The sequence below is a fragment of the Acomys russatus genome, chromosome 25, assembly GCF_903995435.1.
Source record: "Acomys russatus chromosome 25, mAcoRus1.1, whole genome shotgun sequence".
Taxonomy (NCBI): domain Eukaryota; kingdom Metazoa; phylum Chordata; class Mammalia; order Rodentia; family Muridae; genus Acomys; species Acomys russatus.
The window spans coordinates 11085257-11339023 of NC_067161.1; the positions used below are offsets into that span (position 1 = coordinate 11085257).

Consider the following 253767-nt stretch of genomic DNA (forward strand, 5'->3'; position numbering starts at 1 on the left):
GACTCACATGGTACATCCTCAATTATAATTGGACACCAGACCAAAAGGGATGTCGCAGGAAAGTCTTCGCTTCGCAGGAGATTGGGATGGATGTGAGGACATCTTATTGGGACTCTAGGTGGGAGAAGCATGGGAGAATGGGGAAATGGAAGGATCCAAGGGTCCTAGACACCTACAATAAGAACATTGATGACGGACAGATCTGCACCCTGGGTGGTCTGCTCAAACCACCACGTCAACCAAGGACAACGCATGCAGTAAACACTGAGCCCCTACTCAGATCTAGCCAATGGACAGGACATTCTCCACAGTTTTGAGGAGAGTAGAGACTGACTCTGACATGAACTCTGGAGCCCCATACTTGACCACTTCCCTGTGGTGGGGAGACCTGGTGGCACTCAGAGAAAGGATAAGAAGGCTTTCAAGGTGAGACTTGATAGACAGCCTATGGCCATATAGTAGGAGTGGAAGCACCCCTCAGTCACAGACCTAGGGGAGGGGAATGGGGTGAAAGTGGGAGGAACAGGTGGATACGAGTGAGGGGGAAACAACTTAGATGTAATCTGAATAAATTAATTAAATATTTTTAAAAAATGTTTGTCTTCTGCATATGAGGAGGGCTGAGAAGGTACCTGAAGTCTTCCATGGTAGAAGCTGGCAATGACTATGTAACCCGACTATGGGTTTAAAACAGACCTGTAGCATTGCCCTGGATTTGGCAAGGCTGCTTAATCTTAAGAGCCATCTGTTCTCCACAAGGTCAAGGAATTGGAAGGCTGGAAATGTCTAAAGCTCTTGTGGTGCTTGAACCTTCAGTGTCTTGGCACAGGGAACAAGCCGGCATGTGAGCATTCTGACATCATAGGCCAAATTTTCCAACAGGCTGGGCTGAGGGACCAGTATTCCACTTCGGGTGTAGCAGCTGTGAGACTGGTGTCTCCTTTTGGCTGCATCTGAAACAGGTCCCTGGCAAAGCTGGCTCAGGCTGGACCCTGACAAGAAGGGGTATTGCAGACTTCTATTTTTTTCCTCAGGGGCAGCCTAAGGCACTTTCAGAACTTAAGGCAGTTGCCTATCAAGAATCTGAAGATAGGAGCTGGAGAGATGGCTCAGAGGTTAAGAGCACTGTCTGCTCTTCCAGAGGTCCTGAGTTCACTTCCCAGCACCACATGGTGGCTCACAATCATCTAGAGTGAGATCTGGTGGCCTCTTCTGGGTGCAGGTGTACACAGTATACGTAATAAATAAATAAACCTTTTAAAAAAAAAGAACCTGAAGATGTATTGATGTGACGATGCACGTACCTCACCTTTCCAAGTTCTGCAAAGTGAAACACATCCATCTGCCAGATTCATCCCTTTTGGTACTTCTAGGGTTAATTCCAGCAGGTAATGAGATCTGGTTATACAAGGAACATGTAGGACACTTATTAATTATTTCTCTGGCTTGTTGCCAAGTGATAGGGAATTTTTTCTTCACTCCTTCACCATTAACACAATGTTTTTCATGAAATTTTGAGGCTTCGAATACATTTTCTATTAATAATTTGTCGATTTCTTCATGTCCTTGTGCCAATGAAACCGGTAGACCTGTATGGGATGGAATATGAGTAATATACAGGGATAGTTTCTGCTTCTGATGACCTGTTGCAGTTCTACAAATAATGTAGTTAATTCTGAGTTATCAGGAGTAAATTCAGCAGTTTCTATATGCAAAACAACTCTTTCAGCATATGGAAAGGCAGTAACTTTATTAAGAGATTCAGGAAAATCTAACAATATCATAAGGATTGAATATAATTCTGATTTTTGAACTCAGGTAAATGGCTTTTAATCACCTTAGTCATTGTATCAGACTTTTAACCAGTCATACCCGACTTATTTGCATCAGAGTAGAAGGTGGGTGCCCCTGGAATCAGTGACCTCATCAGTGACCTCTTTACAATACTTGAAAGGATGCAATTAGTTCTTTTTATAAACTGTATATGTTTCCTTTAGGGGTACTTATTATTAATGTCTCCAAAATAGTTACTGCAAGCTCTTTGCCAATCTTATATTAATTACCCACAGTGACATAATGTCAGAATTAGTGAGAGGCGTGAAGATTTCTTCCAGGTCTATCCCTGATAGTTGGTGCAATCTTATTCTTCCCTTCGTAATCAATTCAGAAATTTTTGCTACGTAAGTTTTCAATTTTTTGCTCTGTTTATTTGCCAGGAATATCCATTCTATGATTCTTTCTTCCGTTTCCATGAGAAGCCCAGTAGGAGAATGTTTCGAAGGCATAATAACCAGAATGCAACCAAGTTTAGGATCAATTCTATCCACATATACTTTTTGCAGTTTTTGATCTACCAGACTTAACACTTTTTCTGCATCAGCTCTTAGACACCTTGGACTGTTTACATCTGAATCCACTCATAATGTTTGAAACAAGTTACTTAACTCATAGGTAGCTAGCCCAATTGTAGGCCTTAACCAGTTAATATCTCCCATTAATTTTTGAAAGTCATTAAGAGCCTGCAATTGATTGCTATGCATCTGTATCTTCTGAGGTCGAATTTTTTGTTCAGTTATTTTATAGCCTAAATAAGTAATTGAATCTCCTCTTTGTGCTTTTTCTACAGCAAGTTGTACTCTCCAGTGTGGCAGAATTCTTTGTGTTTCCTTAAACATTTTTTTCTAAAACATTAGGACTAGAATTGGCTAGCAGAATATCATCCATGTGATGATAAATGATAGCTTAAGGAACTGCCCACTAATTATTTTCAATGGTTGTGGCACAAAATATTGGCATACGGTTGGGCTGTTCATCATTCCCTGTGGAAGTACCTGCCAATGGTACCTGTCCATTGGAGCATTACTGTTCAGAGCAGGTCCTGAGAAAACACACCTCTCCCTGTCCTTCTCATGCAGAGGTCTGAGAAAACAGTCTTCTAAATCAATTGCAATTATATGCCAAGACTTAGGTAACAAAGAAGGCAAAGGAATTCCAGGCTGAAGCAGACCCATTGGTTGAATTATTTTGTTTTACTGCCCTCAAATCCATTATCATCCTCCAGCTGCCTGATTTCTTTCTTACCACACACACAGGGGAATTCCAGGGGCTAGAAGATTCTTCTATGTGCTGAGCCTCCAGCTGCTCTTTCACCAAGCAGTGAAGCACCTGTAATTTTTCTTTTGTTAAGGGCCACTGCTCCTGCCATATAGGTCTGTTTGAAATCCATTTTAGGGACAGGGCTGTTGGTATCTCAGCAGTGGCTCCACTTATAAATTTGGATACTCTAAACCTGAGAAGGTCTCAGGTTGGACAGTGGGCATAGCTTGTGCTCACTCATGATTACTTACATTAATATCTTCCCCAGAAGCGTGTACCATTTCACCCCTAGTTTCTACATTGTTTATCTCTGTAATAGCAGGAATATTAATCTGAGTACCCCACTGTTGTAAGAAATCTATCCCCCATAGATTTATGGGTAACAGTTGAGCAATTCTATCTCTGGCATTAATTTTCATCTTCTTTACACATGCTATAATTTTTGCTTCCTCCTTACAATCTCCAACTATAACACTGGGGTGCACAATAACACCATGAGAAATCATCCCACTTCCTCCCAGAACTATTGCTACTGTGCCTGAAGGCAAAGACCCGAAACCACCAGTATTTAATTTGTAACATTCAACCTGTGGAGATAGGGTAAGAAACATATTTTAAGCCAGACCCAAGGCTGCACTGCCTTCAGTAGCATGCATTAGATCACTAATACTCAATTTCTGTTTTCCTGCAGGTCTGTCACTTCTGGAATGCCCAAGGGAATCAGGCTTGCATTGTTGGCAGGGCCCAAGCCATTGAGCCCCGTCTGCAGTTTCCTGTCGACAAGATATTGCCTTGTACATCTCTTTTAGATTGACAACCCCTAGATCAATGTTTTCCTTTCCCACAGTGACTACAGTATCATGGAAGTCTTGGCATCTCATTACCATCGTGGCCAGACCCTCCTTGTTCTCTCCCACGAGTTATGTTTTCTATTGGGTTATTCTGCTGGTTATTCTGAGGTCTAGGATTTTTATCTCTACAGTTTCTTTGCACATGACCAACTTTACCACAATAAAAGCACTGGGTATTATGATATCTGAGCCCTCTGGCTATAGCTTGTCTTACAATATTGTTTTGATATTCCTGAGGGTTAATACTAACTATCTCCTTTACTCAATCATCTAATGGAGCCCCTCTTTCCTTTAATGGTCTAAGTACCCTCTTACATTCAGTATTTGCATTCTCATAAGCCATAAATTCTAATACCTGTCTGATCTCAGAATCTGGTAATACTCTATCCATAGAGGATCCTAATCTCTGCAAAAATTCTGTGAAGGCTTCCCCAGGTCCTTAAAATACTTTAGTAAATGGAATGGTTGTTTTACCAGGGTCTTCTACCAGCTCCCACATTCTCAAGGCTCAAATATGACCTTGTTCAATCACTGTATCTTCAAATTGAATTTTTTCTCTTAAGTTAGTATATTGTCCTTCACCAAGCAATTAATCTCTATTAATATTCATTTCCTTTGTCCTGTTTTCTTATTCTATTCTTATGGCCTCAGTTCACCACCATGATAACCACTGTAACTGTTGGGCTACTTCTAATACCACCAAAACTAAATTTTTCCAATAATGGGGAACAAGTCTATTCTGTGTGGCCCAGCTGTTTAACATTTGTTTAACGAAGGTAGAGTACATACCATATTTGGTAACAGATTCCTTAAAATGTTTTAAATCCATCATGTCTACTGGATACCATGCCATTTCATCATAACCCTCAGCACCATTTTGAGCAGGGACATGTCTTATAATGACTGGCAAAGCTGAAGGTGTCTGAGTAACTCTGGAGGTGTCCTCCATCGGGACATTTTCCTCCAAAGACCTTTTTGTTTGTCTGCCTTCCTGTTTCTCTATTGTCTGTCCTTCCTCACCCTTTTCCACCAAAGGTGCTTTCTGCTTTTCCAGTCCTGCAAGTCTGTTGTCCATTTTCCCCATCTGTTCAGTCAAGTCAGTAATTCTTTCCAAAAGGGTAGAACTAATTGACTCTTCTGGTTTTTTCCTGTCTCTCTAGTTTCTGTCCTTCCTCACTGTCATTTACCAAAAATGCTATTGCTGTCCCATCCCTTCATTTTCTTTCCTCATTCTTTCCATCTGTTCACTCAAATCTGCAACCTTTCCCAAAATGATAGACTTTACTGACCCTTCCGGTTTTTCTACCTTATTAGCCTTTCTTCTAATCCTTTTAAGAATGAAATACAATTTAAAAAAGAAACAAACAAGAAACAGAAAAGTCCCTCTAATTGGAAAGGAGGAACGAGTTTTTGCAATGGTAGTTGTGATTTTGCTGATACACTGAAACAGCATTTCTATATCTTTGAGATTTGAATCTTCCCTCATACCATTAGAAATTACAGAACCATCATGCCCCACATCAAGTGCCACTTGTTGGCTCTGTTTCTTAACAATCAGACTCTGTTGTACAACCCACTATCCTATACAGGAGGGAAAAGAGGTTAAGGGAAACAATATTAACCTTCCAGGTATCAGTTCCACGGGACTAATCCCTAGGCGTTTCCGGGCCTGCACAATGATCCTCTCCCAGATAGAAGAGATCTGCACCCTTGTGGTCTGAACCTGCAGCCTTCTCTCTTACCTCTTGGCCTGCTCTCCCTCTCTGTAGGTCCTCAATCCCTGGTCTCTCTTCTGGTTCCCTCCTCCCGCTGGAGTCCCTGATCTGTTTCCTGAATTCCAGTCTACCTCACTGTCCATCTCAGTGGGGTATCAGTGGTGTCTCCAAGGGCCAAACCCTAGGGCATAGTCTGCCGAGACTGCTTTCGCCTGGGACAAAGCCAGCATCCTTCTACACTAGAGAATAGTTTGTTGTAACTCAGCCTGTTGGAAAGACCTCTCAGGTTTTACAGATTTTATAAGTTCCTATATGGGGGCTCAGGACACATCCTTAGCCCTTTAATTAAGACTGCAATGAGACCACAGACTTGTCTATCTTAAGAATATTTAAATAGACAACTTTGTTCATAGTTTATCTTAATACTTAAAGAATAAGACTTTAGGTTTTATTTTTGTTATGTTGGAACGTTAAAAACACAAGTATACCCTAAAAGTAGCAGAAAAGTTTTGTATGATAATAACATTACATTTAGAATTTTAGGCTAAACATGTTTTTTTTATTAATTTATTCTTGTTACATCTAAATGTTTATCCCATCCCTTGTATCCTCCCATTCTTCCATCCCTCCCATTTTCCCATTATTCCCCTCCCCTATGACTGTTCCTGAGGGGGATTACCTCCCCCTGTATATGCTCATAGGGTATCAAGTCTCTTCTTGGCAACCTGCTGTCCTTCCTCTGAGTGCCACCAGGTCTCCCCCTCCAGGGGACATGGTCAAATGTGCCACGAAAGCCTTCACTTACCAGGCTAAACATGTTTTAAGGAAGCGATTTAAATTTTAACATTGTAAACAAACGAATGTTAATACAGTAGAACATTAAAAAACCGTATCAAACCCATTAGCCAGGAATGGTCAAATCCATGTTAGCTGATGACAGGAGGAACAGCATTTATCTTCTTAACTTGAATAGACCTTTCTTTATAACTTTGAAATAAGAAGCATTTAGAATAAGGATACAATAAAACGATTTTTGTTTTTTGTTTTGTTTTGTTTGTTTTTTGTTTTGTTTGTTGTTTTTTATCTAAAAGGAAAAAAATAGAGTTTAAGTTTCAATTGTCTAAACATTGCACCCAATAAACAATCGAATACCCAGTAAACAATCTTACAGGATTTTTTTGGAGTGGAAAAGAAATCAGAGACAATTTTTATTTTTAAGAGTTGGAAAACTGATTTATAGAAAAGGTATCTTTTTTGCCAAGAGCAAAAAATAAATAAATAAAATAATGTTATTATCATACTTTATACTCTGGAAACCCCCTGCCCAGAGAATGGCCCCGCCCACAGTGGGCAGGACTTCCTGTGTCAATTAACATGATGAGGACCGTCTCTGGTGATGTCAGAATCCTCAAGTTGTTGATTGAGATGAATTGTCATGGGACGTCTTTGTCTTTTCATTTAAAACTCATGTTTTTATTCATTTGCCAAGTGATACACATTTGGGCTGTATGTTGGTGCTGTTAAGTTGGGGAGAAGTTTTTTATTCTTCATGAAGTGGAATTGATGCCTCCTAATGTAAGTGAAAACGTTTAGAACAAACTGCCAGCTGGGTGCGATGACGCGTACCTATAATCCCAGCACTTTGGAGGTAGAGGTTATAGGTCAACCTCAACTGTGTGGGTCAGTGTGGGTACAGCATGTCTCAAATCCCACCCTAGCCCCAAATCAAAAGGAGGAGAGAAGCTGCCAACCAGCTCTCACAATGGCAGTACCTCTGCAGTTTCCCACTCGCCCTCCTTGCTAACAGTTGATGGCCTTAGTCTCTTTCATTTGGACTTTCCAGTCACTTTCAAATAGTTGTGGCCGAGACACCTGAAAAAGAGCCAGCAAGGTGGCTCAGCAGGTAAAGGCATCTGCTAGCAAGCCTGAATGGCCCAAGTTCAATCCCTGCGACCTACAAGGGAAGAGCGAGCCACCGCTCACTCTGACCTGCAGTCATGGGTGTGGCTCAGGCACACTCCCACATATTCATTAACATAAATAAATCCAACACCCTCTTCTAGCTTCTGCAGGTAGCTGCACAGTGCTCCCCCACCACATGCACATACAAATAATTTAATTTTAAAAACTATTTTTAAATAAATCTTTAAAAATCATGAGAGGACCCAGGTGATGGTAGACTTGGGAGGCAGAGGCAGGTGGATCTCTGTGAGTTAGAGGCCAGCCTGGTCTACAGAGTGAGTTCCAGAACAGCCAGGGCTACACAGAAACCCTGTCACAAACAAACAAAGAAAAATTCACATGAGAGGATATCTTCAAGGAGAGCGTTTCTTTGGCTCACAGCTCAAGAGCACATGGTGCCTGGTTGCATAGTCCCACGGGTGTGAGAAGAGCATCATGGCAGCCAGAGCATTGGAGAAAGGGAGTGGGGAGATGCACCCTCAGTGACATAAGGGTTCATTTTAGTTGTCAACTTGACACAATATAAAGTCACCTGGGGAATGGGCCTATGAGCGTACCTACAGGGTATTTTCTTGAAACATTAATTGAGATGAGAAGTCAAAAACTCTCTTCTCCCTTAAGGTGTTTTCATCAGTGCATGTCACAGAAACATAAATGAACTAGGACAGTGACCCACTTCCTCCACAAGCTCCCACCCCTAACATTTCCAGAATTCTAAACACAGTGTATGTTCCCAGCTGGGGACCAAGTACCTGTGGGACCTTTCAGATGGAAACACAGCCTGGACCACTGACACTAACGATGGGAGCCACTTCCTGGTGCGTGTTGTTCACTGGAGGAGCTTTCTTCCTGGAGCTTTCCCAGCCTCTGCCCAGATGTTTGATGGTTTTGTTTGTTTAATAGTAAAGCCCTGTCTTGGAGTGTGAGATGAGGAGAAGTCTGAGAGCCTCGTGCAACATGAACAAATGAGGGGCCCCAGGCCACCAAGATGGCTCAGCTGGTAAAAAGCATTTGCCCCCAAGCCTGATGACTGGAAAGATCTCCAGACCCAAATGTCGTAAGAAAAGAATGCGCTCCCAAAACTCTTCCTCCGACTTCCATCCATGTACAATGGGGCACTTGTGAGCAAACACACCCATGCACACACACAGTAAAGAAATAAGGAATTTTGAACTACTGAAAAAAGGAGGGAACAAAAGGAGGACCTCTCCCTCCCAGCCTCTGCTTTCCTCTACCCGACGCTCTTACAGGGATGGCAGGGATGGGCCGATGTAGTGACAGGCCTGCCTTACTCCGAGAGCTTCACTTTTTCAAATGAAAATAAAACTATTCCTTGAGCTTAATGCCATAAAACATGCACCTATGTTAAAAAGAACAACAAAAAACAAAAAACAAAGCCAGGCATGGCAGGGTGTACCTGTAGTTGAAGAGCTGGGAGGCAGAGACATGCAGGTTTCTGGAGCATGTTGGCTAGCCAATTGCCAAATCAGAGAGTTCTGGATTCAATGAGAGACTCTCTCTCATAAAATAATGTGGACAGTGACTGAGAAAGACACCCAAAGCCACCTGCCTCTAAACACATGCACACACATGTGCACACATAGAAATATGCACAGCAGAGCCAGACATGCTGAACATGCCTTTGATCCCAGTGCTCAGGAGGCTGAGGCAGGTGGATTTTTATGAATTTGAGACTAACCTGGTCTACATAGTGCATTCCAGAACACTCAGGTCTAAGTAAATAGATTCTGTCTAAAGAAAAAATGTATGTATGTAAACAAAGACATAACGAAAGGAGAAGTCATAAAAACAGAAAAACACTTTCTGGAATTGAGTGAACAGGGATTGAAATTGGGGCATAAGCTTCTATGACAGTCAAGGCTGCGGATGTGATGCAGTTGGTAGAACATTTGCCTCCCGTGCAAGAAGCCTTGGGTCCCATTTCTAACCCTACATGAATCAGATCTGGTTATAAACAGTGTCTAAGCTCTGTGCGCTGACTGACTGTGCCCCTGGAGCTGTGGTTATCAACACCTGTAGTCGCAGCGATTGGAAGGTAGAGGCAGGGAGTCCAGAAGTTCAAGATCATCCTTTGCTAAATGGCAAGTTCAAGGCCTGTGTGAGACAGACAAGACCCAATCTCATCAAAAATAGGCACACAGACAGATAGATAGCTACAAATTCAACAGGAACTACTAATTCATACCTGTAATCCCAGTATTACAGGATTGCAACAGGGGGCTGCAACAGGAGGATTGCCATAAGTTTAAAGCCTGAGTGGGCTACAGATGAGGCACTATCTCAAAATTAATTAATTAGTGTCATTAGCCACATAGTCACCTTTGTGTGAGGGTGTGTGTGTGTGCGTGCGTGTATGTCTGTGTGTGTGTGTGTGTGTGTGTGTGTGTGTGTGTGTGTGTGTGTGGTGTCCATAAAGGCTTGTAGTGCTATCTATCTTGCTCTTGGAATCTGTTTCTCATTGGCCTGGAGCTTGCCAATTCCGCTACGCTTGCTAGGATCCTCCTGCTTCTGCATTCCCTGAGCTGGTATTTCAAGTGCAGGCCATGGCTGTCAGTTTTTGTTTGTTTGTTTTGTTGTGCTTTTTGTTTTGTTTTGTTTCCTTGAGACAGGGTTTCTCTACATAGCCCTGGCTGTCCTGGACCTGCTTTGTAGATCAAGCTGGCCTTGAATTCACATATTGTTTTCCCTTTAAAAACATAGATGTTGGGGATGGACCTCAGGTCCTTGGGGATGCAAGGCAAGAATTTTATTGACTGAGCCATCTCCCTGAAACCCATTTTGTTTTCAGTCAGGCTCTCACTTAGTAGCTCAGGCTGGCCTTGTTCACAAGGCAATCCTCCTGCCTCAATCTCCTGAGTGCTGGGATTACAGGTATCAGCTCTGATACTGGTGGAACTTGAAGGACACAGGAGAAGCCAAGACCTGTGTCTCTTGTGGCTGGGATGGGAAAAAGAAGGCCAGACTTCTCAAAACATGTTCCCATCATTAATAAGGAAGCAGGCTCTGCATCATATGCTGGCAGATTTATGTCACCTGCTTCCTTCAAAGCCTGCAAAGGGGCTTCCTACAGCCTCATGCTCAGAATGCATGGCTATGACTGTCACCTGACCTTCCTGGTAGGTCATCAAAGTACATTAGGCACAGTGCAGACAGACAGTGAGCAGAAACCCAGACAGACAGACAGTGAGCAGGAATCAAGACAGACAGACAGTGAGCAGGAGCACAGACAGACAGACAGTGATCAGAAACACAGACAAACAGACAGTGAGCAGAAACACAGACAGACAGACAGACAGACAGACAGACAGACAGACAGACAGTGAGCAGGAGCACAGACAGACAGACAGTGAGCAGAAACACAGACAGACAGAGTGTGAGCAGAAATATAGACAGACAGTGAGGAGAAACACAGATAGACAGTGAGCAGAAACACAGACAGACAGAGTGTGAGCAGAAATATAGACAGACAGTGAGCAGAAACACAGACAGACAGTAAGCAGAAACACAGAAAGACAGACAGTGAGCAAGAGCACAGATGGACAGATTGTGAGTAGGGACAGAGAGACAGACAGTGAGCAGGAGCACAGACAGAGAGACAGACAGACAGTGAGCAGGAGCACACACAGACAGACTGAGCAGAGACAGACAAATAGACAATGAGCGGGAGCACAGACAGACACACAGACTAAGCAGGGACAGACACACAGACTGAGCAGGAGCAGACCACCCTGCCGTGCATTGTCCTGCTGCCATTCATTGCACAGGCACAACCACTGGCTCAAGCCACCTGACAGACAGCAGATGCTTCCTGGAGGACAGTCCCAGACTGTGTCCCATGACCTGTCTCCTGCTCAATGAAGCCTCCTTCCTATGCTACTGTTGGCCTTTTTGTGATTTTATCTCTATTTGCCTTAGAGAAGCCACAGACGAGCCAGGAGCACTAAGAGGTGAGAGGAGGAAGGAGGCTGAGACAATGGTGAGGAATCTATGGTGAAAGAATTGCTTTCCTGGTGCAGCTCAGGGTGGCTGGTTCCTGCTGAAGGGTCTGGGGATCGGTGCACGTCAGGATCCTATGAGCTGGTTGGGTGTTTGCTTGCTTGTTTGTTTTATTTGTTTGTTTTTAATGAGGGGATGGATGGGTGGGTGAGTAAGTGATGTGGGTAGATAGATGGGTAGGTGGATGAACAGATGGATGGACAGATGAATGGACAGATGGATGGACAAACAAATGAATGGGAGGAGGAATAAATGGACAGATGACTGCAGACTTACAGGTTGATAGGTGAATGGGTGACATGAACGGATGGACAGATGCATCCATTGATGGATGTACAAATAGGTGGGGGGTGGACATGAGTGAACAGATGGATGGATGGATGGATGATGGGTGGACGGAAGAAAGGATTGATGCAAGAACAGACCAGCATTCACTGCGTGTCAGTTTTCAAGCACTGATGATGTACATGTTTTCACAACTGTTGCTCATTTTATGATCTTAAACACCCTGTGGGGAGGGTAATTCCATTTCTACACCTGAGGGAGCCAAGGCCAACAGAGTGGAAGTCATTTTTGTCAAGAGGTATGACATGGAAACCCAAATCCTGTCCCCCTGCACCTCCTGTGCAGGTACCAGCCCAGCCCACCATCAGGAGGGGAATGGTTTCTGAAGCCTTCCATGCCACATGTGCAGCGACCTCAGCATCCACTTTATGGAGTGTCGTGCTTTGGAAACCAGGAGCCAGCCACATGTGGTGCCACAGGCACCGCCACCTGTCCCTGAGAACCACTTCTCACTAACTCACTCCAACTTCAGGAGGAACCCATGCCAGCTCAGCCCTGGGCTATGGCTGGGGAAGGCCCCGTTGCCTTACACTTGTCTCCTGGCTCAGTTCCTCACCTCAGCCAGTCATACCCAGATTTGGCCTTTGGACAGAAAGCAGCTCTTGGGTCTTCCTGAATGTTTGAGGAAATTGTAACGACTTCCTTATCCTTGTTCTGACTTGACCCTGGAGGGAAGCGTCTGTGTGTTATCTGTGCTGGCCATGAGCTGCCTCCTCTTGCACAACACGGAAGTGGACAGTTCTGTCACAACCTGTCCTTGAATAAACCTATCACTAGATCAGCATCCCAAAGAGACTACAAAGATTATATAGACAGTGAGCCAGCAGGGGGTGCCTGCTATGTGTCCCTGTGTAGACAGGTGAGTACAGTTACTTGGCAGCCACTATCACTGGGTGTGGTGCCACACAAGCCCAACTTACTCCCTGGGATCCCAGCTACCCCCAGCTATTATATCCTTGACCCCCACCCCAACTCCAGCACCTCCTTGCCTGCTACCAATAGCTGAGAGCCAGGTGAGGAGTTCTCTGTAAGCAGAAATGTCCAAATAGTAACAGGGTAAAGAGAATGGCAGCTGCTCTCCCCCATACCTCACTTACCTGCGAAAGCAGTGGGCAGCCGTGAGCACCCACCACAGAGAGACCGTGTCTTGAAAAAAAAAAAACAAACAAAATGAAAACAAAAACAAAAAGAACAAAACAAAAAGAAGTACCTGAGAGTTCTACATCTGGATCCACAGGCAGCAGGAAGAGAGAGTCCTGGGTCTGACTTGCTTTAAAAACACCAAAGCCCTCACGCAGTGGTATGCTTCCTCCACCACGGCCACAGCCACTGCAACAAAGGCAAACCTCCTAATCCTTCTCAATCCCTGATGATTAAGCACTCAAATATATGAGCTTATGGGGGCCATTCTAATTAATTTATTTCTATTTTATTTTACAACCCAACAGCAGTTTCTCCTCCTTTATCATTTTCCAGTTCATCCCCTCACTTACCGTCTCTACCCACCTTCACCTCAGCTTCTCTCCAGAAAAGGGCCGGCCTCGCATGGATACCAACCAGCCATGGCATATCAAGTTGAGGTAAGACTAGGTGCTTTCTCTCCTATTACAGGTGAAAGAGGCAACCCAGTAGGAATAAAGGGTCCCTGAAAGCAGGCAACCGAGTCAGAGATAGTTCCTGCTCCCACTGTTAGGAATCCCACAAGAAGACCAAGCTGCACACCTGTAATGCATGTGTGGAGGGCCTGGGTCAGTCCCATGCAGGTTCGCTGGTTGGTGGTTCAGTCCCTGTGAGCCCCTATGGAGCCAGCTTAGTTGATTCTGTGGGCTTTCTTGTGATGCCCTTGGGTTTATTTACGATGCAGTGTCCAGTGCTGGGTAGGACTGTTGATGTCTTTTCTTTTCCTGAAGGCCACATAGCACCTTTCAGAACTATGAAATCTATCCAGCAAGGGGGTTCCTGCCTGGTTTGTAGTTGTGACAAAGAGCTTTTGACAGCCTTTTGAGGATAAGAGATGACTCTACAACTGGATGGACACAGGAAAAGCACCACCTGTCTGGCACCACTCCTGGAACACAGAGTTACAAATGGCTTTTTCCTGAAAAAAGAGAAGACGCCATATTATACATGTATTGAGGGAACTGGGACAAAAGAAGCACATGTGTGTGTTAAGACTATATTGGGAAAATCATTCCCAAGAATTCATGAGGCTTGCCAGAATAAAGAAAGGGTACAACTTCCCCACAGAACCAGATGGGCATTTAACTGCCTGAATTGTGCCCCCAAGGTGGAAGCAGAGAACTGACTAACCCTGGGCTTGCTGCTGCTGTGCCCACTCAGCTGCCGTCTGCTCATTTGTCTCTATGCACTGCTGTCAGTGGTTCACCTGGATCATGTCCTGCCCCTTACTCCAAGAGCCTCCGTGATCTCAAGCCTCACCAATGCAGCTGGTCTCACCTCTTTAATGCTGTTCACATCTGTGAACTGCAGCAGCCTGACTCCACAATTAAGGTATTTTTATAAAACTATGACTGTTTCCTCTCAGGTTTTTTGTTTTTGTTTTGTTTGTTTGTTTGTTTCTTGCTTAAGATGGCTATCACACAAATAATTGAGACTCTCACATTTATTTATAAGGATTTACAACACAATCTTGAGAAGTTTAAGTCTGCTCTTAACCCTCTATGCTATCCTGACTCCATTTTTGCCAAAATCCCCAATAACTTTCTTTTTAGCTATTTCTTTGCTCCAGTCGAATCTTCTCCATCTCACCTGCACCTCTGCTTGTGGCACAGTCCCCTACTTCCTCCTCTAACTCTTCCTCCCCTGAATGGCAGGAAATCCAGCCCTATTATCTCCCCGGCTCAAGGTTGACTGTAAGCTGCTTTATTGACAATATTGACATATTGGGGAGCAGCATTTATACAACATTTAGACAGGAAATTCTCAGAACAAGGCTTGCAACCAGCTGTGGGGGCACAGAAATCAACATCTGAATTACACAATGACCTCATGCCAGCACTCCACAGGAGCACCTTTGCATCTAGCAGGCCCTTGGGTCGCTATGACACTTCTACAGAGACTTTCTTTGCATCCCTTAACAGTTTACCTGTCATTCAGACCTCTGAAACATCGAGAATTCTCTTGTAACCTTTTAGTCCTTAGAAGCAATTTGGTAATCTATCAATCAATCAACCAATCAATCTATCTATCTGGATTGTATACTATATGTGGCTGAAGGTATGTATTATATATAGATATTTACCATGTGGCGCATATTAATACCTAGTGTAAGAGGTAATATTAGTAATTAAAATTGGTTTTAAAAACTATATTGAGCCAGGTGGTGGTGCACAGCTTTTGTCCAGCCCTCAGGAGGCAGAGACAGCTGCACCTCTGTGAGTTTGAGGACAGCCTGGTCTTCAGAGTGAGTTCCAATATAGGGCTACACAGAGAAACTCTGTATTCAAACAAAGAAAGAAAGAAACAAAGAAAAAAAAAAAAAGAAACAAAGAAAACCAAAACATCTGAAGTCAAAGTTTTTGGTTTCTTTGAAGACTCAGGTGTATCATATTAATGTGTTTTTGTTTTGGCCCCAGATGTGGGATGTTAGAGTGTTTTTCCACCGATAAAAAAAGACTGGTTAAAGGGCATGTGATGTTTTGCTGGAAGATGTCTCATGCAAGGTAGCTGGAAAAACATGCTTGTGTGGACTCTGAGAGGGATAAATAGAAGGCCACAGCAGGGAAGACTCTTTTGCATTGCTGTGCTTTGCAATGGTTCACATCACTTTGCTGGTCTTCGCTTTTCTACTCTTCACTTTGCAGAGAAAAATGCTCCAAAGAACTTCTTGTGGCACTCTGGCTCTGTCCTGCCACTTTGATGGTGCACACCATCTGAATGGTGCTGATTTGGCAGAGTCTTGTTTCTACTGAGTGGTGCTGCCACTGCTGCTGTTTGTTGTACGCTGGGCTGCTCGTATCCTGAGGGCAAAGACTGGAATCTCTCCAAGGAGGTACATCTAAAGAGGTCTACAACCCACATTTTGTACTTTCTTTCTCTATATCTTCTGATCGGTGGGTTGAAGGGAGGTAGAAGCACTTAAGAAAACTAAATAAATTAGGTTTGTGAAAAATCTAAGCCTACCCAGCCCTACCACACACCTTTAATCCAAGAACTTTCTGTACATGGGATTTAATAGGCTACAGAGAGAGGTACAGGACAGATAAAGCTATACACAGAGAAACTGTGACTCAAAAACCCAAAACAAATAAACAGACAACCCCTTTATGGACTTGCACAGAATTATCAGGCTGGGTCTACCTGACAAATTGCTGCCAATGAGGCCACTGTAGCCGTAGATTTTTTGTTATTCAATAAATTCTGACAATGTGGAAACACAAATATATTGATGTTTATGACCTAGCATACTTGTGACATCAGTGACCCCCAACTCCATCTTCAGAGTACTGAGAAGACTTTTAGGTTAAATAGAGAAGAAACAGGGAACTGGTCATTGCTTCAAAGTGCTTGCTATGCAGCCATGAGAACATGAGTTCAGATCCTGGCACCCATACAACTTGCTGAGCATGGTCTCACAGGTGTTGGTGAACCCTGGGGTTGCTGGGGCCATATACAAGGGGAATCACTGAAGCTTTGGGGCTGTCAGCTTAGTTGAAAAAATGGGAGCTCCAGGTATAGAGACAGACTCTGCGTCAAAGGACTAAGAAGGAGAGTGAAAGAGGAGGACACTTTTTCTGGCCTCCGTAGGCACACACACACATATGTATAGAACACATACACAAATGCCACACACACACACACACACACACACACACACACACACACACACACAAGAATTGAGGTACGCATAAGTAAGCGATCCTGGTCTAGCCATAGTCTTGCCTGTCATTAACTCCGCTGTGTCCTGCAAGGTGCTGGGAAGAAGTTCTTATTGCTTGAAGGAACAAGATGATTATCAGGGGGAAATTATGCTGCAGGGTACATGCTCACCCTCATGGACCATTGCACTTATCCAAAAGTGATCTGTCCTGTGATGTTTTGCTCTTACTAGAAGCCAAGGAGATTACAAATTTGTGACAATGACTAGAGCACTTGAGGTGCTCTGCAGGGAATGGGGCACTGTCAAAACTGAGGAAGGCCCATTACTCTTGTGCCTGCTTCCACGGGGAAAGCTAGGTGCCACGGGCTTCTAGATAGAAACTCACTGAGTGGTTCCTGTGGTGATGTGCAGAGGGAAAAGCGGCAGACATCAAACAGAGATGCCAGACTTTCATCTTGCTTTCAGTCATTTTGTGGGCAGAAGTGAAGAGGCAAGGCTTCTTAGTAAACACACTTTCTCAATGCCTGTTCCCACAGGATGAGTGTGCAGACATCTGGCTACCACAGCCATTGCATGCAAAGCCACACATCTCCCAGATGCAGAGTCACCCTGACTACTAAACCCTCCACCCTCACTCCAGCACAAGAGAGCCTTTCTTGTCTGCCACAGTCAGCCTGGGGCTCACAGGCTTTATGGGCACCACTTTCCATCTTCTCAGTGCTCTTCAAATAACACTGGGGTGGTGGTGGATGGAGAGGAAGAAGAGACACAGCGGGGCCATATTCATGCACAGTCAGCACCATGCTGGAAAATTTCTGGAGCATTCTTGGCTATGTCCAGCTTTTCCTGTAATCTCCCTGGTGGCAGAGGAAGGAGGTGAGTGAAGAATTGACTGCTGGAGGGTGAAGCTGAGTGTTTTGCCTTCTGCAGGGGAAATAGTGATCAACCCAAGGAATTCATGTATAAGAGAAACCCACAAGTCAAGCAGTGGCTTTAATTTAATTTAAAAGCACACCTTTAATCCGAAAATTTTGGAGGCAGAGGCAAGTTGATCTCTGAGTTGTGGCCAATCTGGTCTACAGAGTGAGTTCCAGGACAGCCAGGACTACACAGAGAAAACTAGTCTTGAAAACCTCCCTCTCTGGAACACTCCTTCATTGCTGGTGGGAATGCAAACTAGTACAGCCACTTTGGAAATCTATCTGGTGCTATCTCAGAAAAATGGGAATAGGGCTTCCTCAAGACCCAGCTATTCCACTCCTTGGAATATACCCAGAAGATGCTCCAGCACACAACAAGAAAATTTGCTCAACCATGTTCATAGCAGCCTTATTCATAATAGCCAGAACATGGAAACAGCCTAAGTGTCCCTCAGTAGAAGAGTGGATAAAGAAACTGTGGTACATATACACTATGGAATACTACTCAGCTATTAAAAACAAGGAAGTCCCGAAATTTGTGGATAAATGGATTGAGCTAGAAATGATCATAATGAGTGAGTTAACCCAGAAGCAGAAAGAATCAAATGGTATATACTCACTTATATCTGCATACTAGCCCAAGGGGCATGTCCCACGAAAGTCTTCACTTACCAGGAAACTGGGACAGAGGGGAAGGCATCCTATTGGGACTCTAAATGAGAGACGCATGGGAGAACAGCAAAATAAAAGGATCCAGAGGGTCCTAGAAATCTACAAGTAGAACAATATGATAGGCAGATTTGGGCCCAGGGGTCCCGCTCAAACTAAGGCACCAGCCAAGGACAATACAGGAGGTAAACTTTAAACCCCTTCCCAGATCTAGCCAATGGTCAGAATATTCTCCACAGTTGAGTGGAGAGTGTGATACGACTTTCTCACATACTCTGGTGCCTCACATTTGACCATGTCCCCTGGAGGGGGAGACCTGGTGGCACTCAGAGGAAGGACAGCAAGTAGCCAAGAAGAGACTTGATACCCTATGAGACTATATAGGGGGACGTAATCCCCCTCAGGAACAGTCATAGGGGAGGGGAATAATGGGAAAATGGGGGGGGGGAGGAATGGGAGGATACAAGGGATGGGATAAACATTGAGATGTAACAAGAATAAATTAATAAAAAAAAAAAAAAAAAAAAAAATTAAACCCTCAAAAAAAAAAAAAAAAAAAAAAAAAGAAAGAAAACCTCCCTCTCTCAATAAAGAGAAAGAGACCCACTTTTAGACCATTAATTAATAAAGCAACAGTTTTTTTTAAAACAGCTAACTCCCCAATGGTTGACACAGAGACTGTGATTTATTATTAAGCGGTAGGCACTACGCTGGGCAGATTCTGAGCCACTCTAATCTTACTACCCATAAAACCCACGTAAAAGCCAATCACTTGCCAATCTGATGACTGCAGAGCGGCTTCTGCTCCATCAGTCTGTCCTCAGGGCTCATCATCCATCTTGCCTCATGGCGACTCTTTTCTCTCTTGCTTTCTCTCTGCAAAGTTTAAGTCAGTTCTGGAAAGAACATCCCTTCCTGGTAAGGGACAAGGACATGAGGGACTGAGGAGAGGAATCCTGAAAGGAGCTAGTTAAGGGAGGGGACTGGAGGGCTGAGTGTGTGTCCTGACTGCAGGGAGGTGCCGGGAGGGGAGAGGAAAGAAATCTGAGACAACTTGTCATATACCTTAAAAGACTTTCTCAGACCCCAAATGACTTCCCCAAACTTTTACAACTTACTTAAACTTTTATATCTTCAGACCTTAACACATTTTCTTGAATTGTCATAACTTCAGATCTATATGTATTTCAAATTACTTTTTTGACCTGTATCACCTGTATTACTTATTTTTTTCTTGACCTACATAACTTACTTGTCTGTTTCTCATAACCTTTAGAAACTCCAGATCTTTCTTAGCGTGAAGGCTGTCAGCAAAGCAAGCCTGTCCCTTGAAATGGCCTGATCAGGCAGCTGAGTGTTTGCCATTGTTAAAGCTACAGTTAGCCATCAGTGTTATCAGAGATTGGTAAATGTAAGTAGGAACTATAATCTAAATAGTTTTGCTACCAGTTACAATGTAGAGACTTACTTGGGCTATGTATTGCTATGTGATTGGATATTTTAAGATCTAATGTGGCATGCACAACATTGCAAAATTATCAAGATCGTATGTTTTGCTAAGATAACTGCTTATAGAGCTGGAGAAAGCATTCGATGGTTAAGAGAGCTTCCTGCTCTTCCAGAGGAACCGGATTTAGTTCTCAGCACCTGTGTCTGGAAGCTCACACTGCTGTGGCTACAGCTTCAAGGGATGTGACAGCCTTCTAGGACTCTGATGGCTCCTGCTCCCACCACATATTTCTACATAACTAAAAATAAAATAAATCTTAAAAAAAAGATAGTTACTTCTGTTTTCTGATGGTTTTGTAAGAGAACTCAGCAAAGGTCTGTTAAGTATTGTTTATGTTGAAATCTGTTAAAGGACCATTTATAAATAATTATAAATTCAAAGTGATCCAAGCACATTAAACACTCAGTGTAGGTGTGATTAAAAATGGATGCACACATCTAATAAAATAATAATAAATTATAAATTTATTTGTAGTAAATATTTGTAGCTTTATTTCTAGCTTTAAAATGTGGGTAAGGCCAACAGGAAGGCTCAGCCAGTAAAGGTGACTGCTGCTAAGCCTGATGCCCTGTGTTCAGTCCCTGGGACTCACATGGAGGAAGGAGATGATGGAGAACTGATTCCTGTCAATTGTTCTCTGACATGCACACATGTACAGTGGCACATGAGCACCCTCACAGGACAAATAAATAAATTTAAACTGTATATAGCTATATGTCTAAACTTTACATAAATGCTGTATAACACTTTTAATTTAAAGGCACAGAAATCTTAGCCGGGAGTGGTGGTGCACCCCTTTAATCCCAACACTCAGGAGGCAGAGGCTGAGGCAGGTGAATCTCTGTGAGTTCAAGGCCAGCCTGGTATACAGGGAGTTCCAGGATAGCCAGGATTATTGCACATGAGAAGTAATCTCTTTCATACGATACTCATTGTATCTGGATGGTCAACATGGAAATGGCAAGGAAAAAAAAAAAAAAGGTTGTTTGCATCTCTATTATATCTTACCAACACCATCCAGATAAAACCATGCATGTGGGAAGCCATACTGGGTAAGCCAGTTCTGTGGCTGTATGTCATGACTAAGTAAGAATTGTGTCATTGTATGAGATACACTTGAAAGTGAGCGCTACAAGCTCTGTCTTCAACTGACAAGAGGTCTGCAGCCTGGATTTCTGTCTGTGCTAAGACATGTGACCCTAGCAAGGCAAAGATTCTGAATTTTGCTTTAGAAGAAAATCACATATACACACACATGCACACACATACACACAAACACACACACATACACACCCTCTCACACATTTCTTATTCCATAATATGACAGAGAAAAAGAGCCACTGCCTTGTTAATGAGTTGAAGGAAAGGATGTTTAGAGGTTGGATTTATAAGGCACAATAATTATTAATCCTTTCTATCAAATGCTATAAAACTTTTATTTACTACAATGAATTTATATAATCTAATCCCCTATATGTTGTAAAATATTTGTGTAAACCTTTTAATGAACCCCACATTGTAAGATATTAACTATTTAAAAAGATGTATGGAAAACTAAAAAGAGGTTTTTGAGCTTTATTTTATTTTATATGTATGAATGTTTTGCCTGAACATATGTGTACCATACGTGTGACTGGTCCCCACAGAGACCAGAAGCAGGCACTGGAGATAAGGGAACAGGAATTACAGATGGTTGAGTCATCATGTGGGCCTGGGGACTGAACCCTGGTCCTCTCTGAGAGTAACACTTGCTGTTCACCTTTCTGCACCTCTCCAGCCTTTATGCAAAAACTAGGAAGGTTGCTACATTCCCAGAACTTGAGAAGCCCAACCCTTCCTGCTTTCCTTCATTTCTTTAGCACCGGATTCTTTTAAAACTAACCAACCAAAAAACAAACGAATGAAACGGCGAGGTCTTTCCCCCCAGCTAATAAAAGACAGCAGTGGAATAACAACCTATGAACTTCCTGTTTGATCGGCTTTTGTCAGTGGCACCTGCTTTGGACTGGAAGGAAGGTTTAGCCGTGCTTAGAAGCCCTTTGAAACCCTGAACTTATTTCTAACACAGTCATTTAAAGTGAGAGCAAACCAGACCTCATCTGGCCACTTCCTGACCAACAGAAGGTCACCTTCACTGCTTACTGAACAGAATATTGATGAAGGGGGTGAGAAAAATGTGCAATTTCTGTCTTAAGAATATTTTACCAGACATTTATTTTTACAAGGGAAGAAATGTCTTTACTCTTTCCTACTGACCCAGTACAGAATAAACAAACAAACAAACAAACAAACAGTTCAGCGAACAGATGCTATCACCCTGGATCTGCATGTTGCTTCCAACATCTGTGATAGGCACTGTTATCTTCAAGGCTGTCTTCGATCTACCACTCTCCGTAAATGAAGTCAGCACTACAGGCAAACACATGTACATCATTCTGGGCTCTGAGAGAGAAAGAGGGAACAAAGTTCAAGATGAAAACTACTTGTTCACTTTAGCTTGTAAAACCTGATGACATGGAAGTCCAAGAAATAGTAAGGCTGGATCCATTGTTCTCTTAAAGGCAAGATAAACTCAAACAAGATGAGTACACAGTAGGGAAACAGGTTGAGTACATAGTTTTGAATGGTCTCGAAGGTTGGGCTTCCAAGGTTGGGCACACGTTCAGGTTCTGAAGGCCAGCTGATGAGAAATTTTCCAGAATCACGCCCACCGCAGTGAGGGCTGAGTGGCACCAGGGTATAAAGAAACAAGAGAAGGAGCTCAGGCCACACAGCACAGGTAAGATGGAGCACAGACCTAGCCTGGTGCAGGAGGAGAGGCCAGAGGGGGAAAGGGAGAAAGGCTAGAGCCATCTACAGTCTGACCACAGAGGATGGATGGAGGGGTTTGGAATATGGGGTTTCTCCAGGAGCACCTTCAGACTTTAGGAAGCCCAGTGTAACATGACAACATGGGGTGTCTTGCTCAGAGCTTAGTCAGAAGGCTAGCACAGTGACATAAGGGTGTCACAGTGTGGACGAGTGTGTTAAATCATCCCAGGGCTCTTCTGAAGCCTTTTGAGTCTGTGGAGAAAGAGAGTTACCGGATGTTTCCTTGTCTCATCTGGGCCATGTAGATCCCTTACACCTGACATCCTTTCCTCAGAGCCTTGGTGAAGCCTTGACATCTCCCTGTGGCTCCCTCTAAGATCCAGACTTGTGCCCCAAAACCTCAGGAGCCATGCTGCTGTTGATGACATTGGCTGTCCTTGCCAGTTCCACCTGTAGAGCCCAGGGTGAGTACCTGAGCCTCCTTTGTGGCCTCCACCTCCCTCCCATGTCCTGTCCTGGCATCAGGGCCTCAGGGTGAGGGAGTGGTCCCGAAAACTCTTCTACTGCCACCCTTTCCCAGAAATACAGGGCAAACATATCGGCACCTATTTCTACGTTCATGGTGAGGATCAGGGAGAACTCAAGGGCATCCGAGTCTACTTGTCACCAACAAACAACATCAATGGGTGAGTAGGACACTGAGTCCCAGGCTCCCCTGCACCTCTCCTCATTGTGCCCACTCTCTGTGGCTTATCTAGAGCCCTAACCTGAGCTAGCCTCCTCAGGCCTGGAATGCCTGGGCTAGGACAAGACTGGGAGGTAGCGGGGAGAGGGACATCTGAATTTCTACTTCACAAAGCATCACTGGGGCTTGACAGCCACTCTTCCAGGTAGATCTAGAGGCCTTAGTGCCTCTTGGAAATAACAGAAACTGCTCACAGGACATGAAACGTGAAGTTCACTCTGCCACTCTAGACTTTTGCTCTGCCCCAGAAAGGCCAGCCTATCCCTCTACACAGGCAGATCTTGGCTGTCCTCACCAGTGTCTGCCTCTTCAGAACTTTTGCTCTCCTAGAGTGCCACAGAGACCTTGTGTTGCTGTTGCCAAGCTTCGTAAAGGCACAGTCCCCAAGGTTAACAGAATTTCAGATGAGCAATGAATATTGTTTTCTGTGTGTCCTGTGCAATACCGGGGTTATCTTAGTCCTTAAAATTCAATGTTGGGTGACTAGGGAGAAAGCCTGGAGGATAGAGTGTCAGCTATGTAAGTATGAGGCCCTGAGTTTGGACCCCAGCGCCTGTGTGAAATCTGAGAGCATCAGCACAGGTCTGTGGTCTTAGGGCTTTGGGATAAAGAGAACCCAGGAGCTCCTTTGACCACCTAGACTAGCTGCAACATTTATCTTCTGTAAGTCAGTACGACATACAGGGTTATAGAAGGACAGTCAGTGCCCAGCTCCAGTCTCTACATACCCACGCACAGAGCTGTGGATACATGTATAGCACACACAGACACACACACACACACAGACACACACACAGACACAGACACACACATACACAGACACACACAGACACAGACACACACACAGACACACACATACACAGACACACACACACAGACACACACAGACACACACACAGATCTCATATCTATATAGTCAGTTGGAGTGTGATTGAGGAAGACACACACAATGGTAAGCACACATGCACACATCACCTACACACACAATTCAATATTTACAGCATAGATATGCTGGTTTTTCCATTTTAGGGTGCTCAGGGTTTAAGAGAAGACATACCACTGTGTTTTGTCTACAACCTTCAGCCTTCAGTTTTGTGCGACAGGATCTAATTATGCACCCCAGGCTGCCCTTAGGCTTGGAGTGTTCCTACCTCATCCTAAGAACTCCTGGAGAGAGCATAGCTTCACTTTCCATATTGGAGCATTGTCTGGTGCCCCCGTCCTGTGATCTCAGCCACCCAGATGGCTGATGCCAGAGAAAAGCAATTTTGAGGCCAGTTTGTGCTACTGCCTCACTTCAAGGTCAACCTGGACAACTTAGCAAAGCCCTGTCTCAGAATAGAAAGCAAAGAGAGGGTTGAGTCCAGCATGGTGGCTTATGCCAATATATCAGAACCCAGGATGCTGAGGCAGGAGGATGTCCACCATCAAGAGTTCAAAGAAATCCTGGCTACAAAGTGAGACCCTGTGTCAAACAGATTAAAAAGAAAGACAAAAGGAGACATGCATACACAGAGAGAGAGAGAGAGAGAAGGGGGAGAGAGAGAGAGAGAGATGATGATGATGATGATGATGATGATGATGATGATGATGATGGTGGTGGTGGTGATGATGATGATGGTGATGATGATGATGATGGTGATGATGGTGATGATGATGGTGATGATGATGATGGTGATGATGGTGGTGATGATGATGATGATGGTGATGACGATGATGATGATGATGATGATGGTGATGATGGTGATGATGGTGATGGTGATGATGGTGATGATGATGTAGCCTAGCAGCTTGTCTAGTACATGCAGGAACATAGGTTCACTTTCAGCACCACTAAAGCTATAAGGTCAGCCAAGATGGCTCTGGCAGGAAAGTGGCTTGCTGGCCAAACTGACCACCTGCGTTTGATCCATGGACCCACTAGTGGAAAGAGAGAAGGAAATGTAATGTTTCTCCTCACACCTCCACTAAGGGCTTGGAACATGAATAGGCACGCACAAATATATAAATGCACACATGTGCACACAATAAAGAATGAATCACTGTGAAAAACAAGCCAATAAACCACGTAACATGGGACACATACTTGTACTGAAAATTACTCATGATGATCTGAGATATAATTATATTGGACATCCTTCCTGCATTTTCTATGGGGTCTGATTTGGTACTACACATTTACCTAGCAAGCAAAGAAAGAAATTGGCTATAGGAATAGTCTAGAAGACTTAGACTGGTCATCTTGCTTCTTTCCTCAGTAGAACAGCTCCCAGGGCTCTCATGTTCCCAACTGAAAACACAGTGAGAACAGACTATGTCTCTGGTCTCAGCCCATGAGGTCTCCAGATCTTAGCAGTGTGGCTGCTGCCTGGTTTGTGGCTGATAGGGGAGGAGGCTCCAGAGGGGAAGCTATGAGTTGGGTAGACCCTGCAAAAGATTCAGGCTCAGGAGTGGATGGCACTGACAGATCTAGCTGACAGGGTGCAGATGCCTGACCTGCGCCAGCCTCTCTGAGGGCCTATGAGGAGGGAAGGGTCTGGAAGAGGCAGAAAGAGGAATGACTCCAGGCAGGGCACTTCTGGAGACTGAACTGTGACCAGGACACTTGTGCACGGTGCAGATGTGAGGAATAACTGGCATTCCTGAGGTTGTGCTGACTTGATTTCTCTCCAGCATCCAGCTGATATTTGGCAACACGTCGAGTGATGTCTATGGAACCCGGTCACTAAAGAGTAAAGAATTTCTTCTGGAGAATGGAGAGCATGTGATACAGGTGAATGGCAGCGTAAGGCTCTGCCTGACTTCCCTGAACTTCACTACTGACAAGGGCCATGTGGCTTCCTTTGGTATTAGAAAGGGCCTTACCTTTAGTGACACTGGAGGTTCAAACAAGTCCCTGGTAACTGTTAATGGTGTGCACTCACCAGGCCTCTGCATCAAAGGGATGGGCTTCAAATGGGGACCTGTCCCAAAGCCCATGGAGAGCTCTGACAATCCCAAAGAGAAGGATGATGAGTCAGAAGGAGGCAGAGACACTGATAAAGACAAAGACAAAGATGATGATGATGACGACGACGATGATGATGACGATGACGATGATGACGATGATGATGACGACGACGATGATGCCAAGTAAGAAAATGAGTAAGAGGAGTAGCATGCTCAGGGCTCAGTCCTGCATCCCCACACTGCAGCATCTCCTCTAAGCCGAGAATACCCACCTGCAGGGACCAATATCCTAGGTGACTCTGGGCTCGGGGAGGCAAAACCCAAATAGCCTGTATCTCTGTATCCAATAAACTCTGTGCATCTATGTGAGCCTGTGTGGTCCTTCTCACCAAATGGAAAGAGCTTGAGATGCCCCAAGAACCTCCTTTACTTGCACAATTTGGGGCCCACACCTGTGTTGTGAGTTAAGGTTTGCACAGAAGGAACCTGGTCATGTCATCAGGACTGAGGTCTCTAGGATGAGGGCAGCATCCAGCCACTTCCTGTCTCAAAGCAGCGTGGGCCTGGAAGGAGAGCTCAGTGTGTGCTGACCAGGCTGGCAGGGACTGGCTCTGCAGTGGTCCCGTTTAGCTATATTTGAGCAGGTGTCGCTGCCTCCTGTTCCTCTCCAGATGCTTGTGTTGTTCAGTGTCCTCGTCCTCTCCCTTCTCCTGCCCTGGTCACCATCTTCTCTTACAAAGTGGGGCTGCCTTGAAGGCCTCTCCCATCCAATTGTGGATTAAACCTAGGTCACAGTGCATGCTAGACAAGTACTCCAGCACTGAACCCCATTCTTAGCTGGCAGGTATCTGTCTGTCTGTCTGTCTGTCTGTCTGTGTGTCTATCTTTCAATCTATTTATTTATCTGTCATATATCTTCAATCTATCTATCATCTATTTATATACCTATCATCCATTTATCTTCTGTCTGTCAATCTATCTATCTATCTATCTATCTATCTATCTATCTATCTATCTATTTATTCATGATCCAGAGTCTCACATGGCCATTGATGGTCTTCAAGGAAGAATGTCAAGCCTGCTTAGCATAGACAATAAGTTCCATCTAGCCAGGCCCTAACAATGATCAAAAACAGAGCTAGTCAGCAGCTCAGTGGACTGCAATGGGCAGGAGAGTCTTCAGCCAACTCTCATGACTTCCTTTCTCCCTGCACAGCAGCATGTACCCACTGCAGAATTTTAGACTCATAGATCCTTCCATTTTAATTATCTCTCATGGCATGTCGATGGCAACCATATATTTTGAGTCAATGAATGTATGCTTCAAGATGCCCATGCAGCTTGTGACAGATGTGGCAACCACTCTGAGATGTGTACTATGATGCTACTATCAAGGGAAGCTTGCAGAACAGGATGATGCCAATGAGAGAATGTTTTTCTTCATCCCTGTTAAGTGTATTCTCTGAGTTTTGTCCAGACTGCAGAGTACTGAAACCTCCAATCAGCATTTAGAGTTAAATAAACCAGGCTATATGGCAGAGGCCTGTAATCCAAGGTACTTGGGAGACTGAGGAAGGTAGATTAAGAGTTCATAACTTGGATAAACAACATAGTGAGGCCATGCCTTAAATATTATTTGGAAAATGTTTTCATTTTGGGCAGTTAAACAATTTTTAATTTTTATTTTTATGGGCATGTGAGTGTTGCCTGCATATATATCTGTCAGCTTCAAATTTCAATGTTTTTTAACATGAGACAAAGAGATGGGGGAGAGAGAGACAGAGAGAGGGACAGACATAGGGAGGGAGAGGGAGAAGAAGGAAGGAAGGAAGGAAGGAAGGAAGAAAGGAAGGGATGTTTCTCCATTACTGCTTGGCTCTACTTACTATTGGAAGTAAACGTAAGGTTCTTGTGTTGAATGAGAAATTATTCTTTCTTTATTAAAAGACACAGTAAAATGTTAAGGTAGTAGTTCTTTAACCAGCTAGTTCCCCAGTGACAGACAAGAGAGAATGATTTATTTGTAAGCTGTAAGCACTATGCTGGGCAGAATCTGAGCTACTCTAATCCTAGCACCTTTAAAATCAACTTAAAAGCCAGCCACTTTTTGCTGTTTGTTACAGCGATGGTGCAGTTATCTATTGAGGGATTTATAGATAGGCAGAAACCACACTAGAGACATAACATAAACAACTACTTAAGTTTTCATACTAGTCAAGGGTGGTCAAAGATGACTGTGGGAATAGTATTTATGAGTATCAATACTGGGAGCTATAGGAAATGCACTTAAACAGTTGGTTGAACAAGATTGGGATAGTTTTGGTGGCTATGCCTAGCAAGATCAACTTTACATTGTAAGCACTCTGAGTGGAAATCAGATACTAAAATAGAGATGTTTTAAAAACAAGGAATTCCTAAAATTTGTGGACAAATGGATTGAACTAGAAATTATCATAATGAGTGAGTTCACCCAGAAGCAGAAAGAGACAAATGGTGTATACTCACTTATATAGAGACTATTCCAAGGGGCACGTCCCATGAAAATCTTTACTTACCAGGACAGTGGATAAGAGGGGAGGGCATCCTATTGAGACTTTAGGTGAGATAAGCATGGGAGAATGGGGAAATAGAAAGATCTAGAGGGTCCTGGAAACCGACAAGAAGAACATTATGACAGGCGGATCTGGGTCCTGGGGTCCTGCTCAAACTATGGCACCAGTCAAGGACAATACATGCAGTAAACTTCGAACCCCTACCCAGATTTAGCTGATGGACAGGACATTCTCCACCATGGAGTGGAGAGTGAGATCTGACTTTCACACAAACTCTGGTGCCCCATTTCTGACCACGTCCCCTGGATGAGGAGGCCTGGTGGCACTCAGAGGAAGGATAGCAGGTTACCAAGAACAGACTCAATACCCTAAGAGCATATATAGGGGGAGGAGGTCCCCCTCAGTCACAGACATAAGGGATGGGAGTAGGGGGGAAGCAGGAGGGAGGGAGGAATAGGAGGATACAAGGGATGGGATAACAATTGAGATGTAATACGAATAAATTAATAAAATAAAATTTAAAAAATAATAAAAAGCCAACCAGTTGCCAATCTGATCACTCTCAGGGCAGCTTCAACTCCATCAGTCTGTTTCTCCAGCCATGTGTCCTGCCATCCTCTTAGAGTCCCTGAATACACCTCCCTCTCCATTAGGAAGTCCCGCCTTCCCCTTCCTGTCCTTCTGCCCAGCTTTCTTCAAAGCTCTCCTGGGACCAGGCTTTGATGAACAACAGTGAGGCTGGAACATGCAGGATGCTGGAACAGCTGTGTCAGCACCTCAGCATGCTGGAGATGAATTCTGTCAGATCAGACCTAGTGTCATCAGTGTCAGGTTCTTTTGTTCTGTGAATATATACTTTCTCACAAGCATTGCACAGTCCTTAAATTTTAAGTATATGAGAGGTACAGGATGCACAGATCAATTAAAGATGGTTTTCTGCTCTTTGTGAGACAGAGCAACCTTTTCATATGGGTCTGTTTTATTTTGACCCTTCTCAAAGAGAATGTATAATATTACCATTACCAAAGAAGATACATCATTATCTAATTGAAATCAAAACAAATTGTATAGATCTAAATGCCCTTCTCTAGGCTCTATGGCACTGTTGTGTAGGCCAGGCTGCTACCTATCTCTAGAGAGAAGGCTTCCCATTTTGGAGAAAGGCCAGTTGCCCTGAGCAACTGAAAAGGCATTACATTTTAAAAAATAAAACCTTTATTCAAACTCCCATTTATTTTTAGAGTTTAAGCATAGCCTAGGAATCTTGTACCTACATTTTTACATTTGTTGCAGCAATTTTTGTCTCACCTTTTCCCTCCATATGGAATGGATGCTCTTGTCTTTAAAACATATGAGTGTAGCCTTTGAGTTTCCAGGATCTAACTAGACTGGCGTGTACTTTGTCGCCTGTCAGTCCCCTGTGCCTCTTTGCATCAGACATGACTGCCGTCTTTCCCCCATGAAAATGTCTTGTGTTCAGAGGGATAAGCCAGCTGTCGTGCAGTGACACCTCAACTAAGGCAGCATACAAAGGCTTTTCGATGTGAGAGACATACAGCTTGCATGGTTGTCTCCACACCCACTTTGTGTCCTTACATTGACCAACAGAATGTAACTCTTAAGCAAAATTGCCCTTTGGCACAGTTCTCCTGTTGAAGCCCCATTTTCAGGGAGATTGGCTGGCCTTTCTTAGAGCAGTGTGACATCATTTCTCTTTACATAAGCCTAAGATTGATGGGCATTCCTCCTTGAGATCAGTAAGGACCTATCACCCATTATTAAGAAAAAGGAACTTACATAGTAATTTTAAGGAAAATTTTGTCACTTTGAATCCTAGACTGTCTTTGTAAGTAGTTTATCTTATCAACAGAAGGTCACACCCTGACTTACTGTGTAGACTAGGCTGGTCTAGAATTTACAGAGAGCAGCCAGTCTCTGTGTCCATTGTATTGGGATTAAGGACATATGCCACCAGCATCCTGCTCAAATATTTCATCTCAATTCCAGTCATAATCTCCCAAAATGTCATGTTTTAGCAATATCAAACAGCAAAAGTATTTGCTACTTATTTCCCACTGTTGGCAACATTAAAAGCTTTCAAGCAAAAATCAAGCAAGGAGACAAGAAAATTCTAAGTCTTTGGTCCGTTGTTCCAATTTAGGTTCCAGCAAGTGAAGCCTTGCCCATCATTCCTTGGGGTTTACTCGTTACTAAGTTGTATGGGTGGGCCCTTTCCAGAAAGAGCTGACAAGCATCTTGCAGTGAGAGAGCCTTGAGCTCCAGTTGCTGTCAATTTACCATTCTCTATTGGGAAGAGTTGTGTGGTCTTCTTGATTTCTCTCTTCTTGTCTGTGTACAAGATCTTCAGGGGGTTTCCCTCTGTCATATCTGATTTTTATCAGTTTTGATGGAACCCATCAGTTCTCTTTTCCTGCAAGAACATACACAAAGCCTCTACCCCAGTTTAGCGCATTTCCTGAGCTCCATTCTGAGGTTAGGGCATCCTAGAAGTAGGCAGGCTGATCTAACACGGCCTCTTTTTCTATAATCCAGTGTCTCTCAGCACATGTTGGTTTTGTTCATTAGCATTCAAGAAAGTCAAAGTCAGTGAGGCCTCATGTAATCTGTCTCTGGGGGCCTTCGATGCCCTGCTCTGTTTGATGAGCATGTCTTTTAAAGTATGATTGGCTCTTTCAATGACTGCTTGTCCTGTAGGGTTGTGTGGTATACCTGTGACATGTTTTATATGCTAATATGTAAAATCTGTTTCATTTTATTAGAGCATATGATGGAGCACTGCCAGGCTTCATTTGTATAGGTATAACCATAATTTCCATAACTTCTAATAAATATGTAATAACAGAATCAACCTTTTCAGAACTTAAAGCTGTTGCCCGTTGAAATCCTGAATATGTGTCTATAGTACGGTGCACACATTACAGTTTACCAAACTCTGTAAAATGAAATACACCCCTTTGCCAAATTTCATTTCTTTGACTACCTCTACGGTTACTTTCTGTGTTAAGGTCTGGGTGAGCTGCTGAAAAAAAGATCCCAGACTCAGGCAGCATGCAAAATCAAAGAGAGGTTATTCTGCGGAGATTTTAGCATACACGGATTGTTACCGTTTTCAAAATGGCGATCCCGAAGTGAGCATGCAGACTCAATTAATCGACAGTCCAAGGGTCTTGTGATGACTTTTAAACTGATTGTATAGAAGTGGGTCAGAGTCTACGAGGGGATTCAGGATTGGCTACTTGTTGGAGACTCTTCCTAGTTACTGGAGATTTTGGTGAGTCATTGAGGTTTGGCTTCTACCCAGATTTGACCTTTGAATTGATTGGTTAGGTCCATCTGTGTTTTCTCCTGGGGACAGCAAGGCCCTAAAGTAAATAAACATAGTCTTTGGTTAACCTGACATATGAGTTGATTGGCTGCTTGTGAGCTATGGCTTTTTCACAAATTGTTTTCCTGAATTCTGAGAAATAGAAACTGAGGCCAAGTCAGAAAAGTGGAAAACTGAAGCCTGTCATCAAGTCAGCAAGTCTTATAAAATTTTGACCCCCTCATCTGCAGGTAATGGAGTTTGTTAGAAAAAGGATAGTTGGATTTTCCCCCACAATTCCTTTGACTTGTTGCCAGGTGATAAAAAATTCCTTCTTTAAACCTTTGTTCTTTATATGTTTTGTTTGTTTTGTTTTGTTTTGTTTTTAAACTCTAAAGCTACCATAGGCTTTAACTTTTTAAACCTACTTTCTTTTTTATATATGCTTTATTAATTTATTCATATTACATCTCAATTGGTATCCCATCCCTGTATCCTCCCATTCTTCCCTCCCTCCCATTTTCCCCTTACTCCCCTCCCCTGTGACTGTGACTGAGGGGGACCTCCTCCCCCTGTACATGCTCATTGGGTATCAAGTCTTGTCTTGGTAGCCTGCTATCCTTCCTCTGAGTGCCACCAGGCCTCCCCATCCAGGAGACGTGGTCAAATATGGGGCACCAGAGTTCATGTGAAAGTCAGACCCCACTCTCCACTCAATTGTGGAGAATGGCCTATCCATTGGCTAGATCTGGGTAGGGGTTCAAAGTTTACTTCCCGTATTGTCCTTGGCTGGTGCCATAGTTTGAGCAGAACCCCTGGGCCCAGATCTGCCCATCATAATGTTCTTCTTGTAGGTTTCTAGGACCCTCTGGATCTTTCTATTTCCCCATTCTCCCATGCTTCTCTCACCTAGAGTCCCAATAGGATGTCCTCCCCTCTGTCCCACTTTCCCGGTAAGTAAAGACTTTCATGAGACATATCCCTTGGCCTAGTGTCCAGATATAAGTAAGTATATACCATTTGACTCTTTCTGCTTCTGGATTAAGTCACTCACTATGACCACTTCTAGTTCAATCCATTTGTCCACAAATTTTGGGAATTCCTTGTTTTTAATAGCTGAGTAGTACTTTCTTTGGGGTTATTTAATGTTTAAACCTCCCTTCCAACTCACCTAATCTAGATAAGTAAGAAAAAAGGTGAATGGGACCAGGACACATAGACCTTTTTAAATCCTTGGAGCATTTCAACTCTTTGTAGTCAGGATTTTGCAGACCCCATATTGCAAACCAACAATTCAACAAATTGTCTGCAACCTCAGCACCCGGAACCTGGAGCAACAGGTGAAACCCAGAGCAGCAGTGGGAACCTTGATGCATTCTGTAGAGCTGTTCTCTCTAGGAGCATCTCAAAGTGGAGCAATGAATAGCCAAACAATAAGAGGCAATGGCAAAACCAAAGAACCAAAAAAAAAAAAAAAAAAAAAAAGCCTCTTGCTTTGGGTGCATGTATATCCTCTTAGAGTCAGGACTAGGGTGTTTATCAGTTGGCAAAGACCATGCCCCTACATACGTCAGTTCCCATTTTAGTAGAAAAACATCACTTGATCTCTCACAACTGTTCCCAGCAGAAAAATACCACACACCACAACATCAGACAAATCTGTTCCATATCCTACATTTGGAATTGTAATACTTAGACCTTCAAAGAGATCTCTAGTCTGCACCCAGAGTCCCCAAAAAGAAACGGAGTCCGATGTCAATTCAATACACACAGGAATTTTATTGAGCCCATGCGTCAAGGTCTAGCTCTTTCAAGCTGCAGACCTCAAAACGCAGGAGCAAGTGCTTTTTTTATACCTTTTTGGAAAAGCAGAATTTATCATGCTAGCAGGGAGGGGTTAGTAGCTTTCAAGGGTAGTGGAATATTTTTAGACACCTCTGGTTGTCCTTGAGTCAAGCTGGACCCTGGGCACAGACTGAGACCTTGAGTCAAGCTGGACCCTGGGCACAGACTGAGACCTTGACTCAAGTTGGACTTTTTATTATCTTTAAACATAAGCTAGCTGTCCTTGGGACAAGATGGACTCCACAAGGGGACAACTTTCCCCCGTGTCCCAGACACATAGTGATCAGTGATCTGATGTCAGTACCTTGATTCAATATTGATATTGCTTCCTGGACCCTCCATTTCCCCCATTTCCTATTCTAACTATTTCAATCCTGGAATAGAAGTTATAGCTCATTTTCTTGCCGATGAGCCTCATTATTTGAAATATTGTTGTCTTAAGATCATGACCCGTCCTGTATTTATGCGATTATGTTACTCTAATCATTTATAGTAGTTTGTCAAAATATTTGGAGCATCTTTATTGAATAGGTTTTCTAAGTCTTCAATAGCCCTGTTTGTCTTATCAGACTTTGAATTGTCTTCTTGTCCTTTAGAATAATCCTTTTCTGGTGAACAGGAAATGAATGGCTCATGCTTTTTTCCAGGCCTTGAGCATAGCCCCTTTGTCAGTTTTCTGAAATTAAGGAATTGCCTTGGATATCGTTGGATGACCTATATTCATAAGCCACATGACTATTCCTTCCACATCTTCTGCATTTCATAGGAAATCTTTTCCCTGAATTATTATCATTGTAGAAGAATTTATCTTTAGAAACAGTTTGTTCACCATCCTTTAGGGAATGACATGAATTCTCATAGACACAGCAGTGAGCATTTTGTGTTTTGATGTCTCCTGTAGGTGTTTGTCCAACTACAACTGAATCACGAGCACTTATTTCTATGTCTTCAGGAATTTTAATTCATTGATGAAGAGATGCAGATTGTGCCCTCAAGGGTCTAGTATCCCCTTTGCATTAAGCATTAGCATTTTCCAAAGCTAGAAACAGAAGTAGAATTTCTCTAGCATTTGTATCGGCTATAGCTCTATTTAGAGCATTAGTTGGTCTCTGTAAAAACTTAGTAAAAGATTCATTTGAACCTTGGGTTACTTTTGTAAAGGAGTCAGTTTGTCAAACTCTTGGTCAGCTTTGTGCCAAACATTCAAAGCTATTGACCCAGCGTCATCAAGCCTAATCTGTCCTATTAATGTGGAATATGGACCTTCACCTAGTAACTGGTCCTTGACAATATCAATGCCTCTAGTCCCATTTTGTTGCTGCATAATTGAAGCCTCATCTTTCTACCATGCCAGCCATTGTAATTGGGAACCCGGTTCTAGCATAGCTATCATCAAATCTCACCAATCTTTTGGAATTATGCAATTCTGTGTGGCAAGAGTGAAGGCGAACAGGCAAACAGCAAAAGCTTCCTTCTTCTAAGTCCTATCATGTGGGCTGCTACCGGAAGAGTGTGGCCCAGATTCAGGCTGGGTCTCCCACCTCAAGTTATATAACCAAGAACCTCTCACAGAGGGTGCCCTGCTGCTAGGGTCTTAGTTGAATCCATATATAGTTAATGACAACCAAGCTTAGCCATCAGATCATCTACCATTTCCAGATTAAAAGCTCATACCTGAGGGACCAAGACAGGAACCAAGGAGGAACTCTGCTTATGGCTTGCTCTCTGCTTTACTTCTAGCTAGCTTTTTTATTGTTTCAAGACACTAATTGTTTCCTGGAGGATGTGATGCACATATTTAATCATGGCACTTGGCAGGCAGAGGCAGATGGATCTCTGAGTTTGAGGCCAGCCTGGTTTACAGATGGAGAATATTCTGTGAGCTCTGGCTGTCCTGGGATTTGCTGTGTACACCAGGATGACTGCAACCCAGAGGTTCACTTGCCTCTGTCTCTAGGTTGCTGGGATTTGAGGCAAGTGCCACCACACCCGACTTATAGATAGATTTTAAAAATAAAGTCACGGACTGTGTGAAGTTGACAGCTGAAGTTAACTAACAGGGACATTCCATCCCTAGTCCATTTGATACACAAACACGTCACTTTAAACCATAACCATCTATTTCTCATTCACTTGATTTCATGTTAATACCACATTATAGATTAGCACAACCCAGGTTTTAAAGTACAACCAACTTACAAATTTTTCAATATTTAACATGATCAATGTCTCCTTAAAAAGCTCAAAATCTCTTAAGCTTGGGTGCCTATAAAAATGAATACCAAATTATAAAATCCTAATTTTATAAAAGCTACTAACTTATTGATAATTTTTAAAGCCAAGTGTGGTAGTACATACCTTTAATCCCAACACTCAGGAGGCAGAGTCAGGCTAATCTCTTGAGTTCTAGTCGAGCCTCCTCTGCAAAGAGAAGACAGGGCAGTCAGGGCTCTTTGTGACAAAGAAACCCTCTCTGGAAAAACAATACAAAACAACAACACCACAAAAAAAAAAACAAGACATGTAAGCTAATAGTAACTTTATAAATGACCAGTTCTTTAATGTGATCAGAACTACACTCATAATCATGCTAAGTGCTGATGTAATTATTACAGGGGTAGCTTCACTTAGCCTCCTGTATATGTTTTCACAGTTAAGCCTAAACCAAGTGACTAGAAAACAAGCAAAGCTTGTTTACTTTATATATATACTTAGTAGATTATGGTCCCCAATCTCCTCAGAAAGCTGCTGAATATGGCATTAAATGATTAATTTAAAAAAAAAAAACTCTTTATGCTGAGAGACATGCCAGCTCCTGGTGAGGAGCACAAATTTTCATTGGCCAACCTGAATCCATGGCAGGCTTCAGTTCTCCACTGTGCCTGAGTTTGTTTCTCAAAATTCAGGAAACCACTTCCTGGAGTAGCCACAGCTCAAGAGGAGCCAATCAGCTCACGGGTGAGATGACCAGAAACTATGTTTATCTTACTTTATGGTCTTGCTGTCTCAAGGAGAGAACACAGATGGCCCTAGCCAATCAAATTAAAGGTCACCTTCTGAGTAGAAGCCAAACCTCAATGACTCAACAAAATCCCAAGTCACTAGGAAGAGTCCTCAAACAAGTAGCCAATCCTGAATCCCATCGTAGACTCTGCCTCACTTCTAACTGATCAGTTTAAATGCCACCCTAACCAATCAAATTAAAGGTCATCTCCTGAGTAGAAGCCAAACTTCAATGACTCAACATAATCCCCAGTAACTAGGAAGAGTTGCCAAACAAGTAGCCAATCCTGAATTCCTCCGTAGACTCTTACTGACTTCTAACCAATCAGTTTAATAGTCATCACAAGATACTCTATCTATAAATTGAGCCAGTGTGCTCACTTCAGTGTTGCCACTTTGTGAAGGTGGTAACCCCTGCATGCTGGTAATCTCTGCAAGACAAAAGCTCTTTTTTTTTTTTTTTTTTTTTTTGTATAATGTCCAAATCTGGGTTTGACCCTGATAGAGCCTGAACACAGAGGATGGATGGAGGGCATTGGAATATGGGCTTTCTCCAGGAGCACCTTTAGGCTTTGAGAAGCCCCGTGTAATATGAGAATGTAGGGGTGTCTTGGTCAGAGCTTACTCAGAAGGCTAGCACAGTGACATTAGGGATCGCACAATGGGAATGTGGGTGAAACCATGCCAGGGCTCTTCTAAAGCCTGTGAAGAAAGAAGGCTTCCCAGATGTTCCCTTGTCTCATCTGGGCCATAGGAATCCCTAACACCTGATGTCCTGTCCTCAGAGCCTTCTTGAAGCCTTGACATCTCCCCGTGGCTCCCTCTAAGCTCCAGACTTGTGGCCCAAACCCTCAGGAGCCATGCTGCTGTTGATGACATTGGCTGTCCTAGCCATTTCCACCTGCAGAGCCCAGGGTGAGTACCTGAGCCTCCTTTGTGGCCTCCACTTCCCTCCAGTGTAGTGTCCTTGGCATAAGGGCCCCAGAGCGAGGGAGTGGTCCTGAACACTCTCCTACTTCCCTCCTTTCCCAGAAATACATGGCAACCCTACTGGCATCTATTTCTACATTAATGGTAAAGATCAGGGAGAACTCAAGGGCATCCGGGTCTACTTGTCAATAATATCTGACATCAAGGGGTGAGTAGGACATTGAACCCCAGGGTTCCCTACACCACTCCCCATTGTGCCCACTCCCTGTGGCTTATCTAGAGCCCTAACCTGAGCTAGCCTCCTCAGGCCTAGAATGCTCAGGACCTTTGCTCTGCCCCAGAAAGGCCAGCTATTCCCTGGGGACAGGCAGGTCTTCACTGTCCTCACTAGCGTCTGCCCCTTGAGATCTGTTGCTCTCCTAGAGTGCCATATACACCAGCTTGGTAAACACAGGTACAGTTCCCAAGGTTAACAGAATTACAGATGAACAATGAATATTGCTTTAGTGTGTGTCCTGTGCAATACGGATGTTATCTTAGTCCTTAAAAATTCTATGTTGGGTGACTGGGGAGGAAGCCTGGAGGATAGAGTGTCAGCTGTGCAAGTGTTCGGCCCTCAGTTTGGACCCCAGCACCCATGTGAAATCTGAGAGCAGCAGCACAGGTCTGTACCCCAAATTTGTGGGACAGGGAGAACCCAGGGGCTAGCTGACCAGGTAGAGACACCTGACCTGCGCCAGCCTCTCTGAGGTCCTATGAGGAGGGAAGAGTCTGGAAGAAGCAGAAAGAGAAAGGACTCCAGGCAGGGCACTTCAGGAGACTGAACTTTGACCAGGACACTGGGGCATGGTGCAGATGTGAGAAAGAACCGGCATTCCTGAGGTTGTACTGACTTGATTTCTTTTCAGCATCCAGCTGCTGTTTGGCACCACGTGGAGTGAAGTCTATGGAACCCGGTCACTAAACAATCAAGAGTTTCTTCTGGAAGATGGAGAGCATGTGATACAGGTGGATGGCGGCACAGGTGTCTGCCTGACTACCCTGACCTTCATCACTGATAAGGGGCGTAGTGTTTCATATGGTCTTAGAAAGGGCAGTCCCACCTTTAGCGATACGGGAGGTGAAAACCAGTATCTAGCAACTGTCCATGGTATAAACTCACCAGGCTTTTGCATCAAAGGGATGGGCTTCATATGGGAAAATCTCCCAGAGACCATGGAGAGCTCTTAATTTTTACAAAGAGGAGGATGATGTGTCAGAAGAAGGCAAAGACAGAGAGAAAGATAAAGGCAGAAATGATGATGACAATGTTGCCAAGGAAGAAAATTAGTAAGAAGAGTACCATGCTCAGAGCTCAGTGCTGCATCCCCACACTGCAGCATCTCCTCTCAGACAGGAGCACCCACCTGGAGGGACCAATATCCCAGGTGATCCTGGGCTGGAGGAGGCAAAGCCCAAATAGCCTGTATCTCTGTAGCCAATAAACTATGTGCATCTATGTGAGCCTCTGTGGTCCTTATCACCAAATGGAATGGGCTGGGGATTCCCCAAGAACCTCCTTTACCTGCCCACTTTTGGACCCACACCTGTGCTGTGAGTCAGGGTTTACACAGAAGGAACCTGGTCAAGTCATCAGGACCGAGGTGCCCAGCATGAGGGCAGCATCCAGCCACTTCCTGTCTTAAAGCAGCATGGGCCTGGAAGGAGAGCTCAGTGTGTGCTGACCAGGCTGGCAGGGACTGGCTCTGCAGTGGTCCCGTTTAGCTATATTTGAGCAGGTGTCGCTGCCTCCTGTTCCTCTCCAGATGCTTATGTTGTTCAGTGTCCTCGTCCTCTCCCTTCTCCTGTCCTGGTCACTATCCAACCTTACAAAGCGGGGCTGTCTGGGGTGCCTCTCCCATCTGTTGGCTCTGATTCCTTAATGATTCAACTTTACTATGGATTCATTAAAGGCATGTACCTACTTACAACCCGACTACCCTAATTAGGAGGGAAAGGAGATTAAGGGGAACAAGAATATAACATTCTGTGTATCGGTTCCGTGAGGCATTTCCCCTGGAGTATTTCTCAGGAGTCTAGCAGATCATCTATCCTACAGAAGGAGCAGCACTGTCCCTAGACTGAACTTGAAATCTGGGCACCATGGGTAGGAACCTCTGATCTCCCTCTCTGGTTCCCCAATCTTCCTCTTCTCTCTCTCTCTCCCCTGATTCACCTTCCAAATCAATGGTCATGTTTGCAATACCATACCCTGGTGAGGAATTGTAGGCTCCTGTCTTTTGTTTTGGACTAATACTTCCTTCCTCTGAGTCTATACTAAGATGTTAATCAGTTTGTAGAGACAAAGTCTCAATGGGGTCAAGTATTCCAAGATTGCTTTCACCTCGGGCCCAGACTAGGGAAGATTACATTCCCTTCACACCCATCCAATTGCAGACTAAACCTAGGGCCTCATGCATGATAGACAAGGATTCCACCACTAGCCACATTCTTAGCTGGCACTTACCTGTCTGTCTGTCTGTCTATCTATCTATCTATCTATCTATCTATCCATTCATGAGATAGAGTCTCACATAGCCTTAGCTGGTCTAGTTTGCTTTCCTGTTGCTGTGATGAATAACATAACCAGAAGGTACTTGGGATAAAAATTGTTTATTTCATTATATTTTCATGATATTTTAAAGAAACAGTGTAAGCCTCTCTCTCTCTCCCCTCTCCTCTCTCTTTCTCTCTCTCTCTCTCTCTCTCTCTCTCTCTCTCTCTCTCTCTCTCTCTCTCTCTCTCTCTCTCTCTCTCTCTCTCTGTGTGTGTGTTAGGATGGTTACAGGTTGTGGTCTGAGTAGTCCTACAATAATGGCTATCTCCTGATAATAAGGTCGATAATCTGGAAGTTGTTCAGTCCATAAAATTGAAAGCCTCAGGATGAAGAAATAGCTGAGAGGTTAAGTGCACTGGCTGCTCTTCCAAAGGTCCTGAGTTGAATTCCCAGCAACCACATGGTGGCTCACAACCATCTATAGTGAGATCTGGTGCCCTCTTCTGTTGTGTAAGCATATATACAGTCAGAACACAGTGTACACAATAAATAAATACGTCTTTTTTTAAAAACTGAAAGCCTCCCAGTCTCAATCTGTGGCAGGAGTCACAGAGGGTTCATAGAGGCTACTGGTCTTCAGTCTATGTTGGAATCCCAAAGAAGTAAGTTCTACTACCAGTAAAGTCATGCCTCAGCTGCAGGACAGATGAACTTACCAGCAAGAGTGAAGGCAAACAGACAAAAAGCAAAAGCTTCCTTCCTCCTTGTCCTGTTGTGTGGGCTGCTACTGGAAGGGTGTGGCCCAGATTCAGGCTGGGTCTCCCACCTCAAGTTATATAATCAAGAACCTCTCACAGAGGTGCCCTGCTGCTAGGGTCTTAGTTATTCCATATGTAGTCAATGACAGCCAAGGTTAGCCATCATATCACCTACCATTTTCAGATTAAAAGCTCATACCTGAGGGTCCAGGGAAGGAACCAAGGAGGAACTCTGCTTATGGCTTGCTCTCTGCTTTACTTCTAGCTAGCTTTTTTAAATTGTTTCAAGACAGGAATTGTCTCCTGGAGGATGTGGTGCACATATTAAGCCCCAGCACTTGACAAGATGAGGCAGGTGGGTCTCTGAGTTTGAGGCCAGCCTGGTCTACAGATGGAGAATCTTCTGTGAGCTCTGGCTGTCCTGGGACTTGCTGTGTACACCAGGATGACTGCAACCCAGAGGTCCACTTGCCTCTGCCTCCAGGTTGCTGGAATTTAAGGCAAGTGGCCACCACACCTGACATAGAGATAGCTTTTAAAAATAACGTCCAGGACTACCTTTCTGAGTTCTACCCACAGTGGGCTGGGCCCTCCCACATCAATCTATAATCAAGACAATGCTTCACAGATGTGCCTATAGACCAATCTGCTCTAGACAACTTCTCAAATGAGGCTCATTCACAGGACTCTGGACTGTGTGAACTTGACCACTGAAGCTAACAAGGACATTCCATCCCTTGTCCACCTGACACAACAACACATCACTTTAAGCCATAACCTTTCATTTCTCATTCACTTGATTTCATGATATTACCACAATATAGATTAGCACAAGCCAGTTTTTCAGTCCCACAGTCTTAAAACATTTCAATATTTTACAACTTTAATGTCTCTTTAAAAGCTCAAAGACTCTTAACAGTTGTCTCCTGAGAAATTAAAAAAAAAAAAAAAAACAATTTAAGTATTGATGGATACATGCTTCAGGAGTGAAGAACACTTGCTGCTCTTGCAGAGGACATAGATTTAGTTCCCAGAACTCACATGATGGTTCCTAACCATCTGTAACTCCAGTTCTAAGGCAACTGACACATCCTCTGAGTTTTTCCAGCACCAGGAATGCATGTGGTGTGCATGCTGGTGAAGCACTCATATATACATATATATTAAATAAGTCTAAAAATAAAACTGAAAAGCTATGTACTTTTTATTCCACAAGGGAAGAACCACTTTATAGGAGCAATCATATTAAAAGAAAATTCAAAATCCAGTAGTGTAAATCCAAACTCTGTAGCTTGGTGTCCAACATCTGGAACTCACTCATGGTCTGCTGGGCTCCAAAGAGCTTGTGCCTTCCTGCTTCTTCAGCTCTGCCATCCACAGAAGACACAGCTTGTGTGTTTGCCCAGGCCAGCTCCACTCCACACCTGTTGCTGTGTTCAGCAGATGTCCCATGACCCTGTCATCTTCAGTATTCAGGGTTTGCACTGGACATCAGGTTGCACCTTCACCAGTGGCCTCGCTTGGCCTTTCTTCAGGAAGTCTGAACTAATTGTCAGAGTGAAGCAAAGGTTTTGCTTCCACAGATTTCAAATTGAGATACATTGGCCTCAGGAGAGTATTTAAGGAGCTCTCAAACTTCTCTCTAAAACTTATAAGCCTCCGTTGTCTGCATTTCTCTCAGTATTCTTATCTTCCAAGGCCCCCACCAACAGCCCTATGCAACCCTGAGCACTCAATGACTCTAACAGGTCAAAAGTTCCAAACACTTCTAAAATTCTCAAACACAGCATGGTGAGGGTCATTACAGCTATATCTCATCTGCAAACCAAGATATGTTCTAGTTTCATCTCTGTTTTAAGAGTTTCTGTCTTGGCTTCTCTTGGTGATGAAGAGCAACCTTAGGATGAGAAAGAAACCTCTTCTCTCCATGTCTCCATGGGAGATTGTGTTCACCACAGCAGCAGACCTGAGCAAAGGGTCTTGCTATGTAGCTCTGGTTGGTCTGGATCTTGCTGTGTAGCTCAGGATGACCTTGAGATCACAGAGATCCACCCTCTCTGCCTCCCAAGTGCTGGGATTTAGGGTGTGCACCACTACCCTCAGCTAAAGTGTTGTTCTTAAGGCAGGATCTCAGGTCTCAGACTCCAAATCTTCCTGCTTCAGTCTTCTAAGCCCCAAGATTGTAGGCATTTGCCATGATGAGTGGCATGCTTTCATTTCATTCCAGATCACTTTCCTCTGAATAACTTTCTCTGAAGATGTCACTCATTAGCTGCCTTGTGATTATGGTTTTCAGTTGTCTCTCAGTGGGATGAGGCTGTCTCAGGACGTCTGATCCTGACAGTGCCAGAAGGGAAACTCAGCCCAGCACTGCTCCCAGCAGCCTGATTACATGTATATTTCAAAGGCTATACTTTACAACAAAGTGTAAAGATTAAGTATAGTTTAATATTTGAAATTTAAAGGTAAAAGTGTAAGAGCTACTTTACTTTTCTTAAGAACTTCCTTATGTAAGTGAAACTGTGAGGTGACATAATCAGTGGGCTGTAGAGATCTTAGAAGAGAGGAGCGTTTGTTATGACATGCTCAAAACTGTAGCCCCTCTGTTAACACCTGCTCGTCTTTAACATAACAGAAGTCATTTTGTTTTTCAGTCTCCATTTTGATTATTAAGGTGAAATTAAGTTCAGGTTCTCAGGTTCTACCTGCCTGGCAGCCTGAAGAGCTTTTTACTTACAATTCAATACTTGCTGAACATTCTGCTGGAATTAACGATATATGTTCTACTTAAAGAAAACCACAATACCCTACTATGTTCCCTTCTCCCGGAACAGTGGGGTGCTGGGAATTACCCAGGCCTATACCCTAGCCAATCAGCTTAAAATGCTTGGTCAAGCTATCTTAATACCATGTACTCAGAACAACCTAGATTCTTCTTCTGTTTAGCTAGTCAAAATGATGTAATGCTGCCCTCCCCCTAGCTTCTCACCTGGTTACCTGGCTGTTACCTGGTTATGGTTTTTCTTATAAAAGGCCTGCCTTAGAAACAGGCTGGCATCACAGTTAGGCTCCCTTCCTTTCTGTGGCCCTGATTGCAATCAGCCTCACCTTGGGGGTGTGCGATCACTCAATGAACCATCCCTGTCTGACTGAGACTGGAGTCTGAGTGGTTTGTGAGGTTAAGCTTACACTACCACAGTGTCGATATGGCCACACTCAACGTTACCAGTGTTCACTTGTTGCTTAAGCATCCTTGTTTGAGATGTGTGGGAAGCACACATTATTATCTCCATAGGCCATTTTGGCTTTATCAATTGCATTAAAGGTTTCTTGACTCTCAATCAGCTGGAAAGGCAAACTAGGTCCTAGGGTGAGAGAGACTTTCCTTTCTCACATCCTCTTACTTTTTGCTTCTCTCTGTACTGCCTCTGTTCGCACTGGGTAAGACAAATGGCCTCATCATTCAATTCAAGCAGCTTGGAGGTGGAGAGGTGTCCCTCTGAAGATTGGGCTGCTTGCTGGCATGGTGGCACACACCTTTTGTCCTAGCGCACAGGAGGCAGAGGGAATTGGATCTCCATGAGGTCAAGGACAGCCTGGTCTAAGACTGAGTCCAGGACAGCCAGGGCCACACAGAAAAAAAAAAAACCTGTATCAAAAAAAAAAAAAAAAAAACAATACAAAACAAAACCGAAACTTAGGCTGTTGAAGGTTGTGTGTCATGTTGCACACCCTTATATCCCAGCTATCCCAGCATTCTCACGTTTGGGACTAGCCTGGGCTACATGTTTTGGTCCAGGCCAAAACTCAACAATAGCAAAGAAACAAATAACAACCAAAAAACAAACAAACAAACAAACAAAAAACCACCAGTCAGAACCAGGGATAATGGGCTTGTACCAGCAGCCACATATCTAGGGTCCGGTTTGGTGGGACACACCTGTATTCTTAGCACCGGAGATGGATACAGGAGGAACACCGGAGCATTCTGGCCACACAGTGTAGCCAAATGGGAAAACTCTGAATTCAATGGGAGATTAAAGAATGTGGTAATGGAGGACACTTGACAGTGATTCCTGGCCTCAACATGCACAGGCACACATGTGCATGTGCGTATACACAATGGACACATAAGTATGTACAACATACACACACACACACACACACACACACACACACACACACACACACACACGCATGTCAAAAAAGAATGGGTTGGAAGTAAGCTCAACCTATGTTCAATTCTGTCTACCTGTGGGTGATGCCCTAGTACCTCAAAAGCATTAAGGATTTTTTTCCTTTTAGTTTTTTGAGACATGGTTTCTCTGTGTATCTTTGGCTGTCCTGGACTCACTTTGTAGACCAGGCTGTCCTTGAATTCACAGAGATCAGCCTGCCTTTCCCTCCCAAGTGCTGGGATTAAGGTGTGAGACAACACACCTGTCACATTAAGGCTTTTTGAATGTGTGTGTGTGTGTGTGCGCGCGCGCGTGCACGCATATATTAAGTTGTTCTGTTAAAAGCTATATTTCTGAAGAATGGCAACAGAAGGCACTTGTCAAGTTTTTCAGGAAAATATAGACAAAAGATAACTAATGAGTAAATACTCAAAGAAAAAACACTAAGAAAAACAAGTATTTATTGGAATCATTTTCCAAGACTCTGATTGTAAATGCTTTAGATAAATCTCCAAACTGTGGCTGTCAAGAGACTTATAATTAAGCAGTTAGAAGAACTGTCTACTTATTCAGAACCAGGTGCTCCCCCAGCCTGCCTTCAGTGACTCAGCACCTGAAGGCACGTCATCATCAATCACCAAATTCAACACATTTGCCACCAGTCACTTATCCTTAAAAAGGCCCTGCCTTCGCCTCTCTCTCTCTCTCTCTCTCTCTCTCTCTCTCTCTCTCTCTCTCTCTCTCTCTCTCTTTCTCTCTCTCTCTCTGTCTCTCTCTCTCTGTCTCTGTCTCTCTCTCTCTCTCTCTCATTCTCTCACTCACTCACCGGTGGCCTTTCAACCCCTGCCCAATAAATCTATTGCATGAGGTCTGTTGTGTGATTTGATCTTTGCAGCATTCCTTAGCTATGATCTGCCAGGACACTCTTTGGTCAAAAAGTTCTAACTTTGGTGCCAAGACTCAGTAGGATATCCTGGTGCCTGCCAGCTCCCTCTCAGAGGGCCAAGCTGCTCTAGAACCCTATCCCTCATCTCTTTCTGGCCCACCCATCACTTGGCCTTCATCCATCCACCAACAATAGTAACTTACCTCTCTCTATCATAGTAAATGCTTCCTTACATGGCTGGTATTCTTGGAGGCAGAGGCCCCCACACTCCAGGCCCTTTCCCTTAGCTCAGCCTTTGTGTTTTAGCTCGGTCTTTGCCTTTGACTCCCCTCAAAAGCTCTGGTAGCAGGTGCCAAGTCTCGTCAAGCTTTTAGTCCTTAGTCCCCATGCAGTGAGGTGACCGTCCACTGGCTGGCCTGTGTCTTCCTTGTTCCAGCCCTCTGAGTCCTGGGGAAACCTTGGACTTCAGGCACCTCTTCCACACCCACGGGAACAGAGTCATCCATAGAAAACCTCCAGCCTCTCCACCTGGCACCCAGCCTGGAGGGCTTCAATTTATTCACTTTGGCAATAAAATCTGGTGCCAGTCCATTGTGGCCTGCTGCGCCCTCCGTACGGGCACCTACATGCTTCTCTGCCTATTGCAGCCTGCGGCACCTCTGCTTGCTGCGTGCGCGTCGCCATCTCTCTTCTCCCTTGCTCTTGCCTCCCCCAGGAGCCGCAGTTCACCTGTGGCAGCCTAGGACTCTTACCTCTGCTTCCTCCCACTCAGAGCTACCCGCCCCATCTCTTTTTGTGCCTTCCTGGGTCTATACTTCGCAAATGTCCTGCCTCCTCCTAGGAGCTACCTCCTAGCCCTGAGGCTCCTCCACATCCTCCTGCCTCTATAATGGTGGAACCCTCTCTCAGGCGGAGTTCCTGGTTCCTGCCTTGTCTTTAAGCCTTCATCTCCCTGTCCTATGCCAAAAGTGTCTCTCTGGCTCCTGGAACACTGTTAAGGCCTTGGGGGACCCACCACGTGGGCAACTTTTTCACTCAGCTCTGGCCTGCTACATCCTTCTGGGTCTCTACTAAGGACTCTGACTGTCTCCTTTGTCCCCTGCACTCTCCTGGCTGTTTCTCACCCCAGCCTGCAGTCTCTCAGCTTCTGCTTGCAGCTCCCTCCTGGGACCTATGAGAGCATCCCGTGATGTTCAGCTTTATGACTCTCTCCCTCCATGCACTCAGGTTTTATTACTACAGCTTGGCCTCACAACAGATCAATGGACAAATAACTGCACACTTGGTCTCCCACTTCTCACATATTATGACAACTTCTGCCTCCACACAAACGACCCCAAAGTCACTTATCTCTAAGGTTTTCCTTCCCTCGCATAAAAAATCTTTTATCTCAATGTTTTCTCTGTACTTTTCTAAGAATAAAAACTATGTTGTAAACTCTATCTCAAGATTTGCAAGTTCATTTGGGTATAGTTGTTTTTGTTTTTTGTTTTGTTTTGTTTTGTTTTTAACAAAACCTCTATTTAATTTTTTTTTTCCAGTGAAGACTCAGGGGCCAGATGCTAGGGTGAAAGCCTGCTAGCTCAGAGAGGCAGAGAAAGCACCACCTGACCTTCCCACTCAGCTCATGTCCCGGAAGGAATGCCTCTCTCTAACACCCTGCTGCCTCAAACAACCTCCTTCAAACTGCATGTCCCAACCTTCTACTTCCTGTGTGCCTCTCTACTCATCCTCTTGACTCCCTCTTACTCTCCTGGAATTTTCCTAATAATCCTCTGCTCACTTTGTCAGCTGGTTGTTTGTTCTGCCTCTTGACCTATGGTTGGCTTTATTTAACCTTGTTGATAGTATTCAAGCAGAAAGCTTCTGGATTAAAGGTGTGTGCTAAGGCTGAGTTACATCACAACTAAGTATAGGTTTTTCCAGTAAATAACACAACCTTGGGGGTTCACAGTATAATGCAATATTCTACAATATGGTTTTAAATCTATGGTCTGCAACAAAAATTGGCTTTAAAGTTATAACAAAACTTTACTAATGTTAAAGAGCACATGGCACATGACTTCACCACCACCTTCCGATGACCACATGGCTTAAAACAACAGCTGCAGAACCTATTAGACCTTATGAGTCCTCTGTTTGTCATTGCATCTCTTTTTAGACTAAGGAAGCAACTACAAGTCTCATTTCTTTTGGGTTGATATGGAATTTTGAATGATGATAAAAGTTTAAGGTTATGTTTGCTACAACATACTCTGTATCTGATTCAACTCTGGTTTTAAATATACTGTATACGATGATTAAAATGTAAGGTTGTAAAGGTCTTCTCAGAGTAACAAAAGCTGACTTACGGTGTATGTCTAGGTACTTATGTCTGCTAATTGCTCAACACCAAGCAGCTAGAAAATTTAGATAAGATACATATGTTTGATAAATAACATATATTTGATGAATAAGAAACAATCATCCTAATTGAGGTAGCCCAGACCCAGAAAGATTAATTAATTAATTAATCATGTATAAGTGGATATTAGCCTAAAATAAATGTCCTCTGAGAGATTCCCCCCCAGTGGGGCATTGGGACAGTTACTGGGACTCAAAGCTGGACTCTGGGTGGAACAGTAAGAGTTGTAGGGAAGAGTGGGGGGGATGGAAGGTCCAGGAGGGAGCAGGAGGTCCACCGGGAGACCAACAAGGCCTTGCAGATCTAGACATAAGGAGGTCTGCACAAACTGATGCACCAACCAAGGGCAATGCATGCAGAGGACCAAGGCCCCGTGTTCAGTTGCAACTGATGGACTGCTGATGCTTCACACTGGGGGAGAGAGGACTGCTGCTGAGCCTCTGACATGCACTCTGGTGCCCATGAATGGTCCCTGCCCATTAGCAGGATGGCCTAGTAGGCACAAAGAGGAGGGGGATACAGGCTATCGTGATGAGACCTGATAGACTGTGGACAGACAATTGAGGTAAGAAGGGCCACCCCATAAGAGGTCTAGGGGAGAGGAACAGGCAGAAGAGGGACGGAAGGTGGGAATGGGAAAATAAGAGCCAGGGAATAACAATCAGAATGTAACGTGAATAAATTATAACAAAAAAATTAATTCCTAAGATCTATTCAGGCTCGCAGTAATATTGATAGCGCTTCTTTGTCTTTGCTCACTTTATGCTTTAGCTATCTGCATAAACCAAGCCATACAAAAAGCTGCAATATTCTATAATGGTGCTCTATAAAATGACCAGTAACTTGCTAGTCTGTCTCCCTACGGACTGAATCCATGATACATAAGTAGTTGGACAAACATGTTAAGTCAGCTTTTGTCACTCTGGGTAGACTTTTATAAACTGCTCCTGTACCATTAGGACAGCTCTCGTGGCCATGAGGTTATGGTCCATATGGCCCCGTGGCAACTTCCTTCTCGCTGGCTTCACGGTCTTCCTCTCCCTTCTTCCTGGCTGCATGGTCCCGCTGAGAGCCCAAGTCCTGGAAACTAAGCTCTGCTTGCTTCTCTCCTGCCCAGCTAGAGGTTGTCAGCAACATTATTAACCATTTAGAGACAACTGGCAAGAAATGTCTACACAACGTCATTTGGTGCACGTGAGGGCAAGAACCAGATCTTGAGGGACAGTAACCAGCATTAGAGTACAGAGCACCAGACTAACCCCCAACAGGGTTTGTTTCCCTTTCCTGTACTTTGTCTCCTCTGAAGAAGTAGCTGTTTTTATCACTAACACAGAAGACTGAAGTTTAACACATCAGTTAAACCCTGAGACAGTTCCATTAAGTCCAGAGTTTACCCAGGAAGAGGAGAAAACCAGGTCCCTCCTCCTGGAACTCACAGGCTCCTGCTGGGGTGACTTAACTCAACAGCAGGCTTCCCTAGGAAGCAAATGAAGAAGACCCTGGCTGCTCTCTCCTTTGCAGATGCAGCTTGTCCTCCTTTGTTGAATAACAGCCCTGAACATGTCCAAACAGTTCCATGCACGTCTTAGATTCAGTAACGCAGAAGACACACAGCCACAGCATAGACATTAAGTGACACATTGACATTGACCTCTCTCCTCTCTTGGTCTTGTTGTCTCCCTAAGATATCCTATCTCACACACAGTTCTTCCTAGAGCTGCTCTGGCCCTCATACTGGAGTTACCTATAAACCCATGGACTCATGTATTTGGTCCCCAGCTGCCCTCTTTTGACGTACATGAACCACAGATAGAAACTACATTCCAGGGATGAAGAGATGGCTCAGAGGTTAAGAGCACTGGCTACTCTTCCAAAGGTCTAGAGTTCAATTCCCAGCAACCACATGGTGGCTCATAACCATCTATAATGTGATCTGGTGCCCTCTACTGGCCTGCAGGCATACATGCAGGCAGAACGTTGTTTACATAATAAATAAATAATTTTGAAAAGAAAAAAGAAACTACATTCCCACCAAGAAGAGACTTGATACCCTATGAGCATATACAGGGGGAGGAAGTCCCCCTCAGGCACAGTCATGGGGGAGGGGAGTAAGGGGAAAATGGGAGGGAGGGAAGAATGGGAGGATACAAGGGATGGGATAACCATTGAGATGTAACAAGAATAAATAATAAAAAATTAAAAAAGGAAAAATAAATAAATAAACTACATTCCCTGGGGTCACTCAGCACCCATACCCCAACACTGGGAGTTTCTAGTGACCTCCGATAACATCCAACCACTAAGGCTCACTTAGTGCCCTTACCAAAGTTTTCATACTTTGGTTCTTAAAAGGTTTCATGGTTGCCACTGGTAAAATTTCCCCATTCCCTTAAGGAGTTCTCCATGAATCTGTACAGATTGACCACCCAAAAAAACCAGCAGGCCTTGTGTCTCCCCGCTCTCCAGAGTCTCCAGAGCCTTCCTGGACACAAAATTTCAAGATTGTGGGAAATAAAATCCTTACTCTGTATAATGAGTTCAAGAGACTAGTGAGAAGAAAGCAGTTTTAAATATGCCGTGCTGCAAAAAGGGACTTGGCAAAGGACAACGGGTTTTTGTTTTCATTTTTTATTCCTCTCTCATACATGACATCCCGACAGCAGCTTCCACCCCCGCCCCCCGCCTTTCATTCTCCCAGTGCCCTGACCCCCACCATCTACCTTCTACCCCAGATCCACTCCTCTCTGTTTCCCTTCAAGAAAGGAGCAGGCCTCCCAGGGTTATCAGACAAACTGGGCATAGCAAGTTACAATAAGACTAGGAACAAACCTTCATATTAAGGCTGCACAAGGCAGCTCAGGAGGAGAAAAAGGATCTCAGGAATAGGCAACAGGGTCAGAGACACACCTCCTCCCACTGTTAGGAGACCCACAGGGACACCAAGCTTACACAACCGTAACGTATGTGTAGAGGACCTAGCGCAGATCCATGCAGGCTCTCTGATTGTCACTGGTCTCTGTGAGCCCCTGTAACACTGCTCAGTGTTTGGGTGGGCCATGTTCTTGACCCTGACCCCTCTGGCTCCTACCATTCTCCCTCTCCCTCTTCTGCAGGGTTCTCAAACAGAGGAATCTCAAAAGCTTGAGAAACACATAAAGAAATGTTCATCATCCTTAGCCATCAGGGAAACACAACTCAAAACTACTTTGAGAGTCTCTATTACACCCATCAGAATGGCTAAGATCAAAAACACAAGTGAGGGCTCATGCTGGTGAGGATGTGGAACAAGGGGAACACTCCTCCACTGATGGTAGAAGTGCAACTTTGCCATCATTATCAAAATCAATATGGCAGTTCCTCAGAAAATTGGGAATTGATCTGCCTCACAACTTAGCTCTACCACTCCTGAGCATATATATATATATATATATACCTAAATGGTACTCCATCTTACCACAAGGACACTTGCTCAAGTATGTTGGTAGCAGCTTTATTCATAATATTCTGAAACTGGAAACAGCCTAGATGTCCCTTAACAGAACAATGGTTATAGAATATGTGATACATCTACAAAGGAGTACTATTCAGCTGTTTAAAAAAAAAATGCCATAATAAAATGTACAGACAAATGGATGGAACTAGTAAAAATGATCTTGAGTGAGGTAACCCAGACCCAGAAAGGCAAACATGGTATGTACTCACTTATAAAGGACGTTATATAAGATAATTATGTGATACCTAAAGGGTGCTCCATCTTACCACAAGGACACTTTCCCAAGTATGTTCATAGCAGCTTTATTCATAATATTCTGAGACTGGAAACAACCTCTCTGTGTATGAGTAGAGGGTAGAGCTGGGCACTGACTGTGTGCCTTACTTCCTGGAGACAGAGTCTCTCTCTGAATGGAAGCTCACGGTTGCATCTAGACCATCTGGCCCAGGGAGCTCCTGGGTTCTACCTGTTGCTGCCTCCAGTCTTAACTAACAGACGCTCCCATCCTCTCAGGCTATTTTTCCTTTTATATGGCATCAGGGACTCTGACGTAGGGCTTCATGTTTGCACAGCTAATGCTCTTTCTTACTTTCCCTGCCATTTTCCCAGGCACTCCACCTCGTTTTCTCAGATAGAGTCTCCAAGTGAACCTGGAACTTGCCCTTTGAGTAAGACTCTGGCTTCAAGCCTGGCAGAATCCCCCTGTTGTTGCTCCTACAGCTGTAGGAACAGAGACCTGTGCTGCTGCTCTCAGATTGCACATGCGTGCTGGGGCCCAAGCTAAGGACGTCATGCTTACTCAGCTGACACACCATCCTCCAGGCCTCCTCCCCAGTTACCCACCATCAAAGGTTTAGGAACAAATATAACCTCAATATTGCACAGGACACACACTAAAATAATTTTCATTGTTGATCTGAAATTCTTTTCACCTTGGGGACTGTACCTGCCTTTGCCAAGCATGGCAATGTCAACACAAGGTTTCTGTGGTACCCCAGGAGAGCAACAGGTTTCAAGAGGCAGATGCTGGTGTGGACAATCACTATCTACCTGTCCCGAGAAAATTGCAGGCCGTTCTGAGGCAGAGCAAAGGTCCAGAGTGGCAGAGTGAACTGCATGTTTCATGTCCTGTGAAGACAGGGACATCTCTCAGACCCTGTGAGCAGTTTCTGTCACTATTAAGGGGCACTAAGCCTTCCAGATCTACCTGGAGAAGGACTTGCAAACCTCAGTGATGCTTCCTGAACTAGAAAGTCAGAGGTCCCTCTCTACCTGCCTCCCTGAGGACTGTCCTGTCTTACCCAAGCCTGGGCAATCTAGCCCTGAGTAGACTATCTTATCAAGCTGGAGTAGCAGAGGCCAAGAGGATGCTGGGTAATATTGGAGGTGTGAAGCCAGAGAATCCTCTAAGGGCTCCAATCCATAAGTCGAGGATTTGTATATCACTTGGGCATGAGCAAGGAAGCTGAGCAAAGAGAGTTCTACTTACACTTTGATATAGTCTAGATATCCTAAAAAGATGCCTTTGAGTTCTCCCTGATCCTCACAACAAACATAGAAATAGTGGCTGGGATAAAAGTCCAGGATATCTGGGGAAGGGAGGCAGTAGGAGAGTGTTCAGGACTACTCCCTCACTCAGAGCCCCTTATGCCAAGGGCATGACACAGGAAGGAGGTGGAGGCCACAAAGGAGGCTCAGGTACCCACCCTGGGCTATGCAGGCAGAACTAGCAAGGACGGCCAATATCATCAACAGCAGCATGGCTCCTGAGGGTTTGGGCCACAAGTCTGGAGCTTAGAGGGAGCCACAGGGAGATGTCAAGGCTTCAACAAGGCTCTGAGGAAAGGACATCAGGTGTAAAGGATCCCGGTGGCCCAGATGAGACAAGGGAACATCCAGGAACTCTCTTTCTCCATAGGCTCAAAAGGCTTCAGAAGAGCCCTGGGATGGTTTAACACACATGCCCACACTGCAACCCACCAATGTCACTGTGCTAGCCTTCTGACTAAGCTCTGAGAAAGACACCCCATGTTGTCATGTTATACTGGGCTCCCCAAAGTTTAAATGTACTCCTAGAGAAACCCATTTCCAATCCCCTCCATCCATCCTCCATGGTTCAGTCTCTAGCTGGCTCAAGCCTTTCCTCCCACCCCACCCCTTGGCCCCCACTGGCCTCTCCTCCTGCACCAGGCTGGGTGTCTGCTCCTTCTTTCCCTGTGCTGTGTGGCCTGAGCACCTTGGCTTGTCCCTTTATACCACGATGCCACTCGGCCATAGCCACTGTGGGACCTCCGTGTTCCCACCCTTGGCAGGGTGTCCTGCAAGAATGCGGGGATGTGTCCAGGACATCCTGGGACACTATTTGTGTTCCTCTCCATGGCCTTTGAACAAATGAACCCAACAGTCTATGCTGTCCTCTGCAAATGCAGGGAATACCCTGTTGAATCCCACCAGGACACAGGAAGTTTTCCAAGCTCAAAAGGGAAATGTGATCACACTTGATGATTTCCATAAATTCAGGCAAAGCAGATGCCAAAAGCCATGAAATGTGTTTGTCTCGAGCAAATGAAGTGTGCAGTGCCATGAGCACCTGTGAGATGCGAGAAGATGCAGCTGGCCACGGCTTTACACAGAAGAACGAGCCAGTTCCCGACCTGGAGAATATACTGACACAGTCCCCACTCCCTTCCCTTTTTTTCTTGTCACCTCAGACCTTTTCAGAATCTTCAGGTAAAACACCTGCTTTGTGCTTGCCCAGTCCAAACACTGCTCATAGCAGCTCCCATCAACTGAGCGGCTAGAATTCTCAAAATACTTTAGCAGCTCTGAGGCTGGCGTCACTCCAGTAGCCATTTTATAGCCAAAGACAATGAGATACCTAATGGCCTATCCCTGATGTGTTAGCCTGGCCTTGGGACCCACAGATTGATTCTGCCTCCCTCCATCTCTGGGACACATGCCTCCTACCCCATGGGTCCCCAGAATGTCTGGTCCCAGGCTGGGCAACTGTGCCAGGATGGCCAACTCCGCCATGACACCATCCTGACCTTGAATCTTTTGCAGATCCGTCCAGATCACAGTTTCCTCTCAGGAGCCTCATCCCTTATGTGCCCCAAATGAGGCCATGGCCACACTGAGAACCCTCTGCTAAGGCTGATAGACCAGAGATAGGCTTTGACCTAAACAGACAAGCCAATCTCTGGGACCAGCAAGACAGATCCACTCAGCCTGGGGGTGTCAGGTGGAATCAGAGAACCCTGGCATCTGCTCTACTAAGCACCAAGAAGAAATCTCTTCTCCCAGACTCCTTTTATTTTTTTAAAGATTTATTTATTTAGTTATTACTTATACAACATTCAACATGCATGTGATACAACAGGCCAGAAGAGGGCTCCAGATCTCATTATAGATGGTTGTGAGTCACCATGTGGTTGCTGGGAATTGAACTCAGGACCTTTAGAAGAACAGCCAGTGTTCTTAACCTCTGAGCCATCTTTCCAGCCCTCCTAGATTACTCTTACCCCAGGTGTTTTGATCTTGTTCACTAAGATGCATCCTAAGTCAGCCTCCTGCATGCTGCCATGATGGGCATGAGTCACCAGGCCAGGGTCTGATCCTATCTTTACTTTTTATGTTGAGACAGAGTTCCACTATGTTGTCCAGGTTGACCTGGAAAGTGACTTTGCAGCCCAATTGGTATGTTCTGTGATCCTCTTGCCCTGGCCTCCTGAGACTACAGGACTACAGGGATTACAAGCCAGTCTCCAAGCATTTTATATTTAGAGTATAAATATGGCTGAGTGTAGTACTGCCTGACTGTGCTCCAGCACCTGAGAGGATAAGAAAGAACAGTAAGAAAGCTTAAGGCCAGCCTAAGTGACATAGTAAATCTCTGTCGAACAAAACCAAAGGCTGTAGGTACAGACAAAGTAAAATGCACCTCTGTTGCCATCACATCACTGAAGTGTGTGTGTGCCTGCACTTGTGCAGGTCTGTGTATATGTCTCTGTGTATGTTACCTAAGCATGCATGTGAGCATGCAGTGGTCAGAGCAGGACACTGAGTGGCTCCATTTATCTCTGACCACCTCGTTGCCTGGAGATGTGTCTCTCACTGAGCTTTCAGTTCTTGGTCAGGGCTGGCCAGGCAGGTGGTCTGGCATCTGCCTGCCTTGCCTCATACTGAGGTTACAGTTACTCACAGCCAGTCAGGGTTCTTTTAACCTGGGTGCTGGGTATCCCAACAGAGTCCCCCAGGTTCCTGCAGCAAATGCTATCACTCACAAGGCCATCACACCTGCTCCCTGCCTTATTTTTTGAGGTAGACTCAGATCATCAGAGTCTATTCCTGGAAGCCCAACGCTCAGAGTCCAGAGTCGATGCAAAAGCAAAGGAATTGTAGTAAGCTGATGTGCTGGGGTCCACCAACTCCAAGGAGATGGAAGACCCATTTCTGCAAGAGTCTGGCATTAATATACCATATACAGAAGCAGAACTTAGCTACAATGGTTAGTTAATGAGTGATAGGTTAACAATAGGTGACCTTTTAAGTGAATGGGGGTCTGAGGTAGTAAATTCTAAGTAGGGTGAGATAGGGGCAGTAAATTCCAAAGGCAGGGTTGAGATGGAGGCTAGTGGAGAATTTTTAACTTGTCCTTCTCAGCTTTACTGTTAGCCCCCGTGATCAGCCTGCAATTCTTAACTTGCTTGCTCAGCTAACAACACTATTGTTATGATGGCTAAGTCCAAGCCACCTGAAATCTTACATTGATTTACTAACAATGTTACTGTTATGATGGCTGAATTCAGGCCACCTGGACTCTTACAACTGATCCTAGAGCCTTCCCCTTGGCCTAGAACCTAACCCTCAAAATCATATGACCTACCTGTCTCTGCTCCCGTGGTGCTGGGGTTCAGAGCATACCTCTGCACCCATCTCTTATGTGGGTGCTGGAAATCCACACTTAGGACCTCACACTCACACAGCACTCATCTTTTACTCAGTGAATTATCTCCTTGGTACCGTAATATTCAGTTTTTAAAGGATATGGACACATTAAATATTGAACAGGCTGAGACACCTTTAAAGAGTGTTCATTGTTTATCTGCAGTTTGATTAACCTAGGAGGACTGTGCTTGTGTTTGCCAAACTTGCCTATAATAACCCAAGGGTTGGCTTTCATTCCTTAATGATTCTACTTTATTAGGGATTTGTTAAAGGCATGTCCCTCCCTTACAACCCGACTACCCTAAATAGGAGGGAAAGGAGATTAAGGAGAACAAGAATGGAACCTTCTAGGCATCAGTTTCATGGGGCAAATCCTCTGGCATAATTCTTAGGAGTCTATCAGATCATCTGTCCTGCAGAAGGAGGTGCACCTTCCAGAACCTAACATGGAGGTATTCCCTGAGGCTGCCATGTCACCATCTCCAATTCTCCAACCTCCTGCACCCTAGGACAGGAATCTTCAGTGTGTCTCTCTGTAGTTTTCCAGTACAATAGTCTGGCCTGAGTCGCTGGTCTCCATCTTTTGTCTCGGGCTGATACTACTTCCTCTGAGTCTCTCTCATATGTTTATCAGTCTGTAGAGACAGAGTGTCGATGGGGTGGCATGCCAAGACGGTTTTCACCTTGGGACCAGACTAAGGCAAGATTGCATTCTCTGCACACTCAAGAGCCGTAGGGTGCAGTAGAAGAAAAACGGGATCAGGGTGCAGACACTGGCGAGGACAGTGCAGATCTGGCCCGTCCTGAGGAACCGGCTGTCCTGTCCTGTGTAGAGTGAAGGTGCAGAGTGGCAGAGGACCCTAGAGATGGAGACTGCGTGCACGGGGGTCTGCAGATCTCTCAGCTTGGGTCGGCAGTTTCAGTCACTACCAAGAGGCCCTAAGGCCACCAGAACTATCTGGAAGAGCAATCTCTAAGCCTTTGTGATCCTTTATGAACCAGAAATCCCTCCACCCCTGCCTCCCTGCAGCCAGGCTTCACTCTTTCCCAAGCCTAGGCATGCAAGTCTAGCTCAGGTCAGGCTAGAACAGCAAAGGCCTAGAGAACACTGGGTAAATTTTGGCATTTGAGATCAGTGATGAGCCACAGGAGGTGGGCACCACCAATGCATGCTGCAGGGAAGCCGAGGGACCACAACCCTGCTCACCTCTGATGACATCCTCATAACCCAGAAAGACACGAATGCCTCAGACTTCTACCTCTCCTTCACCTCTGATTTATCCTGCATCTCTGAAGGGAAGGCATTAGGAGAGTGCTCAGAGACAGTTCTTAGCCACCAGAGGTCCTTTTGCCTAGGTCAGGACAAGGGAGATGAGGGTTGTACCTGAGGGTGGGAGTTCCCTCTGGGCCCTGCAGATGGCACCAGGAAGGACATCCAAGGAAGGTCAGCAGCAGAAGCATAGGTCCTGAGGATTCAGGAACCAGAGGGAGGTGATAGACTTCAAAGAGGCTCTGAGGAAGAGACATGGGATGTCAGAGGCCCTACATGGAGACAAGGGAACATCCGGGAACCCACACGCCCACACTGCAATCACCCCCAAAGTCAGTGTGCTAGCCTTCTGACTAAGCTCTGAGCAAGACACCTCATGTTGTTATATTTTACTGGGTTCCCCAAAGTCCAAGGGTGCTCCTGGAGAAACCCCATATTCCAAATCCCTCCATCCATCTTCCATCCTTCAGTCTCAGCTGGCTCAAGCCTTCCTCCTTTTTCCCCCTCTGTCTTCTCCTCTGCACCAGGCTGGGTGTCTGCTCCTTCCTTACCTGTTCTGTGTGGTCTGAGCCCCTTGGCTTGTCCCTTTACATCTTGGTGCCACATTTATGTCTTGTGCGACTTCGCTCTCACCTTGGGAAGAATGTGAGGATGTATCCAGGACATTAGGGACATTTCTCTCCCACAGTCCATGAATAAATGAGCCCTGTTTTCCGTGCTGTGCTCTTCCATAGAGACCCCAGGCTAGGGCACAGGAAGACCCAAGAGCCGAGGAAGTAGAGATGTGATCACACTTGGTGAGTTCCCCAAACCCAAGGAAAGCAAGGATCCAAAGCCAAGGGTCTCATGTTTGTCCCAAGCACATGAGATGTGCAGTGTCATAGGCACATGACCTGTCTGTGATGATCTCACCAAAAGCAGAGATGGTCACCTTTTGAGAGTATGCATGAAGGACACTTACAACCCTCTCCTTCCTCTTTTGGGCTATTGTCAGTCCTCCAGGAAACTCTGAGACTGGCATTGCCATGGTAACTGTTTACAGCTAACACTGAGATGCCAAATGGTTTAGACACTGGTAGTGGCCATGATGGCCCAGTTCGGTCAGCCTTGAGAGTCTTCATGGGGTACTATGATGCATGGGGTGGGGAGTTGTTCCGTGGAAAAACCTTAGGAGGCAGTGGACAAAGAGCCCAGGAAAGGAGCACAGAACCAGAAAAGAGCACAGAGGACTGATGACTTGGGCTGGCTCCTCAGGCTGGCTCAAGCACAGGTGAGAAGGCCTCACTAGCCTTCAGGGTACAGCCACTGCATCCTGTTCCCTCTGATTGGCCAGGGCAGCTTCCTAGGAAGGAGAGGCTGGGGCTACAGAAAGCAGATTTGGGTGGGTCAAGGGGGGGAGACAGTATTATCTGTCCATCACAGAGTTGAAGACAAAGGGAGCAGGTCCTCCATGGACACCTGGCTAGCTGGGCCACTGCCCCCATCAAAGGGCTCTACTATGTTTCCAAGCACTGCTCTGCAGGGAGGGCTGCTGATATGCATCCTGGCATTCTCCAAAAACCGAAAGCCGCAGGTGAGCTAAGAACAATTGCAGCCCCCTTTCAGGAAAGGCCAGCTCCTGCAAGAGGAGGCCATATGCAGACCTCTGACCCTGGGAGGATCCATGTGGGAGAAAGAATCTGAACTTAACCTTGTGCGGGGAGTTGGAGATTTCCCAGAGCTTTGGGCCTTTGTCCTGGGAACAATCACCCAGAGCAAGTTGGGGCCAAGATGCTCTGGGGTGTTACTGCCCTCTAGTGGAGAAATCCAGATGCAGCTACAAGCTAGGCAAAGCCTGGCTCAGGCCCAATCTCTGCTCTAAGAAATTTCTGCTTAGATCTTCAGTAAGCCAAGGACTAGAATGCAAGGACTAGAGGACTGGGCTAGGACAGAGGCAGCCACAGAGCCACGGCAGGACTGAGGCTAGCTAAAATATGTCTCTGAGAAGTATACCGGGGGCTCTTCAACCTGCCCAACTCCTCTCCTACCCTGTTCACTAGATTCCTAGGGGATCTAGTGGGATGTCAGAGCACAGCCTGTTGCCTAGGGCTCCAAAACCTATGACCCTGGCCCGAAGTCTCTCTGAGGTCATTGAGATCCATTTATATTTTGTGATAGTTCAGTAAATATGCTTTTATTGTAGTAAACATACCAGTGAATTCATTATTTTTTTAAAAAGAAACTATTTAACCTATTTTCTTTTGTATTTAATTATTTTTTATCTTATATGTATAAGTGTTTTGCATACATATATATGAGTGCCTGGTGACCTCAGGGGTCAGAAAGGGCATCAGAAGCCCTGGAGCTGGAGTTACAGAGGGTTGGAAGCACCATGTGGATGCTGGGAATTGAACCCAGTCCTCTGCAAAAGCACAGGTCACAGCTCTTTTTGAAGCAATATCACGTTGTAGCCCAGGCTGGCCTAAAATTCATAGCAATCCTTCTGCCTCAGGTTCCAAGTCCTGGGATTATAGGTGTGGGGCACCATGTCCAGATGGTTTAAGCCGCGTTCCAGTGTACACTGGCATGCCGTTGCCTTCAACAGACTGTGGGACTCCTCCCTGCCCACACGGAACACAGAAGTCACCATCAACACTTCATCACAGTTCTTTAACGAGGTAATTTTGTTTTACTTGTGTTTGCTGTCTTATCTGCCTGACCTTTAAGCAGAGATGCCTTCTGCCTTCTTGCACAGTGCCGTTCATGCTTGCTTCCTGGCTTTGTCTAGCTTTCTGGGACTTAATTGTCCTTCCTTCTTTAGACCTCATTATTTGGTTGTGATTTCCTGTTCAGGGTTAATCAACTTTATGGAGGTTATAAAAAGCAAGTGTAAGCCAGGTGTGGTCAGCACACCTGTAATCCCAGCAGGCAGTGGGCCAAAGAGGGAGAATCCTAGCTCAAGACTAGCCTGGAATACAGAGTCAGATCATAAGTCACACACACACACACACACCTATGAGACCACTGCAGCTGGACAACCTTTAGCAAACGTGCACACTCCCCATCCTCTGCTCCAATGTTTCCCTTGACTTTCAGTGTGCCTCATCCTGAGTTCCAGGCAGCCACCAACCTGTTTTCTGTGACAGGATAATGTGATTCTTCTGGGTTTGTAGTGCAGCTGGGTCCTACCTAATTCTCCAGTTGCTGTGACAAAGTACTCTAAAAGAAACAACCTAAGAAAGAAATGGTTTATTTTAGCTTACAAATCAAGATGCCCTCTGTTATGGGGAAGGCTAGGCCACTGGTGTTTGAAGCAGTTGGTCACATCCCACCCATTACAAGGAAGCAGACAGCTATGAATACAAGCTGCTTCTCAGTGAGTGTCTCTACTTTATAGTCTGGAAACCCGCTGCCCAGAGAATGGCCCGCCCACAGTGGGCAGGACTTCCTGTACCAATTAACATGATGAAGACCATCTCTGGTGATGTCAGAATCCTCAAGTTGTTGATTGAGATGAACTGTCATGGGACGTCTTTGTCTTTTTAATTAGAACTCATTTTTTAATTCATTTACGAAGTGATAAACATTTGGGCTGTATGTTGGTGCTGTTATTCTTCTTAAAGTGGAATTGATGCCTCCTAATGTACATGAAAACGTTTAGAACAAACTGCCAGCTGGGTGCGATGACGCGTACCTATAATCCCAGCACTTTGGAGGCAGAGGTTATAGGTCAACCTCAACTGCGTGGGTCAGTGTGGCTACAGCATGTCTCAAATCCCACCCTAGCCCCAAAACAAACGGAGGAGAGAAGCTGCCAACCAGCTCTCACAATGGCAGTACCTCTGCAGTTTCCCACTCGCCCTCCTTGTTAACAGTTGATGGCGTTAGTCTCTTTCAAATGGACTTTCCAGTCAGTGTTTTCATTGGGGTGTGTTGTCATAGAAACATAAATGAACTAGGACAGTGACCCACTTCCTCTCACCTCTAACATTTCCAGAACTATAAACACAGTGTATGTTCCCAGCTGGGGACCGAGTACCTGTGGGGCCTTTCAAATGGAAACACAGCCTGGACCACTGACACCAACGATGGGAGCCACTTCCTGGCACGTGTTGTCCACTGGAGGAGCTTTCTTCCTGGAGCTTTCCCAGCCTCTGCCCAGATGTTTGATGGTTTTGTTTGTTTAATAGTAAAGCCCTGTCTTGGAGTGTGAGATGAGGAGAAGTCTGAGAGCCTCGTGCAACATGAACAAATGAGGGGCCCCAGGCCACCAAGATGGCTCAGCTGGTAAAAAGCATTTGCCCCCAAGCCTGATGACTGGAAAGATCTCCAGACCTAAGTGTCAGAAGAAAAGAATGCGCTCCCAAAACTCTTCCTCCGACTTCCATCAATGCACAATGGGGCACTTGTGAGCAAACACACCCATGCACACACACAGTAAAGAAATAAGGAATTTTGAACTACTGAAAAAAGGAGGGAACAAAAGGAGGACCTCTCCCTCCCAGCCTCTGCTTTCCTCTACCCAACGCTCTTACAGGGATGGCAGGGATGGGCCGATGTAGTGACAGGCCTGCCTTACTCCGAGAGCTTCACTTTTTCAAATGAAAATAAAACTATTCCTTGAGCTTAATGCCATAAAACATGCACCTATGTTAAAAAAAAAAAAAAACAAAGCCAGGCATGGCAGGGTGTACCTGTAGTTGAAGAGCTGGGAGGCAGAGACAGGCAGGTTCCTGGAGCATGTTGGCTAGCCAATTGCCAAATCAGAGAGTTCTGGATTCAGTGAGAGACTCTCTCTCATAAAATAATGCGGACAGTGACTGAGAAAGACACCCAAAGCCACCTGCCTCTAAACACATGCACACACATGTGCACACATAGAAATATGCACAGCAGAGCCAGACATGCTGAACATGCCTTTGATCCCAGTGCTCAAGGAGGCTGAGGCAGGTGGATTTTTATGAATTTGAGACTAACCTGGTCTAGTGCATTCCAGAACAGTCAGGTCTAAGTAAATAGATTCTGTCTAAAGAAAAAAATGTATGTATGTAAACAAAGACATAACGAAAGGAGAAGTCATAAAAACAGAAAAACACTTTCTGGAATTGAGTGAACAGGGATTGAAATTGGGGCATAAGCTTCTATGACAGTCAAGGCTGTGGATGTGATGCAGTTGGTAGAACATTTGCCTCCCGTGCAAGAAGCCTTGGGTCCCATTTCTAACCCTACATGAATCAGATCTGGTTACAAAGAGTGTCTAAGCTCTGTGCGCTGACTGACTGTGCCCCTGGAGCTGTGGTTATCAACACCTGTAGTCGCAGCGATTGGAAGGTAGAGGCAGGGAGTCCAGAAGTTCAAGATCATCCTTTGCTAAATGGCAAGTTCAAGGCCTGTGTGAGACAGACAAGACCCAATCTCATCAAAAATAGACACACAGACAGATAGATAGCTACAAATTCAACAGGAACTACCTGTGATCCCAGTATTACAGGATTGCAACAGGAGGCTGCAACAGAAGGATTGCCATAAGTTTAAAGCCTGAGTGGTCTACAGAGTGGGGAACTGTCTCAAAATTAATTAATGAATTAGTACTATTAGCCAAATGATCACAGGAGTCTGTGTGTGTGTGTGTGTGTGTGTGTGTGTGTGTGTGTGTGTGTGTGTGTGTTTATGTGGTGCCCATAAAAGCTTGTAGAACTATCTTGGAGCTTGCCAGTTTCGCTAGGCTTGCTAGGATCCTCTTGCTTCTGCCTTCCCTGAGCTGGGATTTCAAGTGCAGGCCATGGCTGTCTGGCTGTCTGGCTGTCTGGCTGTTTGTTGTGATGGGGGTTTTGTTTTGTTCTGTTGAGAGAGGGTTTCTCTGCATAGCCCTGGCTGTCCTGGACCTGCTTTGTATACCAAGCTAGCCTTGAACTCACATATTGTTTTGTCCTTTTAAAACATGGATGTTGGGGATGGACCTCAGGTCCTTGTGGATGCAAGGCAAGAGCTTTATTGACTGAGCCATCTCTCTGAAACCCATTTTGTTTTCAGTCAGGCTCTCACTTAGTAGCCCAGGCTGGCCTTGTACATAAAACAATCCTCCTGCCTCGATCTCCTGAGTGCTGGGGTTACAGGTATCAGTTCTGATACTGGTGGAACTTGAAAGACCCAAGAGAAGCCAAGACCTGTGTCACTTGTGGCTGGGACAAGGACAGGAGGGCCAGACTCCGCAAACATGTTTCCCATCATTAATAAGGAAGCAGGCTCTGCATCATACGCTGGCAGGATTTATGTCACCTGCTTCCCTGAATGCCGGCAAAGGGGCTTTCCTGCAGCCTTGTGCTCAGAATGCATAGCTAGTACTGTCACCTGACCTTCCTGGTAGGACATCGAGGTGCCAGTGCTAAGTACATTAAACACAATGCAGACAGACAGTGAGCAAGAACACAGACAGATAATCTGTGAGCAAGAGCACAGAAAGACACACAGACTAAGCAAGAAGAGACAGACAGACTGTGAGCAGGAGCAGGCCATCCTGCAGTGCATTGTCTGCTGCCACTCATTGCACAGTCACAACCACTGGCTCAAGCCACCTGACAGACAGCAGATGCTTCCTGGAGGACAGTCCCAGACTGTGTCCCATGACCTGTCTCCTGCTCAATGAAGCCTCCTTCCTATGCTACTGTTGGCCTTTTTGTGATTTTATCTCTATTTGCGTTAGAGAAGCCACAGACAGCCAGGACCACTAAGAGGTGAGAGGAGGAAGGAGGCTGAGACAATGGTGAGGAATCTGTGGTGACAGAATTGCTTTCCTGGCGCAGCTCAGGGCAGCTGGTTCCTGCTGAAGGGTCGCACGTCAGGATCCTATGAGCTGGTTGTTTGTTTGTTTGTTTGTTTGTTTTAATGAGAGGATGGATGGGTGGGTGCGTAAGAGATGTAGGTACATAAATGGGTAGGTGGATGGACAGATGGATGGACAGATGGATGGACAAACAAATGAATGAGAGGAGGAATAAATGGATAGATGACTGCAGACTTACAGGTTGATAGGTGAGTGGGCGACATGAACGGATGGACAGATGCATCCATTGATGGACATACAAATAGGTGGGGGGTGGACATGAGTGAACAGATGGATGGATGGATGGATGATGGGTGGACGGAAGAAAGGATGGATGCGAGAACAGACCAGCATTCACTGCGTGTCAGTTTTCAAGCACTGCTGATGTACATGTTTTCACAACTGTTGCTCATTTAATGATCTTAAACACCCTGTGCAGGAAGGTAATTCCATTTCTACACCTGAGGGAGCCAAGGCCAACAGAGTGGAAGTCATTTTTGTCAAGAGGTATGACATGGAAACCCAAATCCTGTCCCCCTGTCACCTCCTGTGCAGGTACCAGCCCAGCCCACCATCAGGAGGGGAATGGTTCCTGAAGCCTTCCCTGCCCCATGTACTTCATGTCGTGCTTTGGAAACCTGGAGCAAGCCACCTGTCCCTGAGCAACTTCAGAAGGAGCCCATGCAAGCTCAGCCCTGGGCTACGGCTGGGGAAGGCCCTGCTGTCTTACACTTGTCTCCTGGCTCGGTTCCTCATGTCAGCCAGTCATCCCAGATTTGGCCTTTGGACAGAAAGCAGCTCTTGGGTCTTTCTGAACGTTTGAGGAAATTGTCACGACTTCCTTATCCTTGTTCTGGCTCGACTCTGAAGGGAGCGTCTGTGTGTTGTCTGTGCTGGCCGTGAGTTGCCTCCTCTTGCACAACACGGAAGTGGACAGTTCTGTCACAACCTGCCCTTGAATAAACCTATCACTAGATCAGCATCCCAAAGAGACCACAAAGATTATATAGACAGTGAGCCAGCAGGGGGTGCCTGCTATGTGTCCCTGTGTAGACGAGGATGGGTACAGTCACCTGGGAGCCACAACCTCTGGGTGTGGTGCCACACAAGCCCAACTTACCCCCTGGGCTCCCAGCTACCCCCAGCTATAATATCCTTCACCCCCACCCCAACTCCAGCACCTCCTTGCCTGCTACCATATCCTGAGAGCCAGGTGGGGGGGGGGCTCTCTGTCAGCAGAAATGCCCATTAAAAATCCTGTGGAGGTATGATCAGGCTAGGAAGCCAGACTAAGAGAAGACAAAGGGGCCCAGTGTTTGTACAAAGTCAGTACCAGGCTGCAGGAACTGGGATGCTCTGGGTCGCTTTTGCTTCCTTCCTGTAACCTGTTGTTTGGGGTGGGTGGGGATGAGGTAGGCAGGGGAGAATGTAGGTGGGGTGGCCCTTGGTGGATGGGATGGAATATGCCACTGGAAATGAAGGTTGGTCTATCGACCACATACACATGGAGACACACATGGGCACATGCACATGCAAGGAGAGACGCGCATTTAGCCTGGGTGGAAGGGGCTTTGGAACCTGTCTTTGTGATCACCTGAAGAAGACCTAAGGGCTCCTGTCTATGGAGGGCTCCTCTTTGGAGACCTCCCAGGGGTTGACTGGTGTCAGGGAGGTTTACTAGTTGTCACGGTTCAGCAGGAACGCATGTGGAAACCAGGCTTAGTGGCGCATCCCTGTAATCCAAGCACCCCAGAGGTGAAAGTGGGGCTCTCTGGTGTTCAGAATCACATCAGCTACACAGCAAGCCAGGACCAAGATGAGCGACATAAGAAAATAAACTGTGAACCATAATCTGGAAGGCAAAACTGGGGCATTTTCTTTGGTTCCACTCCACTGTTGTTTCTGGATTCTGGCTTTAGTTGCAAGGAGACAGAGAATTAATTAACAAAATACTTGACCCTTGACATCAAGAGAAGATGAGGAGGCAAGGTGGACTCTGAAAGGCCAAATCCTTCACCAAACTTGAGTTCTGAGAGGGCACAGGAGGGTGCAGGAGAGGCTGTGTGTGTGTGTGTGTGTGTGTGTGTGTGTGTGTGTGTGTGTGTGTGTGTAGGCTGGAAGTCAACCTTGAGTGAAATCAACTGTGAGTGTTATACTCCAGGTCCTAGCAGGCTTATTTTATGATTTTTTTATTTTTAATTTTGATTTATTTATTTACATATGCAGTGTTCTGCGTACATGTATACCTGCACACCAGATCACATTATAGATGGTTATGAGCCCCCGTGTGGTTTACTGGGAACTGAACTCAGGACCTCCAGAAGAGCAGTCAGTGCTCTTAACCACTGAGCCATCTGTCCTGCCCCTGGAGTTCCTCTCTTAGGCTCCACTGGCCAGGAAGCTCCAGAGGCCTTCATCTCCTCCTCCCCCACACTCGGACGGCCCATGCTTGCTGCTATACCTAGCACCTTCACATGGGTGCTGGGGTTCAAGCTCAGCTCCGATGCTTGTGCAGCCCACACTTTACCCACTAAGCCATTCTCCAGCCTCCCACGCGGCTGTGAGCATGGGCTGGCCTGACAGTTCTCTCTGTGGAGTGGTCCAACAGCCACTCTAGAGTAGGCAATGTTTCAGGAAACAGAGGGTTGACCCTGAGGGGCCTTTAACCTAATAATGTACCATTGTGAGTTCAGCAAGGGGGCTTTGAATTGAACCCTAGCACACTAGAAGAGTAGACCTTCTCACAAGAAGGCAGCCATCCCCTCCACGGCCTTTGTAGCCCAACCATCTCATCTCACACAGATAGTGGGAGTTTCTTAAACTTCCAAGGATTGAGTATGTTTTGCAAAGGTCTCTAATATTACCTGTTCTGTCTGGTGCCCTTTTGTGCTTCTGCTAAAGCCCAGGCAGAGGGCGCTCACCACCCATGGCTGTATGCACAGCACCTACAGTCCCCAGTGAGTTAGAAGTGTGTGGTAGATGTCCCACTGGCTAGAGCTGGCAGAATGAAGACTCTTATTGGACACTTAGTGACCATGACAACTACGTACTGAGTCTGGCACCAAAAGTGTTCAACAAAGAAGAGTTTTGCTAATAAGCACACAGAAGAGTCGACAGCAGGGATTCTAACGGACTCTAACTGTGAAGACGCAGGAGAAGAACAGGCAAAGTGCTCAGGGCTACACTTCAAATGCATTCTGGGATGAAGGACTCTTCTCTTCTTTTTATTTTTTAAAGACTTTTATTTATTTTTATTTTATGAATACTGGTGTTTTGCCTTCATGTATATACATACATACATGTAGTGCTCATGGAAGCCAGAAGGGGGCGTCAGATCCTCTGAAACTGTAATTACAGATCCCTGAGAGCTGCTCTGTGGGTGCTGGGAAGGGAACCCTGGGCCCCTGGAAGAGCAGCCTGTCCTCTAAACCGCTCTCCAGCCCACGAAGGACTATTTTTAAATCTCTGTAGTGCACTATGATTTGGAGAATGATCTATGGCAGCCATGTTTTTAGTTTTAAGCGGGTGAGATTATTAAATATACAGCAAACAAAAGTAAAAGAATGAGTAGCAAGTGATAGAAAGCAAAGCATCATCGCATTGGGTACTCAGCACATCCCATGTCTTGACTTGGGGAGAGCTATTGGGGGCCGGAGTTCAGGGCAGAGTGAGTCCTGGCACGGCAGAGTGTTCCCCGGGGCGAGGCCTCCAAGTAAAAGAACAAATAGGAACAGATAGATGACGTCATAAACTAGGTCTTCATAGCATCCCATGGGAACTGGGAAAGTTAAGGCATCAGCTGGATTCCTAAATGAGCTTTCCCTCCTCCGTTGGCCGAACCTCCACCTCTCCTTCCCCCGGCAGGTGCTTTATAGCATGGGATAAGCAGGAGAATCTAAGCCCTGTTGGAATTGCTCCACCTTCTAGTTGTTCTCAGGGCACGAGGTTTTCACACTCTGGGACTGCCTGCTGTGTTATCCGCCCTGTCACAGAGCAAGTCCATTCCTAGACAAGGGATCTGGAAGGACACTTTGAGACCAACGTGCTTGGGTCTGACGTGGTTTGGGGGACAACCCCATTCCAAGAGCCAGCTTCTCAGAAGGCTCAAACAGCACATGACAACTTACCAATATGATGCACGCTACACGTGGTCAGATACTTTTGGAAAATACAATGCAAGCAGATCGCTAGAAAAATGTGAAAGGCAGTCTCATGACCAGACTCAACAGGGGTAAAGTTCCTCTGTCATGTCAATGGATTTCTTAAAAATATGTATCTTAGCCAGGCCTGATGGCAAATGCCTTTAATGCCAGCACTAGGGAGGAAGGGGCAGGTGGATTGCTGTGAGTTCAAGGCCCGCCTGGTCAACAAAGTGAGTCTAGGACAGCCAAGGCTACACAGAGAAACCTTGTCTCAAAAAATGGGGGAAGGGGCTGGAGAGATGGCTCAGTGGTTAAGAGCGCCGCCTACTCTTCCAAAGGTCCTGAGTTCAATTCCCAGCAACCACATGGTGGCTCATAACCATCAGTAATGTGATATGGCGCCCTCTTCTGGCTTGCAGGAGTACATGCAAGCAGAGCACTGTATACATAATAATAAATCAATAAATCTTTTTAAAAATGGGGGAAAATGTATCTTATTTGGGGCACTGGAGAGATGGCTCAGTGGTTAAGAGCACTGGCTGCTCTTCCAGAGACCCAGGTTCAAGTCCCAGCACCTACATGGCAGCTCACAACAGACTGTAACTCTACTATAACGTTGGTTTCAAGAGATCTTGAAACTAGACCTTGAAACTAGCACTGTACATGCAGACAAAACACCCATCCACATAAAATAAACAGATCCTTTTTTGTTTTAATTGTTAATTTTATTTTCAGTTGTGTGTGTTTGAGTATCATGTGTATATCCCCAGAGGTCAGGGCCTCCTGCACTTATAAGCTGCACGATGTGGGGGATGAAAATCAAACCCTGTCCTCTGGAAGGTCTTTTAACTGCTAAGCCACCTTTCCAGATCCAGGTTGAAGGGTTTTCCCCCCAGAACAAAGATGCGTTATGCACAAAGAATAAGACCCAAGTATAGTGGCGCATGACGCTGAAGCCAGCTTGGGGTACATAGTGGGACTGCCTTCTAGGTGAAAGCACAGGGTCTAAACCACACCTGATTGATGAAGACTCTGTTCCAACTGGCTAGCTGTGTGGCCTTAGGAAGCTCACACGACCACGACCTCTCTGAGCGTCCCTACTTCCCACACAGCAGCACTGTTGTGCAACTAAAAGAGTTGACACAAGTAGAGCTGAAACAGGACCAGGCCTATAGTAGGTGACACGTGAGTGGCTGCCTGTGTTTGGTAGGACGTGTCCCCATGTTCCAGATGTGGCCTCAAACACTTCAAGTCATTTTCTCAGTGTCTATTTTAAGCCTCGGAGTCTCCAATCCTACAAGAAGAGGGTTCGAGACTCTAGAGTTTGTGGTTCACAGAACCCATGGCAAGACAAAGGCCAACAGCACTAGGAGCAGTATTTGGTGTGCCCCAGAGCCTCTGGAATGGCAGGCATCAGAGTTGTTCACTGCCAGGGTTTTCTGAATCCAGTCTACATAGGCAGGCACCTGAGTGTATACACCAGGCTTGTATGGCCGAGCACAGCCAAAACCCCAGCTGGTGATCCCGACCTGGATCCAGGAACCATTGATGGCACAGACCAATGGTCCCCCTGAGTCACCCTGAGGGAGAAGCAAGAGAGCCTGGTCAAGAAAAACTTTTCTAAAACACCCTTTGCCAAGGGATATTGGGGTGTGGGTGTGGAATATAGGCAGGAATGCCAGGGAGACCCAGAGGGCTGCTGTCACCTGGCAGGAGTCTTTCTGGCCCTCTACAAAGCCTGCACAGAGCATGTCTGCCTGGATAATTTGCTTCCTTGACTGGCTGGTCTCCGGGATGTGATACATCTTCTCACACTCCTCTGAGTCCAACAGGGGCACAGCCAACTCCTGGAGGACACTGGCCAAGACTGGACCAGAGAGAAGCTTGGCCTCAGTACTGCTGACCCACTGGAACCCTTGCACAGTGCAGACAGGCTAGACCTCCTGCCATTTCTCTGTTCTATTCTCTCCCATGTCCCCAAACCAGAAAACAGCATCAGAGAGCAGAGTTCACTTCCAGCCTGCCCCCTGTAAACTGTGCCAGAAGCTTCCATAATCTCATGGCTGCTGTGCCACAGCTTACCCACTTCTGCAATAGACAGAATCCTGGACACCAGGTGGGGTTCCCCAAATCCACCACCAGTGGACTCTTTGGACAAGGCAAAGCCCACAGTTTGACAGTCCATCCCCTAGACAGGGACCGAGACTGGCTGTGAACATACCCCTTACCTCTTTCCTGGGTGGACCCCCAGCCTGTTACCCAGCACACAGTTCCAGGGGTAAGAGGAGCATGGGCTTCTGGGAGGCAGATGGGAGTGAACTGAGAGGGCTGCAGAGGAGTGTCCAGCTGGATCAGGGCAATGTCTCCACTAGACGTGTCTTCCCAGAGGTAGGTGGGGTAGACAAAGATGCTCCTCGCCGCCACCAAGGTTGAGTGGGGCTCCAGAAGGGAGAGTGTCAATCCTCCAATCTTCACATGGTAGAAGCCAGGGTTCAGAGACCTAGGAAGGGACAGGCCCAGACAGTTGAGGCATCTGCCGAAGAGCGGCAGGGCAAGGAGAATGGCAGCCACTCTTCACTTACCTGCGGAAGCAGTGGGCAGCCGTGAGCACCCACCTCTGGTGGATGAGGGAGCCCCCGCATATGTGGCCCTCTTCGGCTGTCCACAGGCTGACCTGCCAAGGCCACTGTCCTTCCAGAGCATCTTGGCCACCCACAATCTTCCCAGCATCTCTGGAATGGCCGCACACTGCAGAGGGACCTTCTCAGAAGGCCAGTCCCTCCTGGGTCCCGGGTCCCTCCACCTCCAACAACTCCTTCCAGCCCCCTTCCTGGGCTTTTCCCTGGGAAATTCTGGGCCAGTCATTACCTGATGGCAACATATCCCCACGTCCCCCTAGAAAACAAGAAAAGGTTTCTCAGTGGGCTCTAATTAACGCAGGCACACATAACAGCCAAAAATACTAAGAATAAGCAACTGAGTGCTCAGCCCTAAATGAGACCTCCAAATCTTCGCCACACCCTCCCAAGCTCCAGCACATCACAGAAAAGGAGGCAGAAAGAAAACAAGCCTCGGGATGCGGAGGGACACTGTGAGATGCTGTCTTCTGGACATGGCACAGCTACTGAACTTAAGCTGCTACTTGAGGCAGCTGTAGTCTGCATAAGATCAGGTGCTCAAGACTCCACTGTGCATGGAGAGTGACTCCCAGGGACCACCCCTAGCTGAGGACCTATTGAGAGTTGATGGCTGGTAAGTGATGGAGAGTAACTTTTGGCAGGGGTGGCCACTGGTAGGTTGCCCATGCCCCACTGGATGACCTCACACCCATGTGCATGTGGATAGCAGTAGCTGGACATAGTGAGTTACAACTGAAGGAGAAGGAAGAGGAGGAAGAAGGAGGAGGAGGGGGAGGAAGAGGAGGGGAGGAGAGGGGGAAGAGATGATAAAGTTGGAGGAGTTACATATTGGGGAAGGCCCAGGGGAGTTGAAGAGAGAGAGTAAGAGATGGATGTCATCAAAATCAATTGTTTACACACGAAATTCTCCTAGACTTTTTTTTCCCATTCTTTAATTTTATTAATTTATTCATATTACATCTCGATTGTTAGCCCTTCCCCTGTTTCCTCCCATTCTTCCCTCCCTCCCATTTCTCTCCTTCTCCCCTCCCCTATGTCTGTGACTGAGGGAGACCTCCTCCCCCTATATATGCTCTTAGAATATCGAGTCTCTTCTTGGTAACTTGCTTTCCTTCCTCTGAATGCCACCAGGTCTCCCCATCCAGGGGACATGGTCAGAAAAGGGGCACCAGAGTTCGTGTGAGAGTCAGATCTCACTCTCCACTCAACGGTGGAGAATATCCTGTTCGTCGGCTAGGTCTTGGTAGGTCTCCTAGATTTTTTTAAAAAAGGAAAACAAGAGACGGGGCACTCCATCCACAGCTCTTACTGCCTGGGACCTGACTCAGGGACGTGCCCAACTCAGGAAGAGCCGCCAACCCTCTTCCACTCCTCCTCCTCAGAGGATCAACGCACACATGGTGTTTGGCTTCACGCCCCAGCCCTCTCCTGGTTGTCTAGGGAGAGTGGCTGAGGGTCATAGGGAAGCCGAGGCCATCATGGGTGAGGGGGGAGGAATTGAGGGTGACTGGAGAATGAACCCCCCCTTACCTGGAAGTAACTGCAGGAAGAGGAGAAAGACGCACCTTGCCCAGGGCTCCATGGGTCCTCTTCAGCCCGCAGCGCAGCCAGGTCAGAGTCCTTGAATTGCACTAGGGGAGGGTTGCATTTCAGTGTTTAGAGGCAATCAAACTGGAACCCAATAACCTAACAGTTCCCGCCCCCACCCCAACCCCCAGGCCCCTGCCCTGCAGTTCCGGGCATGTAGCTCAGTGCCAGGCATGCTCGCTCACTCGAGGCCCATCAGGAGCTGGAGGTGATAGCCTTCTGCCACTCCACTTGTGAGGTTAGCACAGGGAAGTTCCCCCCTGCCCCCACATCCTTCAGGAAGGTGGGGACCCTCATTGCTTTACCCACTTTGTCTAGGAGACCCAGGGCTCTGACTATGGCAACTAGAAGATCCCAGCCCTCTCTGACCTCACACCAAACTCAGAGATGAGTCAGGACCACCGAACGCCAGATTCCAGTCTCACTACTGTGACTCATGGCCCGCTCTTGGTCAACCCTATTTAAGAAGGCTGGGAGTGGGCACGCTCTCCAGCCTGGTGACCTTCGCCCTTCTGGGTGGCTAGAGGCTTTTCTGGCACTGGATCCTCCCCCAGACTCTTATTGCAAATTTGTTTTTTGCAATTTATAGAACCTCTCTTTATAGATTTTACAAAGAGATGGTTTTTTGTTTTGGTTGGGTGATTTGGGGGTGGGGGTTGTTGTTGCTGATGTTGCTGTTGTTTTGAGACAGGGTCTCACTATATGGCTCTGGCTGTTCTGGAACTCACCATGTAGATCAGACTGGGCTCAAATTCACAGAAATCTGCCTGCCTCTGCCTTCTAAGTGCTGGGATTAAAGATGTGTGCCACCATGCCGGAGCTTACAAAGACTTTCGATGTAGTATTAATCTCATTGGCCTAGAACAAGACCACTACCACAATTTTTGAGCCATTTTTTTATTAAGTTAAATTACATTTTTATTAAATTTATTTGAGCCAATAATTTATTAAATACCAGCCAGGACAATGGACATGGCCACATCCATACCCAGAATTCCCAGACAATGGCACCAAATTATGCTAGTCAGGTGCTTATAAAATCAAAATCCACAAGGCGACATACTTCCTGCTTTTGTTCAGTCAGGAGCAAGCATACAGCCCTGACGTACTTCCTGCCTACATATCTCCTGCCTAGGTGAGATCAAGAACATCCTGTGCAACTGAGGCAATCAACCTTGCTTATAGACTTGAAGTCACGTGGCTTCTTATCTTACATGAACATGCCCCAACATTCCCAGGAGTTCTCTGTCCCTGGGCAAGTGGGCCTTATAGGGTAGAGCATTTTTGTTATATACATCTCTGCCTCTCTCTGTCTCTGTCTCTCTCTCAATTTTATTTATTTATTTTTAAATATACATTTGGTGTTTGGCCTACATGAATATCTGTGCGAGGGAGTCACACTCACTGGAACTTGAGTTCCAGACAGTTCTGAGCTGCCATGTGGGTGCTGGGAATTGAACCTGGGTCCTCTGCAAGAGCAGGCAGTGCTCTTAACTTGCTCAGCCATCTCATCAGCCCCTCTTCAAAAAACAAAACAAAACAAAACAAAAAAACAGGGTTTTTCTGTGTAGCCCTGGGTGTTCTACAACTCTCTCTCTCTCTCTCTCTCTCTCTCTCTCTCTCTCTCTCTCTCTCTCTCTCTCTCTCTCTCTCTCTCTCTCTCCCTCTCTCTGTAGACCTACCTCTGCCTCTTGCATGCTGGGATTAAAAACATGCACCACCATCAGCTGCCTGTTATATAAATCTCTTAAGCACAGTAATTTAAACCTAAAACATGACTTTAGCCCTCACAGTAGACATGACTGATCTATATTTAGCTTACTTTGTTCTTCAAGGAGATTTCTGTATACACTGGGCTCAGACTCTTAAAGCCTGAACCAACAGTAGCTACTGAGCTATACTGAATCAAAATGGCTTCTTTCTTGCCTCCGTGGACCATCTCTCTGCAGGGTCTCTGAAGGTCACAGACACACACACATACCCGCACGCACGCGCGCACATAGACACACACAGACACACACACACACACGCTGTCTAAACTCAGGGCTTTCTGGAGTTGGTTCCGTTGCGATTGGCCTGTGCAGACAGTGTCCTGATAGAAGGGCATGGCCAAAACAAGCCGCTCTCAGTGAATTATTGCGTCTGCTGTGCAAGCATGACGCCCTTAGCTGGGTCTTATGCAAATGTCTATCATTGCAGTGTACCTTGACTGAGCCATAGGAGGTGGAGACAGGGGACTCTTCAGAAGCATAAACACCTGGCTCACCCGATGGGAAGAGACCATCTCAGACAAAGAAAGCAAGAACCAGCCCACAAAGACTGACCACTGATCTCAGCATGAGTGCCATGGTGGCACACATGTGTAATGTGCTTATAACATGTGCCTATATGCCCCACAACAAATTTACAAATTTTCATATATATATATATATATATATATATATATATATATAAAATATCTCTCTCTCTCACACACACACACACACACACATGCGCACGCGCGCGCCAAGCATGGCCACACATGCCTGCAAAGTTGGCATCTGGGGAATGCAGGTAAAAGGAAATTTATGGCTTTCTGCCAGCCTAGCCCTAGGTTTACCGAGAGACTCTGTTGTATCTGTGCACACATTTGCCTTCTCCTTCTTAAAAAAAAAAAAAAGGCTATGGACCTTTTTCATTTCATTCATCCATTTTATAGATAAAGATGAAAAACAAACTCTGAAAAAATCCAGAGTAAGGAAAAGACTGGGGATATAGCTCAATTGGTGGAGTGCCAGGCGTGCGTGGGGGGCCTGGGTTCTAGTTCTGCACCACACAAACTGGCCGTGGTAGGGCAAGCCTGGAATCGCAGCATCTGGGAGGAAAGAGCAGGAGGATCAGAAGTTCAGTGTCACTTGCTACACAGAGAATTCGAGGCCCGCCTAAATAGCAAATAAAGTGTGACTTAAACCAAACAAAATCATCGGAGTGGAAATACCCAGTCTCTGTGTCACCTAGTTAAAGGGAGACATGAGTTAAGGCCCAAGAAGCGGCCAGGTGTTTGTTTCGCAACTAGAGTGAGATAGGGACAAAGCCAGCTCCCACTAAGTTTGCAAGTGGAGACCTTTGTCCCTAGGGAAGGGACAGCCCCAGTTCCTTCCTAGCAGTGGACAGCCCATGTGACCTCACACCTTCCCTGTCTCCCCAGGAGCACTCAATCACAGCTGCCCCACCCCCTACCCCCCCCCACACACACACCGGGCTCCTAGGTTGCTTTTCTTCAGACTCTAAGGTATGTTGTTTTTACTTCAACGGTTTCTGAGTTTGTCGGGAGCCGGCTGTCTGTCCATAGGCCTTGCTCTCCTGCTCTCTGCTCCACCATAAGAATCACACAGACTGCTGAGACCGTGATTAAGCAAGATGTCCTGCCAAGTGTTTTCACTCAAGGTTTTCAGACTGTCAGAAAAAGCACACTGTGGTCCCAAGGCCGAGAGTCGCTTGAGATTATACTGCTTTTCCCGTGAGACTGTCCGCATTATCTCCTGAAAGCGAGCTTCTGCTTTGCTTCCCCATGCCTGAGATGTGTATAAATTGAACTGGTGAATAAAGCTGAAGTGTCATGTGGTGTTGACTGCAGGCCCTCTCGAGTCTATCCTGTGTTTCCGACTATTTCTTGCCTCGGTTTCTTATTTCTGTTCTTTTATTTCTCAGCCTCACTCCCTGGTCTAGGATCTATTCGATATTGTCCAGAGTGGGCTCTGGCATGAGTTTAAACCAATCAATTTTTAAAAAACAAAACAACAATAACAACAAAACAAAGCCACTCCCAAGCCAGACATGGTGGGGCACTCCTGTAATCCCAGCACTTGGGAGGCAGAGGCAGGGGGATCTCTGGGACTTCGAAGCAAGCCTGGTCTACAAAGCGAGTCCAGGGCAGCCAAGGCTACACAGAGAGGCAGTGGACAGATCTAGCCATGCGTGAGTTGACCAGGAGAAGAACTCGGATGACATCCAGTCAAAGGCTATCAGCATACAGGTTAGCAGGAGCTGCGGGGGCTGCGGGGACTGCTTTGAACAAACCGAGGGGCAGGCTTTTATTGTTTTTACTGATTTGAGGACAGGTAGTAGCTTCTTGTGATTTTTCTGCTAGCCAAGGCACAATGTCAAAAGATGTTTCCCTTCTTGTGTGAGACACCGGTCAAGCGGACGAATGGTCAGCTCATTCTAGAAGTTGCTGAGATCCTCTTGCTACTGGGCCATTGTCCTGTATAAACATCCTGGCCCTGTGGTTTGCTGAAGGATTGCGCACAAGGGCGGGGTAGAAGAACCACGCTAGTGCTAGCTCCAACATGCAGCAGGCCAAGTACACGCGCGGTGTGTCACAGCCTTGGACAAAATACTCCTCCAGTGATCCACATGTCCACATCTGGACCCAAAGGTTTAGGCTAGGAAGGGAAAAGATACGATGTGGAGGCCAAGGTGTCACCCGTCAGACTTCAGAAAGCCAAAGTGAAGTCAGTCAGTGTTCTCAGGAAAAGTGGCTTCAGGTCAATGAGAAGGAACCAGGGCAACGATTTACTGTAACCCATCTGTCATAGGGGGTCCCCACAGCAAAGCTGGTGGGACGTTAGTAACGTGCTTCCCAGCTGTGTGTCTTTCAAAATCAGTTACTTTTTAAAAATAAGGTTAGAGACAAGGACTCATGTAACCCAGGCTAACCTCAAACTTGCTGTGTAGCTAAGGCTGGCCTTGAACTTCTGGACCTTCCGCCACGCTCGGCTGGGAATGGGAAGAGTTGGGTTTGTTTGTTTGTTTGTTTGTTTGTTTGTTTTTGGTTGATAAATGGCAAGTAAAGCTAATGGGTTTTGGGTTAATTTTCCCCTTAGTAACTAACATCTGAGTTGTGTTTCTGATGGGAGGGGAGCTTTTACAGGGTGGGTTGTTGGTTTTGGTATTTTTGTTTGTTTGGTTGGTTGGGGTTTTTTTTGTTTTGTTTTTTGTTTTGGTTTGGGTTTTTTTGGTTGCCAACATATAGGGAGCAGATGTTGACCAAAATAATGGAGCTGAACTAAAGAAAGAAAAGCTTTGTCCTCTGAACATAAATATAAATGGACTCACAGGCTCGTGTTTCACTAGCTCTGTGTGTGTGTGTGTGTGTGTGTGTGTGTGTGTGTGTGTGTGTGTGTCCCTGAGCACACTCATGCCACAGTGCACAAGGGGAGGACAGAGAACATCCTGTGTCAGTTCAGTCTGTCCTTGCACTACATGGGTCCTGGGATCTGACTAAGACTGCCTGGCTTGTCAGTAGATGCCTTTGGCTGATGAGCTGGCTCAGCACCCCGAGGTAGAATCTCTAGGAGTGAGGCTTAGTTGAGGGCGTGGGTCAGCGGGGGTGGGTCAGAGGGGGTGGGTCTGTGGGGGTGGGTCGGTGGGGGTTCGCTATCCTTGGCTCCCTCCTGCCAAGATCTCTCAGCTTCCATGAGGGGTCTCAGCCACATGCCTCTGCCATCATGAAACTTAAAAACTGAACCAAATTAAAGCCTCCCTTCTCCCTTAAGGGGTTTCCTGTCAGGTACCTTGTCACGGTGACAAGAGAGGTGGCGGATGCACATGGGTTTCCTGGTTCTCACCGGGTCTCTGGACCTGGTCATCCCCTAGGACACTTGGCTAATCCCTGGGACACGATAAGGAGGTCTCCATAAAGAATAGATTTCTGCTAATGACCAAGTGAGAAACGAGAAGAAAAGGAGAGCGGTCCACATGGTGTGCCGGACAATCAGGCGCTCCACAGCAGCCACCGCCAGCTGACAGCCCATTACTAGCATTTATGACCCACCGTACAAGAGCATTTTTGGTGATACCAACTTGAATCCCCATAAACTAGTGAGTTTCCTAAGACAGATCATCAGGGCTGGTGATACCTGGGCAGGAAAGGGTGCTTGCTGCCAAGCTACACAGACCGGCCTGCTGGAATTGTCCTCTGACTTCCTGTCTGCCATGGCTCGTGCAGCAATACCCTATCACACAAAAATAAACAAATGATCGTGAATTAAAAAAAAAAAATGTAAACAGGCCAAGCATGGTGGCAAACATCTTTAATCCCAGCACTCCAGAAGGCAGAAGCAGGCAGTTCTCTCTGAGAGTTGCAGGCCAGCCTAGTCCACAAGACCAAGTCCCAGGCCATCCAAGGCTATCTTAAAACAAAACAAACAAACAAAAATCACCACACCACCACCACCACCACCACCACCAAACAAACAAAACAAGGAATCTAGAACACATTAAACAGTAATTTAAAAAATGTTCTGAGATAAACAGAAAGCAGGGGAGAGGTGAGGTGGTGGGCTAGGGAGCCACAGTGCTATAAATAGACTTGTGGTCAGAGAGCAACAGGAAGTGGTGAAGTGGACCACAGGACAGGAGGGAAGAAGAAGCTGCAAGGGCAAAGGTCAGAGACAAAGGCTTGCCTGAGGGTGTTCCAGGAGGTAGGTAAGAAGCCACTGGCTGCTGTGAGGTGATCCAGGGAGGTTGGAAGAAGCCCTAGAGGATGTCATTGTCTCTGGGCTAAAGGAAAAGTCACCACAGGCTTTGAGTAGGAGAGTGACACTATTTGATTTAAGTTGCTTGTTCCTTCCCTCCCCCCTCCCCCCAATTTTTGATTGTTCCCTCAACAGTTAAAAGACATTCGGACTATTCTGAGATTTTTGTTGGCTATAAATAAAGTTGCCATGAATATTTGTCTATGACTTTTTGTGTGAATCTGTTTTCTTTTCCCGGGGCTAAATCTCAGAGTAGGGTTGCTTCATTCGGGTAAAACGTTACAGGAAAAGCCCAAGGGGCTCCTGGCTCTCACTGTGTGTGTGTGACTTTTGTGTCGCTGTGACAAAATACCTGTTGACAAGTTAAAAGAGGAAGGCTTGATTTTGGTTCTTGATCTCTGAGCATTTGAACCATGGTCACTTGACCTTATATGTGGGCATAGCATCGTGGTGTTATGGAGTTCCTGACCCCTGGGAAAAGACCATAAACTCAATTTAATTGTAATTAAAAGGTTTATTATGGGCTGGAGATATGGCTCAGAGGTTAAGAGCACTGGCTATTCTTCCAAAGGTCCAGAGTTCAATTCCCAGCCACTATATGGTGGCTCACAACCATCTATAATGTGATCTGGTGCCCTTTTGTGGTGTGCAGGTATACAAGCAGGCAAAAAACACTGTATACATAATAAATAAATAAATCTTTCTTTTTAAAAAGAAGATTTATTAATTAGATGATAGTGGGAGAAGAATCTCTGACCCAAACTTGAAATTGCTACATGAAGTGTGATGAGGGAAGGATTTTTTTTTTTTAATTGGTTATTGGGGAATCTCACACCATGTACCCTGATCAAGCTCACTTCCCATTCTTCCCATGTCTGTGCCCCTCCCTCATGAAAAGGAAAAAGCAAACTCATTTTGTGCTGTCCATGTACACACTGGAGCATGGTCAAATCTCTAGTGGCCATGCTCACCCCCTCCCTGCCAGGAGAAGATGAGTCTTTCTTGCCTTCATGCATGCCAGAAGGAGGAGAGCCCTGGGGTGACTGGGGAGGGGCAGGGACAGCTCTCCCTCTAGGGGTGGGAACAGCTCAAGGGGAGGATTTTTAAAGGCAAAACCATGAAGAGACCTTGAGTGTCCTCACTAGCAAGGCAAGAGCTGGTCTACTCTACCTAATTAGGTAGCCAAGGCGACCTCCAAATAGTCCTTGAATGTCTGCACAAGCAGGTTACAGAAGCCAAAAGGTGGTCACAGCTGTACATTTCTGGGTCGGGGACACTGAGTCAGGGGTCCTGGGAACTTGTCTTCCAGGAACTGAAGTCAGAATCAAGTAGATAGTGGGTACCAAGATGGATGCCCAGCATAAAATGGAGTTTGTTTGGTTTGCTTTGTTTGGCACTTCCCATGCTTGGGGCATCCTCCGCACTTAGTCACTCCTCTCTGGAAGGTTCTCTCATCCAGGGGTGTGCTTACCAGCCTCCTAGGTGACTCAAAATCTGGCCAAGCTGGCAGTGAAGATCAGCCGCCCATTAGCAGCGTGAGTCCCTGTCACTACACATCCGATGCCCAGCAACGGAACAGCTGCAAGGGTGGACTCTTTCTTTTGCTAAGATAAGCAACATGCTGGGGTGGACAGGCTTGGGGGGGGGGGTGGAAGGGCTTAGGTCTGATTGTGTTGAGGTTGGATTTTATTTATCCTCTGCATACAGGGGTCGAGTGACTGATAGACACACAGGGAGAGCTTTCCCTTCAAAGTCACCTGTCTATGGACAGTATATGACACTGGGAAACCAGAAGGTTCCACCCAGGGAGTGACTGTAAGCCAATGAAGCAGGACAGAAGCCCAAGGGCTGAGAGGGATGTCACTAGAGATTGGAAAGAAGAGGTCTGACAAGTCGCAGCGGAGCCTGTCCTTTGAAGGCCAGTACAGCCCTCCATATGGGCAGAGGCCATGGTGTCCTGGGGACTGTTGTCTGTCTTGTGCTATCTGAGGCTCTTTTCAGATGCTCACAGGACCAGGTCCTTGGTCCCCTGGATGGATGGACCATGAACATAAGGGTCAAAGAGTGACTTGAGAAGGACAGGCCGTTCTTCTAGTGCCATATGGGGCCCACACAGCCCAGCCAGTTCAGGGAGCTTGAAGACACAGCGTTCCCCAAGGACAGCAGCCAGGCTCTTCCCCATGGTGCTCCGTGCACTGGGATGCCTGCGAGAGGAGGGGGAAAGCAAAGACATGCTCTTGAATTAATATGAGATGAAGACCAAGGCCGCCTGGAAACAACTGGTGGGTGGTTTGAGAGTCTGAAATTCTTGTGAGCAGGTAAGAGCCCAAATCCTTCATCATCTGGGTAATTTATTGTGATTTGAGTATGCAGATGGCATCTAACTGTACCTCTGTCATAACAAGTAGGCCAACCTTTACGCCGCTTTCTAACGCTTAAAAATCTTCCTGCAAGTTCAAAACTGCTATGAAATAGAATGTTTGAAGCAGGTGTGTCATTAGGCACACACTTTGCTTTAAATAAAGGATAATTCCACCCACTTGTCAGGCTCAAAGGAAACTCCATTTCCCCAAATTCTGGGCATTCAGGAACTTGTGAAGTGAGCTCCCCTCTAAAAAAAAAAAAAAAAAAAAAAAGGCCAATTCCCCTTATCACTGGAGGAAGGGACAAATTACTACCTATTAACACACTGAAGCTCATGCTGGCCTCCAGTCTCCCTCGGTGTCCCATGTGCCTGTTACACATTTCAGAGTCCAGGCTAGCATCCCAGCCCTTCTTAGTTCCCCCCACCCTCAGCTCCCCCCCACCCTCAGCTTCCGCCCCACCCTCAGCTCTCCCCCACCCTCAGCTCCCCCCTACCTTCAGCTCCCCTCCACCCTCAGCTCCCCCCACCCTCAGCTCCCCCCCACCCTCAGCTTCCCCCCACCCTCAGCTCCCCCCCACCCTCAGCTCCCCTCCACCCTCAGCTCTCCCCCACCCTCAGCCCCCCACCCTCAGCTCTCCCCCACCCTCAGCTCTCCCTTACCCTCAGCTCCCCCCCCCACCCTCAGCTCCCCCAGCTCATGGGCTTCCCTCTCCCCAGCTGCTCGGTCTCCTTACAACCTCACTATTTTGGCTGCGCTCACCCTGTCTTCTCTCTCACTCCCACTCTGCCCGTTCATGCTCCCTTCCCCTGGGATCCTTTCTCTCTCTGCCCTGCTCCTGCTTCTGTCCTGGCCAGGTCCAGTGTGTTCATGTCCCGTCTACTGCTGTTTCTCTCCGCTATGGACTCTTCCAGATGCTTCCAGCTGTTCTCTCTCTTCGTCCCCTTAACCATACCATGGAGTAGTGCCCATGCCATCAACTTATACACCAACCACGGGGGGGGGGGGTAGCTTAAGAAAGGAAGCCAGAGCCGAGCATGGTGGTCCATGTCTTTAATCCCAGCACTTGGGAGGCAGAGGCAGGCATATCTCTGTGATTTCTAGGTCAGCCTGGTCTACAAAGAGAGTTCTAGGACAGCCAGGGCTACACAGAGAAACCTTATCTCAAAAAAAAAAAAAAAAACCAGAAAGAAAGAAAGAAAGAAAATGAAGCCAGATGGAAGGGAGCACCCAGGGTGCAGGTGGCACCCAACTGCATCATCTCAACCACAGCTTTGGAGTCTTTGCTCACTGCCATTGGGTTGTTATGTTTGTCACATTCCTCTTTATGGCAAACTACCTGACCTAAGAAATTCAAGGGAAAAATGGCTTATTTTCCCTGCTGGTTTGAGGTTCTAGTCCATCTTGGTGGACGGGGGTCACGACAGCAAGCGCTTGAAGCAGCCGCTCACGCTCAGGCAGTACAGAAGCAGAAGGCGACAAATGTTAAGTGCTCGGCTCATTTGCTCCATTTATAGTGCCCAGTAGCACAACCCAAGGATTAGTGCCACCCGCAACAAGCAGGACCTCTCACCTCAATTAACCCAAGATAGTGCCCCAGACATGCACAGAGAGCCATCTCCCAGGAGACTCTAGAGCTCATCAAACTCACAACTGAGATTAACTGTCCCAGGTGCCAACCTGTGTCCTCCTGGTCCTAAGATGACTGCTGACGTATAGCCATTGCATCTGCATCCTTGGCTAAAGGTAAGCTGATGGGAAGGTTCATTCCCCAGCTCAGTGTGGCCCTTGTATCAGAGAAAAACAAAGTCTTACTGAGATTCCACTCATCTCATTGGTCGGCAGTCCCATAGAACATGTGACTTAGTGACCATCAGAGAAATGTGGGAGATTGTAGTGTCTGGGGTGGAAGAAGCAAGGGAGAGGTGCTGGCCAACCAGTGGACAAGACCTGTGGCTAAGTGTGTGTTTTAAAACTTTTATTCTAGCTGGGCGTGGTGGCGCATGCCTTTAAGCCTAGTACTCCGGAGGCAGAGGCAGGCAGATCGCTGTGAGTTCTAGGCCACAAAATGAGTGTAGGACAGCCAAGGCTACACAGAGAAACCCTGTCTTGAAAAACCAAAGAAAAAGAAGAAGAAGAAGAAGAAGAAGAAGAAGAAGAAGAAGAAGAAGAAGAAAATAAAACCCTTGTTCTCTGGGGAGTGAGGAGAGACTAGGAGACAGGCAGACTCCCCAGCTGCCCAGCTGCAGACAGGTACGGAAAGGGGCTGTGGCTGAAACAATCAAGATAGTGAACTTCAAGATGGATGGCTTTTTCTTCACCCTCCTGAGCAGAGACAAAGCCTGGCAGCTTGAAACAAAGGCCGCAGAGGCTCTTGTCTCTCAGCAGCAAGCCCCCTGGGATGAACTAGCTGACCTGCAGGATGATGCCCAGCAAGACCAGCATGTGGTCCAACATAGCTGTAGGCTAATCAACCATCCTGTCTTTCCTCAAACTGACCAGCCTTAAACTGGGGGAGGAAAACTCTTCAGAGACCTTCGAACCCCAAGCCTTGAGAGGAGCTGGAGATTTTTGGCTTTTGGGCTGCCCACTCTGCTTGGCGGAGGGTCTTTTTCTCTGTGTGTCTGCCGCAAGCATGTGTTTCCTCACCCCCAGAATCTTTGGCTGCTGGTGTTGGCTGCTCCAGTTTACAGTACAAGATTTCTCGGCTGATGCCTGTTCTGTTCCCGATTTTCCCTGCCTTTTAATCCCTTAACTAGCTGAGAAAACTAATCTGATCATGACCCCTACCTAGACTGTAACATTTCTCATACTAGGTACAAAAGGGATGTGAAGATAAACTGCGGGGAGTTCATCCAGGATGTGCCTGAAATGGAAAACATTGCAGTGGGTAGGAGGAAAGGTCCCTTCAAGAGCTCAAAATTCAAGGAAAGAGCCAGGAGAGGAGTAGGGGAGCACCCAGGAACAGAGTGGGGGAGGAGCACCCAGGAGTGAAGTGGGAGGAGAGCATCCAGGAGCAGAGTGGGAGGGAGCACTCAGTAACAGAGTGGGAGGGGAGCATCCAGGAGCAGAGTGGGAGGGAGCACTCAGGAGCAGAGTGGGAGGGGAACCCCCAGGAACAGGGTAGGAGGGAGCATCCAGGAGCAGAGTGGGAGGGGAGCCCCCAGGAACAGAGTGGGAGGGGAGCATCCAAGAGCAGAGTGGGAGGGGAGCACCTAGGAACAGAGTGGGGGGAAGAGCAGCCAGGAGTGAAGTGTGAAGGGAGCACCCAGGAACAGAGTGCAGGGAGGAACACCCAGGAGTGAAGTGGGAGTGGAGCACCCAGGAGCAGAGGAGGGGGAGCACCTCAGGGATGCTGCAGGCAGTATTCTTGCTGTGATGACTTTTGTCACAGGCCGTTAGGTCCCCACCTAACTCTGGAGAAAATGTCAGAGCTCTGTAAGAGCTGTAGAAGGCTGATGGTGCCCAGGAAAGGCACATTTGCCAATCAGGGGGGTCAATCCTCCGAGACTGTCCAACAGTCCAAGGTCTCCATCTGCAGGCCCCAGCAAGTTTTATGGCCCCTTATACAGAGCAGGACATGTGCAGGGAACACTTTTCTTGAACCAGAGTCCCAGGTGCACACAGTGAGTCCTGGAGTTATGGCCCAGCCCTCTGAGCTGAGCCTGCACCCGGGAGCTGGAGCCACAGCAACTGAAGCAATGGACCTCAAAACAGGAATTTCACCAGGGCTCTCATGCTGGGAGACACAAAGGCCTGGTGCCAGCCAGGAAAGGCCTGGTCTCTGGAAAAGAGGATTCACAGTTCTGACAGATGGTTAGGCCATCTTGTTTGGAAGACTAGGGCTGGGCCGATGGTGGGTGGGACTGAAGGCACAGAAATTCTGGGCTAAGAAGGAAGCTGAGCCCCTCACCCTGGAGCCAAGCTGAGGCCTTTTGTCAGCTGGAACATAAGAACCCAGGAACTAGCTGCTTGAGTCCTTCTCTGGCCCCTCCCCCCACTTTGTAAACCAGCAGTTCTCTGGGAATTTCTTCAGCAACCCCATCCAGTGAAGGTCATGTCCTAGCACCCCAGGGCTTATTGTTTTCCTTCCTTTATTAGATTATAATTCCATCCAAGGCGTTGCCAGAACCCCCATCATCTCAAATACCTAAAGAGATTAAGAGCACATGTGTGCATGGAGATGGGGGGTGGGGGGGAGTCTTAGCAACCTTTTGAGATGTAAGTTGAAAACCACCAAAATTGAATATGTGGCCAACAGTAAGACAGCCAGTTGCCACTGTTCCCTCTGGAGCCTGCGCACACTCTTGAGTGTGTGTTGCTTTCCTGTGACTCTTCTCCAAGAAGAGTGGAATTATTCTACACTTACTTTCAAGTGTGTGCCTTACTCTCTTCTGAGGAACTCTCTTTCTCTCGCTCTCTCTCTCTCTCAACACATATATTTAAGGTCTATATTAAAATGCCTTTAATAAGATCACTGGGGCTGGAGAAATGGCTCACTGATTAAGAGCCATCAGCCGTGTCTACCTCCAGTTCCAGAGGCTTCAAGGCCCTCTTCTGGCCTCTGTGGGCACCGCATGCATGTGGCACACAAGCATGCAAGCAAACATTATACACATCAAATAAATATATTTAGTGAAATCTCCAGCTCTGTTTCACTAATACTGTCTAGTCCTGGAATTATTTTCAGCATTGAAACCATGAGGCCTGGGTTGGCATCAAGGGCCCTAAAAGATTAGGGCAACTCAGCGAGGTGAGTCGGTGGAGGAAAGTGACTGATAGAAAACCATTGCCTTTCATTTTAAGAAAGAATAGAGGAACTCCTCCTCAGGCTGCGGAAGAGGCCAGTATAGAGTTGTGTCAATGTCCCCTCAACCACTGGCAGGACCACATTTTGACCAAGATATCATACCTCTATTTAAATCTAAAATTTATGTCAGTGCCCCAAAGATGGTTTTAGGGGTACCAGGTCTCATTATTTGTCATTCTAGTCCTGTAATTATTCTCAGTGTGGCCACATTGGGGGAGAAAAATCCCTTTCTCTTGTTTGTTTACTTGACCCGCCACCGCCGCCGCCTCCGGCCCAGGCTATGGTCCTCATGACTCTGATAACATGCTTTGCGAATAGTTGAAGACTGACTTCCCACTGACGAACACGCCCAGCATACTACCCACCCTAGGCATTGTTGGGGACCTCAGGTAGCTACTGAAGGCACTTCAGTAAGGGTGATGCTGGAGGGAAGACGTGAAGGGTAAACACACGGGCCTGGGGAAAATGGGGCCAGAGTAAAGGTGAGAAAGATAGAACAGAAGAGGCCCAGAACCAAGGCGGGGGGGGGGGGGGGGGGGGGGGGGGGGGGGGCGGGGGTCAGACCTGAGGACAGACTGAGCAGGACACAGCCACAGAGGGAGAGGGGACTGAGGGAAGGAGCGGGGGGTGGGGGGGGGTGGGATGCGGGGGAGGCACGGGGGTGAGCTAGGGGAAGGGGACAACAGCAGACAAGGCATTAGGTCTCAAGGGGTAAAGGCTATGGGGACTCAGCCAGGCATGTGCTAGGCCTCAGGACACCTGAGTCACCAAGCACTCCCAGGCTGCATCCCTTACAAGCAGGTGCCTGCCGGTGTGCGCTGTTTGTTTTTAAACAATATTTATGGCTTTCTAACAATAAAAGAAAAGAAATCAAAACAACACAGAGCAGGTGCGGCTTGGTGGTGGTGGGGGAAGGGGGGATTTGCCTCACGTGTAAGAGGCCCCAGGTTCCACCTCTAATGTACGTGGGCTGGAACAATGGGCTCAGCTGTCTGGGGATTGGACTCTCCTCAAAGTATACAGCACACACAGACCTGGACAGCACTCAGGAGCCGCCTCTGTCATCCCTGATAGGAGACACTGTTTAGCAAAGAGTCCCTTCATCGCCTGTTGGAGCTGGCTTTTTTTTGTTTTTTTTTTAAGGTGAACCTCCAGGTATCAACCACTATGAAGTGCACACTCACCCAGCTTCATTGGCCTAGCCACCCCTCACCCAGGAGCTATGAGAAGTCCACAGGCCTGGCCTAGGCAGGGAGCACCACTGGGTGGAGGACTCCAGGGCCTGGGATGCGGTGGCTGAGGAGCATCAGACTTTAGTGCGGACTTTGTGGAAGCCGCAGACCTTCCTACTGCCTGGATCACCATACTTCTCCCTCCTCCAAGGGGACAGGAGAGGTGATTCAAGCCTGGTGCCTCCATGGTTTGCACCACCTCGGTGGAGAGGAATTTACGGACTCAGTGGAGAGTCATCTTCTGAATCAGTGGCCGGCAGGGTGTAGCTGCTCACCCAATCAAGGAGACAAGGGCTGGCAGAGGGCTGCCCTGAACAATTTGCTTCAAGACCGACTGACTCTGAGTCCTGCAGTGGAGAGACACCCGGATCTGGCCTCGAGAGGATCTGATCCCTGTTCTCAAAGACCATAGGCCTCTCGTAGCCAGCCCTGCTTTGGCGGGGACCCCAACTTTGCCCTCTTCAATATAGCACAGTCATTTCCTCAGGCCACCACTGTCTCCTGCCTCCTTTCTACCTACTGCCTCTGAGAAGAAGCTGGCAAGAGCAAGGACAGCCCCGTCCAGCGGGCCGAGCTAGAGCTGTGGTCAGGCCCATGTGCAACTTCACACCAACAGTATCTCAGCATTTTTGTCCCAACTGGATTCTTGCCTCAGTGATCCCAAACATGGGGGCGGGGGTGAACAAGAACTGAGAATAAATAATTTATTGAAACTTGAATAAATATGTGGGCATGGTTTTACAAATATGTATTTACAAGTTATTTACAAATAACTAAAAAATCATTGAGAGAGGGGGAGACGAGTGTGTGTTTTCTCGATTGAGGGGCGGGGCCTCACTGTGGGCGGGGCTAAGACTTCCTTGCTCTCCTGTGCAGGCCGTGGGCGCCTCCCGGAGGTAGAAAACGTATTTACAGCCGAGAGAGCTCCGGAGGCTGCCAGCTTAGGAGAGCTCCCAGTGTTCCCATGGTCCACCAAGTGCCCGCGCAGCTGCACCCCTTGCACGATCCTCTGCACCCAGGAGCGGTGAGCGATGAGGCTGGTGTACACGCCGGGCCGGTTGCGTTCAGCGCAGCCCTCTCCCCAGCTGATAATGCCAGTCAGTAACCAGGCGTCATCCACCTGACACATTAGGGGACCCCCAGAGTCGCCCTGCAGAGAATAAGGGAGGTCTAGGAACCTACACCGGCAGGCAATATACAGAGGCCAGTCTGAGGAGGCCCTAGAAGAACAGACCTTCCAAGCAGAACTCCTTCCCCACAACCACAAGGAACACGAGATGAGACCGCTTCTGTTTTGCATATTTAGAAACTCCTTATGCCAATTGGTAATGTGAGCACTGCAGCCAGGCCATACGCTGGCCACCTCGGGGGGTTAAGTGCTCCCCCATCCTACCATCCTCATCCAGTCATGGGACTGGTGGCCCTTCAGGGTTCTAAAGCACCAGGTCCTCCTCAGAATACCAATTACTGCCGAGATGCTCTGTATACAACCCGTGCGTAAACAAGAAAATGAGCGACTCAGCCAGGCTAAAGGGGCCCCGATGGAGGTGGGCGACGATGACCCTCGGGAGATTCTGAGGGAGGTAATGGAGCTTTCGGGTCTCCCAGCTGGGGCGGACAAAGGGTGGGCACTCACCAAGCAAGCATCCCGCTCCCCTTCCAGGTAACCGGCACACAGCATGTCCTCAGCGATGGCTTCCTGCCCCGCGCCCCGCCAGTACAAACGTTTGCAGACTTCGGAGTCGATGATGGGCACCTTCAACTTCTGAAGGGTCTGAGGGTGGGGCAGGGGCACTGGGAACAGAAGGAGAGCGTCAGGCCAGTGTGCGCACCTCGTCCCCTCTGTGCACGCACCGACGTTTCTCAAAGGTGACCGTGTCTGCTTTTCCCAAGGTGTTTTCAGGAAATCCCAGTCCCAGGATCTCCTCCACCTCTTGACCCAGTGAATTCAAACACGGATGTGAGGCCCTAGATTCCCTGTCTTCAAGAAGCTCCCTGATCCCCACAGAAGGCTACAAAACCGAATGGTGTCTAGACATTCTGCAAGGGCAGTGTGTTTGGTATCCTCTAGGTTCAGGCATTCCTTCAACTTCCCCCCCGCCCCACTTCCCCCCGCCCCCGCGCCCCCCTCCCCATCCGCCGCGGTTTAGTCTGTGGACCCCAAGAAAAGGCTGCAACTTTTCTGGACCCAGGTTAGGTCTCTTGTCTTTTTTCCCTATGGTCTATACCTAGTTTCTCCTTCAAACTCCGTCTTCTAGGTCTCTCCTGCTCTCTTCCAAAGATGGTTTGTATTTGTCCCGGCTTCTCCCAGCTCTATCTGTCCAGCTACCATCTGCCTGCCCGATGCTTCTCTTTCTCGGCTCCCTCTATATTTCATCTGGCTTGTGATTGGAGATGGTATTTTCCAAATCTGGACTTGGTTTGAGAATTGTCTTTTATAGCCATAGACTGTATTTCCTCCTGGGAATTTTGCTTGCAGTTCAGAGACTCTGGTACCCGCAGTGACTATTTCCCACTTGTGCTGGGGCCACATTTCTGTCTTGCCGCCCCTCCCTCCACTTCTACCCATTCTTGTGTCAGTAGCTTTGCAAATACTTTTCTCTCCTCTCTCTCTCTCTCTCTCTCTCTCTCTCTCTCTCTCTCTCTCTCTCTCTCTCTCTCTCTCCTTTCCCTCTCATTGGGATCTTTCTATGTAATCCTGACTGTCCTGGACTCACTTTGTAGACCAGGCTGGCCTCTAACTCACAAGAGACCCGCCTGCCTCTGACTCCCAAGTGCTGGGACTAAAGGCATGTGCCACCGCCCCCAGCTTTTCCTTCCTTCCCTCCTCTTCCTCTTCTTTCTCATTCCTGTTGCAAATCTCTACTGTTGCTTTAAAAGACAGCCAAAGACTCCTTTCAACTAAAGGTGACCTTAAAAAAACAGCAGGTGGTTTCTTGTGACTTCATTTCTCTTGTCCCCAAGCCATCTTTTCTTGTCTCAATGATGTACATATGGCCTCTTTCCTCTCCTACTACCCCTGCTATCTGGATCTGAGTGGCACCCACCCTCTTGTCCCCGACCTCTCTGGAGTTAGAAGAGACCCACACCTCCATCACGAATGCTTCCCCAGCCTGCGATCCAGCAGTCGGTGTTGGGAAGGAGCCGGACAGAGGAGTCAGGAAGGCAGATGGGCAGGATTCGCTCAGAGAACCGAATGGAGTGTTCCAGCCGCACCAGCGCAATGTCTGCACGGGTTCCCTCCTTCAAAGAATACCTGGGGTGGGGCAGCACCGAAGCAACACCTACTTTCTGGGACCTAGGGCCTGGGTTCCCCAGCTGCCAGGCCCCTAACAATATTGAGAAGAGAGAAGGTGTGTCCACATTGCTGGAAGGAAAAAGAAAAGAGGGAGATGTCGGGGGGGGGGGGGAGCACAATGGAGCCCTAGACAGCCCAGAGCCCAAGGCAGAAATCATGGCTCCTGAGGAGTCAGGAGCAAGCCTGATTTCACATACCTCCTGAAGCAGTGTGCAGCTGTGACCACCCAACGGTTGGTGAGCAAGGAGCCTGCACAGTGGTGGGTACCATTCTTGAGGATGCTAACAATCCAAGGCCACTGGGCATCCATGCTGTCCTCACCACCCACGACCCGGTTCAGCTGCTGAGGCTTCCCACAGTCTGGGGACACTGGCAGAAGGGATGGAGTTTTCTGTCATCTCAGTAGACACAGAGGTCTTCTGACTTTGCCTGTCAACCCACCTCCAAGCTCTCCTATGCCTCAAGCCTGTGTCCCAGACCAGCGTATGCCCAGCATAGGGTTTTCTGCCAGTGAGTCCCTGCCCTTCCTCTGTTTCCTTTAGCTATGGGAGGAGGGCTTCCCTTCCCCCCTTTCTCCAGCCCTTTAGCTGGCCTTCCCTCCTGCTTCCTTTAACCTCCATTTCTTGGTTCTGTCGGCCTCTCACCCATCTGTCCTTCCAGACTTTTCTCCTCTAGATCCATCATCGGTTCTATGCCTGACCCAAACTCTCCTTCCCTGTATTTCCTCTTCAACTTCATGCTTCCCTCAGACTGCTGTCCCCCCTTCCCACCAAGGCCATAGAGTAAGACACAGAGACCACCCATGCCCCACCCCCCAACCTGCACACACTCACCAGGGGTGTTGGCAACCCTGAAGGCACCTGAGAGCAAGAGAGTAAAGAGGGTCAGGCCCGGTCGTGCCTGGAGGACACCCCCCCCATCTTTTCCTAGCACAGTTATCCATCCACACACACACATCAACACACGCCCCAGGCACCTCCAAGCCTTTCTTGGGACAAACCGCTTTAGACCCCCCTGCCTCCTGGGCCAGCAGGAGTAGGAAGAGAGTTTGGGACACACACACACACACACACACACACACACACACACACACACACACACTCACTCACAGGTTTTCTGCCCGCCCGCTCCCGCCCCCCCCCCCCCCAAGCTCCCATGAAAGCCCGGGCAGTTGTCCTCCTATTCCAGAAGGAGGAGAGGCCAGATGGAGGAGTAACCAGGAGACCAGGAGGGACGGGGTGGAGGGGGGTGGGGAGGAAGGGGACACACAAAGGGAAGCAATACTGACAGACGTGATGGCCCACAAGGATGACAGAGGAGCTCCTGAGCGAGTTCTGAGACCAGAGCACTCACCCACATTCAGGCCTCAAAGTTTTAGGGAATCTGAGGCATGGGGTTAAACAACGTGCCAGAGGAAGGGGAACAGAGACAGAGGCACATGAAAGAAGAAAGAATGGAAAGAGGAAAGAAGAAACTCAAGGTAAGGTGCTGAGCTGAGCTGGCAAGGAGGAGTGACTGTGGGTAGGAAGGAGGAGGAAGAGAGGAGGTAGGGAGGAGCAGCAGGCCCTTGGGGCTCACCTGTGGAAGTCAGCAGCACCAGAAAGATTAAGATCCTGAATTGGTCCCCACCCAGTGCTAGGAGAGGTCTGGACATCACCACCGCTGTTAGGGGTGGAGAGCCAGTAGGGCTGCTGGCCATCTCAAAGGACCTACGGGCTGTGCTGGTTTTTGACTGGCAGGGCAGGTGGCTATAGTGTGTAGGGTTCCCTACAGGTTGCCCCAGGTTTTATCCTGTGAGGAGGAATGCTGTTGGACCAGTCCCCCAGGTGGCTAAGACTGGGCCACCCAGTCTGTGGGTCGGGTCAGAGAGGAGGTGGAGCTGCCAGGAGGAAGCCACCAGTGACTGGGGCTAGGGGCGCCACCAAGAGACTAGATATGGGGGGGGGGGCGGGGGACGACTTAGGTTCAGATGTGCCCAGGGTGCACCCTGCAGAGGGGCAGGCAGAAACTTGATGATTGTCCAGGCTTTACCTCTGACTATCTAGGCAAGCAGAGGAAGACCCTGGTAGCTTGCAGAGCCTTTAGGGTGGAAAGGGACTCAGCCTGGAGTGGCTGAAGCTGGGGTAGAGAATGTTAGGAGCCCCTGTGGCCTTTTTCTCGGGTTGCCAAGGGGACCTTGTTCCTTAACGGCCCATGTCCGGCACCCTGGTCCCTTCCATGACTCAACCCAGACACTTGGGGCCCTGGAATCCCGTTAGCCCACTTCCCCGAAAGCTATGACTCAGGCCCCAAGGGGCCGGGCATGATGGCCTCTTGGCCATTTGGCCAAGCTGCCCTTGGTACTTCCTCCCAGTTGTCACTGCTGGTGAACCTCAGGTGACTCATTTCTCACCTGAACTCCAGGGAACAGGCCAACCACAGAGCCAGAGCCACGACTCTGCCCCTCCCCCACCCCTCATAAGAAGAGCTAGCCTCATGGTTACACTCCTGGGACCCCCACAAACGGCCAAGGAGCTGGGCCTTGGGAAGCTGGGGTGCTGTGGCTTGGTGTGGATTGTTCTTGGCTCAGTGTCTTACACTCATGACACCCTCACCTCAAGCAGGGACCAGTAACATCCTCCCAAAAACATGTCTGGTTGCCCAGGGTGAGTTTCTGGGATCAGACTCAGCCTGGGAGGAAACAAGACTGAATGAAAACAATACTACAGTCTGAGGCTCGGTACCCCACTTCTTGCTGTCCCCAAGTCCCCTCAGGGAAGTTAGCAGACTAGCCACTGGGTCAACTTGGGAGCTCAGGGCCCCCAGTGCTTGACCCTCCTGGGGACAGGTCACAGTCTTTGCTCTGAAGAACAAAACAAAACATGTACTTATCCCCCCCCCCCAAAATTAGTGTGGCAACAGCACAAGGACAGTAATACTGCTCCCAGGGAAAGAAAGAGAGGTTGATCTCTTCTACCTCTGGGCCAGCCACTGCTCCCTTGGGAGTTCTCTCTGTCCTTTGTCTCCAAGTTGTCCAGAGCTGGCCCTGCAGGGCCCTGTGCTGCCCAGTTAGTACATGGACCCCACTCCCCTTCTCTGGCAAGGCGACGCCCTGCATAACCTTGTCCAGGTATCACGGGCTGCAGACAGACCGGGATGTGCTCTGTGGGCCACTGTGTGGGGAAGGAAGCAGGAGGCGGGTCACGGTTAACCTGCAGGCAAGATGAGACAGAGAGCCCCTGCCCCACCCCACATCAAACATGCAAAATGTGTGGCCTCAGGAACCCCAGTGGCGCATTCTTCTCCCTCCTGTGATTGTGGGTGTCACTACAGGAGCAGCCAAGATGAGGCCAGCTTCTTCTAAGGCTATAGAGCAAATGTGGGGGAACACACGTCTCCTCACGTGTTCCCCTGGGGGGCCACATCTGCACCTTCAGCTGCTCCCAAACTTCTCTGATCCACTCCCTTGTGACATGGAGGGCCTTGGCCACCCAACTCATAGCACAAACATTTCTTGGGTCCCTGCTATTTGGCAAGCCCTGTGCTAGGGTCACTGGGACACCCTTCACACAGGAAACTCGCATTTCCCAGGGGCGGGAGGCTGACGGATGAGTAGTAACAGTGAGGCACCTCGGAGGTGGGCAGTAGCATGGACCTTGAAGTGTGCTGAGACTCCCTGAGGGGAGAGGCCTCTCCGCCAGCCATTCTCAGATCGGAGCCTGTTGCCTACTGCACACTGGGTCTCGGGAGATGTTTATCAAATAAATAAGTGATTGTGGAAGATACGAGATTCCAGGCCAATAGCTGCAGCCTCCTGCCTGTACATTCCCTCCCCAGTTTCCTGAGTCATTGTTCTGAGGACCTAAGTGACAGGCACGTCCCCAGGATGTTGCCTTCTTTTGAGATGGGTGACCAGGAAGAAGCCCCAACGTGAGAGCTCTGTGGGAGGAACCCCACAAAGCTGGATGGAGTCGTGATACAAGCTCTGAGAGAGACACTCCCCTCAGGACCAGTGGACCCCCTCCCTCCCAATTCCTAGGATAGGAAGAGCCAGAGAAAGGGATGGAGGCTCTGGCATGATTCAACACTCAGCACAATATTTATGGCATGCCTACCATGTGCCAGACTCACGCCCCACATCCCAGCTGGGCAAGAGATGGATGAGGTGCCCAGCCCTGCCACCTACACCGCAGGTCCCTGCCAGCCTGCTCAGGGATACCAGCCAATTCACACTGAGGTGTTGATGACTGATAGGGCTGGGGGAACATTTATATGCTAAGAACAGCTGGAGCTGGCAGTGCTCAAAGCAAAAACAGTGACTCACCCGCGGGTGGGCGGTAGCGGTTCAGATGTGGGGCCCAGGAGTCAGGGGACATACTTTGAACAAGGTTATCCATTCTTTATGCAACCAAAAGCTGCAGGGCACTGCCTAGTCCTGCTCAACCTTGTACAAAGTCCTGGAGTCATCAAATAAGTCAGTCAGCAGGAATTACCCAGCACGGGGGTGGAAGGTGGGGGAAAGCTGAAGGGGGTGTCTGGGAGCATTGGGGGGTGGTGGGAGGTGCTGACCTTAGTGATAAACCAAAGCAATACCTGCTCTGATGGCTGAAATGGAACTGAAAAGTAAGTGAATCCCCCAGGGGTGGTGTCTCATGCCTGTTAATCCCAGCGCGGGGGAGGCTAAAGCCGGGAACATCTCTGCATAATTGAGTCCAGCCTAGGCTACCATAATGAGTTCTAGACAAGCCTGGGCAACAACATGGGAGCCTGTCTCCAAAATGGAGGTGGGGTGGTGGCAGAGACGCAACTCAGTTAGCAGGATGTTTAGCATGCATAAAACCCTGGTCAGCTCCCAGCATGGGTGGAGGATCAGAGGTTCAGGGTGACCCTTGGCTACACAGTGAGTTCAAGGCCCATCCTGGGCTACATGAGACCCTGACACACACACAAAAAAAACAAAAAACAAAAACCCACAGAAGCAAAGTCATTTGTTCTAGTAGATGTGAGGCACCTCCCAGTTGATTTCAGCTTCACTGTACCACCAACCTCGGCCTCAGTCCATCCACCTGTGGAAAGGATCAGTCAGCAGCCTCACGGCCTCAGGAGATGAGGCTGCAGGGCTGGGAAGGGCCGTAGGCCTTGCAGGCTGGGACCGTTAGTCTTCAATGGCTGGACTTGGAATCACCTGGGAGACACACCTCTGGGTAAGTCTGTGAGATGTTTCCAGAGAGGGAACTGTTCCCTGAGAAGGGAAGCTGGTTGCCCTACATATGGGGGGCATCATCCCATGGGCTGCAGTCCTGGACTGTCCTGTTACCTCCTCACTGATGTGATAAAGCTCTGACAATTGGAGGTACAGTCCATCAAGGCGGCAGGAGAGGGAGGAGGTCACGTGACATCCACAGTCTGGAAGCCGAGGGACGGGACGGAACTCACCCTACTGTTGAGCTAGCTCTCAATCTCCTGACCAAGAAGCAGGACTAAGATGAGGCTTCCCACACCCGTTAGTGTAATCGGGAAAATTGCCCCCAAAGCATGGTGAGAGGCCCAGCTACCAAGTGGTCTATCCTGCCAGACAGACAACATAGGCTGAATTAAAGGCAGGAAAGGAAGTCAGCTGCACCTCAGCATTTCTCTCTCTCTCCTTCCCAATTATGAAACATTATGAGCAGCTGCCTCCTGCTCCTGCTGCGTGCCTTCCCAGCCATAATAGACGGGATTTTTTTCTCAAACTATAGGCCCAGACAAACCTCTCCCTTAAGCCAATCTGTTGGGTTGTTGCAAGGACTCTTTTTTCTGGGGCGATGTTAACAGATGTTTGTCCCCCTCCTTACAGGGTTCCAGTGACAAACCGAAGCACAATTCCACTACAGCCCATGTTTGCGGAACCAATAAGTTTACTGGGTTTACAGCTCACGGATGAGGGGTTACTTTACAGAAGCACGGACGGCCCCGCACCACTGAAGACCTCACCCCTGCATGGATGATGACTACCTTGTAGCTGCCCTCCCTCTCCCTTAGCCAACCTTCCCAGTGTGCATGCTGTAGCACCCAAGGCCACATGCCATTAGGGAAGAATTACACACACGTGGCAGCAGTGCAGGAGGGAGCGGCTCATGACTCTGCCCACCCCCTCCTATAAGGGACCATCAGCAGCCATCATGCTCACCTCAGGGTCTCTTGCAAATAGTCACAGCTGTGCCAATGCAGTGGTGGCATTCCGCAGAAGGTAGCGTTCTGCAGCACGGGTATTTTGTCACAAAATGAGAAAAGTAACTAACGTAGAAAATTGGTACCGATGAGAGAGGGTCGTTGTGGTGATGAACCTGCAGGCCTTTGGATTGGTTTGTGAGAAGACTGTGGAAGACTTTAGTAAGCCTTAGAATGCAGTGATCAGTTTGATGGGCCATTGTGGTGAGAGCCTGGAAGACCAGACTGCCAAGAAGAAATGTGAATAGTAAAAGTGGGGCTCTTTAGGTTTCAGAGGAGAGTAGGACTCTATTCAGAAGTGGCCCACTGGCCATTTGGTTATCTTGTGGCAGAGAGTGCCTGCTTCCTGCCCATGCCTTAAGTTCAAAAGCAACGGACTAAGGTGGTTAGTAGGCTGTCAAGACAGCATAGCACCCAAGCTGCAGCGTGGTTACTGCTCACTGCTTTTAATCAGTTCTTCCACAAGACCGTTCTAAATAAGAGAAAACTGTGCAGTTTGATATGGACAGGAGTCTGAGTTTAAAGATGCACAAAGGGCTGGAGAGATGGCTCAGCGGTTAAGAGCACCCGGACTGCTCTTCCAGAGGTCCTGAATTCAATCCCCAACAACCACATAGTGGCTCACAACCATCTATAATGTGATCTGGTGCCCTCTTCTGGCCTGCAGGTGTTCATGCAGGCAGAACACTGCATACATAATAATGAATGCATCTTTTAAAGAAAAAAATAAAGATGCAGAAAAGATGAATGCAGAGGCATTAATACCATTAGAACACTGACCTGTGCCCTAGAGACAAGATCCTGTCACAGCAAAAGCTGCCGCTTATAAAAATGAAAAGTCATGTGAAAGGAGAGAGCCTGGATTTAGTGCTCCACTGCTGGGTTCCCTGCTAGAAAACTGTATGGGCAAGTTCAGCTGACAGGGCTCCCGGAGACCAGACCACACTCCCGAGCTGGGAGCAGAACTTTGCAGTGGCATCTGCTTAATGCCCACATCAGGGTACCAGGAAAATCACTGATGCCGGGTAATGCGTGGCAAAGTTGGCTCCCCTGCAAGGAAACTACTGGGTAAAGCTATGAAAGTGAACCCTAAATTGTAGGAGAGCCCTAGGACACTGGTTCTCACCCTGTGGGTTGCGACTCCCTTGGGGACCAATGACCCTTTCACAGGGGTCATAGGGGTCACAGGGGTCACATATCAGACATCCTGCATATCAGATATCTGCATTATGAGTCATAGCAGTAGCGAAATTACAGTTATGAAGTAACAACAAATATAATTTATCGCTGGGGGCATCACCACAACATGAGGAACTGTATTAAAGGGTCGCAACATTAGGAAGGTTGCGAACCACTGCCCTAGGGTGTTGACTATGCCAAGGCTAGGATACCCACTAAGGAAAACTTCAGGCACAGAACAGAGCTGACCTGAGAGGCTGTATGCACTGCAGGCTGTAGGATTTCAGGGGTGGACCATTCAAGCCTATTGGAACCCAGATAATGCTACCACAAGCCCTAGATGCCAGACATGGTACCGCAGGGTTTTCCCTCAAAAATCTTGATATTATTTCAGTCCATTCCCCTTCCCCTTGCCGCCCCACCCCCACCCCCGCTATGCCCACATCCTTCCCTTATGGAATGGAACTATTTGCTCTGTGCCGTTCGTTTTTTGCAGATTGACAGAAGCACAAATAATACACACATGTGAACCTATCTGTTCCTTTTCTTCACCACGCAGCCTGGCGTTGGCATTAGTGACTCTGACGGCTGGCTCTGCTGCTCTTTTCTGTGACGGCTTTGCTGTCCTTGGAGGAAGCATCGTGAGTGACTCAGCACAGTAAGATATCTGTTACCCCAGCAGCACTTCCAGCTCCTGGTGTGGACCGGGAACTTCCTGGAGCCAATGGGTACTGTGTGCGTGGTCTTCTCGTTGCTCCCATAACTGATTTTGGGCATCAGAATCTTGCCCTTGAGTCTTCTCCATGCCCAGCTGCTGACACTTCCTGTTGTGCTTAAATCTGGCCCGTCCGTCTGCCAGGTGAACTTCTTGGACCTCTTTTTGATGATCCTGGGTTTCACCAGAGGCTGGAGGGCAGCCACCTTGCAGCATCACTGAGGGAGAAAACACTCTGCCATTTTATGTTGGAAATACATAACTTACATATGTTTATTTGCAAGAGGCTCACAGAGATTGCTGCAAGCCCCTGAAGAGGTCTCAGCTTTTCAACAATATTAGGACTATTAAGATTTTGGGGACTCACCCAGGCATGATGACACAAGCCTCTCATCCCAGCACTCGGGAGGCGGAGGCAGGAGAATCTCTGAGTTCGAGGCCAGCCTGGTCTAGAGAATGAGTTCCAGGACAGCCAGGGCTACACAGAGAAACCCTGTCTCAAAAAAAATAAATAAATAAAAATAAAAATAAAAAAAAATAAAATTCTGGGAACTGAACTAAATGTGAGCCTTCGAGAGAAAAGGGGTAAAGTGTTACAGATAAAAATTATAGGTTTGGGTGTTGTAGTGAGAATTTTGGGTTTCTTTAAAAAAAAAAAAACCCAGTTATGGGTTTCCTCCCTTGTTCTCGCTTTGCTGCCTGACCTCCGCCATCATGGGTCGTATGCACGCTACCGGGAAGGGCCTTTCCCTTTGCCGTAGCATCCCCATGTGACTGAAGTTGACGTCTCATGATGTGAAAGAGCAGATTTACAAACTAGCCAAGAAAGGCCTGACCCCCTCCCAGACAGGCGTGACCCAGAGGGACTTACATGGTGTTGCACAGGTCCGTTTTGTGACTGGTAATAAAATCCTGAGAATCCTTAAGTCCAAAGGCCTTGCCCTTGATCTCCCAGAGGACCTCTACCACTTGATTAAGAAAGCCGTTGCTGTCCACGAGCACCTTGAGAGGAACAGAACGGATACAGATGCTAAATTCCATCTGACTCTGATAGAGAGCAGGATTCATCTAAGCGGGTGCTCCCCACCCAATTGGAAATATGAGTTGTCCACAACCTCGGCTCTACTGGCATAAATTTTCTTGTGTGCGCAGCAATAAAATCACTTTGAATAAATAAATAAATAAACCCAGGTATGTTTGGAATATGTTTTTCATCCTAAGCGTGTTTCAATCCTAAGCGTGGAATACGGGGCTGCTTCAGATTGCCCACAGCAGCTGACTACGGTTTGCCCGTGCTCTAGCAGGGGCGTGGTTTTGCCAGCTGAAGATAGTTTACATTTGGAATTCTGGGGGCTCCTGAGAGGATATAGAATACTAGTGCCCCAGAGGGGCTCAGGCGCTGCTACTGCCCCTGCTGCTGCTGCTGCTTTTGCTGGTTGCTGACTGATGGTATTGCTGTTTGCTGGTTGGAGATATCCTGACAACAAAGACTGGACTTGCCCTGAAGATCTCAACACCTCCTAATCAGCAGGAAGTAGTCTACAGAGATCTGTGCCCCCCCCTTTTCTCTCTATCCTCCTTTCCCTCCTACCTAGTGTTTGGGGATTGGAAGAGATGGAAGGGTGTGGGGAGGTAGGAAAAAGAACCTGATAAAGTAGCCAAAGGCCTGGCTAAAGGGCATCAAATTGAGGAAGAGCGGGCTTGTGATTTGTGATAGTCAATTGTCATTGTCAACTTGATCAGATTTGGAATTACCTAGGAGACATGCCTAGTGGTCCACCAAGGGTATTTCCAGAGAGGTTAACTGAAGACAGGCTGAATGTGGGCAGCGCTGTCCATGATCTGGGGGCCCAGACTGAATAAGAAAGGAAACAGGAGAAAGCCTGATGGGCACCTTCATTCTCTTCTCTCTGCCTCCTGACTGGCAACTTGATGCAACCGGCCTCCTCACATAGCCACGGCTGGGAGCCGCTCTGGGCTCTAAACTGTATCCCCTCACACTGTGAGCCTTCCTCAAGTTACTTTTTCTTTTTTAAGATATATTTACTTATTGTTATGTATACAGTGCCCTGCCTGCATATACACCTACAGACCTGAAGAGGGCACCAGATCTCATTATAGATGGTTTGTGAGCCACCATGGGGTTGGGAATTGAACTTAGCACCTCTGGATGTGCAGTGAGTGCTCTTAACCTCTGAGCCATCTCTCCAGCCCTCCTTAAGTTACCTTTTATTTTCCCCTTGGGTTTTCAAGACAGGGTTTCTCTGTGTAGCCTTGCCTGGACTCACTTTGTAAACCAGGCGGGCCTTGAACTCACAGCGATCTGCCTGTCTCTGCCTCCCTAGTGCTGGGATTAAAGGCGTGCGCCACCATGCTCAGCTTCCTTAAGTTATTTTTGTCAGATATTTTGGTCACTATGATTAGACAAGTTACGCACAGGGTGAGTGTTCACTGATCAACTGGGGCCTGACTGGTTTTGAGGGGCCTGGTCTGGTGGACCCTGGAGGTACTGGGTTACCACTGAGGTGACACTGCTCTCCGGTGGCCTTTCACCATCCTCCCATGAGAACCCCTGCATCCTACTTGATTGTTCCCGTTACCTGTTCCCATGAGACCTGCAGGCACTTGGGCTTCTTAGCCTCAGCCTTGGGTTGTGGTTCCCCTTCAGATCCCTTCACAGTTCCAGTGCCCTTGGCCACACAGTTTCTTTGCCTTCGCTCAGGCTCCTCTAGACCCCCCAAAGCTCTGTCCCTTCTCCCCTTCCACGAGAATCCAACTGTATTACTTTGCTGCTGCTATGATGAGACATCATGACAACTTATACGAGAGTTTATTTAGCGCTTACACTTCAAGACGGTTAGGGCCCATGATGGCAGAGTGGAGGCAACAGGCAAAAGGCGGCAGGAGCAGCAGCCGCCGAGAACCCACACACATCTCAATGCACGAACAGGAAGCAGAGAGAGCTCACTTGAAACTGTAGGCGGCTTCTTTTGAAACCTAAAGCCCGCCCCCAGTGACGCACTTCCTCCAGCAGGGCCACACCTCCTAATCGTCTTCAAACAACCACCAACTGTTCAAATGCTGGAGACATCTCACTAAACCACCACACACGGAGCATTCCTGGTCCTACAGGGATGAGCTGCTTCACAGCTCTCCTGAGGGGTGGGGGTGTGCCAGGATGGGGGTGCACAGTACTCACCCGTGGAATCCTTTCTTCCATCGCCTACTGTCCAGTGCTGGACTGTGTGCTCTGGAAACTTCTCCCTCCTGACCTCTGAGAATAAAGCGTACTCTGGCCTCTAACATAACCCTCTTAGCATTTCCTACAGGTGGAGGGTCAGCACCTCTGCCCCCGCTCAGCCTGAACTCCAACGTCTACCAGCCCACACCTTCTAAACACCAGCTCTAGTTATCTGACTCTGGCTAACCATGTGACACCACCATTCCCCGCCCCCCCCCCCCCATAGCGTCAGGCTGAGCATGTCTTCCTGTGGTCCACCAAGACCTTCAAGCATCTTGGTTTTTTTTCTCAGCTGCGCTTATCCCCTTTGAGCCTTACTTTCTCTGTTTTTCCTAGGCAGCATCCCTCGGAATTCTTTCCTTCTGGTGTGCAGGTGCCTTTGTGTGTCTGAGGCGCTGGCTGGGGTCTAGCACATGATACGCCTCCCACTCTTGGGAGGCTGAGGCAGACGGTAATGTGTCCCAGCCTATCCTGAGCCAAACGCTATCATGAGAAAAAGAATAGCTGGAATGTTCAAATAAAAGCTTTATAAAAGGAAAGTTTGGCTGCCGGGGTTCTGAGACACAAATCACCTTTTCCACAATGACTTTGTGGTTCTCGTGGACAATACCCAACAGCCTGGGAGGGGCTCTGGAGGAGAAAGTAACCTCTCACAGGAATATTATGGGGTGTCCACTCTGGACTCCACGACCTTCCCCCGCCCCCCCATCCCAGCCTGCTCCCTCTAACTTGAGAGAGTGAACTTTTTGCCACCACTTCTTTGTGGATGAGTCACATGATCGCAGGAGAACTTGGGGTTCCCTTTTTATTTTGTTTGTCCCTCAAATTACAGGTTAATTCAAGGAACACATCAGCCCGAGGGTCGAGCACAGAGGCAGATAACTTGCCCTCTGTGTGGAGAGCACCGGAGCCGTGCTCAGCTCCGCAACCAGATTAAATTTAAAAATAGACAGACAGAACGCGAGGGTGACACACAAGAGACCAGGGCAGGAAGGGGGTCTGAGGCACTCTGGGCTATATGGAATCAAGCCAGTCAAGGCCTATGCCTCAGTAGCTGGTGGTGGGTTTGCTAACGTCAGCTCTACTTGACCGCTAAGTTTCTAAACGAATTTGCAAACTTCAAGTGGTTGACATAACATTAGCATCTCGTTAAGGCAGATCAGCAAGTACCACAAAACAGATTATTCCCTGGACAGAGCCGGAAGGTCCGGAGGGGGCCAGGCGCAGAGTCCTGCTGGGGAAACGGCCCAGAGAACTGGATACAGAACACACAGGGGTGCCCTTGGCCTAGCCGAACTGTTCCTCACACTTCTTCTGACTCATCCTGACTCACGGGACAAGAGATAGAACATGTGAGTTCCGAGATAGAGGTCATGACCCGGGCTATCGCCTGGCCAGTGCCTGAGATTCACAGAGGAGGTTTTAGCCTGCTTTGAAGGAAGCTTCAAGGCCGTGGTCCCACTTCAGTTCCAAGGAAAGCTATATACATAGCTGAGAACTTCAGGTCTCTGGCACAGGGGTGGGGGTGGGGGTGCCTCTAAGCCATGGCCTAGCTGTTCCCCCACCCCAGGCGTGACCTGGGCAGCCACGTCATGCCTGCCACAGAGGAAACATGGAGAAACCAGCTTGGGCCACCCCCGCAGGGTGGGAGCCACTTCCCAACCTGTTGGTCCTCCCCCTCTTCCCTCCAGGGAAATGAGTGGTTCTGCTAATTGCTGCTAATGAGCAACGTGGGGCCGTCAGTGTGGCTGTTTCTGCAGCCAGGAGGCTGACAGGGAGGGCGGGAGCTGCAGGTGGGTGAGAGAGTAGGAGTGGCCGCCAGTGGTCACTCTGTATGCTGCTGGGTCACTGACCCCCTTTCCTGCTTTCATACCTGTCTCTTCAAGCCACGACCTGGGTACTGGGCCCTGAACTTTGGACAGGACTCTCAGAGAGAGTCCTTCAAGTCAGATGCTCAGGAACTGGCACCATGAGTCCCCAAGTTGCTCAAGACTTGGGTTGGGGAACCATCCTTGATTCATTTCTTCCTCCCCACCTGCATCTGTCTTCCACATGGCGCGAACTCTATGAAGGCCCAGAAGACGCCAGTGACTCCAGTCACTTTTCTCCATGGGCACAGCCCCCCCCCACCCCCCCCACCCCCCCACCCACCCCACCCCACCCAGGTGAACCCGGACACAGCAGCAGCCTCACACCTCAGCTGTTCTGATGTTTAGTTTCAGGAGACAGAATAGAAGCAGAGACCCACAACCAAACAGTAGGCAGACCTGGGAAGGGTTTTAGGAGCCAGAGGGGTGGAGGACCCCAGGAGAGAACACGGCCCACAGAATCAGCTAAGCAGGGGGCTCACAGAGACTGAAGCCGCAATCACTAAGCCTGCATGGGTGTATACACCATACGCTGTGATTGTTTAGCTTGGGGGTTTTGTGGGACTACTAACAGTGGAAGTTGGGGGAGGGGGAGGCGTGTCTCTGACTCTTTTGCCTGCTCTTGGGATCCTTTTACTCCTACTGGGTTACGTCGTCCAGCCTTGATATAAGGGTTTGCGCCTAGTCTTGTTGCATTTTATGGTGTGGTGTTTAGGTCTAACCCTGTGAGGCCTGCCTTTATTATTTATTTTAAGAAAAATGGGGCACAGTGGATCTGGGGGGAGGGGAAGGGAGGGGAGAGGAGACTAGGAGGAGTGGAAAGAAGGAGTGGATGTACTGAATGAAAGAAGAATAAATAAAAAGGAAAAGATTGCGTCAGGGCCAGTGCAGTGGTACAGCGGGGGAAGAACAGTGACAGCTGTCAAGCCTGCCGACCTGAGTTCTACCCCAGGACTCACATGGCGGGAGAAAACCAACTCCTGTGACTTGTCCTCTGACTTCTACATATATGCTGTGGTCTGCCAGTGTTAGTGTTTATGCACATGCATGAACACACAAACACACAGACACACACACACACAATGTAATAATAGCAAAATTTCAAGGTCATCCAGATGTATAGCAAGACCCAAGCTACTCGAGACTCTGTCTCAATAACAAACTTAGACAAACATTAAGTCTAATTTTCCAGTAAAAGCCCTCTCTAACAGTTGCTTTCGGAAGGGGGTCTTTTTTTTTTTTTTTTTCCAAGACAGGGTTTCTCTGTGTAACCTTGGCTGTCCTGGACTCGCTTTGTAGTCCAGGCTGGCCTCGAGCTCACAGCAATCTGCCTGCCTCTGCCTCCCAAGTGCTGGGATTAAAGGCATGTGCCACCATGCCCAGCTTATTAAGGTATTCTTAAAAGTATTTGTTGTGATTTTATTATTTGTTGTTGAGAGAGGGTCTTATACGGTAATAAAAGCTTGCCTATATCTTACTTTCTGTGAACCCCAAGCTAGCCTGGAGCTTGTGGCAATCATCCTGCCTCAGCCTCCTGAGTGCTGGAATTATAGGTGGAAAATAACAGGCTCACAGTAATATAGTCAATATTATATGACACAATATAACGTACATAATATAACAAACTTACTCTAATTATGATCCCAGTGACGTGAGTACAAGCACTGACCTTGAAACATTTTGAAATGGGCACAGGAATGCTGGGCATCATCTGGTAGACCCTTTGGAGTAATCTGATCTGTGTGGTTGTGTGTGCCTTTGTCTTCTGCTCAGCTATTTGTCCCCTCCACTTGACAATAAAAATTATTTCAGGAACCAGCAAGATGGCTTAGCAGGCATAGGTGCTTGCCACACAAGCCTTGCTATCTGACTTTGATTCCCTAGAACACAGAAAAGTAGGGAGAAAGAACAAACTCCACTAAGTTGTCCTCTGACCTCCACGAGTGCACTGTGGTGTGCCCGCAAAACACACACACACACACACACACACACACACACACACACACACACACACACACGCAGAGAGAGAGAGAGAGAGAGAGAGAGTTTCTAATTATTCCAAATACTGTCTTTGATTGCCTTGTAAGATAGCAACCATATTTAAGATTTAGTCTACTTTTATTTATTTATTTACTTAGATACACAGGTTTCTCTGTGTAGCCTTGGCTGTCCTGGCGGTGGCACCACTCACTGCTTAGCTAAAGAGGCTGCGTGACAAGGCTTCGCCTCTCATTGCTTGGAACTGCAGGACAAGATTTCAGTTCTTGGTCTGAATGGTTGCCATTGTTTAGCTAAGGAGACTACGTGACAAAGTTCCAGCTCCCGGCTGAGTGGATATAGCCCCAACTTCTCCTAGTTTTATTAGTTTATCAAATCATTCATATAATGGCTTTTGGATACACTGACTTGTCTCCTTTTGCCCTCAAAACATTGGTGGTCTGAGATGGTCTGGGAGAGGGAAATAAGATGGAAAATCTTGTTAAAAGAAGTAATACAAGGCTTATCTATTGAAAGTTAAAAGATGCCAATAATGATGAAACTGCTGAGCAGGGTGCCCTACGTCCCCGGAGATTAGGACGGAGGCCAAGACTGTGAGAGTAAGCCTGGGACATGCTTTGCTTATTATAAAGTTAAAACATTCATGTGTCTATAGAAAGAAATAAAATGCAAATTTTAGAGTTAAGAATCAAGGGAAAAGAATATAAGTTCTTATTTTAGAAATTATAAGTTAATCATTAGAAGTCTTATTGCATCTTGCAAGAAAGGCTTGAAAATAGATTATAGTGTAGCTTGTTAACAATTTTTTATTTTGCTAATTGTTAGTTAGGAATTAGCCTTTTTTGGATTCTGAATTTCTCTCCTACCCAACTTTGTCTACTTGGCCCAGGATGTGTGATCACTGAACTTTATGATCATGATTATTCAGAGATGTTCTGATTCATGTTGGGTGACTGGTCACATACTAGACGTTCTTTGAAATGCAAGTATAGATCGATGTAGTCACTGTTGTAAGATATAAAAATAAACCCCGTGGCCCTGGGAAGTCAGTCTCATCTGTAACCTACCTCCCACTGCAGCAACAGACGATACATTCTCAGAGGCTCAGAGAAAGATTCAAACTGCTGTCCAGTGCAATTTCTTTAAGTCGCCTGCTACATCCACCCTTCTCAAGCCCTGACCTCTCTGCTGGAGCTGGTCCCCCAGCATCCCAGAACTCACTCTGTAGGCCAGGCTGGCCTCGAACTCAGAGATCCACCTGCCTCTGCTTCCCAAGTGCTGGGATTAAAGGCGTGAGCCACCAAGCCCGGCTTTTTTCTTTTCTTTTCTTTTCTTTTCTTTTCTTTTCTATGTGTATGTGTGTGTCTATGTGCACATATCCAATGTCTGTGTGGGTACCCAAGGAGGTCTGAACAATATTGAAGCTGAGGACTGAACTTGAGTCTTCTGGAAGAGCAGCAAGCATCCTTAATCAAGCCCTTGCCACGCCCAGTCTCTCTCTCCCGTCTCTGTCTCTGTCTCTCTCTGTCTCTGTCTCTGTCTCTCTGTCTCGCTGCTGCTGCTGCTGCTGCTGCTGCTGCTGCTGCTGCTGCTGCTGCTGCTGCTGCCTGTGAACCAGATGTGTGTCTCAGCTCCTGCCCCAGCACATGCCTGCTCATCTGCTGCCATGCTCCCTGCCATGATGGTCACAGACTCACCCTCTGAAGATGTAAGCTAGCTCCCCGATTAAATGCTTCTTTTTATGAGTTTCTTTGGTCATGGTGTCTCTTCACAACAATAAAACAGTAACTAAGACAGACAAAACACTGATGCACATAAAAAAATAAATCTAAAAAAATTTAAATCACCAATCAACCAATTAAAAGAAAGTTTCAAAAATTTTACTTAATTAAACAAGCTATAGACTATATATTTTTCTTTTAATATTATTGAACTCATACCACTACACTAATTGGATTTTAAATTGTAGTGGAGTCTGTCACTCTCTCATGCCAGGAAGCCATTCACAACGAGGTTATTAATGTCTATATAATTTTCCATTGTAAAATGCAACAGCGTTTACTTAAGCTTTTATCTGCTCAGACTGGACACTCATTCCTTTTAACTGTTACACATAATGTCTCAATAAAACCTGTTCAAAATATTTGAAAGCATCTCTAATTACTTCCTCAAGCTAGGTTCCTAGAATGGAAATAGCTAGGTCAGAGGTTATAAATTTATTTACAGCTGTCAATAATGTATTTTCTCAGATCATGCTTGAAAAAGAATAGCAATTCCTCTCTCTCTCTCTCTCTCTCTCTCTCTCTCTCTCTCTCTCTCTCTCTCTCTCTCACACACACACACACACACACACACACACACACACACACACAGGGACACACAGGGACACACACACACTTACCCTTTTTTGACAAGACATCATTATGTGTCCCAGGCTGGCAATAAATTCAGGACCCTTCTGTCTCTACCTCACAAGTTCTAGAATTACAGGTGTGTGTCACTATACCTCTTCCTTTTCTTTACCACAAAAAATAAAATAAGCCGGGCATGGTGCACACGCCTTTAATCCCAGCACTTTGGGAGACAGATGCAGGCAGATCTCTGTGAGTTCGAGACCAGCCTGGTCTACAAAGTGAGTACTGGACAGCCAAGGCTACACAGAGAGACCCTGTCTCAAAAAACCATCATCATCATCATCATCATTATAGTAATAGTGATAATAAATAGGGCATGCCTTTAATCCCAGCACTCAGGAGGCAGAGGCAGGCAGATCTCTTTGAGTTGAGACATGCCTGGTCTACAGGGTGAGTCCAGGATGGCCAGGGGTGTTACACAGAGAAACCCTGTCTTGGGGGAAGAAATAGAAATATCCAGGTGAGGTTTGAAACGTCTGTCTTTCTTGTCCTTGAGACAAGAAGGCATTCTTTGGCGGCTAGTGATTTGGTGGTCACAAGGCAAGCACTGGCTTGAGGATGGAGTAAACAGAAAGGGCAGAATTTCCTCAACTCCAAAATGAAGGGTCTGGAACGCCAAAAGGGACTCAAACACGCAGGAATCTCTGGAGCCGATGTCCCATGGACAGATCCCAGCCCTCGGGTACCAGGGCCCGGGACTGCCCACACAGGACTCCCCTGAGCAGTCTTCCCTTGCTCATGCCTGCTCAGCACAGGCCGTCCCAGCAACCTGAGCTTGCTCCGCTCCTGCAGCCCCGTGTCTCCTAAGCACAGCAATGTCCAGGCATCTGAAAGGACCAAACTGGAGGCCAAGTGTGAACTGGTCAATAGCCACTTCCAGGGCCTGAGGGAGGTGGCTCGGCAGTTAAGAGGAGAAGACACAGGTTCAGTTCCCAGCCCCGGCAGGGTGGTTCACAATCATCCAGCTGGTGTGTTCCCCATTTCCAGGGGATGCCTTCTTCTGACTCTGTGGGCACTAGGCACACATGTGGTTTGCATACGCACAGGCAGGCAAAATACTTGCACACAAAAAATGAAATAAATAAGTCTTTAAAACATTTTTTTTAAAGCCACTTCCCTGAGCCTCCCAAATACTCCTCAGGGCTCCGCTGCTTTAGTTTCCACACTAGGCTTTGCTCAGATCTGCCAACAGGGTAGACACAGCTGGGGCATTGTGCTGCCAGCCTCAAACCTCAGCACTTGGGAAGCAGAGACAGGCGGATACACAGTTCTGTGAGTTCTGTCCCACCCAGGGTTACAGAGTAAGACCTAGTCTCAAAGTAACCACATAATAAATAGATAAATAAATAAGAAGTTGATGGCTGCTCAGACTTCCAGGGTCTCCTGCAGACCTCTTCTGATAGCTCCTGGATTGTAAAGAACTACTTGCTAAATATTGAGAATAAGAAGTGACTCAAAGGAGTCCGGACATCCAGGGCTGCCCTGGAGGTTAGTTTTTCTAATTTCCCCTGCTTCCTCTCAGTCTCGAGAACCCCAAGTCTTTCCAAAGTTGCCTCCTATGGACCCATGGTCTCTCACAAGGCTTGCTATCCCAGATCCACAGTTTGCAGGATTGAAGTGGCCCCCAGAATCTTCTGGAATTCTGTTCAAAACAACTGTGGCAGCTGCGCTTAACATGGCTCCCCACTTCACCACTCTGTCCACCTTCCCCACCATACACATGAGGGCATGAGCCCAGGAGAAGAACCAGCTCACATGGCTTCCTAGTAGGAAGGTCAGGACTCAAATGTCATAGGATCTTGACAAGCTTGCAGCGTCCTAGTTTGGAAGTACCCACCAAGTAGGGTCACAAAGGGAATGGTGAACTCCCGGATGTAGGCCTGGTGTTGCAGTTCACAAGTGGACACACTGTGTTTAGACGGCATTAACTACAACGTATTCATGACTTCCACACAGAAACAAGTTTTCAAGTCTCAGATCCTTACATCCTCCCTTCTTTGTTCTCATCATCAAAAAGATGTGCTGAAGCCTTAGCAGCCTCCATTCGTGCCCTTATTCCTCCTCCCCCTGCAATATGACCCCACATCAAACAGGGATAACTGCAACAGGATGTCCGTGGTCCAGCCAGAGTCCACTCCACATTACTCCCCATAACTGCAATAAATAAATAAAATGGCCCCTATCTCTGCACTAGGGAGGTCAAGGAGAACCGAGAGTTCACTGTTAAACTGGCTGCCTTAGTCACTTTTCTATTGCTGTGATAAGACCCCATGGCCAAAGCAACTTACAAAAGGAATTATTTATTTGGGGCTTACAGTTTCAGAGGGTGAGAGTCCATGACCGTCATGGCAGGGAGCATGGCAGCAGGCATGGCACTGGAGCAGGAGCTGAGAGCTCACACCTTAAGATACAGATCCTGGGCGTAGAGAGCTAGCCAGAAATGGCATTGGCTTTTGAAACCTCAAAGCTACCCCCAGTGACATACCTCCTCCAGCAAGTCACACCTCCTAATCCCTCTCCCAAAACAGTTCCACCAACTGGAGACCAAGTATTCAAATATATACCTCTATTGGACCCATACTCATTCAAACCACCACACTGGACTACATAACAAGTTTAAAGCCAGACAGTGGTGGCGCACGCATTTAATCCCAGTACTTGGGAGGCACAGGCAGGCAGATCACTGTGAGTTCAAGCCCAGCCTGGTCTACAAAGCAAGTCTAACAGAGAGACTCTGTCTCGAAAAAACTAAAAAAAAAAAAAAGAGTTTGAGGCTAGCCTGGGCTACATGAGCCTGTTAAAAGAATAAAATAAAATAAACCAAAGAATTCCAATTTACACTAGGAGAAGCGATACCCTATGAATGTATTGTGACTTAACTAGTCCATGAAACACTTGTCCAGGAAGGCAAACTTTGTAAACAGCCTGACTGTTGAATTCAGGAAAAATCCCCAATCACAAGATTTTCCCAAGAGTGCAAGACCCTCCCACCACGATCCACTACTAGGCCTGTTTAACCCTGTACTAGCGCGATCTTTGCCAAACCCTCCTAAGTCTTGCAGCAAAGGGGCCACCTTAAAGCAGACCTCAAAACCTCAGTACCCCACTTCTATCCTCTCCATCTTCATTCTAGGACCCTTACAAGACAGCGCAGTGGTGGCGCATGCCTTTAATCCCAGCACTTGTGAGGCAGAGGCAGGCGGATCACTGTGAGTTCGAGGCCAGCCTGGTCTACATATCGAGTTCCAGGATAGCCAGGGCTGTTATACAGAGAAACCCTGTCTCGAAAAAACAAACAAACAAGATAGAGCTTTTCCTTAGCCCAGTGCACAACAAACTCTACTGTTGTACCAGCTGGCTGTCAGTAGTGCTTTCTGGAAGCTACATATCTGACAGGGGCTTGACATGGAAACAGACATGTCTGCTGATGAAACCTTGGCCCAGCAAGCTACATGCTCTGCCCAAGACCATGGGAGCTCCAGGAGAGCTCAGGCTCCCTCCTCTAAGCCACGGATCACCCACTCCACCGCTGAGCAGCCCTGTCCTGCACAGACCAGGTGCTGTCTGTCTATCAGGGTGACTCAGGGGAAGGGATCCTCCCAGGGCCTCCTAAGTAATCCAGCTGGGCAAAAATATAAACGAGAGAGACCAGTGGTTAATTAACTCCAGCCAATTAGCGTCTGGACTTGTGCGGATGCCCAGACAGGTTGAAGTGTGGTCACCACTCACCGGATGCCAGGAAGGTTGGTAGGCTGGCTTCCAACAATAGAGGCAACCGGGTGGGTAATAGTTATGGAGTAACTGTTGGGGTTTACTCGAATGTCAGGGGTGCTTAGCGAAATGCTCATAAAGAGCCTGGTGATCAGACTGCGGAAAAAGCCCGACAGCCTTTGGACATCTCTGGACCCCTTCCCAGCCAGTGCATGACCCAAAAAAGAATCAGGATGCAAAACAGGAGCAAAACAGGAGCCAAGACCCAGCTGGCCACGGGGTCTCGGGTTTCCAGCTGAGAATCTGTGTCTGTTGCCACCTAGCGGCCAGGTGCAGAGCCTCCGGTCTCGCTGCTCCATCAGCTGGTTTGTTTTTTGTTTCTTTGTTTGGGGGGGGGGGGTTGTTTGTTTGTTTGTTTTGGTTTTGGTTTTGGTTTTCGAGACAGGGTTTCTCTGTGTAGCTCTTGCTGTCCTGGAGTAGCTTTGTGGACCAGGCTGGCCTCGAACTCACAGCGATCCGCCTGCCTCTGCCTCCCTAGTGCTGGGATTAAAGGCGTGCGCCACCAGACAGCTGAATTCTTATGCATAGTGGAGCCTGTAGAGCTGATGGTTAAATTCTCGTGAATTTTTGCAAAATGGGTATTAAAAACATTTTTAGTGCATTAGCCTAGTATGCCTAAAGCTCTGGGTTTAATTTCCAGCACATACACACCTACACATTTGGAAGGCTGGACATTTAGCTCGCAAGTAGAACACTTGCTTAAACATTTGCAGAAAGTCCTAGAATCCATCCTCACTACTGCAAATATATTTGTGTGTGTGTGTTTATTAAATATTGAATTTGGGTACTGGAGAGAAGTGCCAGGTGATCTGATGCCCACTTCCAGCCTCCTTGTGCACCGGGCAAGCAAGTGGTGTGTAGACATATATACAGGGCAAAACACTTATACACATAAATAAATATCTCAAAGTTTACATTTAATTAGAAGCCAGGCATGGGGGCTTCATGCCCCTAATCCCTTGAGAGGCTGAGGCAGGATTACTGCTGTGAGTTTGAGGCAATCTGTGTTCTAGGCCAACCCGAAGTACAGAGTGAGACTTTGTCTTTAAAAAAAAAAAAAAAGGAGCCAAGCACATGTCTTTAGTCCCAGCATCCAGGAGGCAGAGACAGGTGGATCTCTGTAAATTCAAGGCCAGCCTTGCTCAACAGAGCAAGTTCTAGGACAGCCAAGACTACACAGAGAAATCCTGTCTTGAAAAACCATCAACAGCTGGGCGGTGGTGGCACACGCCTTAATCCCAGCACCTGGGAGGCAGAGGCAGGCGGATCGCTATGAGTTTGAGGCCAGCCTGGTCTACAAAGCGAGTTAAGGACAGCCAAGACTACACAGAGAGACCCTGTCTCAAAAAAAAAAAAAAAAAAAGAAAGAAAGAAAGAAAGAAAGAAAAAAGAAAAACCATCAACAACAACAAAATAGGGAGTGAGCTTGGGAGGACATTGATGCTTTCAAGCAGATGGCAAGAGAGGAATGTTTTGACATGTCTGGAAACTTGGAAAGGGAGAGCAAAGGCAGGGAGTGTGCTTGGGGTACGAGGTGGTGAGGAGACCAGTCCCAGATCAAGATCTGTGCCAAGACACTTCTACAGTGGAGAGGACCACGGGTGGGTGGCAGGATCAGGCCGTACTTGTCCTGTGCTGCAGGCTTGGGCTGGAGGCCTGGTCTTCCTCCTCTGACTTCCGAGAATCCAGGGACACTGTATTTGCAGTGAGGCAGCGTGGACCTTCTGTGAGCCGTGAACACTGCGACCTGCACACACCGGTCAATGAGAGACAGTGGTTTTCAGTGGCTGCGCTGAACATCGTGTGCAAGACCAGGGGTAGCGAGGAAGGAAAAGGCCCCGCGAGTACCTCCCTCTGCCTTTCCTCTCTTGTTCCCTCTCCTGCATGCCTTTCCTACTAAGATACCACCAGCTTGTCTGTGGGTGTTTGGAGAGTCCGTGCGCTGTACCCTGGCGGGGGGGGGGGGGGGGGGGGGGGGGCAGGGGGATGGACTGACTGTTGAGATGGAAAAATATCGGACCTTCAGCTATACTGGGAATTGCAGGTAACAAGTATTCTGCAGAAAGTTCATTATCTAAGTCAGGCTTTCAACCTTGAGGGTCAGGACGGGCTCGCTGAGCTAGCACATACTAACCCGAAAGCCTACGTGAGGGTCAGGATGGGCTCGCTGAACTAGCACATAGTAACCCCGAAAGCCTACGTGAGGGTCAGGACCGGCTCGCTGAGCTAGCACATAGTAACCCCGAAAGCCTGGGTAGGCGTGGGGTTACATAAACAAGAAACTCAGTAAGTGTAAACACAGCACAGGTGGACTCCGTTTCAGACACATCATCTGAAACTCAAACTTACCGAAGCCTCTGGTTTTCTTCTATTTTTAAATCTGCTCATTTCAGAGCAGCGTATACAAGGACTCGGTTTGGCAAACAGAAAAGTGCTGACTCAGTCCAACAAATGCTTCCCACGGTCTTACATGGGAAACGCCAGCGAAGGACGTGCCAGGTCTGTCACCAAGGCTCTCCGCGCAGCAAGAGCAGAAAGCGGGAACACAATGGCCTCACCGAGCAGCCAGCTTGTAAACTATGCGCAGACAGGCACGGAGGAGCTCCAGGGGAGCCCACGGGAGGGCACCGCATTGCCTTGCAAACCACAGAGGCTTTCTAGCGAGGCGGGCGCCCAGCAAAGTCTAGAAGGCTGAGTCTTTTGCTGCAATAAACCGTCATGAACAAAATCAGCCAAGGGAGGGAGGGTCTTATATCAGCTTATACTGTTATATAATACAAGAATTACCACTCGAGCACCAATCTCGGCGAGGGGCTGATAGATCATCTGAACCGCCTTTCCCAAGCTGATCAATCAGGACCTGTTCTTAGGGCAGTCTTTTATAGGAAAACCAGGAGCAGAAGACTGGGGGGTGGGGGAGCCGGGGCGGCCCGTAATGCGCTTTGGCCAACCATACAAAACAATATTACATTTTTGGCTAAAGACAAAGTATTATCAGCTAACCTTTAAGCTGATTGGTCGTTAAGTGAGGTAGGTGAGGTGGTCGTTAGGGTCTTTCAGAGGACAGCCAAAGTGTAGCCAGGTGTGTAGATAACAGAAGCGCAACCAGAGTGCAGCCAGAGGGTAGCAAAGTGTGTATGTAGATCATTGAGTCATCTAGTGAGGTGAACTTGACCCTCTGGCAGGCAGTGTTGTTAGTGTCAGCTATGAGTAATTACTTCTAGGAAGCAGAGTTGAAAAGTTTAAACTTTTTGAACTTAATTTCACCTTGTAAGCTGAGTACAGAAATGGTGGCAGCTATGTCAAAGACTAGGCCTCAACAGCAGTTCTACGTCACAGTGTATCTTCTAAGAAAATCAGGGCAGGAATTCAAGAAGACCGGAAACCTGGAGGCAGGAGCTGATGCAGAGGCTAAGGAGAGGCTCTGATTGCGGGCTTGCTCCTCCCCTTGCCTCACTCAGCCGCTTTCTCATAGCGTATTGTGGAGGCATGCTGAGTGCATGTATCAACCGTCAATAAAGCGCTGTTTAGCCAATCAGCTGGGCAGAAGGACAGGCAGTGGAAGGCGGGGCTTGCTGGGGGGGAGGAAGAGCAAGTTTGGTAGTTGAGGAGAGAGTGGGTTGACTGGGGAAGAAGAGGAAGGGGAGAAATGGCTGGAGAAACGTCTTAGTGCAAATGCTTGAGGTATATGTATTATATATCAGTTTAGAGTAGTTTGTTTATCATAGTTTAGGAGTTGATTTGTATTAGTTTAGATTCTTCCCAGCATTGAGCCAGATTCTGCCCAGGTTGTGCTAGCAGCTTTAAAGTACACTTCAGACTCTGTGTCTTTATTTAGCATCTTAGGCTGAACTGATACATTTTTACTGTAACACATCCCAGGCCACCTGCTTAGGAAAGGCACCACCCCCAGGAGGCTGGCCCTCCCACACCAATTGGTAATTAAGAGAATGCACTATAGACTCAGGCAAATCTTTTTAAAAAACAATAAACAAAACTTTTCATTGGTTCTTTGTGAATTTCACATCACGCACCCTAATACCACTCACATCCCCCTCCCCTCATACTCGCCCTCCACCCTTGCCAGCTGCCCCTCAACAGAGAAAAAGTAATCTCCCCACTAACCTTCTTTCTTATACCCAGGGTCCTGGGGTTGGTGGAAGGGAGGTAGAGGCTTTAGTACTCCAAGTAAATTAGAGTTTTAAAGCAAGTGTCAGTATTAGGGGGTTGAAAGAGTGGAAGAAAAGGGGTGGAGAAGGGAGGAAGAAAGAAGAGGCCACAAAGTAGGTGTAGGTGGCGAGGAGCTGGGGGAGGGGCGTGGCTTTCCCTCTTTCCTGCAACCAAATGGGAGATGAGCATCAGGGCCGGGCCAGCCCACGCTCCCCTACAACCCCTGCAACCAAGGCTCTACGGTACTTCCTGGACAATGGGGGGTGGGGGACACTCAGAGCACTGCAGCTGGCTAAGGATGGGATCCGCTCTCCTCCTCACAAGCTTCCAGGGCCACCAGCTCTCCCATGATACCCAGGCAAGGGTGGGGCCAGTCCTGCACAGCCCTCAGACGTTGACATGTCCCCTAGCAACAGCCTAGACCAGGGACACATGTCTGGCCTTTGGTGGTAACAAACTCGTGATCTTGCAGGGCCACAGACCCAGACATGGATCCGAGTGGCTGCACAGGCCGGGACCCTGCTATGGTCCCAGGTGGCATCACTGGCTACTCACATCAGGCTGTTCCTCGGCACTCTCAAGTCTCCAGTTCCGCCTCTCTTCACTGTGCACACATTCTTCTGTTTCTCTTTCTCTCCCATCTCTCCACCACTTACTTGCTCCTCTTAGTGGTGCCTGGGGTGTAGGAGAGAGAAACATGTTTTTGTGTTGATCCCAAGTGTGGGATGGGGAGCAGACTAGTGAGAGAGCAGAATGTTTATACCCCCTTAGAAGTCAAACCACTTCGTGGGGGAGCTTGGATGTTGCCAGCTGAAAACATTCTAATAGAGACTCTGAGAGGATACATACATACATACATACATACATACACACATACATACACACACACACACACACACACACACACACACACCATATATATGTGTGTATGTATATATACATGCCCAAAACAAGAGGCTTGAGAGAGAGGACTTGGGATTGTTTTGTCTGTTCATCAACACTTCAAGAGACGCTCCTAGAGAGAACTGCTCCAGGGAAGACTTCAAGGCTTTGAGCTCTAGCTGAGGCTTCCAGTTCCGATTGCTCCCGGTTCCAGCAGCAACTTTGGTGGGATTGCTGGTTTGCTGAGGTCCTGCTGACTACCCAGGAGGATCGTTCCTCGGAACTAATATCCTTAAGGTTTCATTATTGGGTTCTTTAATCTCCTTTTTTCCTATTGTTTGGGTTAGTTGGGTTGTAAATGAGGTATGCTCTGTTAGTAAGTTCATAATAAAGTATAATTATTAAGAAAATTGAGCCTCTCGGTGAGAGAAGTATGGGAGAATGGGGAAATAGAAGGATCCAGAGGGTCCTAGAAACCTACAAGAAGAACATTATGACGGGCAGATTTGGGCCCAGGGGTCCCGCTCAAACTATGGCACCAGCCAAGGATAATACATGCAGTAAACTTCGAACCCCGAACCAGATCTAACCAATTGGCAGGACAGTCTCCACAGTTCAGTGGAGAGTGGGGACTGACTTTCATACAAACTCAGGTGCACCATATTTGACTATGTCCCCTTGATGGGGAGGCCTGGTGGCACTCAGAGGAAGGATAGCCGGCTACCAAGAAGAGACTTGATACCTTATGAGCATATACAAGGGGAGGAGGTCCCCCTCAGTCACAGTCATAGGGGAGAGGAGTAGGGGGTAAGTGGGAGGGAGGGAGAGAGGGAGGCAGGGAGGGAGGGAGAGAGGGAGGCAGGGAGGGAGGGAGAGAGGGAGGCAGGGAGGGAGGGAGAAATGGGAGGATACAAGGTGATGGGCTAACATGAATGAATTAATAAAAAAAAGAAATTAAAAAAAAAAAAAAGAAAATTGAGCCTACACTGGGGTCACCTCAAGAGTAGTCTCTGGAATGCTAGGGCCCCAGGCAGAGGTCATCAGGGGCCTGCATGGCACTGGACTGGTGGTCATCTCAGGCTAGCTCCCTGTCCAGGCACCATGATACTGGACTGGTGGTCATCTTGTGCTCACTTCTCACCCAGGTCACTCTTGTGTCCCCATGCGGGGGTCATCTGTCTCAGGCTCATTCCTGCCCAGGGCCTGTGGCCCCAGGTGCGGTTCTTCTAGTCTCCAGACTGCTGGGCCCCCAGGTGGGCTTCGTCTCCGGCTAGCTCCCCGCCCTGGGAGCCGATCCAGACCCGCGAGGCACCTGACTGGTGGCCGTCTCAGGCTCGCTTTTGTCAGATGTTCACAGGTCAGAACACTGAACATAGACTTAGCCTCTCTCCTCTCTGCCACCTCCTGACGCACACACGTGACCCAGCAGCCACACCTCCAACGCCTCGAGGGGCACAGGCAACAGATAAATCTTATAGAGGCATTTGAGAGTCCTGTTGAGAGATCAGTCTAACTCTGTTTTGAAGCAGGGTCAGAAAGAGGACAGGCCCTAAGGAATTCCACCCTGCAGAGCTGGCAGTTTTAGCTAGCACAAACTGGAACTTACCCCACTCGCCCCCACCCCAAGACAGTTAGTTAGCTCTGGGCTGAGACATAGTTTTAGAACCACCCAATAGAACTAATGGTCATGTTAAGTAGCCAATAGGATTGTTACAAATCTGCCTTTGAAAAAGTATAAAAACTCAGTGCTTTTGTTACTCCGGGTTGCCTCTACCTCGGGTGCAGGTGGACCCACCGGGAATAGGCTCTCCTACTCAGTCTTACACTGTAGGTTTAGATTTTTCAAAACCTACTTTATTTGGGGTTCTTAAACACTTTAACCTCACTTTTAACCCACCAGCCCTCTCACTCAAGACAACATCACGTGCCCTCTCACTCAAGACGACGTCACGTGCCCTCTCACACAAGATGACGTCACGTGCCCTCTCACTCAAGACGACGTCACGTGCCCTCTCACACAAGACAACACCATGTACCCTCTCACAAGACAGCCCACAGAAAAACATCACATGACACAACTGAGTCTTCAAAAAATCCAGAAATGTCCACTTCATATCCCCCTTTCCGTTTTTAAAAAATTGTCTTTTTCTCTAACATTAACAATCTACACATAATATATATAATTATGAGAACCATAAAACTAGAACTTTACATCCTATTTTAAATAAGCTGCTTATATACAATATATAAAACAACAGTCAAACAAAACAACCTTAAATTTCTATCAATATATAATAGTTAAAAAAAATAACTTTACATTTCTATCAATATACAATAATTAAACAAAATAACCTTAAATTTCTGTCAGTATACATTAATCCATACCAAAATAAAATATTTAAGACTAGTGGGTTCTACTTTTTATTAAATATTTAACTTTTTATTCATTTATTATTATTATTATTATTATTATTATTATTATTATTATTATTATTATTATTACTACCTTTTTCCCTCCTTGTACCCATCATTAGGTAAGAGAGAAAGATAAGAGAAAAAGAAAGAAAGAGGAGAGAGATCCCTGATTTAAACTTTATTTTGTTTACTCCCTGACCATAACCAATAACAATCAACCACCCTAGACAATACCAAACAACCATAACACATTAAATAACCAAAAATACCCACTCACATTTTGGGAATGGGGGAGCCATGTTCTTAAAATTACTTTTTTGGAAGCAAAGATATCTTTTGGGTACCCTATGAAAATTGGGATACTGGCCAAATCCCAGGAAAGCTAGCAGTGTCCTTTTCTGTCTAGGCTCTGTGTTGTCTGTTGTCCAGTCTGTGTTATCTTCCCAGTCTCTGTATTGTCCAGTCTCTTGTGGTCTGTTGTCCAGTCTCTGTGTGATAGATCATTTGGGCCAACCCTTCTGAAGTTGATTTGCATGCATATTTTGGAGAAGTCAGTAACTGAAACCATCTGTGAGAGTGAATTACCTGGGATATTTGCTTTGTGAAGCCATCCGTGTCTCAGCTGATAAAAGGTTCTCCCTCCCTGGTCAGATCTAATCACTATAAGTTTTGTTGATAACCATATTTTTTTTCATTCCCTGTAGATAACATAAACTTAACCATGTCTCCATCTGAAAATTATTGCAGGTTTCCATTGTCGACACATCCTTATATGGTTGGCCTAGTGCCTCAGTTTTGGTTTTTTGTTTTTGTTTTTGTTTTGTTGTTTGTTTTTTTGATAACCCAGTATCTCTCAGCTGCTGTTGTTCCTTTTTCACCAACATTAAGAAAATTTAGAGTTAACAGTATTATTTAGTCTATCCCTGGTTTGTTTGTTTTTTTTTTTGTTTTTTTTTTTTTTAACTCTTCCTTTTTGTTTAGTAAGCATCTCTTTTTTTGTTTTTTTTTGTTTTGTTTTGTTTTTTGAGACAGGGTTTCTCTGTGTAACCTTGGCCAAGTATCTCTTTTAAGGTATGACTGGCTCTTTTTACAACTCCTTGTCCTGTGGGATTGTGTGGTATACCAGTAATATTCTTTATATTGTAATATGCAAAGAATTGCTTCATTTTATTGGCTACATATGAGGGATAATTATTAGTCTTAATTTGTGTAGGTATTCCCATAATTACCATTGTTTCTAATAAGTGAATAACTACACAATCACCTTTTCAGAACTCAAAGGGATTGCCCATTGAAACTGTGAATGTGTCAATGGTTTGGTGTATATACACCTTTGTTTTCCAATTTCTGAAAAATGAAAAACATCCATCTGCCAGATGTCATTTCTTTTGGTACCCCTAGGGTTCCTATCAACAGGTAATGGAGTTTGGTTGGATAGTGAACATATAGGACTTTTTTCTTTCTTTCTTTCTTTCTTTCTTTCTTTCTTTCTTTCTTTCTTTCTTTCTTTCTTTTTTCCTTGTTGTCCAGTGAAAATTAAAGGCTTTGGCTGGAGAGATGGCTCAGAGGTTAAGAGCACTGTCTGCTCTTCCAAAGGTCCTGAGTTCAATTCCCAGCAACCACATGGTGGCTTACAACCATCTGTAATGAGATCTGCTGCCCTCTTCTGGTGTGCATGTGTAGGTGTACATTGTATACATAATAAATGAATCTTTTTTTTTTTTTTTCTTTTCTTTTCTTTTTTTTTTTTTTTGTTTTTTTTTTTTTTGTTTTTCAAGACAGGGTCTCTCTGTGTTAGGCTTGGCTGTCCTGGACTCGATTTGTAGACCAGGCTGGCCTCAAACTCACAGTGATCTGTCTACCTCTGCCTGCTGAGTGCTGGGATTAAAGGTGTGCCCCTCCACTGGCCAGCCTAATAAATAAATCTTAAAAAAAAGAAAGAAAGAAAGAAAGAAAGAAAAGAAAAGGCTTCTAACACATTTCCTATTAATAATTGGTCAATTTCCTCATTTCTTTGTGCCAGTGGGCCTGGAAAACCTGTATGAGACCAAATATGAGTAAAAATATAATGGGTAGTTTTTACTTCTGATGGCCTGTTGCAATTGCATAAATAATAAAGTTAATTCTGAGTTATCCAGAATAAATTCAGCAGTCTCTAAATCCAAAGAAACCATTTCTGCATATAAAGAATCAGTAATGATATTAAGACATTCAGGAAAATCTAACAGCATCATAACGATTGCATATAGTTCTGATTTTTGAACTGAGGTATATGAACTTTTAACCACTTTGCTTATTTTGTCTGACTTATAACCTGCCACTTCCATCTTGTTTGCATCACTATAGAATGTTGGTGCCAACAGTTCACAGATGATGTAGGTTTTGGTGTGGGCCAATTCAAAGCCCTGGATCTAGGCCTGGATGGTAGCTGATCTGGTCAGCCCACCAGCTAGCTCTTCAGCACTGCTCTGGCTAGCACACCCAGTGCCACTAGCAGCAGGAGGCAGGGTCAGCTCTCCTGCTCTCATGCCCTCAGGACCAGCTCACCTACACCCACACCTCCAGAGCCAGCTCCACTGTGCTGCCTGGCCGCAGTACTCTCCCAAGTGCTGAAGCTGCTGAGAGGCGGGACCAGGGCCACCTCATGGCAGAGGAGTGGTGGGAACGGCACTCCCATGGCACACTGTGCCCTCAATACTCTTTTCGTCCAAAGCTCCCACAGAATAGTCCACTGGGCTCTGGACAGAACTCAAGGGGCTGAAACCTGGAGGCAAGAACTGATGCAGAGGCCAAGGAGGAGCGCTGCCCACTGGCTTACCCCACCTCTTGCTCACTCAACTTGCCTTCTACAGCACTCAGGACCACCTGTCCAGGAATGGCCCCACCCACAATGGGCTGGACCCTCCAACATCCATCAGTAATTAAGAAAATGCAATACAGACTTACCTATAGACAATTTTTGTTTGTTTTGGTTTTTCAAGACAGGGTTTCTCTGTGTAGCCTCGGCTATCCTGGACTAACTTTGTAGACCAGACTGGCTTCGAACTCACAGTGATCTGCCTGCCTCTGTCTCCCGAGTGCTGGCATTAAAGGCGTGCACCACCAGCACCCAGCTGCCTATAGACAAATCTTATGGAGACTTTTTTTTTTTTTTTTAGAATTCCTCTTCTCAAATGGCTCTAGCTTGTGTCACGTTGACATAAAACTAATGGGGCAAAAGCTGAGAATCTAACTGGCAGAGAGTGCCTTATCAGAGAGGAGCAAGCTAAGTGGCCCTCCTTGAGAGGAGGGAGGGGAAACTGCAGTAGGGATGAAAATAAATAAATAATAAATAAGTAGAGGAGGCCAGGTGTGCGCCATGCCCAAGGCCCTGGGCTCTACCCCAGCATGGCAAAATAGGAATAAATGAAGAGATGAGAGGGGAGCAGAAGGAAAAGGGGAGGGGGGAGAAAGAGGAGGCTGCAGCCCCAGCTGCGAAGGTAAAGATCTGAGTCTGTGGAACCCTGGCTTGGAAACTGCCTGAGGAAGCTGAGGGGAAGTGACACTGGAAAAGGCTGAGCAAGAACGACCAAGCTGCAGGGCTGGGTCCTTAGTAAACCAGCGTACTAAAGCTCCGTGGCCTGTTTCTCCCACCTTCATCGGTGCTGTGGCCAGGAAAGCAGCCTGAGTCTCCACTAGGGCTGGAGGTCTCTGGCTCTACCTTGACACACACGATAGACAGACAGACAGACAGGCAGGCAAACTTTAACTAGGTATGGTGGCACACACACTAGAGAGGCCAGGGCAGAAGGAGCCAAAGTTTGAAGCCAGCCTACACTGTATAAGGAAAGCCTGCCCTGGCAGGTAAGAAACCCTTCTCCAATGTAAAATTAGATCAGCAAAGGACATCTCTGGGAGATCTGTCTGTCAGGGTCCGAGCAGGAAGGCAGTCTGCAGTGGGAGCCATGTTTAAGGATTTGGTTTGGTATGACTTCAGAGGGGAGGGAAGGGAGATGCCACCCAAAGAGGACTGGCATCTCTGGGGTGGGGGTTGCAGGGAGTAGGACGGGAACCAGAAGCATCTCCACCATGTGACGTCACGGGGGACCTGAGGGCAGAGCTGCTCGCCCCCACCTCCAGGCTGCACCCTCACTAGGCCTGGAACCTGAGCAGCTCCTGTGGAGGAGACCTGAGGAGGGCTTGGGTGAGACTGCCTCTGAAGAACAGTGAGCATTTGTAATGGGGCTGAGGAGATGGCTCAGTCAGCGAAGCGCCTACTCTCCAAACACGATGCGAGTGTGTGAATGTAAATCCCCAGCACCAGGGTCTTGTGTCAAACCTGGGCGTGCCATGGCACGCGTGTATAATCTCAGTGATGGGTTAGGGCAGAGACAGGGACCCCTGGAAGCCCATTGGCCAGCCATCCCAGCCCCATCAACAAGTTCCAAGGTCAGTGAGAGATTCTGCCTCAAACCATAAAGCAGAGAGCTGAGGGTGGTGGCTCATGCTTTTAATCCCAGTGCTTGGGAGGCAGAAGCATGGGGAGCTCTGTGAGTTCCAGGCCAGCCTGGTCTACTCAGAGAATTCCAGGCTAGCCAGAGCTACATAGTGAGAGCTTGTTTCATGAGAGACGGGGTGTGGGGGGTGGGGGGTGTGAGACATCCAGTATCAACCCTTTGACTTCCACAGGCATGTGTGCACCTGAACACACACACACACACACACACACACACACACACACACACACACACACACACACACACGAACATGTGCCCACCCAATATATAGAAGAGAATGGAAGCAAAGAGAAGGAAGAACATATTCCAGGCAGTGCTTGTCTGAAGCAAGCTACACATAAAAGAACCCTGAGCAACTAGGGAATTCCACCCCTTGTTGGGTTATCAAATGTTAACTGCTTGTCCCCCAAGACCTTTACTGTCCCTCAGGCAGATTCTCACATAGCCAAAATGAACCTTGCCTCCCAAATTATCCCTGATTGGCTAATAAAGTTGCCTACCCACAGGCTGGACTGGGCAGGAGAGTGGGAGCTGGAACTAAGGTTTCTGGGTTTCTGGGGTCTCAGAAGGAGCACGAGGCAGCAAGAGGAAGGGAGGAAGGAAGAAGCAGCTCATTGAGTTGACATGAACTAGAAGCACGTGGCTGAGAGCAGCTCGCTCTGAGGACTGGCCAGACGGAGTGGAAGCAGCCTAAGCACAACGTGTGTGAGTATTTATGAAGACTGTGGATGGGAAATGGACCAGAAAGCTTAGAGGGTTGTATCCACCCAGCCCTAGTGTTTTAAGGCTTATCGTAAATATAACAGGTCTCTGGGCCCATTTATTTCTAAAAGAGTAGGTTAAAGAACAAACTCCGTAGCTGGGCGTGGTGGTGCACGCCCTTAATCCCAGCACTCAGGAGGCAGAGGCAGGCGGATCGCTGTGAGTTCGAGGCCAGCCTGGTCTACAAAGCGAGTCCATGATGGCCAAGGCTACACAGAGAAACCCTGTCTCGAAAAACCAAAAAAATAAAAAATAAATAAATAAATAAAAACCAGTATTAATATTAATAGAGTAATTAATTCCATTTACCTTCCCTTTTCACTGTGCTGCACTACATTCCTCTTTGAGCTCCCCCAGGGCTTTGCTGCTGTCGCCTTTGGAGTCCTGTTGACTTCTATCCTGGGTTGGATCTCTTCCTTGCGCCTCAGGTCTTCCTCAGCTGAAGAAGCCTCACGCTACAGCATATCCCCCGGCAGTCTCGTCAGGTTAAAAAGACAATGCCAGGGCAGAGCGCATGGTGAGGCCCTGCAGGCCAGGAACCCCTAAGTCAGTGTCCCAACCCTGACCACCTGCCCTCCAGTGTCCAGCGCTTGCTTGGCCGTCATGTGGGAACCCCTCTGCTCCTCTGGTTTGTAAAGTATGTTTTTTATAGCCTTCTTCCACGTACTTGCTTCCTTCCTTTCGTTGGAGACTGCATTTCCTCAATGGCTTCCAAGAACAGTGTGTAGAGGATGGAATAAAGTTTTGGGGAGTCCCATGCATGAAGCATTCTCCTACATGCCCAGGAGAGTGACGTCACTGTTTCTCGGTCCTCAGCACCCTCCTTTCTGTTCTGTTGGGGAGGTGGGACTTCCTGCCGTGGCCATGTGGCCATGTGGCCCAATCACAGTGCAGGAGCCAGACATGTCCATACGAACATGGTGGAAGAGTGTTGGTCCTCCAGGCCGGGGTTCCTTGAGGAGAGGTCAGCCAGCAGCAGGTATCTCAGAGTGCTGTGCTTGCAGCCACCCCAGAGACAGGCAGTGACCTTGGAGTGGAGGTAGGTGGTCAGCATCACTCTGTCCTGCAGCTCTTCTTCAGTTACAAAGCCCAGGGATCCCACACCATGACTGCCCACCATAAACACCAGTCTAGGTTGGATTCCTGTCATGAGCTCTTGAAAGGGAATCTCGTGATTTCACAACCAGGCCAGGCATGGATGGTCAGACACAGTGTAGCCTTTCATTTGAGGTGCTATCGCTGCCACTGTTAAGAAACTAATTTTTTAAAATTTATTTATTTATTGTATGTGAATACTTTATCTGCAGAAAAGGGCATCAGATCGCATTACAGATGGTTGTGAGCCACCATGTGGTTGCTAGAAATTGAACTCAGGACCTCTGGAAGAGCAGGCAGCGCTCTTAACCACTGAGCCGTCTCTCCAGCCTCTAAATTTCTTTTTATTAGGTATGGTGATGAACCATTGTAATCCCAGTACTCAGAAAACTAAGGCGGGGGGGAGTGGGGAGGGACGTTGCCACAAGTTTGAGACCATTCTGGTCTACATAATGTGTACCAAGTTAGGTCTACATATTAAGACACTGTTAGCCAGGCAGTGGTGGCACACGCCTTTAATCCCAGTACTCGGGAGGCAGAGGCATGGGGATGTCTGTGAGTTCGAGGCCAGCCTGGTCTGCAAAGCGAGTCTAGGACAGCCAAGGCTACACAGAGAAACCCTGTCAGGGAAAAACAACAACAAAGACAGAGGAGGAGGAGGAAGAAGAGGAGGAAGTGGGAGAGGGAGGGAAGGGAGGATGGAGAGGCTGTTAAGTTCCAAACCCAGGACAAACAGCTGAGGTGCCTAGTTAACATATCCAAGGGGACCTGGCTTCTAGGTTCTCCCAGCATCCCTCAGTCCCTTACCTGGTACAGGGTGTGAACGCTCCAGCCCAGGGGTTGGGCGGCCCTTCCCTATGTAATCCAGCCATTTTGCTTACTGCCTCTTTTTGTACCTTTGGCCTCCTGGCTGCTGCACCTGCAGAGTAAACAGTCTTTGCTTCTGCTACTTGAGTCTGGGTCTTCCCTTAGCGATTCTCACAGGGAGGAAGAAAGAAAGTCTTAACCCCTCTGGACGAGAATAAGATCACTGCTCCAATTAGTCTTTACAAATGTGAAGCAAGCTTTAATTAAATACTGGCCAGGTCCAGACCTAAGTTCTTAGGAAAATGGCCCCAGTCATATTTTTCAGGGGCTTAAAAAAGGCAAAGCCCACAATTCACCACACTTCCCATAAGGTCCAATGCTAGGCAGGCATACTTTCTGAAGTATTTTCTGCCCACATTATCCTGCCTACGTGTCCCTTGCCCTCGTGTGAACAAGCACATCTGGTGTGGTTGGATCAAACTTGCTTAGGGAATTGAAAACATGTGGCTTGTTACTCCCATAAACAATAGCCTCCAGCATTCCAGGAAGTATCTGTCTCAGAAAACAAACTAACAAACAAAGGAAGAAAGAAAAAAATTAAGAGAAAAAAAAACCCTGCTTGTCCAGAGGACCAAGTGTGGTTCCCAGCTCCCCCACCTAAGGTAACTGCCTGCAGCTCTTCGGGGAATCCAGCTCCCTTTTCTGGCCAGAGCGCTTGCACACATGTGGCAGACACACACAGAGACACAGAGACCAGACACTCATAAAATAAATCTAATCTTTTTATAATTGTACCTTTCTGTAAACCTTGCTTTCCTTTTCTGTTCTTTCTCTCCCCTCCCTGCCTTAACTTTTTAGCTTTTGAGGCAGGGTCTCTCTCACCTATGTAGTCCTGGCTGTCCTGAAATTCACCACATAGACCAGGCTAGCCTTGAGCTCCCTGTAACCTTGAAAATCTAACCCTCCTGCTTCTACATCCAGGGCTAGGGTTGCAGGCTTGCAGCATCATACCTGCTTTATGCCAGGACTTTATACACGCTGATCTTCTAAGAACTACCAACCAGCCATGCTCCGAGCCTCTGACTTCCATTTCTCTTGCGTCACATACATTTTCCATATTTATGCACTCTTTATGAAAATGTCATTTTAAAAAATCTAATTCAAAGGTTGTATTTAAAACAAAACAAATTTGTTTAAAAAGAAAAAAATTTTTTAGTTTTGTTTGAGACGGGGAAAGTCTCTGGTTAGCTCAGGCTAACCTTGGATTCTTTGACTCTTCTGCCTCAGCCGCCTGGCTGCTCGAATTCTAGAATTACAGGCGGGTTTCGTTTTGCAAATGTAACATCTTTAGTCAAAATATATTTTCACAGCCTGGGACACGGAGCCTGGGCTAGATAACATGACTCTTTCTCTCAATAAACCACAATTCCCCAAGGTCAGATCCATCCACGCTCACCCTCTGACCCACTTCCCTGTGGCCTTACCTGACAGCATTCCTCCAAGCTTTGCTAACCTGCAAGTGACAACTGAGGTCTCTTTGCCGCAGCTTTGATTTGCATTCATTTGATTACTAAGGCGAGCATTTCCCAGCACGTGTGGTAGCCAAATTAGTTTCCTCTTCGTCACTTTGTCTTGGTCCTTCACCTGTTTCACCTTCAGGGTTCATTCAGTGGGTTTTGTGTGTCTTGTCATGTTTTGTTTGTCTTCTGACTAATTTCTTTGAGCACTTTGAGTAACAATGGTGTCATTATTCAGCCCTATTTCCTACACTGATTTTTCCTATTGCTTGCCTTTCTATTTGTAATCAATGTGGGTTTTTTTTTCAAAGATTTAATTATTTTTATTGTATGTGCATTGGTGTTTTGCCTGCACGTGTGTCTATGTGAGGGTGTTGGATCTTTTGGAACTGGAGCTGCAGACAGTTGTCAGCCGTCGTGTGGATGCTGGGAATTGAACCTGGGTCCTCTGGAAGAGCAGCTAATGCTCTTAACCACTGAGCCAGCTCTCCGGCCCCCAGTGTTTGTGTTTTTTACTTGTAGCCTATAGTTCTTTTCTTTTGTGATAGTTACTCTGGTTTCTAACCTTGAAAATGCTCTCGAGAACCAGTAAGACAGCTCCGCTTCCTGCCAAGCCTGTGGACCCGAGTTCCACCCAGAACCCACATGGTGGAAGGAGTTGATTACTGCAAGTTGTCTTCTGGTACCATCACACACACACTCACACACACACATGCACACGCACACGTGCCCCTTCATGAACACACACTAAGTTAATAAACATAATGACATTTTTTTTTAAAGACAAAATGTTCCAGAGAGACCTTTCTGTTAGGAGCTGTTTGACTGGGCTCCTTCACTTCCTCTGTGTGGTGTTCAGGGTACAGCAGGCACCTAGCTTTTTGCTGTCGCCCACCTCACCTGCTATGTACTCCAGGTGCAGCCTGGGTCTGCCTCACTGATAATGAGAGGGACCCACATGGCTTCTCAAGAGCCCAGCTTCCTCTGGACTCACACACTCACTTCAATGGCTCATCTGACTTCAAGGCAGAGTTGTACATAGAGTAAAGTGTTTTTATAAGAGAGAAGAGGAAAACTAGGAAGGGCTCCAAAAGGAGGCCCTTAGCTTCAAAGGGTCAGACACCATCTCAAAGGTAGGGCGAATTGATCACTGGATGTTTGTCGAAAGTGCTGTCATCCCATCACTTTGAGACACTTTACACAGTGAATAATTAGGCCTTCCCCTCACACTTCAGTGTCTCCCTACTATGGCCCTGCTGTGGGGGGGGGGGGGTTTGAGGGGAGGGGGCAGGGCTGGGGAGGGGCGGGGCTTTATTCACCTTTGCACCCTCTTCCTAAAACTATCACGCACCTAAAGTGCCTCTCATTGGATGGATGATTTCATCAGCACGCTGGGAAGAAAGACAAATAAATAGTGATCCGTGCCTTTAATCATAGCTCTTGGGAGACAGAGGCGGGTAGATCTCCATGAGTTTGAGGCCAGCCTGGGTAGCTACACAATGCATTCTACCCCAGCCTGTCACAAAAACAAAACAAAGCAAATGGAAAAGAAGAGAAGAAGAAGAAGAAGAAGAAGAAGAAGAAGAAGAAGAAGAAGAAGAAGAAGAAGAAGAAGAAGAAGAAGAAGAAGAAGGAGGAGGAGGAGGAGGAGAAGAAGAAGAAGAAGAAGAAGAAGAAGAAGAAGAAAGAATGAGCCTGGTCTACAAAGCGAGTCCAGGACTACAAGAGAAACCCTGTCTCAAAAAACCGAGAAGAGACTTGATACCCTATGAGCATATACAGGGGGAGGTAATCCCCCTCAGTCACAGTCATAGGGGAGGGGAGTAAGGGGAAAATGGAAGGGAGGGAAGAATGGGAGGATACAAGGGATGGGATAACCATTGAGATGTAACAAGAATAAATTAATTAAAAAAAAAACAAACAAACCAAACCAAACCGAAACACCAAAAGAAACCAACGACAAAAAGAAAAAAGAAAACAAACAAACAAACAAACAACCCCCCCAAAAAGCGAATGAATGAAAGAACGAACGAGTGTGTGAGTGCGGAGCCCTCTTTCTTTCCGCAGCTTCATCTTTCATGAGAGGAGCCGCAGGCCTGAGCACCCAACCCTGAGAATGCGAGGGTCTGGCTGTGTAAGAGCAGCAGAGAAGGTTGCAGCCTGCCTCTGGGAAAGTCTTGGATGTGGATGCCACCACCTCCAGGCAACAGAGGTTCCAGAAGAGCAGAGACACTGTGGTGCAGATACAGACACAGGGGACAAAGGACCACACGGAGTGGCGACGGCCACCAGAGGGCCCCACTGCACAGCAAACCCGGGAGACCGAGGCCACAGCATTCTGAGTGAACATGCGCTACCCTGTTGGGCGCTGGACCACCCCTGGCTTACACCAACAGGGTGCAACGCTTCACCCTCTGCACCAGCAGGGAAACTGAGGCACGGCTCAGCTCTCTGTCCAGCGCAGCTCCCTGTCCTGGCGCGGGATCTGGTGAGACATCCAGGATCTGGTCCTGTACCCAGACTCCTCGGCCCGGAGGGAGTGGCCTCCTGAACCTCGAGTCCTGCTGTCTGATGTCAGTCTCGTGCCCCAAATAACTTCCTCCCAGGGACACTTCCGCTGCGGCCTCACGTCCGGGAGCCCGGCGGGCGCACCCAGGGCCACCTTGCGGGTCACCAGGATGCCTTCCCAGAACAGCTCTTGCCACGCCCAGAAAGCGCAGCCCCAAACAGGCAGCAGGGTCCCAATTCCTTGAGCCAATCCGCAGATGTGTATGTGTGTCTGTGTGTCTGTGTGTGTGTATGTGTGTGTGTGTGTTTCAGGAAGAGAGGACAGCCAGGGTCCCCCTTTCTCAGTTGCACAAGCACCCTGGCCTTGGTTCTTCAATGCCTACTCGTACGTAGTCAAGGTATAAACCAAGCTTAGGTCACTGATGTCAGATAAAAAGTAGGTGTTCAAGTCGGGCGGTGGTGGCGCAGACCTTTAATCCCAGCACTTGGGAGGCAGAGGTAGGTGGATCTCTGTGAGTTCGAGGCCAGCCTGGTCTACAGAGCAAGTACCAAGACAGCTAGAGCTGTTACACAGAGAAACCTTGACTCGAAAACAAACAAAACAAAACAAAACAAGTAGCTGTTCTATAAGTATTAAATGAACAAATGAATGAATGAGTGAGCAAATGAATGAATGAATGAAAATGGAAGGCATCTTGGATGAAGTAGACTCTGCTAGCTTAGATGGGGCTTGTGGTCAGTTGAGGAAGGCAGCCAACAGCTGGGCCTCTGTGGTCAGCTCCTATCAGGAGGAATACCTTGCTACCAGAATCCTGAAGCATATAGAGAAAGGGGTCTGGCTCCTGGGGTTCAGGGCCGGGTCATGGAGTTGGTGTTCGGGGCACCTCCTTCCTTCTGAAACGGATCCGGGTAGGCAGGGCTGACAGGTTGGGTGGCATAGCCAAGCTGACACTCACCTCCAGCATAAAACCTCACTTCATGGAGCCTGTACCTCCGTAGCACTAGGGAGAGCGCCTGCCACCGCTCACCAGAGCTCAACCAACCACCAAGCCAGAGACCATGAGGCAGCTCCACATCCCTGGCCTGCTGCTGCTGCTGCTGCCGCCACTACTGCTGACATCTGGTGAGTTGCAGTCAAGGGCAAGCAGTCTCTCTGCCATCTGTCTGTAGGGGCCCTTCTGTTCTGCTCTGAGCTCCACCTAAGCCCCCCAATCCCTGGGCCTGCCTGGGTCTGAAAGGAACCTTTTCTTCTCAGTGACGGGGCTCCCAGAGGGTGTGTTCAGGTTCCAAATATTCCACCTGGGGGACCTGGTTGAGGGGCCGGGGGAAGCTCTGACAGTGCCTATGGTCCCATCTTCCCAAGGCTCTCACGGTGTGCCATGCTCCTAGCTTGGCAGATGAGAGAGCCTCCACGCCTATAGGATTTGAACCTAGGCCTGCAGGCTTCCAAATCCCTGGGCTTATGTGAACTGTAGATGCCATCTGAGCCTAGGAGCCTTCAGAGTCTGGCTGAGGCTGAACAGAGAGCTGGGGACAAAAGCTGCAGGCTGCAGAGGGTCCGGCTCCTGTCTACAGGGGGAGAAGCAGTTGCTGCCCATCCTGAGCAGGGGTCAGCAGGTTCTAGCAGGAGCTCCACCTGCCAGGTCCTTCTCTGTGGGCTGGGCTCCTCTCTACCAGGGAAACTCTCCCACATTCCTGGGCCAGCTGGGCCAGCTCAGCAGCTGCCACACTTCCCTGGCCTCAGCTCACCTCTCTGGGATAGGCTAAATTACCCTAGGCCATGTCTCAACCAGGCTTCTGGGGGTCAGATGACATGCAGGCATCTCTGTGGGGATGCCTCTGCCTCCCCCAGGGTTATGGAATGGTTTTGCCCATGGTCTCTAGCAGCAAGAATAATAGCATTGAAAACCTATTTCCATTGGGTGTGACATCGTGATGTCTCCCGTGGGTGGATCAATCGAGGTCACTGCCGAAGTAGAAACAGCAGCCTGCCTTTGGCTCACAAACTGCTGTAACCTGAGGCTGGACCCCTGGGTGACATGCTCACTTCAGCCCAGAGTGGCCAGCACCCCAGTAGTCCTGCAGCTGGTCTCGTCTAGTTTCTTAGACCTCAGCCATTCCCATCAGCATCAGGGGCCTGGGGTCCAAGGTGGGCATGGATTGACACCCCGGCTTGCCATCTCCCACTGATGGAAAGCATTTGCCTTAAGAGCAGGGTTCCTCACAAGCAACTCTGTCCCTCCACACAGTTTCTGTGCCCAGGTCCCTAGAGCCAGGCTCTGCCTTCACAGACCTCCTGGGCCTAAGCTCTGGGTGAGAACAAATGCCCTGCAGGAAGACAGAGAACTCAGAGCAGCAAGGGAGACTTCCAAGCCAGATAGTACAACGGGGAAGACTTCTGTGGAGAGCGGGCACTTGAATGGACCTCAACCTGCAGTAGGATTTGTAGAGCCTAGGAGCCTCGGCCTGAAAATAAGTTGTGGCAGAGACAATGGGTTACAGGTCAGGAGCCTGGCAGGAGGGGAACATGCAAGCTCCAGGAAGAGGAGGAGAAGGTGAGGAGGAGGAGGGGGAGGTGAGGAGGAAGAAGAGGAGGAGGAGGAGGAGGGAGACAGCTTGTAGTGCATCTGTGCCATTGAGGACAGGGACAGCTGGGCTAGGCAACATTGCAAGCTGGCTCTTCAGGCCTGGAGATCAGTTCCAGCTGAATTCTAACAAGATGAGAGGCTCTCTCTGGTCACGTTTGCATTATTTTATATTTTATTTTTGCTTGTGTGGATCTCTGTCTTTGTCTGTCTGTCTTTCCCTCCCCCTCTCTCATGTGTGTGTCTGTGCGTGCATGTGCACAAACCAGAAGGGACTGTTGCATCCTCTGGGTGCTGGAAACTGAACTGGGATCCTCTGTAAAAGCAAGAAATGCTCTTAACCAACAAGCTGTCTTCCCAGCCTTTATTTTTTCACGTGTATGAATGCTTTATCTGCATTATGCCATGTGCGCCATGAGCATGTAGGACCTGTGGAGGCCAGAAAGGGCGATCAAATTTGCTGGAACTGGGGTTACAGACAAGTGTGAGTAACCACATGGGTGCTAGGAACTGAATCCAAGTCCTCTGCAAGAATGCTAAGTGCTCTCAACTGCTGAGCCGCTTGATTTATTTTGAGACAGTCTTACAATAGTGCTTTGACTGGCCAGGTACTCATTGGGTAGCTCAGTTTGGCCTTAAAGCCCAGGCAATCCTCCTGCCTCAGACCCTTGAGGGGGGAGTGCTGTGACAGCAGCTATGGCTTTCTATGTCCTATGCATTGCATTGTAAAGGTCAGTGAACACAAGTACAGAAGCCAGGAGCCCCAAGCACAATCCCTGTCTCCCATGATGAAAACACTTGTCCCTGTCTGCTTGGCATCCGCTTTGAGAAACATCTGGTGCTGTCCTCAGCACTAGCTATTTCCTGTTCCTCTATGTTCTGGTTACACTTCTGCCACTGTGATAGACTATTATGACAATAAGTAACTTAGGGGAGAAAGGGTCTATTTTAGCTCACTATTCCAGGCGACAACCCATCATTTCAGGGCAACAGGAACCTGGAACAGCTGCTCACGTCCAGAGTCAAGTGTAGAGGGAAATGAATGCCCATATGTTCGCTTGGTTGTGTTTAGCTCAGTTCAGAACCAACACCCCCCCCCCCGCCCCCCATGCCTAGGGAATAGTGACGCTCACAGTGGGCTGCGTCTTTTCACACCAGTTAACTTAAGACAATCCCCCACTGGCATACCCACAGGCCAAACCACTACAGACAATCCTTTATTGAGGCTCTCTGTTCCCAGGTGAGTCTAGCTTGTACCAAGGTAACTGCCACACCCTGTCCATAGCTGCATCCTACCCCATCCTCAAGCCTGCATTCTGTATTTTGTCACCCCCCACTGAGAATTGCACAACTGGGAGATCCACAGGGAAGAGGAGAGTCCTGTAACATCCTTAAGGGCTCTGGGCATTCCAGAATGGTTTTCTTCTTAGCCCTCCCTCAGGGCTCCTCAAGTTTTAGGACTTAGAGAAAATGTGACCACCAGGGGAGAGACTTGATCATGATGAAAACCCACCCAGTTTGGACAGACCTACCCAAGGGAACAGTAACTAAGAGAGCACAGCTAAAGACGTGTGTGTGTGTGTGTGTGTGTGTGTGTGTGTGTGTGTGTGTGTGTGTACGTACATACACCTGGGCGTGAATCTGAGGACAGAATAAGCTTATGGAGCTTGGGTAAAAGGATGAGCAGTAGGTGTGGGGTAACGAGCCCTGGGAAACGGACCCCATTCCAGGTGTCATCAGGGCTGCCTTAGCCTCTTCTCTACTTGTCCCCTCACTTTGATGGTGGTCCAGCAGTGATAGATACAGTTGGCAAGAGGGCCCAGTCCTCAGAATGTAGAGTCTTGGGAAGCTGACCTTCTGTAGTTACTAAGCCAACTCACTCCCTTGAGAGCGCAGAGTGGCCATGGGTGTCTGAAGCTCAGTTGGACTTTGGGAGAAATTAGAGGAGACTTGATCATTCTGAAAGACTGAGAGGAGGCCCTGATGGATATTGTGTGGAAGTGGCCTCCAGGGTTTCCTCTGTCATCCAGAGCTGAGCCATTTGTGGGAGAAGGCGATAGACTCCACGTTTCTAGGACTTGAGGCACATGTATTTCCACCACCTCCACACCTCAAGAACGGGGTGCAGGGTGGAAGAAGAGATTCCCTGTGTTGGCAAGAGTGCCAACCTTCCCCGAGCAGGGAAAACCACCCCCATGGCTATGGCACTAGCTTTTCTGGTTGTCTCTCCCTGTCCTTGGTGGACAGGGACTCTCTGATGAGGCAGGACCAGGAAAGGACAGACCTTGGCTTGGTTAAGTTGGCTCATACCCTCCTTTTCTCATTTGCAGGGACTGAAGGGGCCAGGGCTCTGAGAGGTAAGTGGGATCAACTGAAATGTAGGAGTGGCTGTACAGCCATTCGTCCATGCGCATGCCCCCCCTCCCACAAGGCAGCAGAGGAACAAGAATAGGAGAGATGCACAGGACAGCAGAAAAGCCAGCCAGAGGTGGCTGAGCAGAACTAGAGTTCAGAAGGCAATGGAAGAAAAGATTCTTGTATGATCAGCAAAATAGGACATAACAGAGGCATCAGAGACAAGTGCCAGTATAGGTGACACCTTCCCTGCTGGGCCATGATTGTCCCTCTGGCCCACCAACCCCATGGAAGACATGACATACAGCTGTCCTTCTGGGACTCATGTCCAGCCCTGGTATGCAAAATTTCCATGTTATGTCAACCTTCCTGACCCTAGGTTGGGTCTTGTCACTTTGTCATAAATGAGAGGACTGAGGTTCATAGAAGGCAGAACTCGAAAGCGTTAGCCTGTATCAAAAGCCTCTGGCTCAGAGGCCAGAAAGGCTAGAAAATTGACAAAGTGAGAACTGGTGTGTGGGGTTGGGAATGGAGTCCAAGGCACGGAGCCAGATCCCTCCCTCAAAGAGTGATTTCATGTTCCTCCAGCCTGTGGGCGCCCAAAGATGTTCAACCGGATGGTGGGCGGGGAGGACGCCTTAGAAGGCGAGTGGCCCTGGCAGGTCAGCATCCAGCGCAACGGGGTCCACTTCTGTGGGGGCAGTCTCATCGCATCAACGTGGGTCCTCACTGCTGCACACTGCTTCTCCAAGTAAGTGGCTGGGATAAGGCAGAGTCTGTACACAACTTTCAGCACCACAGCCAGCACTGGCACCAGGCCAACAACCCCACCCCCACTCCCACCCCCAAACCTTGGCCAGTAACACCCACTGTCTTCCACAATTTTCCTTTAGGGAGCCAGGGAGATAGCCCAGTAGTTAAGAGTACTGGCTGTTCTAGCAGAGTACCAATGTTCAAGTCTCCATACCCACATGGTGGCTCACAACTACACCTCATCCCAGGATATCAGCACCTTCTTCTGGCTTCAGTGGGCTCCAGGGGCACAAGTGGTGCATTGACACATGTGCAGGCAAAACATTCATATACATAAATAATTAAAATTTTCCTTTAAGTCCAACCCTAGGCCTGGAAGCTGCAACTGCTGCCCCAGCTCTTGCTCCACCAGCTGTTCTGCTAGTGACACCTGGGGCCCTGTCCTTACCAATGCTGCAGGACAACCCCCCCCCCCCCCGCCCACTTCCCTACTTCAAATTTAGAACTCTTTCTCTCTGGATCTTGGGTTTCATATAAGCCCAAGATTTGGAACAGAATGTCCCTCTTCCTCCCCCCCCCCATCTGAGACCACCTAAGAGAACAGCCCTGCAACCCCCAGATTTTCAGGGTCCCCAAACATTGTACCTCTTTCCTCATGGATCTGCAATTCCTTTTCCCTTTATTTACTATTGTGTGTTTTGGGGGAAGAGCACATGTGTTTTGGTTTACACGTGGAGGTCAGAAGATAACTTTTGGGATTAGGTTTTCTCCTTTCACCACAGGTTTTGGTGATAAAACTCAAGTATTTAGGCTTGCGCAGAAAGCACCTTTACCTGCTGAGCCATCTTGCCCCTGCAATTTCAAAAAGCTCAGGAGTGGCTTACTTGGGGCTCAGCAGCAGGCCTTGGCCTCACTGTACCCCATAGGTGTGTGTGTGTGTGTGTGTGTGTGTGTGTGTGTGTGTGTGTGTATTACAGCAGGTTTGGCTCACAGGACTCAATGTCCTCATATTACAAATGAAGAAACAGAGTCACAGAGAGCTTGTTAGGTCACTTACCCACGGTCACCTGATAGGCAGGAAAAGATGGGAATTAAAGGTACTACAAAGAGAGGTGTCAGATACTGCAGTGGACCAGAACCTCCTCCTCCTCCCCGTGGGTCTCTTTCCTCACGAGGATGCGACTCACGCCCGCTCTGCTCTTTTCACCAGCACTTCAGACATATCCATATACCAAGTCCTGCTGGGGGCACTGCAGCTGCAGCAGCCAGGACCACACGCCCTGTATGTCCCTGTGAAGAGGGTAAAAAGCAATCCCGAGTACCGAGGCATGGCCTCCAGTGCCGACGTGGCTCTTGTGGAGCTGCAGGTGCCTGTGACCTTCACCAAGTACATCCTTCCTGTGTGTGTGCCTGACCCCTCCATCATCTTTGAGTCAGGCATGAACTGCTGGGTCACTGGCTGGGGCAGCCCCAGTGAACAAGGTGAGGGGACTGAGGTAGGGAAGGGAGGGAGATATGGCTTAAGAGGAGCCAGGACAGCTTTCTTGTTGATACTGGCATACATGAATGGGGCCGGTGTAATGGAGCAGGTGCTGTAGGAGGAAGTTGTGCATACAGGAGATGGGAGAGGCAGACAAGCAGGCCTGGTGCTGATGAGGGAAGACACAGTCCCATGGATTTATGAGGAAGCTCAGGGAGGGGCAGAGTGAGTTGTGGTCCTTGAGAACCCAGAGCCTCAGGATCCGGGTTAAGACTGTCCACTGAGCTGCAGGCTGCTTTTCCCTCCACAGACCGACTACCCAACCCACGGATCCTGCAGAAACTGGCTGTGCCTATCATTGACACGCCCAAGTGCAACTTGCTGTACAGCAAAGATGCTGAGTCTGACATCCAGCTCAAAACCATCAAGGATGACATGCTCTGTGCAGGCTTTGCAGAGGGCAAGAAGGATGCCTGTAAGGTAAGGCATTAGAGCAGTGGTTCTCACCCTGGGGGTTGCGACCCCTTTGGGGGTTGACTCTTTGACAGCGGTTGCAGATCAGATATTTAAGATTCATTAATAGTAGCAAAATTCATTATGAAATAACAATGCAAATAATTTTAAGGTGGTGGGGGATCACCACATGAGGAAACTGTATTAAAGGGTCACAGCGTTAGGAAGGTTGAGAACACGGGCTAGATGGAGCTTAGCCCAGGTTAGGGTGCACTGTGGTTCCATTACCCGCCATGAGATGAGCAAGTCTTGGATCTGAGATGGGGACTCAAATACTGCATCCTTATCAAACACCACACTGGGTGTATGCCACTGATAGGTAGCCCAGGACATCACGGCAGTGTGCAGGCTTGTCCATGAGAAGACCAGTGGGGAGGTTCCTGGGAAGAAGCTTTGTCATGAGTACATGTGTACACAGGGCCTTTGTGAGCCCCGGGTAGGTTCTGATGGGTCTCTGCTTCCTTCCCCACAGGGTGACTCTGGAGGCCCGCTGGTGTGCCTTGTGGGCCAGTCATGGGTGCAGGCTGGAGTGATCAGCTGGGGAGAGGGCTGTGCCCGCCGGAACCGCCCTGGTGTCTACATCCGTGTCACTTCCCATTACAAATGGATCCACCAAATCATCCCAGAACTGCAGTTCCAGGGGAGGGCCAGCAGCCAGCAGCAGCAAAGAGACCCCCGTGGTTGGCAGCGCCTGGTGGGGAACTCTGCCCCCTGCCTGGCTGCCCATGCAGTCATACTGGTCCTGGCAGCACTGCTCACTGTCACCTGAGCCTGCCCAGCTCACAGGTGGAACTGCACCCACTGTACATTTGTAAATAGCTGTCCTTGCACCTTAACTGCTAGTTACCTTGACTTATGTTCAGTCAGGAAAAAGCGTCATGACCCATGGCGAGGGTTGGGGGTTGGGTGGGGTGGCCTGCAGGGCTCTAGAAACCAACAAGCTGTGAACTGGGACCCTTTGCGGGCACACCCAAGCTAGGATGTTCCTGACCCAGTTGCCCTGTTGCCACCCCATGACTGCCTCACCACTCCGAATACCAATGGTTGTCCCATTCCTGAACCATGGACAGTGACAGATACGGGTGGGAGGCAGGTCACAAAGCATCAGGTCTTCAGTAGGAACTGTGCAGAAGATGGGTGGAGGCTTCCCAATCCCACCCAACTCCTCGAGCATCATCGTGCAACTCTGAGGGCAACTTAGGCCCTGTGCATTCTCACAACACTGGCCAACCTGAATTTTTGTTCTTCCCTTGATCCAAGGCCATTCCTTAACCTCCAACTTCCCGCTCTGTGGTAACACAAGGGTGGGGTGTGGAAGGGAGTAGGCACACACAAATCATGTTCCCTTCACGCCCAGTGAGACATGCGGGTTCATATGTACATCTACCCATGTGCTCACAGAGGCCTCAAGCGGAGCAGGCACTGTTATTTGCTGACCAGGTAACTGTGGTTGGGTGTGACGAAGCCTTTACTCCTAGCATTCAGGAGACAGAGACAGGCAGATCTCGGAGTGGAAGGCTAGCCTAGTTAACATTTTGAGTTCCAGGCCAGCCAAGGCTACACAATGAGACCCTGTCACAGAGATAACAAATAAACAAAAAACCAAAATAAAAGCTAGAATGGATCACTTAGCACTTGTTGTATACCAGCGAATAAGCACGGGGAATCCCCTCAGGCCGATCAGCGGCCTCTGCGGAGAGGCTGTTTGTTGAGTGCCATCTATAGACCAGACTGAGTGTCTGGTCTAAGAGAGGCTGGGTACTCTTCTATTCTATAGAGGAGGCCTGGTGCACTGGAGCCCAGACAAAGGCACAAGGCAGGTTGTGGGGACTCTAAAGACACCCCAAGGGCAAGCTCTGGGCCATCTCCGTTGCTAAGTGCTGGCCTGAGGCTCACAGGCTTGGAGACTGTCATTGCGACTTGCCGTAGGATGCACGGCTCTGTCGAAAGGTGCTGGCTGGCGCTATGCCCACTCACAATGTGGAAAACTGCTATCTGGGCTCTGGCCCTCTGTTCCTTTGGGCTCAAGGGCAGTAGCCAACCAGAAGTGTGGTCCTGTCCCAAGCAGCACCTTGGCAGAAGTCCAGGTGCGGACTCTGCAGAGTCCAGCAGCTGTGGACCCACTCAGGAACGCCATATACACGGTCGGTCTCTCCTGTCCTTGCTGGCTTCCCAGAATCAGGAGAACTGCCTGAGGCAGGCACCAGCTCCTCTCTAGACACCACCATAGCTAGCAGGCTGTCTAAGGCTGAGAACTGATTGCCTGCCTCCTGGCTAGCCTTCTGCTCAGATGCCATGTTGTAGGCTGTGAGGTAGGTCAGCATCAGGAGACCTCTCAGAGCAGAATCCAGACCCTTACCCGACCCATGTTCACAGGCTACTCAGAGTACCTCATGACCCACATACCCAAGCACTGAACAGGAGCTGCGTCCATATCTCAACTTGGGCAACAGGGTAGCCCACGTTGGAACCCTTGGGCCAGTGGGCCACTAACCTGGCTGGGTTGGCTGCACAATAGGACACAGGACAAGGCTCAGGGTGTGGGCAGCAGAGATATCCCTGCTGACGGTGGGAAGTCCTCAGGGGACCTACCTGGAAGACACTGCTTTCCAGCATGGAAGCATCCTATCTACCAGCATACACTTCGGGATGGGCAGCACTTCTCCACATACTTCAAGACATTAACAGTTGCTGAACGCATTCATAAATACACAATTTTATTTACTATTTTCAGGGGAAACTTAGGCATTAAACGGTAAGCTGATAAAATACGGATACCTAAAAAAGTATAAAAGTATAAATATCCCCTTAGAATTTTAGTGAATTAAGTTTTAATATCATTAAATTAAAAAACAAAAAACCCCACAAGCCTATCTATTGTCAAAGTCATAAATCAAACAATGCTAAGTGTCCAGCAACTCCCCAGAGTATTCCCCACGGCCGACAGCAGAGCACTGCCCCAGAGTGTGCTGGGGAGGGCAGGGCAGCCGAGGCGCAATCAATCCCATAGAAAGGTTTTTATGAATCACACAAGCTAAACATTTAACAACAAACAACAGACCTCAGGAAAGGTCAGTCCTCGATGTTGGAGAACTGGACTAATCAGTTACTGGCAGAGGAGAAGGAAGAGGGCCTAGGCAAGAAGTTTCCGGAAGTATTTGAAACAGTGTTAGAGGCTGTGACCTGGACATGGGCAGCCATGGCGGTCAGTTTGCACAGCTCCCTTAGGAAGCCAGGGGTCAAAAAGCACAGAGCTTGCTTGCTTGGGCCAAGTTTGTGGCCTGCTACATCCCCCACCCAGCTGAGAAAGGTCTGTTTGAAGCCAGCAGGCGCAGCCCCTGCAGGAACCTTAGCAGCTCCAATGCCGTGTCAGATGAACAGAGCCCATGCAGCTTGTGCAAAGTCCCAAACACTCCAGAAATACAAGAGAAGAACTGCATAGTTATACAAGGAAATGAGAGCCAGTGAGAAGGAGACATGTTTGCGCTGTAAACATCCTGAATGTTCAACATGACCTGGAGTGTCAGCTCCAGAAGCCAGGTGGACAGGCCTCCCGCCCCAGCCTCCATCCCAGGCACAACAAAGGCACTGGTAGGCGCCAGCTCCCCCATGAGCCCACAGGTGGGACATATGAGGCAAAACCTCTATCTCCCTTAAATGATTTAACAGATCAATCCAAAATGTAGCAACACTTTTAGGCATTTCTAAAGAGTATAAACACCGGGTGGTCTATCCACACTTTTAAAAAAAGGGATACAAAGTCCTCTTGCCTGGAAAATACAAATTGAGAAGCCTTGATGGTCCTGGGCCAAGCTGACAGGCCAGAACAAGAGCCTGGCTCTGAAGGGGTGTAGTCCAGGGGAGGTGCCCAGAAGTAGTGATAATGTGGAGGCTGCCTTAGTCAGGAGCCTCAGCCGAGGTCGAGAGAAACCAACCAATCATGCCTGGAGGCAGAGCGGCCTCCCTGACCCAAGGATGAGGGCCTGGTGCTCAACCAGTTTTGAGCAGGCACTCACGCCCTAAGCCACAATGCACTGGATAGGAGTTGCGGCTGCTGCCCCTCCCTCCTGGCAAGGCCCAGGCTGCTTGTCGCAGACTGTGTGTAGCACCAAGGACCCTGTCCTTCAAATCATCTTCAGGAATGCACGGCCTGGTCAGCAGCATCCTGCCTCAGTCCCACATAGCACTCAGAAAGAACAGAGTGAGGCCACAGAGACTGCCAAGCCAGCCCTAGCTGCCTCCCTGTGGGGACGACTGGCTTGACAGCTGGGCTGTCTCTCGCCACCCACATCTGAGGCAAAAAAGGATCCACACCCAGATCTCTAGAGAAATGATCAGAAGCAGGTTTCTTCTCACAGCCATGTTTTCTGCACATGGCAGTTCACTTTATCTTGGGGAAAAGAAAATCACCTCTTCAGCTGTCAGTACTCTTCACATCCTTGAGCCTCGTTCTTGCAAAATCTGAAAAGTATGAAATATATCGTGAGGATGTAGGCGTTGACCAAGTGTCCTGTTCAGAAAGCAGAGGCCAGTCTTGCGGAACCTGCAAATGTAGGCCAGGACCTCAGCTAGCTAACAGGGGGACTTGTACAGTGACAGTGGGTAGCTGACATGAGGCACCAGGTCCCCTTCACATCCAATAGATCAAGCCCACACCCCATCCATTGGACGGTCTGCACCCTTTCGCTGACCTCAGCCCTCTGCTGACCTCAGGAACCTTCTCAAAAAGGCCATGCTGTGAGACCCTCCACATTGTCCACTAGCCTGCAGTATCTGCTGCCTCCCCACCCCTGTTCCCACTGGCTAGAAAACAGGGCATGGTCCTAGCCTCCTTAACTAGTATGCCATGGCCAGCTGTATATATCAAGTTGGGATGAAGTCTCCAGAGGCCTTCAGAACATGCTGGGGCTAGGCACATGCTGCTGAACCAAAACCCGTAAAATGAGCCTCTAGGGCTGGAATAGGACATGACTCCAAGCAGAATGCCTCACAGCTGAGGAAACCTCACAGGTTTCGGCAGTGAGAGTCATAACTGTGGACAACCTTACCTAAGTCTGGGGCAGTGGAGAGAGCTGGCTCTCGGGGGCTATGTGGAAGGGCTCAAGAGAAGACCTAGTTCTCAAGCTGCTCCTACAAAGCCACCAGCACCCCAAACACCATGCCTACCAATAGCCAGCCCAACTAAGCTGTGGAGCATGGAACTGCCACTTGAGCGCTTCAAGGAGCTTCACAGGTCTATGACATAGTGCTGTTCCCTAGTCTGACAGTGGCAAGCTCCACATGATGAGCAATTTCTGAATTCTCCAGGACATCTCTAAGTGACTCTGGGTGCAACCCTCTTACTGAGGAGCCAAGATCTCAGCCACCACCAGCCCTGAGGAGAGGAGAGGCAGCACAGGTGAGGTTGCATGCTGGCAGAAGTGGTAATGGGACTGACAGTGGGAAATCCTGAGGAGGCTGAGCTCCATCAGGACCTATAACAGTAAGCCTACCATCCCACATGCTGGGGCTAGACAGTGCTGTCTGCCCTGGATAGGGCAAGGCTACCTTATAAATGCTCCTGCCCTTCTGTCTCCACAGGGAGGCCAGGGCATGTGGTTCCATCCTGTGAACTTTGGGAGCTGGGGCCTGCTCCAGGTTTGCCTTGTGGGCAACCGCTATTTCATTCCCACAAACCCAGAGCCCTAGAGCTAGCGCCACCAAAGTCAGTCCCTAAACGTCTGGGGCTTGGAAAGACGCCTCCGCTCCCTCCAGGGTACTTTCAAAGCCTCCAAAGTTTGGGCACCTCCTGGTGACCTTATTCTTCAGCCAACCTGATGGCAGGTATGACTTTCTTGAGCATCTGTCATTCCCATCATGCCTTAGATTGAGTGCCTGTCACAAGTCATGCCTAAGGCAGGTCACAGCTGAGAGTCTGTTACCCAGGTGGCTGCAAACCCCTCTCCAAAGGGATGTTACAACTGAGGTGCTGAAACATAAACCATATACCTGATTTCAGACACTAAAAAGTGAAAAGGGGAAGAGTATGGCTTACATTAAACTATCATCCTTTCAGCCAGGTACAACACATAGTTAGAGCCAGCTACTGAGGAGGCTACCACAGGAGGATTACTGGCCCTGGGAATTTGGGACCAACTAGCCTGGGCAATAAAGCCAGACCCTATCTCTTAAATTTCATGTTTCCTTTTACCTTTTATTTATCTTTGTTTGTTTGTTTGTTTGTTTGTTTTTGAAGACAGGGTTTCTCTGTGTAGCCTTGGTCATCCTGGGCTCCCTTTGTAGACCAGGCTGGCCTCAAACTCACATCAATCTGCCTGTCTCTGCCTCCCGAGTGCTGGGATTAAAGGCATGCGTCACCACGCCCAGCTACCTTTTATTTATTATTTATATAGTGTTTTGCCCACAAGTGTGCCAGCACATCAGAAGAGGACACCAGATCTCATTATAAATGGTTATGAGCCACCACGTGGTTGCTGGGAATTGAACTCAGGGCCTTTGGAAGAACAGCCAAGGCTCTTAACCTCTGAGCCATCTTCCTAGCCTTTCCTTTTACCTTCTAAATGCATTTATTTATAGACAGGGTCTCACTGTGCAGCCCTGGCTGGCCTGAAACTCATATAGATCTATTTGCCTCTGCCTCTAAATACTAGGATTAAATGTGTGTCACCACACCTGTCTTCTTACGCTTTAAAAAAAAAGTCTAGACATTTATCTTATTATTAGTATTACTGTATATGTGTGTAGGTCAGATAACAATTTTCAGAAGTTAGTTCTAGCCTTACATGGGTTCTGGGAGTCACAGTTAGGTCACTAGGCTTGCAAAGCAAGTGACTTTATCCACTGAGCCACTCCACTGGCCCTGCTTTGTTTTGTTTTAAGAAAGAATTTCACTACATAGCTTAGGCCAGTCTGGAACTCAGAATCTCTTGCTGTAGCCTCCTAAGTATCAGGATTACAGGTGCGCGTGACCATGATGGCTGCATGGTCAACTCTCTTAAAGGGTTTACTTAGATTATCAATAGATTGAGTATCAAGACACAAAAACTGCAGCTGTTCATATATACTTACACAATGATTTCAAAGTACAACTTCAAGCTAGGCAGTGGTGGCGCACGCCAGCCTGGTCTCCATAGTAAGTTCGAGGCAAGCCAGACTACACATAGTGTCTCAAAAAAAAAAAAAAAAAAAAAAAAAAAAAAAAGGCAAAATTCCAAATGGAAAAGGACATTCTTAGTTCTGGCTGGCCGTGTGCCTGCCTCCCCACCCTCCCTGTGCACTGAGCATTCAGGGCAGCAGTGAGGGGCTCCCAGCCTGCAGCTCATTGTCAAGGCCATGTTGCTAAGGCTAGCCCTGCTCTCTACTCAGTGGCAATGTTCCCTGCGTAGGAACCAACAGGTAAGCCCTGTTGAGGTGACAAGGCGCTCAGGGTCAACCATAGGCCTGACCTTTAAGATGTAGATGGCAGGAGGAGGCTGAGAGGGCCTGGATGGAGGAGGATGTGAGGGCTGAGGGCCTGTCCAGTCCTAGTGGAGATGGGTGCAAACCTGAGTACCTGAGATGAGAGAACAGACTCCATGGGGTTTGGATGTCTGTTGTATCAAGACTCAGCAACTTAAGTGAGGCTTGTGACTGACAAGAAGGCTACCTAGAGGCTGCAGGTGGGCCTGAGTGAGCATTCATTCATTACTCAGCCACAGGAACACTCCTGTGTTCACCCCCACAGCCTCACATGACCCAAAGCCCCAGTCTTGCCCTTGGTGTCTGAGGATGGATACTATGACAGAGCAGCACCCAGCAGTCAAGCAACAGCCCCACCCCAACCCCTCCTACAGGGAGCTCTAGTGCAGGTACCTAAGCACAACTATCAAAGTTTCTGTCAACTACAGGATGTGCAGAAGCACAGAGGAAGGGTGGAGGCAAAAGTAACCAGGGGTCATGGGGCAGGGAGACTATAGTGTTGGGTCTACCTAATGGGCTGCAGAGCTCACCGTGACATTTACACTTAATCTGAGTCACTGCCTTGGTGCCTGGTCTCCTCTTCATCACTCTGGTGTGAACAGCAGCAAGTAAGGAAGAAGACATCTGTCAGCCCAGCCTGAGCAGCGCAGGCCTGCGGGTGGAAAGCCTGGGGGAAGCCTAGGTTTGGCTGAACTGTGTAGTCCTCCACCTGCCGCAGGCGCACCTGCCACCACAGCTCCCAGGCAGGCCAAGGAGCTGAGCTCTGCCTAAGGGGGCTTTTGTTGTAGCCCTGGCTCCTGGGACATGACTTAGAGGACCATGGACCTGGCTCCATCAAAGGCCCACTGCATGGAAGACAGCGGACCTTGGTCAAGGGCGCTGAGACTGAACATCAGCCATGTGGGCAGAAGTTGATCAGCCCATCAATAAATTATGCCTGTAGGAGGGAGTCTCAGAATCACTCTGGACCTAAGGATCCAGAGGGGTTCCCTCACAGGCGAGATACTCTGTGTCACACAGGGAAGGACTGTACCCGATTACACAGAGGGTCTCTTGCTCTTGGCCTCAGGAATTTCCTCTAGCAGCTGTATTTCTCTGAGGTAAGAGGAGGCCCTAAGCTTACCCACATTGACTGTACTGAGTCAGGGCTAGATCACAGGTCCGAGTGGCTAAGGAAGGTCTGGATGGTGTCTCCAAGCTCCCTTCCTCTAGACCTGGCTCCTGTGGCTGCCCATAGCTTTAGGGACCCTGAAAGCTACTGCTGTCAAGTGTACGCAGAAGCTGTACTGACTGCTCTACTTCAGAGTCAGTTTTTTTTGTTTGTTTTTTGAGACAGGGTCTCTCTGTGTGGCCTTGGCTGTCATAGACATGCTTTGTAGAGCAGGCTGGCCTCAAACTCACAGAGATCCGCCAGCTTCTGCCTCCCGAGTGCTAGGATTAAAGGTGTGTGCCACCATACCTGGCTCAAAGTCTGGGATTTTTGGTGTGTGGTCTCTTGTTTTTTGGGTTATTTTTAGATTTATTAATTTATTATTTATACAGTATTCTGCTCACATGTTTGCCTACAGGCCAGAAAAGGGCACCAGATCTCATCACAGATGGTTGTGAGCCACCATGTGGTTGCTGGAAATTGAACTCAGGACCTTTGGAAGAGCAGGCAGTGCCTTTAGCACCTGAGCCACCTCTCACCCAAAGTCAGGTATTTTTGAAGTGAGAAACATGTTTCCAATATCAGAGACTTGGAGCCACACCCAAAGCCTCCTCCTCCCAGCAGAGTCAGTCTTTTTGGCAGCTGTAAAGCCAGGGTGGAGGATGAGTTTTGACAGAGAAAGATAACTCTGATGAGCTTCATTATGAAAGCTATAAGTGTAGGAAGAAAAAAAGCTTATAAAAATAAAGGTATGAGCCAGGCATACCGCCTTGTTTACATAAATACACTAGTCTATTTAGCCCATAGAGTTATCTTGTTAGGCTTAAAAAAAGAAAAGAAGCCAGGCATGTGCCACAATGCCTTTAATCCCAGCACTCTGGGAGGCAGAGGCAGGCAGATCTCTGTGAGTTCGAGGCCAGCCTGGTCTACAAAGCTAGTCCAGGACAGCCAAGGTTACTCAGAGAAACCCTGTCTTGAAAAATCCAAAAAATAACAAAATAAATGTATGAAATAGTCTAGATGTCCTTCTATGATTAGTTTAGAGAATGCCTGCTAGATCTAAGACTCAAATGGAAGTTTGCCCCGGGCCAGGTGCTGAGGCCTCTGGATTTCCCCAACCTGTTGCTGGATCTGAACCCTTGCATGACTCCTGTCCTGTCATCCTGTGCTTGGGGAAGCAGTGGTGGAGGGCATGCCTGCCCCACCTCACCTCTTATGATCACACAGAGGCTAAGGACAGGAGCCCCAGGAACCCAGGGAGTTCTGAAGGTGTAATACACCAGCCAGTGGCACAGACCCCTGTCACATCACAATGGAGAGTAACGTGGAAGCACTGATGAGAGAGATCCAGCTGGTACAACTTCCTGCAGATCCTCTGGGGGAACTTTGCCCCTCAGTTCTTAAGTCCTCATTCTAAAGACCAGGAAAGGCTAAATGGAAAGCCCTAGAAAGACAGGAGTCACCTAAGGCCACTGACTGTGAGGCTGCCACCAAGTCTCTGACTAGAGCCCACCTCCTGTGGCCTATCCTCTCTCAATCTCATAAGGCTCTCTGTCAATGCCTGGGCAATGCTGTGGTCATGTGACCTTGAATTCCACCTAAGCAAGGCCCTTAGATCCCTGGCTTCCCCCAGAGCTGATGGCAAGGCTCTGCAAGCCACCACCAAATGGCCCCAAGGCCCAGGAATCATCCAGACCAGGCCAACAACGTTCACTGTAGGGACATGTGCATCTGTCTGTCCACGTCCCAGCCATAAGGCATTCCGGGGAAAGGTAACCAAAGCTGGTCACTTGAGAGTAATCTAAAAGTAAACGAGGCTGGCTGCACTCTCACCCTTGGCTAACATGTCTCTCTACAGGAGACAGAAAAGCCCAGTGCCCTGTAGGGCAGGACTGAAGGACAATCCCTTTTACACACTAAGCCAAATGAGAAAGACCCACAGTGTGCAGCTGAGGCAGCTGCTGTGCTTTTAAAAACCCAAGCTCAGGGGAGCTGTCCTCTAACTGTGTCCCACGACATCCCCAGAGAAAGCAGCCACAATGGCTGTCCTGATCGGACCTGAAGCTTAAGACACTTCTAGGAGCAACTCTGTCTTGTGATTGTGGAAATATTTGCTACAAAAAGCACCTCCAGTTCTGACACAACAGGTTGCCTCATGTGAGGACCTGTAGCCACCAAGAAACTCAACGACTATGCGTTTAAAGGGAACAGGAAAAAATCAGTGAGGCAAAAATAAGAAAAAAGGCTAGCTCCCAGCGTCTGCCTCAGGGACCGACCAGGACCACCCTCCTGGCACTCACCTTGGCTTTCTCGCTTGGCTCACTGGCTGTGCCATATGGGGTGTTGTGCAGCTCCTTGGAAACCACACAGAGGAACTCAGCCTGGTCTTCATTTCCATAGTTGTAAGAGGAGCCGATGCTGACCAGCTGGAAGGGAGACAGAGTCTGTGACAACGTGCCATGGCTCAGGTGTACCTGGCCCCCCAGGAGTAAGACCATGACACAAACTATGGAAGCTCAGGGAAATGAGAGCTAACTTTGGTCAGAATTTTCCATAGAACTATCGGGAAGCAAACCCCCAGTGCACTGTAGGAGCCCACACCTGTACCCCCACATAATTGCACAACATGTTGCAACAGGCTCTCTCTGCAGGCACTGAGCTTCTCTTGGTGCTCCCAGCTGGGCCCTAAGGGATGAGGATTGGCTGCCCTGGGCAGGGAGGAGTGGGGTAGCACACAGGTTAAGGCAGGTGAGTGACAGCTGCGGGTGTAGCACGTGTCCAAGCAGCACTTGATGAGCTACTGCAGGCCGGCCTTGTCTCTGGAGTAAGAGGGACCTCTCAGACTAACTCTAGTCCCCACTCAGGGCAGAACAGCCCAGGGCTGTGTTAGGTACGGAAGCCAATGGCACCAAAAGTCCGAAGCACTGAATGGGAGCCTGGCTTGGCTGTGACAGACGCTGAAGGCGATGCCTTGCATTTCCACATGCTCTCTCCTGCGCTAACACGCCTCCCACGCCTCCAGATCAACAAGTAACGCTATGCTCATCACTCCAGCCCTGGGTTCGAGCCATCAAACACTTTTGTTCTTTTAAACACAAAGTAACTCAAGGGAAACCACCACGGCCAGAGCAAAGCTATCTACAGCACAGTGAGTAAGCAATAAGTGGGTCAAAGAACACTGGTCACTGTGCTCCCTGCTCATGTGTCGACACATCAGAAACAGAGGACAGGAGAAAGAGCTACCACAGGGGCAAGCTACTCCTCTCAGCAATGAAGGACAAAGTGGTTGGAAGGGGTGGACCCCACCATGTAAGACTGACTATAGGGGTGCTGGCCTGGATCAGGTAGATAGTTGTGGAAGGTCCCATTGATGGGAACACATAAACCCAGAGGCTTGGGGTTTATTTCCCAGAGACTCTGTATCCTCACAAAGCAGCTCCATCTGACCTAATCACTGACCCCTGAGTGACCCTAGGTTGGACTGGCCACCACAAAGGGGCTGCGTTTCACCCTGGTTCTCTGAAAGCTTGTCAATTCAATACTAGTCCCGCCTTGGGGAAGCAGAGTGTACCTGATGAGCCAGCATGACTCAGGCTCTTTGGGTTTCACCAGAGAGAGCTGATAGCATAGAGGTCCCCCAGGGTGACTGCACAAAGGTCAGAATCCAGGGGAAAGAGGAGTGCCTGTGCTGGTCCAGCATCATCTAGGACAGCTAAGGACGAAGTCTTGAAGGTTGTTATGGGAGGAGACTCTCTTCCAGACAGAAATCACAAGACAGCCGAGCAAAAGGCGCTTGGCTCCAAATGAGGCGACCCAGTTCACAGATCCAGAAAGGGTGACAGCCACTTCACAGTGTACAGTCTTTCTTGGGCTATGTGCCAGGGACACGAGGGGCAGGCTCCTGCCCAAGCCTCTGAGTGACTCTGACAGGGTCTGGGCACAAGACACACGCATACTCAGCCCATAAAACCTGCTGGGCCCCCCCGGAGGCCAGAGACAAGGCAGCTGGTGTGTGTAACCAGGAAGCATTAACGCTCAGCTCCACACAGGAGGAAGTGCTGGACATGGCAAGAACAGCCTCAATGGAAGGGCTCCCACCGGGAAACCACCACGAAGTGTCTGAGAGGATGGGGACTAGGTAATGGTCCTTGGGATCTGAAGATTCCCATGTGCCCCCACTCATCACCTGCTCAAACTTCCAGCCGTCTGACATGGTGGACACCATCTGTGTGAGTTCCTCCTCCTGGCACTGCAGCACACGGTACACGTGCTTCACTGGCATCTACAAGGACAAATGCCCCAAGAGGTCAGGCCCCACCATGCACTCAAGCAACCCTAAGCTCAGACCGTCAGAGGTCAGTGTCCATAGCAACCCTGAACACATCAACACAACCAACTTGCAGCCTCAACAGCTGCTGTTACGGCTTCCCTGCTCACCTTCAAAACGACTTCGAAATGAGTCCTGCCCCCTGAGTCCTCCTCCTCACACCTGTGGCTGGACAGGAGCGCACTGAGCCTTTGTATGCTCCACGCAGGGCTGTACAGCCTTCTGCTTACCCTCCCTGCCCAAGAGGACTCCCTGGGCAGCTCAGGGAGACTTTGGTCTTGGATGTGGAATGGGGGACAGTCAAGAGACAAGTGTGTCCTTCCAGAGCCACCTCTATGTACAGGACAAGCAAGTGTCCCATGATGCTGTTGCTTAGGGGGCATTACATGCTAGTGGCAAATGGCAACAGCTACAACATTGTCTTTGCTGTCACCCAAATGCATCAAATGGCAACGTCTGCGATGTTTCTGCGAGGCTTGGCCCTGCCGGGAGGATCTTTTTTACCTCCACAATGTAGACAGAGACTGAAGCCGTCCAGGCCACAGGGTCTGGAGCAGGACTGGGAACCTTCAGGACCTTTCTAACACCATGAGGAGGAGGAGCCTGCACCCTAGACCCCTCCCGGCCACTGAATGGGCTCAGTGTAGGGCAGAGGCTTGGTCAGGCGTGCCTGTGTCCCACTCCAGCCATCAGTGAGTCAGAGGCACAGGCTAATGGTGTGCAATGGAGAGCGCCTGAGCAGCACGCCAGTAAGGCTGACCAGAAGGCAGAGGCAGTGAGAGGGTTTTAAGTGGGCCAAGCCTGGGTGTTGCCAGCACTCACTTCCTGAGCTGGTGTGGGCACAACCACTCTCAAGGGCAGAGCTAGCTTGCTGATGAGATCAACACTAAGAGGAGACCTTCCTCAGAGGTGGGGCCACTGCATACCTCACACAGCACTCACAACACACACACCTAAGGAGCAGCAGAGGACCCAGGAAGCTCAACTGCTCTCAGCAACTGTGAGGTCCCTAGTATCTGGACCACCTCCCTCCCAGCTCACCACTGCTCTCCTCTCTGCCATGCTGACCACAGGCCTTCGCATTTGCAGGCCAGATCTTGATCTTCTCCATTAGAGGGCCTCTGCTCTCCAGCATTTTCATTCTCCCCACGAGGCCTCCCTCTCCTCCATGCATTCACCACGCTGCCCGTCTCCACTGACTGCAGTGGGTTCCTTGGCAATAGGCCAAGCTAAGGTGTATGGCTCCTTCATGACTGATGAGGAAAAAGAGAGCAAGGCCTGGGGCACCAGGATTGGGACAGGACAGCTCTGGTCCAAGGCCACACACAGGGAAGCCAAATCTGCTCACACACCAAGGCCCAGAAGCTGGCGGCAGATTAGTCACCTGTCTCACCTGTGATGTTTTGCTGTCTCGTTCTCTAATTTTGTCCTTTACAAGTTTTATTAGTGAGGTGATATTGTAAAATTCTGCTTCCTCCAACACTCCTGAAATAGAGGTAAATAACTGTGATTTCTACTAGATTAGACCAAAGCAAGCATGTGCTTCCTCCCCGCACCCCATCCCTAGCCCGAAGTCCTATGTGCAGCCTGTCCCAACAGCCACACAGAGCTCTTGCGGGTCTCAGTGCTCAGCACAGGACTGAAAAGGAAGGTCAATTTACTAGACATATGTACGGCACTGTCAGTTACTACAGGTACACGTGGAGGCAGAGTACCTGCTCTCAGCCCACAGATAACTCATGTTTGGTTTGTTTGTTTCTCCACAGCCTGGCTCTTCCTGTTGGGAACCTGAAGATGCCAGAAAAGTGTGGACGCCGTGGACTGCTGCACGTGTCCCAGCCACATACACCGCACTTACTGAAGCGGCCTTCCCTACAGCCTGCTAGCAAGCGTCCCACACTCAGGACCCCAACTTCCCAGAAACCTAAACTAGATTTGCAAGAGGCCTACTTTTGGGCTTCCTCGTCTGTACAGGCCTTCTTCCTTTCTTTAGCTTTCCCACTCCTAAAGGGAAGCCACAGCTAGCCCGGGACAGCTCAGGGCAACACACAGCATGGCAACAGGGAAACTTGGGGAATGAAGTATGAAAGGCTGCCAGGCAATAAGCACGGCTCTCACGGCCCCAGAGCAGAACTAGCTCTCCATGTGACAGTCCACACGTAACGCGGTGATCAGACACTTAATGAGACACTGAAGGAAGAAGAGCCATGGTAGGAGCTACGAAGAGAGCTGCCATAATTCTACCCAGACCCACTGATTCAGGGAAGGTGCCAGAACCTACTAAGGCCTTTTTAAAATGGTCCAAGATTTTCTGAGTCAAGACAAGCTAGCCTGGTGCTGTGCATCCTGTGCTCTGTGACCAGCAGGACACAATGGTGGCCAGGGAGGAGACCGCAAAATGTCCAGGATCCCTGAGTTGATCTGGAAGGAGAGCGGGCTCCGCACACCACTCCCAGGACTTGCTGTAAGAGTATCCGCGACACAGCCCCACACTGCAGAAACTGAAGCAGCCGAGACCTGCGAAGGGCCACCCACGCTGTACCACAAGACACCCGACACTGCCTACAACATGGCTTTTGGACACTCGATGCACATCTTAGGTCCTTCAACAATGTAGTCCTCACAGAGGCTCTGGTCTGCCCTGAGGCACCTTCAAGAAACCAACCAGCTTCTACCAGGTACCACTGCAGAGCTCATGTGCCTGTTGAAATGGATAACTTACCTTCCTCTGCGAGGTCTTTGTTAATAACCAGCTTTCCATGTCTCAAGTAGTTCAGTACAGGTCCAAAGTAGGTGGGATCTCTGTCGATTAAATAGGCACCCGTTTCATCCTACAGAGAACAGAATGCTGTCAGTTCCTGTGTGGAGGCCAGCGGTTCTGCAGTCAGAGTTAAGACCAGAGCACACTCAACAGCACTTGCTGTGTAGGTTCCACAACTGCACACGCAGAAATCTAAGACTGGGAGTCCAAGTAGCAGCACGCTGGAGAAGGCGCCTCTGCTGCTGAGCCCTGGAGCCTACTGTCGAGGCCTCCTACAGCAAGAAGTGAAGCCTGTGCCAGTGGCATGTTAAAGTGACCACACAGGGTACCCTCCGGCTGAACCACAGTCCTTGGGCTTTGCCAGTGACTAAGATCTCTAAGGAAACCTGTACACCGTGGTCAGCGGTTTGTGGAATCTGAGCCATCTGGAGGACAACCTACGTACTTGCCTGCTGGCTCTGACAGGGCAGTAGCTCTGCTCGAGGACTGACAGATACCCTCACATGCTCACCACAGCTATCTCCATGGAGGACAGCCTCCTGCAGCAAGGGGCACACTCAGCCCCATGTGACATCTCATGCCATGCAGACCTACTGGAAACTCATGTCCAGTATGAGAGCCACAAGCCTAGCTAGGGGTAGAGGAGGTGTAGTGCTGGGGACCAGAGAGGGTGATACACAGAAGCTACAAAAACACACATCCCAGCCCAGGGTGTGGGCCAATGAGTTTCTGTCAGTGTGACCTGCCATGGACTGGCTGCATGTTATTTGGGGGCTGCCAAATCCAACAGGGATGTAGACCTTCTGGTGTGGAGCCACACGAAATTCCTCCCTGGTGCACAGCCTGACACCTGCCTCTACACATACCCAGAGACAGCAGCCCAAGGCACATGGTGGGTTCCAAGATCTCTGCTCAGCCAAAGCCACCACCCCAGTTTTCCCATCAGCAAGGCCATACCAAGTACCAGGGAGAGAAAACCACTCTATAGTCAATACAGCACAGTGGCGTCCCTGAGTAGAACACTTCCCATGGGGCTCCTGTAGGCGCAGGCCATGGAAAAATGCTCTACTCACTGGCGAGTCTAGGCCCAAAGGACAGTATAGGGATTATGTGGGGGGGGGGGTGTCCCTGAACCCCTTGGATGTAACTGTCCATAGGTTGCGGAGCTCATAAGAGGCCTCAGCCACAAAGCAATGAGCCTTCAGAGGTTATGTCTTCACACACATCCATTTCTGTGTATGGAGCAATACAAACTAGTGGTTTCAATGGTTCTTACCAAATTCCACAGGCACAGAATGATAAAAACTGGTTTTTCTCAGCTCAAAGGGAGAAACCTGAGCTGTGGCTGCTGTCAATCACTGAGGCCTGGGAGGCAGGGATGGCGGAAGTCAGGTGCTTACCCTAAGCTCTCTTCTCTTCCTGTGTAGGCTCTGTTCCACCCAATGTGACTGTCCTTACTTCCTGACCCGCCCAACCTCATCCCCATCCCCCTCATCTGAGGACACCAGGTCACACATGCCAGGGCTCTCCATTCTGCCAGGCAGCCTTTACTCCTTCCAGCCACCTGAGGCCCTGCCTTCCAGGCTCTCTCAGTCTCCATGACCCCAGTCACTGAAGCAAAGCCAAATTAAGGAGGGCAGCTTTCAAAGGGCAGCGGCAGTTGTTCCCACATTTACAGACAGCCACAACCAGGCTGGAAAAAGGAACGGCCCTACCATAAGAGCACTCCTGTGTTCACGTGCAAGAGCCCCCTGCAGTGTGACATTTCTACATCACCATGCTCAGAATATTCACGGCTCAATGCCCTCTTGACAGACCACTGATAGGTCAAGAAAAAAAAAAAAAAAAAAAAAGCTCAGAGGGGGATGGGCTCATCCCTACCCAGGATACTCTTGGGGCCTCTCTTCTGCTGGCCATGGCAGCAAGGGGAGTCTTGTCTCCCCTGACAACAAGAAGCCAAAAGTCCTCCAGAGTACTAAGGGGAAGTCAGTAAAGGGAGAAGCAGGAGAAAGTTGTCCATTGAGTGCCCTCACTCAGCTGCCTCCCGGAGATTTCCAGAACAAGTGGCACAAGACGACATTAAAGTGACCTAGGCCTCCCAAGCCCTGAAGGATGATGGCATGGGACACTGTGGCAGATCAGAGGAGCCATTAGCACTGCATGAGCTGGCACTGGCCCTTGGCCTGAAAACCATGAAGGGGTGCTGAGTGGCAGCCCAGCCATGTTCACTTGCAAAGCCTGGCCAGGTCATATGCTGGGTGCGGCTGGCTCTCACTGAACATGCCCTATAGAAGGCAGCTTTCTGACAAATGCTTTCAAAGAACCCCACTCTAGCCCAAAGCCCCTCTGGCCTCGAAAAGGACACACCTGTACACCTTTCAGGCAATAGGTTAGGATGGCAGCGGCTTCTGGGAGTGCTTGGAGTGAGAACCTAGCCATGGTGTTTAACAGCAGAAGGGTGCATCTGCCCAGCATCTCTCCCTGTCTTAGAGCTGAGGGCTCACCACCATGAACTAACGACTTAGGTATAAGCTTCAGAAGTGGCCACATGGGAACAGCAACCCAAGGATACGTCTTAAACCTTCAGACTCTTCTAGGCAACATCCTGTGCCTGGAGCCTTGTGCCCTGTTTGCCTAAAACCCAGGCACAAAGGAAGGGCAAGCTAGATACTTTGTGGGTGTGGGAACCTCCATTTGCATCCAGTAAAGAAGCAATTTAGACGTGGAGACTTCCAGAAAAATAAGACCAAAGTAATTTAAAATTTTTGCGGAGCTAAGCTAGAGGGCAGGATGAGTAACAGGAACCGGAGCACACACACAGCCCCGTGTGATTGTGAAGGCCCCAGGCCTCCTGGCCAGCCAGGGAAGGTAGCAGGCAAGAAGTATTCCACAGAAACCCACAAGTAGTCATTGTCACAGGCTGGAAAGCAAAGCTGCAGCACCAAGCAAGGCAGTAACCCTCACTGGGCTATGTCTAAAGGAATGAACTCCTATGTCTTGGCTGGGTTTCTAGTGCTGTGATAAAACACCATCATCAAAAGCAGCCTGGGGAGGAGAGGGCTTATCTCAGCTTCAGTTCCACACCACAGCCTGCCACTGAAGGGGTCAGAGAAGACACTCAAGCTGGACAAGAAACCTGGCAGCTGGAACCAATGCAGAGAGCACGGAGGAGGGCTGCTTACTCGCCTGATGCGCATGGCTTGCTCACCTCCTTCTTATAAAACCCTGGAGCAGCAGCCCAGAGGCGGCACCAATGAGCTGCGCTCTCCTACATCATCAATTAAGAAAACAAACCAGACCGGCCCATCGGCCAATCTGGTGGGGGTATTTCCTCAAGTTAGGTTCTCACTTCGCAAATGACTCTAGATTGTTGCATGATGGCATAAAATTAACCAAAAGGGCTGCAGAGATGACTCAAAGGTTAACAGCACTTGCTGCTCTTGCAGAGGACCTGGGTTCAGTTCCCAGAATGCACATCATGGATTACAACCACAGGCGGCTCTAGTCCGGGGGGATCTAATGACCTCTTCTAGCCTCTCTGGGCACCAGAATACACACAGAGCATATACATACATGTAGGCAAAACACTCATAAAATAAAATACTTAAGTCATTTTAGCCAGGCAGTAGTGGTGTACACCTTTAACCCCAGCACTCTGAGCAGCGGAGGGATCTCTGTGAACTCAAGGCCATCCTGGTCTACAGAGTTCCTAGACAGTCAGGGCTATACACAAGAGAAACTCTGCCTGGAAAAAAACTAAAATAAAATAAAATTAACCAACACAGTTCACCAGTTGTCAACTTGACACACAAACACATCACTGTTAAACCATAACCTTTTCTTTCTTGTCCTCGAGACGTCATTAATACCAATATCACAATATAAAACACATTCCAAACTTCCCAGGCTTTAAAATTTCAAATTTTGAAAGTCTTGTCTCTTTAAATTACTCATAATCTCTCTCAAGCTCAAAGTCTAGGCTCACGCTTAAGACACTCACAGGAATCAAGGGGAAGCCGAGGATCTTTATTTCCTCTACAAACCATCTCAGAGCTCTCTGGCCAGCTTCTTCTGGTGGCTACTTCCTTAAAGCAGGGCAGCTGCCTGGACAGCCACAGAAACCAGTCTGGAGAAAAAGGTAGCGCAGTATGAGTTCTACTCGTCATATTTTTTCGGAGCTGTCTGTGGGAGATCCCAAGGCCAAGGCCAAGGCCTATATCCCACAGATGTCCACCATGCTATACATGGCAGTGCTGCTTGGGGTCCCCTGTGGGGGCATTCCAGGTTGTATTCATGTCCACAAGGCTGTGCTGAGAGACTGACAAGCGGCCCTCCAGCACTGCACATACCAGTCTCGGTAACACAGCTCAGGGTCTCCATCCTAACACAGAAACAGACAGCACAAGCCCAAACCCAAGCCTTCCGTCCACTCACAGAGAATCAGTAAGATTCATTCTTTTTCTCTTTCTTTACTTATTTTTTTTCAGACAGGTATCGTCTCACTGTGTAGCCTTAGCTGGCCTTGAATTCCCTGAGACCCACCTGTCTCTGCCTGCTGGGTGCTGGAATTAAAGTGTGCTCCTCCATGTCCAAGGGGACAACCTAGATGTTAACTATAGCAATTCAGCCACACAAGGCAGGGCCCCCACTGTCACCTATGCCAAGAACACACAAGATGTGGAAGGAAACCACTTCTAAAACTCAGCAGATTCAACGAGTAGCCAGGAAGCAGCCAAGACACATCACTGGGTCTTTGTTTTCTCTTCGGTCCTATCATGATTTAGGGGAAAGCCTGTGCTGTGTTAGCATGGTGGGAAGGTCTTGTTTTTCCATAAAAGCACCAGAATTAAGACTGCTTTCTCCACAGTCATTCGCCTCTACCAACTCCACTTCCCCATTTCTCAGTGGATCTGTGTCTGACCTACTTGTGCAGTACTGGCTAGAAATATGTACACCCCCCCCCCCAAAAGGCATAAAAAGGGATCATCGGGCTTAGCTGAGTATTGTGCAAGAACCAACTCCCCACACGCACACATGCAACCAGTCCACATATGCGAGACAGGTTGCTGATGCCCAGGTTGGTGCTGAGCGGGCATAACACGGAGGCTGAACCCCAAGCCTGAGCTACTGGCCACTGAGCCGGGCAGGGCAGTTTTCAGGCCTCCAAGGTGGTTCCCCTGGCCTGGCCAGAGTAGCCACCTATGGACACCTTCCCCAGAGTAGCAGATGGGCAAAGGCCAGGCTAGGTGCACATCAAATGTGCTCCCAGAGGGCCTAACTCCACAAACAAATTCCCAAAGGATCTGGAGATGAGCTCCAGAAACAAACCTGCCTCAAGCCTGTGTCTCAGGGTGGGGAAAGGCCTAGTGGTGAGAGGCTGGTCATTAGTCATCCAATCAGAACACAGCCCCGTGCTATTGCCGTCCTTCAGGCCATGACCCTACTACAGTCCCATGAGTCTGGAAATAACATGCAGAATAGAGTTGATGTCACTATGCCTCAGGTAAAACTCTAAGTTGAAGATGCAGGTGGAGAGTGTCACAGAAAGTCTGCAGTAGTTCCCTGAATCGCTCTCAGGGCTCAGGTGCATCTGTACCCATCCCAACGGAAGGGACAAGGCACAGCCACTAGCAGAGAATTAAAATTAAGAGTAGGGTGTTGTGAACTAAATCTGGAAGAATACTCCATCAACTGTCCCACTAAAGACAAATGCGTTGAATTTTGTGTGCCAACAGCATGCACAATCAACCTAATTATACACACCTAGATTTTACTCTGAAATTATCCATTTCAAGCGACACATCTACATACAAACCTTTATTCCTACTTTCTTGCTCTGCTTTATAAATATTTGCCACATCTTTGATTCACAAGAAGTCTTAGACATCACCAATTGCAAATGAGGAAACTGAGGCTCAGGGACCCAGGAGGCTTGTAAGAGACGTTCAGATTTGTAGCGTGAGGCCAGAACTCCAGAGTCTTGCTTCCCGGGCCACCGCTTGCACCCAGTGCCCCTCTCCATATGCCTCAGCTTTTACTCCAAGTGCACTGGAGCTAAGGAGAGCTCGGCACTCATTTCACTTTTCTTGTGGAACCCATGCTGCCCTGAGTTCACCTGACTACCAAAACCACCCTGGAACAAGAGGACCACAGAGGCCAGACCTGAGTGAGACTGGGGACACAAGGAATGCGTTAGGGTTCTGGCCCTTGGTGACCTTTGGTGTGACTTTGGCCCCCTCCCTCTGGGAGCTCAGAGCTCAGTCATGACTGGAGGAATGTATCCCTGCCCCAGACGGCACAGCCAATTACTCCTGCCCCTAGTTGGAAACTAGACTTGAGGACACTGGTAAAGCTTGTGAGATGGGAGATCTCATGGAACCAGAATGCTTGGAATTTACTCAGGGCAGGTTTGGAAGCTGAGGTCTGCTGTCGTGTCCTGCAGACTTAATAGGCAGGAGCCCTCATGGGAAGAGACTCTACAACTGTACCTGAGCCCAGCACCTGTGCAAATAAAACTGTCATGAACATCTCCATCACCACCGCTCATCCACTCTCCAGGTTTCTTGGGCGGTTTCCTCCCTAGGTACACAGAAGACCCCACACTGCTCCTTTCTGGCAAGGAGTATGCGTATCTAACAGGCTACTGCCGTCATCAGCCAGACAGTAGAGAAGAGAAAAAAAAATGTGATCTTTAGAAGGCCTAAGGGGACACCTTTCCTGGCTCCACAGTCTTCAAGCCCCAGCACTAGCCCCTCCACTCTGGCTAATAGGTCAGCAATCCAGGGCATTTGGGCGGGATGGCCAAACCAGAGGTCCACACCTCACCTGTGAAGTCCCCTCAGCTACCTCCAAGGCTGCCATCCCATCAATGTCAAGATGGCCTCTCCCCTCCTCACACATGGCACATGGTAAACTAAGCACTGAAATCTTCCTTTCCTTTTTGCCAGGCTCGAAGAGTAGGCCTCTTGCTTCTGCTTCTCCTCTTCCTCCCCCTCAGTAAAGACTGCCCAGCGTTCAGTGGCCCTTAACCTCTCTTCATCTGCTTAGAAAAATCTTCCTGGCCCACGGTGAGGAGCTGACCACCAGGTCTGATTTGCAAAACTAGGCCAAAAAGTGTAGAGCTCAACTGCCAAGCAAGAACCCACCAGAACAAGGGCTGAGGGCACATCTCCCCTAACTAAGGCCATCCCCGTGGGCATTGGGGGCTGCACCAAAGCTCCAGAGCTCTACTTCCTTAGCTTGAAGGTATCAAGCATCTCAAGACAGTGCCAGACCAGGCAGCTCTGCTCCTTCCCACAGCAAGCTGAGCGCAAGCTGCCCCTAAATAAGGCCTAATGAGAGTCAGCTTGCATCTACACAGGGGCAGCCTGCTGGCATTCAGCCGTATAGACCCTCCCATTGGCCAATAGCCCAGAGTATGCAGAGGACAGAACCACAGAATAAGCAAAGTGCAGACAGGGCTCTGGAAAGGAACCACTGTAAGCCTGCATTGATGCCTGGGAAACAGCATGCCCCTCCCACCCCGAAGCCTCTGCCCCTGGGACCAGGAGGCATGTACTCTCTGAGCAAGGCTGGTTGGTAAGTACCTTGGGTCCTATTGTTTTCTTCCATTGTGAACTTCCAGAGTCAAAGCACCCATACCCCATGTGCAGGGGAACGAAAAGCTCCAGGCTCCAAGAACATGTGATGTAGGAAAGCTGGCAGGTGGCCAGAGTTTTCTGATCCCCTGACTGCTGTGCTGGACAAGCACAACTGAATTACACTAGTAGCAGACAGAAAGAACACCTTTGCACCTGCCAGCCACCTCCCTGCCACCTCAGAGGATAGCCCGAGGCAAGTTCTCCTCAGAAAGATGCAACTCCTCATGAGATGGTAAGTTCTCTTGGCCTGCTCAGGACCAAGGGGCTTCCAAATGAGAACACTGACAGAAGTGACCAGACACAGCGAGGACAAGCACCCACTGCAAAAGAGGCGAGGGTACAGGATGCACCACTAGGGCAAGGAATACACCCAACCACATCCTTAACATGCCACAGAAGTAAAACACACGTGTGCTTAGACACCCCCTCACAGCCTGTGCCAGTGCAGCTCTGTCCGGTGCACAGGATGCCTATGGGATTCTGCTGGCTGGTTTCTGTGATTTAGTTACACAGAACAAAATCTGCCAGTTATACTCTAAGTGGTCTCCATTTCCCTTCCCAAGGCACTAATTCAAAGGTGGTCTACCACCTACACCCATCCCGTAGCCCTCCCTGTAAGAGTCCTTTAATATCTTTCTAATCCTTAAAACTCACCACACCAACTGTGCCCAAAGCAGATATGGAGGACTGTAGGGACCTGGGTGTAGTAAACACTGTACCCAAAGACCCTCGTAATTATGTCTACAAGCTCTAAAGCGGGGACAGTGGCCCTATTCCAAGGACAGAAGTTCATATGCAACTGCCATTTTCTCTCGATCTGGCTCGGTCAGAGACACAGCACGCTATCTAGCTTCCACAGGCTATCACACAGTATTTGCTGTTTCCCTTTCCCTCCCGAAGCATCACCATACTAAACACGGGCCAGTGGAACTACAAAGAGCAACTCTGTTTTCAACACACAATTGGATGCAGCAAGACAACCAAAATGGATCAAACATCAAGCCTTCCCAAAGCGCTTTCCACGGGAAGCTTAAAAGTATAACACCTGGCCTGCCCCCAAGGACAACACTGGAGAGAAAATGACACACAACGGCAGATGCTCAAATGCACAGCACAGCCATAGTCCCATTGGAGGATGTCCCAAGAGTGAGAATTCACTCAGGCTGTCTAGAAAAAGAACACAGCAGTGGGCTCAAAGCTGGCCCCTGAAGTAGGAAGGCAGAGGTCTAGGGACACAAAGCATGGTGTGTAGGAAGCCCCACACTGGGCCCTGAGGGCATGGCGACAGAGGACTGGCTACGAGGCGGAAAGGCCAGGCACAGCAGCCCCGAATGTGTCTGCATTCTCTGCCATGCCTAGCGATCTATCTGTCTGTTCACATCTTTGCAAAGTGTCTTCCAGAAATTTACTTCCCCATACTAACTCAGGGCCTGGCACCGGCCTGCCTTTAGTGCTCTGCCATCACTGTGAAACCCAGAAAGTTCTAAAAGGTGTCTTAGGAACGTCTTCCTTTAAGTCTCCTCACCCTGGTCCCATTCTTGGCATCACATTCTGCAAGGCTAATCACTCAATAACCACCAAATGCCAGAAAGGGAGCCTTCCACCAGGTCCCTGTTAAAGTTCAACTCATGGGAGTATCTGCCAGGTATCCCTTCCTTGATCTTAGCTATGACATCAGAGTTTTGACATCTTTCCACGTGAATCAACATCCTGTTTATCTTCCATCATGTAATTAATGGCCTCCCAATGTTAGCAGCCCTTCCCTCCTCAGCTCCTCCTTAGGATTTAATTATTAAGGTGGAATCGCTTGGGACACTCTTTCATCAGAACATGGTTGTGGGGGCAGTGGCATTACAAACACAGAAGTTTGTAAATTTTATTTGAAGATTCTTGTAACACAACTAATGTGACTTAGAATTACTCTTTCCAGCAACCCATCTGTGACTAAAACAAACACTATCCACTATCAGCCATGAGACTAAGACTGGCATCTACTATACTTTTCTGGAGCTGGGTTCCATGTAGCCTAGGCTAGCCTCAAACTCCCAATCCTTCTGCTTTGCCCTACCCAAATGCTGGGATTACAGGTGCTTTCCATCATGCCTGGTGCTGCTGTGTTATTTTTATGTTCTGAATTGTGATTTTATGATCAAATTGGGTGTTATTTTAACACACTCTAGGTTTATTTTACATTATGTTTGAGTGTTTTGTATGTACACCACAGACATGCCTGATGCCCAAAGGGTCAAAAGAGGGTGTTAAGACTCCCTAGAACTGCAGTTACAGATGGCCCTGAGCTACTATGAGGGGTTCTGGGAACCCAATGCAGGTCACCTGTAAAAGCAACGAGTGTTCTTAACCACTGGGCCAACTCTCTAGTTCCTAAATAATAAATTTTTTAAAAATCAACTAAAACATTCTGATAATCTTCCATTGCAGTAAAGGCAACACGCACATACACATATACACACATTCATTTATTTATGTATGTGTGTGGGCATACAATACCATAATATGCACCTGGAGGTCAAAGTACAACTTTTTCTTTTTTCTTTTGTTTTTCAAGACAGGGTAGCCTTGACTGTCCTAGACTTTGTATACTGGGCTGCCTTCAAACTCACAGTGATTCTGCCACCACTTGTGCCATCACTCCCAGCTTAAAAAAAAAAAAAGTTTAATGACTTATTTTATGTCTTTGGTATTCTGCATGCATATATGTCTGCATGGGGTTAGATTCTTTGAAACTGAAGTTACAGACAGTTGTGCACTGCCACATGGGTGCTGGGAATTGAACCCAGGTTTCTGGAAGAGCAACCAATGCTTCCAACCACTGAGACATCTCTCCAGCCCACTCTTTTTTGGTTTGGTTTGGTTTGGTTTTGAAGACAGGGTTTCTCTGTGTTACCTTGACTGTCCTGGATTCACTTTGTAGACCAGGCTGGCCTCGAACTCACAGAGATCTACCTGCCTCTCCCTCCCAGAGTGCTGGGATTAAAGGATTGTGCCACCACGCCCAGTTTTGCTTTGTTTTTTTGAGACAAGGTTTCTCTGTGTAGTTCTTGGGTGTCCTGGAACTTGCTCTGTAGACCAGGCCTACCTCGAACTCAAGAGCTCTGCCTGTCCCTGGCTCCAAAGTGCTGGGACTAAAGGCGTGCACCACCGCTGCCCAGCTCAGACTACAACTTTCAAGAGTCAAGTTTTTTTTCCTTCCACCATGTGGGTCCCAGAGACTCAAGGTGTTAGGCTTGGTTGGCAGCAGCAAGTGCCATCTCACCAACCCAATAGAGGATAATTTATAAAGTAATCTTGAAAGACAGTAAAATGAAGAAATGTACTTGACTTTAACTATGCTTAAGTCACAGTTCTAAATCCATTGTTCCTGTGCTAAATAGGCAGAAGACACCAGAAGCCAATGGCCAAGGCTGACTTAAAATCTGATTTAATACACAAGACAGGGATACTTGAGTAGAAAGGATGTTTATAAACGCTGTTTGAAAAGCCAGCAATAAAGCACACACCTCACTATAAAAAGAAAACACAGCTGACAAAAGACTATTTCTATCCTGGAGACTTTTGTTCTTTTCTGGAAGGTCAATTCTCTCGGAGTATAGAGGTTTGGCCAACTCAGAAACGGGAACAGCTGGGAGGAGAGTTGTGCAGGACCAACACACTAGCGTCTCAAGCCCTAATTTCTTGATTATTTTGCAGTAACTCAAGAATTCTTATTTCCTGATTAAAATGGCAGGCCACACTGGGAAGGTGCTCTGTCAGGCCTTTTGAGGTGAACTGAGCTCCCAATCTTCCTGGGAAACCTCCTGGGCAGCAACTTCCAGGTTGGCAAGGCATAAAGTCAAGGGCCATCATATAAGCTCAACCAGAAAACTCACAAAGTTAGTATAAGGCTGCTAAACTGCCTAGGGGAAAACGGGCAAGAACTATTTTTTCCCCTAAGTTTCAATTCTGCACAATACCGAGTTATCAGTTATGCACTATCTAGCACACACTCTATTACCACTGGTATAACAATCACTTAATTAAATGAAAGGTAAACAAACTACAAACTAACCTGGAAATTCCTACACTTTTGCAAAGGCAGTGGGGAAACGAAGCTTGAAAAGCAAATCAGAAAGGATTCTCTACCTGGTCTCTCTTTGACAACCCTAAGATTTTTCTACACCTGGCCCAGAACAGAATGCAATACAAATAATTCATATATTAGAAGTAAAATGAGACTTTTGAACATTTTTACTCAGGAGGTATCTTCTAAGAGCTGCGGGGCCTGTTCATGTTATGGATGAGAAGGATGGAGTACAAACTCTGCAAGTCACTGGAAAAAAGGTTGCCACTGTCTCAACCCCCACGGCCTACGTTAACTTAAACGTCTGGAATGTGAAAAGACCAGATGAATGCAATGGGTTCTCAGGTTCCAAGGCCAGCAAATAGCTGGGGCGGTAGTGTTCACAGACCTGGGCATAAGAATCTGGAGAGAAGAAAGTAGGGCCATAGCAAAGCCCGGGTCCTTCCCCTCGACCGAAGAGCGTGAAAAGCGAGCGAGCGACACTGTTAACCAGAGGCCGAGGCAGATGGGTACGAGGGTGCCATCCTCCCTCCGGCCCAGGACGCTGGCCTCGGAGTGCCCGCTCCGCTAAGCGCCCTCGGTGTGGAGAGGTGCGTGCCACGGACGGCGACCGGGACAGCCAGCCCCCCGCTGACCCGCGAGGCCCTCACCTTGTCCGAATCTAGGTCGGGGTCCGCCTGGCACAAGCGGTACAGGAAAGACTTCGGGTCCCGGCACAGCGTCTGCCGGGTGGTGAGGAAGTAGGTGCCGCCGACATTGAGCCGGACCCACTTGGACACACCGCTAGGGCGGTGTGCCAGGGCGCCGAGCCCAGCGCTGCAGCGACGGCACAGGCCGCCCCCCAGCCCCGCCCCGAGGCCGCTCGGAGCCGGCGGCAGCAGCTCGCAGTGATTCTCCGCCATGATCCCAACAAGCACCGCCACAGCGCCCCTTCGCCGGAAGTGTCCGTCCTTTAATACAGTCCCCCGAGTTGTCCCGCCCATAGGTCCTCCCTAGTAAAGTGCCCGCCCAGTCCTCAAGTGCAAAGCGGAAGTTCCGGCTCGAGAAGCAGGCCGGAGATAGCCGCTTCCGGCCAAAGCAAGCCTTAGACTCTCACCGGGTTCGCCGCCTCTGGCTCCGCCCCCGCCCAAAAAGGATCCAGAACCGCGAACGTGTACACTCTACATGCTTTTTATTACAAGACTACCGAGCATACAAGGGAAATCCATCATCCTGTAATTACATCTAAAGCACTGATATTTGGAAAAAAAAAAAAAAGAAAAAATTGTTTCATTAAATTATATGATTAAACCATGACCAAATAGAAAATTTATATAATAAAGCCAGGAAAAAGTTGTAAAATATAGTTTACAATAATTATTCACATTCAAGGCTGTACATCAATACATACAACAACGTGGCCCCAAACATGAATTCAATCCAAATAATTCATATATTAGAATTTAAATAACACAGACTGAACTAGAGGCCGACAAAAGCCAGCAAATAACCTTATATAAGAATAAAAATACAAAAGTGTATATCCTAGTATCATTGCATTATCTGTTTTCATAAGTATTTTTAATTTTTGCTTTGCCTGTACATCACAGTTACAGCTACAGACCAGGTAGAGAATATTACACATGTTCTGACTGACTGCCACCAACCTGAACGACAGCAATAGGCTATTGATTCATCCTACTGTACGTGGCTATGGAACAGCCGCAGCAGCTCTAAATACTGTAACAGTTTAGTTTGTCAATGTCCAATCACACTATTGTCTTAATGGAGGCTTTCACCTGCACAACAACCCACTTGTAGTCATTTAGCCAGATGATTAAACTAGGGTGTACTACATGGGGAGGGAATAGTTTGACTTTTAAAAACTTCTGTACAGTTCGGATTCTTCGTTGGAAGAAATGAGTTACAGGGAATTTTCAGGTATTCACATTGGCTAATTCATTTGCTCACCACTGCAAAAGTGCTTTGACAGAAACAGCTTCCTTCCTAGGCCACTTTTCCACAGACAATTCTGATTTTATAACCCTGAAATATTAAGCCAGAAGCCAGTTATCTTCAGAGGCTCCGAGAGTGGTCCCAGCCCTGTCTAATCTTGTCAGGGCCCATGTCATACATTCTACCTAAAGGGTGCTACACCCACTGGCGTCACCGTCAGTTAATGTTGGCTTCTGCATTAAAACAAATGGAAAAAGTGATTGGCAGCATCTTCATCATATGCAAGAATTGCTGCAGCCCCCCCCCCCACAAGTCTCAGCTATGAACACCCTGGATCTATGGAGCAGTGGGGAGCCTTGAGGCATCAGAGGAGGGCAGGGAGCTGATTTCTGGACATCTTGAGCCCTAGGTTCTGGTAGAGTCAAGTAACACTGAGTATGGTGCCCAGAAAAATCTCTGCTACATGTTTCAAAATTGAATCAACAGGCTCCACCCAACAAAGATAAAGATACAACCCAATTTGGGTGGGCAGTCTGAACTCACATATCATAGTTACCTGCAGTACTGCAGCACACAGGGAGGAGGTTTACATAAGCATCAGCTGGAAAACCCAACCTCTGCAATGAAAAAGCCTGGCTACTGTGCTGTCCTGAACCGCTAAAACCTGAGGAGGGGTGGAGCAAGAATACAACTGTACTTTTGGTAAAACCCAATCATCTACGTGGTTTCTTTTCCGAGAAGAGCTTTATTACTTTGCTTTGCTACTGATCCCCAAATGGCCCAAATGCACTTTGAGTCTATAAACTTAATTATGAATTACCCATTAGGCATGTGGCAAGGTCAGCTCAACACTTTATCTCTGCTAGCTGTGTAGAAGCAGATTCAGTACCATTGTGGACACAAAATACAAGATTCTGAAAACATCACCAAGCACTTGGAAGCCATAGCAGCAAGGATGGAAGAGAAGTAACATGCATGACCAGATTCTTGCAATGACAATAAAGAAACTGGCTTTTGGAAAAACTCTGTCACAAAAGAATCTGCAGTAATGACATTTCAGCATTAAAAAAAAAAAAAAAAAAGAGCAGTCATAGTTAAAGTTTCTTGGGAACACACAGCTTAGCAACAACTGATGTGTTCAAAATCTGTAGGACAAGAGGAAGGAAGGTTTGTAACTGGAACTCAGAGCATCTAAATGTCAGACAGGAGGAGGAATAGCTGTAAAATGAACAAATTCTTTGACCCCCAAAATACCACTTGCAGGTACATGAGGGAGGGGGAAATTCAGAATAAAAATCAAAGATTTATAAGTATATTCACCACAGCATTATTTAAATAGCAAACAAACACACACCCACACACATACACACAAAGGAAACTTTAAAACCACCTGAATGTTTTACAACAGGGAAACAATTGGATAACTTATAAATTTACAACCATTTGACTCTGTAATTATTAAAAACATGCGTTTGAAGAACTATTCATGGCATGGAGAAATGCTTAAGTCAAGTGAAAAAGCTGGATGCAAAAAGACGAATGTTGCATGTGTTCCCAGTTTGGTTTAAGAAGCAAACAAGGACTAAGGATGTAGCTCAGTGGTAGAGCACTTGTGTAGCACTCCTGAGTCCCCCAACTCAATTCCCAGCACTGGAACAAGAAGAAGAAGAAGAAAGTTGGGAAGAACAGGATCTATACCAAAATGCTCACAGTGGTCTCTGAATGATGGGCCTTTCTTTTTTCTTTAACTTTCAGAAAACAGACATTACTTTAAAGAAAGCACACAATTACCTCTGCCCCCCTTGCTGGCACTGGGAGTCTGTGCCACACAACTATCTGCAAGGTTATTTCAAGCTTGGATCACAAACACAAGGGTGGCCCAAGAGGGCTGCTGCAGTGAAGCTTCTACTAATTTCAGCCTAACACAGGCCATCCTTCTCAAAGTGGTTTTACTGCATCTACCAGGTTATAGCTCAGAATGACAGCTGAGCCATGATGACATTCCCTGGAGTGGAGAGACTCAGCTCTACATGGGGATGCCCACTGCCCCGCTGGAGTGCAGAACAAGTGCAAATGACCCTTTCCAGCTAAGCTTCATCTGTGACACCAAGAACAGGCAGGGCTCAATGGGCTCAGTCCGTTGTACCTAGGTAGGAGAAGCCAGAAGCAGTATTCAACTTTGCCATTCTTAGGGCAAAGACAGGACTTCTGGAACTACTAACAGGGCATTTCTTTCCTTAGAAATATCCTGCATATACCGTACACACACACACACACACACACACACACACACGCACGCACGCACGCACGCACGCACGCACGCACGCACGCACACACACGTTGCACAAACTAACACCCACATCCTGTCCTACAATGTAAGGCACCTGCACACTGGGTGATGGCTCTAAGGATGACTGGAAAAAACTGAAAGTGATCTAAGTCAGGGCAAGAAAAGAATGTATATGGTTCTTCAAAGAAAAAAAAATTAAGAAAAAGAGGAAAATAAGGACAAAGGTGACCTGGGAAGAGTTTAGCTGGTGTAGCATGGGGCAGTCATGGTGGCCACCCACTACCAGTCCAGCTAAACCCTGATTTTGGAGGTTAGGATGGTAAAGCCCAGGAGGTAGCATTGCTCTCCAGGGAAGGACACAACAGAGGACTCTTCCACACAGCAGCCAGATGGTCTAATTCAAGCCAAGCCTCAGTCCCAAGTGGTCCCCTGTAGTTAAGTGCCCTCAGAAATGCCTTCCCTGTGTTTGCATGATGTGAGAGGCAGGAAGCCACTCTTTACATGTGCAGACACAGGATAAAGGACACTTCTGAGGGCTAAATAGCCACAAGGCGTGAACAAGAACGGGACTCAAGGAAGAAACAGCCAAATGTACTGAGCTAACACAGGCTCTTAAAAACCAGGAGAAAGAGTGCCCACTTTCACTCACAGGCTGACAGCATGCTAGGCCATACCTATTCCCTGGGTCCTGCAGGCGGGTTGAGGTCCTGTTCCTGAGTCTAAAGAAAACCTCTGTTCCCATCCAGCACCCCTGCCATGGCATGACGGCAGGCTTTTCATCTACACCCCAGCTTAAGAGAACCACTCTTATTGTTAAATGTTTGAGAATAGAATCTTTCCCCTCTCAGTTTGGATGGCCAGGCCCACAGGCGGTCACTGTGGACAGAACGGGGGTGATCTCTGTGTGGGCATTGGGGACACCTTGTGAAAGTCAACAGAAATGACAAAATTATTGTTGCCTTTGGGACATGGGAGTCAGAGGTGTTGGTGTGAGCAGGCTGTGAAGGTGTCTACTTTTCTCCACTAGACACCAAGGGCTACCACCCTTCAGGGACATCCTAGTCACAGAGAGGTACAGCCAAGTCCCTTGGAAGCATTCTGCAAGAAGTGTCAAAATATCCCAGGCCATCTGTATTACAGAGGAAAGAGCTGTCATCTTAGCATCAAAGAAGTATCCCAATACTGACAATGGATGCCAGCACATGCAGGCTCAGATTAAGTGGGCTATCCCTGTGAGCCAAGACAGTGGTGACGTTCTTTCCAGACACCTTGTGGTAGCAGGTGACCATGCAACATGAGGCTTTTAGATTTTTAACAGTTGTAAAAACCAAGCTAGCTGAGTTATCCATAGCATCAACAGATGTATGTCAGGCTGGGAGGGAGACTGGCACACATCCTGTGACTTTTTCAGTCCCTGCCTCATGGGGCATGTAGCCAAAACATTTAAACCTGTGCAGACACTCCCAGGAAGGCCTGCTGCCCCACATTTCCACATGGAAGCTGTGGCCCACGCTGGATGCCCTATGGTACCTCTAGCCTTGCCCAGGTACAAGACAGGATTCTGTATCTGGTAATATCTAGTTGGTGTTACCTAGGTGCTGGCATAACAGCACTCCTCCAAGACACTTGCTTGGCTTGGTGTCTATTTCACTGGATCAATTGCTAGAAGTGGAAAGCTGGAGCCCAGTGAGGGCGCCCTGTAACTACAGCGGCCTGCATACTTCTCACCATACAACCTGCCTACTGTAAGGCAGGAACCACAGAAATCTGCCACCAGACTCACACCTGACCGCATCTCTAAGGCCATACAAGGGACTCAAGGAAGGGAGGACATACACACAAGCTAGGAGCCCTATACCCACAGTAAGTTGGTGACCACTCTAACAGAGGAGTGAAGAGGCTCCCAGTGATGGATTCTGCAACAAATGGGGTAGGCAGAAAGAGCCAGATACACCTGGTCCCTCAGTCACAGCAGGAGCTGTGTTTACCAGGTGGGGAAGGACAGAAGCAGGCATGCGGTTCCTGTGGATGCTAGGAGGGGCTGGTGATGCCAAATCTGGCCACTGGTCTGGGCAGAAGCTGGGCTACCGTGCAAGGAGCTGGGTGGGTCTCCATGGCCACAGCAGCGCATGGAAGCCACCACAGAGCACAGAGAACAAGCAAAGCGACCCTGAATTCCTGTTTGTTGGTTATTTCTTTTGTTCTTTGTGTGGTTGGGCTCTTTTTTTCTTCTTTTCTTTTAAATAAAAAAGCTGCAAGGTTTCTGCCATCTATGTTCTCCTTGAGATGGCTGGCAGGTGGTCTGGAAGCGTCCTGGGTGGCGGCCGAGCCGCGCTGGGGCAGGTGTCCTGGCAGCGATAGGCAGCCCGGCCGCAGGCCACGTCACTGCACAGCAGCATCTGGATGGCTCTGGTACCGCTGCCTCCAAACCTCCTGGATCTTTCTGCACCACTTGTGAGCATTCCCGCTTGGATCCATCAGGTAATATGTTCTGTTAGGCTGCAAAGACAGAGCATCTGATGTCCGTCAGGGAGTCCCATGCCCACCCAGCCTATCTTGCTGACGATGCTGCCAGCTCTTTTTCAAAGCCTGTGGGCACAGAGGGCTTCTTCATTCTGCAAGTGCAGAAACTAAGTATGTGGGCAGGGAACCCACTGAAAGCATACACCAAGCAGAATTATTTCCTGGCCCAATTCAGGCCCAAATTGTTCATACAGGTCTCTGAGACACAGGAAACTGACCTGACCCTAGATGCTTCTTTGGCCAAGGCAAGGGACACTTTCAACAGAGATGCAGAAGCCATGACGACACTACAATCAGAGGCTTGATAGGGACAGACTTACCGTGTGGACAAAAAAAGTTTTAAAATTCTTGGCCTCTGGTCGGAGTTCTTGAGACCATGGAATTTCACCTTTCAAGACTTTGTTGACAGGATCAACATAATATAAATGTGGCCCTTCTGTGAGTAATAATTGTCGTCGCCTTGCAAATAAACCCTGATACAAATAAATAAAACAAACAAACTGATCAAGACACAGATGAGATAACTTGTAAGTAGCTCAGGGCAACCTATCCACTCACCTGACACACTTCTCCTCAACCTAGGCCCCACATCTTACATCAGGAAAAACATAAGCACCGGTCTCTGCTCACAACATGCCCGTCGATTATATCCTATAGTCCCTGGCCTCTCAGCTCCTCTAAGGCACTGAGTCCTGGTCTTGGCAGGCCAGGCCTCAGCCCACCTTCATGGAGATTCTCACTTCCAGAGGATACACAGGCAGGAAGGGTGTTCAGGACGCCCCTGTTAGCAGAGTCTGATATATTCTGTACTATCTGTTGTCCATGAAACATAATGAACAGCAACTCCTGTATTTTCAAATCTTCTAATGAAAGGCTCTGAGAAATGACATATTCTCTTCAATGTGAAAGAAATCTTAGCATAGTGAGCTGAGCCTTGTGCAACCATGAGAAAGCATGCCCTGTGGCCAGAGCATACAGCTGGCTTTCCAGTTGCCTGGATTGCTCCCAGTTATAAGATCCAGAGATGATCTCCAAAGATCATGCCAAGATGAAAAAATGCCACATCCAACAAATCATAGCAGGATCCCAGGATGAAGAGCTGAGCTGAGCTAGACAGAGGCAGTGGGAAGTCACAGGATAAAGAGGGTCAGTGATCTGACTCACCTTTCGCTTATCCACTGGGCCCATTTTTAATATTAGATTATTTTCTACAAACTGGTGCCTAAAAAAGGAAGAAAGAAAAATGAGACAGCAGTTCTCCAAACACTGCCCTCTGAACAAACTCCACAAGGCCTCTGTAAAACTTCTATCCGTCAAGTCCTGTCCACCATCCCACCCACCCAACAAATACAGCCTTGCTCCAGGTCCAGGAGAAACCCCAGATGCAGTGATGTAATGTGTGTGGACTTTATCTGTACATATGGGCCAGAGTCTACATTCCTGAGGTCATCTTCCAGTGGAAGATGGCTGCATAGAAGAGGAAGGGTGGCAGGTCATCTACAGAAACAAGATAACAGCAACACAATTAGCATCATCATAGTGTCAAAAAAGCTGCAGTGGGGCTGGGTGTGGTGGCAACAACTTTAATACCAGTACTTGGGAGGCAGAAGCAGGAAAATCAGGAGTTAAGGCTATTCCTGCACATAAATCAAGTTCTAGGCCAGCCTGGGACACTGCCTCAGAAAACAAAAAGCCAAAACAAAATCTACCAGGTCAAAAATCTCACAGAGGTTTGGATGCCACCTTAAATTAATATTGGAATCTGTAAAGCACTTCTCAAGCCAAGACACCTAAGAGTGCCTAGAATCCAGAGTTCCATAGACTCACAGATCCTTAAAAGACAGCTTCAGATGTGCCTAGTCTTCCTGCACCTGATATGCCAGGGCTGGCTGCTGTCGATGGGAGGCCTCCCTCTGCTTTTCTGAAAAGAAACGGAGGAGGAATGGATGGGTTGAGGCAGTAAAGACTTGGAGCAGAAGAGAGAGGGAAAACTGTGATCAGGATGTAAAGTTAGTTAATTAATTAATGAGAAATTTAAAGAGGAGGGGGAGGGAGGGAGGGAAGGAGAGAGAGAGAGAGAGAGAGCGCGAGAGAGCAAACGCACGCTTCAGAATATCTCTTCTGAGCTAAGGGGTATTGCTTGGTGATATAGGGTGTGTTTAACATGCACCAGGCACTAAGACCCTGGAGTTTCACTTCCCATTATAGTGTCTTGTCCAATATGTCAAGAATTTGGTCTGAGGTACTGCTGGTAAAGGGACCTGATCTCCAATGTCAATCCCTGGGAACCACATGGTAGAAGGAAAAACCAAATTTCCATAAGTTATCTTATGACTTTTACATGGACTGTGGCATGCACACATGGAAGGAGAAAACTAACTCCTCCAAGTTGTCCTCTGACTTCCACATGCACAAGCAATAAATAATGTTAACATTAAAAAAAAAAAAAAAACAATTTGGTTTGATTTCCTATCCATGAGCAGCATGTGTACTTCACTTTTGTCTCCTCAAGAGTCAGAGCTGGTCTAACATCTAAAAGATTGCTTTACTGTGTTAAAGCTACCACTAAAGTACTTGCTCACGGTACTTCTTTGAGCTACTAGGACAGAAGCCATGGCCTTGTGTGCCCTGACAAGCAGTGCACCCCTGAACTACAGCTCAGCTCTATGTTCTGTCTGGTGCCCCCTGAAGTTCCCGATCTGTGGTTCTACTACAGAAACATCACATTCTCTATCTGAAAATAGGCCATTTTAAGTCAAGCATGTAGACACCCTGATGCCTCCCTGAAGAGCCAGAGCACTTACAAGAGCAACCTTCTAGGACCCTCTCTACCTGACCCACACAGAACCAACTAGACTGCCTTTCCAAGGCAGCATTCAAAGACACAGGAAACAGGCCAAGGAAGCTCCTTGGTCTCTTGGTCTCAAGTCACATGCACTATAGATAGTACTGTGTAGACTTTGAGAACAACTAAGATTTTGAACAAAGACAGGAACAGTGACCCATGAAGGAGAATGAAACACAAATTCTCTGAGAGGTATTTACTAGCCACACACACAACTTGAAACATGGGGGCGGAGGTGAGGGAGAGCTGGTTCTGGAAAGAACATTAGTGAGGAAGGCCTACTGGTACACAGGAGGTACAAAGTACAAGGATGTGAACATGACACCACAGGGCCTGCAGAAATCCCACCTAACAAACAGGCCCTGTAATATTCTAACATAAGCAAAGATTTACAAATAAACAAAGGAAACACTTACTAGTTAAACTACTGGAGGAGAGCAAACAGCACAGGAGGTTAGCAGCCAAGGAAGCAAACATGCCCCCACAGACGAGCACCAGAACTGCCACTTGCTTGCTCTGCAAAGAGTGCATTCAGTGCTCATGTCCTGTAAGTCTTAAGGTGGGAGTGTGTGCAGGAAGGGGCACTTCCTGGAGCCCAAGATTCAGGCCAAAGAAGCTCCACTAGCTGTAGCAACACCACAATCCAGTTCCTAACCAGCCAGCTTGCAACAGGCTGCTGCTTATCTGCCTGCCTGCCTGCCTGCTTTTTCTTTCTTTCTTTCCTTCCTTCCTCTCTTCTTCTTTTCTTTCTTTTTTCCTTTTTTCTTTCTTCTTCTTTCTATCACCAAGCCATAGCCTCAGCTCTACTTATCTTATTTGAAAAGATTATTTCAAAGACTCATCTGGACTTTTTCTGTGTATGACGGTTTTGCCTGCATCTATGTCTGTGTATCACATGCATGCAGCACCAGTGGAAGCCAGGAGAGGATGATGGATCCCCTGCAACTAGAGCTACAGATAGTAGTGAGTTGTCTTGTGGATAAGGGTAATCAAATCCTGGCCCTCTTAACAGCCGAGCCACCTCTCTAGCCATGTTGATTTTTTTTTCCACAGTCAGTTTCCCCTCCAGGAGCACCTTAAGCACCTTTCTTCCTGGCACACTGACAGTATTATTTGACGATTCATAGCAAGAACTACACTTGAAGTGGAGCCACAGATAACTATTCAGGCCACGGGCAGCTTTCAACTCTCCTAAATAGCAATGTGGTTCTCCTGAAACAGGCAAACTCCGTCATTGATGCAAAAATGAAGACAGAAGCTAAGGAATTCATGTCTCACCCACAGCCAGCTTACAACTATGGCAACGCAAAATTTCAAAGCCTGGTCCTCTCCTCTGTTACCCACCCAGACCCTGTGAAGACGATCTCCAAGGACCTGCGCCTGGCAAGCACAGCTTCGCCATTTTCAGTCCGGTGTCCTGGAGAACACAGGACAGCTATAGAACCAGGAGTGGCTCCTGACATCCCAGACATCTCTACAGAGCTGACTGTACCTGGGGAAGGAAACCTGTGATGCTGAACAGCAGGCACTAAGCTGTTTCAAATGTCAAGAATCTAAACTGTTGTCATTTTACTTTTTTCTAGTTTTTTTTTTTTTTTGTCTGCATGTATGTATGCACATGGTGTGTGTGCTTAGTGCCAAGGAATGACAGAAGAGGTATCGGATCCCCTGGAATTAGAATTATGGATGGTTGTGAACCACTATTTGCTAAAAAATGAGCCTGTGTCCTCTGCAGGAGCAGCCAGTGCTCTTCCCTATTGCGCCTCCTCCAGCCCAGGCCTCATGAACTACGCTGACTTCAACACTTGAGGAAGCCCCATTAGCAGTGCTGCTCTCTCTAGACTATAACTACCAATAGTCCAGGAAATTCCAACACATGCTTTCAAGTGCTTATCCATCTTTGTTTTATTGTCTTGATTTACCTAGAACCTTCATAGACTTGGCTGGTCTCAACCCTCTTGCCTCTGCTATCTATGTACTGGGATTACACGCATATATCACCATTCTCAGCTTCAATTATTTATTTAATTAAAAACAATAAACCTGAGAGGCAGTGACGGTGCACAACTTTAATAATGCACTTTAATCCCAGCACTGACGATGCAGAGGCACGGTTGATTTCTGAGTTCAAGGCCAGTCTGGTCTATAGAGTGAGTTCCAAGACAAGCAAGGCTACACAGAGACACCCTATGTCATAAAACAAACTAAACTAAAACAAACAAATAAACTTGAACCAGCAAGATGATTCAGTGGTTAAGGCCCTTGCCACTAGGCTTGACTTCCATACCTGCTCTGTGGTGTGCACATGCATACACACACACACACACACATATCTACAACTGATCTACTCTATACTGAACCATATCCCAAGTGCCTCCTTCCTGTTTTTTTAACTGATAATTTGTTCAAATAGTTGACCTAGGCATTATAATAGTGTCAGTCTTGTGAATCTTCCCATCTCTTAGACCTTTGACCCCAATGTATTTCCTTACAGTGAATTTCAGAACTGCTCTCTTCACTGTGAGGTGCCTCCTTTGCATGTCATAGGGAGCACACTCTCTACAGTGATCCTATGCTGGACCAGGTAGGCTAATTCTAGTCCAGTGAATTGCCATGCTGGTTTTATGGTGTTCTTCTGCTATCTTTAGAGGCTATGGCTATGCCACAACCTCCTTACCAATTTGTTCCTCTGTGAGGGTAGACAGCATGAGCTAGAAAGAACGACATAGCTCTGCAGTTCCTACAAACCATGCCTTCTGTGTGTGTACACACATATGTACATAAAGAGGCCAGAGGTCAATGTCAAGTATCTCCCTCCACTGATCTCCATTTCTTTTTTTTTTTAGACTTTATGTGTATGAGTTCTATATCTGTGGTAGTTTGAATGAGAATAGCCCCCATAGACTCATATATTTGAATGTTTAATCATCAGAGAGTGGAACTATTTGAAAGGATTAGAAGGATTATGAGGACTGTACCCTTGCCTTGGAGGAAGTGTGTCACTGGAGGTAGGCTTTGAGGTTTCAAAAGCCCATGCCAGCCCCAGTCTTTCTCCTCTCTCTTCCCTTCCTCTCTCTCTCCCTCTCTTGCCCTTCCTTTCCTCTCTCCTCTCTCTCTCTCTCAAGCTCCTAGCCATTGCTCTAACACTGGCCTGCACCTGGGCCATGCTCCCCACCATGATAATGGACTGCACCCTTAATTAAATGCTTTCTCTTTAAAAAGTTGCCTTAGTCATAGAAGCTCTTCACAGTAAGAGAACAATGACTAAGACACCACCTTATGTTTTTGAAGATGTATTTATTTTATGTATGTGAGCCTACATGTATATATGTGCATCATGTGTGTGCCTGGTACCTGAGAAGGTCAGAAAAAGGTACTGGATCTCCTGGAACTAGAGTTATTGGTGGTGTGAGCTATCATATGGGTACTGGGAATTGAGCCTGAGTTCTGCAAGAACAACAATGTTCTTATCCTCCCTGAGCCATTTCTCCAGGCTATCTCCACTAACCCTGGAACACCAATTTGGTAGACTGACTGGCCAGCGAGCCATAGGGGTCACACTGTTTCTGCTTCCCCAGCACTGAGAGTGCACGTATGCACTACTACACTTAACCCTCTATGTGGTTGTTGGGAATTGAACTCAGGTCCTCAAGCTTGCACAACATACTTAAATGGTACTGCTATAACTGAGGAAAACAATCTTTTATTGAGGCCAGCCTGGTCTACAAAGCACGTTCAAGACAGCCAAGGCTACAAAGAAAAATCCTATCTTGAAGAAGAAAAGAAAATTCTTTTAAGTCAACGACCCATGCTCATATTTGTATTATAAATGTTCTTTTCCTTTAGAAAAGTATTAATATCAAAAGTAACTCCTTTAGATAAAACTTATAGAAATTTAATAGCATTTTTATTCATTTGTTTGTTTGTTTTATTGGTTTTTTGAGACAGGGTTTCTCTGTGTAGCCCTAGCTGTCCTGAAACTCACTCTATAGACCAAGCTGGCCTCAAACTCAAGAGATCCGCCTGCCTCTGCGTCTGCAAATGCTGGGATTAAAGGCCTGCACCATTATCGTCTGGTGTACTTTAATACTACTGCAAAACAGGCCAACAAAGTTTACTTGTATTTCTATATAGGAACATGAATGGTCAAGATTTTAAAGTAATGACTTACTAGATGATTAAAATTACAAAGTAATTACAGCAGGTGTAACTGAAGATTGCCAGTTAAGAGTATTGTAGAAATATTAGGATATACTAATCTCAAAAATATATACCTTTAAGGCATAACGCTGCTACAGAAATTCAAAGAAAATAACATGCATATATTCTATGTACTGTCAAGATAATGTCTACCCTGTAGTATGTGGTCACTGAAAAATTCCACTGTGTACTAGCAGCAAATAACAGTGATAAAAGGTAAATATTATCTTAGCATTAACATATTAATTTCATCACAAGAAAGATAGGAAATCCCAAAAGTTCTTTGCAGAGACATCACTTTCCACACAAAACTGAAATCTTTGTTTGTTTGCTTGTTTGTTTCAAAACAGGGTTCCTCTGTGTAACCCTGGCTGTCCTAGAACTCACTCTGTAGATTAGGCTGGCCTCAAACTCAGGACATCAGCCTGCCTCTGCCTCCTGAGTTCTGGGACTATCACCACCCAGCTCAAGACCTGAGATATTGAGGGAAAATAGTGAATCCCAAACCTAAAAATAAGCAGGCAAGAAACTATAGGCTTCCTGTTCTACCTAGCACTCATAGCCTCAGGCAGAGGCAAAGACTCCAGAAGAGCTGAAAACACACACCCACCCACACACCCACCCACACACCCACACACACCCACACCTGTAGACAGTGCTTCCGACCAGGCTCTGAGAAAAAGGACTCCTGCATGAGACTATAGAAAAAACACACAAAACACACACACACACACACACACACACACACACACACACACACACACACACACCCACCCCCTGGAGACAGTGCTTCCGACCAGGCTCTGAGAAAAAGGACTCCTGCATGAGACTATAGAAAAAAAAACACACACAACACACACACCTGGAGACAGTGCTTCCGACCAGGCTCTGAGAAAAAGGACTCCTGCATGAGACTATAGAAACCAGAACCAACAGCTTACACAAGCCAAGGATGCCTTTATAAAGCTCCTGTTTGGAACTGTACCTCAAATTATTGTGATCAAAAACCCTTAGTTACATCAAGAGACACTCTTTACCAGCCACACTTCACACAGGGTACTGATATCTAGGATATATAAAGAACTATAAAATCAAACACAGCATACTCAAACTGCTAACAAATAAATGAGTTAAAAAACTGGACAGTTCTCAAAAGGAGAAACATAAATGGCTGATATATGTTTTTATTCATCATCCTTAGCCACTAGGAATATATATATTAAAACTATTTGAGATCCTATCTCATCCCAGTCAGATAGCTACCATCAAAAACAAACAAACAAACAAACGAAAGTGAGGCATGGTGGAGCACACCTTTAATCCAAGCAATCGGGAGGCAGAGGCAGGCAGAGCTCTGTGAGCTCGAGGCCAGCCTGGTCTACAAAGTGAGTCCAGGACAGCCAAGGCTACACAGAGAAACCCTGTCTTGGAAAACAATAACAAAAAAGAAAAAAAGAAAGAAAGAAAGAAGAATAAAACAAATGACCACTGGGTGGTGATGGCACACGCCTTTAACCCCAGAACTCAGGAGGCAGGGGCAGGTGGATCTCTGATTTCGAGACCAGCCTGGTCTATGGAGCAAGTTCCAGGACAGCCAGGGCTACACAGAGAAAGATTGTTACTGCTATTGAGAGTGTAGATTAGGGGCTGAAGAGATGGCTAAAAGCAGACTCTATTCTTTCCAAAGGATCTAAGAGCAGTCCCCAATACCCAAATTGGATGGCTTAAAACCACCTGAAACTCCAGCTCCAGACCTAACACCCTCTCTTGAAAACTTCAGGTACTCACACACGTGGCAGATACACATACACATAAGAAATAAAAATTAAAAATAGATCTTAAAAACAAAAGCTAAAACTTGAACTGCCTGCAAGCTCCCTTGGGCGTCTCAGATCCGTTTCCATTGGATTCTGCAGAAACTCGTGTGGTCCCCTTCTGCGACAGCCAAAATGGTGAAGCTGATCGAGAGCAAGGAAGCTTTCCAGGTGGCCCTGGCCACTGCTGGAGACAAGCTTATAGTTGTGGACTTTTCTGCCACGTGGTGTGGACCTTGCAAAATGATCAAGCCCTTCTTTCATTCCCTCTGTGAAAAGTATTCCAATGTGGTGTTTCTTGAAGTAGACGTGGATGACTGCCAGGATGTTGCTGCAGACTGTGAAGTCAAATGCATGCCAACCTTCCAGTTTTATAAAAAGGGTCAAAAGGTGGGTGAATTCTCTGGCGCTACCAAGGAAAAGCTTGAGGCCACTATTCTTGAGTTTGCCTAATCAGGCCCTGGAAAGCCTAACCAGCCAGTAGCTGTTTAAATCCTGTAACTTTTTTAATTTGCAAAAAAACTATGAAGTGTGGAGAGTCTATACCCAACTGCCATCTGATTATAAATGACAATAAAATATTAATTCTACCCTTAAAAAAAAACTTGAACTGCCATATGACGCCTTGCATCACTCCTAGGATATACACAGGACGTCTATCACAGATAGCTGCACATCCGCGTTTGCTGCTCCACTATCCACAACAGCAAGAAAATGGAACAAACCTAGTGTGTATCAATGGTCTTTTTTTTTTAAAGATAAATAAAGCAAAAACAAACACCCTCTTCCTTGAGCTGGAGAGATGGCTCAGAGGTTAAGAGCACTGACTGCTCTTCCAGAGGACCTGAGTTCAATTCCCAGCAACCACATGGTGACTCACAACCATTTATAAGATCTGGTAGCTGGGTGGTGGTGGCGCACGCCTTTAATCCCAGCACTTGGGAGGCAGAGGCAGGCGATCACAGGAGTTCTGGGCCAGCCTGGTCTACAAAGTGAGTCCAGGACAGCCAAGGCTACACAGAGAGACCCTGTCTCCCACCCCCACAAAAAAAAAAAAAAAAAAGAAAGAGAGAGAGAGAGAGATCTGGTGCCCTCTTCTGGCGGACAGACAGGCACACATCAGGCAGAACATTGTATACATAATAAATAAATAAATCTTTTTTTGTTTGGGGTTTTTTGTTGTTTTGTTTTTTCGAGACAGGGTTTCTCTGTGTAGCCTTGGCTGTTCTGGACTGGCTTTGTAGACCAGGCTGGCCTCAAACACATCAATCCGCCTGCCTCTGCCTCCTGAGTGCTGGAATTAAAGGCGTGTGCCACCATGCCTGGCCAAATAAATAAATCTTTAAAAAAAAAAAAAAAAAAAAGTACAAAATTGTCTTCCCCTATCCCTAAGAATACCTTAGGAAAGAGGGAGTTAAAGGACAAACTTAAACTCCCTGGAATTGTAAATGGTTTCTAGGAACCAGTATGTATTGTAATTTTTCTAGAGAAATGAGTTTCGGTGGTTAAGCCAATCTAGTCTTAGCCATTTGCACGGCATTAGAAAAGCTACTAAAGGTCCTCCTCCTCCTCACAAGTCCCCTGAGTCTTTCCTTAACAAGACCTTAATTTTTCTCCTCCCATTGTACCTAATTACATATTCTTAAGGGACCTCACTACCCCCCCCAAAAGAAGTCTAAATGTCATGGAGATAAGTATGCTCAAGATATTTTATACATGTATAAAACTGTCAAAGAATAAATTTTAAAAACTTTAAAGGTAAAAGCATAAAAATACTACAAGAAAATAAAGTCAGGCACCATGGTACACACCTTTAATCCTAGCACTTGGGAGGCAGAGTCAGGAGGATCTGTATCAGTTTGAGGCCAGTGCAAGTCCCAGGCCAAGGTAAGACTTTGTCTCAAAAAAATAGAACAACAAAAAGACAAAAGAAAAAAAAAGGGGGTGGGGGGAAGGCCAGGTAAAAATAGTAAAGCCCCTTCAGTAGACTTGGGTGGGAAACAACATTAAAACGGGGGCTGGAGAGATGGCTCAGCGGTTAAGAGGACTGCCTGCTCTGCCAAAGGACCGGGTTTAATTCCCAACACCCACATGGCAGCTCACAACTGTCTCTAACTCCATGATCTGACACCCTCACGCCAATGCACATAAATTGGCTAAATAGACATTACAAAGTTACAACTATAAAACAAAATCCATCAATAGAGTGAAGAAGTAAGCTAAAGAAAATGTTGGCAAAATATAGCTTTTCATATATATGAGTCTTAAACTCATTTATAAAGATGTTAAGTACATGTAGGAAAAATGTCAAAGAATACAATCTAATTCAAGCCCCAGCCCTGAGGTCTCCTAATAACCCCTGGGACATAGGCTTAATTTTTTTTTATCTAATATATTTTGTTAACAACTTATTAAACAAGTGTACGTCACTTATAACCCGACTAACCAAAACAATAGTAAAAGGGGATTAACGAACACAGTAACAAAACCGTAAGGATATTAGTTTCGAGAAACGATTTTTTTGGCGTAATCAGTAGGTTTTTTTGTTTGTTTTGTTTTATTTTGTTAGAACCTGGAGTAACCAAAACCCAAAACCTCAGCAGGAGCTGGAGCCCCGAAGCCTTCCCTCGAGCGGTTCTCTCTAGGAGTGTCTCGAAGTGGAGCGATGAACAGCCAAAACTAGTTTCCAAAAGCCCCACCTCCAGTTCTGGGCTCATTTATATATCTCCTCCCAGAGTCTGTTCATGGGATCTTTTTAGCTGGCAACAATCAAGCTCCCACACGAGGTGGTTGTTCTAGTGAATTTAACATCACCTTTTCTCTCACAAGACCGTTCCAATCCCACACTTGGGATGCTAAAAGACACGTTTATCTCTCCTTCACTGGGAACTTGTTTCTTTGAAGAGTACTGGAGAGGCGAGGCAAGGACAACCAACCCAGCCCATGCCTGTGCCCCACTGCACCCCACATTTCTAGACAGGGCTGCTGATGCCTATAGTTCTTACCAAGGGTTTCCACCGGCTTGCTTTTCCAGTAACAACCTTTTTTCATCTTCTGAAAACTGTAAGTCTAGTTCAAAAGAGTTAGTGTCCAAATCATGGATGTACTGCTCTATGTTGCTGCCCGACCTCTGGGGCAGGCTGGCATCCACCGCAGACAGGGAGTGGGAAGAGGAGGAGGATGACACCTGCATGCAGCCAAATTGGCTCAGGAGATTGTCGTACTGCAGGGAAGGAGAAGAGAGAAGTACCTTAATTTGCCTTTAAGGACAAAGACCCCTCCCGCACTGCCTGGCCCCAACAGCCACTCACAACCTGGTAAGCTTACAGCATTTCAAAGGCAGGTGGACTACCTATCCCTTTTGGTGTATACACATAGATTCTCTTCCAACGGCCATTGGACCACTAAACCAAGACAAGGCTGGGCCTTCTGCTACAGATTCCTCTTCTGATAGAAGCAGAGGACAGAGAGGGGCTACACCACATCCTTCATCTCCAGGAAGAAGGAAGGAACCTGGGACCCGCACCGCAAGGCAGAAACAGAGCATCTAGCCCCTGGCATGGAGCTCAGTGATCAGGTATACGTCTCTTTTAGTCCTGGGGTTTTAGGTTTTAGACTCACTGCATAGTTCGATTTGGCTTACAACATTTTTTTTAATAATTCTTTTTCAAATACAAGCCAGTATTGACACAGAAAGCAGAACTATTCTTAACTTGACACATGAGCAGCCCACATTCTAGCAACTCGTAGGCAATGAGAGGGCCAAAGATATTTGAGCATAGGTGAAGGTAGGTATGGCCACCCTGGGCCTCACACTCCCAAGCCCATTCTTCTATACCCTGAGTCTCCAGAAAGAGAGCCCTGGCTACTACTCCAGAGATCAACCCCTACCCTTACCCTCTGCAGATTCTCTAAGTCCTATGTCCACCTCCTCGCTGTTGCCCAGTGGCCCTCTGCAGAGCTTATGCTTGCACAGCCCCACAGCAGTCACATCTCCATCTTGCTGACTCCAGATTCACACCCTAACACTGTCTCCATTTCCTTCACGAAGGTTCCCCTGTGAGATGAATGATGTCTGTGTCAATTTGCAGAGATGACTACCATACTTCTACTGGGGGAGGGTGGTCCCCACAAGAACTTTCAGAGCCAGTAGGTGGCTTCAGTTTCTGAGTCACAATCCTCTGGACAACACTGAATTTAAAATCAGCACAAAGCTGCCCCTCCACATCACTGAGCTGCTCCAACCATGAAAAAAAGAGTACCTTCAGAACAGACTTCCTCTGTCCCAGCACTCCCCAGGCCTAGCTGACTGCCTAAAGGTGAACTTTGGTATAGGAAGTGCTCTGCCTAGATACTTACAAAGCCCTTAAACCACACTGGAAGAGCTGAGCAGCCACCCAACAAAACCAAGTAGCTGTGACTCAAAGCCAGGATATACAGATAAAGTCAAAGCTGTCAATAAGAAAGCCATGTCCTCAGCAGTGCAGAGCATGCCTGCAGAGATGTTTTGATGCGTATAATTACATGTACAAACATACAAGAAGAAACACTCCTGGCTGCTGAGATGGAAGATAATGGAGCTGATTCAGTCCTTAGGAACAGCTGCCCTTGGGAGGAATGGGAAGAAGGCACAGAGGCCATAGGCTGAAAGACTGCCTGACATTCCTGGTAAATTTACACAGGGATGACTGTCCTAGTAGGACACCAAGGCTTCCATCAGCACCCCCTAACATGACCCAAAAAGACACCACTCATAGGCATTTAAAAGGCTTTTGGGGCAAGGGCAGAACTCCTGGCACAGGGCGAGGTTCTCTGCAGTGATCATACTATGCAGAAACTAGCCAATGTCAGCATAGATGCATTTGAGTTTAGTCCTTACACGTCTGAGGACAAAGAACATTTTAGATCAAAATGGGAATATGCCAAATAGCAAGTAAAAGACATAGAGGATTCCTTGATCTCAAAGAAGCAAAAACAGCAATGGCTTTAATTTAGCTTTAGAAGACCCTCTTTGTTTGGGTTTTTTGCTTGTTTTGTTCTGAGACAGTGTCTACTTTTGTAGCTAAACTGACCATGAACTTTGTACTTACTACTTTATGTATGTGCAACTTTTGCATGTGGTTGTGTGAGTATAGAAAAAGAGGGATCTAGATAACTAGATAGATAGATTGATGATAGATATAGATAGTTAGACAGATAAACAGACAGAGGGACACACACAGAGAAAGGGAGGGAGGGAGGGGGGGAGAGAGGGAGAGAGAGAGAGAGAGAGAGAGAGAGAGAGAGAGAGAGAGAGAGAGAGAGAGAGATGCATGTACCATGTGTGTGCCTAATGATCCCAGAAGCCAGAAAAACTGGTAAGTAGGTAGGTAGGTAGGTTGATGTACCATGTGTGTGCCTAGTGCTCTGAGAGGTCAGAAAAGGTGTTTGATCCTATAGGACTGAAATTATAGACAGTTGTGAGCAAACATACAGGTGCTGGGAATCAAACCCATATCCTTTGGAAAGAGAGAAAGTTCTCTTAACCACTGAACCATCTCTCCAGCCCCAGCCCCAACTTTTAATCTTCTTGCCTGAGCCTTCTATGTGCTGAGATTACCCCACACACACCAACCCTGGCTGCTTTGGAAGGCTTTCAGGTAAATGTCAGAACTGCTCAGTTAATTGAACAGAACTCCATGCATGGCATCTGGTTAGAATAAGCCAAGACGACAGAAACTGAATGAAAAGAACTGACTTGAATCCATGACAATGTATTTTAAAAATTAAATACGGAGGTCACAATGGAAGAAGAGTCTGGCTAAGACTGAAATTGTGGAGGCACATTATGGGTTCTTTCATCTTTTTCTTTTGCTGGTATTTCCCATTTTTTTAAGTTAGAAACTTTTAAGAACAAACTATATATAAAGTCTTGTGTCTGTTGTCAATTCTTGAGAGACAAGTTGCCTTGAAGCCAGTGACAGCAACTGCCCACACACCTAAGGGGTGGCACCCCTAGCACCTAATACTGAACATCAAGCTACAGGGACTGGAGTCTGCCCTCCCACACTACATCCCTGGAAACTCAAATCAGTAGTATTCTGGGTTCTCTAGGGAAAAAAAGAAGCATTCCAGAGCAATTTAAACAAACAAACAAACAAACAAACAAAAAAGGCAGAAAGGCTCTGAGGCAAAAGCTACTAATGAACTTGCAAGAGCCCCAGTGTCAGGAGGTGTGGGATTACAGTAGCGCACTGGTCTCTCATCCACAGGTCCAGTCTGTATCCTGCTTCCCTCCCATGCCCCAAACAGGTAAAAGCTCATCAGCTGAGGAAATAAGAACAGGAATCAGCCCACACAAGGAGTGTTGGGCATTTACTTATTACAGCAAAGCATTCAACCACAACCAAGTCTACAATATTCACTCCCACATTTTAACCAGTAATCACATAGACGAAGGTTCCCAGTGAACATATTCACACAGCATAGCAGGCAAACTTTCTCTCTGCCTGGGCTACTCCCCATGGTGCCAACTTACGTTGCCATAGCAGTCTTCATCATCCTCTGACATGGCTGGCAAGTAAGCTGTGAGCTTCGGAGGTGTCTGCTGGTGCAGATTCTCCCACATGATGGATTCAAAGAACGGATGAGCTTTGAGAGGCCCGTACCCTTCCATCTCTTCACAGCCTAAACGCTTTGTGGCGTCTAAAACCTTAAATGATAGCCAAGACATGTCACTGTCAGGGTTGAAATGTAATTATTTGTTTATTTTGTGGAAGTGTTTTCAAGTCCTGAGACCTCCTGGAAAGAATAGGGACACTGATCCATTCCCAGGCTGCCCATGTCATGACAGAAAAAGCCAAGATTGACTAGGACTCTTGCCTTACCCCAAAGCTCTGCCCTTTTCTTCCTACAGGTAAAAACAAATCTCAACCTCAAAATACAGAGGACAACAACAAGAATCTTTTAAAATCCCCAGCTAAAAATGTTACCAAATGTGATGTTACAAGACGTGAGCCCTGGTACGCTGAGCACACATCCGAGTAGGCCCCACTCTCTCCCAAAACCAGCTGGGCAACACAAACTGGACAAGATAGGAAAAAGCAGGGGTGGGGGGTGGAGCGGGGTGAGGAAGAAATTCCAAGGCTGGAAAGGGTTAAGGAGGGTAATAATGAAAGGAGTTGGGGAGTGCATGTGTTAAAAATACATTTGAAATTCTTTTTTGTTTGTTTGTTTTTTGTTTTGCTTTGTTTTTCCGAGACAGAGTCTTTCTGTATAGCCTTGGTTGTCCTGGACTCGCTTTGTAAACCAGGCTGGACTTGAACTCACAGTAATCCACCTGCCTCTGCTTCCAAGTGCTGGAATTAAAGGCATGTGCCACCATGCCTGGCTTACATTTGAAATTCTTAAAGAAAAAATATTATTTTAAAAAAGAGAGACATACTATTTTTTTAAAGATTTATTGTGTGTTTTAAAGATTTATTACATATATTTTATATGTACATATATTTTGTATGTACCCTGCACACCAGAAGAAAATACCTGGATCTCATTATAGATGGTTGTGAGCCACCAGGTAGTTGCTGGTAATTGAACTCAGGACCTTTGGAAGAGCAGCCAGTGCTCTTACTCTCTGAGCCATCCCTCCGGCCCAAGAAATACTACTGAAAACAAATCTCTGTGAGTTCAAGAGCAGCCTGGTTTAAAAAGTGAGTCCAGGACAGTCAAGGCTACACAGAGAAAACCTATGTCCCAACAAACAAACAACAGCAACAAAAAAATATAACAAAAAAGCCAGGCATGGTATGTGATCCCAGCACTCAGGCTAAGGCAAGGGAGCTGTCAACGGGCATGGTGGTGCACACCTTTAATCCTAGCACTCAGGAAGCAGAGGCAGGTAGATTCTCTGAGTTCAAAGCCAGCCTGGTCTACAAAGTAAGTAAGTAAGTCCAGGACAGCCAAGGTGCTACAAAAAGAAACCATGTCTTGAAAAACAAAACAAAACAAAACAAAACAAAAAAAAAAGAACTTTAGGATGCCGTGCGTGGTGGCACACACTTGCAGAGGCGGATGGATCAGTGTGAATTCAAAGACAGCCTACAAAGCGAGTCCAGGACAGCACAGAGAAACCATGTCCTGAAAAGGGGGAAAAAGAAAGAAAAGGGGAAAAAAAAAATTTTTTTTAAGACAACTTGTGCTACACCACAAGACTCTGTCTCAGAAATAAATAAATGTAAAAATTATAACATAAGGAAAAAAAGTAACTGATGTTTCTAAGAACAAAGAAAATGAACATCACATTTTCACATAAAATGGCATATCTTTCCAGACAAGTCTATTTTTCTCTGCCTTGTTACCTAGGTAGATCTTTAAAGTCTTCATGTAGCTTACACTCTAAAATTGACATTGGAAAAAAAAAAAAAAAAAAAAATAAAAAAAAAAAATAAAAAAAAAAATAAAAATAAAAAAAAAAAAAAAAAAAAAAATAAAATTGACATTGGCAGGCGTCACTGAAGTGAGATTAACAGCCATCTGCCACTGGGATATACTCAATCACTCAATGGCAATCACTTAAAATGTGATTTGATGTGAACAAACATATTCAAAATAAAACAGTAATTTACTGTCTTATTAATGTCAAGAAGTAGACCCTGGGAAAGTGAAAGGGATTATAAGGAGATGAGATTAAAAAAAAAAAATTGACTATCTATAAGCACTGCCTACCTTAAACACATCTTTGTAAAGATGCCCATGAGTGCGAGAGACGCTAGAGGAGGTAGCTATGATAGTTCTTCACTACAAAAAATTTAAAATACTTACCAAGAGTTTTTCCACAAGATCCCTTGCTTTAGGGAAGAATTTCTCTGGGAAATCATATTCCAGCTTAATGATCTTCTGAAATATAAGATATTCGTTTCTGTGGATTTAAAAAAAAAAAATCTGTTGTTTTTGGGCAAGGGCTTTTCAAATCTCTAGTACTTTTATAGAACAAGCCAAAGTTGTCCTCGCCTCCCAGGCCAGATCTTACAAACTAAAGTCCCCAAGCACCACACACTTTTTTTTTTTACCTTTTGGTGGGGGGTGGGGAGTTCGAGACAGGGTTTCTCTGTGTAGCCTTGGCTGTCCTGGACTCACTTTGTAGACCAGGCTGGCCTCAAACTCACAAAGATCCACCTGCCTCTGCCTCCCAAGTGCTGGGATTAAAGGCACATGGTGCCACCATGCCGGGTCACCACACATTCTTAAGCTGTGGTGGAAGTTCTTCCCCAACTGGGCACAAGTGGTTGTGGGCAGTGGGATGTACAGTGAAAGACTCCGAAGTTTGAGATGTACAGGATCTCTCTTACCCGGCTCTGAACGGTGGGAGTCCTGCCACAAGCTGATAGATTATACATCCAAGAGCCCAAAGGTCTGAACTTTAAGGTAGAGAAAACACACACAAAAAAAAAATGGCATTGGTATAATTTAAATGACAAATAAGGTTCATTTTACAATGTCTGTCCATACCACCCAGCTTCAGCCTACAACGTACTGCTATTCCTTAAGACCAGGTATGTGGGAAGTCTGACCTGAGTAAAATGGCACCACACTTGGCAGGAATAACTACCAAGTCGTTCAGCTCCCCTGCAGATGCTACTTCTATTGTGTGTTAACAACTTTCATACATGCCCTTTTCTCATTCTGAAAGGAGAGTATAGTTCACTGCTAACACCTTGCCACACCAGGCTGCTGCAGATCAGGGAAGGTGGAAGTTGAAGAAGAAGCTAACCAGTGTTGACAACTTCTAGTTGCAACTTCAAGAGGTCTAAGGAAGAAGCTCCTGGTGCTAGGGAGTGGGGTTTAGAGAGACAGCTTTGTCACTGTAGGGTGATACTGCTATGATTACCTCAAATGCTCTCTGGGCATGACTTGTGCTCTCCTTGGGAGAGATCTAAAAGCTGGATGCATGTAGGGCTCAAAAGGACCCTCCCAGGATACACACAACACATGTTCCAACCTATGTCTTTCCCTTTTTGGGCTCTGTTAAGAAAATCTTGGCCCTCTTTTAAAACCATTTAGACAAGACAGTGCTTTTGACTTGCATGGCCCCAGGCCACTGTCGCCCTCCAGAATGGCCCTTCTTTATCTTTAACCTCTGATATCTAAACAAATAAGTGGATGGATGGATGGATAGACAGACGGACGGATAGACAGGCAGACGGACAGACAGACAGACAAACAGATGGATCTCTACCCCTTGGAGGCTGGAGAGAGATTACTCAGTGGTGAAGGACACTAATTGCTCTTCCAGAAGACTAGGTTCCATTCCCAGAACCTATGGATGGTTGTAACCATCCACAACTCCAGTTCCAAATGTCTGACGTCCTCTTGTAGTCTCCATGGGTATCATACATGGACACGGTACACATACAAGTAGGCAAAACACCCACACACATAAAAACAAGACCAAACCTGTTCCAGTGCCTGTCTCTGCATCACTCTATACACTGCATGCTTCTAATATTCATGCCTGAGGCCACCACCAAGATCCAGTTGCATCTCTCAAACAATTTCAATGTTGTGACCACTGCCAGGCCTACCCCAGGACTATATGCTCTGGGCTAGAAATTTCTTCTGTCTCTCCAGGGCTCCTATCCACCTCTAAGGAACCCATGACACTATAATAAGCACATGGCACACAGCTTTCTTTTATCTTTTTTAAAATTTATTTATTACTTATGTACTATTCTGCCTGCCTGTGAGCCAGCAGGCCAGAAGAAGGCACCAGATCTCATTGTAGATGGTTGTGAGCCATCATGTGGTTGCTGGGAATTGAACTCGGGACATTTGGAAGAAACAGTGCTCTTAACCTTTAAGCCATCTCTCCAGCCCTGGATGCCTTTCTTAAATAAAGAGGACCAGCTGTCTAGCCAAAAAGCAACAACCAGCAAGAATTATAAAATTATAAAAGTAAATAGAATACACATCAAAGAAACAGAAAATGTATTTTTTAAAAAAAGCAGAAGACTAAATTCTTTGGGTCTCACTATGAAGTCCTGGCTTGTCTGGAACTTGCTATATAGACTAAATGACTTTGAACTCAGAGATAAACCGGCCTCTGGCTCAGAGTACTGGGTAAAAAGCACGCACCATCATGCCCAACCATTTTTGTTTGTTTAGAGGTGAGGTTTCACCATGCATCCCTGGTTGGATTCATAGTCATGATCCTTCTAACTCATCCTCTGAGATGTGGGATCATAAGGGACGTGTTTCTGTACCAGGCTCATACTTTAAGAACTACTAAATAAAACCTCCCTTTCAGAGAGTAATTCCTCATGACTGAGCCTAATAGATATCAAAGAGAAGAGAAGAACAATTGTATTAAATATGGGTTACCTCTTACACGCCGACTTCTCTGTGAGCAGCTCTGGAGAAACATACTGTGCTGTTCCTACAAATGAGTTGGCCCTGGCTAGGAAGTTGGGAGAGAAAAAAAAAGTCATACTTGAAAATGCAACCCTTGGCCCCCAACCACACTGTCCCTCTATGTATTCTTCAGGGTGTCCACATTTAACTATAGTCAGCTCAGCTGGTCACCTGGAATAAACAAAGCCATCAAAGGACCCTACCTAAGGATACCTACTGGACCCTCTCCAGCTGGCACCTCCTACCTAACACCCAGCTGCAAGAGGTACTCATCACATTCAGCCATCATCTTGTCCCTAGAGCAAAGTGATCCTGTCTATGGTGCTCATTGCTAGACCCGTGGCAACTAAATATACATTGAACACATTGCAGGTACAAGTAAAGAGCTGCAGATCAGGGACCATCCTCTCTTTAGTCACCACTAGCTTGGGTATTCAGGGTACTAAGGCAATGAGAGTTGGGCTTCCAGCCCAGGGACCCTCTACATTCCATGGTAGGTACCAGATGATCTGAACCCACATCAGGGCTCCACTTCTCATTCACTCCAGGCCCCGGAGGAACATAAGAACTCAGCTTACATGTGGCAGATAGAGCAGGACTACATTGTTATACTTTTTAAAGTAGCTATAAAACATACTATTTTTTAAAAACATAGTATTCGTCCTGTGCAGAGTTATCAGATTCTTAAGAAAATCTATACAATGAAAGAAACGTCCAAAGCACAGCCCAACTGAACAGCTCATTCAGGATCACAGCTACATCCTGGCTCCAGGTTTCAGGCAGGAGTCAGCACAAGCATGATGGGAAAAAAGACTCTCCCTACAAGAAGGAATTAAGAGATGGGGTAGATATTTGGTTCAACTTTATAATGGATAATGCTCAAGGCTATAAGGTTACACCAAGCCTATAAAATTAGCATTACTGGACAGAAAGATGGCTACTACTTACTAGGAATGAGTCAATCAGATTCAGATATTGGGGCATCCCAGCAGTGACAGAAGGGGCAACAAGGGCACAATGCCACATCACCTGAGGAAGCCTCTTTCCTTAAAGGCGAGGCTTGCTATCCCCAAAGGTGGTGTAGATATGTTACTGGTGCAGGAGGACTGTACAAAGGTAAAGAACAGATAACGTCTGAAAAAGAACAAGCATGAGGACATCATGGAGAAGGACATGCAAGGTCCCATGAACAGAAGCCAGCAGGCCATCCCCTACAGCACCATGTGAACAGGGCCTGTTTTGTTGCCTGAACTCTCAGTTTTAGCCCCAGCTGTTATCCTCTCTGGCTTACTATTTGTGGAGACAGGCCAGAAGTCTATTGCACTGTGCCCTTGCATGCTCTTTACCAAAAAAGCAGCAAGCGCCATAAAAGCACATGCTGCAAAGTGCTTATCAGCTCTTCCTTCTGCTAACACAACTGTGTTCCAAGGCTATGGAAAACCTTATCCCATAGTGCTTTCCTTAATGGCCTTTCTCTCTCTCATTGAGACTCCAAGTATAGGCAGAAAGGTCAGGTAGCTCTGAAGAATCACATGCATCTCAAAACTAAGGATCTTTTGCAAAGTCATTTATTAACCTACCAACTTTCTTTCCCTCAAGACAGCATCATCAATAGGTTATTGTCTCTACTCAATGCTGTGGTACAGTCTAATTGTTCGTGTGTGTGTGTGTGTGTGTGTGTGTGTGTGTGTGTGTGTGTGTGTGCGCGCGCGCGCGCGTGTGTGTCCATATCCAGAGTGAGCAGTTTCTATCCACAGAGGATGTTGGTGACAGAGGGGCAACAAGCCATCCCACTTTTCTGGACCAAATGGACTCTCAGCAGCAACTCCTCTGATAGAAAAGACATCACACTGTGATCCAATGCTTTAAGCTAACTCTGAACAGAACTTGGAAAGCTGATGATTATAAGCAGGCACAATCAGCCCCTGGTCATTTAATTTTCCTAGAGCCTCCTGAGAATGCCTGGGCCATCACAGGCAGCTGAACACATCAGATGGAGAAACAGGAGGATAGGTAGGGAGGAAGGCAATGAAATTTAGGGATATGCTCCACAAGACACTACTTGCAGCATATATAGGTGCCACCAACTCTACCCCTAGTTCACAAATGACCTGGTCCTTCCCCTACTCCTAGAGTTCACACACTTGGGGAGCCAAAACATCTCTGAATTAGTGTTAACGACTGTAGAATGCAATATGTTGTTCAACGTTGCTCTTAGCTATGAGCCCAGAACAGAGCTCGGCTGAAAACTAAGCACACATACCTTGTTTGCTGTCTGGGGACAACACTTTTGCTGTTCCAAAATCTGTGATCTGGATGTGCATGTCTTCATTTAACAGGATGTTTTCTGGCTTCAAGTCTCTGTAAAAGAGTTTCACCTTGAGATGAAATGCTTAAAGAGCAGCCCTATCACATGTTGCACATTTTGCTGGGAACAAAATAAAGCGATGAATTTTACCTTTACAGACTAAAACCAAGACAACAAGGCCAAAGTTCATATCAAAGAAGTATCAACAGCACAGGATATAGCATCCCAAATCACTTCATAACTCTATGTATCACTTTATCTTTAGCAAATAAGTTGTTATAAACTTCTTTTTTGTTGATGTTTTTGTTTTTGATTTTTTGTTTTTTCGAGACAGGGTTTCTCTGTGTCATCCTGACTGTCCTGGAGTCGCTTTGTAGACCAGGCTGGCCTCAAACTCACAGCGATCTGCCTGCGTCTGCCTCCCAAGTGCTGGGATTAAAGGCGTGTGACACCACACCCGGCCCGTTACAAACTTAACAGCTCTGCTTTCAATGGCCATCCTCGCTACTTCATCTACCATTTTTAGTAACATTTTATTGAAATTATTTTTTAGTTCATAAAGGAGTTCTAGTTTGCCTTTATCAAAATGAAAAAGCAAAAAATATTACTAGAATTATTAAATAGATGAAAAGTTGCAACTGGCAAAATAAAAAGCACCAGATAGCTAAGCTGCTGGTATCACAGGAAGACACCTCACCCAAGTTGAACTGATGACTTAGACATGAGGTTTCCAGCCTGTTTTCAGTTTTCTCACCTGAAAACCTGAAAACACCACCTGAAAACACCTACATCATAACTTGTATAAAGCCAGTTAATGCTGACCCTGAGGGCTGATGTGAATTATGTGTGCGCCTCAGAGCCACTGCACTAGTCGTTACAGGGGCAGTGCTGTACACCCAGCTGGGGCAGTGCCCATTACCTGTGAATGATGCCCTTGCCATGCAAGTACTCTAAAGCAGACACAATCTCAGCCGTGTAAAACCGGGTACAGGTCTCATCGAATGAACCGATTTTGCGGATGTATTTAAGTAGCTCTCCGTTTTTGGCATAACTAAGGCCAAAATCTGAATATTTTGTGGTTAAGGAAGAAATAAAAAACACATTTTTCTAAAAATTAACCTTAAAAGCTCAATAAGAACTTCTTTTTCATCAAATGCAAAATGAAGATACCTGTGCTCCACGATGGTCACTTTTTGGGGGGGAGGGGGTCAGATCCAGGCCCCAGCTCCAAGACCAGGTGCCAGCACAGAATCTCTAAGATACTCACACACTCCCTGAAAAAACATGCATAATACCTCTCAGCCCAGGTGTCCTTCTAGGCACATGTCCCCAGAGGCCACTGTGGTCTATGACAGGAGGCCTTTAGATGCCTGTTCAGTCAACAGACTGTGGCCAAGGCACCCAACATGTGGACAGCCTTAAAGTACAGGAGAAGACAGTTCTGAAAACATGAGTCCTAACAGAATGCTGAGTAACTGTAACTTGAACTTGCTGTATTCCATGGGCTGTGCTAACAATCCTTCTGGGCATAAAAGTGACATGTTTTATAACAATTTTAATTTTCCAATTCAGGCTGGAGAGATGGCTCAGAGGATAAGAGCACTGGGTGCTCTTCCAAAGGTCCTGAGTTCAATTCCCCACATGGTGGCTCACAACCATCTACAATGAGATCAGGTGCCCTCCTCTGGCCTGCAGGCAGAACATTGTATACATACATAATAATAAAAAAATTTTTTAAAAAGGAACTTTAATTTTCCAAATTTGAACTATTTAAAAAATACCTGCTGGGGAGACAAGAAATAGCCACTCCTTAGTACCAGGTGTTGCAATATATGTTCTGTTTGTGCTTTCCTTCTCTCCCTACCGCACCCCACCCACCCACCCCTTTCTTTCCTCTCCTCTCCTCTCCTCTTCTCTTCTCTCCTCTCCTCTCTCTCTCTGTTTTTGGGGTTTTTGGTTTGTTGGTTTTGTTTTTCTTTTTTGAGACAGGGTTTCTCTGTGTAGTCCTGGCTGTCCTGGACTCACTTTGTAGACTAGGCTGGCCTCAAACTCACAGAGATCACCTGCCTCTGCCTCCCAGGATTAAAGGCGTGCACCACCACACCCGGGTGAAAGGTAGTTTCTCAACTGAGAAGTCTCTCTTCCCAGATAACTCTGGCTTCTGTCAAGTGAACATAAAACTAGACAAGACATGGTATGAGCCTCTGCTTTGAGCGATGATGCACCTGGGCCTGGCTACGTCTCTCTCCATTCTCCACAGTAAATGTTTCAGTTCTCCAGCCGGGCGTGGCAGCACACACCTTTAATCCCAGCACTCGGGAGGCAGAGGCAGGCGGATTGCTATAATTAAGGAAACCCTGTCTCAAAAAAACAAGAAAAAAAAGTTTCAGTCCTCTGTCAGACTTTGAGTTGAGAGGCATAGGTGGTGAGAGATGAGTCAGGCTTATATGAGTTCAAGGCCAGCTACGTCTAAAAAAACCACGTCCAGAACAGCCAATGCTACACACAGAAACCTGTCTCAAAAAAAAAAAAAAAAAAAAAAAAAAAAAAAAAAAAAAAAAAAAAAAAAAAAAACCAAGAAAAAAAAAGAGTAAAAAAAGAGAGAAAGAATCTTACTAAGATTTGCCTGCAGGAAAGTCTATAGTGCATTTTCTTAATTAGTTATTGGTGGGAGAAGGCCAGTCCACTGTGGGTGGTACCATGCTTGGGAAGGTGATCCTGGGGTATCTAGGCTAAGTAAGCCTTGTGAGGAAGCCAGTAAGCAGCATCCCTCCATGGCCTCTACAACAGCTCCTGTCTCAGGGTCCCTTCCCTGATTTACTATCCTGACATCCCCCAGTGATGGATACTGATGTGGAACTCTTAAGCTGGAAGAAACCCTTTCCTCCCTCAAGTTGTTCATCAAGATAGAGAAACAACATCATCATGGTGTTTTATCACAGCAGTGGAGCTGACATAGGCTGGCAGCAGGGCCTCACCGGTTAGGAGCCCAGGCATAAGGCCACAGCCTTGGGAACAGGGAGTAACTCCTCACTCTTTCCAGCTTCCTGGTTTTGCCTCTTATCTGACCCTTCACTGATTCCTGATTCCTGTGAGAATAACGCCTACGGGTCTCAGCTCTGGAGGGAAGCAGAGGCAGGTTGTAGCTCTTAAGCATAGCAGGTGCCTGGGTTCTTCCTCAGGCTGATGGCCCTTCCCCATTCCAAGATGTTCTTGTAAACCTCTGTAATGTGCATCCTAAGAACATCTTCCACCTCCTTGGCCAGTCAGTGCTCCAGAGCAGCAAAAGCTGTTACAGACTGGGTGAGTTCCTGGGAGGGCAAATACAAGCCAAGTGCCTTAACAGAGCCAGGGAGCCTAGGAGCCCAGTGTGTGCAATTTGCAGATGAAGAACCTGGTTGGGAGATTAAGCAATTGACTCAAGTTCACAAAGCAAACAATTGACAGGACCAGAACTCAGTCCTACAGTCAGAGGCAATGGTCCAGCTCTATGCTGCAAATGAGGCATCACAAGGACAAGTAGACACCCATTGGTCTGGTGGGGGTTCTAAGCTAACAGGTTGAAAATTACTGTGTCTGAGATCTCTTGGTCTTCATCTGTGTGTGAGGAGAAAGGTCCCCACTGTTTAAACTCTGATCAAGCCAGGACTAAACCAAGATAGAAAAAACCTACGCTTGACCAAGCCTCCCAGGCCCCCGTAGTGTATCTGATGAGGAACCCTCAGGAGTCCTGTGTGATCCAGCTCTACGTTTTCAGCCTATGGCAGAGGTGTCCCCAGCTCTGCCTCATCTCCCCCGTCCTAAGTGGGTGTGGGTTCACCCTGAGTCTCTTGAGGGTAGTGAAAGATGAATACAAGTGCTCGCTTCGGCAGCACATATACTAAAATTGCAAAGATGAATACTAAAGGACTAGTCCTCTCCTCCACTTGAAATTATGACTGGGCATTTCTTCATGCGAAGAGTTCCAGTTTCCTGTCTCAATGCAATGTATAGTGAGGATGACTAGTGGGGCAGAAGCCACCGGATCTCATTCTCACCACAAGTCAGGGAGCCATTACAATTTTTGGGTCTTAGACCAAAAAGGCCATACTCTTTCCACCTGAACTGACATGACCAGTCCCATTTGGCAATTATATAGCAAGAACACTCTAGTCTGGCTTCTGAGCTCTGATCCTACCACTGTGACCCTGACAGAAGACGAAGCCAAGCATGTGTGTTTCTGCCTTGATATGATCCAGGTGTCTCAAAGGTGCATGTGACTATGAGGCTTGGCCTCCAGGTGGTAGGAAAGTGAGGCGATGGGATCTTTATGAAGCAGGTTCACAGGCATGCCTGTGGGTCACTGGGCTCCTAAGACTCACCAGTCATTGGAAATTCTTCAAGGAAGATTCCCATGAAAGAAGTAAACCCAACTACACCTACCCACTCTGCTTCCTGGCTTGAAATGTGACCCTTCTTTTTCACACATGATCCACTCTCCAATATATACTTCAGGGATAACACCATTCATCATGCATGCCACCTGGACACTCAGCCTACAAACTGTGAACTAAACAAGTCTCTTCCCTTCCAAGAGCTAGCTGCTCCAGGCATTTTGTAGCAGTGACACAAAGCTGACTAGTAACAGGCCAATAAAAAAACATTGGTCTGGGAATAGAGAGAAGGCTCAGCCGTTAAGAGCACTGTCTGCTCTTCAAGAGGTCCTGAGTCCAATTCCCAGCAACCACATAGTAGCTCACAACCATCTATAATGTGATCTACTGATGTTTAAGTGTGTATGCAGATAGACACTCATATACATAAAATAAATAAATAAAATCTTTTTTAAAAATTAAGAAAGAAAACATTGGTCTGAGGACTGGCAGAAAAGTTCAGGCCTAGGTTGGGACCTCCTTTCATGACATCAAAAAAGGGTACTTTCATGCACAGGGGACACGAAGCAGGTCATCACAGGTTCAGAGAAACATGTAATGAAATATAAAGAGGCCACTGGTAGCTACTGTGTGAGCAATGGCAGCAGAGGTGGACCAGGGATGACACTGGGACCAGGAAGCTCTACTTGCTCTGAAGACCATCACCATCAACACACCTGTTCTCCTGGAACCTATTGGCCTTCCACCAGTGCTATCTAAACAAGCCCTCCAGAAAGAGCCTCTTTGATTTGTCTCTACTACCTCACCTCTGTCATGAACTTTGCCCCCCAGAAACTGCGTGTCCAACATCAAATCACTCACTCATGGGCTAATCCTCTCACCAGGCACAGTCCACATACTAGATGGCCAGGATTGGAAATGGAACAGCTCCCTCCCTCATCAGAACCTATGTGATCTATAGCCTCTGAGTCTCCATGCTCCCAGAAGCTTCTTCAAGGTAGCCCTTCAACTGGCTGACAAGTCTTATCTACATATTGCCTCCTCAGAGGCTTTGCTAACAGCCACCCACTGGCCCAGAGAGCAAACAAGCACCAGCACATGCACCGAATGACAACCTACTCCCATCTTGTCACTGCCCAGTCTCTGTGGGCTCAGTGACAGATGACAGTGTAGACCAGGCTCTGAAGGCAAACACTAACAGATACCTAACTCTGCTTTCCTCCAGTCTGGACCACAGCCACCAGAGTCAGAGCAAACCCTTCTACACTAGGAGAAAAAAAACAGAATTGGTATGAGGACTTCACAGCTCAGAAAGCTGGCCCACTGTGGGCCCCACATGCTTCTGTCCTCATGCATCTACAGGGCTCAAAGACTCACACAACCTCATCTGTCCTTCCAACTCATCCTGCTACCTGGATGTCTGTGGCATAGTTTTTAATAGTCAGTGCACAAGTTTTCCAAAGTATAATTGATCCCTCCGAAGAAGGCAGAGCCTTCCCTTATCAGCATTTTGCCTATCTCCCTATGAAAAAGCACTTTAAAATGGGGGTGGGGACACAACAGATACATCTAGCAGAAGAAGGCAGAGTTGTCATTAAAAGTGAAAGCAGACAATGGGTGTGGTAGCACACACCTTTAACCCCAGCACTTGGGAGACAGAGGGATCCTGGTTAAACTCAAGGCCAATATAGTATACATAGTGAGTTCCAGGACAGGGAGGGCTATGTAGAGAAACATAATTAATAAATAAATAAATAGATAGATAGATAGATAGACAGACAGATAGATAGATAGTAGGAGAAAGAAGACAAATGTGGACAAACACCAACGAACATACATGCAAGGCGAATCTGCTGGAGAGGCAGCCTGAACAGGCCTGAGTATGTGGAAGTAGGGGCTGAGCAAGCTCAGCGGACAGAAAGCTTCAGGAAAGTAGTATTCTGGGCTCCTTTGGATCACTCCAGCTTCTCCAATGCCTAATCAAGTTGTCCTTCTGACCAAACTTAGTAACTCGGGATGAAAGAGGGTATGGAGAATCTGATGCTAATTCCAGGAACTTGAGGAGACGCAAGATCATTTTTTCTCTCAGGCCCCCACTTTCAAAAGCGGGAGTCAAGAACATTTGCTACAGGAATGAGGGAACATTTCTGCATCAATGCAGCTAAAACAACAACAATCCATTAAATACAACATTTATCAATAAACACCTCAACACTGTAGGCCGAGTTCCCCTTTAGAGAGGGCATGGCACATTGGTGAGCCTCAGCCATGTGCTGGTACTGTCTGTTACTGTCTACTGCCTCCAAGGATATCAGTGCCCATAGGGATATATGAGGTACCCTTTCTTTTCTAAGAACAATTTGTCCCTGATCTTAAAACAAAACGTGGTTTTCAGACAAGCATTGACCATGCAAAGGATACACAGCTTTTCGTCGTCCTGAAATGTAAAGTAAAGTTTCACAAAGAAGGGGTGATCCAGGCGTGACATCACATCTCTCTCTCTAGTTACATACGGGACTTTGTTCTCTTTTATAATATGACGTTTCTCCAGAATTTTAACTTAAAGTAAAAGAGAAGTGGGTTTACTAACATTAGAAAATATGAAAGAAATACTAAATTTATAAAGGTAACTGGCCTAAATTGTAGTTTTCCCAAATCCACCCACTCAAGCTTCCATTCTCCAAAAGACTAACCTTGTCACAGACTCTGAAATCTGCATAGGCACTACCACTACCCACGCTGCCATATGCATAAAAAGTGGTACTGCCCCTGAGCCCAGACACATAGCTCACTGGAGTTAATACTTACTAGCATATTCTCTGGAAGTAGCCAGTTCTCGGGCCAGAACAACCTGGTTTTAGGTGGAAAAAACACAATGTAATAATGAGATCAGTCTGGTAAGTCACTGTCAACCCTGCACAGCTGCTCACGCACAATCTGAAGTTACACTTAAAGTTACACTAGATTCTGTACTAACATATAGGAAAGCCACTGCGTATAGTTCCAATAGTTAACAGCAACATGATAGCAAACATTAAATGGTAAATAGTAATTAAGCCATTGTTTTCAAAAGTTTATAATCAGCTAGCTACCGGAAGGTATCACAGTCAATGTATAAAGAACCAATAGGCATAGTAGTATACACCTATAATCTTTCTTTCTTTGTTTCGTTTTTTAGGTTTTTTTTTGAGATGGGGTTTTTCTGTGTAGCCCTGGCCATCCTGGACTAACTTTGTAGACCAGACTCAAAGACTGGCTTGTGCTGGGATTACAGGCATGTGCCACAGTACCCAGCTTCAGACCTATAATCTTAACACTTGGGAGCCAGAGGCAGGAAAATTCCAAGCTCTGGAAACCCTGGGTTACACAGTGAGACCCTGTCTAAGCCCCACTCCCATCCCAAACAAAAAGGAATTTTGTTGACTGACATGTCCAAATACCACAAGTACAGAAATTTTCCTCAGAAAAATAACTTTGCGCCAGGCACAGTGGTGCACGCCTTTAATCCCAGCACTCAGAAGGCAGAGGCAGGCAGACTGCTATGAGTTCGAGGCCATCCTGGTCTACAAAGCGAGTCTAGGATAGCCAAGGCTACACAGAGAAACCTTGCCTCAAAAAAAATAATAATAATAAAATAACTTCAATAATGTGTATCTTCCGCCAGGCGGTAATGACACACTCCTTTATTCCCAGCACTCGGGAGGCAGAGGCAGGTGGACCGCTGAGTTTGAGGCTAGCCTGGTCTACAGAGCAAGTTCTAGAAGAGCCAGGGATACACAGAGAAACCTTATCTTGGGAGTGGGGGAAAGAGAACAAAAAAACAAAAAATAAAGAAAAAAGAAAAGGCCTTTCCAATATAGATCCTGATTTGAAAGAAAGAAAGAAAGAGCAAGCTGCCCTTGACTTAGGCTTCTCAAATAATTGCTATCATGTGTTTCATTTGCTAGCATGAACACAGTTATGGCTCTACTGTGTACCAAGAACTAAAACAGCACAGAACAAACCATTATTACAGAATGCTCTCCATATACAGCCCATTTCTGCCTGTGCTCAGACTTCATCCACTTCAGGGACAGGCGACTAGCAAACCCTGGACACACCTGAGGCACCAGACCAGACTGAAAAGAGCTGACTGGCCTAAGGTTTATCCAGAGCCTACAAGGGGGCAGCTTTGTCCCAAAAAAAAACCAAAAACAAAAACCTTTGCCCCACATGGCCGATAAATGTAAATGGATGTGGTTTTTAGACACCTGCAATGATGGAGTGAGAACCAAAAAGCAGATGAAACATGTCCCCAAGAAATCACTGGGCCTGGTGAAAAAGCTTTAGAAGACCACACACAGGTCATGGACGCATGGCTTCTGGTTGTTAGTCACATCCTGACAGGACTCCCTAGAAACAATCCTGGAAAAGCACTCTAAGATACCCACGGCCACCAGGAACAATGTACGACTGACTGTATTTAAGCAGAAAAAACTCAAAGAAATTTCCTAAGGAACAAGCCGTGGACTCTCAGCCATGAAGGTGAAGGGAGCAGGCTGGAGTAATGAATTCCTCCTGGGATGAAGATTATATTTACATTACTTCATGAGCATGTATGCATGTACATCTTCCTGTATATAAAAAAGAAAGTAGTTGGAAAGTACTACAGTTTACTGGAATCCCTCCTGAGGGGGGATGTAGATTGATATATTGCATTTTATATATATATATATATATATATATATATATATATTTTTTTTTTTTTTTTTTTTTTTTTTTAAATTAAAGACATGGTCTCATTATGTAAGCTTGACCTGGAGCTCACTATGTAGACTAGACTGGCCTTGAACTCAGAGATCCACCTCTTTTAGCCTCTGGAGTGCTAGGATTAAAGGCATGTGCCATCATGTCCAGCTTATGATCAGATTTCTAAACTTAGCATTTGATAAGCAGGTTTCCCACAGAACAGAGTCTTCTAGAGAATTGCATGGGACATGTTGCTCCATGTCACAGGGGTGATGTCATTACTGTCTTGAATGCTAAAGTGTACTTGGGAGTCTGCCTGCTCTCTAGCACCAGTTTCAGGCTCTGCCAAGAGAATATCCTGTTCAATCTGGTAACTGTGTGTCCTTTACTCCTCCCCTAGAAACCTGATGTAAGTGTTCACTATTTCAGGAATAGAGACAAATCAGGGTAACACCTAATTTGAGATCCAGGGCTACAGACTCCAAAGAGCAAGAAGGAGCCTCCAGCTTGCAATGCTTTCCCAGGTAGCCTATGGCATGCGAATAGCAGTAAATACGAAGGACGACTGTGCCACCCAGGAAGGATGGTGCCTAACTCACATCCCTGTGAAGATAAACATAAAGGAGTAAACTGGGCCAGCCTGGTCTACAAAGTGAGTCCAGGATGGCCAAGGCTACACACAGAGAAACCCTGTCTCGAAAAACCAAAAAAAAAAAAAAAAAAAAAAAAAAAAAAAAAAGGAGTAAACTGAGAAAAAGAAGAACTTCACTAGACTATCAGCTGCAGCTGAGTGCAACACCCACGGATCTCAAGCAGTTTCCTCTTCCTGCAAGGCGTGGTGAGTACCAGAGGCACGGGGAGTGATCTTCATGGTTGGAGGCTTTTCATTAGGCCACAATCCTTCTATAAACAAAGTTACTTCAGCAGAGCTGCTAAGTAAGACCTAAACCTTACCAAAGTTAATTTAAGATGAGATGTTAGGAATGTAAGTAAGCTTTATTTCGTGTTCTTTGTTTTTTAGAATCTTTCATAAATATAAAGAGTAAGAAAAAATTTTCAGCCGGTCATAGTGGCACTCATCTTTAATGGGTGTACCGAGGAGACAGAGCTCTGTGAGTTCAAGGCCAGCCTGAGCTATATATACTAAACTCTGAGCTACTTAGGGCTAGGTAATGAGACCTTGTCTCAAAAAAATAAAGACAAGAAAAAGCAAATTCCTCATATGGATTCTTCAAAGTCAGGTGTAAGGAAGGCTGGTTGTTTAGGAACTCTGCAACTACCCTGGAATGCCTATTTGAGATTGAAGATGGAGCACAGAAATGTTTTATTGGAGGCTATTTGGAATTGAAAGTGAACCCTGGACCACTCTGTAGCAATACCCACTTGGCCTGGGAGCTAGAACAAAAAAATCTGAAGGCCAACTCTCCAGCAAATACTTGGTGTCATTGTTAGGTGCTAAAGCAAGCAAGCAAACAAAAAACAGAAAGAAAAAAGGTCACTGAATGTTACCAAAAGTCTCCAATGAGATACTAACTCTGACACTAACTTTCAATGTAAGGAACTAAAAGCTTCCTGTGGCCTGTCCAGTAAGACAGGAAGACACAGAGCATATCTGCCCTTGGGTTAACTTGGTTTTAAAGCAAAATAAATCAACAGATGCTTTCGTTTATTTGTTTGTTTTTTGAGACAGGCATTCAGTATGTTCCCAAGTAGGCCTTGAAACTTCCAGGTTCAAACTCCTCTGCCTCAGCCTCTTGAGTAAGGGAGTAAAGGTATGGGCCAAAACAAGTAAAAGTCCAGTTTAACCACCATTCAGGTGGTCCGCTGGGAGGTCCACTCCCTCATTCACAGCAGGAAACAACCCATGTGGGCATGGAACTGCCTTCTGGGAAGAACAATGCCTGGTCAGGTGTTCTCAGTAGTCACTGATCCCAAGAGAATCCTGTATTCAATAAGCAACAGCAGCAGAGGCACATACTCACTGTAGAAAAAGAGCCCTCGCCAAGAATTTTCCCAAACTTGAAGTCTTCAGGCCGTTTCTTGCGAGGTTGTGGTGGCAGCTGGGCAGGATGCTGCTGCAAGGGGTTGGTGCTTGGTCGGGCTTCGGCTGTAGTGCCGTCCATGGTGGCTCCCTGCCTGCTAACGCCACTAGGAATGCCAGGGGCCGAGCTGGACTCAGTCTGGGACCTCACCATTGGTGGGGACGGGCAGGAACATAGCACCACACTGGACTGAATGGGAACAGCGTCATACTGCAGACACAGAGGAAAGAGGTAAGAGTCACGTGGCTTAACTGCCCTGAGCAGACGAACCAAGTACAGCACTTTACTATGACCCTGCTCTAGGTAGGACAGCACACCTGACCACTGTCCACTGGAGCCGCAGTCCTTCAGGCATGCTCTTACACCTCCCTTAGCACTACTCCACGCACTTGCCAAAGCCATACAGAAAGCAGACAAAGCATTGTACATTTGTAATTCTGGAGTATGTTTATTTTATACAGAGACACTCAGTGCTGGCAAGACTTATAATAAAGCAAGAATACTCATACAATTATGGCTGGCACCCAAAACTGGTGTTACTGTTAAAAATGCTTTTGGAAAGCAATTTGGCAGCTGTGAGCAAAATGATTATAGAACAATTGTCAATGAGATAGAAATAGGAAAGATGAGAGGAAACACACAGTTAAAATTGGAAGTATAAGCCAGGTGCACACCTGTAACCCTAGCATACAGAAGCATACAGCCTGGGCTACACAGCAAGACTCTGTGCCAAAAAAGGAGGAGGGGTAGGGGGTGGGAAAGGGGCACTGAGAAAGGAATAAGTGTTCACAGATAAATTGGCAGTTTGTACCCACATCCATAAAAACCTGCTTTTTAGCTCTACCCTTGGCATGTTCTCATAGTGATGACACTGTCCCGACTATAGAAGACTGGGGAGATATAGCTCAGTCAGTAAACTAATTTGTAAGCAAGCATAGGACTTAATTCAATCTGCAGACTTAAGACAAACAAATGTGAGCTGGGGCTACAGCTCAGTAGTAAGTAAAGCAGATGCTCTGGGTTCAGTAACTAGTACCAACTCTCCCCACAAAAAGAAACCTTTATAATCTCAGCACAGGAAAAGCTGAGATAAGCAATTCCTGAGTGCTAACTGGCCAGCCAGCTTACATCTACTTGTCAGGACGCAAGCCAGTAAGGCCCTGTTATTTAATAAATTAACTAACTAAAAGCTAGGAAAAAAGGGTAGACTGGACACTGAGCACACCTCAACACACACACACACAAACACACACATCATCATAAAATAAACTCAGGCTGGGTGTTGATGGCGTACACCTTTAATCCCAGAACTGGGGAGGCAGAGGCAGGTGGATCTCTGAGTTCCAGGCCAACCTGGTCTACAGAGCAAGTTTCAGAACAGCCAAAGCACACAGAGAAACCCTGTGAGTTCGAGCCCAGCCTGGTCTACAATGTGAGTCCAGGACAGCCAAGGCCTCACAGAGAAACCCTGCCTCGAAAAATCAAAAAGAAAGAAAGAAAGAAAGAAAGAAAGAAAGAAAGAAAAGAAAAGAAAAGAAATTGTGACAAGCAGACTCAGATCTGAAAAACCTAACTATGCACCAACATACTTCTTGACCCAACTAATCCAGGAAAGGCGCCAATGGAGCTTGAGACCAAGCCCAGACCCCCACACATACTAGTATTTCTTCATAGCAGTGAGGACCCAAGTTCCACCAAGTCTTGAGTGACATTCAAGAAGGAAGAGTTTCAAAGAGCTGGCCACAATGGTTGCACAGACAGTACCACAGGCTGCAGCTATTTTCCTGGAAATAAGGCAAGAAGTCACAGAAGAACTGGGCTTGATAGTCCCCCATCAAACTGGTTATTTGGGGATAGATATTAAACATCCTTTGAGGGACACAAACAATAAAAACTTAGAAAAACTATCTTCAGCTCATACTTCCTGACTGCTAATTTTACGGTTCTGGCTCTTGGAGAGTCCACTGGAAGACAAACCACTGGAAACAGATATGTGGGCCTGTGGTTTTTAGGCATGTGTCTACAGAACCTTCCTTACTATCTATCTGAGTGGTTTCCATGGTTACAATAAAAGCCTCCAGAACAGAAGCTCAGAGAAGAGCACTGTGTCCCAAGATGAGTCTACCTGAACTGGGTTCTACTGACCCTTATCCAAGCATCTACCTAGAGCAGTGTGGCCAATGGCTCTTGGTCCCTATGGCAGCTGCTGGCCAGAGTGGGGCTCATTAGAAAGCACAGGGCTCACTTGACAGAGCTCAACCTATTCCAGCAGACTCTAAAAATATCAGGCAGAATGGACTCAGAAAAAGGCAGAGCATCACTGGGTACAAACCCTGCCAACTTCCTTTGTAACAGCTATCCACACATGAGACAGCAAGTGCCACAGAAAACAGCCAGGTCACCAAGGCAAGTATGTGAGAGGTTAGGAGGGCATGAGAGCTGAAGAACAGGAAGTGTGTATTTCTTATAACTAATAGTGTTTATGGGGAGCGGTGTCAAGAGTGAAACAAAAAACAGATCTAGAAAGCCATAGATAGGACATTCCTAAGCAGCCATTTTTCACTGCAGAATATAGCATCTGATGTATCCTTGATATGGACCAGTGCAAAAGACATCAAGCCTCACCCCAAAACCACATGGCCAGCTCTGATGTGCCAGTAAAGTTACTTTCCCAAGAAAGCTGCTTGTGTCTAATCCACCAGCAACTGGCCGAAACCAGATGCTGTATTTTGCAGTGGGAAAAAAAAAAAAAAAAAAAAAATGGCTGGTCTTAACTGCGAAGCCTTATCGCCAGCCCCACTTTCAACATTTCAATGGAATTTTATCTTAGGCTTGAGTGATGCTGGCAGGCATCTTTTTTTGTTGTTGTTCTTTTTGTTTGTTTGTTTTTTGTTTTTTGAGACAGAGTTTCTCTTATAGTCTTGGCTATCCTCAAACTTGCCTTGTAGACCAGGCAGGCCTCAAAACTCCCGAGTGCTGGAATTAAGGGTGTGCACCACCAACACCTGGCCTACTGTCAAGCAACTTAAAAGAAAATATCAGCATTAAGTGTCATGTGTTCACAACTAGCAAAAACTTGGGTTGAAACTCTTCTCTGTGTCAGGTTCTGGGAAGTATATGGACTGTAACTGGGCTCGGCCAGACTTCTTTCATTCAGGTCTCTGACTTGTCTCATCTGTATTCTGGAGTGTCTTGCTGTACCATAGAAAAATAGGGTGTTTTTCACAGCAGCTAGATACAAGTTCTTAGGTGTTTCTTTCTATACAGTTTTGTGCCACTCCATTAGTAATAAATAAAATCTTAAATCAAAGGTATATTGGGCATAATCTTACAGAAGCGAAATGTCAAATAAAATGTCATTTGGAAACAGCGTTGTCAAGCAGCCAAAATTGTGCCAGGAGTCCAAAAGAAGCTGGACCAGAAAGTGAGGAATGGTGCCTGGGTGGCACCTCCTCAGGCACCTGCCTGGATCTCTTGCTAAATTCACTGCTGGAAGAGTCACAGCTGAGAAGGAGATGGCAGGCCCGCAGGAAGACAGCTCCTGTGTAGACATTTGAACTTGTACCATCTTTGCCAGGTGTGTTTCCACCGCTGCTGTACCACCTCGGCCTAAGTTAGTATGCCCATGCGTTTCTTCTCTGCCTCCAGCATCTCTAACCCTGCTGAGAGATGGCTACACAATGCCAAGCTCCAGAGGAGCCACAGGGCCACTGAAGAATTAACAGGAATTGCTGTTCTCTTTGGTGTAGGGTTATCTTCTTCTTTCTAGGATGTTTAATGGGGTCATTGCCTCTGTCCTCTAGTCACCAGTAAAACTTTCTCCCACATATGAGAACTCCAAATCTAGTCCTTACCAGATAATAAAACAAAGTCTTTTTACCCTAGTTGCCAGCCCCTGGGAGAGAATATTTGCCAGGGTTTCTCAGATGGAACTTGTGCTGTTAGCAGCATCTGTGTCCCTCTTAAAGGACTGAACTTTAGATGTGGTTCTGTGTCTGACACCTCTTACAATGAGCTGCTCATCCAGGACCTTGGTTCAATCTGCAGTACTCACTGATAGTTTACAACAGTCTATACCTAGAGTTCCAGGGGACCTGACAGCCTCTTCTGGCCTCCACTGCTATCAGGCACACAATGAGGTGCACAAACATATACAGGAAAAATACCTATATACATAAAATAGAAAAAATTTTAAGTTAAAAACTTATTTTTACGTGTATGGGTATTTTGTTTGTATATATGCCTGTGTACCACAAGCATTCAGTGTCTGTGGACATCAAGAGGGTATTAGATCCCCTGGAAGTGGAGTTACAAACTGTTGTGGACGGTACATGGGTTCTAAGAACCAAATCTGAGTCCTCTGGAAAAGCAGCCAGTGAGCCTCTTAACCACTAAGCCATCTCTCAGGCCCCTAATTAATATGTATTTAAGTTTAAAGCTACTTGGGAGACAGAAGTAAACAAAGCAAAGCTCTGTGTGAGTTCATGGCCAACCTTGTCTACATAGCAATTTCCAAGTCAGCCAGGGATAAATAGTAAAACCATGCGTCCACCACCACTACCACCACCACACACACACACACACAAAAAAAAGACAGAAAATAAGTAAAAATAAGCTTTTCGCCGGGTGTGGTGGGGCACGCCTTTAATCCCAGCACTTGGGAGGCAGAGGCAGGCGGATCACTGTGAGTTCAAGGCCAGCCTGGTCTACAAAGCGAGTCCAGGACAGCCAAGGCTACACAGAAAGACCCTCTCTCGGAGGGGGGGTGGCTTTTCTTTGAAGGTACATTTAGCACTTCAACATAAATCAACACAAATTAGATGCCTCTGCTACTGACACCTGTCTGAACCATAAGTCATGGACAGATACAAAACGCCCTAAAGTCAACCTGGCTTCAGTTTCACAGGCATAAAATAGGCTCGGGAAAGTCAGAGGCAGGGTCTATTAATGAGATGCAGAATTACAATAGGTGGCCCTAGAATGGCCTGGCACTCTGCATAGAAGCACACCACAGAGCAGCACCTTTAGAACACACCACCATCTACTTCCAACCGTAGAGCCTACACCCTAGGTCACCTCTCTTAGGAGGCACTGCATTATTTGCACAGCTCACTGCACATCATCAACTCCACAGCCCCAGGAAACTTAAGGGCCAGGGTCACTAGCATACCCCACTGAAAACAGCATAGGACAAGAAGTGACTTCTCCAAATATGCCACATTCCCCCAAGCTCTTCTATGACTTCACAAACACATATTCATTCGTTTTGTTCATCAGTTTCTCTAAGAACATAAATTAGGGGCTGGAGAGATGGCTCAGAGGTTAAGAGCACTGACTGCTCCTCTAAAGGTCATGAGTTCAATTCCTAGCAACTACAGGGTGGCTCACAACCATCTATCATGAAATCTGGTGCCCTCTTCTAGCCTGCAGGCAGAATGCTATGTACATAATTAATAAATAAATAAATAAATAAATAAATAAAAAACCCATAAATTAAGGCACTGGGGCCATGCTAGCAGACATAGAACCACCCGGCTATAGTAGTGGGGTGGCTAAACAAGGTATAGAGAGTTCAGGAAGAGCCAGGCCAAACCATGTTTTGACAAGTGTTGGGACAAAGTTATAAAAGGGACCAACGAAGGTAAAGCCACTTAGTACTGCAATGGTCATGTTCAAATTGTAACATGTACCAGCAAAACACATCTCACATATTTTAAAGTTTTACTTTCCTCTACGGTTTGAAATCTAACAAGCAGTCTCCACATGTCAGAAAGAAACAAATCAACATCAAAGCGATACTGACAATGGACATTCAGTAGATAATGGTCTCAACACCCCAGCTTCCCAGCACAAACACTGTGTAAGACGGCAGAGCCTGGTCTAGCACTCTAACATAGTTTCAGCCACCAAAGAGCCAAAGCCCCTGAACAACTCCATCTGCTATGTGCCTGCTATCTGGTTCTGCATTGCTGCAGCACTTTGACAGAACAACAAAACACACACACACACACACACACACACACACACAAAGCATAGGCCCCTAAGAAGCTACACAGAAGGATAGTACTGTTTGGTTGGGAATTGTACACTACTAAACAATCAAGAAGCTCTTACTACGGCACGGAAAAATGGTTCAGCAGTTAAAGAGTACTTGCTCTTGCAGAGGACCTGGGATTTGGTGTATAACCATCTGTAACTTCAGCTCCAGGAGATCTGATGCCTTCCTCTGCCCTTCATTTGCATCAGACACGCATGTGGTGTACATACATACATGCAGGAAAAAACTCATAGACATAAAACGTGTGTGCATGTGTGTGTGTGTGTGTGTGTGTATTTTAAGTAGCAACAGCTCTTACTAGGATGGTGACATCTGACCAAACACTCAAGGAATATAAAGGCTCAAAAGATGTCTGTCTTCCAACAGAGGACCTCCCAGTGTAAAGGTCTAGAGGCAGAGGAAGCTCTCAACTCAGCTGTCTAGGCATGGCCACTACATAGGCACTCCAGACAGAGCCCCTGGGTACCAGACAGGTATATTAAAAAGGGCCTTCTATGCCCGCCTTGGCTCTAAATAATGACCCCAAGACCTTTTAAATTCATTAATAGCTTCAGGCACTAAAGCTGGACAGATACTCAGCAATTCTAACCTGACAAAACTAGCTGGCCTATTTCCCAGTCATGTGGCCTGTTACCTATCATCTTAGTCTCTCCTTGGCTGTTCTTTCCTCCATCCATGGCCTCATGGCAACTTCTGCCACCTAGGACCCCTCTCTGAAGTTCCATCTTATACTCTTCTGCCCAGCTACTGGCAGTTCATCTCTTTATTTAACCAATCAGAAGATGATGGAAAACAATGCTTATAACATACCAAGACGATGTCCAGACTGCATCCAGATCTCTAGGTGCAGAAATCAGCATTTGAATACATAGAACACAAAAGCCTCCTCCAACACAGCTCTCTCAGACCATCACCACACACTGCAAGATGTACACTGCCCAGAGGGCCACATGCCAAGGAGAGCTCTGCGTCTCTTCTAACCTGCAGCCATGAAGAGGCCCCACAGCCAGAGAACCCAGATGATTCTGGTCTAGGGGTGAGTCATCCTCTTGAGATATAACCTCTTCACTTTACCGCCCACATGGTAACCCAAAATTATGGTAAGCAAATGTTTCTGGTTACTCAACAGATTCTGGAATTTTAATTTGTAGAGAAATTTAAAACAACAAAAAGTCAGTCTACTATGCCTCTTCTCTCTGGAAGTCAGAGCACCTCATTCACGTAGTTCATTGAGGCTGGATATAGTGACACACACCTATGACACCAGCATTTAACAGGATCACCAGCAGTTTGAGCAAGTCAGCCTGGGCTACATAGTAAGTTCAGCCTGGGTAAAGCTTCATCTCAAAGAAAAACAACAACAAAACCTCCGACTAATCTCAGCATTCCAGTGGCAGAGGCAGATGGACCAGCCTGGTCTATATAGAGCGTTCCAGAACAGCCAAGGCTATAGGCAAGGCAAACAAAACAAACAAAAACACCTCTGCCTTGGGGCTGGACAGACGGCTCAACAGTTATGATGACTGGCTGCTCTTCCAGAGCACCCCAGTTTTATTCCCAGCATCGGATATTGTGGCTCTGTAACCCCAGTTCTAGAGAACCCAATAGACATACACATGGTGCACATATATGCATGCAGGCAAACATGTATACACAAAAAACATTAAAAGCTCTATGCATGTACTATAGACACCTTGTTATTTCCAGAACAACATTCTCAGCAGTGGCAGGGCATGTCAGTCATGCATACCTTTAATTCTAGCACTCCGCAGAGTTTGAGGCCTACCTGGTCTACAGAATGAGTTCCAGGATAACCAGAGCTACACTGAGAAACAAAAACTAAACAAGCAAAAAAAAAACCAAACCCTACATTCTCTCCCCCAGTCACAGACTGACCACTACCCTTTCCTACATTCATCTATACCCTAAATCCTAGTCACTCACTCTTGTGATTTAAGAATCGAAGCTTATGCAGGGTGGGCATGGTGGCGCACACCTTTAATCTCAGCACTTGGGAGGCAGAGGCAGGAGGATCTCTGTGAGTTCGAGGCCAGCCTGGTCTACAAAGTGAGTCTAGGACAGGGTTCTGTTACACAGAGAAACCTTGTCTTGAAAAACCAAAAAGGGAGGCGGGTATGGAAGCTTCAGAGTCAGACATGGTTGTGCACGCTATTAATCCCAGCCCACAGGGAGGCAGAGGCAGGCTGATCTCTGAGGTCTAGGCCTACCTGGTCTACAGAGAGTTCCAGCATAGCCAGAGCTACATAGAGAAACCCTGCCACCATGCTGCCAATGCCCTACCCCTACCCGCAACAAAACAAAACAAAACAAAACAAAACCAACCCAAAATAGAAGCTTCAGCCTGTCTCACTGGCACCTTGATACCAGTGACCACCTCAGATGATCCACAGCCACACTTTTGCCAAGTCAGTGTGGCACTTCCACACCTAGAGACTCCTACTTACTGGGCCTTGGCTCTAGTGAATGGATAAAATACAGTTTATTTGTAAACTTGAAATTTCCTGAGGACTTCCAATTTGTCTTTGGTGTTTGTTTGTTTGGCTGGTTGGTTTTTCTGAGTATTGAGTTCAACAGTCTCACATTGGAAGTAGATAGCTCAGTGGGTAAAAGCACTTGCATATCAAACCTGACGACCTTAATTTGATGCCTCCAGAATGCACAGAGTGAAGAGAGAGAACATACTCCTACAAGCTGTCCTCTGACTTCAACCATTATCGAAACAAAGTCCAAGAATGGAGGTGTGTGAAGGGAATTCTGAGTGCTTGAGAGAAAACAAGAGTCTTATGACCTCAGTTTCTTCAAAAACCTGAAATTGTTCTTGGAAGTTTTTGCACTCCTCCAGACAGGAGCAAGAGTTTACCCCAGCTGTTGTTAGTCACATATGCCCCTATGGAAAAACATGACTTTGCCACGTGTAGCCTATCCTTGTGATTGTGCACTTTACTCAGGTGACTCTTCTTAAAGTTTAATAAATTGTCAAGTTGGCTATTGCATGAGACTTCAGTTTACCTCATTTTCAGGCCCTGCTCTCCCAGGTTCATGCCACCAACTAAAGTGGTAAATACACTATATGCCATGGCACATGTTTGTATGTACACACACACACACACACACACACACACACACACACACACACACACACAAAATGTAACAAATAAATCAAACAGAAATTCTCATGAAAAAAAAAGTAAAAAAAAAACAAATTAATGAAATATTCTTTTTTGTTTGGTTTGGGTTTTTTGTTTTGTTTTTTGAAACAGGGTTTCTCTGTGTACCCCTGGCTGTCCCTGGAACTCACTTTGTAGACCAGGCTGGCTTGGAACTCACAGAGAACCAACTGCCCTTGCCTCCCAAGCACTGGGATTAAAGGCATGCACCACCACACCTGGCAAGATATTAATTCTCAAAGAGATGAGAATACAGAGGGTCAGGCTGGACAGATAGCTGAGAGGTTGAGCCCGAGTTCAAATCCCAGCAACCACATGGTGCCTCACAACCATCTATAATGAGATCTGGTGCCCTCTTCTGAGGCACAGATATGCATGCAGGCAAAACACTGTATATATAATAAAGATAATACAACTGGCCTAGCTTTCAAGGGGAGCCACAACTTGTGATGGGACAGCTTGGTCTATCCAAAGATGGAAGCCAGCTAAACAGTGATGTTCCTGACCAAGATGGTTCTCAGGTATTTAAAAAACAACAACAACAACAACAACAACAAAAAACAGACAAAACCAGAATCAGGTCCATCGTGCCTTTAATCCCAAACACTCAGGAGGCAGAGGCAGGTAGATCTCTGAATTCAAGACCAGCCTGGTCTAAGAAGGGAGTTCCAGTCAAGCCAAGGGCTACATAATAAGGCCCTTTCTCAAAAGAAAAAGAGAGGGTGGATGATTTATGCAGCCACTATAAGAATTTTATTTTTAATGTATGTATAACTTTTAGGAATAATAAGACAAAACATCTGGTACACAATAGGAATCCACCAATGAGTTAACAGTGATGACTTCTGAGGGAAGGAATACTGTTAACTCTTAACCTTGACAGCTGCAAAGAACAAAAGGGTCCAGGAGCAGCAGGAGAGCAATCAGGAGAGGCTCTGGGAAGAGGACGGCCTCAGCAGGAAGTCTTAATGGGGAGCAGGCATGAGCTTCTGAAGAACCTTATCAGTGATGCTACATAAGGTCCCTAAAGCCTTTTGGACTTCCAGATTCATTCATTCAGTCATTTGTTCATTAATTTCTTTTAGAATGAGTAATTAAACACTAAGGGATATTTGCTAAACAGATAAATGAACTAGTATCTTCCAAATGAGATTTATGTACAGGACAGGAAGAAATCAGTAACGATGGGAATTGTATCAGAAATTGAATGATACAGCTGGGTGTGGTGGCACAGGCATTTAATCCCAGCACTCAAGAAGCAAGGGGATCTCTGTGAGTTTGAGGCCAGCCTGATCTACAAAGAGAGTCCAGGACAATCAAGGCTACACAAAGAAATCCTGTCTCAGAGGAGGGGAAAGTGTTGGAGCTGAAGACATGGCTCGGAGGTTAAGAGAACTGTCTGTTCTTCCAAAGGACCTGAGTTCAATTCCTAGCAACGACATGGTGGTTCACAACCATCTATACTGGGATCTGATGCCCTCTTCTGGTGTGCAGGCAAATATGTGGGCAGAAAACGGTATAAATAATAAATTAATCAATCGTTAAGAGCATTTGCTCTTAGCCTGGCACAGAGGCTCACACCTGTAATCCCAGCACTCGGGAGAGGGAGGCAGATCACTGTGAGTTCGAGGCCCAGCATGGTCTACAAAATGACTTCAGGACAGCCAACGCTGTCTCAGAGAAACCCTGTCTCAAAAAAGCAAAAACCTACCAAACAACCAAACAACAACAACAAAAAACTATTTAGAAGCTTTACTAAGTGCAACCTAATCTTAGCTAGAAAACAATAATAGGTAGCCGGGTGTGGTGGCGCACGCCTTTAATCCCAGCACTCAGGAGGCAGAAGCAGGTGGATCACTGTGAGTTCAAGGCCAGCCTGGTCTACAAAGTGAGTCCAGGACAGCCAAGGCTACCCAGAGAAACCTTGTCTCAAAAAAAAAAAAAAAAGGAAAAGAAAAGAAAAGAAAAGAAAACAATAATAGTTATAAGTCCTTGCTTCTGCTTTGCTAAAATTAATTAATTTAACATATTAAAGTTACTTGTGTTTCTAATCTAAAATCCTGTTATCCATCACCTGAACATGAATATTTCCTTAGGAATTAAATTCATTCAACAAACATTCTTTTAGCTTCACAATCTAGTCTGAGAAGCAGAATGAAGCTTTGGGGCCTGCAGGCTGAGTTCTTCCCTTCCAGACTAGAGCTCTGCCCCTGGTACCTTGTAACCGGCATCCAGCTCCTTACAGGAACAACATTGGCAGGTGTGGTGTTGCACACCTTTAATCCTAGCACTCCAGAGGCAGAGGCAGGTGGATCGCTGTGAGTTCGAGGCCAGCCTGGTCTACAAAGGAAGTCCAGGACAGCCAAGGCTACACAAAGAAACCCTATCTCGAAAAACTTAAAAAAAAAAAAAAAAAAAAAAAAACACCTTGTCCTCCAGGATTCCAAATCAAACGCTGAGATGAACTCTTACATATGAATATTTGTCATACAGAAAGAACCTTCCTCCAGGGCTACAAAGTGGGGGAGGGGGTTGAAAGTGTGGGCATTCCTCTAGGGTCCACTGCCCTCCAGAGCAGCCTATGACTTGACATGCTAAGGTGCCTCAGCTCCTCTAGCCATGTCATTGCTGCAGTTAAGACTGCTTCTGGTCACTCACACTGGCTCACTGTGTTCTCCCCTCCCATTGTCCTTCATCTCTATCCTGGCAAGACATGGCTTACCCATCACCCATGTCAACAGCATCTCTCCAGGCAAGGTGCAAGATTTCTTGGGAGCTAAAGAGGGGCCTGTCAGAAAGCTCCAGAGTCCCGAAGATACTCTGCTCACCAAGTATTTCCCATGCATGAATGTACAGTCATAGTAATACAACTGTAATAGCTGAGAGACCCTAAAAGGAAAATGCTGGATTAGGTCAAACTTTTGTTTTTACTTAGAAGCTATTCTCTACTTGAAATAGTGAGAAAACCAGTCCCCAGAATATTGCCCACCAAGTGAGTAAAGGCCGATGGGCAGGAATCCCCAAGAGCTCGGTTTTTGTCCCTAGCCATCTTCCTGCTGAGCTCCCTAGCTACACATTCTGAATAAAGAGCTTCTTAATAAAATCAATAATGACCAAGCAAAATACAGAGGCTCTGTGCCACTGTGCATGGCTAAGTCCAAAGGAGAATTTTAAAACATTCTCAACGTGTACAAATCAACATGTACAGATGGGCAGATCTTTCTGTACAAGCATGACTCACACCTCTACCAATTAGAATTGGTGTCACCAGAAACAGAAGAAAACGCCAGCCTTGGATTCCACATTCTTGCAGCTAATTCTTGAGCACCTAACCACAGGTTTCCACAGGCCAGAGATCCTCCAGCTCTCTGCCTAGCAGCCATTGTTGGTAGAGGTCTCAGAAAGCAGTGTCACCCTTTCCTCCAAGTACCTCCCCATTATATGCGGTGCTGGTCTATCTTCTTATCTGCCCTACCTTTATTTTGTGTGGTTGGGTGTGCACATGTGTGTGCATGTGAGTATACATGGAAGCCAAAAGTTGTCATTAGGTGTGTTCCTCAATCACTTCTCAACAGCATTTTTTGAGACAGTCTCTCGCTAAACCTGGAGCTCACCAACAGGCTAGGCTGGCTGATCACTGAGCTACAGGGATTAGCCTATCTCCAACTTCCCAGCACTGGGGTCACACATGCTCACCTGGCTTTTACATGGGTGCTAGGGATCAGAACTCAAGTCCTCATGCTGGAGTGGCACTTTCCTGACTGCACCATCACCCTAACTTCTAATTTCTATCTTCATATCATCTACTGATGCCATGTGGCAAGGAGGCTGTAGACCAGTGAATGATTTTCAACCTGTGGGTTAAATGACCCTTTCACAGGGGTCACATATTAGCTACCCTGCATATCAGATATTTACAATTCATAACAGCAGCAAAATTAGTTATGAAGTAGCAACGGAAATAATTTTACTGTTAAAGGGTCACAGCATTAGGAAGTTTGAGAGCCACTGCTGCAGACTGAGGCAAACAAACCGAAGTCCTGACTTTTCTGACATTCCTGTCTCCCAAGGTCTGAACCTGAAGAAATTCCACCCTTGGTTCAATCTTTAAAAAGCTACAAAAAGGTGGACATGGTGACTGTGTCTGTGATTCCAGCTACTGGAAGGTTGAGGCAGCAGAACTGTGAGTTTAAGGCTAACATGGACAAAACAGAAAGATCAAGTCTGAAAACAAACATTTAAGTTGGACATAGTGGTACATGCACTCAGGAACTGAGAAAGAGGGGTCTTAAGGTCACAGCCAGCTTAGACTACGATAGTAAGCCTCAGTTAACCTGTTCTACTTAGTAAAACTGTCTTTTAGGGGAAAAAATTTTTTTAATTAAAAACCTCAAACAGGAAAAAAAAAAAAAAAAACGCTCAAACAGCCCTCAGATTTGTATGTGACTCAAGGCAAAGGTCATACAACAAATGGTACTACAGTTTTACATGAAAACAAATTTGAGGAGGTTTTAAAACTAAGCGCACGCCTTTAATCCCAGCACTCAGGAGGCAGAGGTAGGCGGATCCCTGTGAGTTTGAGGCCAGCCTGGTCTACAAAGTGAGTCCAGGACAGCCAAGGCTACATAGGGACCCTGTCTCGAAAAATAAATAAATAAATAAATAAATAAAGCCTAACCACAAAAAAAAAAAAAAAAAAAAAATCACAAAAGCCATGATGCAATGCAGACTACCAGCTGAGAAAGTAGCAAGAATTGGAGTATGCAGAAGTGCCATGCGTGGTGGCACACACACTCAGGAGGCAGAGACAGGCGGATCGCTGTGGGTTTGGGGCCAGCCTGGTCTACAAAGTGAGTTCAGAACAGCCAGAGCTACACAGAGAAACCCTGTCTCAGAAGGGGGGGGGGGGGTAAGAAGTCTCAGGCTAGTAAGGTGGAGTCAGAAGGTAAAGGCACTTTAACTTTTCCTTTCAACTGACTTCAATTCCTAGGACACATCTTGTAAAAGATCTGACCTCTACACATGTTCTGTGGCATACACAGACCCACGTCCACATGAAGTAAAATAAATAATTTGGGCCGGGGGGGGGGTCTTTTGAGGCAGGGTCTCTCTTCCTTAGCCCTGGCTGTCCTAGAACTCACCACATAGACCAGGCTGGGCACAAACTCAAGGTCTGGCTCTGCTTCCAGAGTGGAGACTAAAGGTGTGTGCCACCATGCCTGGCTTTAAATATTGTAAAGAGAAACCAGTCCTATGAAGGAGGACTCCACTATTCGGATGTCACTGTTCCTACATAGTTCCTAGGGTGTCTAGACCTGTAGATAGTGACTGTGTGGAGAGTCTGTGTTCCAGGTCAGCGCCAACCTTCACCAGTCAAGAACTCTCCAAATCCCCAGTTATCTGTGTCATCTACAAGGATTTGACTGGATAAGCAAGAATGTCCCTTCCAAAATAAAAATCTATAATAAATGACACATACTGAGAGCATCATGGACCACAGGGTTAATTTTGGTAAAGTACAATAAACTTCATCTAACATCAGTCAGACAGACATCAGGAACCACAACCGGATGCAGGAGGCATCTCAATTCTGTGGATAAACCGTTGACTGCATGTGGAGATCAAAGTTCATAAGGTTCCTTATAACCACTGACAAGAAAACATCACACACAGGGCTGGAGAGCTCAGTGTTTAACACCACTGGGTGCTCTGCTCTTCTGGAGGGCCTGAGTTCAGTTCCCAACAACCATATCAGGGCTTATGGCCATCTATAGCAGCTCTGATGCCCTCTTTTGGTATGCAGGCATACATGCAGACAAAGTACTTATACACAAATAACCTTTTAAAAAAAAGGACAGCCAGCTGGATGGTGGTGGCTCATGCCTTTAATCCCAGCACTTAGGAGGCAGAGGCAGGCAGATCTCTGTGAGTTCGAGGCCAGGCTGGTCTACAGAGCGAGTTCCAGGACAGCCAGAGCTGTTACACAGAGAACCCCTGTGTTGAAAAACCAAAAATAAATAAAACGAAAGAAAGAACGAATGAGCCGGGAGCTGGACATGGTGGTGGATTCCTTTAATCCCAGCACTCAGGAGGCAGAGGCAGGTGGATCACTGTGAGTTTGAGGCCAGCCTGGTCTACAAAGAAAGTCTAGGTCAGGCAAGGCTACACAGAGAAACCCTGTCTCAAAAGAAACAAACACTTTAAAAAGAGAAACATCAGACAAATCCGAATTGTGGGTCATTCTATGAAATAGCTGACCAGTATTCTACCCCCAAAAGAATGGAAGGTCGTGAAAATAAGGAAAGTCACAGGATTAGAGAGGTGGGAGAGGCATGACAGCTAAATGCAACATGGTAATCTGCGACAGGAAAACAGGACAGGGAGAAGCACACAGATCTGAAATGTCTAAAGTTCCATCACAAGTGTTGGCCAATGCTAACACTGTGGTTTTGAAAGGTATTCATTCACATTAGGTAAGCTGAGTGGGGTGTTTATTGTAACTTCAAGTATTTCGAAATAAAGCTTACTCATTTAGTTTTGAGACACGGTCTCCTTGTAGCCCTGTCCTGGAAATGGATGTGTAATAGACCAGGCTGTCCTTGAACCTACAGCAATCTATCTGCCTCTGCCTTCCTGCTGGGATTAAAGGCATGCACCTCGACGCCCAGCCCTACTTATTCTTATATTTTTTTAGGTGGTGTTGGCAGTGGGTGGAGGGATATACCACAGAACACATGTGGATATCATAGGACAACTTTGTGGAGTCTGCTTTCTCCTTCCACCTCTGCATGTTCCAAGAATCAAACACAAATGCACAAAATAAATAAATATAAAATTATAATGAGTTTGTGTGATAATTATCTTGATAGCTTTGCCCAAACTTACAGAACTTGAAAATACTTTGGGTCAATATTCAATAACTAATTTGAATATAGAATTACTCAAGGAAAATAGTATATTTGAAAGAACAAAAAAGGTTTAACAGTTTTCCTTTTTTGTAGGGTCTCTCTATGTATGTAGCCCAGGCTAGCCTCCAACTCATGATCCTCTTTATCTCCAGAGCACTGGAATTAAAGGCATGCAGCACTATACCAGGCTGAGTGTGAATTTTTCCGTTTTTTAAAAAATGTATTTATTTATTTTATGTATACAGTGCTCTATCATGTAGATACACCTGCAGGGCAGAAGAGGGCTCCAGATCTCATTATAGATGGTTGTGAGCCACCATGTCGTTGCTGGGAATTGAACTCAGGACCTCTGAAAGAGCAGACAGTAGGACTCTTAACCACTGAGCCATCTCTCCAGCCCGTCGTTTTATTTTTAGTTATGTGCATGGGTGTTTAGCCTGCATGTATGTCTGTGCTGAAAATTAAACCTGAGTCTTCTGCTGTGCTTTTAACTGCTAAACCATCCCTCCAGCCCCAATATAAATTTTCTTTCTTTCTTTCTTTTTTTTAATTTTTGTTTGCTGTTGTTGTTTTGTTTCTTTTTGGTTTTTTGAGACAGGGTTTGTCTGTGTAGCCTTGGCTGTCCTGGACTCACTTTGTAGACCAGGCTGGCTCTCTGCCCCCTGAATGCTGGAATCAAAAGTATGTGCCATGGTGCTCAGCATGAATTCCTTAACATTACCAACTTCTTGGGGCTTACTTTGCAAAAGATCTGAGTCTGCAAATAAACCCAGTCTCCCTACGAACAAGCTAAGTAACAGGGTCTGCCTGGTCTTCCCAGCCTACACACAACAGTCCTTACACCTATAAACTTCCTTCACTCTTGGCCATGTTCCTATTCAGGCAAAAACTGACTTCTCCTCTCTTCCTTGGACTGTTCCTGTCTACCCACTGGGACCACCTTGAGGACTAGGTCTTTCCAGCAGACCCTCTAGGGCAGCTCCAAGAAGGCTGAACCTTTCTGCCTGAGCACATTCTTGCCAGTCATAAACCACCTGAAATGCCAGACTATTGACCTTTTCCTTCAGGCCATGGGCCAGTCAGTGGTTAGCTGGCCTCATGGGAAACAAACACCAAGAAAGCCACCTCCTAAACAGAAACGTTTCTCACCCAAGAGTTTTTTCCAGGCCAGGAACCTGGAGTCCATTTTGTTCATGACCACTTCTCTAAACTATCCACCGGGTGCCTCCCCTGCCCCTCTGATCCAGACATAGTACTCACTGCCAATAGCATCTGCAAAGGATAAGCTAAGCCTTAAAACAAAAAACAGCACCGCTTAGACCATGAGGCAAGCAGGCTGGCTTTCTTTCTTTCTGAACTAAGAATAAAAGGAATCCATAAATAAAATCTATATTTAGATAGACATTTTAATACATAGAATCAGTAGAAGACTGTAATTTGGACCAATGGAATATCCATAAAATAAAATGTCAAACTGTACCAAGAAAAAAATTAGCTGATAATAGAAAAAAACATGCAGTAAATGCTGTGGATTTGGGCAACAGTGTAAAGAAGAAGCAATACATTTTCTCTATCTGTGTCCAGAATAAGTTCACTCGGAGGAGACGTAGGATGGCTAAGTGCCCACATTCAATGGAGGAAGTCAAAAAACAGCAGTCAGGTCAGGCAGGAGCCGCTATCATGCTTCTAAGACTCCAACTTTCCTAGAATCTGGCTGCTGTGGCTCTGCAGTGCAAGCCTTCCTGAGGAAGGCTGAACCGGCAATTCTCCCAAGGTGGTTCTGCTCCCAACAGTATCCAAAGGAAAAGTCCATGTGATGCACTGCACAACAGCCAGTGTCAATGCTTGCTAGCTCTGACAGCTGACCTAGCCTGCCTTCTACCTAGGATGACGCGGCTCTCAGCATCCACTCTCCACACACAAAACCCGGCACACAGCAGAAAACTCTGAACTAAAGTGAGCTGCTCTGAAACAAGTGCTAGGGCACAACCACCACCAGGACCACCAACAGCCCAAGTACCCTGAGAATGTAGCTGTGGTTCTATAGGTGAATACATGCACTCCAGAGCACTTACTCCTCTTGCCGCCACAGAACCCATCCTGGAAATTAGAGCAAATTTCCTTACTACTATACTACTAAGGAAGGTAGCTTCAGGACATGGAGTAAACCAATCCTAAGGATCTTACGGGAAATTGCCTTTCTATGGGAGTGGGGAGATTGGGCTGGCATCTCTGAGGCTCTTTAGAGAACTGAGGGTGCAGCTCCGTGAGGACAGTGATCCAGCCACACCTCACCTACTAAAGCAGCAGCTTCACAATGCTGGTGCTCAGCTAATTCAGCTCACCTAAAAAAAAAAAAAAATTTTTTTTTTTTTAAGTTTTTCGAGACAGGGTTTTTCTGTATAACCTTGGCTATCCTAGACTCACTTTGTAGACCAGGTTGGCCTCAAACTCACAGCGATCCACCTGCCTCTGCCTCCAAAGTGCTGGGATCAAAGGCATGTGCCACCCTCCTCGGCTCCAGGAGATTCTTATTTTGAGGAAGAAAACTACAAAGACTGGTATGAACGCAGCCCAGCATGATAACTATATGGGGACAAAATTTGCACTGATGTTTTAGGCAGAAGATACATCCCTCTCAGTCTCAGAGCTGGGCTGCCAAGCACTGTCCATGAGGATGTGCACCCTCATATCACTGTAGCCAAAGCTCTGCTCAGATGCAGCTGACCCAGTAGTACCAACCTCCTCCCCCAAATAAGGAGTCAAAAACCAAAGCCTCTGTGTAGACATGTGCAAAGTATCACTCTGCACATAAAAAAGCTGAGCAGGGCCAAGCATGGTGGTGCACGCCTTTAATCCCAGCACTCTGGAGGCAGAGGCAGGCAGGTCACTGACTTCGAAGTCAGCCTGGTCTACAAAATGAGTCCAGGACAGTCAAGGCCACACAGAGAAGCCCTGTCTAAAAACCGCTACACCCCGCCCCCACCGGGCAGTGGTAGTGCACGCCTTTAATCCCAGCACTTGGGAGGCAGAGGCAGTCTCCGTGAGTTCAAGGCCAGCCTAGTCTACAAAGTGAGTCCAGAACAGGCAAGGCTACACAGAGAAACTCTGTCTTGAAAAAAACAAAAATAAAGGCCGGGCGTGGTGGCGCACGCCTTTAATCCCAGCACTCGGGAGGCAGAGGCAGGCGGATCGCTGTGAGTTCGAAGCCAGCCTGGTCTACAAAGTGAGTCCAGGATGGCCAAGGTTACACAGAGAAACCCTGTCTCAAAAAACCAAAAAAAAAAAAAACAAAAAACAAAAACAAAAAAACAAAAATAAAATAAAATAAAAAATAAAAAGCCACGCCCCTTCCCCCCCCCAAAAAGCAGAGCAGGTGTGGTAGAAAACATGTATTGCCAGCACTCAGGAGGCAGAGATGGGATCTCTAGGGCAAGTTCCAGGTTCAGCAAGGGACCCTTCTTCAATAAATGATTGAGTAAAACATCAATTTTAAGCCTCCACACACATGCACATGTAAACAGACACAAAGTACACAAAACATTTTAAATACTCTAAACTTATAAAGAACCTATGTTCCAGAACTACTTTGAAGTTGATTTTTGTTGTTGCTGCTGTTGCTATCTGGCAATCCTAGAAGGCAAAGTAGTTCTCCTGCCTCAGCCTCCTGAATGCTGGGATTAGAGGCATACACCACCATATCCACAGCTTTGTGCTGAAACTAAGTTATTTGTGATTAGCAAACATTTTCAGAGTATAAAAAAATAACAAACCAAGACAGTAACAACAGCATATTCACTAGCTATGTTCTGTACATGGGACGGGGAGAACTTCACAGTGGAGAAAGCTGATAAAGACTGACTCTTGGGCTAAAGAGATGGTTCAATGGTTAAGAGCACTGTTTGTCCTTCCAGAGGTCCTGAGTTCAATTCCCAGCAACCACATGGTGACTCACAACCATCTATAATGTGATCTAATGCCCTCTTCTGGCCTGCAGGTGGACCTGCAAGCAGAGCACTATAAATATAATAAATACATCTTTAAAAACAAACAAACAAACAAAAAGGGGCCAGGCAGTGGTGGCACACGCCTTTAATCTCAGCACTTGGGAGGCAGAGGCAGGCGTATTGCTGTGAGTTCAAGGCCAGCCTGGTCTACAAAGCGAGTCCAGGATAGTCAAGGCTACACACAGAGAAACCCTGTCTCGAAAAACCAAGAAAACAAAACAAACAAAAAAGACTGATTCTTAGCCAAGTGATTATGGTCAACATCGACAGCAATAAAACACCTTGTTTTGTTTCTTGAGATAGGCTGGAGAGCAGGCTGGCATTGAACTCACAGAGATGTGCCTACCCTGCCTTCCAAGTGCTGGGATTAAAGGCACCACTACCTTCAAGCAACAACACATCACTTTGACAGCATGCCCCCCTTGGTGTAATTATGAAAATAATACTTTATCCCCTAGTCTCCTCTCCAAGACCCATACCCCAGTTTAATCAGGGCACATATACCAACAGTTGGCATCAGACAGTACCAGATCAATGTTCTTCAAAACTGCTAAGGTCAGCCAGGTGATGGTGCCACACACCTTTAGTCCCAGCATTCAGGAGGTAAAGGCAGACAAATCTTTTTGAGTTCAAGGCCAGCCTGGTCTATGGTACAAGTTCCAGGACAGCCAAAACTGCAGAGAGACCTTGTCTCAAAAGACAAAATAACAACAAAAAAGCAACTAACATCATCAAAAATAAATGAGAAACTGTCGCAGGCAAAAAGTGTAAGGAGGCACGAGGACAAAGTATAATGTGACCAAGGTAGATTCTGGAAACAGGAGGGACACTCTAGGGGATTCCTGTACAACAGGGAGGCTGAAACAGGCAGATGGTAAATTCTAGGCCCAGTCTGAGCCACATAGCAAGACCATGCTTTAAAAAGAACAGGGAGGTGGGGTGTTGAGCATATTGCTTCAGTTGGTAAAGTACTGCGTTCAGATCCACAGCACCTATGTAAAATGTGGGGTGTGGGGGTCCAGAAAGATGGCTCAGAGGTTAAGAGCACTGTCTACTCTTCCAGAAGTCTTGAGTTCAATTCCTAGGAACCACATGGTGATCCCACATACTGGGATCTGATGCCCTCTTCTGGCAGGCAGGTGCACATGCAGCTAGAGCACTGAATACATAATAAATAAATATTTTTTAGTGTGGGGTGTTTGTGACAGAATATCAGTCAGTCTTGTTGTTGGTGAGCCCCAGCTTCAGTAAAAAGACTCAGTCTCAATCATGAGGTAGAACTGGAGTGGCAGCTCAGTCTGCTATGACAGCATAAAGACCTAAGTTCAGATCCCTGGCAACCAAGTGAAAAGCCAGGCACGGCAGTGCTTGCCTCTAATCTCAGCACTATGTTCAGTGCAAGACACTGCCTCAAAAAACTAGATGAAAAGCAATAGAGGAAGACACCCTAAGTTGAACTCTGGCCTAAACACACACACTCATGCACATTCAAGCATACACCACACAAAGTAAGGTAGAGGAAGACCATGTCAAAACTCCAGACTTAGGCACATAGAGACAGAGACAGAGAGAAAGAGAGAGAGACATGCAAAAAAGGGGGGAAATAAGGAGAGGGGAGCAAAGGGGAGGAAAAAGATGACTCTGAGGATGAATACATCAGTAAAGTTTGTCATGCAAAGGACCTAAATTCTATCCCTAAAATCCACATAAAAAGTTGGGTGTGGTGATGAGTCCCTTATTATCTCAGCACCTAGGAAGTACAGACATGTAGATCCAAGGGCTTGCTGTCAGCCAGTCTAGCCTAGTTTATGAGCCCCAGATTCCAGTAAGAGACTCTCAAAATTCAAGGGTGGGTGCCTCTATAGAGAAATGATACTAGGAGTTGAATTCTGGCATACCAACACACAACAGAGAGACAGAGATAGAGATAGACAGTAAACAAGGTGTGGCAAGCACACACCAAAATCCCAGCACTGGGAAAGCTAAGACAGGAGAATTTGGAGTTCTAGCTAGACTAAAATACATAGCAAGATCCTAGCTTGAAAGAGACTGGAAACTGGGCAGTGGCGGCGCATGCCTTTAATCCAAGCATTTGGGAAGCACAGGCTCGCTGATCACTGTATGTTTGAGGCCAACCTGATCTACAGGCCAGAGCAACAGGGGTCACGTAGATGTAGGCTCTGAAAGCCAAAGCTATCGAGATTACCTTAGAAAAGCAGACTTGAAATGTAGAACCAAGGTTTGGGGAAAGGGCAGCTGCCACCAGCAGACTATACAACAAGGCTGTATAACCATGGGAAATGTGAGGGGCCTTCCACAGAGAGCAATTTCTTCAGGAAAGAGGAAGAGCATGGAAAAAGACAAGAGACCTGGACATTTGCTTGGGCGAGACAAAGTGACAAACCAGGATGGAAGAGGAAGGGACACAGCACCTGGAGACTTAACCAGCAAATCCCTGAAGTGCTCTTTAACCAGGAAAGGGAGAAGCCAGAAGGGAAGGGCAGTAAGAACACAAAGAAGGGATCGGGAAGCCATCTGCATGGGAACATGCACAGGACATCAACCCTGAATGAACTGCAGTCTCCCTCCAATCCAAGTACCACTGCTAGGACTAAGGTTCCATAGCAAGATCCAGAAGATAAAATGGCATTGTAGGCCCTGTCCTCCATGCCCAGTTTAGGTCTCCCAAAAACACTAAGGAAAACTGAAAAATTAGCTCAAGCTCCTTCTCACATTTCTATTGCAAGTCTAAGCACTTGGTGAGACTCTCAGGGGATCTTCTCTGAAAATCTTACCAGCCTTCTCTGACAGCATCCAACATACAGCTGCCACTCACAGCTACAACTCCTTCCTACTGCAATAAACAAGTTTCAAAAGAGAAAAACAGCTGAAGAATGGGGCTTTACCCACAATCTCACTGTAAAAGCTTTGTCTCTGATGGAGTGCATTTCGACCAAAGCCTGCTGAGATCTGAGGCCCCTGAAGTGGGAAGACCAGCTGTAGTTCCCCAAGGCACACACAAGACACATGCCTCAAAAGGAACATCCTTAGCATCTAAACAGACCTTACCAACTCCCTTCAGGATGAAAATGACTGAGACACATACTGGCACAAAGAATACTGATCTGTCTGTGAAATGAGAGAAATCACCAGACCATCCAAAAAACATTTGCCTACCTTGATCTGACCCCTTGACAAAACTGCAGGCAGAAATCATGTATTCATATTCAGCAGTGAACATTGAACCTTTAGCACTTATTGTTCTAGCTTCTGTAGCCTCTGTAATAATCCAGCAACATAAAATCACAATCCTGAATAAGTGTGGTCTGCACAAAGCTATAACCCCAGCACTTAGAAATGGAGTTCAAGGCTGTCTTCAGCTACATGCTAAGTTGAGGTCAGCCTGTTTTATGAGATCCTATCTTTAAAAGAAAAGGGGGAAAGGGATAGGGAAAGGCTTGTGTGGCGTTGTACACCTTTAAATCTCAGCACCTAGAAAGTAAAAAGAGGTGGATCTGTGAGTTATAGGCCAGCCTGATTTGCATAGTGAGTTCCAGGACAGCCAGGACTGTACAATGAGACCTTTTCTTAATAGATAAATATTTTTAAATATTTTATTTATTTTATGTATATGAGTGCTCTGTTTGCATGTACACCTGCATGCCAGAAGAGGGCATTAGATCACATTATAGGTAGTTGTGAGCCACCATGTGGTTGCTGGGAATTGAACTCAGGACCTCTGGAAGAGCAGATAACACTCTTAACCACTGAGCCATCTCTCCAGCTCCCCCCAATAATATTTTAAAACCAAATCCTTTATAATGAACTAAGTAGCTCTTTTTGTTTCCTTTGGTTGTTTTGTTTTGTGTTGTGTTTTGTGTTTGGAGACAGGGTTTCTCTGTATAGCTTTGGCAGTCCTAGCATCTTATATACCAGGCTGGCCTTGAACTCAGAGATCCTCCTGCCTCTGCCTCCCTAGTGCTGGGATTAAAGGTGTGCACCGCCACCACCCGGTTTCTTTTTGTTTCTTCTTTTTTTCTTCTTCCTTCTTCTTCTTTCTTCCTCTTCTTCCTCCTTCTCCTCCTCCTCCTCAAGATTTATTAATTTATGGTGTATACAGTGTCTTGCCTGCATGTACACCTGCACACCAGAAGAGGGCACCAGATCTCATTGTAGATGATCATGAGCCACCATGTGGTTGCTGGGAATTGAATTCCAGCCCAGTTTCTTCTATTGTTTGTATTTCAAGACAGGGTGTCTCTGTGTAGCCTTGGCTGTCCTGGACTCAATTTGTAGACCAGGTTGACCTCGAACTCACAGTGATCCGCCTGCCTCTGCCTCCCAAGTGCTGGGATTACAGGCATGTGCCACCATGCCCAGGTCTCTTTTTGTTTCTTAAAAGTCAGGCTCTCGGGCTGGAGAGATGGCTCAGTGGTTAAGAGCACTGGCTGCTCTTCCAAAGATCCTGAGGAGTTCAATTCCCAACAACCCCATGGTGGCTCACCACCATCTGTAATGAGATCTGGTGCCCTCTTCTGGCCTGCAGTGTACATGCAGGCAGAGCACTGCGTACATAATAAGTCAGGCTCTCTCATCATGCTATCCAGGCATTTCTCAAACTTCTGAGCTCAGTGCATTGTCTGACTCAAGCCTTCCAACCTAAGTATTTTCCTTTTTCTTTCTTAAGATTAAAAAGTGGTTTTATGGGCTGGAGAGATGGCTCAGAGATTAAGAGCACTGACTGCTCTTCCAGAGGTCCTAAGTTCAATTGCCAGCAACCACATGGTGGCTCACAACCATCTATAATGTGATCTGATGCCCTCTTCTGGCCTGCAGATATAATGCGGGCAGAATATTGCAAACACAATAAATAAAAATCTAAAAAAAAAAAATTTATGTGTATGGATATTTTCCCTGAATGTTAGTCTGTCTAACTTTGTGTACCTGGTGCCCAAGAACGCCAGAACAGGGCTTTGGACCCCCAGATAATTGTGAACTGCCATATGGGTGCTAGAAATCTAACCCACGTCCTCTAAAGAGCCCCAGTGTTTTTAACTGCAGAGCCATCTTTCCAGCTCTTTAAGTATCTTTCTTAACACATTTTAAACAACTTGCAATTTCTTTATTGTTTAATTTTATTTTTGAAAATGTATTCACAAAAAAAAAATTAGAAAATGTATTCACTTTACATATCCCAATTGTAGCCACCTCCCTCGTCTCCTCCTCCCTCCCTCTTCCCCCACAACTTGCAATTTCTTAGAGTGAAAAAAAATCAACTTTAACATCAAGAAAATGTTCTGGATTAACAACAGACTTTCTCTATATAAATGCAACCAGAGGTCAGGTACCAAAGTAGAACCCAGCAGCCATCACTATGACAAACAGCCCTTTCTCATCCCAGAGAGAACACATCCCTACAGCTCTAAGAAATGCTCACTGCCTTTGATCTGACAGCTAGAGACTGAACATCCAACCTGTTCACAACTCTCAAGTACATTTTAAAAGGTCTGGCATCACACCAAACAAGTGAGCAATGTGATCCAGTCACAGAAGAATGCATGACTGAGAAGATCTGACCGATATATGTCCCAAACTTACAGTTTCCACACAATACTTCCTCCCTCATTTGTACTGCCCTTTGAACCTGCCTTCAAAACAACTGCACTGCATACCTCATTGGCACCTGTCATCCCACAGACAGGCCTGCTGCACACTTGCACCTGCTAAGAGAGTCATTTCTGTACCAGTGTTCCTCTGCAATGACTTGCTCTCCTCATAGAACTGAAAACCCACATGGGATTCCCTGTGTACCCCACAGAAGACACTACTTGGGCAGAGAGAGCACGTATGAAAGGCTATTCTCCAAACACATCCCCTCAGCCAGCCACATCTCTACAGCACCTATACCACTTACATGCCCACCTCTGACTCCTACCAGGGTTAATCAGCTGCCGAGGAGCACCTTAACTCCAGCTCAAGTGGCTCAGAAAATGAGGGCATAGGCTGAAAAGGGAGACACATGTCCCCAGGAGCCACCTGTTCCTCTTCCCCAAAACTGTACTGAAAGCAGCCTAGAGGCCAAGACCCGCCTTCAGCCCTGTATCTCTGAAGACAGCTGCTAGCTAAGACACTATCCTCATAAAATCCAGGTCAGAAACTTTTTTTTAATTTATTTAACTTTATTTTATGTGCCTTGGTGTGGGGTGTCAGGTCCCTTGGAATTGGAATTACAGACAGTTGTGAGCTGCCATGTGGGTGCTGGGAATTGAACCTGGGTCCTTCAGAAGAGCAGACAGTGCTCTTAACCACTGAGCCATCTCTCCAGCCCCGCAGAAACTTTTTTTTAAAGTATTCAAGCCCAGGTTCAATTCCCAGGACCCACATGGCAGCTCACAATTGTCTGTAGCTCCAAGATCTGAAACCCTCACACCAGGCAAAACATCAATGCACATAAAATAAATAAATACATTTTTCTTTAAAAACAAAACAAAACAAAAGAAGCACTTCCTGCTTTGTCTTGGGACTTAAATTTGGTTCCTGGCACCTACCTATCAGGTGGCTTTATAACTGCTCCAAGAGATCTGAGACCCTCTCCTGGCCTTTGAGGCACCTATGAACACATGAGATTTACTCACAGACACATACACACATACAAGTAAATAAACATCCTTTTTTAAAAAGAAGCATAAACCAAGCCTCACTTCCATCTCTTTTGAGTACCTTCCTTGCCTTGCCTGATGCGTCATGACTGGAAATGGAAATGCATCCTACTCTACGACAGGCAGAGCACATACGAGCTAACTTAAGAAATACAACACGGTAGAATGAAGAGATGGCTCTGCAGTTAAGAGCACTTTTTACTCTCCAGAGGAAGAGGTCAGGTTCCCAGCACGCACATGATGGCTAACAACCATCCATAACTATAGTTCCAGAGACTATGATGCCCTCTTCTGGCCTCCAAGGGCACTACACACAGTATACAACAGACACACCTGCACCCATACACAAAAAATAAAAATTTTGTTTCGTTTTATTTTTTTGAGACAGGGTTTCTCTGTGTAGCTCTGGCTATCCTGGCACTCACTCTGTAGACCAGGCTGGCCTGGAATTCAGAAATCCACCTGCCTCTGCCTCCCAAGTGCTGGGATTAAAGGCATGCGCCACTATTGCCTGGCTAAAAAAAAAATAAATAAATCTTTAAAAAAATAAAAATAAAGAAACCCTGTGTTGAAAAACAAAAATAAATAAATTAATTAATTATTTAAAAAATAAATAAATAAAGATGAGTTCAGGGCAGCCAAGGCTACACAGAGAAACTCTGAGACGAGGAGGATGGCTAGAGAGATGACTCAGTGGTTAAGGGCACTGGTTGCTCTTTCTGAGGACCTGAGTTCAGTTCCCAGCACCAAAATGGTAGCTCACAACTGTCTGTACCTATCAGTTCCAGGGGATGTGACACATTAGCACAGACATAAATGCAATACAGGCAAAATGCCAATGCACATAAAAATAAAATAAATAAATAAATAAAACGCTGGGAGATGGTGGTGCATACCTTTTATCCCAGCACTTGGGAGGCAGAGGCAGGCAGATCTCTGTGAGTTCCAGGCTAGCCTGGTCTACAGAGTGAGTTCTAGGACACCCAAGGCTACACAAAGAAAGCTTGTCTTGAAAAACCAAGGGAAAAAAAAAAGGAGAGAACGAGAGAGAATAAATAAAACAAAGGAAAAAGAGAAAAGAAAATGTGTCATGGGCTGGTTGTGGCGCACACCATTAATCCTAGCCCTAGGGAAACAGGCAGCTATGTCGACTGAAGTTCAAGGCCAGCCTGGTCTACATAGCAAGCTCCAGGCCAACCAGAGACTATATAATGAGATCATTATCTTTAAAATAAATTCCAGATAATCTGAGGCCACTTTTTTTGCATGCTTTCTAACTTTCCCTGACAGAGGCAGTACCCATGGAAAATCTAAAGCACCTGAAGTGGTTCTCAATTCCCCATTTCTCCCTCTGACCAAGCCTTATCTTTTTCGAAAAGGAGGGGGCCTCCAAGCCTCATCCCAGCAAAGCACCAGCCCTCGATGAGGGTAAAACACACACAGCTTCTTCCAAGCAGGTATTTTTTCACAGGACACAAGTGAAATGGGCCCCAGGCGTCAAAGAATGTGGTCATTTATCCAAAGAAATGTAACACCCCTCCCCTTTCAACACAAATAACATACTTTGGAGGCTCAAGCTCCAAGAAGACACCCTAGGCAGTGGTGCTGAGGATTTCCTCACACCAGGTGTTTGGCTAAACTGCCGACAGATCTTCTCTTGGGAGAGCCTCACATGATAGAATGACACTGAGTTCTATGCCAAACTCAATCTGAGACAAGCTGTGGTGTCGTACCCCTATAATCCCAGCACTCAGGAGGCAGAGGCAGATAGATTGTGAGAGAGTTCGAGGCCAGCCTGGTCTACAAATTGAGTCCAAGACAGCCAAGGCTACAAAGAAACTCTGTGTGTGTGTGTGTGTGTGTGTGTGTGTGTGTGTGTGTGTGTGTGTTTTAAGACCTCTGTTATTTATGAGTCATGTACTTAACCTTTGACTTCTCTTACTTTAGTTCCCTCACCTGTTATGGCACACTATCTACCTCAGGACACAGTAAGGATGAGGCACACATCTAAATCCCTGCCTTGAAGTAAGAGTTCAAACACTTGACCCTCTGCCCGCCTTAAAGAGAGACTGAACTAGGCCTGTTTCCACAGCCTCGGGTCACACTGTTGACCTTACAAGTGAAAAAGACCGGCTTTGAGGAAAGTTAATGGACACAGTGTCAGCATGCCAGGTTAAAGTTCAAATGCAAACACAATTTATCCATGCAAATCTTCCTGTCCTCAGACAAAAGTCCATCACTGGAACCATCTCTGTCATTCCAACAGGAAACAAGGCATATTCTCTGATGTGGGGACTCCAGAGGACAAAGATGCAAGGCCTACTTCTCATTTCCTCAGAGACGTCTTTCGTTTACTCTGTAATTGTCTTCTGCTCACTAGAGTCCAGTGCTTTTAACACTGAAAAAAGCTGCCTGACGAGAGGAAAAGCATAGACATCAAATGCCCAACATGGAAGTGCCAAGACCTCGTGAGAAAAGACTTTCCCTCTTCCAATACACACCATCAAATACACACCTTATACATGGCAGCAGCATCACTGTGGGAAGAAAGTTCACTTCAGAGACATCCACAAAGCTCTGGCTTCCACGATCCATGCTGTTGCGTGCTAGCCCAAGAACCCCGGGGTAAAGACACACGTGTTGCAACGCCCTTTTGCCTTTCACCATTTTTCTCCACTGGATAGGTCCTCCTCCTTTTAGAACTTGGATTAATTATCACCCATCTCTACAATGAAGGGTTAGAGCCTGAAAGCCCACAGAGGAGCGGTAAAAGGCTCCAGAGCCTCCGGTAGCACAAAATTCAGCGCAGCTGGGCATGCTTCTCAAAGGAAGCCCATAACCCTCCAAAAACACCGAAAACCACTACCACAGCCGCATCCTAGACCATATTGAACCAAGTGAGTTTCTTGGGTCCACTTGAGTAGAGGCCTGCAAACCGCCACACACACACACACACACACACACACACACACACACACACACGAAGGAAGGTGGGGGTGAGGATCGAACCCAAGGGTTCTGAACGTGCGAGGCAAGCAAAACACCACCCAACTACACCCCTAGCCCGAGGGGATCTACCTTCCAAACCAAGTTTTGCTAGGCGTATGACACCCTCCCATCAAACACTTCATACAGCACACAAGGTAGACATGCTGAATCCACGATCTAAAAACTCTAAAACTTAACAGGAAACTACGGACACTTTTAACAACACAGAGAAAAACAGAAACATTTCACTCAACAAGTGGTTGGTTTTGTGGTCCCCGTCGTCCCCCAAGCCCCTCCTCCCTGTCAAAACTTAGGCTGCCCTCACCAGGGCCTCTAAGCTCGGCCTCCCAGGGCTTCCCACCTCACTGAGCGTACAACCACAGGCAAGAGGGGCAGCGAAACGCTCCGCTGACCGAGAGTCTGGAAAGGAGCCGCCAGCATCAGGTGCTACAAGCAGGAACTCACATCTCCTGCTTCCCAGGACCCTCATCCAGGGAAAGGCCAGAGGCTGCTCCTCCGCACGCAGGACCTCAAGGTAAGCCCAGAGGCTCAGCTCCAGGCTGCGCCGAGCCGAAAACAAACTTTCCAGGCACTTCCACCCCGCCCGGCCGGGTGACACCTCCCGGCCTCCCCCGCCCTCCGCGCCCTGTCAGCGCCCCCGGCTGCCGCCGCCAGCCAGAGCCGGGGCCCGCGCTCCCCGCCGCAGCCGAGAGGCACCCTCGGTCGGCGCCAGCAATCCTGCCTGCCACCCAGCCGCAGGTGAGGCGGCGTCCGGCCCGCGGCACCGGGCCGCCCCGCCTCGCCTAGCAGAACCCGGGCGACCGCCACGCTCCCGGGTAACGGACCGACGCGCCCTGCGGCCGCCGCGCGCTCACCAGCTGGCTGGTGGTCCTGGCCATGAGCCCCGCGTCGGCGCGGGCGCCTCCCCCGCAGCGTTGCGCTGCTCGGCGCCTCCTCAGCGTCCTCCTCCCCGCGGCGGAGCCCCAGCAATGGCCGCCCTCATCCTGCGCCCGCCCCGCCGCCTGCCGCCCCCAGCGCCACCCCGCCCCCGCGCGACGCTGGGTGGGACTTCCGCGACGCCGACGCCGCTGCTCTCATCCATTGGTTAGTATAGCTATCATTCTTCGGGGGCCGTGATGGTCCCGCCCCCGCCCGGGAGCCGCATTTCCGGGTTGGGGCCCGGCGCTCCTGTAGAGGGAGACCGAGCGAGCCAATCCGAGGTGGCGGGGAGGGGCCGAGTCAGGAGCGCCGAGCTGTCATCCGCGTTCCCGGTCAGGTAAACTGAGGCTAGTCTACCAGCCCGCCAAGGTCACGCCTGGGGCGGCAGCAGGACTGAGCTCGAACCCCGCTGCCTGGACTACTTGAATTTGATTCACAGCTCACGAGTGATCTGGGGAAAAAAGTGGGCTATGATTTAAAGCAGAGAACAAGCCGTCCTGTTGTCACTCCTGACGAACCTGTTTTTGCCTGTATTTTGGTGGGTGTCTCTTTTTCTTTTTGACTGTCTTTGTGAGCTTGCTTTTACTCTTTTTTTTTTCCCCCCCCTTTCCCAACAGGATCTCACTATATAGTCCAGACCGGCCTCATACTTTAGGCAATCCTGTCTCAGCCTCCCAACTGCCGAAATTACAAGTACTAGCCACCACACCCTGCTTTAGTTGTCACTAATGACAACCATTTTTGTAAATTGTGGTGAAACGCATACAAATTTGACAATCTTAGCTTTTTTTGTTTTCTAACTTTTTGGGCTTCGTATATAGTATATGTGTATGTCCACTTGTGTGTGGGTGTCAGGTATCTTCTTACACCAGCCGACACCCAGTGCTTGCTGATTTCTCTGGGCTGGCTAGCCAGCCAATGAGATGTGGTGATCCTCCTGTCTCTGCCTTCCCAGGGTGAAACTAAAGACATGCTCCACCACCTCCAGCTTTTACATGAGATCTGAAGACTCAAACTCAGAACTTTATGTCTGTATAGCAGGCACTTTACTGAGCCGTATGCCCAGACTGTACCCATTTTTCTTTCAGTGCTGGGAATTGAACTCAGGACCTCACACATGCCAGGTTCTCTCTAAATTAAAGACTCTAGATATACCCCTAGCCGTTACCAAGTTTGTTTTTGTGGTGTAGGCCTGGCTAGCCTGAACATCACTATGTAGGGCAGGTTTGCTTTAAATTTATGATCTCTCTGCCTTGGCTTCCCTAGTGCTTGGATTGCAGGTGTTCACCACCATTTCCAGGTACCTGTCCTTATTTTTTTATTTTTTATTTTTTTTTTTTTTTTTTTTGGTTTTTCGAGACAGGGTTTCTCTGTGTAGCCTTGGCCATCATGGACTCGCTTTGTAGACCAGGCTGGCCTCGAACTCACAGCGATCCGCCTGCCTCTGCCTCCCGAGTGCTGGGATTAAAGGCGTGCGCCACCACGCCCGGCTGTCCTTATTTTTTTAAGTAACTTAAATTTTTCTCAAAATGAATGTGAGTGTTTGCCCTTAAATGGGGCACCTACAGCCAGTCAGGGCGGTGGTATACGCCTTTAATCCCAGCACTGGGGAGGCATAGGTACACAGATCTCTGAATTTGAGGTCAGCCTGGTCAGTTCTAGCATCGCCAGGGCTACAGAGAGGAACCCTGTCTTGAAAACCAAACAAAAAATTTAAGTAAAGAAGTTCACATTTCAAATAAACAAAGTATCTATAGGATTCCCTTTCCAAATAAGACGTAAGGAACATTGAGAGAGATGTGGTGGGGGAGGTGATGCCATGGCACTCATGAGCTCACAGCAGCATGGCTACCTGCATAAGAGCAAGCCAGGCAAAATTCCTACACAGATAGGAGAGGGCCCCACAAGGACCCACACCTATCTGAGTAGTTAATGGCAGCTGATGGCCACTGGAGGAGAGCCATTTTTCTTTGAGGGAATGGCCACTGGAAGGTTGTCCTTGCTCAAGTGGACAGTCCCACACACATGCACAGACAGAGCTAACCAGGCTCAGTAAGTTACTAGAATATTAATCCCTACCTGCCCCACTCAAAAACCAGTTCAAAGCCAGATGAGGTGGAGTGAAGCTGTAGAGCCTTCTAGGCTGGCAGGAGAATAACTTGAGTCTAGGAGTTCAAGGCCAACCTAAGCAATACAGCAAGACTTTGTCTGAAATCCTTTTAGATAATATAGAGGAGCCAGCAACCATGGGATACATTCATAATCCCATAGAAGCAGAATGAATTGATAACCAAGCAGTAGTCGCCATTAACAGCTTCATATTGACCTCATATTGACTCTTTTGTTTTGGATTTTGGTTGGTTGGTTTTGTTTTTTCCAGATAGGGCTTCTCTGTGTAGCCTTGGCTGTTCTGACCCACTTTGTAAACAAGACTGGCCTTGAACTCACAGAGATCCACCTGCCTCTGCCTCCCCAAATACTGGGATTACAGGTTCTGTACCCAGCTCTTTGTGTTGACTTTTTTTTTTTTTTTTTTTAAAGAATTTTTAAGGAGCCGGGCATAGTGGTGCACGCCTTTAATTCCAGCACTCGGGAGGCAGAGGCAGGCGGATCACTGTGAATTCGAGGCCAGCCTGGTCTACAAAGCAAATCCAGGACAGCCAAGGAGCCAAGGCTACACAGAGAAACCCTGTTTCGAAAAAAAGGAAAAGAAAAGAAAAAAAAAAAGAAAATTATTGCTTATAAAGTGTTGTGCCTGTATGTATGCCTGCAGGCCAGAAGAGGGCACCAGATCTCATTGTAGATTGTTATGTCACCATGTGGTTGTTGGAAATTGAACTCAGAACCTTTGGAAGAACAGCCAGTGTTCTTAACCTCTGAGCCATCTCTCCAGCCCTTCATATTGGCTTTTAAGTGGGGAATTTTCACCCTGGATCTCATTTATTCTAAAGCATCCCTGACCCGATTTTCAAATGAGGAAAGTGAGGCATAGGAGAGGTAGTTCTGCAGTCTGCAGTGCCAGAACTGGGTCCACATTCTAGGACCTCTTTACCAACCTCTAAGGATACAGCCCGTATCTATCCATTCTCCCAGGCTCCTTTACATTGATAGGCCTTAAAAACAGCAAACAAGCTGGACCCGGTGTTGCATGCCTGTAGTCCCAGCACTTGGTGAGGCAGAGGCAGCCAGATCTCTGAGTTTTGAAGCCAGCCTGGTCTACCAAGAAAATCCAGGACAGCCAAGGCTACACAGAGAAACCTTGTCTCAAAAAAAAAAAAAAAAAAATCCAAAACACACAAACACAGCAAACATCCAGGGAGATGGCTCAGTGGGTAAAGGCATGAAAACCTAAGTTTGGGTCCTCATTAACAGTGTAAAGCCAGCCGGGCGGTGATGGCACACACCTTTAATCCCAGCACTCGGGAGGCAGAGACAGGTGGATCGCTGTGAGTTCAAGGCCAGCCTGGTCTACAATGTGAGTCCAGGACAGCCAAGGGTAACACAGAGAGATCCTGTCTGGAAACCTGGCTCCTCTCCCCCCACCCAAAACAAACAAAAAAAACAAAACAAAACAAAACACACACACACAAAAATGTAAAGCCAACCACAATTAAGCTCATCTGTAATCAATGTTTCTATGACAAGAGAACCCCTCGGAGCCAGTTATCCTGGACCCTAAACAGACCTGACATGGCTCAGTAGGTAAAATACTTGCTGTAAACCTAACAACCTGAGTTTAACCCAACCTGAGTGAGTATATGTGAGAACCAACTCCTGAAAGTTGTGTGACCTCCAGTCATGCGCCATGGTACAGGCATGCCCCCATCACACACACACACAATGTAAGTTTCTTACATTTTTATGAGATTTGTTCATTTTTATTTTGTGTGGGTTTTCTTCTTTACATGTGAATCTGTGTGTCACGTGTGTCCTTGGTGGCCTCAGAGGTCAGAAGAGGGTATTGAATCCCCTGGAACTGGAGATGGTTATGAATCAACATTTGGGTGCCTTGCAAGAACAAGTGCTCTTAAGCTCTGAGCCATCTCTCCAGCCCTATAATAAGGTTCTCTGAGTTCAATGCCTGCCTGGTCTTCATACTGAGTTACAGGCCAGCCCAGATTACATAGTAAGACCCTGTCTCAAAACTCAAAACTCAAAAAAAAAACCTCAAAACTCAAATTCAATCAATCAATAAGAAGAAATCTTATGTAACAGGTGGAAGATAAGGACCAACACCTGGGGCTGTCTGCACTCTCACACACAAACACGCACATACATCATCTCACATACACAAATGTACACACTTGTAAAAGTAACTTATTCTCCTGGCTCAGTTGTTGTCTGGGAGGCTTCCTGCCTCCTTCTGCTAACCTAGGTCTAGTCCTGGAAGCTTGTAGCCTCTGTACAATCTAACCTAGGCCTAGAATGTTTCAGCCTCTGAGACTTATGCTTTTTTTGGTTTGGGCTGGGTTTTGTTTTGTTTTCTGAGACAAGTTTTCTCTATGTAGTCCTGGCTGTCCCAGACTCACTTTGTAGACCAGGCTGGCCTCGAACTCACGGCAATCTGCCTGCCTCTGCCTCCCAAGTGCTGGAATTAAAGGTGTGCGCCACCACACCCAGCTGAGACTTATGCTTAATAAGCCCATCTTTACTTGTTCTTTCTGAGCTCTGGGCTGGCTGGTTCAAATCACTGTTCTGGCTCAAACTCTTCTCCCAATTGTCTTAATCTGGCTTCTCTCTCGGCCCAGAATTGCTCTGCTTGGCCTCTAACTAACTCAGCAATCTGCTCTACTCCTCTGGCTTCTTCTCATTTTCTGGCTCCCTCCATCTTTACCTGACTTCTCTCTCTGCAACCCATCTCTCTATTCCGGTCCTGATAAAGCTGCCTCCTCTCTATTTCTCTGTAAAACTGTCTCTTAAGTAGCTTCCCTTTCTTCCCACTTCTTGTGAGAGTTGGGCGTATCCTATTCTGTCAAATCTCTGATTCGTCACCTTTTCTGCCACTCAATTAGACATCACTTTCAAACATGGGTGCTTCCCTCTACAAACTAACTTTACCTTCATTTGGGATTAAAGGCATGTTCCACCACGCCTGGACCTAAGCTTTTCTTTACCTGATACTTGCTCTATACCAGGCTGGCCTTGAACTCAGATCTGTTTGCCTCTGCCTACTGGATTAAAGGCATGTTTGTATTCCAGCCAGATCACACAGACCTGGACGTAGAAGGTCTTTGGATGTGATCTCTTGCCAGAACAACCATGTTCTGAATTAATATTCCTCTACACACATTCACAAGGTGTTGGGGGGGGGGGGTTAAAACAACAGGTGACCATAACTCCTAATACCCAGAAGTCTCCTGCTATCCTTGCTGGTTTGGCCCATCCTGCACCCAACACTGTATCATCCTGTGCCCTGCATGGTCCTTCTGATGCCAGCTGCCTCAGGTGAAGAGCACTCAATTGGAGGAGCATTAAAAATGAGATGTTTATAGATCCACATATTGACAAATCTCTATTAACATACTAACATGCAAAACATTAAAATGGTTCCCAGTTTTGTTTTGTCCTACACCAAAATCCAGACACACCCTTACTTGCTTTCTTAGATACATTTGTAACATATGAAATTAGTGAGTCAAGGTGCAGCTCATTGCTGCTAAATTGCCTACCCTGTTCCACAAAGAACATCTCATCCTTAGAGCACACAAAGACCAGCTTGAGGTTGACAGAGCGCTCATCAGCATACACTTCTGAAGGCTCTTTCATCAATATTCTGCATCCTTTACCCCTGCTTTCACCACTCCACAGCCCCATGAGCAGCAGGTACCCACTACCCACACAAAGAAACTGAAGCCGGATCATTTCAAAGCCAGACCCACCAATTCTGGTGCCCAACTCTTAGCCAACTCAACTCAACTGCCTCCTGATCCTTTCTATTTTATTTGGGTCTTGCTTGTCTTGAGAGAATTCTAACCATTTTGTATGGTTCATCTTCCTTAGTTCCCCCTACAGCCTCATAAGATGGGTAGCCACTATTCATTGCTATTTGGGGTTTTCCCCCCAAGACAGGGTTTCACTGTGTAGCTTTGGATGTCCTGAAACTCATTCTGTAAACCAGGCTGTCCTTGAACCCAGAGATCTGCCTGCCTCTGTCTCCCAAGTGCTAGGATTTTCATTACCATTTCACACATGAAACAATTTGCCAGACTCTACAGTAACTACTGAGTGTGTGTGTGTGTGTGTGTGTGTGTGTGTGTGTGTGTGTCTGTGGGTGTGTGAGAGAGAGAGAGAGAGATCACACTCCCTTTCTCAGAAAGTTACTGAAGGATGTGTTCCACCAAAAATAAGTAAGTAACAAACCAAGAAATAAGATAGGAGAGCCAGAGGAAACAAGAAAAAACAAAAAATACACAGGAACAGAGTGTAGGAGGCCCCAGGTCCTAGTGCCCATTCAGCAGTCATTGAGCCTTCCCTGTTACCAAGCACTGTGCTTGGTAGTTCAGTAGTGAAAAAAACACACAAAGTTTTCCTGTGGTAGTCCAGTGCTAATACAGGAGTGGAGGAATAAAGCTGGCCTAATAAACAAATTTTGTAGCATATTATAAGGTGATAAGTCTTGAGGAAGAGAGAAATTTAGGTCAATGGGGTTGCAGGAGTGCACGGGGAGGAGGCAAAAGTTTAAATGGAGAAATGCTAAGATAAGAGCTGTTGGCAGGAAGTAACCAGACCCTAAGCAAGCAGGCTTAAAGAGCACTCTAAAAAAAAAAAAAAAAAAAAAAAAAAAAAAAAAACAATACTTAAAAAGAGACATTCTCAAAGATACAGAAAGTTAGCCAGGCCATGGTGGTGCATGCCTTTAATCCCAGCACTCTGGAGGTAGAGGCAGGTGAATTTCTGTGAGTTCAAGGCCAGCCTAGTCTACAGAGAGTCCAGGAAAGCCAAGGCTACATAGAGAACCCTTCTGTCTCGAAAAACTTAAAAAAAAAAAAAAAAAAAAAAGATACAGAAAGTTGACCTGAGAAGCTGACAAAACTCCAGGATAGCCTTTAGTCCCAGCACTTGGGAGACGGAGACAGGCAGATCTCTGTGAGTTCGAGGCCAGCCTGGTCTAAAAGGTAGTCCAGGACAGCCAGGACTACACAGAAAAACCCTGTCTCAAAAAACCAAAAAAGAGTCGGGCATGGTGACACACTCCTTTAATCCCAGCACTCGGGAGCCATAGGCAAGTGGATCGCTGTGAGTTCGAGGCCAGCCTGTTCTACAAAGCAAGTCCATGACAGCCAAGGCTACACAGAGAAACCCTGTCTCGAAAAACCAAAAAAAAAAAAAAAAAAAAGGAAAAAAGAAAAGTCCAATAAACCCAAAATTTCTGCTAGAAAGACTGCACAAACACAGTTTGAGCTTTTTTCCGTGCCTCTCTGCTGCACATGCTATTTAGAGACATGATTAAGTACTGACTCAACCCTGAATCATCAGACTCTCTTGACATGAGGCAGGAGCTGTGGCAGGGTATTCAGCAGAAAAGCAATATATAGCCACAAATGATGACTCCAGCTATAAAGTTACTACTTCAAAAGATGGACATAAGGAGCAGGAAGACAAGAGGCAGCCTGGTCTACAGAGTGAGTTCCAGGGCAGCCATAGCTACACAGAGAAACCCTGTCTCAAAAAACCGGAGAGGGCCGGGCGTGGTGGCACATGCCTTTAATCCCAGCACTTCGGAAGCAGAGGCAGGTGGATCAATGTGAGTTCAAGGCCAGCCTGGTCTACAAAGTGAGTCCAGGACAGCCAAGGCAACACCAGAGAGGGACAGTGAGGCTAGTGATTTTATCACAGCTTTTAAAAAACTATTTGGTCTTTTTTTTTTTTTTTTAATTGTGTCTGGGTGTTTTGCCTACATGTATGTCCAAGTGCTGTCTGTGTGTGTGCAGTGCCCAGGAAGGCCAGAAGAGAGCATCAGATCTCCTGAGAGTAGAGTTAAAGATGATTTTAAGTTGCCCTGTGGGTGCTGGGATTTGAACCTAGTCCTCAAGAAGAGCAAACAGTTTTCTTAATTGCTGAGCCAGGCCCGCTACTTGAACTTTTTTTTTTTTAAGTTTTATTATTATGTATACAGTGCTCTGTCTGCATGTACACCTGAAGGCCAGAAGAGGGCACCAGATCACATTATAAGTAATTGTGAGCCACCATGTGGTTGCTGGGAATTGAACCCAAGACCTCTGCAAGAAGAGCCAGTGCTCTTACCGTCTGAGCCATCTCTACAGCCCCACTATTTGGACTTTTAACTACTGATGCAAATCAAAACTGCTGAAATGGAGGTGGTGGGCGTGGCGACTGACTTCTGTAATCCCAGTACTCAGGAAGCCGAGGCAGGAAGATCACCAGCCATATTTTACAACCTCTCACTCATAAATATAAAGCTGAGGAAGGATATCTATGACCCCAACGTACTATAGTTTTATGCTGCTAAGGATCATGGGCACAGCCTCACTCCTTCCAGGCAAATGATCTACTATTGGGTAGCATTCTTAGTCCTGGCAGCACAGATGAGAGGAAAAGGCCATGAACTTAAAGAGAAAGGGGTGAGGCTCGTGGAAGGGTTACAGGGAGAGCGAAGAGGGAAATGATGTAGCCGTGTTATAATCATAGACACATATATATTATATAGAGCCAGGTGGCGGCGGCAGCAGTGCACGTCTTCAGTCCCGCACTCAGGAGGCAGAGGCAGACAGATCCCTGAGTTCAAGGCCAGCCTGGTGTACAACTTGAGTTCCAGGAGAGCCAGGGCTACACAGAGAAACCCTATCTTGGAAAAAGGAGGAGGAGAAGGAAGAGAATAAGAAAACCAAAAAAAATTTTTTTTCCTTATTTTTTAGGGTTTTTTTTTTTTTTTTTGAGACAGGGTCTCTCTGTGTTAGTCTTGGCTGTCCTGGACTCACTTTGTAGACCAGGCTGGCCTCAAACTCACAGCGATCTACCTGCCTCTGCCTCCCGAGTGCTGGGATTACAGAAATGCGCCACCACACCCAGCTCTGATGCTCTAATTTTAATCCTCAGTACCACTAAAATAAAAATGAGATAAAACAGGGAGGAGAGGAGGTGGGCGTGGTGACGCACGCCTTTAATCCCAGCATTTGGGAGGCAGAGGCAGGTGGATTGCTGTGAGTTCGAGGCCAGCCTGGTCTACAAAGCGAGTCTAGGACAGCCAAGGCTACACAGAGAAACCCTGTTTTGAAAAGCCAAAAAAAAAAAAAAAAAAAAAAATTAAAAATTAAATCCAACAATGGCAAGCAAGATAGCTCTGCAGGTAAAGGCACTAGCTGCCAAGCCTGATCACTTGATCCCTGGGACCAGTGGAAAAGGAGAACAGACTCCTAAAAGCTGTTCTGTAGTCACCACACACAGGCTGTAGCACACTTGCCACACACAGACATACATGTAAATTGTTTCTTTAAAGAGCCAATGAGAGTGAGGTGTGCTGCTGGGACATACAGCTCGGGGGGGAGGCTCGACTGATGCACCTCAAGTCTGAGGCTCATTCTCTAGTAGGGCAAAGCGTGGGATGTGATGATGGCACACTCCTCTAATTTTAGCACTCTGATAGCTAGGGTAGGAAGACTTCAAGTTCAAGGCCAGCCTAAGTCATAGGGAAACCCTGCTAAATGGGGGGGGGGGGTTGTGAATACAATCGATCTTTTTTCTCCTATAAGTGTATGAAGGGCCAGCAAGATGGCTGAGCTGGTATAAATGCACCTGTCAATCACTGATGACCGCACTTACATCACCTGGATTCCACACACAAACGTGAGCCCACTGTTACTGGCTCTCCTGTCACCTCCACACTTGCACCTCGGCACTTTTTAAACGTAGAGACTGACTGGCCCTGGTCAGCCTAGAACTCATTATTTAGATAAGGCTGGGCTTGCATCCATAGAGACCTTCCCTAAGTGCCAGGATTGAAGGCCTGAGCCACTATGTGAGGCCTACATTTTGTTTGTTTATTGAGTTTAGTATATCTAGTTTTTTGGTGCATGCTATGATGCTGAGAATCAAATTTAGGAACCTGAGTATGCTAGGCAAATGCTCTATTCCTGAACAATAAGTTCAGTTTCCAGTAAATTGATGTAAAATTAAAGTTAAAAGAAAAGCCTAACTTTTTATTGTCACGAACGCTATAGGGAATGCTCGTGTTACGGGGGTGTTGGTGTGGATCGATGATCTGAAGTCGAGATGGCCAGCCCTTTGTGTATTCTAATCCAGGAACATTTTCACAATAAAAGTTTAGGGAGTCTCTGGACAAAAAAGAAAAAAGAAAGAAAGAAAAGCCTAAGAGGAGCCAGGAAATGGTTTATTGGTAAAATGCTTCCCTTGCAAACATGAGCACCTAAGTTAATTCCACATAAAAAGTTAAATTCCCATCAAAAAACAAAAAACAAAAAACAGGCCAAGCATGGTGGCGTACACCTTTAATCCCAGCACTTGGGAGGCAGAGGCAGCTGGATTGCTGTGAGTTCAAGGCCAGCCTGGTCTACAAAGCAAGTTCCAGGACAGCCAAGGCTACACGGAGAAACCCTGTCCCAAAAAACAAAATAAAAAGCAAACAAAAAAGCCAGGCAAGGTGGTGTGCTGGCTGAAACATTAAAAGATGCTGAGCTGGAGAGATAGATGGCTCAGCAGTCAGGAGCATACATTGCTCTTGCAGAGGACCCACGTTCAGTTCCCAGCGCTCCCATCAGGGAGGGCTCACACTGCCTGTAACGCAACTCCAGGGAGGTCCAACACCTCTGGCCTGTGAGGGTCTCTGCACTCATGTGCACATACCCAAACACACCCAGACGCACAGGCACACTCGCACACGCGCGCGCGCGCACACACACACACACACACACAAATGTTTTAAAGGCATTTAAGCAGGTGACAGAAACAGCAGAAAGCTGGAGGACAGTTCTCAGTCTCCAGGATCTTCATGCAGCCAGCAAGCAAGACCCAAGCCAGACCTGACCACATAACTAACTCGTCTTACCTCTGCAAAGACAGGGCACTTGTGTAGGCAGTCTGGCTGCCCACCTCAGGACAATGGACAGGTCCGGAATTGGTCTTACTGGGCCTGATACAGTTCATTGGTATCCAAGTTGAAGGAGAGGGGACTGTTTGTTCCTTCTATGCCCAGAATCTCTTGTCCCCAAGGTATCTTTGAGCCCCAAGGTATCTTGAGTATGCAGCGGCTTGGGGTGGCATTGTGAAGTCACAGAATGGCAAGAGGATGATGGGAGCCATGTTAGGAGGGGCTGGGAGGTGTCTGTCTGGTGTGCACAGAACACTAGCTACACATGGCTCATGCTATTTCACTCTTAATCAACCCTCATGGTGTGAGCAAGGAAACTGGGGTTGACAGGCTAACATCTGACTCCTCTTAAATACTTTCTGCTCTGTAACAAATTGCCCCCAAAACATCATCTCATGGTGTTTTAGAGTTAGGAGCCCATAAGCATTGTTAGGCTCTGGTTTCCCCTGGCTGAAACAAGATGCAGCTGCAACTAATGTGGCAGCCTGTGTCTTTGTTGTTTGTTTTGTTTTTTGTTTTTTTTGTTTTTTTGTTTTTTGTTTTTTTTTTTTTTTGGTTTTTCGAGACAGGGTTTCTCTGTGTAGCCTTGGCCATCCTGGACTCACTTTGTAGACCAGGCTGGCCTCGAACTCACAGCGATCCGCCTGCCTCTGCCTCCCGAGTGCTGGGATTAAAGGCATGCGCCACCTTTTGGTTTTTTGAGACAGGGTGGTTTCTCTGTGTTATCTTGGCTGTCCTAGACTCACTTTGTAGACCAGGCTGGCCTCGAACTCTCAACAGCGATCCGCCCGCCTCTGCCTCCTGAGTGCTGGCATTAAAGTCATGCGCCACCACACCTGGCTGGTAGCCTGTGTCTTTAAAACCAACACTTATGAGATAGAGACAGGAGAATCGGGGTTCAAAGCCAGTCTCCAATACACAGCAAGCTTGAGGCTAGGATGTGCTAAATAAGATTTTGTCTGACTACCACTCCCTCCCCTCCCCCAAATTCCGCAGCCTTAGTTGTGAGGTCTGAAAGCTTGTGCAGGGCTTAAAGATGTCTCCCACCAGGGCCACCCTACGCAGCTGTCTGTCTGCCTGCCTGCCTGGTCAGCTGCGACACCCTGCTGCACCCACCAGTTAGGCAGCGCCACCCTTCCAGCCTGCTGGTGCCTGCCTGGGTGGTTGCCGGTCACACCCGACTCCGAGCTGGGGGTAACCTTTGTCACGGAAGACCTGGACCCCTCCTCACGAATCATCAGCCGGCCTTGGGAACATCATATCGCTGAGACACTGGAGGAAAGTAGATCCCGTTGGGTCGTCTGGCTCAGGATTCGAACCCGAGTTTAGCTGAGCCCCGCAAGCTGCTGCTTCCCTGTGCTAGCCGCCAGATGGCACCCACGCTCTCCGCTGTACCCAAACGTTTGCCTCCCTGGCACATTGTATAGAACTGGCAGCGTCCGCCAGGCACATTGTGTAGAACTGGCAGCGTCCGCTAGGTGTCTTAGGATCACTTGCTCTGCTTCCCAACCTACCACTAATGTGACTCAGCTAAGCTCAGGGAGTGGCTGTCAGGAGTCCACACCCACACCACAGGCACGCCTGATACCGCAGCGCTATCACCTACAGCTGGGGTTGCATTGGTGCCCCAGAAGCTCCAGGTTGAAGTAATCGGCCCATCTTCCTGTGAATAATAGCCCTCTAGCTCTGAGCCATCGACAGGGCACAGTGTGGTCGCAGTAGAGGTTTAATGCCAATGACAGAGTATGTCTGGAAAGTAATAGTTCTGGAGGTGATGGGGTGATTATGTGCTTACTGCTAACTATACACTTAAGATGGCTATAGTGCCGAGCGCGGCAGCCCACGCCTGCAACCCCAGCACTCAAGGAGGCAAGTTTGAAGCCAGCCTGGTCTACAAAGTGAGTTCCAGGGCAGACAGAGCACCCTGGTTCAATTCTCAGAACCCAATGGCAGCTAATAGCCACCTGTAACTCCTGTCCTTCAAGAGATATTGCACCTATATAGTGCACAGACATAAATGCAGGCAAAACACCAAGTAATTAAAAGAATGGTGGTTGAGGTGGGTTGGACAACTGGCTCAGATCTTAATAAAGGACCAGAGTTCAGTTCCCAGCTTCTCCATCACGCTGCTCACAACCGCCTCTGACGACAGCTCCCAGGCGATCCCATACTTCCTGCCTCCACTGGCACACCCTCATGTGCACACATACCTATACACATGTATACATAACTAAAAATAAATCTTCTAAATCTTCAAGGAACCAGAGGGATGGCTCAGTGGTCAAGAGGACCCGAGTTCAGGTCTCAGCACCCACCCCCTGTAACTCTACTCCGGAGCATTGTCTTCTGGCCGCCTCAGGCACTTGGATGCACATAAATGAGCACACAGGGTTTCTCTGTGTAGCCCTGGCTGTCCTGGAACTCACTCTATAGACCAGGCTGGCCTCGAACTCAGCGCTCCACATGCCTCTGCCTCCCAAGTGATGAGATTAAAGGCCTGTTTTGTTTTGAAATTCTTTAAATGGCTGTACTGGTAAATCTGGGTCTGGGGATGTAGCTCAGTTGAGAGTGCCTGCTTACCATGAGGTGCTGGGCTCAGCCTCCAGCACCAAACACACTGGCTGTGTGCACTCCTGGAAACCCAGCCCTCAGGTGGTGAGAAAGAGGATCAGTTTCTTCTCAACTACACATAGATTTGGAGGCTAGCCTTGGCTACATGAGATACCTCCCATTTGCTGAGACTGTGCAGCCTAGGCTGGCACCCAACTTGATATACAGCTGAGGTGACCCTTGAACTCCTGGGCCTCCTGCCTCTACTGTCCAGGGAATTACAGGCATGCACCACCATGCTGAGCAACCTTATGCTTTTTAAAGATGTTTTTACGATTTCTAGTTATAGGTATGTGTACATGTCTGTGTAGGGATGTGCAGTTGCCCTCAAAGGCTGGAGGAGTCAGAGCCAAACTAGAGTCACAAGTGGTTACAAGCCTCCTGACATGGGTGCTGGAACTTGAACACAGGTCCTCTGGATGAACAGTAAGTGCTCTTAAGCAGCCATCTCTCCAGCCCCGCCCCCTTTTTTCCCCCTAATAACAATCAAGTTCCTACAGCAATTTCCAAGCCACTGACTCCACCCCCAACATGCAAACCTGCTTGTCTGCCTGCCTCCGGCTTCTGTTGAGGCAGTGTCTTCTCCTCAAAGCCTTCCCTGCGCCACTTTCCATCCTTTCTGGGCAGCCCCACAATACACAGCTCCCTCTGTGTGTGTGACTGTCCACCCAGAGCAGCAGCACAGACCCGGTGAGGCTGGATCTGGGCAGGCCAGGGCCAGCTTTGTACTAGAAATGGAACCCAGGACCTCATGTGCATGCCAGGCAAGCTCCCACTGAGGAATTGCACCTTTAACCTCACTCCAGGCCCGGTCCTGGTTTCCAGGGCTGTCCAGCTGCAGAACTCAGTGCCTGTCCCCCTCATCTGAGACAGGAAGGTGACACACTGGTAGGCCTATCACTGGATTTCTGGTTGGTGAAGAGTTTGGGGGTGAGGCCTTCCACCAGCAGGTTTCCGCAGGCTGGTGAATCCTGATGGACTGGCCCACGTGACTCATGCTCTCCTGTCCTCTGTGCTTGGCAAGCTCCAAGGGTTGGTCAGTCATGTGGAAGGGCGTGGCTACAGGGCAGATCCAGGCTGCCTTACTTACCTCTCCCCATCGAGGCTGCCACCATGCTTGCTGGCTTTCTCAGGTTGACAGTGTGAAAGTGGGCTATGGCTGGCCCATATGCCCCTGCCTGCAGCTATTCTCCCCAGGCTCTTACTCTAAAACTGTGGGAGGCCTAGGAGTGTTTTGTTTGCCTAGTGTTCACTTTCGCTTTCAAACTTGGGCCTGAAAAACAGTTCCTTCAAATGGAACCTATATAAAGTAAGTGACCTGGGACATGTGTTTGCAGCCTCCTATCCATCCCAAGGTGTAAAGTATCACATGACGGCAAGAGTCGCCTAACCCAGGAGCCAAATGAACAGTGGAGGCACTTGCAGACCTGACCTCCAACCTCTGGCACATATTCCCACATCACAGCTATTCTTAGAGTCAAAAGAATCCCCAAAGCTTGGACAGTGAAGTTTCCAGGGAGCCTGATGAACCACATTCCCCAAGTGAGAAGAAGTGAGACTAGGGTCCTCTTGTACACCCTGCCCAAGTGGTGCTAACAGGGCAAACAGAGAGCCATGAGGCCCAGAGCTGCCCACCAGCACCAGGCAGGGTATGCCACAGCCACCAAATACGGATATGAGGGAGGGCTTGCCCAAGTCATTAGGGTCTTTGAAAGAAGACACCACAGGGAATGGAACTTTGGGTTATCCAAGGAGGTGCCAGGCAGGTCTGACTGGTCAGGGAGCAGCAGGTAGAGTCCTAGGCTCTAATTGGAGGCCCTTGAGGCA

The 253767-nt window shown here is 47.0% G+C and overlaps 7 protein-coding genes and 1 non-coding gene across 8 annotated transcripts; 3 read left to right on the plus strand and 5 right to left on the minus strand.

Moving 5' to 3' along the window:
• The first annotated feature begins 23133 nt into the window (after positions 1-23133).
• On the plus strand, positions 23134-26638 carry LOC127208830 (prostatic spermine-binding protein-like). The gene is given in 3 exon segments (XM_051168471.1): positions 23134-23200; positions 23317-23422; positions 26155-26638. Coding segments are annotated over 3 exon segments (645 nt in total). The 5' UTR covers positions 23134-23145.
• A 44182-nt stretch (positions 26639-70820) lies between these two features.
• Positions 70821-73758, minus strand: LOC127208255 (serine protease 30-like). The gene is made up of 6 exons (XM_051167652.1): positions 73671-73758; positions 72370-72396; positions 72084-72231; positions 71730-72001; positions 71208-71368; positions 70821-71081 (listed from the first exon to the last, which is right to left on the minus strand). Exons 1-6 carry the CDS (start codon positions 73720-73722, stop codon positions 70833-70835), a joined length of 909 nt encoding a protein of 302 aa, XP_051023609.1. The 5' UTR covers positions 73723-73758; the 3' UTR covers positions 70821-70832.
• A 15614-nt stretch (positions 73759-89372) lies between these two features.
• Positions 89373-96303, minus strand: LOC127208621 (brain-specific serine protease 4-like). The gene is made up of 6 exons (XM_051168112.1): positions 96252-96303; positions 92782-92808; positions 92146-92317; positions 91740-92017; positions 90287-90444; positions 89373-89800 (listed from the first exon to the last, which is right to left on the minus strand). Exons 1-6 carry the CDS (start codon positions 96301-96303, stop codon positions 89432-89434), a joined length of 1056 nt encoding a protein of 351 aa, XP_051024069.1. The 3' UTR covers positions 89373-89431.
• Positions 96304-119699: 23396 nt separating this feature from the next.
• Positions 119700-119832, minus strand: LOC127208867 (small nucleolar RNA SNORA17). Its single transcript, XR_007833135.1, has one exon. It is a non-coding gene; the product is annotated as a small nucleolar RNA SNORA17 (small nucleolar RNA).
• A 12953-nt stretch (positions 119833-132785) lies between these two features.
• Positions 132786-140558, plus strand: LOC127208209 (serine protease 27). The gene is made up of 6 exons (XM_051167602.1): positions 132786-133098; positions 136891-136917; positions 137504-137666; positions 138879-139150; positions 139459-139628; positions 140134-140558. The coding sequence occupies exons 1-6, from the start codon at positions 133035-133037 to the stop codon at positions 140428-140430; spliced, it is 993 nt and encodes a 330-aa protein (XP_051023559.1). The 5' UTR covers positions 132786-133034; the 3' UTR covers positions 140431-140558.
• A 2178-nt stretch (positions 140559-142736) lies between these two features.
• On the minus strand, positions 142737-167992 carry Kctd5 (potassium channel tetramerization domain containing 5). The gene is made up of 6 exons (XM_051168451.1): positions 167726-167992; positions 155319-155427; positions 153990-154081; positions 152456-152551; positions 150570-150695; positions 142737-144122 (listed from the first exon to the last, which is right to left on the minus strand). Exons 1-6 carry the CDS (start codon positions 167975-167977, stop codon positions 144093-144095), a joined length of 705 nt encoding a protein of 234 aa, XP_051024408.1. The 5' UTR covers positions 167978-167992; the 3' UTR covers positions 142737-144092.
• Positions 167993-173127: 5135 nt separating this feature from the next.
• On the minus strand, positions 173128-238353 carry Pdpk1 (3-phosphoinositide dependent protein kinase 1). Its single transcript, XM_051168254.1, has 14 exons — positions 238202-238353; positions 207459-207728; positions 203557-203599; positions 203170-203307; positions 197295-197439; positions 196331-196428; positions 194038-194113; positions 192009-192077; positions 191482-191578; positions 189200-189373; positions 185688-185905; positions 174988-175045; positions 174144-174296; positions 173128-173799 (listed from the first exon to the last, which is right to left on the minus strand). Exons 1-14 carry the CDS (start codon positions 238223-238225, stop codon positions 173683-173685), a joined length of 1680 nt encoding a protein of 559 aa, XP_051024211.1. The 5' UTR covers positions 238226-238353; the 3' UTR covers positions 173128-173682.
• LOC127208723 (thioredoxin-like) lies at positions 182752-183204 on the plus strand. The gene has a single exon (XM_051168255.1). It carries the CDS (start codon positions 182818-182820, stop codon positions 183133-183135), a length of 318 nt encoding a protein of 105 aa, XP_051024212.1. The 5' UTR covers positions 182752-182817; the 3' UTR covers positions 183136-183204.
• Positions 238354-253767: the final 15414 nt, after the last annotated feature.

Coding starts and splice junctions, on each gene's coding strand:
- LOC127208255 (XM_051167652.1), bottom strand. CDS start 73,722: ATGGAGCCCTGGGCAAGGTGCGTCTTTCTCCTCTTCCTGCAGTTACTT. Junction 72,397..73,670: donor CTTCCTGCAGTTACTTCCAG/GTAAGGGGGGGT, acceptor CTTGTTTTCTAG/GGGGACGTGGGGATATGTTG. Junction 71,082..71,207: donor GCCAGAAAGACTCCTGCCAG/GTGACAGCAGCC, acceptor CTTCTCCCTCAG/GGTGACTCAGGGGGACCATT.
- LOC127208621 (XM_051168112.1), bottom strand. CDS start 96,303: ATGTCCCCTGACTCCTGGGCCCCACATCTGAACCGCTACCGCCCACCC. Junction 92,318..92,781: donor CAGGGTTGCCAACACCCCTG/GTGAGTGTGTGC, acceptor CCCTTCTGCCAG/TGTCCCCAGACTGTGGGAAG. Junction 90,445..91,739: donor GGGAAGCATTCGTGATGGAG/GTGTGGGTCTCT, acceptor TTCTGTTCCCAG/TGCCCCTGCCCCACCCTCAG.
- LOC127208209 (XM_051167602.1), top strand. CDS start 133,035: ATGAGGCAGCTCCACATCCCTGGCCTGCTGCTGCTGCTGCTGCCGCCA. Junction 136,918..137,503: donor AGGGGCCAGGGCTCTGAGAG/GTAAGTGGGATC, acceptor ATGTTCCTCCAG/CCTGTGGGCGCCCAAAGATG. Junction 139,629..140,133: donor GCAAGAAGGATGCCTGTAAG/GTAAGGCATTAG, acceptor CCTTCCCCACAG/GGTGACTCTGGAGGCCCGCT.
- Kctd5 (XM_051168451.1), bottom strand. CDS start 167,977: ATGGCGGAGAATCACTGCGAGCTGCTGCCGCCGGCTCCGAGCGGCCTC. Junction 152,552..153,989: donor GAGACAGCAAAACATCACAG/GTGAGACAGGTG, acceptor TTGTCCTTGTAG/ATGCCAGTGAAGCACGTGTA. Junction 144,123..150,569: donor AGCCAAGCGAGAAAGCCAAG/GTGAGTGCCAGG, acceptor CATACTTTTCAG/ATTTTGCAAGAACGAGGCTC.
- LOC127208723 (XM_051168255.1), top strand. CDS start 182,818: ATGGTGAAGCTGATCGAGAGCAAGGAAGCTTTCCAGGTGGCCCTGGCC.
- Pdpk1 (XM_051168254.1), bottom strand. CDS start 238,225: ATGGCCAGGACCACCAGCCAGCTG. Junction 196,429..197,294: donor GGCAAGGGCATCATTCACAG/GTAATGGGCACT, acceptor ACTCTTTTACAG/AGACTTGAAGCCAGAAAACA. Junction 173,800..174,143: donor AAACTTTTTTTGTCCACACG/GTAAGTCTGTCC, acceptor CTGTCTTTGCAG/CCTAACAGAACATATTACCT.